Source organism: Kogia breviceps, chromosome 3 (genome assembly GCF_026419965.1).
Source record: "Kogia breviceps isolate mKogBre1 chromosome 3, mKogBre1 haplotype 1, whole genome shotgun sequence".
Lineage (NCBI taxonomy): Eukaryota > Metazoa > Chordata > Mammalia > Artiodactyla > Physeteridae > Kogia > Kogia breviceps.
In genome coordinates this window covers 60,111,012-60,399,369 of record NC_081312.1, presented here as the reverse complement: position 1 = coordinate 60,399,369, position 288,358 = coordinate 60,111,012, and the positions used below count along the sequence as shown (strand labels likewise).

Sequence of the window (288,358 nt, the reverse complement as noted above, 5' to 3'; positions counted from 1 at the left end):
TGACAAGGATTTTGCTTACTGAAAAATTAACAGGCAGTAGAGTGTAGTGGTTAAGAGCATGGATTCTGGAGGTGGACTGGGTTCAAAGCCTGACTCAGCCACTTAGTTGCCATGTGGTCCTGTGTGGCTTTTTTCTCATCTGCCAAATGAAGATGATGATTATAATATAGTGCTACCTCAACAAATTTATTGAGCAAAAAATGAGCATATGTAAAGTACATAGAACAGCATTTGGTAATTGCTATGTAAGTGTTAGATATTATTACTAATGTTATTGTCCTACTGGGACAATATTTTATTTATTTATTTATTTCCCATCACACTCTCTAGGTCTCATATCTGTAACCCTCTTTTGCTGTTGGAGGTTTTTTTTTGTTTTTTTTTGTTTTTGCGGTACGCGGGCTTCTCACTGCTGTGGGCTCTCCCGTTGCGGAGCACAGGCTCCGGACGCGCAGGCTCAGCGGCCATGGCTCACGGTCCCAGCCGCTCCGCGGCATGTGGGATCTTCCCGGACCGGGGCACGAACACGCGTCCCCCGCCTAGGCAGGTGAACCCCCAACCACTGCACCACCAGGGAAGCCCTGCTGTTGGAGTTTTAAATGAGCTTGATAATGCTGGGCTTGATAATGAGAATGGGAATCAGAAGGTGACTCTTCAATATGTGAATTTGATTAGCCCATTTAATTCACATTCCACGTTAAGCCTATGTACCTTACATGAGGTCAGTGTGAAGTCAGTCTGCCTAGTTAAGTAAACTATTATCTGGCTCTTTTCCAGCACAAATTCTGGGATTAACTGTCTATTCACTGTATAACTACTGGTCCCGTCAGTTCTGTCTCCAAAATATATCTGTCTTCTCTTCATGTTTACTCTCCCCATAGCCCTGCTTCAAAGCATCATTGTCTCTTGAGTAGAACACTGCAGTAGGTTTCTAATTGGTCTCCTTGCCCCTACTTTTGCCCTCTTCCAGTTCATTCTCCAGAAAGCAATAGATATTATAGATACAAAAACAGAGAAATCAGATCATGTCATTCGCTTGGTTTAAAGCCTTTTTATGGCTTTGCATTGAGTCTGGAATCAAGCCCTGACTCCTTACCCTGGCTCTACATGATCTGCTCCTGTCCCCTCTGCTGACCCTGTCATGGCCACTCTCCCCGCAATCACTATGCTCCTGGCCACACTGGCCTATTGATAGTTCTTAGAACATGCCAAGCTCTTTCCTAGCCCAGAAACCCAAACGGGCTTCCCTCCGTTCGGAATGCTTCCCTTAAGTTCTTCACCTGGTTAGTTCCTTCTTATCCTTTAGGTCACAGCTTAAACCTCAGTGCCTCAGAGAGTTCTTCCATGATGATTCTAAAGGAATTACTGCTTCTTAATCACAGCTTCCTGTTTACTTCCTACATAGCACTTATCACAATTTATAATTACGTTTTTCTATTGTTTACTGTAGAATTTCAGCACCTGGCACAGTGCAGAGCACATAGTAAGCATATAGAAAGTCGAAATTCTTTATTTTTTAAAAAACATGTATTTATTTAGGCTGCACCGGGTCTTAGTTGCGGCATGCATGTGGGATCTAGTTCCCCAACCAGGGATCAAACCCAGACCCCCTGCATTGGGAGCGTGGAGTCTTACCCACTGAACCACTAGGGAAGTCCCTAGAAGGCCCAAATTCTTAGGTCAAGTTCCCTGGGAAATAGACTCAGAGATGGATCTTTGCACCCAAGAGGTTTACTAGGGAGTACTCTTGGGAATAGCATTTGTGAGGGAATACAAGAAAAAGCAGGATTGGGCAGACAGAGAAGTTGAACTGTGATCCGGTTGCAACAAAGGTTTCAGGTGATTCCTTAAGGAGCTTTGAAGCTGCAATGGCCTTTCAGGGTTGTCCTGAATAGAGGCAAGGGGTTGGGCCTTTTTATCCTTGCATGACTGGCTCATCTCGGGTAGTGTAACCTTGGGCTAGGTTAGGCTAGTATTTACTAGAAACAGTTGCTATTTTAATTACTTGATTCATTTAATCCTCACAGCACCCCTATAAGGTAGGTACTGTCATGATTCTCATTTTACAGATGAGGAGACTGAGGCATAGAAAGGTCATCCTATTCTCCCAAGGTCACAGAGCTAGTAAACGGCAGGATTAGGATTCGAACCCAGAGTGTTTGGCTCCAGCGTCTGTTGTTAATCACCTACTATGTTGCAATGCCAAAAAATACTGTAAAATTGCAATTCAGAAGTTTATTTTTGTAAAATTCTGAGCTTTATTCTCATTTCATAATGGTAATATCCAAAGAGCAGTGTATATCACTGTTTCATACCTTCAGATAAAAAAAAAAAATAGCTTCACCATTTTTCTTCCTGATGATTTGGTTGTCTTGTGAGGTGAGAAAGGGGACCACTGCTTCCATCGGCTACATGCAATATCGCAATAAAAGAAGTCTAAGCGAGGACTTCCCCAGGGGTCCAGAATCCACCTTCCAATGCAGGGGACATGGGTTCGATCCCTGGTTGGGGAATTAAGATCCCACATGCCACGGGGCAACTGAGCCTGCACACTACAGCCACTGAGCTCGCTCAGCTCAACCTGTGTGCCGCGAACTACAGAGCCCATGTTCCCTGGAGCCCACATGCCACAAGTAGAGAGAAGCCCGCGTGCCGCAGCTACCACCCAATGCAGCCAAAAAAAAAAAAAGTTTTTTTAGTGCAACTTCTAACCAGGCCTTCAAGCTTTAGAGTGTTTGGTTTGTCTGAGCTGTGACCATGTGCTGTAAATTCCCCTCCCTGAAAGCGCTGCACAGCTGCATATGTCCACTCAGTGTACCCTTACCAGGAGCAAGATTTTGTGGCCATGTATGCTTGTTCACTAGAGTTTATTTGCAGAATATACTCCATACTTGATTGCCTCTGCTTCTGAATTTCTTCAATTATTTGATAATAAATAAATCCTAATGCAAGAGGATTTTCATTTAGGTTTATATCATTAACCCTGAAAAGTCAGTTATGATACAAGTGTTTGAGATTAGGAGTTTTTGCTCTGCTGTTGAGCTAGTTGTGTGGCCTTGGGAAAATCATACTCATCCATTTTAAATGATTTCAGAGAAACAAGGAGTTTTTATATATTAATGTCAATCGTAACTTTTTCTCTTTCAGGAATCTGACTTTCTGTGTCTTTTTGGAATAAGCTATACATTTGAAAATGAAGATAGTGAGTTAAACAGTGATAATGGTGAAAATATATATCCATATGAAGAAGACAAGGATCCCAAATCTAGAGTATATGAAAGTGATTTTCAGATAGACCTTGGCTTTTATTCAACTTCTGAAAGTACTTTGTTTGAAGACCAATTTCCAGTATCAGAGGCTCCTGAAGGTATCAGAAGTACTAGTGAATCAAAAGACTGGGAAGCAGTAGAAGCTGGAAACGTGGAACAGTATCCTATTCCAGAAGGGGATCATGTCCTACCATCCTCAGCTATTCCTGAAGTGAAAGGATGGTTTGGATTTGGAAAGGACCAAGCTGGAGAAAAGACTTTTGAATCAGTTACTGAACCTCTACAAGAAAGCTCATTTCGAAGTAGAAAAATAACAGTGGAAGATGAGAATGACCCAGAAGGATTAAAAAATGGTGAGCCCCAAACAGAACATAAACAAGAACTTGAATCAGAATTTGATTCAGTGCCAAAGAAACAGTCTGAACTAGTGTCTGAGTCAGAGCACATCCTCAATCCTCAAGACACTGGTTGGTTTGGTGGTCGATTTACAAGTTATTTTGGTTTGGGGGGTGAGGATACAGGGCTTGAATTATTGTCCAAAGAAAGCAACCCACCATTACAAGATGTTCCTAGTTCCATATCCTCTGAGGAAGAACCCACCGTTCCGTGTACAGAAATATTAACGGAAAAAGAAGACAAAATCACTAATGATAGCTCAATTCTCAAGCCAAGTTGGTTTGATTTTGGTTTTGCTATGCTAGGATTTTCATATGCTAATGAAGATAAAATTATATCAGATGATGGAAAAAATGAAGAAGGTGGGGGAGATAAACATGGACATCCTCCAACAAGTGAATTTGACCCTGATAAGGAACAAGAAATAAAAATAATAAAAATTATGGAAACTGAAAATCAAAAAGGCAAGAAAAGGGTCTTAGAGAAAACAGATGATTCTGATACTTTACCGTACTTTAAAAAGTTCTTGTATACTTTTGACAACCCCTGGAACTTCCAGAACATTCTAAAGGAGACAGAATTGCCATTTCCCAAAGAGACACTGGATGAAAATAATGGAGGTGAAAATGATAAAAGAGAAGAATTTTCAGTTGGGTATTACCCCACAGATAATATGGAAGATATGATGTTGAAAAACGGATACAGTCAGCCAGGTTAGTATAAAAGTATCTATAATATGATTTCTTTTTAAAATGTAATCTAGTTTTAAAAATTTTTATACAGCAGGTTCTTATTAGTTATCTATTTTATACATATTAGTGTATATACGTCAATCCCAATCTCCTGATTCATCACCCACCCCCACTTTCCCCGCTTGGTGTCCATACGTTAAACATAATCTATTTTTAAAAGTGCAAATCACATGAAACATTCAGGAATCCATATTTCTCAAAATACTCAATAATCAACAACAACTTTATCAATCACCCTTTTATCAATTTCTGGTTTACTCCAGGATTTAGTAGATCTTAATATCATAAAATAAAATCCCAAGGGACAAAGAATGATTGGCTATATATGGATGTTTCAAGGAGATCTCAAGGTATTTTACAATAAGCTTTAATCAAACTATTATACATAAACAGGTTAAAAATATAAATAGTGCTAAGGATTTTTTTTTTTAACAAAAGCAATTTCTATTCCCTCTGTCCATTTCTACTTCTACCTCTGTGCCAGGGACAATAATTTCCTTTATTTTTTTAAGAACATTTCTTTTAGTGTTTATCTCTATTTTCTAAATAAAATATTTATATTCTTCTTTGAGTAACCTATTTTTATTATTTATTTATTTTTATTTATTTATTTTTTTTGAGTAACCTATTTTAGATGATGTTCATTGACTTCCTGTTCTGTTAGGTGAGAATTTTTTCTTATTTGCACTCACTTTTTAGCTCATTTACACCTTCCCAATATAGCTATATCTGAATGGTGTCCTTAGAAACCTAAGCTAAGGTAATTTAAAATTGTCTTGATTCCTGAATGATATTTTATTCTAGATCTATAGCTCCTCCCCCCAAGAAGAGCTATGATAACAAGGGTTTTCTTTAAGTGTACAAGATAATAAGGAAACTCAAGCAAAAACAATGTAAAAAGTTTTCAGCTTTCTTCCTCAAGTCTCTCAATTCTGGGAGATCAACAGAGGGCAACAGAAGAGAGCAGAGTAGTAGAGGATACTTCTAGATCTAGATGTCCAGGTATCTAGCAACTCCTATGATTAAAAACAAGTGGATAGTATTTTAAGTAAAGAATTATATAACATAACTTTCCCACATCTCCATTCTGATGTCTCTATGATAGACAGATTAGAAACTCAACAAATATTGGCCAATAATACAGAAACAATCGAATCCTAGAATGACAGAAAAACTTTCACAAGAAGAGATCAACAATGTTGCAAACTCAAAAGGAAACACATTTCATGGGTGCTGGTTGATTATCTTGAATTTCCAGAAGAACTATATGCTATTTCTTAACATTCTACTAAATATGAGTTCTTTACTTGATCAACATCCTCAACCAGAATATAGACTTTAGATTCTAACCCTTTTCTAAATAAGAAAGGTGGTGTGATGATTTTCATGACTGAAAACATTAGAGACCTAGATTTTCAAAGGCTAGAGGAAATTACTTTGTTCTAAGCTTGTTAGATCCTAAGGGAATATTTGTGAAAAAGCAGACGAGTAATTGGAAAGAAGAGAGACTAAATGAAAACAATATTAGACCCAGAAACACAGTATTCAAAATATAGATATATAAAAATATTTTAGAGCTTATTTATAGAAACTTCAGGGCATTCTGAATATCATTTTAGTAGAATTTATCATTTCATACAGTGATGCTGGGAGAATTTCTAAATATGAATAACTTGGTAGATAGTCAAATGAGAACAGGGCATTTATGCACTTATAACTAGTTTTGAGGGACTTTTATAAAAATGTTAAGAAATTCCTTTAAGTTTCAGAAAAAAGATGTCTTACTATATAAATACTTCAAAACATTTCACTATTAATTAAATGAAAAACAAGCTGGGGTCATGCAAAGTTTGTTTTATATATTTTTTTTACGTTAGAAATAAGTATTTATTTTATTTTATTTTATTTTATTTTTTAACATCTTTGAGTATAACTGTTTTACAATAGTGTGTTAGTTTCTCCTTTACAACAAAGTGTAAACAGTTATACATATACATATGTTCCCATATCTCTTCCCTCTTGCATCACCCTCCCTCCCACCCTTCCTATCCCACCCCTCTAGGTGGTCACAAAGCACAGAGGTGAACTCCCTGTGCTATGCGGCAGCTTCCCACCTGCTATCTAATTTACATTTGGTAGTGTGTATATGTCCCTGCCACTCTCTCACATCGTCACAGCTTACCCTTCCCCCTCACCATATCCTCAAGTCCATGCTCTAGTAGGTCTGTGTTTTATTCCCGTCCTACCACTAATCTCTTCATGACATTTTTTTCTTAGATTCCATGTATATGTATTAGCATATGGTATTTGTTTTTCTCCTTCTGACTTACTTCACTCTGTATGACAGACTCCAAGTCTATCCACCTCATTAAAAATAACTCAGTTTAATTTCTTTTTATGGCTGAGTAATATTCCATTGTATATATGTGCCACATCTTCTTTATCCATTCATCTGTTGATGGACACTTAGGTTGCTTCCATGTCCTGGCTATCGTAAATAGAGCTGCAATAAACATTTTGGTACATGACTCTTTTTGAATTATGGTTTTCTCAGGGTATATGCCTAGTAGTGGGATTGTGGGGTCATATGGTAGTTCTATTTGTAGTTTTTTAAGGAACTTCCATACTGTTCTCCATAGTGGCTTTTATCAATTTACATTCCCACCAGCAGTGCAAGAGTGTTCCCTTTTCTCCACAACCTCTCCAGCATTTATTGTTTCTAGATTTTTTGATGATGGCCAATCTGACCAGTGTGAGATGATATCTCATTGTAGTTTTGATTTGCATTTCTCTAATGATTAATGATGTTGAGCATTCTTTCATGTGTTTGTTGGCAATCTGTATATCTTCTTTGGAGAAATGTCTGTTTAGGTCTTATGCCCATTTTTGGATTGGGTTGTTTGTTTTTTTGTTATTGAGCTGCCTGAGTTGCTTATAAATTTTGGATATTAATCCTTTGTCAGTTGCTTCATTTGCAAATATTTTCTCCCATTCTGAGGGTTGTCTTTTGGTCTTGTTTATGGTATCCTTTGCTGTGCAAAAGCTTTTAAGTTTCATTAGATCCCATTTGTTTATTTTTATTTCCATTTCTCTAGGAGATGGGTCAAAAAGGATCTTGATGTGATTTATGTCATAGAGTGTTCTGCCTATGTTTTCCTCTAAGAGTTTGATAGTGTCTGGCCTTACATTTAGGTCTTTAACCCATTTTGAGTTTATTTTTGTGTGTGGTGTTAGGGAGTGTTCTAATTTCATACATTTACAGGTAGCTGTCCACTTTTCCCAGCACCACTTATTGAAGAGGCTGTCTTTTCTCCACTGTATATCCTTCCCTCCTTTATCAAAGATAAGGTGACCATATGTGTGTGGGTTTCTCTCTGGGCTTTCTATCCTGTTCCATTGATCTATATTTCTGTTTTTGTGCCAGTACCATACTGTCTTGATTACTGTGGCCTTGTAGTATAGTCTGAAGTCAGGGAGCCTGATTCCTCCAGCTCCGTTTTTCGTTCTCAAGATTGCTTTGGCTATTCGGGGTCTTTTGTGTTTCCATACAAATTGTGAAATTTTTTGTTCTAGTTCTATAAAAAATGCCAGTGGTAATTTGATAGGGATTGCATTGAATCTGTAGATTGCTTTGGGTAATAGAGTCATTTTCACAATGTTGATTCTTCCAATCCAAGAACATGGTATATCTCTCCATCTATTTGTATCATCGTTATTGTTTTTGTTTTGGTTTTTTTGCGGTATGCGGGCCTCTCACTGTTGTGGCCTCTCCCGTTGCGGAGCACAGGCTCCAGACACGCAGAGCCGGACGGGCCTAGCCGCTCCACAACATGTGGGATCTTCCCGGACCGGGGCACGAACCCATGTCCGCTGCATCGGCAGGCGGACTCTCAACCACTGCGCCACCAGGGAAGCCCTTGTATCACCTTTAATTTCTTTCATCAGTGTCTTATAGTTTTCTGCATACAAGTCTTTTGTCTCCTTACGTAGGTTTATTCCTAGATATTTTATTCTTTTTGTTGCAATGGTAAATGGGAGTGTTTTCTTAATTTCACTCTCAGATTTTTCATCATTAGTGTATAAGAATGCCAGAGATTTCTGTGCATTCACTTTGTATCCTGCTACTTTACCAAATTCATTGATTAGTTCTAGTAGTTTTCTGGTAGCATCCTTAGTATTCTCTATGTATAGTATCATGTCATCTGCAAACAGTGACAGCTTTACTTCTTCTTTTCCTATTTGGATTCCTTTTATTTCTTTATTTTCTCTGATTGCTGTGGCTAGAACTTCCAAAACTAGGTTGAATAAGAGTGGTGAGAGTGGGCAACCTTGTCTTGTTCCTGATCTTAGTGGAAATGGTTTCAGTTTTTCACCATTGAGAACAATGCTGGCTGTGGGTTTGTCATATATGGCCTTTATTATGTTGAGGAAAGTTCCCTCTATGCCTACTTTCTGCAGGGTTTTTATCATAAATGGGTGTTGAATTTTGTCAAAAGCTTTCTCTGCATCTATTGAGATGATCATATGGTTTTTCTCCTTCAGTTTGTTGATATGGTGTATCACGTTGATTGATTTGCGTATATTGAAGAATCCTTGCATTCCTGGAATAAACCCCACTTGATCATGGTGTATGATCCTTTTAATGTGCTGTTGGATTCTGTTTGCTAGTATTTTGTTGAGGATTTTTGCATCTATGTTCATCAGTGATATTGGCCTGTAGTTTTCTTTCTTTGTGACATCTTTGTCTGGTTTTGGTATCAGGGTGATGGTGGCCTCATAGAATGAGTTTGGGCATGTTCCTCCCTCTGCTATCTTTTGGAAGAGTTTGAGAAGGATAGGTGTTAGCTCTTCTCTAAATGTTTGATAGAATTCGCCTGTGAAGCCATCTGGTCCTGGGCTTTTGTTTGCTGGAAGATTTTTAATCACAGTTTCAATTTCAGTGCTTGTGATTGGTCTGTTCATATTTTCTATTTCTTCCTGGTTCAGTCTCGGCAGCTTGTGCATTTCTAAGAATTTGTCCATTTCTTCCAGGTTGTCCATTTTATTGGCATAGAGTTGCTTGTAGTAATCTCTAATAATCTTTTGTATTTCTGCAGAGTCCGTTGTTACATCTCCTTTTTCATTTCTAATTCTGTTGATTTGAGTCTTCTCCCTTTTTTTCTTGATGAGTCTGGCTAATGGTTTATCAATTTTATTTATCTTCTCAAAGAACCAGCTTTTACTTTTATTGATCTTTGCTATTGTTTCCTTCATTTCTTTTTCATTTATTTCTGATCTGATCTTTATGATTTCTTTCCTTCTGCTAAATTTGGGTTTTTTTGTTCTTCCTTCTCTAATTGCTTTAGGTGCAAAGTTAGGTTGTTTATTCGAGATGTTTCCTGTTTCTTAAGGTATGATTGTATTGCTATAAACTTGCCTCTTAGAACTGCTTTTGCTGTATCCCATAGGTTTTGGGTCGTCGTGTCTCCATTGTCATTTGTTTCTAAGTACTTTTTGATTTCCTCTTTGATTTCTTCAGTGATCACTTCATTATTAAGTACTGTATTGTTTAGCCTCCGTGTGTTTGTATTTTTTACAGATCTTTTCCTGTAATTGATATCCAGTCTCATAGTGTTGTGGTCAGAAAAGATACTTGATATGATTTCAATTTTCTTAAATTTGCCAAGGCTAGATTTGTGACCCAAGATACGATCTATCCTGGAGAATGTTCCATGGGCACTTGAGAAAAATGTGTATTCTGTTGTTTTTGGATGGAATGTCCTATAAATATCAAGTAAATCCATCTTGTATAATGTATCATTTAAAGCTTGTGTTTCCTTATTTATTTTCATTTTGGATGATCTGTCCATTGGTGACAGTGGGGTGTTAAAGTCCCCTACTATGATTGTGTTACTGTCGATTTCTCCTTTTATGGCTGTTAGTATTTGCCTTATTTGCCTTATGTATTGAGGTGCTCCTATGTTGGGTGCATAAATATTTACAATTGTTATATCTTCTTCATGGATCAATCCCTTGATCATTATGTAGTGTCCTTCTTTGTCTCTTGTAATAGTTTTTATTTTAAAGTCTATTTTGTCTGATATGAGAATTGCTACTCCAGCTTTCTTCTGATTTCCATTTGCATGGAATATCTTTTTCCATCCCCTCACTTTCAGCCTGTAAGTGTCCCTAGGTCTGAAGTGGGTCTCTTGTAAACAGCATATATATGGGTCCTGTTTTTGTATCCATTCAGCCAATCTGTGTCTTTTGGTGGGAGCATTTAATCCATTTACATTTAAGGAAATTATTGATATGTATGTTCCTATTACCATTTACTTAATTGTTTCGGGTTGTTCTTGTAGGTCTTTTCCTTCTCTTGTGTTTCTTGCTTAGAGAAGTTCCTTTAGCATTTGTTGTAAAGCTGGTTTGGTGGTGCTGAACTCTCTCAGCTTTTGCTTGTCTGTAAAGGTTTTAATTTCTCCATCAAATCTGAATGAGATCCTTGCTGGGTAGAGTAATCTTGGTTGTAGGTGTTTTTCCTTCATCACTTTAAATATGTCCTGCCACTCCCTTCTGGCTTGTAGAGTTTCTGCTGAAAGATCAGATGTTAACCTCATGGGGATTCCCTTGTGTGTTATTTGTTGTTTTTCCCTTGTTGTTTTTAATATGTTTTCTTTGTATTTAATTTTTGACAGTTTGATTATTATGTGTCTTGGCGTGTTTATCCTTGGGTTTATCCTGTATGGGACTCTCTGTGCTTCCTGGACTTGATTGACTATTTCCTTTCCTATATTAGGGAAGTTTTCAACTATAATCTCTTCAAATATTTTCTCAGTCCCTTTCTTTTTCTCTTCTTCTTCTGGGACCCCTATAATTCTAATGTTGTTGCGTTTAATGTTGTCCCAGAGGTCTCTGAGACTGTCCTCAGTTCTTTTCATTCTTTTTTCTTTCTTCTGCTCTGCAGTAGTTATTTCCACTGTTTTATCTTCCAGGTCACTTATCCGTCCTTCTGCCTCAGTTATTCTGCTATTGATCCCATCTAGAGTATTTTTCAATTCATTTATTGTGTTGCTCATCGTTGCTTGCTTCCTCTTTATTTCTTCTAGGTTCTTGTTAACTGTTTCTTGCAATTTGTCTATTCTATTTCCAAGATTTTGAATCATCTTTACTATCATTATTCTGAATTCTTTTTCAGGTAGACTAGCTATTACCTCTTCATTTGTTAGGTCTGGTGTGTTTTTATCTTGCTCCTTCATCTGCTGTGTGTTTTTCTGTCTTCTCATTTTGCTTATCTTACTGTGTTTGGGGTCTCCTTTTTGCAGTCTGCAGGTTCGTAGTTCCCTCTGTTTTTGGTGGCTGTCCCCAGTGGCTGAGGTTGATTCAGTGGGTTGAGCAGGTTTCCTGGTTGGGGGAACTAGTGCCTCTGTTCTGGTGGATGAGGCTGGATCTTGTCTTTCTGGTGGGCAGGTCCACGTCTGGTGGTGTGTATCGGGATGTTAGTAGCCTTATTATGATTTTAGGCAGCCTCTCTGCTAATGGATGGGGCTGTAGACCTGTCTTGCTATTTGTTGGGCATAGGGTGTCCAGCACTATTCGTTGCTGGTCCTTGAGTGAAGCTGGGTCTTGGTGTTGAGATGGAGGTCTCTGGGAGATTTTTGCCATTTGATATTACGTGGAGCTGGGAGGTCTCTTGTGGACCAGTGTCCTGAGGTTGGTTATCCCACCTCAGAGACACAGCCTTGACACCTGGCTGGAGTGCCAAGAGCCTTTAATCCACACGGCTCAAAATAAAAGGGAGAAAAAAATAGAAAGGAAAGAAAGGAAGGAAGGAAGGAAGGAGGAAGGGAGGGAAGGAAGGAAGGAAGAAAGGAAGGGAGGGAGGAAGAAAGGAAGGGAAGAAGGAAGAAAGGAAGGAAAGAAGAAAGGAAGGAAGGGAGGAAGGAAGGGAGGAAGGAAGGGAGGGAAGTAGGAAAGAAAGGAGGGAAGAAAGGAAGAAAGAAAGGGAGAAGAGAAAATAAAGTATGATAAAATATAGTTATTAAAATAAAAAATAATTATTAAGAAGAAAAATTTCTATTAAAGAAAAAAAACAACAAAAAAAAACACAAACAAACAAAAAAAACCGGGTCGTCTAACCCTAGGACAAATGGTGAAAACAAAGCTATACAGACAAAATCTCACACAACCGCACCCACATACACACTCACAAAAAGAAAAAAGGGGAAAATAATAGTATATCTTGCTCCCAAAGTCCACCTCCTCAACTTGGAATATTTCGCTGTCTATTCAGGTTTTCCACAGATGCAGGGCACTTCAAGTTAACTGTGGAGCTTTAACCTGGTGCTTCTGAGGCTGCTGGGAGAGACCTCCCCCTCTCTTTGTTTGCACAGTTCCTGGGGTTCAGCTTTGGACTTGGCCCCGCCTCTGCGCGGAGGTCGTCTGCCCTTCGCTCAGACACGATGGGGTTAAAGGAGCAGCTGATTTGGGGGCTCTGGCTTACTCAGGCCAGGGGGAGGGAGGGGCACGGATGCGGGGCGAGCCTGTGACGTCAGAGGCTGGCGGCGTGACGCTGCACCGGCCCGAGGCGCACCATGCGTTTTCCCGGGGAAGCTGTCCCTGGATCCCGGGACCCCGGCAGTGGCGGGCTGCACAGGCTGCCGGAAGGGGCGGTATGGAGAGTGACCTGTGCTCGCACACAGGCCTCTTGGTGGCGGCAGTAGCAACCCTAGGGTCCCACACCCGTCTCTGTTGTCCGTGCTGACAGCCGCGGCTTGCGCCCGTTTCTGGAGCTCCTTTAAGTGGCGCACTTAGACCCCTCTCCTCGTGCAACAGGAGGCAAAGAGGGATGAAAAGGTCTCTTGCCTCTTCAGCAGCTCCAGACTTCAACTGGACTCCCTCCCGGCCAGCCGTGGTGCACTAACCCCTTCAGGCTGTTTTCACTCTGCCAACTCAAGACCTTTCCCTGGGATCCGACTGAAGCCCGAGGTTCAGTTCCCAGCCCCGCCCACCCAGGAGGGTGAGCAGACAAGCCTCTCGGGCTGGTGAGTGCTGGTCGGCACTGACCCTCTGCGGAATCTCTCCGCTTTGCCCACCGCACCCTGTGCTGCGCTCTCCTCCGCGGCCCCGAAGCTTCCCCCTCCGCCACCCGCAGTCTCCGCCCGCGAAGGGGCTCCTAGTGTGTGGGAACCTTTCCTCCTTCACGGCTCCCTCCCACTGGTGCAGGTCCCGTCCCTATTCTTTTGTCTCTGTTTATTCTTTTTTCTTTTGCCCTACCCAGGTACGTGGGGAGTTTCTTGCCTTTGAGAAGGTCTGAGGTCTTCTGCCAGCGTTCGGTGGGTGTTCTATAGGAGAAGTTCCACGTGTAGATGTATTTCTGATGTATCTGTGAGGAGGAAGGTGGTCCCCGCGTCTTACTCTAACGCCATCTTCTCGCTCCCCCGCAAAGTTTGTTTTAAAAAAAAATACTAGGGACTTGCCTGGTGGTCTAGTGTAAGAATCCTCCTTCCAATGCAGGGGGACACGGATTTGATCCCTGGTTGGGGAACTAAGATCTCACATGCTGCAGGACAACTAAGCCTGCGTGCTCTAGAGCCTGAGAGCCCCAACGAAGAGCCTGCACGCGGCAACGGAAGATCCCGAGTGCTACAACTAAGACCCGACACAGCCAAATAAATAAATACTAAAAAAAAAAAAAAGAATACTGAAAGAGGGATTCAGATAAAACCACAGACTCTATTTTTTCAATATTGGAGAAATAGCTAAAATAGCCAATATTTTCAGATAATTTCAACAACTCTTTTAGGGAATAACAAATGAAAACTTGACTTATTTAGAAAGTGCATAAGGAAAATGAATCACTGATCTTGAAAAAGTATTTGTGAAAAGCTGAGGTTTGAGATAACCACATTTACAAAAAGCTAATATCCTGAGATAAGAATTTACAAAACAGATAAATTAGGGAACAATTATTTATATTACAATATTAATAGCTATTTTACAAAAGGACTCCAAACTGAGCTTATTTAAATAATGAATTTCCCAAGTACAGTTAAATATGAAAACTATTCATTATTTTATTTGAATTAAAATTCTGTTTATTAATTTATTAACAATTGTAAGAAAGTCATATCTGTATCTAATGTACTTTAAAAATTGAAGTATTGGGGTTTTTTTGTTTTTTGTTTTTTCTTTTGTGGTATGCGAGCCTCTCACTGCTGTGGCCTCTTCCACTGTGGATCACAGGCTCCGGACGCGCAGGCCCAGCGGCCATGGCTCATGGGCCCAGCTGCTCCGCGGCACACGGGATCCTCCCAAACCAGGGCACAAACCCACGTCCCCTGCATCAGCAGGCGGGCTCTCAACCACTGCGCCACCAGGGAAGCCCTGAAGTATTGTTGATTTACAATGTTTCAGGTGTACAGCAAAGTGATTCAGTTATACATATATAACTGAATATATATATGAATAAGAATATATGTATATTCTTTTCCAGATTCTTTTCTATATTAGGTTATTATAAGGTATTGAATATAGTTCCCTGTGCTATACATTAGGACCTTGTTTTTTATCCATTTTATATACAGTAGTGTATAACTGTTAATCCCAAATTCCTAATTTATCTCTCCCCGCTTTCCCCTTTGGTAACCATAAATTTGTTTTCTATGTCTGTGAGTCTATTTCTGTTTTGTAAATAAGTTCATCTGTATCATTTTTTAGACTCCACATATAAGTGATATCATATGATATTTGTCTTTCTCTGACTTACTTCATTTAATATGATAATCTCTAGGTCCATCAGTGTTGCTGTAAATGGCATTATTTCATTCTTTTTTATGGCTGAGTAATAGTCCATTGTATATGCATACCATCTTCTTTATCTGTTCATCTGTCGATGGACATTTAGGTTGCTTCTATGTCTTGGCTATTTGTAAATATTGCTGCTATGAACATTGGGGTGCCTGTATCTTTTTAAATTATAGTTTTCTCCCGATATATGCCCAGGAATGGGATTGTGGGATCATATAGTAGTTCTATTTTTAGTCTTTTAAGAAACCTCCATACTGTTCTCCATAGTGGCTGTATCAGTTTACATTTCTACCAGCAGTATAAGAGGGTTCCCTTTTCTCCACACTCTCTCCAGCATTTATTGTTTGTAGATTTTTTGATGATAACCATTCTGACTGGTGTGAGGTGATACCTCATTGTACTTTTGATTTGAATTTCTCTAATAATTAGCAACATTGAACATCTTTCCATGTGCTTCTTGGCCATCCAGATGTCTTCTTTGGAGAAATGTCTATTTAGGTCTTCCACTCATTTTTTGATTGGGTTATTTGCTTTTTTGATATTGAGCTGTATGAGCTGTTTGTATATTTTGGAAAACAATCCCTTGTCAGTTGCATCATCCACAAATATTTTCTCCCATTCCGTAGGTTGTCTTTTTGTTTTGCTTATGGTTTCCTTTGCTGTGCAAAGCATTTTAGTTTAATTAGGTCCCATTTTTATTTTTGGTTTTTTTCCATTTCCATCTCTAGGAAACAGATCCCCCAAAATACTGTTGCGATTTATGTCAAAGAGTGTTCTGCCTATATTTTCCTCTAGGAGTTTTATAGTATCCAGTCTTACATTTAGGTCTTTAATCCATTTTGAATTTATTTTTGTATACAGTATTCAAGAATGTTCTAATTTCCTTCTTTTACATGTAGCTGTCCAGTTTTCCCAGCACCATTTATTGAAGATACCGTCTTTTTTACATTGTATATTCTTACCTCCCTTGTTCTAGATTAATTGACCGTAAGTGCATGCATGGGTCTATTTCTAGGCTGTCTATCCTGTTCCACTGATGCATGTGTCTTTGTTAGTGCCATACTATTTTGATGACTGTAGCTTTGTAGTGTAGTCTGAAGTCAGGGAACTTGATTCCTCCAGCTCTTCTTTTTCAAGATTGTTTTGGCTTCTAATATAAATCTTAAAACTTAGATTTAAGTAATGTGAAAATAATACCTCAAAAGTATAATCAAATATGAAATTATTATAGGAAATTTTCATTTTCTTCACATATATTTATTTCAAATGCAGTGTAAAACAATATTTAAAATAAACCAATTTAGGCACATACAAATTTGGTGTAATTAATTGTCGAATAAGCCTTTTTTCCCCCTAATGCCTTTAAACATCATTGTAGATCACTATTTGAGTCCTGTATTTACAACAATCCTATTGTATTCAGACTCCTGAGTTGATTGTTCATTTTTAAGTTTAATGTCCAAAGGTGGCATGAGTAAATTACAGATATGTGTTTGCTTACTTGGGACTTTCATCTTTTAAACAATGCTAAGTAAGTGACAGCATTAAAGCCATGTGTTAAATTCATAACTCAAAGAGCAAAGTTAGACATTGAATAATTCAGTTAGGACTATTCTTTAATATTGTTTTTCAGGGCTGCACTGATACTTTTTTATCCTTGTCTTAAAAAGTAACTGAGGAATAAATCCCACAATTTACTTGAATACTATAGCTCAGGCTAGGACTAGTTAGAACTTTTTTAAAAAATCCTGTTTGATTAGCTCATTGAATCAGGTGATCAGTTTAAACTGTGTTTGAGAAATGAATTGTCTTAAATTGATGGCTATTTGACATGGTATGCGCATGTATGCATATGATGACATGGTATGCATATGATGCAACATTACAAATGTGTAAAATGATGACATATATGTGTCAAATTAATTTTTTTTCTTTATTTGGGGGAAGGGTGATCCTTTTTATTATTTTTTATAAATTTATTTATACATTAAAAAAATAAATTTATTTATTTTTAATTTATTTTTGGCTGCTTTGTGTCTTTGTTGCTGCACATGGGCTTTCTCTAGTTGCAGCAAGCAGAGTCTACTCTTCGTTGCAGTGTGCGGGCTTCTCTTGTGGAGCACGAGCTCTAGGCCCACAGGCTCAGTAGTTGTGGCTCACAGGCTCCAGAGCTCAGGCTTCGTAGTTGTGGCGCGTGGTCTTAGTTGCTCCGCAGCATGTGCGATCTTCTTGGACCAGGGCTCAAACCCGTGTTCCCTGCATTGGAAGGCAGATTCTTAACCACTGCACCACCAGGGAAGCCTGGTAATCCTTTTTAAATGAAAGTTCTTGAGATGTACATATATATCTTCATATATACAGGGCCATGAGTCAAAGGATGCAGATGCCCTCCAGAAGGTAGAAAAGGCAATGAAATGGGTTCTCCTCTAGAGCCTTCCGAAGGAACACACAGCCCTGCCAAAACCTTGGTTGTAGGATTTCTGATTTCCAGAACTCTAAGAGAATATATTTGTATCCTTTAAGCCACTAAGTGTGTGGTAATTTATTACATCAGAAATAGCAACTAATAGAGACTACAGATTTATGTTTTAATGAATTCTTTCCATAATGAAGTATCACAATGCCCACAGATTCAAAGAATGACCTGCCTGGAAAAAAAAAAAGGAAGCCCACAACAAAGCAAGCATGTAAAAAAAAAATCCCAAACATTTCTCCTTATTTATTTGCAGATATGGTCTCTAAAATAGAGTTATCTATGAGAATTCACGAAGAAGTACATTTCAAAACTCTATCTTCTGAAAATAATGATGAAAAATCAAAAACATCACTAGACACTGAAAGGCCTACTCAAGTGGAAATAGACACATTTGTGGAAAATATCCTGTCAAACAGTCAGATCATTTCAACTGATTACTCTTTGTCTTCTCAAAATTATGTTGCTCAAAAAGGTAAGAAACAATCTATTTGTTCTCCAATGCAGCAAGTAAGGAAAAAATTAGATTCAAAATTACATCGTATCAATGTTAACATATTTTTATTTATAAATTGACAGAAGATGCTTCTGAATGTCAGATTCTGAAATATTTATTTCAAATTGATGTTTATGAGTTCCTGAATTCTGCGTTTTCACCAATTGTAGTTCTTACAGAAAGGGTAAGTTGACGTTTTAGATGTTTTTCAATAATTTTACCTATTTTACTAAGTATAGGAACAGTTGAAAATTATGTTTGAGTGAATCCTCCCTATGTGAGTGTTATATAATATTTCTCTTTACATAAGATCTTACATGTAAGCTTTCTCCTTACATGAATGTTTTGTTGCATGGATGTTGTTAAGGATGTTTTCTAAAACTTTCCTTAAGCTTTGTCGATCTTGAGCATTTGGGTTTTTTCCTTCCCCTTTTTTTCAAATCAGGGGAAATTACACTAAGAGTTAACTCAGAAATAATATGAACTGAAAATTAATCTTAAGCAAATTATTAGTATTTGAATGACAGCTGTGACCTCAAAATGGTGTAATGTGAGAATCTTGCAAAAGCAATTAGTATGTCAAAATTTAACCAAGTCATAAGCAAAATTCTAAAATCTGTCCACTTTTTCATTTATTGTAAATCCTATTAAATTCTATTTGTTTATTGTAAATGAAATATTGCAAAAGGACCTAGCTGTAGTACTTGGCACATGAGGCCTTTTACAGATGTTTGTTCCTTTTCTCATCTACTGCTACCAAATATTAATTGAGGAAGCACTTTTGTCTTCTCATTTACATTTTAAGATGAAATTTAACAGTGGTTGCCTTCAAGGAGTTCACTCTAGTTGGAGGACATCAGTTAAAAAAAAAAAAAAAGCAATAATTATAATATGGTGCTGTAATAGCCACAGGATGCTACTGATATACAGGAGGAGCTGCCTAGTAGACTTTGGAAGTGGTAGGTAGAGAGGGTGGGGAGGAGGAGCCTGAGAAAATGTCCCAGAAGAGATCTTACTCCAGCTGATATTGAAGAAAGAGTAGGAGTTAGCCAGGCAAGAAATGATAAACATTCTAGGTTGAGGAGAGAGCATTTTTTAAAGTACAGAAGTGGGAGAGAGCTTGGCATCTTTGGAGATCTATAAGCAATTCAGCCTGACTGAATACAGAGTGAGACTGAAGTTGTATACTGGGATTATGTAAAAAATAACTTTGCATGTTATGATAGGAAGTTGAACTCTATCTTTTAAATGGTGGGGCACTATTGAGGAATTTTAAGTAGGGAGTGAACTGAAAAAGTTTCATTTTTAATGTCTATCTGTCAACATTGTCAAATAAGGATTGAACTGGATAAAGACCAGAGGCAGGGAGGCCAATCAAGAAGTTATCACTTTAGTTCAGGAAATAAATGGTGAAGGTCTAAAACAGAGTTTATACACTCAAATGAAATGAGTGCAGCACAGGTAAAGGTGAGAACTGTAACCAACTAGAGAGTGTATGCTTTCTCTGAAACATGTAGCTGCTACTTACTGTCAGCCTGGTTTTTGCCAGATCTTCTGATATTTCAAGAAAAGTTGGACATCTGGGTTCTTTTGTGTGAAATCTCCCAATTTTTAATGCTGGCAAATATTTAGATTAGAAAAAAATATCATGCAGTTCAGACAAAACATTCTGTGGGTTGGGTCTGGCCCACTAGCCACATTTTTTAACCTTTGGCCTAATATCTGATAGTGGTTGTTAAAATGATTGGAAGGACAAACTAGGTAGATTTTTGTAGATAGAATTCATTGGATTTAATGATTGATTGAATGTAGCAAGGAGAAGAAAATGGAAAAATGAGAATAATTTACCAGATTTTTAGTTAGGGTGACCAGGTGCCACTGACTGTAAGAGTATTTGTGAAAACTAGGCTTAATGAGACATATTGTTTTGCTTTCAGAGGCTTCCTCCTTACTTTATTTCTTTGCTGGTTTCCAGAGTTGACATTACTTGGTAAATCAGTTCAGAGAAATGATTAATTTACTCTGTATGATTTGGTGTTTAACATGTTGACTAAAAACATTACTTAGAAATCTGCTCTAGCATAGGAGAAAAGGAAAACTAATAATAATGATGTAATTTATAAAAATAGTCATAATAAAACTTTCAACTACCCATTTAATTAATTCTACTTATTAGTATGTCCAACTGACATAGCCCTCACTTGTCATCCCCCTCTCCCATAAATTATACCAGTGAAGTTACTAATTTAAAAAATAATTTATTAGTACACCATATTCACCTTTCATATAAAGTGCTTATTTAATACAGGCTATGCTAAGTAAGCTTTCTTTTGTGGACTCATTAAATATCATCAAATACATTTTACTTGAACCATTTTGGTTGAAATTCTTCAGGCATGAAAATATTGAACTTAAATTTGTTAATTATCTTGTGACCTTGGAGAGTCACTTGTTCTCTGGTGAAGTCTCAGGTTTAAAACTGTAATATCAGTAGCAGAGAGTAGATGACAGACTGGTCATTGGCTGGCTTGAGCATTGTTTAAAAATTATGAACCAGCTGACTACATTTAAAAGGTTAGTTCATATAAAAATCTGAATTTCTGCATTCTCTTGAAAAAGTAGAAGACTGTAATACATAGTCTTCCGTTCTTCTGTGGCAACAAGAAGCTCAAGCTGAATAGCCCTTGCATTGAATAGACATGTGGTTTTCATTTCCCTATACTTATTTCAACTGTCTGGCTTCTATACGGCTTTAAGTTCATAATGTTTGGGCTAAATGCTCTGAAGAGTTTCTGCCAGGTCAGGAATTCTAAGTCTTAGTGGGTCTATTAAGCATCCATAATAGCTGCAGTAAATGGAAAATTTGAGCAATTTTCCAGTTAAATTTAGGCAAAAGTGTTTCCTTTTCTTCTTGCCTAAATGCTTCAGGTAATTGTTTCTATTCACTGATAATTTTAGTTAGATTTTGTACACAAAATACTTCTTTTGAATTGTTTAAGTAATAGGAATCAACACTACTTTTTAATCTACTTTATTTTATAATTGAGGAGGCTCTTTGGGTTCTAACCTTTATATATTCTTAACTAGAATAAAAAATATATATAAATATATTCATTTATATGTGGAATAAACAATGGAAATTACCCAGCTCTTGTTCAACAGGTAGCTCCTGATTTAGTATGTTCTGAGGACAACTCTTACATCACTAGTGCAGAGAATGAAGATGTGGCTCAGCATGTTTGACTTTCTTTTGAAGGACTAGATCGTACAGCCTGTGACACTGACTGTTTAATTAAATGGGAGTAACTAGTGTTTACAGCTTAGCAACAGGGCCCTTCATAAGGGAAATCAGTTTCTAGGTTGTGGACAAGGTTTACTGGTTAGCATGTTTCCAATGTTCTTGTATGCTTTCTAGCAGCTGTCACAAACACTAACAGCATTTGTTCTCCATTTCCTTTAAAGTAAGTTTATATAAGATGGCAAAATCCCATATCTGCTTAAGGACAAACTTTGATATCTTTCACATGGTAAAAATCATGTACTCTATATGAATATAATATAGAATAAAACATTCAATTTTATTTTTATCAGTTATCTAATTTAGTATTTCTCTTTTCAATTGTAGATTTTAAGAGGGTAGTACTATGCATGACATTTAAGGAAGAATTAATCAGGAGTTATGTCCATGACATTAGATTATGGGTTGGTAGTCACAACTCCACCTATAGCACCCCTTTACCACACAAGTGTCAAAGTAGGATCACAGTGTGGAAACACAAGAGTGCAGGATGTATTAGAATCTGAAATCTTTCTCAAGGATATGAGGAGCTTAGTAGAACTTTATTTACATATTAGAATATATTAACATGAACCTTTTAAAAAATGGAATTGAAAGATCTAGAGGAAGAGGTAAGTTTCTATATGACTATTAAGTGTGCAGAAAAGAAATTAGGTTTGAACCTGGCATTGAGTTTTACTGTTTTTGCCATGGAGAAACTTGTAGATTTTTCTTTTAAATTTCATTTATCCTTTTGTCCCTGCTCTACGTTTTTAATATTTGGAATGGTAATTATTGAAAAACTAGAAAAGGACACAGACTGTCTCAGGGAGGGCAAAGGGATTTTTAAAAAAATGTTTTACGTTGTAAATAAATCCTGAAAGCTAACGATTCTGGAGTTCCCTGAAAATGTTGACTAACTGAAGAATTTTCATTCAGTAATACAGTGTTTTAATTGAGGCATATGTTATTGTTCTAAGATCCTTTGAAATTCTCAATTTTGGTTATGCTTCTGTTTAGATTTTTTAAATTAATTAATTTAGTTTATTTTTGGCTTCATTGGGTCTTCATAGCTGCACGCGGGCTTTCTCTAGTTGCAGCGAGCGGGGGCCACTCTTCGTTACAGTGCTTGGGCTTCTCATTGCAGTGGCTTCTCTTCTTGCGGAGCATGGGCTCCAGAGCACAGGCTCAGTAGTTGTGGCGCACGGGCTTGGTTGCTCTGTGGCATGTGGGATCCTCCCGGACCAGGGTTCGAACCCGTGTCCCCTACACTGGCAGGCGGATTCTTAACCACTGCACCACCAGGGAAGCCCCTCTGTTTTGATTTTAGTAAACTATTCACATAGTTTAGTTTCAGCACACACTGTCCAACACATATGAAGGTTGTGTAATACCTTAAAAATGGAGAATCATTCAGCAATTTCTGCTACTCTTTGCTACTTGTGAAAGTTCCTGAAACTCCTTAAGCTGATGTGGCAAATGAGAGATCACTTTGAGTTCCAAAAAACTAGTCTGCATTTCGGTCCTGAAAATCACTTGCCGTGAACTTGGGCCATTTCTGGATTCTTTTTGGCACAATAGTTCTGTTGCTGTTAGAGCTTAACATTAGGGAAGTTTCCTAAGGAACTAAGATTCTGTTCAATTATTGAGTTCTCTCGGGTGGTTTGTTTAGGAAGAAGTATCTGTGGCTTTTTGAGTTGCTTCATTAAGGACTTCAATTAGAAGACTCAGAGATGGGTGATCCTTTACACCTGTGTTAGCTAAAACCCATCCCCAAGAACCGATCCAGCCCTGGGTATTTTATTCGACAGGCCTAAATATAGAGTCCTAAATTTAGAGGGCATGATGCTACTTTTAGCTTCCCTTCCTCAGAGGAGAACAGCACGCGCCCAGCTAAGGTTCATACGGGTTTGATTTAGCATTTGGGTAACTAGGAGCTCATGGAGTTTAAAGAGTTTTGCCCAGCAAGTGCCCAGGTAACTCAGGTAAAAGTGAGTAAAGCCCTCGAACCCTCCGCTGGGCAGAGGAGGCCCGATCGATGTCCTCTTGCGTGGGAGAGGTTAATCTTTGCCCAGACCACAGATGACCCGAGACGCCTTCCTGTCCAAAGTCCGGACACGGTTGGCAGGAGGCGCGGGCCCTGCAAGCCATTTTCTGACAGGAATGACGGCGGCCGGTTTCCCCGGGCCGGCGGGCTCCCTCAGGGTAGGGCTCCCTCAGGGCTTCCGTGGGGTGTGGATAGCAGGCTCTAGCGGGGCTGCGAGAGGAAAGCGATGGGGGCTGGGGCTGGGCCAGGCGCCGGCACCCGGGCCGAGGGGGCGCGTCGCGCTCACCCAGCCGGGCTACGCAGAGGGGCCTCCGGGAGAAGCCTCGCCGCCGGCACCCGAGGTGGGGACTCCAGAGACCTAGTCCTGACGTTCGGGGCGGTGCGGCCCACACCACAGAGAAGGCCTGGAGGTCGAATCCCATTCTCTCGGCCCCAAGCCTCTCGATTTCCAAGGCACGGTAGCTCCGCCAGGTAGAGCCCCGGCCCCTTTAAGAGAGAACGACCGGGACACGTCTACGAACCTCGCGCGAAGTAGGAGGGGAAATTAACGGAGTCCCCGCGACCCCGCCTCCGTGCGGAGGTCTGGCCGAAACCAAACCGAGGGGTAGGGCGGCGAGGAGAGTGCAGGTTGCAGGCTCGTGCGGGCGGGCTTGGACCTCCGGATCTTCAGGACGCAAAGCGTAACCTAGGGGCCGAAGCTTCCCGGCTGGGCAGCGTGAACACTTGAGGCCCGTAGGCGCCGTTTATCTCTGGTACCTCCCCGCAGCCGGCTCCGTAGTGGTCTGCTCCGGTTGCCCGGTGCGGGTTTGGGTTCCGGACCGAACGCTGCGTGTCCGGTGCCGCTGGTGGTGGCTCGGCCAGGCCCTGGATACGGCGTCGATTGCCAGGGCAGCCTTGACGCCATGGAGGGGCCCGGGACTGTTTCTCAGCCGCACTTGGGGCTGGTCCTGGGAAAGCTTCGCTGGGTGAGTCCAGGCGCGATCCGGGTCAGTTGGCTCAGGGGTCGCGGGAGCCGCCCGGGGAAGGTAGCAGCCGACTTTGGCTTTGGGGTCTCAGCGGCGGTGGTCGGAGGACCTGAAGCCAGTTCTCACCTGTCGCCGGGCTACGGCCTGTGTCCGAGACAGTAGCCAGGTTCCTAGGATGCCTGGGCGGTTTTTTTGTGTGGTGTAAGGGGAACTGGAGATCAGGAAGGTGAACAGAGCATTAGCTTATCAGGACTTTACAAGAGTGTGTTTCCCGATTCCTAAAATGAATTAGCCTTTCGGTCGTGTTATTTATTTTGAACAGAGGTCAATAACACGTGGATTCCCCGACAGTGAGAAACTTGAGGACAGATCCTCTGAAATGAGTTCCTTTTAGTACTGAAACTTCGCGTTGCTTGAAAAGACACCTAAGCCTGGATAGGGAATAGGGATTCTAATTCTGCGTTTTCTTTTAATAAAGAATGCTTTTTTGAGATACTTTACCGTAAGTGAGATTGATCTTCGTTTCTTTCTGTGTCTTGTTAATGTGAAAGGTCGTGTTAATGTAAAAAATCTGGAGATACTGAGCTCCCAGTGTTCACAATTTCTTTCTTTCTTTCTTTTTTTTTTAGGTTTGTAATCAGGTTGCAGGGATTTTTCTCACTAAGTGTTTACAGGTGTCTTTGTTGACATGTTTAGGGGCATTTATGTCGCCATATTTAAAAAAAACTATTTGCATTAAAAATGTCAAAAGCCCTTTTAAACATTGGGACAGTTATGATTATTGGTTTCTTATTATGTAAATTTAAAAGTTCTGTTGCCATGGTTTTCATTTATTCAACCATAGTGTGTCTAGTGATTTTATGAATGTAAATACAGATGACAGTTATATGGAGGTTCTAAATGGACTAAGACATAGTCTGGGCCACTGGTGTCATACTGTCTGTTAAGGGAGAGAAGACAAAAGCATAGAACAAAGTAGAAACAGATGAAGCGCTTACTGAAACATACATACAAAGTGCTGAGGAAATTGAGGAGTGGGAGAGATTACATTTTCTTGAGTGTTTATGAAAGCCTTTCCAGGCTGAGCGAATAGCTTAAGCAGAGCAGGAATGAAAACAACATGGTGTGTACAGCAGACTGGGAGCAGTATTACTAGAGTGTAAAGTGGGCTCAGGGAGTGATGTGCAGTGATGCTTGTTGGAGACATAAGTTTGTTCCAAGTGATGTAGGTGCTGGAGAGCCCTTGAAGTATTGCAGTGGTTAGACTTTTGGTTTAAATAGATCTTCCTGATAGTAGTATGTAGGTTAGGTGTAAGTACAACAAAACTAGAAGCAGGGTGTAAGGGAGAGGTGACAGAGTCGTCAAGTAGGGGTAGAGAAGAGGGTACCGAATGGGAAATATATAGTAGCTAAGAACTATAGTGGGTAGGAATTTAATGATTGTATGCAAAGGATCAGAGAGAGAAAAGGAATCTAGAATGACTTCCAGTTTCTGGTTATGGCAACTTACTCATTCAAAGAGATAGGATATATATAGAAAGATAAGGATTTGTGGGATGAGAGAGAATTTCAGATTGCACATATTTCTCTTTCTTCACGAAAAACAACTCTGTGAACAGTATCTTCATCTGGATGATTTTTTTGGCTAAATGCACTATTCTCACAACACTGGCCTGGGGCCTAGGATAGCACAACACTGCTCTGCTTTTTAATTTTTTTTTTTAAGTTAAAACAAATTTTTTATTGAGGTATAATCATATAACATAAAATTTACACTTTCATAGTATCGAATTCAGTGATTTTTTTTTATGTTCATTATGTTGTACAGCTATCACCACAATTTTGGAGTATTTTTATCACCCTAAAAAGAAACCCTGTCCTTATTAGTACATTCCCAGTTTTCACCTCACTCCATCCCTTGGCCACCACTAATCTACTTTCTGTCTCTGTGAATTTGTCTATTCTGGACATTTCATGTAAATGGGTCATACGATATGTGGCCTTTTGTGTCTGGCTTCATCTACTTAGCACACTTTCAAGAGTCTTTTGTATTGTACCATGTAACAGTACTTCATTCCTTTTTATGGCTGAAAAATATTTCATTGTCTAGATATACTATATTTTGAATATTCATTCATAGTTTAATGGATATTTGGGTTGTTTGTACTTTTGACTACTATGACTAATGCTGCTATGGACATTCATGTACAAGTTTTTGCTTTTTTTTTTTTTTTGCGGTACGCGGGCCTCTCACTGTTGTGACCCCTCTCGTTGCGGAGCACAGGCTCCGGAGGCTCCGGACGCGCAGGCTCAGCGGCCATGGCTCACGGGCCCAGCTGCTCCGGGCATGTGGGATCATCCCGGACCGGGGCACGAACCCATGTCCCCTGCATCGGCAGGCGGACTCCCAACCACTGCGCCACCAGGGAAGCTCCATGTACAAATGTTTTTAATGAATATTTTCAGTTCTCTTGGGTATATACCTAGGAGTGGAATTACTGGATCATATTTACTGTATGTTTAACTTTTGGAGGAACTGCCAAATTGTTTTCCACAGATGCTGTACCATTTTACATCCCCACTGGCAGTTTATGAGGGTCGAATTTCCCACATCCTCTCCGATACTTTTTTTTTCTAAATATTCACTCTAATGATGAGTGTAAAGTGGTATATCTCGTTGTGGTTTTGATTTGCAGTCCCCTGATGACTAATGATGTTGAGCAACCTCACATGTTCTTATTGGCCATTTGTGTTGTCTTCTTTGGAGAAATATCTATTCAGTTCTTTTACCATTAAAAAAATTGGATTATTTGTCTTTTTATTGTTGAAGTCATAAGAGTTCTTTATACATTAACGAAATTAGATCTGTGGATCCAATTCTGTGGATTGTCTTTTTACTTTCTTGATGGTGACCTTTGAAGCACCAAGGTTTTTAATTTTGATGAAATCTAGTTTATCTTTTTTTTTTCCTTTGGTTGCGTATGCTTTTGGTGTTATATCCATGAAACCAGTGTTTAAAATAAGGTCACAAAGATTTACATCTGTGCTTCCTTCTAAGAGTTTTAGCTTTTACATTAAGGTCTGTGATCCATTTAAAATTAATTTTTATATATGGTATAAAGTATGGGTCCAGATTCATTTGTTAGTGGGTAAGTATTCACTTGTCCCAATACCATTTGTTGAAAAGACTCCTCTTTCCTCATTAATTTTGTATTGGTACTGCTGTTAAAAATCAATTGACCATAATTTTTTTTTATTGATATAGTTCATTTACAATATTATATTAGTTTCAGGTATACAACATAGTGTTTCAGAACTTCTATAGATTATCCTCCATTTAAAGTTATTATAAAATATTGGCAATATTCCCTGTGCTGTACAATATATCCTTGTAGCTTATTTACTTTATGCATAGTAGTTTGTAGTTTGTAGGTTGTAGATCTTAACCCCCTCCCTTTTTCCTGCCCCTCCCCGCTCCCCAACTAGTAACCACTAGTTTGTTCATTATATCTGTGAGACAGTTTCTGTTTTGTTGTATTCACTTGTTTTATTTTTTTAGATCCCACACACATTGATAACATACAGTATCTGTCTTTGTCTGTCTCAGTCATTTCACTAAGCATAATACCCTCCAGGTTCCCATGTTGTTGCAATTGGCAAAATTTTATTTTTTATGACTGAGTAACATTCCATTGTATCTATGTCTGTATCTATCACATCTTCTTTATCCATTCATCTGTTGATGGACACTTAGGTTGCTTCCATATATTGGCAATTGTAAATAATGCTGCAATGAACATTGTGGTGGGTGTATCTTTTCAAATTAATCTTTGTATTCTTAGGATGTATGTCCAGGAGTGGAATTGCTGGATCATATGGTAGCTCTATTTTTAGTTTTTTGAGAAAACTCCATAATGTTTTCCACAGTGGCTGCACCCGTTTACATTCCTAACAACAGTGTCCAAGGGTTCTCTTTTCTCCACATCTTTGCCAGCATTTGTGGTTTGTGGTCTTTTTGATGATAACCTTTCTGACAGGTATGAGGTGATATCTCATGTGGTTTTGATTTGCATTTCTTTGATGATTAGCGATGTTGAGCATCTTTTTAATGTGCCTGTTGGCCATCTGTTTGTCTTCTTTGGAAAAATGTCTTTTCAGGTCTTTCACTCATTTTTAAATTGGGTTGTGTGTGTTTCTGACATAGAATTGTATGAACTATTTATATATTTTGGATATTAACCCTTTATTGGTCAGGTCATTTGCAAATATTTTCTCCCATTCATTAGGTTGTCTTTTCATTTTGTAGATGGTTTCATTTGCTGTGCAAAGCCTTTTAAGTTTAATTAGGCCTTATTTGTTTATTTTTACTTTTGTTTCCTTTGCCTTAGGTAACAGATCAAAAAAATATTGCTATAATTTTTGTCAAAAAGTGTTCTGCCTATGTTTTCTTGCAGGAGTTGTTGTTTTTTTTCTTTTTTAAAATTTATTTATTTAATTTATTTTGGCTGGGTTGGGTCCTCGTTGCTGCATGTAGGCTTTCTCTAGTTGCGGTGAGTGAGGGCTACTCTTCATTGCGGTGTGCGGGCTTATCATTACAGTGGCTTCTCGTTGTGGAGCATGGGCTCTAGGCGCATGGGCTTCAGTAGTTGTGGCACGCGGGCTCAGTAGTTTTGGCTTGTGGGCTCTAGAGCAGGCTCAGTAGTTGTGGTGCATGGGCATAGTTGCTTCACAGCATGTGGGATCTTCCTGGACCAGGGCTCGAACCCATGTCCCCTGCATTGGCAGGCAGATTCTTAACCACTGAGCCACCAGGGAAGCCCCCTTCCAGGAGTTTCTGATCTTCCATTTAGGTCTTTAATCCACTTTGAGTTTATTTTTGTATGTGGTGTGAGAAAATATTCTAATTTTATTCTTTTACATGTAGCTGTCCAGTTTTCCCAGCACCACATATTGAAGAGACTGTCTTTTCCCAGTTGTATATTCTTGCCTCCTTTGTCATAGATTAATTGACCATAAGTGTGTGGATTTATTTCTGGGCTCTCTATTCTGTTCCATTGATCTATGTGTCTGTTTTTATGACAGTACCATACTGGCTTGATTATTATAGCTTTGTAGTATAGTCTGAGGTCAGGGAGCATGATTCTTCTGGCTCTTTTCATCTCTCTCAAGTTTGTTTTGGCTGTACTGTTTTTTTTGTGTTTCCATACAAATTTTAAAATTATTTGTTCTAGTTCTGTGAAAAATGCCCTTGGTAATTTGATAGAGATTGCATTGAACCTGTAGATTGCCTTGGGCAGTATACCTATTTTAACAATATTAATTCTTCCAGTCCATGAACATGGTATAACTTTCCATTGTAATTGATGGTAAGTTTAAGAGTTTATTTCTGGATACTCATTTCTACTCCATTGGTCTATATGTCTTTCTTAGGCGATTACCAAGCTGTCTTTATTACTGTAACCTTGTAGTAAGTTTTGAAATAGGGAAGTATGAATACTCCAACATTGTTCTTCATTTTCAATATTGTTTTGGCTAATATGTGTGTAGATAGATAGATAGCCAGCCATACGTATGTATGTATCTATGACTATATATCTCTGTAAAAGGAAATGCTATCCCTTGCATTTCCGTATGAATTTTAGGATCTGCTTGTCTGTTTTTATGAAAGAGGCATTTGGAATTTTGATAGGGATTGCATTGACTCTGTACATAAATTTGGAGAATATTGCCATCTTGACAATATTAAGTCTTCCAGTTTATGAACATGGGATGTATTTTCATTTATTTAGATCTTATTTACTTTCTTTCAACGTTTTGTAGTTTTCAGAGTATAAGATTTCCACTTAACTTTGTTAAATTTATTCCTAAGTATTTTATTCTTTTTTTTCTATTGTAAATGGAAATGTTTTAATTTCATTTTCAGGTGGCTCATTGCTGTTTTATAGAAATATGACTGATTTCTCCCTTTTGATTTTGTATCCTACAGCTTTCCTGAACTTGTTTGTTAGCTCTAATAGTGTTTGTGTGTGTGTGTGTGTATGTATGTATGGTTTAGGATTTTTTTTTTTTTTATGTGTAAGATTATGTCATCTTCAAATGGAGATAGTTTACTTTTTTTTTTCCGCCAGTCTGGGTGCCTTTTATTTGTTTTTCTTGCCTAATTGCCTGGTTAGAATCTCTAGTACAATGTTGAATCAATGTGGAGAGAGTGAACATCCCTGTCTTATTACTGGTCTTAAGGTGAAAGCTTTCAGCCTTTCACTGTTAAGTATGTGAGCTGTGAGTTTTTCATAGATGCCCCTTATAAGGCTGAGGAAGTGCCCTTCAGTCCTAGTTTGTTGAGTGCTTTGATCCTGAAAGGGTGTTGGATTTTGTTAAATCTCTTTTCTTTGTCTGTTGAGTGATCATGGGTTTTTTCCTTCTTTATCCTTTTTTTTTTTTTTTTTGTGGTACATGGGCCTCTCACTGTTGTGGCCTCTCCTGTTGCGGAGCACAGGCTCTGGATGCACAGGCTCAGTGGCTATGGCTCACTGGCCCTGCCGCTCTGCGGCATGTGGGATCTTCCCGGACCGGGGCATGAACCCGTGTCCCCTGCATCGGCAGGTGGACTCTCAACCACTGCGCCACCAGGGAAGCCCTAACGTTGGTTTTGTTTTGTATGTTGAACCAACCTTGTATTCTTGGAATAAATTCCACTGTCATGATATATAATTGTTTTTACATGCTGCTGGATTTGCTTTGCTAGTATTTTGTTGAGGATTTTGCATCTATATTTATAACAAATATTGATGTGTGGTTTTCTTTTCTTGTGATGTATTTGTTTATCATATCAGGGTAATACTGACCTCATAGAATGAATGAGTTAGGAAGAGTTCCTCCTCTTTTATTTTCTGGAAGAGTTTGAGAATGATTGGTGTTAATTTTTCAGTAAACTTTTGGTATAATTCACTACTGAATCCAACTGGCCCTGGGCTTTTCTTTGTTGGTATCCACAGGGAACAGGTTCCAGGACCCCCATGAATAACAAAATCGGAGGATGCTCAAGTCCCTTTCATGAAATGGCATAGTATTTGTAAATAACCTATGCACATCCTTCCTCCTGTATATTTAAAATCACCCCTAGATTCCTTATAATACTGAATAAAATGTAAATGCTATGTAAGTAGTTGCCAATGTGTGGCAAATTTAAGTTTTGCTTTTTGGAACTTTCTGGAAATTAAAAAAAATATTTTTTCATCTACAGTTAGTTGAATCTGTGGCTGCAGAACCCATGGATATGAAGGGCCAACTGTACTAAGTCTATTTATTTGTTTTAGGTCTAATCAGATTTTCTGTTTCTTCTTGAGTTAGGTTTAGTAGTTTATATGTTTTTAGTAATTTCAGTTTCACCTAGGTTATGTAATTTGTTGACATACAATTGTTCTCAAGATCTTTTTCGTTTCTGTAAGATTGCTAGTCATACTTTAATTACTGGTTTTAGTAATTTGAGTCTTCTCTTTTTCTTGGTTAATCTAGCTACAGATTTGTCAATTTTGTTGATTTTTTTTCTCCCCCCAAAACCAATGTTTGTTTGTTTTTATCTTTATTGGAGTATTATTGCTTTACAGTGTTGTGTTAGTTTCTGCTGTACAACAAAGTGAATCAGCTATATGTATACATATATCCCCATATGCCCTCCCTCTTAAGCCTCCCTCCCATCCTCCTTATCCCACCTCTCTAGGTTGTCCCACAGCATTGAGCTCATCTCCCTGTGCTATGCAGCAGCTTCCCACTAGCCATCCATTTTACATTTGGTAGTGTATATATGTCAGTGCTACTCTCTAACTTCATCCCAGCTTCCCCTTTTGGTTTTGTTTTTATCCGTATTTTTCTGTGTTACTTTTTTGTTTGATTCTGCTGTAATCTTTATTATTTTCTTCCTTCTGCTTGTTTTGGGTTTATTTTGCTCTTTTTCTAGTTCTTTAAGGTTTAGGGTTAGGTTGGGCTATTGATTTGAGATCTTATTTTTTTTAAATGTAGGCTTTTATAGCAATAAATTTCTCTCTGAGCACTGTTTTAACTGCATTCCATAAATTTGGAATGTTGTGTTTTCTTTCATTTCAACGTATTTTCTGATTTCTCTTGTGATTTCTTTTTTGACCCATTGGTTATTTAGGAGTATTTCACCTATTTATGAATTTTCCAAATTTACTTCTGTTATTAATTTCTAATTTCATTCCATTATGATCAGAAATCAAGCTTTTAAAATATTGAGACTTGGTTAAGGCCTGGCATATGGTCTAGCCTGGAGAATGTTTCATGTGCATTTGAGAAGAAAGTGTATTCTGCTGTTGTTGAGTGGAGTGCTCTATAGATGCATGTTCGTATACAGTGTTGTTCAAGTTTTCTATTTCCTTGCTGATCATTTGACTGTTTGTTATTCATGATCAAAAGTAGAGTCTTAAGGACTCTAATTACTATTGAATTGTCTATTTTTCCTTTCATTTATACTAGTTTTTATTTCATATATTTTGGAGCTCTATTGTAAGGTGGATATATTTTCATAATTGTTACATCTTGATGGATAGACCCTTTTGTCATTATATAATGTCCTTCTTTGTTGCTAATAGCAATTTTTCTCTTAAAGTCTATTTTGTCTGATAATAATATGGCCACTCTAGCCCTTCTTTGGTTATTGTTTGTGTGGGATATCTTCTTCCATTTTTTTTTTTTTTGAAGTTTGGAATTTTATTTTATTTATTTTTTTATACAGCAGGTTCTTATTAGTTATCCATTTTATACATATTAGTGGATATATATCAATCCCAATCTCCCAGTTCATCACACTACCACCCCCACCTTCCCCCCCTTGGCATACATACGTTTGTTCTCTACATCTGTGTCTCAATTTCTGCTCTGCAAACTGGTTCATCTGTACCATTTTTTTTAGGTTCCACATATATGCGTTAATATATGATATTTGTTTTTCTCTTTCTGACTTACTTCACTCTGTATGACAGCCTCTAGATTCATCCACGTCTCTACAAATGACCCAATTTCGTTCCTTTTTATGGCTGAGTAATATTCCATTGTATATATGTACCACATCTTCTTTATCCATTTGTCTGTCGATGGGCATTTAGGTTGCTTCCGTTACCTGGTTATTGTAAATAGTGCTGCAGTGAACATTGGGGTGCATGTGTCTTTTTGAATTTTGATTTTCTCAGGATATATGCCCAGTAGTGGGATTGCTGGGTCATATGGTAATTCCATTTTTCGTTTTTTAAGGAACCTCCATACTGTTCTCCATAGCGGCTGTATCAATTTACATTCCCACCAACAGTGCAAGAGGGTTCCCTTTTCTCCACACTGTCTCCAACATTTGTTGTTTGTAGATTTTCTGATGATGCCCATTCTAACTGGTGTGAGGTGATACCTCACTGTAGTTTTGATTTGCATTTCTCTAATAATTAGTGATGTTGAACAGCTGTTCATGTGCTTCTTGGCCATTTGTATGTCTTCTTTGGAGAAATGTCTATTTAGGTCTTCTGCCCATTTTTGGATTGGGTTGTTTGTTTTTTTCATATTGAGCTGCATGAGCTGTTTATATATTTTGGAGATTAATCCTTTGTCCGTTGATTCATTTGCAAATATTTTCTCCCATTCTGAGGGTTGTCTTTTCGTCTTGTTCGTAGTTTCCTTTGCTTTGCAAAAGCTTTTAAGTTTCATTAGGTCCTATTTGTTTATTTTTGTTTTTATTTCCATTACTCTAGGAAGTGGATCAAAAAAGATCTTTCTGTGATTTATGTCAAAGAGTGTTCTTCCTCTGTTTTCCTCTAAGAGTTTTATAGTGTCTGCTTTTACATTTAGATGTCTTATCCATTTTGAGTTTATTTTTGTGTTTGGTGTTAGGGAGTGTTCTATTTTCATTCTTTTACATGTAGCTGTCTACTTATTGAAGAGACTGTCTTTTGTCCATTGTATATCCTTGCTTCCTTTGTCATACATTAGTTGACCATAGGTGCATGGGTTTATCTCTGGGCTTTCTATCCTGTTCCATGGATCTATATATTTCTGTTTTTGTGCCAGTACTATATTGTCTTGATTACTGTAGCTCTGTAGTATTGTCTGAAGTCAGGGAGTGTGATTCCTCCAGCTCCTTTTTTTTTTCCCTCAAGACTGCTTTGGTTATTCAGGGTCTTTTGTGTCTCCATACAAATTCTAAGATTTTTTTTGTTCTAGTTTTGTAAAAAATGCCATTGGTAATTTGATAGGGATTGCATTGAATTTGTAGATTGCTTTGGGTAGTATAGTCATTTTCACAATATTGATTCTTCCAATCCAAGAACATGATATATCTCTCCATCTGTTTGTATCATCTTTAATTTCTTTCATCAGTGTTATAGGTTTCTTCATACAGGTATTTTGTCTCCCTAGCTATTCCTAGGTATTTTATTCTTTTTGTTGCAGTGGTAAATGTTAGTGTATCCTTAATTTCTCTTTCAGATTTTTCATCATTACTGTATAAGGATGCAAGAGATTTCTGTGCATTAATTTTGTATCCTGCCACTTTACCAAATTCATTGATTAGCTCTAGTAGTTTTCTGGTGGCATCTTTAGGATTCTCTATGTGTAGTATCATGTCATCGGCAAACAGTGATGGTTTTACTTCTTTTCCAAATTGTATTCCTTTTATTTCTTTTTCTTCTCTGATTGCCGTGGCTAGGACTTCCAAAACTATATTGAATAATAGTGATGAGAGTGGACATCCTTGTCTTGCTCCTGATATTAGAGGAAGTGCTTTCAGTTTTTCACCATTGAGAATGATGTTTGCTGTGGGTTTGTCATATATGGCCTTTATTATGTTGTGGTAAGTTCCCTCTATGCCCACTTTCTGGAGAGATTTTATCATAAATGGATGTTGAATTTTGTCAAAAGCCTTTTCTGCATCTTTTGAGATGATCATATGGTTTTTCTTCTTCAATTTGTGAATGTGGTGTATCACATTGATTGATTTGCATATATTGAAGAATTCTTACATCCCTGGGATAACTCCCACTTCATCATGGTGTATCCTTTTAATGTGTTGTTGGATTCTAGTATTTACTAGTATTTTGTTGAGGATTTTTGCATCTATATTCATCAGTGATGTTGGTCTGTAATTTCTTTTTTTGTAGTGTATTTGTCTGGTTTTGGTATCAGGGTGATGGTGACCTCGTAGAATGGGTTTGGGAGTGTTCCTTCCTCTGCAATTTTTTGGAAGAGTTTCAGAAGGATGGGTGTTAGCTCTTCTCTAAATGTTTGATAGAATTCACCTGTGAAGCCATCTGGTTCTGGACTTTTGTTTGTTGGAAGACTTTTAATCACAGCTTCAATTTCATTACTTGTGATTGGTCTGTTCATATTTTCTGTTTCTTCCTGCTTCAGTCTTGGAAGGTTATACCTTTCTAAGAATTCGTCCATTTCTTCCAGGTTGTCCATTTTATTGGCATAAAGTTGCTTGTAGTAGTCTCTTAGCATGCTTTGTATTTCTGCAGTGTCTGTTGTAACTTCTCCTTTTTCATTTCTAATTTTATTTATTTGAGTCCTCTCCCTGTTTTTCTTGATGAGTCTGGCTAATGGTTTATCAATTTTGTTTATCTTGTCAAAGATCCAGCTTTTAGTTTTATTGATCTTTGCTATTGTTTTCTTTGTTTCTGTTTCATTTATTTCTGCTCTGATCTTCATGATTTCTTTCCTTCTGCTAACTTTGGGGGTTTTTTTTTGTTCTTCTTTCTCTAATTGCTTTAGGTGTAAGGTTAGGTTGTTTATTGGAGATGTTTCTTGTTTCTTAAGGTAGGATTTTATTGCTGTAAACTTCCCTCTTAGAACTGCTTTTGCTGCATTCCATAGGTTTTGGATCGTGTTTTCATTGTCATTTGTCTCTAGGTATTTTTTGATTTCCTCTTTGATTTCTTCAGTGATCTCTTGGTTATTTAGTAACGTATTGTTTAGCCTCCATGTATTTGTGTTTTTTTGGTTTTTTTACTTGTAATTGTTTTATAATCTCATAGCGTTGTGGTTGGAAAAGATGCTTGATATGATTTCAGTTTTCTTAAATTTACTGAGACTTGATTTGTGACCCAAGATGTGATCTATCCTGGAGAATGTTCTGTGTGCACTTGAGAAGAAAGTGTAATCTGCTGTTTTTGGATGGAATGTCCTATAAATATCAGTTAAATCTATCTGGTCTATTGTGTCATTTAAAGCTTGTGTTTCCTTCTTAATTTTCTGTTTGGATTATCTGTCCATTTGTATAAGTGAGGTGTTAAAGTCCCTTACTATTATTGTGTTATTGTCGATTTCCTGTTTTATAGCTGTTAACAGTTGCCTTATGTATTGAGGTTTTCCTCTGTTGGGTTCATATGTATTTATAATTGTTATATCTTCTTCTCGGTTTGATCCCTTGATCATTATGTAGTGTCCTTCCTTGTCTCTTGTAACATTCTTTATCTTAAAGTGTATTTTATGTGATATGAGTATTGCTACTCCAACTTTCTTTTGATTTCCATTTGCGTGAAATATCTTTTTCCATCCCCACTTTCAGCCTGTATGTGTCCCTAGGTCTGAAGTGGGTCTCTTGTAGACAGCAGATATATGGGTCTGTTTTTGTATCCATTCAGCAAGCCTGTGTCTTTTCGTTGGAGCATTTAATCCATTAATGTTTAAGGTAATTATCAATATGTATGTTCCTATTACCATTTTCTTAATTGTTTTGGGTTTGTTTTTGTAGGTCCTTTTCTTCTCATGTGTTTCCCACTTAGAGAGGTTTCTTTAGCATTTGTTGTAGGGCTGGTTTGGTGGTGCTGAATTCTCTTAGCTTTTGCTTGTCTGTAAAGCTTTTGATTTCTCCATTGAATCTGAATGAGATCCTTGCCGGGTAGAGTAATCTTGGTTGTAGGTTCTTCCCTTTCATCACTTTAAATATGTCATGCCACTCCCTTCTGGCTTGTAGAGTTTCTGCTGAGAAATCAGTTGTTAACCTTATGGGAGTTCTCTTATATGTTATTTGTCATTTTTCCCTTGCTGCTTTCAATAATTTTTCTTTGTCTTTAATTTTTGCCAGTTTGATTCCTATCTGTCTTGGTGTGTTTTTCCTGCCTGCGGCTCTCTGCGCTTCCTGGACTTGGATGGCTATTTCCTTTCCCATGTTAGGGAAGTTTTCGAGTATAATCTTTTCAAATATTTTTTCGGGTCCTTTCCCTCTCTCTTCTCCTTCTGGGACCCCAGAAGGAGAATGCTAATGTTGTTGCATTTAATATTGTCCCAGAGGTCTCTTAGGCTGTCTTCATTTCTTTTCATTCTTTTTTCTTTATTCTCTTCTGCGGCAGTGAATTCTACCATTCTGTCTTCCAGGTCCCTTATCTGTTCTTCTGCCTCAGTTATTCTGCTATTGATTCCTTCTAGTGTAGTTTTCATTTCAGTTATTGTATTGTTCATCTCTGTTTGTTCTTTAATTCTTCTAGGTCTTTGTTAAACATTTCCTGCATCTTCTTGATCTTTGCCTCCATTCTTTTTCCAAGGTCCTGGATCATCTTCACTATTGTTATTCTGAATTGTTTTTCTGGAAGGTTACCTATCTCCATTTAGTTGTTTTTATGGGGCTTTATCTTGTTCCACCATCTGGTACATAGCTCTCTGCCTTTTTATCTTGTCTCTCTTTCTGTGAATGTGGTTTTGTTTCACAGGCTGCAGGATTGTAGTTGTTCTTGCTTCTGCTTCTGCTGTATCTAAGAGGCTTGTGCAAGTTGATGGGAAGGACTGGTGGTGGGTAGAGCTGGCTGTTGCTCTACTGGGCTTAGCTCAGTAAAACTTTAATCCGCTTGTCTGTGATAGGTGGGGCTGGGTTACCTCCCTGTTGGTTGTTTGGCCTGACGCAACCCAACGCTGGAGCCTACCCAGGCTCTTTGGTGGGGCTAATGGTGTACTCTGGGAGAGCTTACACCAAGGAGTACTTCCCAGAACTTCTGCTGCCAGTGTCCTTGTTCTCACGGTGAGACACAGCCACCCTCCACCTCTGCAGGAGACCCTCCAGCGCTAGCAGGTAGGTCTGGTTCAGTCTCCTATGGGGTCACTGCTCCTTTCCCTGGGTCCTGATGCACACACTACTTTGTGTGTGCCCTCCAAGAGTGGAGTCTCTCTTTCCCCCAGTCCTGTCAAAGTCCTGCAATCACATCCTGCTAGCCTTCAAAGTCTGATTCTCTAGGAATTCCTCCTCCGTTGCCAGACCCCCAGGTTGTGAAGCCTGATGTGAGGCTCACAACCTTTACTCCAGTGGTGGACTTCTGTGGTATAATTATTCTCCAGTTTGTGAGTCACCCACCCAGCAGTTATGGGATTTGATTTTATTGTGATTGTACCCTCCTACTGTCTCATTGTGGCTTCTCCTTTGTCTTTGGATGTGGGGTATCTTTTTTGATGAGTTCCATTGTTTTCCTGTTGATGATTGTTTAGCAGTTAGTTGTGATTACAGCACTGTCGCCAGAGGGAGTGAGAGCACGTCCTTGTACTCTGCCATCTTGAACCAGTCTTGCCTCTTCTTCCATCTTTCACCTATTTATGTGTTTTAATCTAAAGTATGTGTCTTGTAGATGGCATATAGTTGGAACATGTTTTTTTGGTCCATTCTGCCAATCTCTGCCATTTAATTGGACAGTGTAGTACATTTACATTTAATATAGTTAGTGATACTTCTGCCATTTTGCTATTTATTTTCTATATTTCTCAGGTCTTTTTTGTTTCTTTTTTTTTTTTTTTTTTTTTTTTTTGCGGTATGCGGGCCTCTCACTGCTGTGGCCTCTCCCGTTGCGGAGCACAGGCTCCGGACGCACAGGCCTAGCGGCCATGGCTCACGGGCCCAGCTGCTCCGCGGCACGTGGGATCTTCCCGGACCGGGGCACGAACCTGTGTCTCCTGCATCGGCAGGCGGATTCTCAACCACTGCGCCACCAGGGAAGCCCCTTTTTTGTTTCTTAGTTCCTCCATTTCTTTTGTGTTATATAGATGTTTTCTACTGTGCCATTTTAGTGTCCCCCCCCTTAACTGTATGTGTTTGATTTATAATGATTTACTTTGGGTTAATCCACCTAATGTCAACAACTTCACTTCTATATAGTTCCATCCTTGTGTTCTGTATGCTGTTTTTGTTACAATTTACATATTTATGTATTTTACATCCAACAAAATAAATTTCTAATTATTGCATTATGCAATTGTGTTTTAAACCACATAGAAAAAAAGGGAGTTATAAACAAAAATGTGTTTATAACCCTGCCCTGCTTTTATTTATAATGTTAGGCTAAGCCTAATATCGCATAAGGCTGCTGAAGCAAGACTGAAACATTTAAGTAAACCTTTACTAAATGGTTGTATACTGAGCGTAAAGAAAAAGAAACCAGAAGAATAAGAATCAGACAGTTTAGTCTAATAATATACCTTCCTCTCCAGCCTGTGTCCCATTTTAGGACCTGGCATATATATATATATATATATATATATTTTATTTTTTTTTTTAAATATTTATTTATTTATTTAGCTGCGTCAGATCTGCATCGGAGTCACAGATTTGTGAGTTATAAGCATAGTGGTTTTAGTGTTTAATTTCCATTAAAACAATGGAAATGGATAAAATGAAAAGAGTATATTTTTGAAAGTGTCTGGAATGTAACTTGTTAATAAATGTGGAATTAGTTGCTGGGTAGATGGATGAATGACTGAACGAATGTTAACTGCTTCTTGTGAGGTAATTATTAATTTTACAGATCCTGTTTCATCTTGTTTGGGTTGAACTCTTATTCTGCCTTAGCTCTTTTTATACCATTTGATTCTAAAGCTCTTTTGATACCCTTTTAAAGGGAGAATTATTATTAATGATTATAAGTTTACATTTTTGTAAAGTAAAAAGATTTAAGAAAGAAATATACAAAAAATAGTTTTCATCAAACTTGATTATGAATAATGAGTGAATCAGTGCCCCTTTTTAACTTTTTGGTGGTTTATCACTAATTACAGGAAAAAAATCTCTTCATGTAAAGCGGAAATTATTTTTTAAGTTTTATGTATTGGAGTGTGTAGGTTCCTAAAACTTTGCATTACAGCCAAGTATTTTCAGGGCCTGTATATTGACATCTTATTATGTTGTTTTTATTAATATAATATTTATTTGAGGTAAAATGAAAAATAATTTTAATTTAACCTTACTGTATTATGTCAACTTGGTTAATTGCTTCTTTTAAGTTACTTGGTCTAGAATTCCTTTAATACTCACGTTTGGGAGTGGAATAGGTTTTAAGTGTTCCGTGATTAATCACTACCATATTGTATGGAGGGTTACCTATTACTTCTAAAATTTAGGACCAATTTATCAAATCATGTGTAATTGGGGGGCTTCCCTGGTGGCGCCGTGGTTGAGAATCCGCCTGCCGATGCAGGGGACACAGGTTCGTGCCCCAGTCCGGGAGGATCCCACATGCCACAGAGCGGCTGGGCCCGTGAGCCATGACCGCTGAGCCTGCGCGTCCGGAGCCTGTGCTCCGCAACGAGAGAGGCCACAACAGTGAGAGGCCCGCGCACTGCAAATAAATAAATAAATAAAGAGAAATCATGTGTAATTGTGTATTGCATTATATTTATTGATGTTTGATAAATTTGGTTATTCTTTCTATACCTTTGTGAGATAGGGTTCTATATTTTAATTAAAATTTAAGGGTGAAAAATCTCCATAAGAAAACCAGCATAATTAAGACCTGAGCAATGGATTTGAGACGCATTCTTGTGACTCAGATTCTTTGCTATTCCTCAGTCCACCAGATCCCACCAGATTCCACCAGCTCAAGGCTTTAACCTAGAATTTACCATCTCCTTTTAGAATAGAAGGACTGATAAAATGTTATTGGATTTAAGGAATATCACTATACTAAAAATAATTACATGTTTAATCTGAGAGATGCTTTTAGAATTGTCTCTTAAAGTGTTATAGTGTTGTAAAGAAATCATTCTGATTATTAGATTTTTGAAGTGATGTGCATTCTATGTTTTGACATAGTTAGCTGAAAGTAAGATGGTTGGAGAATATGTAAACTGTAAAGAAAGCATCTTTTCTTCCCAGCATTGTGTGTCAAATGCCTCTTTTTCTCAGAGGCAGAAATAGATTTTTTTTTTTTTTTTTTAAATCACTGGTTGTTTCTAGCAATGTCACAATTCTGTGAGCTGGTAGCAAGGGTAATATAGGGAGAGGCAGAGGCAGAGATCAGGGTAAAGGGGTACTTTTGTTTTTTAGAAAAGGTATAATCAGGTTTATTTAATACAGGTTAATGAAGTGTTGATAGCGTATATGGGTCAGAGTTACAAAAAAGATTTTGGAGAAGAGAATAGATATTAAAAGGTGTTTTTCTAGATAGAAGGGGCCTAAAAAGGGAAGATTTGCCATAGAGGTTTTGGGTTGAACCCTGGAAAGAGTCAAACCTGATCAGACTTGAGGTTGTTCTTAAAAAAGGGTATTTTTTCCCCCTACTTTTCACCTTTTTATGTGATTGAATAATATGTGCGGCCTGGTAACAAAGAAAAAATTATCTCATTAGATGACAGTGCATAATGAACTGACCCAGAGAAAGATGAAATACAGAAGCAACTGCAAAAGCCTTAAGCTGTTTTGTGCTGAAGACTTGTTAGGGAGAGAAATAATGTGGAAAGGCTGTGGTTATAGGATCATGGTCTTTGGAGGACTAATGGAAACAGCTACCTTTATTGAGTACCTGCACTCCATGTTCATGCAGCTTTATTCCCATTACAGATAAGAGAAGGGAGCTACAGGGGTAGGGAAGAGGGATTCAAATTCTAAACCCAAGGTTTCATCAGTGGTTTTCAAACTTTGCTAAAGCAGCAGATCCATTTTTCCCCCCATAGGGAAATCTTATATGGAACTCAATATATACTCTATGGAAAAAGCCTAAACTGGTTGAATCGGGGTAAGAGCACCTGATTCAGCTTCTTTCTTTGGCCTTCTTTCCTCTTACTCTCATTTTCAGAAGCTCTGAGGCATCTCTGTAGAACTCTGGTTGGAAAATCATTAAATTTCACTATACTACTTTCCTTCATCACTTGGTGATAGTGGTTGAAAATTGCCAGAAAAATACCCTCTGATACCTGCTGTTTGGTGATAGTCTGGGACCCATTTCATGAAAAGGGTGTTAGTAGTATTTACATGTAAACTTGTACTTATGTTTGTGTCTTAATCTGTTGGGGCTGCTATAACAAAATACCATAGACTGGGTGGCTTAAACAAGAAACATTTTTCTTACAGTTCTGGAGGCTGGGAACACCAAGATAAAGATGTCACGGATCTGGTGTGTGGTGAGGGCACACTTCTGGTTCATAGTCTTCTCATCATAACCTCACGTGGTAGAAGTGTCAAGGGAGCTTGGAGCCTCTTTTCTAAGGTCACTAATACCATTTCTGAGGGCTCCACTCTTAGGAGCTAATCACCTCCAAAGGGCCCTACTTCCAGATACCATCACATTGGGGATTAGGTTTCAACATAAGAATTTTGGGGTTGCAGGGGGACACAGAAAAATTCAGTGTATAGCAGTTTGTAATCAACACTTTTTATCAAAAGTGTATTTTTAAGAGGTTAATTTTCTTTGTCTTGAAGGTTGTGGCAGCATTGCCTGAAGATATGAGACCAGGTTCTAACTTCTGTGGTTTTCCATGGGAATTAGTGATATGTGCAACTATTGTTGGATTTTTTGCTATTCTCTTGTTTTTGTGGAGAAGTTTTCGATCGGTAAGTAACCAGTGCTTTATATACTAAGAGAATGTTCGTTCTGTCTTCATGTTGAACAAGTAATATGAGAAACATATCTTTTGTTTTAAGGAAATAGGTTATTGTTATGTGGGCTACTCATGTTAATGTGTAGCTACTAGAAACTGAATATGGATTTAGAGGAATTTTTTAAAGTGTAAAAATTTTAAAAATTCTCTGTAGGAGTATTCCACATAATACTAAAACCCTACCTCTTTTTCTTTTTTAAAAAATTTTTATTGGAGTATAGTTGATTCACAATGTTGTGTAAGTTTCAGGTATACAGCAAAGCTTACCTTTATTTCTTACTTGCTTATTATTTGGGGTCTGTGTTGATTTTTAACAGTATACTAAACATCTGTGAATATACCACCCAACCTGGAATCAAAGACATTGACTGTCACCTATATTTAGGTGATCCTCCCTCATTTCATCCCCCTGCCTCCCTGTACTAGAGGTAGTCCTGTTCTGGATCCTGTGTTAATTATTCCCATGCCTTAAAAAAAAATTTTTTTTTGGTTATATGTACACAAATCCTTCAGAAATGTAGTAATTTTGCTTAGTCTCATGCCATATATCATGTTTTGGAACTTTTTTACTCCATCCTATATTGCTAAGATTCATCCATATTTTTGACCCATTTTGATTATTTTAAGAATATTGTAAGAATATACTACAATTAATTTATATATTTTATGGTCTTGGGCCTTTTGAGTTGTTTCCAAGTTTTTTTCTATTACAAATAATGCTGCTGGGTAGTTTTTTATACTTGTTTCCTGTTGTATATTTGTAAGTTTCTCTTGGGAATATACTAGGTGTGAGATTACTGGGTTATATAGTATATTGGAAGTTCTGCTTTTAAAACGTAATACCAAATTCTTTTCCAAATTGTACCAATTTATACTCCCAACAGTAGTATATAAGAGGTCCTAGAGATCCATTTGATATGTGTCATCTCCAACACTTGTTATTGTTGAAATTCTTTGTTTTTGCCACTTGAATGGTATCTTAACCATATTTCTGATTTGTATTCCTTGATCACTAGTGAGATTGAAAACTCAGTACATTTATTGGCCATGTGTATTTTTTCTTCAGGGAAATATTTATGTCTTATACCTATTTTTCTTTTGAGTAGTTTGTTGTTTGTTTGTTCTTTTTTATTTGTAGGAGTTCTTTATATATTCTTGATGATATCCTTGTTGATTATCTATATTACATATGTTCCAGTATGAAACATCTTTTCATTTTTCTTAAGATGTTTTCTGATGAGTAGAAATTCTTAATTAAAACAGTTTTCTTTGATCCATCTTGAGTTGACTTTTTGTTTAGTGTGGGGTAAGGAGTTGGTGTAATTCCCCACTCCCCTTCCCCCACAATATAACCTTTTTCCCAGCTTTGTTTATTGAATAGTCTCCCTTCCCATTCATCTGCCATGCTACATATTAGAGTTCCACATACATGTATACTTTTTCTGTGCTCTTTATGTTCCTGATTATTATTGAAAGCAGATACATGTATATCATTCTATATCCATCCATTATTAGGTTAAGCTTGCTAATTGACTAATTTGTGGTGTTCATGTATTACATATTCTTGCTCTTTTTTTTGTTGTTGTTTCCTTCATCTGTCAAGAGTGAAGAGAAGTTGGCTGAATTCCACTGTCATGATGGATTTATCAATTACTTTCTGTAGTTTTGTCAATTCTTGCTTTACATATTTTAAGTATATTTTGTTAGGTGGATACATGTTTAGAATTGCTATATCTCTTCTTGGTGGATTGAATCTTTTATCAATATCTTGTGACCCTCTATAACTCTTCCAATACTTTTGTCTTAAAGTATCTTATCTGATGTTAGTATAGCCAGACCAATTTTCTTTTTGGTAATATTTCATGTGTCTTTTTCCATCCTTATATTTTCCAGTCTTTCTGTGGTCTTTTACTTAATTTATGTCCTGTATGAATTTCTTTTTTTATTTTTATTTTGTTGGAGTATAGTTGATTTACAATGTATTAATTTCTGGTGTACATTAAAGTAATTCAGTTCTGTATGAATTTCTTTTATATAATCTGAAAATCTCTTTTTTCACTGAGTTTAGTGTATCTACATATATTATGATTATTGATTACTGATGTATTTGGACCAGTTTCTTCTAGCATACTTTATTAATTTGTTCCACTTTTAACGTTTCTTTTCTACATTTGTAAGTAAATCTTCCTTCTGAGAAAACAAAAACCTTATTTAGCATACTCTCACATCCCTTGGTCTCTTTCACTTTCCAACCCCCTTTCATATTGGTATAATCTAGAATTTTGTTTCTAAAAATATTTCCTTTTCCATTTTTTTGTTTTTTACTTTCTCCTCCACCCCTTCTCCAGTTCTCAAGATAACAACAAATATTACCAAGATATCTGATCACCCATAATTGACATATCTCTTGCAGGGGCTCCTGAATTTAATTCTTCCCAAATTTGAATACTTCTTTCTAGATTGTTTTCAGTGTTGGTCTTTGTGTGGCAAACCTTTTGTATGCTTGAGGATGTTTGAATTAAGTCTTCACGCTGAAATGGTAATTTGTTTGATATAAGCATTCTGTGTCCAAAGTTCTATCCTTTTACTTCCTTGTCTTTTTACATCTAATGTTACTTGTTGAAAGGTCTAGTGTCAATGTGATTCTTATTCATTTGTAAGTGATCTGTTCTCTGTGGAGGCTTTTAATTTGATATCCTTATTTCAATATAATATGTTCAGGTTTGATTTTTTTTCTTATTTTCTTTAAATTCTCTTGAATATTTAAATATGAAATCTTTTATCTTTTTTAATTCTGGGAAGTTTCTTCTGCATTTTACATTTTTCTTTCTTCTATGGGACTATTATTTTTTTAAGATGTTGGCTTTTCTACTTCTCACTTCCCTCTTAACTTTTTTTTCCTTTTTTTTTTAATGGTTTACTGTTACCTTTTGAGATAGTTTCTGAATCTGATATTTCAGTTCACTAATTGTTCCTCATCTATACCTACTATATTGTACCTTGACTTTCTTTTTTAATTAAATAATTTTATTCTTATTTTATTTTTGGCTGCGTTGGGTCTTGTTGCACGTGGGCTTTCTCGAGTTGCGGTGAGCGGGGGCGACTCTTTGCTTTGGTATGCGGGCTTCTGATTGCGGTGGCCTCTCCTGCCATGGAGCACAGGCTCTAGGCACGCAGGCCTCAGCAGTTGTGGCTCACGGGCTCAGTAGTTGTGGCTCACGGGCTCCAGAGCGCAGGCTCGGCAGCCATGGCACACAGGCCTAGCTGCTCCGTGGCATGTGGGATCCTCCCAGATCAGGGCTTGAACCCGTGCCCTCTGCATTGGCAGACAGATTCCTAACCACTGCACCATCAGGGAAACCCTGTACCTTGACTTTTAAATCTTGTTTTATTTAATTTTATTCCTGTATATCTTCTGTAGATCATTTAAGTGCCCACTGTTTTCTCTACTTAGATTACCTTAGTCCTAAACCTGATCCCCTTATAAATGGAATTTTTCCTTCATTGTTTGAGAGAGAGATTAAAGAAGAAAAAAGTTTTTATACTTTATAGTCAGCAGATCCATGGCTGCATGGTAACATTTTTCAAACTGTGTTATTTTGGATATTAGTACTGGGGAGATGATATAGGGGCTCCCTTAAGTAGTTTGTTTTAGGGTCAAATATGTTTGAGGAGCAGAGGGCTAAATGAAATGAAACAGATATCTTTAAGGTAGATTTATTTCAGAGCCTTTAATATGCTAATACACAATGTGACTCTTCAGTAGGAGGACTTTCATATGTATTTTTCTCATTGGAAATAGAACACTTTTTGGCGAACTTACATTTATACTAAGGCAATAACAAACCTTTTGTTTCTAAGTTGGCAGTAGAAGTTAAATAAATTATATGTGTTTGAATGTGTGTGTGTTTTAATGTAATTTTTGTTAAAAATTTGTTTCAGGTTAGAAGCCGGCTTTATGTGGGTAAGCTCATTTTTCTATTTTACATCTCATCGTTGTTTACAATTAAATCAACTTAAAAACATGATAGCATTAACTCTGTTTTTAGGAAGAGAGAAAAAGCTTGCTGCAGAACTTTCTACACTGATCGAAGAAAAATGTAAACTACTTGAAAAATTTAGTGTTGTTCAAAAGGAGGTAAGACGTTTTTGAAAATGTTGACAATCATGTTAGAATCAGAAGACTTGATACTTTTCAATGCAGCTACTTCTGTGTAAGTTGAAGATCACTCATGCTTTGTTTGCAAAGTATGAGACTTCGGTGGCTTTCATGTTACCAGTCTAAATTTTAGCCATTGCGGTAGGTGCATAATGATGTCTCATTGTGGTTTCAGTTTTCATTTCCCTAATGAGGTTAATCACCTTTTAATGATTATTGGCCATTTGGATATCCTTTTTGTCATGTTGCCTAGTTTTTTTTTTTCACATTTTAAAAAGTATGCTTATCTCTTTTTCCTTTTGATATGTAGGATTTTTTTCTATATTTTGGATACAAGTCCTTTGTCAGATATATGTATTGCAAATATCTTCTTCCACTCTGTGGTTTGCCTTTTTATTTCAAATAGTGTCTTGGTAAGCATAAGTTCTTAATTGTAACATAGTCTAATTTTTCAGTCTTTTCTTTTGATGACTGTTATTTGTTTCCTACTTAAATTTTTTTGTGTGTACTCAAGAGTATGAAGATATTCTTCTGTGTTATCTTTTAGAAACTTAGTTTTTTTACTCATTTAGTCTTTGTATTAGTTTGCTAGGACTGCCATAACACAATACCACAGACTGGATGACTTACATAGAAATTAATTTTTTTCACAGTTTTGGAGGCTAGAGGTCCAGGATCAAGGTGTTGGCAAGTTTGGTTTCTTCTGAGGCTTATCATTTAGACATAACTGGTCATCTTCTTGCCCTCTCCTCACATTGTCTTTTCTGTGTGCAGGTGCATGTTTCTGATGTCTCTCAGTGTGTCCAAATTTCCTCTTCTTGTAAGGGCACCAGTAAGATGGATTAGGGCCTATCTTAATCCAAGGGGCTCATTTTAACTTAACAACCTTTATTTTTTTAAAATTTTATTTATTTTTGGCTGTGTTGGGTCTTTGTTGCTACCCGCGGGCTTTCTCTAGTTGCGTCAAGCAGGGGCTGCTCTTCGTTGTGGTGCGCCAGCTTCTCATTGCAGTGGCTTCTCTTGTTGTGGAGCACAGGCTCTAGGTGCATGGGCTTCAGTAGTTGCAGTATGTGGGCTGCAAAGATATTGAGTATCAATACTTAATATATTTTTTTGCCAAATAATATTCCCTACCACAACTGATATATCCATTTTTCAGACGGTGGACATTTGGGTTATTGTACTTTCTGGCTGTTATAAATGATGCTGTTGTGACATTCTTGTACAAGTTTTTGTGTGGATATATGTTTTAAATTCTTTGAGGTATATACCTAGGAGTAGAATTGCTGGATCTATATTTAACTTTTTAAAGAACTGCCAGATTGTGTTTCACAGTGGCTGTGCTAGTTTATATTTCCACTAGCAGTTTGTGAATGTTGCATTTTCTCCACATCTTTCCCAACACTTTTTTTTTTTTTGGCCACGCCATGCAGCATGCGGGACCTTAGTTCCCCAACCAAGGATTGAACCCGTGCCCCCTGCAGTGGAAGCGTGGAGTCCTAACCACTGGACCCCCCGGGAATTCCCTCCCAACACTTGTTATTATGTCTTTTTGATTATAGCCATCCTAGTTGATGTGAAGTGTTGTCTCAATGAGGTGTTTTTCTTGTTTTTTTTTTTATTGAAGTATAGTTGGTTTACAGCGTTGTGTCAGTGAGGTTCTAATTTGCGTTTCCCTGATGGCTGGTGATGTTGAATATCTTTTCATTTGCTTATTGGCATTTATATATTTTCTTTGGAGAAATGTCTACTCAGTTCCTTTGCCTATTTTTATTTTTAATTTGTAAAAATTAATTAATTTTTGGCTGCATTGGGTCTTTGTTGTTGCGCGCAGGCTTTCTGTAGTTGCAGTGCACGGGGGCTACTCTTCGTTGCATTGCGCAGGCTTCTCATTGCGGTGGCTTCTCTTTGTTGCAGAGTGCAGACTCTAGGCGCACGGGCTTCAGTAGTTGTGGCATGCGTCCTCCATAGTTGTGGCTTGCGGGCTCTAGAGTGCAGGCTCAGTATTTGTGGCACATGGGCTTAGTTGCTCCGTGGCATGTGGAATCTTCCCAGCCCAGAGCTCGAACCCGTGTCCACTGCATTCGCAGGCGGATTCTTAACCACTGTGCCACCAGGGAAGCCCCCTTTGTCTATTTTTAAATTGGGTTATTTGTCTCTGTTATTGAGTTCTAACTTTATATATTATAGATATGAGCCCCTTATCAGATATGTAATTTGCAAATATTTTTTCTTATTCTGTGGCATGTTCTCCTCACTTTCTTGGTGGTATCTTTGAAGCATACAACTTTTAAATTTTGGTGATGCTCAGTTTATCTATTTTTTCTTTTGTTGGTTATGCTTTTGGTGTCATTTCTAAGAAACTATTGCTTAAAACAAGGTCACAGAGATTTACATCTGTGTTTCCTTCTAAGAGTTTTATGCTATTAACTCTTATGTTTAGATCTTTGATCTATTTTGAATTAATTTTTGTATATTGTGTTAGGTAGGGGTCCAGCTTTATTTTTGGCATGTGGATATCCAGTTGTCTTAGCACTGTTTGTTGAAACGACTAATCTTTCCCCATTGAATTGTTGTGGCATCCTTGTTGAAAATCAATTGAGCATAATTGTGAGGGTGCATTTCTGGGCTCTCAGTTGTATTTCATTGATTTATATGTCTGTCGTTAATGCCAGTTTCACACGGTCTTGATTTGTGTAGCTTTGCAGTAAGGTTTGAAATTGGGCAGTATAAGTCCTCCAACTTTTCAAGATCATTCTGAGCCTTTTGCATTTTCTGTGAATTTTAGGATCAGCTTGCAATTTCTGCAAATAAATTAGCTGGGATTTTGATAGGGCTTATGTTGAATCAGTAGATCAATTTGGCGTTATTGCCATCTTAGTAATATTATGTCTTCTGATCCATGAATATGGGATACCTTTCCATTTATTTAGGTCTTCTTTATTTCTATAATATTTTGTAGTTTGCAGAGTATTAGGTTTACACTTCTTTTGCTAAATTTATTTCTAAGTATTTTTTGAGACTGCAAATGGAATTTAAAAAATTATCTTTTATTTGCTCATTGCTGGTATAGTGTTTATTCTCTTGTTATTTTCTAAACATTTATGGGACCTTTAGAGAGGTCTGCTCTTTTATTTCTGATATTAGGTTGACTGTCCTTCTTTCTCTCCTTGTCATCTTTTCCTTAACAGTGGTTTATCAACTTTTTTAGTGTTTCCAAAGAACAATCTTTCAGCTCATTTGATTCTTTTTACTTTATTTGCTTTCTAATTCATTACTATCTTTATTACTTCATTTTTAACTTTTCTTTGGTTTACTTACTTTTCTTTTTTATCACTTCTTGGGATAGATACTAAAATCATTGAGTTTTTAGCCTTCTTTTATAATTTCTGCATTAAAGTTACAATTTACTTGGCAAGTTTGGCTTTTATTAAAGCATCTTATTAGTTTTGATATGTCATGGTTTCCTGATCATTCAGTGTAAAATATTTTAAAAATTTTATTGTGATATTTTCTTTGAAACATTGGTTATTTGTTAGGATATTTATTACTTTCCTAACGTATGGGGATTTCCCAATAGTTTATTTGTTATTAAGTTTTAGCCTAATTCTACCTAATTATATTTAATTCAGAGAATATTCTTTGTATGATTTCGCTCCTTTATTTGTGGATACTTAATTTCTGGCTTTGCATAAGATTGAGTTTGGTAAATGTTTCATATACAATATAAATACATACATATTATTATCCTTGTGTCAATACCATACCATTTTATGTACTAGTTTATTGGTATATAAATATAAAAATTGTCACTTGTTAATTTTTTATTCATATCATCTATTGGTTATTGAGAGAAATATGTTAAAATTTCCCATTAAGATTGTAGGTTCATTCTTCTCTTTTAGTTTTATTATTTTTATGTATATTGAGGCTATGTTAGATACATATAGATTTAAAATTATTTATTTTCTTACTTAGATTGACTGTTTTATCATTATGAATACCCCTGTTTTATTTGTAGTAATTCTTTTTTAAAAAAAATTTTATTGGAGTATATTTGATTTATTACTAGGTAGTGTTAGTTTCAGGTGTACAGCAAAGTGAATCAGTTATACATATACATATATCCACTATTTTTTAGATTATTTTCCCATATAGGCCATTACAGAGTATTGAGTAGAGTTCCCTGTCCTATACAGCAGGTTCTTACTAGTTATCTATTTTATATATAGTAGTGTGTATATGTCAGCCCCAGTCTCCGGTTTATCCCTCCTTCTCCTTATCCCCTGGTAACCATAAGTTTGTTTTCTACATCTGTGACTCTACTTCTGTTTTGTAAATAAGTTCATTTGTACCCTTTTTCTTAGATTCCACATATAAGCAATATCATAGAATATTTGTCTTTCTGTGTCTAACTTACTTCACTCAGTATGACAATCTCTAGGTCCATCCATGTTGCTGCAAATGGCATTATTTCATTCTTTTTAATGGCTGAGTAATATTCCATTGAATATATGTACTACATCTTCTTTATCCATTCCTCTGTTGATGGACATTTAGGTTACTTCCATGTCCTGGATATTGTATTGTAAATAGTGCTGCAGTGAACATTGGGGTACATGTATCTTTTCGAATTATGGTTTTCTCTGGGTACATGCCTAGGAGTAAGATTGCTGGGTCATATCATAGTTTTATTTTTAGTTTTTTAAAGAGCGTCCATACTGTTCTCCATAGTGGCTGTACCAATTTATATTCCAACCAACAGTGTAGAGGGTTCCCTTTTCTCCACACCCTCTCCAGCATTTATTGTTTGTAGATTTTTTGAAGGTGGCCATTGTGACTGGTGTGAGGTGATACCCTCATTGTGGTTTTGATTTGCATTTCTCTGATAATTAATGATGTTGAGAATCTTCTCATGTGCTTTTTGGCCATCTGTATGTCTTTTTTTTTGAGAAATGTCTGTTTAGATCTTCTGCCCATTTTTTGATTGGGTTATTTATTTTTTTTTTTATAATTGAACTACTACATGAGCTGTTTGTATATTTTGGAGATTAATCCCTTGTTGGTTGCTTCATTTACAGATATTTCCTCCCATTTTGAAGGTTGTCTTTTTGTTTTGTATTTGTAGTAATTGATTTTTATTTATTTATTTATTTTTTGTGGTATATGGGTCTCTCACTGTTGTGGCCTCTCCCGTTGCGGAGCACAGGCTCCGGATGCACAGGCTCAGCGGCTGTGGCTCACAGGCCCAGCTGCTCCGCGGCATGTGGGATCTTCCCAGACTGGGGCACGAACCCGTGTCCCCTGCATCAGCAGGTGGATTCTCAACCACTGTGCCACCAGGGAAGCCCTGTAGTAATTGACTTTGATATACAGTGTAATAATCCCAGTTTTTACTTGGTGAACATTTGCATGGTAGATCTTTTCCTATTATTTTACTTTCAACCTTATTATATACTTTTGTTTAAGCTGTCTCTTTTGGAAACAGCATACAGATGGGTTTTGCTTTTTTTAATGAGTCTAAAAAAATCTTTTAATTAGAGTATTTAGTTCATTTGCATTTAATGTAATTTCTAATTTATTAGGGGTCAAATCTACCATCTTAACTGTTTATTTTATTTGACCCACCTGTCCCATGTGGCTTTTTCTCTTCTCTTGTTTTATTCTGGATTGAAATAGTCATTTATTAATTCAATATTTTCTACATCAATACATTTGTTAGTTATAGATTTTATTTTTTTAATTGTTACCTTAGAGATTGCAACATGTATCCTTAACTTATTAAATTCTAATATAAATTTGTGCTATTGCTACTTACTGGATAATGCAAAGATCTTAGAAGGCTTTAATTCCACTTTCCCCCTTTTATTTAAGTGTTGTTGCACTATATATATATGTATTTTTTTCTTATTATTAATTTATTTTATTTATTTTTATTTTTGGCTGTGTTGGGTCTTTGTTGCTGCATGCGGGCTTTCTCTGGTTTTGGCAAGTGGGGGCTACTCCTCATTGTGGTGCACGGACTTCTAATTGTGGTGGCTTCTCTTGTTGCGGAACATGGGCTCTAGGCACATGGGCTTCAGTAGTTGTGACTCGCGGGCTGTAGAGCGGAGACTCAGTAGTTGTGGCACATGGACTTAGTTGCTCGTGGCTTGTGGGATCTTCCCAGATCAGGGCTCAAACCCATGTCCCCTGCATGGGCAGGCAGATTCTTAACCATGGCGCCACCAGGGAAGCCCTGTTGCACTATATTTTGACTTTATATTTATATAAACCTCCAAATCATTTTATTATTCTTTGAAACAGTCAAGATTCATTTGGATTTATCCACACATTTATTCTTTCCATTGTTCTTTATTCTTTCTCTCCTTTCCACCTTCTCTCTGGGATGATTTTCCTTCCTCCTGAAGGATAGAGAAACTTCCTGGTCTTTTCTTTTCTGGAATATACTGTTGACAAATTCTCTTAGTTTTTGTTTGGCTGATAATGTCTTTATTTCTCCATTTTGTATAATGCTCTTTATAGAAGTCTGAGTTGGAAGTTATTTTCTTTAAGCACTTTGGACATCTCATTTTACTGATTTTTTTTCCTTGGCATGTTGTTTGTGGGTCAAAGTCAGCTATAAGTTTTATTGCAATTTGGTGATCTTGTTTTGTATTTTTTCCCTCTCAATTTAAAAAATTGAGGTATAATTTTTATATAATAAAATGGACATTCTTAAATATGCACTTCTGTGAATTTTGACAGGTATATTCACCATGAAGCTACCACTCCCATCAATACATAAAGCATTTCTATCACCCTTATATTTCCCTTGTGCTCATTTTCACTCAGTCCCCTGCCAGCAACCACTGTTTTTATTTCTATCACCGTAAATTAGTTTTTGTCTGTTTCAGAGTTTATATAAATGAAATCATACTCTTTTGTGTCTGCCTTTTTTCAGTTAGCATTGTATTTTTGAGATTCACTATGTTGTTGCATGTATTAGTAGTTTTTAAATTTTAACTTGCAAGTAAATTTGCATTACATCAACATATCACTATTTTTTTTTATCCATTTACTGCTTAATATGGTTATTTCTAGCTTTTGGCTATTATGAATACAGTTGCTATGATCATTCTATCTTTTTTTTTGTGGGGGTGGTATATGCTTTCATTTCTCTTTTGTAAATATCTAGTATTAGAATTGGTAGGTCATAGGGCAGGTATTGTATAACTTTATAAGAAACTATCTGGCTACTTTTATGATTTTCTCTTTATCTTTGATTTTCAGCAGCATCACTAGTTGTATAGATGTGGTTTCTTCGATTTATCATCCCTGGGCTTCATGATGTTCTAGAATCTGTGGTTTAATGTCTTTCTTTAGTTTTGTAACACTCTTGATCGTAACCTTTTCAAATATTGTTTTTGCTTTTTTTTTCTTCTCTTCCTGTAATTTTAAATACTTGTATTTTAGCTTTTTACTATATCCCATGTATCTCTTATGTTCTTTTCTGGGTTTCTTATCTCTTTGTTCACACTTCAGTCTACATGTTTTCTTCTAATCTAGCTTCCATTTTACTAATTGTCTGCAACTGTGTCTAATAATCTTTTAAACCATCTTAATTTCATTTATTTCCTTTTTCAGTTCTAAAGTTTGTGTGGCTCTTTTTGTAGTTATTTTTTTCTGGTTTAATTATTTTGGTTCCTCTTACATATCAAGCTTACTTATTTTAATGTCTGAAGGAGAACTGTATTACCTGAATCCTCCAAGAGTCTGCTCTCTTGTTCATTTTTTTCTCTTGGTTCTCAGTCAGATCTTCTTTTCTTGAATGCCAGATTATTTCATGTTGAGTATCAGTAATAGTATAACAAAATTATAGTGGTAAATTTGAAATTGTGGGCAGTGTTATCTTTCTGCAGTGAGGATTTACTGTTCCTTCTCATGGAATTGGTGAGTCATAGGGCAGGTGTAGTTTGGAATAAAATTTATGGCCCTTTTACTTACAGTGTTGCTTTCTTTCAGTATGAAGGCTTAGAGTCATCTTTAAAGGATGCCAGCTTTGAGAAGGAGTCAACAGAAGCACAAAGTTTGGAGGTAAAAACAAATAGTATAATTATAAAAGTTAGGGGAAAGGTTCTTACTAAATAACATAAATTTTGAAAGTCATGTATCTTCTCAAAACTCACATTTCAAAGGAAATGTGAAAGAGTATCTCTAGATGTTAAAACTTAATAAGTTAAATATAGGAAACAGAATATTAGTAAGTAGCATAAGGTATTTTAAAAATTTGAACTCTTGTCGATAACTTGTTTTGAGTGAAGCATATTCAGTTCAGTGTAATCTTGAGCTATATAGAAGCTCTTTATTCTTCATTCCTGGGAAGTGTATTAAGATAACCATTTATTTTTTTACTCAGTTTGCTTTAGGAAGGAAAAATACGATTTATTTTCATAAATTTAGGAACAGTTGGGAATGAAAAATTATGTAAGTTGAGGCAGTACTTGCCTTTACATCATACCAATGTATTAGGAGCTGACTAGAATTAGACCAAAGATTTATGTTATACACAGTGGTGTACTGGTAAATGTTTAACAACTGGCTCTTTAAAAAGCAGGAGCCTTTATTTGTAGCATTTGCTGGGTTCTGTTGTGTAAATACTCCCATCTTGACCAATTTCAAAGTACCAACATGCCACTGAATGTGGAGTTTGGAAGAGATAAAGAGTCAGCTCTCCTGAGTGAGGCATGATTTAGGTAATAGTAAGGAAGGAAACTGATAATTTGTCATTTAGCTAAGCTACAACAGCTTAGGGTAAGTAATAGCAATTTCTTTAGAGATGGAAATGTTGTAAAAAGCATACTAATATTAAAGTAGAAAACAATGGACTTTGTACCTTTGTTGTATGAGTTCAGTTAGTTCAGCTTGGCAGTTCTCAATCAGAAAGCATATGTATCATGAATCAGAATTTCTTAGTAGAGTCCAAAGGAAATTATAAATTGAATTCCAAATGAAATTAATTTCTTAGCCTTTTCTTTCTTCATTTGTTACCTATTAATATTCTTAAGAACTTGTTGAAATTGTTGTATTTTATTTGTTGACTTTAACTGCTGTTATGGTAGTAATTTATTAGATTGATTAAAAGAGAATTTTATAAGGAATTTAACATGCTGACAAAAGAGCAAAAACTGGAGAGCAAAAATATTTACTCAAGCTTTGTGATGTTGTGGATAAAATAAAACACACTAATTTATTCTCAGGCATTGAATTTATATAATCTGGCTGTAAAATTAGCTAAATTTTTACTTTATAATGAATATTTTGGAAGTTTTCCTCTAATTTTAGTAATTTTTTAAAACATATAGTGTTTATTTTCAAGATTGGTAAACATAGTTGAATATAAACTATAATGTGATACAATTACAAAAATTGATGTTTGAATCTATAGATAAAATCAAAACAATAGAGTAATTTTGATTCAAGTCAGAGAATTCATATAATCAGATAGTCAAATTTGGGGGGAAAAATATATATGTAAATGAGTTTTTTAACCAGTATGATATAGTATGTACTTGTGCTACTTTTATTTTGGCCTGCATTAAATTCTTTGATTCTTTTGGTTTTTTTAACAAGTTTGTTGAAGGATCACAAATATCAGAGGTATGTTTATTACAGTATTTAAAATCCAATTGGAATAATCCAACAACTAATTTTAAATTAAAAAGGTACAGAAAATATGTCTTAATTCAGTGTAGAATATTATCTTGATTGTTTTTTGAATTTATTTTTTACTTTATGTATTTATATTAAATTTGGTTTTTTCTTATGGTTGCTTTTACAGTGCTTTAGAGCAGAAGTTGACAAACTACACTCTGAGCTCTCCATCTGTTTTGTAAATAAAATTTTATTAAAACACAGCCATGCTCTTTCATTTACGTATAGTCTTTGCTTTCTCACTACATATGCATATCACTTGAATAGAAACTGTGTGGCCTTCAAGCCTAAAATATTTACTTTCTGTCTCTTTATAGAAAAAATGTGTGATACCTGCTAGTATTGCTGTCATTTCAGTGTTATAAAAATGAACAAATATATAAACTAGACTTATATAACTTATAGTATATGTATTTGATTACACTCATCTGATTTATCTTGACCAAAAATTCCCATGGCAGTCTTATAAAGTTGGCTTCCTCTTTTAGGCAGTCTGTGAAAAGCTGACTAGGTCCACATCTGAACTTGAGGATGAAATACTCATTCTAGAAAAAGAGTTAAAAGAAGAGAAATCTAAACATTCGGAACAAGACGAATTGGTAAGACTTTTGTGTTTGAGGAGACTGTAGGGAAAAGAAAGTTATTGAGTTAAAAAAAATTATATGATATTGGTTAAAGTATTACATGCACTGTAAAAAAAAAAAAAAAAAAAGAAATCCAAAGAATACAGAAGGCTGTAAAGTGGAGAATAAAAATTTCCAGATCCACTAGCTCTTTTCATTTGTTAGAGGTTACCATTATTATGTTACATTTCTTTCATATTCTTACAGAAATTTTCTATTTGCACTATGGAAGTAGCTCACACAAATAATTTAAGTTGAACAGTCACATACATAGTGGATTTTAAAAAATTACTCAAAACGTGTATTAAGAACTTTAACTTTCCTTTGTCTTTCTATTTTAAAATCTGTCTTAAGGTTGATCTTGATGTGTGTGAGATTATTTAGTAAGATATGATGCTAGTGGACTTCTTTTGAACCTTTATAACTTAAGTGTTACAAAATATTAAAGATGAGTTGAAATACTGTTGTTATGTAACTTTTGTATGAAATCCCTTTAAGCATATGGCTGCGAATGTTTCTTAATTTGAACCCTCACTTTTGGAGCAAAAGTGTTAGGTTAGTAATATAGTTAGTATATTCGGCATCTTGGAAACTGGAGGAGTTTAGTATATACTTGTTTATTGATTTATACTGCCTTTTTAGATGGTGGATATTTCAAAAAGGATACAGTCCCTAGAAGATGAATCAAAGTCCCTCAAATCACAAGTATCTGAAGTAAGTTGAATTACTTTATTTTTTAAATTTTTATTTAAAAAATTTTTTTAACATCTTTATTGGAGTATAACTGTTTTACAATGGTGTGTTAGTTTCTGCTTTACAACAAAATGAATCAGTTATACATATACATATGTTCCCATATCTCTTCCCTCTTGCGTCTCCCTCCCTCCCACCCTCCCTGTCCCACTGAATTACTTTAATAGCTCTGTTGCTTTTGAAAATCCCTTACATTTTACTATTACTTTTATAATTAAAAAATAAGGTATAATAATAGAATTCAGATGTATTTTAAAAATACAGGATATCTGAGGAAAGTTCATTTTTTTCATTGGACAGTATTTATTGAGCCATTGCTATATACTGGTCACTGTTGAAGGTGATTGGCACTTAATATTAGTAGACAAAATAGAAAGGCTCTTGTGGATTTTAAATTCTGGTAAGAGAGACAGACAGTTGAAAGTTAACAGAATTTGCCACATGGTACACAGAAGGTTATAGGAGGTTAAATCATTTGTCCAAGATCATGTGGCAAATTAGTGGCAGAGCAACTAGACTTGAGTGACTAGACCTTGAGTCTAGGCCTTTTTTTCTGCTACAGCATGCTGCCTCTCCTATTGGCACGTTTTTGACTTTAATTCCGTGTTTCAGGGAGTGTGTGTAAAAAAGAGCTATTGTATTAAACTAATTCTTGTAATCTCAATATGTTATATTTTACTTAGGCCAAAACAACCTTCAAAATATTTCAGATGAATGAAGAAAGACTTAAGGTAGCTATAAAAGAGGCTTTGAGTGAAAATTCTCAACTTCAGGAAAGCCAGAAACAGGTTTGTACTGTAAAGGGACTCCAGCTTGTGAGTATATAATTATAAACGTTCTGGGCATAGTCATGACTGACCCATGCTAGGGGCAAAAGTAGGCTCTTTCTGGAGACCACAAGAGCTGGACAATCTCCTATGTACCCTATGGTGTCTCTTTTATATAGGATACAGAGGTCTGTATTCCTGGAACCCTCTTCCCCCAGGAGTGAAAGTAAGCCCGGGCACTCAGCATTTTAATAATAATAATAACAAATAGCATTTAGCACAAATCTTCAAAGCCAGACTGACAGAGGGCAGAGAATACCATGAGAGTTATTGCAGCTGTGTGTCTGGGCCCTGAAGACAGAAGCAGTTGTTGTGGCAGATCTAATGAGGATTTAACTTTTACCCTCTTCCTCCCCACATATGTAGACACTGCCACATACCCAAATATATTTCCTCTCCAACTTTTCCCGATACAGTTATAATTTTTCAGTGGGAAAATTTTTTAATGATTACATTATTTATGATTTTCTAAATATTACAGTTGAGACACATAGTGTGCTCTGATTACATATTCCGTTTCACTCAACATTTTATTTGCCCTAGAGTTAATAATTGTCTTGTTTCTTTTATACCTGTCTGTAATTCATCTGTAGTTCAAATATATATATCTCTTTTAGAGATTATGTAAATATGTGTTCAAATGCTTTGGTTAATCTATTAATTTCATTTTTTCCTGGGGTCTTCCATCTTCCTGGTCCAGTTGGAACTTGTTCTCTAGGTCTGTTATACTTCTGCTATTCTGAGATTTCACTTCACCCCCATCCTTTCCCTTGTGTTTCTTCTGTGTTAGATCTTTTATTTCCTGTGTTCTACCTGTGCTTTTATGTGGTAAATTCCCTTGATTAGCTTCCTGAGAAAGGGTATAGGAGGTAACTTTTAAAAAACTTTCATGACTTATTAGACTGTCTTCTTTCATACTGTTAACATTTTGGTTGGGTATCTTCTGGGTTGAAAATTTTTTTTCTTTTTCTTTTTTTTTTTTTTCTTGATATTTTGACATAATTGCTCTATTGTCTTCATTTTCCAGTATTACTTTTGAGAAGTCAAATGCTATTTGGATTTCTGAACCTTTTTTGTGACCTACTCTTTTCCCCGGTGGAAAATTTTAATATCTTTCATTGTTTCCAGTTGTCCAAAATTTCATTATGGTGTGCCTTAGTGTGGGTCTTTTTCTATACATTTGTTGGATACTCTCAGTCTGGAAACTTGCTCTTGATTCAGTTCTGGGAAATTAACTTAAATTATTTCATACTTTTTGGGTTGTATTTTGTATGGTATATGAAATTATTGAAAATGTCTTTTTTGGTTTCTTTGTGTCTGTGGAACTTTCATTCACTTATTCTCTGATATTTTTCACTTGTAAGAGTTCTTTGTTTTGCTTATGCTTTTTTCTGGTTTCATGCATGCAGTGTCTTACTTTGCTGAGGATATTATGGTTTTTTTCTCTCTTTTTTGATGTGTTTTTCCCTGAGTTGCCTTGTTTCCTTTGAGCTCCTTTATTTTCTGTTTTAGTCTATGTCTTTTATCTAAGAGTTTCTTTTTTCAGGTATTTGATGGTTCTTGGGTGTCTGCTCATTTAATAGTGAAGCTCTCCAAATCTAATTGGAAGCCCTGTGTGTGTTTTTCGTGGACCCCTCCATAGGGTAATCCGGCTAGGGTATTTCATTGGAGGATCCCTGATTGTTGGTATTCAAAAACCATTTTCCACAGGGATGACTCCTCCATAGTTCCCATTTGGGATGTATAAGCCTGTTTGCCAACAGTGAGGTAAGCAGCTTAGTGAGGTAAGGAGGGCTGGTATTACTCATTTCAGTAAGTCAACTTTTGCTTAATGCTTTTATGTTTTCAGCTTGTTATTCACACCTTTACCTGGGTCAGATGTCCCAGAGTTTCAGATTCTAGCTCTCCAGAGAATAACCTTCCAGGTTCTTGCCAGATGTGTGTGTATGTGTGTGAGTGTGCCTGTGCATGTGCATGTGTGCATGCATGTGAAAGACAGTGGTGTGTGGGGGGGAGAGGGATGGATTGAGAATTCAAGTGTGTGTATATGTGTGTGGGGAGAACATAGGGGATTTTCTAACTGCTTTTCATACAGACTTTTGGACAGTCCTCCTCTTTTCATTCCACATATACCATAGTACTTGTGCCTCCAAAGCATGAGCCATTCTGAGTTATACCAAGTCAACCTGCTTTTAGAGTTTCCCATCTTCTGCCTTAGATTTCAATTCTGTCTGGTCTTTTACCATGCTTCCATCTCTTTCCACTTTCCACTTCTAGAATTATCTTTTTCCTCATCATGTTTTCTCTTTTTCCTTGTGGGTTTTTGCTTTTTTTCCCTTAAACCTCTTTACTGTCATCTTAGTAGATTTCAGGAGAAAGTGGTGGTACACCCTGTGTTAATTTTGCTATGTTATCAGTATAATCAAAAGTGACCTTTTGTACCTTGAAAAAAAAATTTCATCTAGATTGTCTTACTCTTTATAGCTGCTTTCATCTAATTCCTTTTTAATCACCAGAGTTCTTGAAATAAACTATTCTGTATCTGTATTCACTGATTCCATGTTCTAACACATTCCTTCTTTAACCTTATAAGACTGCATGCTGTGTATGCAGTCTCTTTAGTAAATCACTAGAGACCAGCCAATCACCAAATCCAAGTTTCATTCTTCAATTCTTATTTATTTTTAATCTGTCAGTGTTGTCTTATTCTATTATACATGCATGGAGAAGGATTGGTTTTTCCTGTGCTAGGGAATATGCTGATGAAGCCTTAGTTTTTCAGAGAAACCCAGTAATTACTATTTGATAGAATAGAGTTTTAAAGACTAAATAAAATTGGCCTTTTAAAATATATATATATATTTATTTATATATATATATATGCCGATTCTTTTGTAAATTGCTTGCTGATTCTGTTTTTTTGTGGGGGGGATTTTTTCTTAATGACTTCTAAGAGCTCTTTGAATGTTAAGGTTATTAACCCTTTGGTATATATAAGAATTTCTTTCTCATTACTTGCTTGTTTTTAAATTTTATTTCTGTTATTTTTTGATTTGCAAAGCTTTTAAGCAGTATGTAATTAAGTTTATCTTTTATAACAATCTTTATCTTTTATTCATGTTGAGAAAGTCTTTCCTCTCCTGTAAAACTATATATAATAAAAGATTATTTATGCAGAATTTGATCTGTTCTAGATTAATGGTATTTTTGAAGGTTAGTTAACCACAAAATGGCACATGATTAAAAAAATAAATTTTAATACAAGTAAGGTATGGCATGTTATATGGGATATAAGGAATGGTAAGGAATGGCCAAATCTAACAAATATGCTTGTCTTAGAAAGCTTTTTATTTGATATAAGTTTATTATATAAATCAGTTGAAGGATGTTTAAGTGTCTTATTTTGCCTTACCCCTGTTTTGAAAGTTCTTTGAAAACAGGAGCCCTTCCTTCCTTCCTGCTTTCCTTCCTTCCCTTCTTTCCTTATTCCATTCCTCCTTTCCTTCCTCTCTCCTTCCCCCCTCCTTTTCTCTCTCCCTTCTCAGTAACACATTGTGTTGTATATTTATTAGTGGTACATCTAGGTATATAAATAAGTGCATCTACACCTATGTATGATAAGATAACATGAGGTACTTTTTGTGAGGTTCTATTAATGATACACCTTAGATATATAAATAAGTGTACCTACACATAAGTATGATGAGATAATATGAGTTTCTTTTCTTTTTATTTGGGGTTTGAATTTTAGCTTTTACAAGACGCTGAAGAATGGAGAGAACAAGTGAATGAACTTAATAATCAGAAAATAACATTCGAAGACTCCAAAGTACATGTGGAACAACTTCTATGTGATAAAGAAAATCATATTAAGGTAAATGACTCTGCTGGTTTAGTGAATGAGTTAAGCTAGAACTTTATACTAATTTATGAAATTTGAAAAGTTTTGTTTTTAGCAGCTTTTATTTTATTTTATTTTTTTTGTGGTATGCGGGCCTCTCACCGCGGTGGCCTCTCCCGTTGCGGAGCGCAGGCTCAGTGGCCATGGCTCACGGGCCTAGCCGCTCTGCGGCATGTGGGCTCTTCCCGGACCGGGGCACGAACCTGCGTCCCCTGCATTGGCAGGCGGACTCTCAACCACTGCGCCACCAGGGAAGCCCTAGCAGCTTTTATTTTGATAATTTATTTGGCCAAATTTGAGGAAGTGTACTTTGGGGCATACATTCCAATTTGTACCAGTGTTGTTATCCTTGCTGCCTAATGTTCCTTGAAGACTTTGTAGATTTGTAGTATATATAAATCTGTATTCCCTGTGTCCTTTATTCTTCTCTCCTCTGTATTTTAGCCTAGGTATTTAGTGAAGAAAGACAAAGGATATTGGATTTTACCTTTTATCTTAAGAATGCCATCATTTTTTGTTGATAAGAAGAGGTTGGAAAGAATTTTATAAACTGGACAAATGAAGTTATGTATATTGGCTGAATGTCTTTAATACTAGATTAACTGATATATGTACTTTTACAGCGAGGAATACTTTAAGTAAATCTAATTGAAATTTGACTCCAATAGGAATAAAATAGTTGATATTACTATTTGGATTTGTTGATTTTTTTTTCCCTATGCCCCGTCTCTCCCTCCTACCACTTTTTCCTGCCTACCCTTTTATTTTTTTTATTTATTTTTTAACATCTTTATTGGAGTATAGTTGCTTTACAATGGTATATTAGTTTCTGCTTTATAAGTGAATCAGCTATACATATACATATATCCCCATATCTCCTCCCTCTTGCATCTCCCTCCCATCCTCCCTATCCCACCCCTCTAGGTGGTCACAAAGCACCAAGATGATCTCCCTGTGCTATGCAGCTGCTTCCCACTAGCTATCTATTTTACATTTGGTAGTGTATATATGTCCACCTGCTTACCCTTTTAAATTTTATGCTTTCAAGCTGCAAACAGATACTCAGGTGTAAATACTAAGTAATAAGCTGTACAATTAACATTCTGTAATCTGCACAGTGAAGTGGATGTTTTCATCTTGAAAGCTATACATTTATGCTATTTACGTTGCTACTAAAGATGTTTTTAAGATTCCATCTTTAGGATTTGTATTCATAATTTGGCATATTGTTTTATTTTTTTCCCCTAAACTTATGCTACTAAAGAACTTGGGACTCTTCCTAACAGAACAAGAATGAGATGCTAATCTCAAGCTCTACTCAAAGTTGTAGGCCATGAATTTGTGCCTGGAACTCAAGAGGGAGGAGATCGAAGGGTGGAAATTGTAGAGCAGAATGAGGTTTTTTAGGTGGGTCCTTCCACAGAAATACGTGGGACAGTCTATTTTATTCTCTATGGTGTAAGAAAATCTTCCTTTATTTAAGAAAATTCAAAAAAGTACTGTTGGAAAAAAAAAAAAAAAAAAAAAAAAAAAAAAAAAAAAAGTACTGTTGGAAAACCTCTAATGTTCCAATTCAGATTCTCTTTTATAATTTCCTGTTTTTTATGTCAGTTGAGCTCCTCAGCTAGTTGTTTACTTGAATAAATTGAATCTGTGAAATCTGTGATTTTTTTCCTATATCATGTACCTCACTTGAGGATTTGTTTGACTTCTCACAAAATTGACTCTCATGTTAATGACCAGTCTTAGTATGGCAAGTGAGAAACATCATGTAAGAAATGTTTTGTTTATAGTCATGTGATACTTTTAGCAAAAATGGGCCATTATCAAGTATTGTATTTGATTTCGGAATAATCAGTTTTGATTTTTAACTTGCAGAGTTTGATAGTAAATAAATGTTAGTTTTTGAGAGTGTTTACATATTTTATGCCAGGTGGAGAATAAGAGCGCCTGTACGGTAATCTGTGTGGATTGATTTTTAGACTACAACTATGCATTCAGAAGTTGTAAAGCTGTTAGCGTAAGGTATTACCCTCTCTCTTTTTTTCCCCCTTTGCTAAATGTCAAGTCTCTGACTGAGAACTTACAAAAGATGAAAGACTGGGCTGCTGTGCTTGGAGAAGACATAACAGATGATGATAACTTGGAATTGGAAATGAAGAGTGATTCAGGGAATGGTGCGCACTTAAGTATTAAGTCATGACTTATCCTCTTTTACCGAAAATGATGACTGGCTCTTGTATTTCCTTTTAGTTCCCCATGTGCATCATGTTCTTTATATACTTGTGTAATATTCTGTCCCTCTCTCACTATCCCTTATGGTTGTTTCTTCTGGGATAACACCTTTTCAGTAAACCTTTTTTCAGCCCCTCATACACCTTCAGTCTTCTTCCTCTCTGTTCTTTTCATATGTTGTACATTACAGCACTCTTCACATTGCATCATAATCATCTCCATGCCTGTTTTTCCCTGTACTGTAAGCTGATCAAATGGCTGGGTGAGTAGTTTGAAAAATGAGTGTTATATAAATGAATGCCTCAGGATACCTATTTTTTAGATGGTTCAGATGTTTACAGTACTTTAATCTTGGCCATCACAAATTCTTATTGCCATTGTTGGTTGCAGTCTGGAAACTCAGCAAAAGTTAGGTTCACTATAGCCACTTAGTGTATTTTCAAACCAATTCCTTTGACTTAAAAAAAGAACATCTTGTTTTGACATAATTATAGACTCACAGAAAGTTGTAAAAGCAGTACAGAGAAGTCTCATGTATCTTCATTCAGTTTCCCACAATGATAGTTCTTCTGACTTTTGTGCCCTTTCTCTTTTCTCTCCCTCCATCCCCTGTATAATTAACAAATATTAAGGAGAAGGTGTGATTTTTTTAAAAGATTTTCTTTGATGATAGCATTAATATGTTGGAAGAAAAGTACATTTCAAAGTAAATACATATAGTTCTGTTTATACTCTTTCACTTCTGCTTTATCTTGTAAGAAATAATTCTTTTTCTAATGAGAAAACTCGTGCTTTTTTAATGTTATTTTAATTTGGAGCATAATTCCACTCATATTTTGTATGCTGAAGGATTCTAAGAATAATTGAGACGGTGGGCTGGATTTAGGTGAATACCAAATCCCTGTTATAAATCTGTTCTTGGAGTTAGTGGTGAAGAACCTTGTTAGATGATACTATGGTACTTCCAGTGCTTTTTTAGTTTAGCTTCCTGGGAGCAGGTTCGAGGCTGCTCTGCCTTATATTAAATTCTTTATTGTAGCAAGAAGAGGAATTTTTTTTTTTTTTAGCTTGAAGATTACAATCTTTATTATACATACAGAGAGTGACAGAGACAGAAAAACAGAAGCAGAAAGTGAGGAGTCATTAGGCACAGCACTTATTTCCTACTGGTAAACTGCTTTGTTGTTGTTGTTTTGTGTGTGTGTGTGTGTGTGTGTGTGTGTGTGTGTGTGTGTGTTACGCGGGCCTCTCACTGTTGTGGCCTCTCCCATTGTGGAGCGCAGGCTCCGCGGCATGTGGGATCTTCCCGGACCGGGGCACGAACCCATGTCCCCTGCATGGGCAGGCGGATTCTCAACCACTGCGCCACCAGGGAAGCCCAAGAAGAGGGATTTTAAGGCTCTAGTTGAGTGAACTAATAAAATCATTTGAATGTCTGTTGTGGCATTGCACTGTTTTCTCAATTTATTATTATGTTTTTGTTTTTCACTATAGATAATCAACCAAAAGGAGCTTTGAAGAAACTGATTCATGCTGCTAAGGTTTGCATTACTACAGAAATGTAAAGAATATAGAGAAAAAAATAAACATCCATATGTCCTAGTAACTGTTTTAAAAGTCCATTTTATAGTTACCATGAAGTGATAGAATTTTTAGAAGTGATCAGAATTTTCTTCAATTGCTTTTTTCTTTTTTATAGTAACTTGTTATTATAAAATTCATATTGTTAATTTTTAGAATTTATCATAAAATTTTTCAAGGTATACACTCCTTTCTTTGGATAAGGAATATATTAAGAATGTTTACTATATATTCTCCCATACTTCCTTCTTTGTGCATTCTTCATCCTCTGGTCTCAATATTTTCTGATCCCCTATTGCCTAATATCTTATTTTAAGAAGTAGGTATTAGATTCATTTTCTTGTGGTTTATCCCTAACCTTTTTCATCCTAGTAGTGGTATCCTGATCTTTATTGATCTATGTGAAGTCTTGGTAATGTAGTTTGAATGTTGCTTTAATCAAAACTTATGTGCTGGGACTTCCCTGGCGGTCCAGTCATTAAGACTCCAAAGCTTTCACTGCAGGGGGAAAAAAAAAAACCCCAAAAAACAAAAAAAATGAAAAAAAAATCTTACGTGCTGAAAGCAGATAGCCACTATTCAAGCATCTGTCACTGATCTTCTCTGTTCCTGTTTGGAGATTTACAACTATTGATGTCTTTGCTAACTTTGCAGGATGGAAGCTACATTGTTGGTTTGTGTAGTCTAGGCAGTAATTTCATCAGAGTGTAAAAGAGCTTCAAGGGATTGGGATGGTGTATAGAGATTTTTTTGGTTTTTTGGTATAATTGATTAATGTTGCTTTTCTTCCTTCTCCTTCTCCCATTCTTTGAAGTTAAGAGCTTCTTTAAAAACCCTAGAAGGAGAAAGAAACCAAATTTACACTCAATTATCCGAAGTTGATAAAACAAAAGAAGAGCTTACAGGTAGGTGATCTACATACTTATAAAGTTTTTCTAAATAAATACATCTTCTAGAGAATGGTACATTAATTGAATCAATTATGGGGAGATACAATTTGATTTTTTTTTTTTACTTTTACTTTTGTCGGTTATCTGTGAAAAATTAGTCATGAGGTTTTATTGTTGTTGGTAAAGCCATATCATTTTCTCCATATTTATATAAAATTAATGACATTATTTTAAAAAAACATGTAAAACTGTACTTACCTTTGAATTTCAGTGTCATACATGTGATATGGTTTTAGTTGTTAAAAAGTAGCAAATTAAAAATGTTAATAGAGGGGTGGGATAGGGAGGGTGGGAGGGAGGTGCAAGAGAGAGGGGAAGGGATATGGGGATATATGTATATGTATAGCTGATTCACTTTGTTATTCAGCAGAAACTAACAACATTGTAAAGCAGTTATACTCCAATAAAGATGTTAAAAAAAAACTTTGTTAACTGCAAAATTGATTTTTAGTAGTGGTACTACTGTATTTTACAGATCTTTTTACAGAATAGTTTTTTCCTTTAATGTAAATGCATACTATATTAGCACATACAGGAATGATGTTAGACCCGTAGAACCGAAGTTTTTCTTATTGAAAAGATTTTAATTTATTTTGCTGGTAGTGTTTTTTTCCTAAAGTAAGCAAATTCAGTTAGTTATGTGTTAAATTTTTTAAAGTTGATATAAGTAACATTCCATTTTGTAAAAAAAAAAAAATTCACCGTAACTGTTAGCATAAAAAAATAATGGAAGGACGTTCTCAAATGTCAACCATGATTGTCTTTGAATATGGGACAGATTTCTATTTTCTTTGTACTTATCTGTATTTTCAAAAATTTCTAAAATAAGTGAACTGTATTTATAATAAGACACTTTTTGAAAAGGTTGAACCACCAGAGAGATACAGAGTATTTAAAAAATTATCATTGCCCTATTCACATGATACTGGTAGTTGGATTATTTTTTGATTTTGAAAAACATTAATATTAAGTTAAAAATAAAGTTTTGCTATATGTAAAGCATAGTGCTAAAAGCCATGGGAGATTTACAGGAGGAAAAGATATGGAGCCTGCTTTCAAGGAAGCCATATTTTAGTACATTAACAGGCTCTCAGTGAGGAGCTGTAGTAAGTGCTAGAATAGCAAGGAATTTGCTCACCAGTTACCCCTTCACTTAATAAAATTTCTTGGCAAATTATTATTTTCTAAAAGTAGTATTTGGAGACTTTGTGTTTGTATGCTTCTTCCAAATCTTTCTTTTTTTTAATGGGTCATGAAAGATAAATTTCTATAATTGATCTTCTATTCATAACAGGAGAGTTTTCTTCTAAACTGTTTCTCCTCTGATCTTGCCTTTTTTGGTAATCATTTACAGTCCTCTTTTAAGATACAGAGGATTTGAAACAAAATAGTTAAGGTAGAAGTACAAAAATATAATGAAGATTTAACTGTTGGTTTATTTTATTTTATTTTTTTTAAAGTAGGGATGATCCAATTTTTTTTTTTTTTGCGGTACGCGGGCCTCTCACTGCTGTGGCCTCTCCCGTTGCGGAGCACAGGCTCCGGATGCGCAGGCTCATCGGCCATGGCTCACGGGCCTAGCCGCTCCGCAGTATGTGAGATCCTCCTGGACCGGGGCACGAACCCACGTCCCCTGCATCGGCAGGTGGACTTTTAACCACTGTACCACCAGGGAAGCCCGGATGATCCAATTTTAATAGAGATAATATCCAACATTAATGTCAGTTAAATGACTTAACAATGGCTTGTTAAGAATTGTTAAGACTTCACAGTGGCAATGGCTTAAAGCATAGGTCAACAGACTTTTTAAATGATATAGATTTTTAAATTTCTATGGAAAGACAGATGTGGACAATTTCCTGTACATTTAATCATTTAATGTTAAGGTATTTACTTAAACTATCATTTTGGTGTGTACCTTTAGTTAAAAATGTTTTAGAATAATTGTATACTATTACATGTAATTAATAAAATTTCAGTGCTTTTTAGTATGATTTTGAAACTGCCCTCTTTAGGCAGAGTGTTTTGCCTTGTTTTAAGATATATGGTATAGTGGTGATTCATACACATTTTTGGGGAAATATCACCTCAGTCTTAGAGGAGTTGAATTAAGTTATGTTGGAAGAGTAATAAGGTTTTAAAAACAGTGGTTGCACTAATTATAAAATATTCATAATTAATTAGAATTGTTAATTTTAGGTCCATAGATAATTCTTTTAAGTTGAAACAAAGCTAAAGTTGGTATTTTTCTTTCCAGTCTTGATATGGTTTAAGCTAGCAAGACTTTGGAGCATTTGTTATCAGAAGATCCAAATTTCTGGCTTGATTTATAACACATATCAAAATTTTGGCTTAAAAAGAGGCTGGGTTGACATTAAGTATTAATGGATAAAGTTTTTACTAGATAAAAAACATGCATTATTCATCATGTGGAAGTAGTCTCATGGAAAATATTGAACTAAAATATTTGCCTTCAAAACCCTCATCACCAAAACTTTGAGAATTTTAGTGGCTTTTGTCTCCTAGACTGAAAATTAGATGCTAGAATTAGAATATTGAAGGTTTTAGGAAATTTTTTTAAAGGAAATCTTTAAATAATAAAAAATTTATAATAATTTATATAGCTCTTTAAAATGTTTAAAAGGTGTTTAGGTGAACAAAATGCCTTATAGATTTTCTGTTGCAAAGAATTTAGTTGATTAATTATTTTTGGTGATTTTTATTTTTATGAAATGTTACTGTGCAACTCAGAATATTTGCTCCTTTAATTGTGATTTTAAAACTTTTTCTGTAGAGTGTATTAAAAATCTCCAGACTGAACAAACATCTTTACAGTCAGAAAATACACAGTTTGAAAGTGAGACTCAAAAGCTTCAGCAGAAACTTAAAGTAATGACTGAACTGTATCAAGAAAATGAAATGACACTTCACAGGTAATAAAAATTATGTTGGTAACTCCACTGAGTGGGAAGTAAGTAGCTTAAAAATGTTGCATATGCAGCTTATATGATTATTCACAGTTCTGAATCTATGACTGTGTTGCTTTTCATCAGTTTATTTTTAAGGAAGTTATTTGATTTTGACACATTTTTCTTCAAGGAAGAAAATATAAATGATAGTAGACTTTCCAGGCTGGTTCACAAAATCCTCTTTAACTTCTAATAAATAGTCAGCAAATTATTGCTAATTAAACTTCCCAATATTGCAAGCTAGGTCTAGGAATCTGGGTGGACATCTTACTAAATGAACTATCCATTAATTCCATCTCAGATATATATAAAACTGATTCCTCTCCCCTGTGTAAATTGCTGCAACCAAAGTGTTCCTTGTCTCAGTAAAAGGCAGTGTCATTTGCTGAATTGTTCAGGGCAGGTGCTTAAGCCATCCTTGCCTTCTCTTTTTCATTCAGTCAATTGTCAGATTCTGTCAGCTTTCCTATGTCTTGAATCTGACCACTTTCCACCACCTCCCACACTGCTATTCTGATCCCAGCCATCATCTGTTAGTACCTGGTTTATTACAGTAGCCTCATGAGTGGTCTCCATCTTTCTACTCTTAACTTCCTGCATGTGTTTTCAGTAGCATAGCCCTCTGAAACATAAATTATGGGTATTGTCACTCTCTTGCTTGGAAATTCCAAGTGCCTGCACATCACACTCAGAATTTAACCCACAGCTTTTATCATGGCCTCCAAGACCCTATAAGATCTGGCCTGTTGCTACCTCTTTAATTTTAGCTTATTCATTTTCTTTTTCCCTCTCTATCTTCCAGCCATGCTGGCCTTTTTGATGATCTTTAGCATGCCAAGCACATCTGTAGCTCAGGACCTTTTATGCTTGTTCCTTCTGCCTGGAGTGGTTATTCCCCTGTGTAAGGTTCAATCCTTCATTTCACTTGAGTCTGGGTTCAAATGTTACCTCAAAGAATCTTTCCCTGGCTACTGTAACTAAAATAATACCTGTCCCTTCCTATTCGCTTATCTTGCTTTATTTTTCTTCATTGTCCTCTGATGATTGATTATCTTTTCTTTTTCTAAAATTTTCCCCACATTAAATGTAAACTCCATGAGATAATTACTTCATTCTCTTCTCTTCTGTATTCCAGTGCCTTTAACTATGCACATGGCAGTTATTCAATAAGTATTTGTTGAATCTATGAATAAATATGTTTAGTGCTTTTATATATTGTAGTGAAAGGTTTTTTTTTTTTTTTTTTTTTTTGTGTGTGTGTGTGTGTGTGTGTGTGTGTGTGTGTGTGTATGTGTGTGTATGCTGATGCTTGAATGCATAGATACACAGAAGACCCTTGAGATACCTATCTGGAGACACCAGATTTTCAAGTACCAGTATATCACATGGTTTTCATCATTAAAGGAAATAAAATACCTGGAGACACCAGATTTTCAAATAACACTATATCACATGTTTTTTTGTCATTAAAGGAAATGTAACAGACTTTCAAGCCTCTTTATAACTTAATGGAAGTTTTTACAGTTGATCCTCATTATTCATAGATTCTGTATTTGTAAATTCACCTACTTGTGAAAATTTATTTGTAACCGAAAATCAATACTTGTGGGACTTCCCTGGTGGTGCAGCAGTTGAGAATCCTCCTGCCAGTGCTGGGGACACAGGTTCAAGTCCTGGACCGGGAAGATTCCACATGCTGCGGAGCAGCTATGCCCATGCGTCACAACTACTGAGCCTGCTCTCTAGAGCCCGCGAGCCACAACTGCTGAGCCTGCGTGCTGCATCTACTCAAGCCTACGTGCCTAGAGCCCATGCTCCGCAACAAGAGAAGCCACCGCAGTGAGAAGCCCACGCACCACAACAAAAGAGTAGCCCCTGCTCGCTGCAAGTAGAGAAAGCCCACGTGCAACAATGAAGACCCAGCACAGCCAAAAATAAATAAATATAAATAAACATGTATATAAAAAAGTCTTTAAAAAGAAAATCAATACTTGCAGAGCTTTAGTGGTCATTTGTAGACTTGCACAGAATGGCAGAAAATTTGAATTGCCCAGTGTGCATGTTCCCAGTTGAGGTCAAACAAGAACTCTGCCTTCTTGTTTCAGCTCTCATTCTGTAAACAAGTGTTCTTTATTTAGGGCCACATCTTAATTTTTTATTTTTTTGGTGATTTAGCTGTTTAAAATGGCCCCCAAGTGTAGTACTGAACTGCTGTCTAGCGTTGCTAAGTGCAGGAAGTCAGGGGTGCGCCTTCTAGAGAAAATACATCTGCAGATAAACTTTGTTCGGGCATGGTATATTATAATGCTGTGGGCCATGAGTTCTTTGTTATGAATCAGCAATATATATTAAATAAGGTGTCTTTAACCAGAAACACATACAACAGGGTTATGTATTAATGATAAAAGAGCTGTGATCAGAGCTCATAGGAATCTAACACTGTATTTCCCCTAGGAGCAGTATTTGCTAATTTAGCATTTGTGGTGACTTTATAGACCATAACTAGCGGGAATAATGAGATTCTATTGTATGTGTTCGGAAACTGGTAGAGAATATTAAAACTTCACTGACATCAGGATGCTAGGTGATTTGTTAGTCTCTTTGACTACCAAGCTGTGTACTTCAATCATGCTTTGGATTCAATTCAGAATTTACAACCTTTCTATTCATCATGGACTTCTGGGCCACTTGGGACTGCTCCAGGAAGGCATAAAAGAGAAATAAACTTGACTAAATGGAAGAGCTACCATGAGGGTAGCCTCATGGTTTCTGTCAGTAAACCTAGGAATGAGTCCTTCTTTTTAGGTTAGGATGAAAAGATACTGTGAATAAATTTTGGACATAACAGGGATTATTTGAGGTGAAAGGAATACTTTTGAACAAAAAAATATATGTTTGATTATAGAAATTTAATGAGTAATATTTAAACTTTCAAAGAAAAAAGGTATTCTCTGTAGATACTCAAAGCAAGGATGGGAAGCTGAGCAGAAATCCTAGCTGTATGCATGTTGCTCACATTGCAATTTCATTCATTAGTTTGAAATGTTTTCAGTTCTCAATTTCCATCGTTTATGAGCCCACCCAAATTCAAGAGGAGGGTTCATAGACTTTACCTCTCAACTGGAGGGGTTTCATAAATTTCTGGCCATTTTTAATCATACAGTCTATACAGTAACAACACACCTCTCTTCCATCTCCAAGCCCACTACACTTTCACGCTTTTCCTAAGGAGATGACTTTTATTTTCTTATAACACCTGTGAAACGATGAGTTGGGGAGTGCTTCCTAAGCAATAGGTAATGTAATGTGTGGAATATAAAACATTTATTGTTGACATGTAGAATTTCTTCAGTGGTTTGTCATGTTCTTCTCCAAAGCTCATGAAAAAGGTGAGGCATCCACAGGTGGGACTCCAAATATGTTTTCCTGTGGGCTTCAACAAGTATATCTTGAGAGACCAGTGTTATTAATGATACCGTGTGAAACAACATGGGTAGTGTAGTATAATGGAGTCACTAACTGCTGACTGTATGCCTTGGTCTAGTTGTTTAGTTTCTCTGGGCTTCATTTTTCTTTTTGTAAACAGTACCCTTCTTGTAGAGCTATTGTGATAATTAAATAAGATAATATAGAGAGAGGTGAAAGAGTTTCTGGCACATGCGTAAGGGCTCATTAAATTAACTATTATTGTTAAGTAGAAGTAGTAAGTTGGACTACTATTACTAAATTTTATTTACTTTGGGTTCATTTGTGTGTGTGTGTGTGTGTGTGTGTATGCATGTGCACGTGTCCTGGCCTGGAAGACCAATCACTATTTTAACAACAACCAATTTAAAAATTATTGAAACATAGTTCATTAGTTGGTGACTTCTTGTCTAATAAATGTAATACTTCTTTATACTAGAAAGCTTGGTAAATAATATAGAGTCATAATATTTTTTATTAATATTTACCTTTGATAATCTTATTTCTGTGATAAATTCTTATAGAAGACTCTTGAAACTTCTGTATTACTAGTACTGTATTAGACAAGGTGCTTTACAATTTGAGTTTATAATATTAAATTCCACACTCAGGTATATTTTTTTTTCTTGCATGTGATGTTTTTACTGGTATTTGCAGATTGCTTTATGGGAAGCAGTAATTGATTATTGATTATTTTATGACATATAGTAAAAGAAATAAAACACTTTTTGTTTTAAGGAAGTTAACAGCAGAGGAAAACTACCGGTTAGAGAAAGAGGAGAAACTTTCCAAAGCAGATGAAAAGATCAGCCATGCAGCTGAAGAGCTGGAGACCTATAGGTATTGAATATATTTTACCCCTTTCTTCTGAGGTGGGAAGGGGTTTTGGAAGGGTATCCAAAAGCCCAATACCAGAAAAAATAATAAAGCAACCAAAAAAAACCCAACATATTTTTGTTTCATTATTTTTCAGTTAGATGTCTTGCTATTATGCAATTATACAGAAAATATAAAAAGGAAAAGTTTTTCTTTCAGTGTGTGTGATTTAAAATCTATCACATTAGTTGGATTTGAATATGAGCGATCCTATTTTATGTTAATGTTAAGAACTTTATGAATGTGATTAATTTTAAGGTCTTTCCTCTTTGGTTCACATGGGGAAGAATGTATATAATGTTAATCAATTTGAGAAGTATGCCACCAAAAGGAGAGTAAGCCTTAATGAAAGTTATGAAGAAGTGTTTATAAGACCATAAGTCTAGTTTTTACCTTAGCTCAATCCTCACTGAGCTAAGGTAAAATAATAGATATAATAAAAACCCAGAGAAAATAAGTGGCAAGATTCAGCAATATTCCATATAGCTGTGATACTTCATTTTACATTGAGAAGAGTAAGCTTGAATTTTATCCAAAAGAAGGAATTGTCTTTTTAGTCTTATAAAGGTAATAAATAACAATTTATTTCTTACAGATCATTAATTTCCTAGAGTTCTATTAAGATTATATGAAGTCTGAGTAAATCTCCCAATCCTATGCTTCTTAAAAATAAAAATGAGCCAGTATACCATCTAATCTTTTCATGATCTTGATTTAGGTAAACCCAAGTAGTAGTACTCCTAAAGCTTAATTAATGTTGAAATTATATCAGGAAAAAATATACTTTAGAACCTCGTAAAGGTGATTAACATGTGGAGTTCTAGAGTTACATGAAACAAAGCACTCTAAGTGTTTTAATTAATATTTTCAGTAGAGATAGTGTATTCTATCATTTCTTAGTATATGTTAATAGTAGAATGATTATTTGTTCTTTATAGAAAGCGAGCCAAAGATCTAGAAGAAGAATTGGAGAGAACCATTCATTCTTATCAAGGACAGGTATGTGTGTGCGTGTGTGTGTGACTTAAAACAGTTGTGATTTGTTTGAATTGGTATTTATTTTGATGCAGGAGTATAGTTACTCTCTTGAGGTTTTGCATATGGCTGTGGAACATTTCTAGGGAGGCAGAGGTTCTGGAACAAGAGATATTGTTTAAAGTTGCCATGTGAACTGCTGCTCATTTGGGAATTTGGGTTGCATAAATAAATAAACATATATCAGCATTGGGGGCTTATATTTAGTCTGGCTAGTTGTCTCTTAATTGGCACCTCCTATTGTAGCTTGATAATTGTGTAAAATAGAAATGTTACTAGACAAAAATTTTAGTTGTCTTTACATTCAGTTTTTGTTTAAAAGTATAATAGAGTAGATCATATGTATGTGAAAATTTGCTTTAAAATGTTACTTGCTGACTTTTTAGAGATGCTTGAGTTATTTATTTATTTTGCGGTGCGTGGGCCTCTCACTGTTGTGGCCTCTCCCGTTGCGGAGCACAGGCTCTGGACACGCAGGCTCAGCGGCCATGGCTCACGGGCCTAGCTGCTCCGCGGCATGTGGGATCTTCCTGGACTGGGGCACGAACCCATTTCCCCTGCATCGGCAGGCGGACTCTCAACCACTGCACCACCAGGGAACCCTTGAGTTATTTTTGAGTTTATGAGTTGCGTACTAAATCATAGTGGTAGGTGTGAATGTTTTTTACTGAAAAAAATTGTTATCAGTACTATTTTAATGACTTTCTTTTTCAGATTATTTCTCATGAGAAAAAAGCACATGATAATTGGGTAAGTATTAAATTTTCTTAGGCTTTTTCATCAAATTGTTCTTTTTCCTAATTTAAAAGAGCAGTGTAAAAAGTACACTTTTAAAACTGAGAAAAGTGGTGGTGTTTAAAGAAATCAGTTTCTTTTAATTTCACCAGTAGTGAAATTATGTTCCGTATGAACATACTTCGTTATGGTACAGTTATTCACAAAATCTGACCTTTCTTTCTCTGCTTTCAACACATTGCTTCTTTGTAAGGAGCTTATACTCTTTGGGGAAGGTGAGGTAGTGTTCATGGACTTGTTTCAGGCACTGGATTGTCAACTAATTACTTGTGGACAAATTACTTAAAATTCTCTGGGCCTGTTTACTCATCTGTACAACAATGGGACTGTACTAAATAATAATCTAGAGCCCCTCCTAATTCTAAAAGTTTTACAATTCAGGTATCTGATTCTCATTGTTGAATTATTTGTTACACATTAAGAAAAAGACCATCATGAGAAATGACATGTCAGTGCTCCAGGGGAACTGTATGAGGAAGTGATAAGCATGTAGATTTTGACTAGTGATCAGGATGATCCCTCTAAAATGAAGAACTATTGTTAATAGCTGGCCTTTGGAAGATTTGTCCCTTGTAGTCTTCAAGGGGAAGCAGTTTGCACAGTGGGTGAATATGGGGTCTGGAGTCAACCTGGCTTGGTTGATATTATGACTCTGTCACCTACCACCAGTTTCCTTACCTAAAGACAGAGATATCATTAGTACCTATTTCATAGAGTTATTGTGATGGTTAAATAAGATAATTCTGTTAGCCAGGTACCTGACATATAGTAAGCACCAGTAGATATTAACTGTTAAATTATCACTGTTGTTATACTGAAGCTTGGAAGGTAATTTTTTTTTTAGGCATGGGTGTTTCTTGGAATGGAGATTTCAACTTACAGTGAGAGATTATATGTGTTGAATATCAAGGTCCTTCCCAATTTTGAGATTTTTGTATGCTTCTGTATTGAGTGGTCAAGTGAAGATTTGTTTTTGAATTAATAAGCTGGGCTTGGAAATGAATTTAGTCTTCTTCACCACTCCTCACCACTTTCTTTTTTTTTTAAATTTTATTTATTTATTTTTGGCTGTGTTGGGTCTTCACTGCTGCACACGGGCCTTCTTTAGTTGTGGCGAGCGGGGGCTACTCTTCGTTGCGGTGCGTGGGCTTCTCGTTGCAGTGGCTTCTCTCATTGTGGAGCACGGGCTCTAGGCATGTGGGCTTCAGTAGTTGCAGCATGTGGGCTCAGTAGTTGTGGCTCACGGGCTCTAGAGCACAGGCTAAGTAGTTGTGGCACACAAGCTTAGTTGCTCTGCGGCACGTGGGATCTTCCTGGGCTAGGGAGCAAACCCGTGTCCCCTGCATTGGCAGGTAGATTCTCAACGACTGCACCACTGGGGAAGCCCTCTCACCACTTTCTAAATACTCAGATGCAAATTATTTTTTAAAGATGGAGAGGAACTGATGTTTATTAATATCTCTTATGTTCCAGGCACTACACTTAAAGGCATTTTACATATATTACTCATTCAGTCCACACTGTAACTGTGTAAAATAGGTATTATTATTCAGGTCTTATTGGTGAGGAAACAGCCCAAGGTCACGTGATTAGAGAGGGAAGATTGGAAATTGAAACATTGAAGTCTTGTACTTTTTCTTTTCAATACATTGAATCTCTTGTTTAGTAAATAATGACATTGACTTTAAATTAAAACATGCAGAAAGTATGCTCTTCATGTCTCAAATTGAAAAGATATTTTTCAGATTTTATAAAAATAATATATACTTATTGAACAAAAGTTCATACCATGTAGAAAAGTACAAAGAAGTAATCAGCAGTATTACTTTAATTTATTCCATACTTTTTTTGATACATTTAGACATAAAGCACATATATATGTTTAAGAAAACAAAATCATATATTAATGTTTTATAACCTGCTTTCGTAATGTATCATAGATATTTTTTATGAATGTTTTATAATTTATATAAACCTTTCTCATTTTATAAACTTTTAGTTTGTTTCCACTATTTTACTGTTATAAATAATTTCATAATTGCAGATGTTACTTTCTCTATTTAGCATTTCTTTGCTCCATCCTGTTAGATTTAATCTTTTCTTCCTTCAAACTGTCATAGTGCTTTGCTTTTTTGTATGCCGTGGCAGGTACTATGGTCATTTATATTTGTGCTTACCACAGATTTAAGCTTATAGGGACTGTTTCATTTTCCATGACACCTGTTCCTAATAGAATCTTTTTTGCATATTGTAAATATTTAATATCTGAATACAAATATTTTGGAATACAGTGCAGTTATTCACTGTAATTACAGTTTTTGCTCACCTTTGGGTATAAACTTTTCAAGTATGAATCATTGCCATCAGTTTATTTTTATATTTCTCTGTTGTAGGTATATCTTTAATATATACCATACTATAATCAGAGTAGAACTTATTTTTGACTTAACTGCATTTTTTTTGTGCCATATGCGTAATAGTAAATATGTTACATTATAGGCAACATTTAGAAATGATTTTAGTTCTGCATTATTAAAAGTTAAATGAATTGGTATTTTGTTAACTAAAATTGTTATGGTGTAGTATTCTTTTTTGTTAGTACAAAATTGATTATATAATTATATATCAGAAAAAGATTTACACATGGAATCTTTTTGATATTGAGTGCTAAAATGTGGTTAAGCTGTATTTTTGGTGAATATTTGCCTAGTTAAAGTCAATTCTCAGGTGCAGTTCACCATTTTAAGTGAACACATTTGGTAATATAGTTCTTTTTACTTGTAAAAAGTTATAGTTATAGACTGAGTTAATTTACCTACCTTTTTGTGATTGTTACATTTGCTCTAGTGGATTGCATTAATCTGGCAGGTCTGATGTTCCACACCCTGCTGTTTGTAATCTGGAGAGTTCGCAGAATAACTGGGAAACATGAGTATTTTATGCAAGCTTAATTTTGCCCACAACTATTTGGGTATATTGCATGTTCTTGGTATAAGTGTAAGCTTTTTTCCTATAACATATATACTCTGATTTTTATTAAATGAAAGTGTCTAAGCAAATGTAAAGGACTAAAGGAATGTATCTGTACAGTGCTGTGTACTTAATAAACATGCAGCATGCTTTGATTATATTCAGCCATTTAAAAAAATGGCCTTTACCAGCTCTGAAACTGTTTTAGACCTTTATAGGTTCACAGAATTATAGTGATTTCTTTCCAGAGATGATTACTTTGTTCCATAGCCAATGCGGCCATGCATAATGATCCTGAGTCTCAATTCCTAAGCTTGGGTCCTGTTACATTGCTCTTGTCATTTTATTTGGATATTTACAGCACCAAATAATGCTAATCCTTGACTTCACATCTAGCTAAAAGCATTTCTTGGAATTACATGATTAAACTTCAGTCTTAGGCTCATGTCTTCTGGTTATATGAAATTCATTCCCTTTTAAAATAATTTTCTGAATTAGAATTTTTTTACATTGAGTTTACTGAAATGGATACTTAGTTACTTAAGTGACTGTGATATTTGTATGCCATTATTGAGATATTTATATATGCTTATCTTTCATTTTAAGTTTTCATAAATGTTTTAAAATATATATTATTTTCCTTAAGTTGGCAGCTCGAACTGCTGAAAGAAACCTCAATGATTTAAGGAAAGAAAATGCTCACAACAGACAAAAGTAAGTATCTTAGTGGGAATACTTTAAAAACTTTAGTTATGACTTTTATTCTTAGTTGTCATTTTAGTAATTAGTTAATACTTTTATAAGGATAAACAAGAAAGCTTTCAGTGAACCCAACATATCTAGTGGTAAAGTATCTATTAGTTTTACTAGGAGTTAACTAGATTTTTGTTTGAAACACTTGTCTTGGAGAGGTTACTCTAACAGAAGGAAACTTTTCACCGATTCTTTTGTAAAAAGTAACTTAAAAAAAATTTTTTTTTTAAACCAGTGTAGGTAGAGGGAGATTACCAGAGATGGAGATAGAAAGGATGAATCTCTCTGATATAGTACGTCTCAGAGTATTAGCATCTTTTAATGAATAAGTGGATAGAATGTTTATTATTTCTTTTTCCCTGGTTTCATTGAATTGGGTGGCATTGCTTTACAATAACAAAATGAATAGGAGGATAAAAGGGTACAGTGTACAATCGAAGGGAAAAGTAAACGCTTTTCTATGAAGATTGTGAAAGTCTTCCCATAGTGTTATAATTTCTTGACAGAATGTACTATTAACATTATCCAGTATTAGTTTTAGTCTTCTTGCTTGTCTTTTCTACTCACAAATGAAAACTGAATGATTAAATGTTTCATTTCAGATCTGATGGTCAAGAACTAGAAATAAGATTCTTTTAAAATGTCATATTTTTCAGATAAAAGATTTAGGAGTAAAATATTAGGATGAGTTAATCAGATTCCAATTTTTTGTTATGATTGGAATCATATGGATAACATTATAATGGAAAGCATATGGGACTCAGAGCTGGGAACCCTGTGTTTTAATCCTGGTACTTTTATTTTGCATAAATCATTTAAACTGCTAGCTTCACTTTCCTTAGTTGTAAAATAATAGACTTGAACTGGTTGACCTTGGAGGACCCTTCAAGATCTTTCTAAAATGTGGATTCTGTGATATAGTACTCTTTGTACTCTGTTTTTGAAGAAAAAAAACAATTCCAAGCCTCAACAAAACATCACTATTACTAGGCAAAGAGGAACCTGTTACCCCAAAATAAATGGTGGGGGATATGGAAAGGTATTTTGGTCAGAATTTTTTTTTTTTTTTTTTTTTTTTTTTTGCGGTACGCGGGCCTCCCACTGTTGCGGCCCCTCACCTGTGGAGCACAGGCTCCGGACGCGCAGGCTCAGCGGCCATGGCCCATGGGCCCAGCTGCTCCGCAGCATGTGGGATCCTTCCGGACCGGGGCACAAACCTGTGACCCCCACATTGGCAGGCGGACCCCCAACCACTGCGCCACCAGGGAAGCAAGCCCTGGTCAGAATAATTTTAAAGGATCTGTTTCTCTTTTGTAGATATTGAGGTAGTGAAGAGTAGCTTGTACTTAATAGTGGCAATTTCTTGAAATGTGGGTGCTTCTCTTGGATGAGTAACTTAGAGATGTTTGTTCTTTATTTGCAGATTAACTGAAACAGAGTTTAAATTTGAACTTTTAGAAAAAGATCCTTACGCACTTGATGTTCCAAATACAGCATTTGGCAGAGGTAGTTTTTTGGTTTTTTTTTTAACCCCTCATTTAAAATACATATATTTTTATATATATTGCATGTATAGTTTATATTAGTGTGAATTAACACTGCTAATAAGTATTTTAGATTTTGGAGCTAGGGTTCTAATCTGAGTTCTCTCAGTCTCCCAATTTTCTGAGTTTTGTTCTCTAGCAATAATGTAAATGGCTGCCTCCTTTTTTCAGTGGCATTTGGTAAGATAATGTATGTTTAGTACCTTGAGCTCCTTGAGAAGCAAAGTGCTTGGTACATAGTACGGTACTCATTAATTATTTTTTTGGAGAATGAATAAGGACTGCTTAAGTGGAATAGCATTGTGACTGTTTATATATTAACTATTCTTTGGAATTTGCTTGAATTATAAAAATAAGAAAACATCTGGTTTTAAATTATTTAAAAGTATTCATTAAAAAGTTGGGAAAACCTTAATAATATGAATTTTGATTGCTTTAATTATCCCTAAAAGAAACAGTTCTTTGGAAGATGTATTTAATATTTCTGTCCATTCATTAATGAGTTAGCATCTTTATGATCTCATACTATTCCAAATAGTTTAAATTTTTCCAAATAATTTTGGTTGAATTGGAATTAAGCTTCTAGGGCAGTGAAAACAAACTTATTTTTATATAGGTAGATTCCCCTTTTAATAACTGTTGAAAAGTTATAAAAATCACTTTTGAGAGTCCAGTTTCATTAAAATGAAAGTATTTCTACATTAAAAAATAGAAGATTGTTATGGATTTCAAATAGGAACAAAATCTGGAGTGGGGGGAATTATACAGAAGGAATTTTTATCTGAATCTAATGCAAAAATGTCTCAGGGTAAATAATGCTTTGATCTTTTGTTGTAACTATATTTGAATATTATATAAGCTACATAATAAAATTTAACATGTTTTGAAAAGTGTTATTTTGGTGGCATTTAAGTTTGTTTTTTGATGTTGATTTTTGATCTTTGGAAGTATAACTATTATTTGAGAATGGTGAAGTTTGTAAAATGATAAGGCTCTTCTTGGTTATATGGTTTATAGATAAAGTGATTTATTTAATGAATTATTACTTTATTTTATTTTTTAATTCTTTTTGCGGTACGCGGGCCTCTTACCGCTGTGGAGCACAGGCTCCGGACGTGCAGGCTTAGCGGCCATGGCTCACTGGCCCAGCCGCTCCGCGGCATGTGGGATCTTCCCAGACCAGGGTACGAACCTGTGTCCCCTGCATCAGCAGGCGGACTCTCAACCACTGTGCCACCCAGGGAAGCCCTAATGAATTATTTTATGTAAACTGAATTTTCACTGGTGATGAATCAAAAGTAATTTCTGATGTTTCAGAGTATTTTGTGGGTTTTTTTTCCTACTTTTCAAAATGTGAGCTTTTCTCAAGTAATTCATGGCCCAACAACAGCCTATGTGGCCCTGATTTAAACAGAGCCCTTCCATGTTACAACCTTCACCAGCTTAAATATCTGGAAACATACTGCCATTAAAAACAAAAGAAAACCAAAGTTCATGCCCCTCAAGTCCTCTTTTTACTCTAAAATATGATGTCCTTTGCTTAATATTGTATGGTTATTGAAGTGTATTAGTTACCAAGAAGATGATGTTTTTATTGACTGAAGTGTCCATTTGGTAGATAGACTTTAAAAACAGAGGTTTCAATATTTAATTCTATCCCATATCAGCAAAACCCAAGGCATGGTTAGTATTTAAGACAGGGATTAAACTTAAATTGGCAATAGAATGACCCGAAGGTAATTGTTGAAATGGAATTCTAATCTGTAGTGTAGGTAATTGAAACTATGAATTTAAATATGCTGTTTTAATTATTCCAGAGCATTCCCCATATGGTCCCTCACCATTGGGTCGACCTTCACCTGAAATGAGAGCTTTTCTCTCCCCTCCAACTTTGTTGGAGGGTCCACTCAGACTCTCACCTTTGCTTCCAGGGGGAGGAGGAAGAGGTATATTGTTTAAACATCTTTATTACTCTAGATTTCTTCCTTACTTTATATTTTCATCTCAACTTATCTTTAAAATGATCTTTAAAATAAACCTTTGCAAAATACAGGCATTCCTTGCACTTATTCTGGGTTACTTTTGTTTGGAAAAGGAGCTCTATGACATCTAATTTGAATATATTTTTCCCTTAGAAACACTGTTATAATGGATTACATTTTGTTCAAGGACTTGATATATATCTTTTAAAATCATATTTTAACTTCTTAAAAACTGTATTATACTGTATATCACTTTATAAAGAATATATAAAATACAATCACAATATAACCTAGCATAAAATTGTATTTTAATGAAACATTATTGGAATATAGAATTTAAAAAATTTTTTTACCTTATTATCACGATCTTTTTCATGGTAGAAAATCAACAAGTGAAAGAGCCTTTTTTTTAAAAAAAAAAACAAGGAATTCAGAAGTGCTCTCTTGAAGGCAGAGTTTTGATGGGAACCTAAAAGAGACATAAATCATTTGTTAATACTTTGAGAAACTGACCCCAAATTGTCTGTTACCCTCTTATGTGTTTTCGAGAATTTCCAGAGCCACTTCAAGCCCAAGCATTAGCTATTGATCTTTCTGCATTTACCTCATCAGCACTTCCCCTGATGTTACCTGTATATCTGGAGTTTTATTCTTTTGATCTCTCAACTATATTTTGTTTACTTTGTCAAGTTACTTTAAAATTTTCCCTTGAGTTGTAGCAAAAGTCAAACCTATGTATTCCAAAATCAAGAGTCGTAGGTTTTTAGCCCCAAATCTGTGTTTATATCATGTCATATTACACACTAACATAAATGTAATTGAAACCAGTCACATGAAATAGCACTACCCTTACTATTTTTGATGCTTTCTGATATCTTCTATTCAGTTCTATTCCATTTCATTAAAAAAGAATGCTAGTTAAGATTAAGTTAATTTCATTTACCACAGTGGGTTGTAGTCAGCAGTCTGAAAAACAGTGCCCTAGAAATAAGGGTATGTATTGGCAAAACTGCAAATGTGAATCACTGGAAGTTGAATGACATAAGTCAAGGATTGCTTGTAGTCAATTGAATATTTGGAATAACAGTAAAAATTACCTTTGATTTCTCCTCTCCTATTTAAATCACTTTCCTTTCTTTTTAAATTACTTTCAAGATAACAGTGTGGTTAGCATTTGCAAGTGTGTTTTACAATTCGTTAGAAAAGCTACAGAAGTTTTAGGTAAGTTATCAGCAGGTCTTAAAAAGAGTTGTTTTGAATTAAAAGTTTCTGTGACCCACCAAAGAAGAATGACCTTTCTTTTCCTTCCTCTTGTTATCATTTTTTTTTGAAAGTTTGGATGAGATATATGTTTGAGTAAGGTTGAGTATAGGAAAATAATTTCTTTTTAGAGTAAATTGTATATAACCTTTGGACTGAATGAAAAATCTTAACCTTTAGCGTTTTCATGTTTGCAGTTTTTCACCTGGTAGTCACTTGACCTGTACTTTGTTCTCTGGAAGTAAACAATCAGGAGAAAGCCTTTGAATGTCTCCTTTAAAGATCTGTCCTTCACTCTAGGCAAACTCAGCCTAATGAGCTCTCGCACATTTCTCATTGATTTAATTTTCTGCTTTCCCAGCCTTTTTCTTCTAATGAACTGATTAGAAGGATGAACATGCTAGAAGGAATAAGGAAAAATTAACGTTCTGATATAAAAGTCAGTTGGCCTCCTGACTCTACAAAAGAGAGTAGATAGGACAATTGTAAAGATTACTACATATTAAAAAAAAAATGGTTATACTTGCTTGTACAAGCTACCATGAAAAGGTCATATTAGTTTTAGTCTCTTCTTTTAAAGGAGGTACTGAAATGTGGGAAGCATTGTAGAAAGATTTCTATTAAAACAATTTTTTTAAAAAAGCTGTTTTTTGTACTCATTCCCCCCTCAGTGACAGATGAAGTATTAATTTATTTTGTTATTTAATGTTAAAAAATTTTTTATATTTGTCTTTTTCATTTTAATTGAATATGGGTTATTAATTGAGGTACCATTCTTTCTGTGGTCATAGGAAGGGAACTTTAAAATGATTCTCCTTCTTTATAAATGTTAGCATGTCAGTTTTTCTTATCCAAATGAGTGTTACCTTGTTCAAAGTGTTTATTTCGACAGTGCTGTTGTTTTTGAAACTCTTGTTTTAGACTTGCCTTCAGAGTTGTGAGCTATCTTTGAAGGTGAATTTGATATTTAGAAATTGCTAGAAGCCATTTAAAGCCAAATTTATTTGGCAGATATAAAGTTTATAATCAGACTGGTTAAAATCATTTTGGGGCAGAAGTAGAGAGTCATGTTACAACATTAAAATCCAATTTTTTGAGTGGCTCTTAAGTTAATCTGAGTACATTTCTAAAAGAGTTGTTCTAAAAAATACTTTGAGTCATTTCAGAAATATTGAAATAGGTATATTAGCCTCTAAGATAACTGTTTTAAAGGCATGATGCTCTTTTTGACTATTGGCATATTAGTTTAAGCAACAGAAACGTGATTTTATAATTATTACATCTGGTATAGAAATCTCTTACTTTGCAATTTACTTTCTACTCTTATTTTTCAGACTTAGTGGTTATAATTTTCAATTTAACCACTGATTTTATGCATAAATAATGATGGTGATAACATTTAAAAATGAATTTTATAGGCAAGTGTTTGTTTATGTACATGACAAAATTATTTTTTCATTTTTGTCTTAGAAATGGCTTTGGTAGGGTAGAGTTACAGTCTAATGTGTCTTAGGGAAACTTTGTTGGAATCTGATTGTTTTTCCTTTTTAAAAAGGTCTGGATTTTATTTGATGATGGATCTTGTAATACTTTTTTAGATAAAACATAGTTGTATTTTTCTTCTTTAATTAGGCTCAAGAGGCCCAGGGAATCCTCTGGACCATCAGATTACCAATGAAAGAGGAGAATCAAGCTCTGATAGGTTAATTGATCCTCAAAGAGCACCTTCTGACACTGGGTCCCTTTCACCTCCCTGGGAACAGGATCGTAGGATGATGATTCCTCCATCAGGTATGGAAAGAGTATAGGTAGTATGTTTATTTGAAAGGCAAGCAGTATGTGCAACATACAGGAATGGAAGAAGAGGGGAACGTGTGTGCCCTGTCTTAAGAAAAGCCATGATATATATTAGAAGACACCAATACACACATTTCCAAACAGAATAGTTAGGGATAATTGTTCACATTACAGAAGGCAAAAACAAACAAACAAACAAAAAAAACTCTTAACTCCCATATTTAGTAGTTACTAATACATTTTAAGAGGCATGCATAAAATATTCTTAAAATATTCTTATGCTTTTTATAAACTGTAATTAGTAACTGTTTCAACAATACTAGTAACATAATTCAAATTAAAAAAGTAATGTTAGAATTTAAACGATAGCTTTTTTTTTTTTTTTTAAACAATAGCTTTTTGACTGTCAGGGTATGAATCTGCAGGATTCTTGGCTTTTGGTCTTTTAACTGATTCTTGAGAATTATATCTACAAATAATTTGTAGTGCAGGTATTAATCAGAGTAATATATTCTTGAATCTAACAAGAAAGATAGTAATTGTGTCTAAGTTCATGCAAATACTTTATTTTGTTAGAATTTTAAATTAAAAAAAAAGAAAACCACAGATACTTAATGAAACAAAGTTTCAGTTCTTATCATTTTTTTCATTCTTTGGTATTCTTGACCTCTCAGTGCCCCTTTTGATCTTTCAGTGCTCTGACTTCAGTGTCCTTCTGTTCCTCTATCTAGCCTCACAGCCTCCTTTTCTAGGAATAGAGAAGTAATAGAGAAGAATGAGAATCTTAATTCTCAGATCTTGTGCTACTTAATGTAGAGAGATATGCATTAAAGGTGAATTATGTCACTTCCCTTCCTTGTACTTTTTAAATAAGTAAATAAATAAATTTATTTATTTATTTATTTATTTATTTTGGGTGCATTGAGTCTTCATCGTTGCGTTTGGGTTTTCTCTAGTTGCGGCCAGTGGGGGCTACTGTTCGTTGCAGTGCGCGGGCTTCTCATTGCAGTGGCTTCTCTTGTTGAGGAGCACAGGTTCTAGCTGCATAAGCTTCAGTAGTTGTGGCACACAGGCTCAGTTGTTGTGGCGTATGGGCTTAGTTGCTCTGCGGCATGTGGTATCTTCCTGGTCCAGGGATTGAACCTGTGTCCCCTGCATTGGCAGGTGGATTCTTAACCTCTGTGCCACCAGGGAAGTCCCTGCATCAAGTTTCTTGATATGCAAGATCATTAACTTGGGATAGGAGAAGAGGGGATTGTCAGAGATTTGGAGGGAGAAAAAGGTACACAGTAGCCATTTAGGAGAGTGAAACTGCTTAAATGTCAGTGAAATGTGGTATGATTACAGGGCAATGTTGAATATCTACTTGAAGCTTATGGTCCTAGATTTGAAGGAGGCTAGTCAATACTATGGTTTAATATAGTTTATAATCATAAAAAATTTAATTTATCATTACAGTTACTTTGGGGTGCTTACTTTGTGCCATATGTTATGTTAAGTGCTTTATATTAATCATTCTAAGAATCTTAAGAGTGTTATTCCCATTTTACAGATTAAGAAACAAAAACGTAGATAATATAGCAAAATACTGTATATCACCTCCTAGAGTTTACATATTAATATGTTTCATATATATATATATGTGTGTGTAGCTGTGTGTGTGTATGTGTGAGAGAGAAAGAGAGGGAGGGAGAGGGGGAGAGAGAGAATGGGTACATAAAACATAAAAATAAACAGCACACTATATCAGTTGAAGTCTATTCTGTTTCCTTTCCGAAGGTCATTACGTTCCTTCTTTCTCAGAGGCAACCACTCTCATGAGTTTAATGTGTGTAAACTTACAGTCTATATATGATTTTTTAAAAAGTATTTTTCTATTTTATCAAGTTTTTATCAGCATATATTCTTGAATTCTTTCCATTTTAATATAAAGTTTATTATTTTAATTGCAGTATAAGTAAATATATGAATATACTACAATATATTTATCCAGTCTTATCCAGTCTCCTCTGATGAACATTTAGGGTGTTTCCAGTGTTTCACCATTACTAACAGTGCTGCAATTAACACTTTTTTTTTTTTTTTACACATGTGTTCTTTAGAGATGAGTCCAGTTAATGAAATTGCTGGGAAGTAAGATATGCGTAGTTTCGGTTTTAATAGATGTTGCCCTTTGTCCTCAAGAGTAGTTATGTGTGAAGAATTTGAGAGTAGCTATTTCTTCAATACCTGATGTAAAACTTTTTTGAATATTTCCAGCCACATGAGTTAAAAGTTTTCTCATTTTTCTTTCTTTGATTATTTTTTGTAGTTCTTTTATTAGTAGTAAGCTTGAGCCTCTTTTCATGTTTATTGATCATTTGTATTTCCTCCTGTAAATTTCCTGATCCATTTCCCTCTTGCTTAATAGGAATTCTTAGTATCCTTTGGATACTAATCTTTTATATTTTGCAAATATTTTCTTAGTTTATTATTATGTATGTTATTGTTATACATCAAAAAACAAAAGTTTTCAAATTCTGTTATAGGTAGGTTAATTTATTTTTATGGAATTTTTGTTTGCTTTAAGACTTATCTTTAGATAAAAAAATATTCTCTGTTTTCTTCTAAAAATTTAAAATTTGTTTTGATTTTTAAGCCTTTAGTCTGGATTTTATTTTTGTTTTAATGTTTAGTTGGAGAGTAATTTTTTTCCCCATTGGATAGACAGTTGTTTTAATACTGTATATTGGTTTATCAATTTGAAATATCACTTTTATCTTAAATGTCCATATTTGCATAGGTCTGTTTCTTAGACATTTTCTCTATACCATTGGTCTCTTTATTCCAGAGCCATAACCTAACCATATCAATGCTTTTATCAGCTACTTCCTGGAAATTTTGCTTTCCATTCCTTTTAAATTCCTTAATCATTAGATTAAACTATTTCTTCACATTCTATGTGAAGATGCTTATTGTACTTGATTAGCAAACAGTATTGAATTAAAAAAATTCAAGCCCTTTATCCATCTTTATAATTCTCTTCTCAACCATGCTGATGTTCTTGTTATGTGATAGACCCCCAAATTATTAAATAGTTACCCAAGGAACTATGGCAATCCAAGATTTGTTTTGGAATGAAAAGAGATGAATAACACTTTTGTTTAAACTAGACATCTTGAATTTTATTCTGATCTTTAGTTTACAGAATTGCTTCACAATACACTGTACATTCCTTCCCACTCTTTTATTCATTTTTTCCCTGATTTTTTTCCTTCTCCCATTATTTCTTTTTAATCATCTCTTTTCTTAGAAGGGTGGTAGGAAACAAAGATAAGAAGGCAAAAAAGAAGGGAACCATTCTTGTCCTTATTTGTATTTTAGTCTTTGATTGGTCATATGCTTTCTACATAGTTTTATCTTACTACATTAAGTGTGTGTGTATGTATGTGTACATATACATGTATATGTGTATTTGAATTTGACCAGAATGCCATTGTTTACTTGTTCATCCTTCCTTATTTTTCTTTCAGGGCAAGCTTTACCTCCTCTGTGATATCATTTCTGACTCCTCCAATCAGAATTAGATAGGCTATCTCTCATATTATTTGTATGCCCTTTTATTTAAGGCATTAATTTATTTGTTTTTATTTGTTTCTGTCACCGTAAGGGCACAGACTGTATCAAAACCAACTTTGTATCACTAATGCCTGGCACATAATAGGAGCTGGTAGATTTAATTATCCCAGAGGAAGGCAATGTGGACATATGATTGATAAAATAGAATACTTGTAGCAAAATTTTGTATTTCTGAGGTTATTGATATTGTGGGGATGTATTTTAGAAGCAAGATAATGATATGGTATCTTGAGAGCTGATTGAGAAAGAGTTGACAAGTTTTCAGGTTTCCCCATCTTATCCTTATCCCCTTGCCCAGCTCTGCCATTTAATTAATCCCATGTTTAAAGTAGAAAGGGAAAACTCAGTTTCCATCTCAGTGGTTGTTATTGGCCTTTTCTTCCACTGGGTTAATTCATTCAGACCATTGAGACAGCTCTGAAAGGGGGAGGAAATGAGCCTTCAAGACTATCTGGATCTTCCTCTTCTAAGTCACATCCCTTGACCCTTGAGAACTCATTAAATATAATTCTCTTCATTGACTCTAGTTGTTGCCAGGTGGTATCCTTGGCTTTGTGTGGGAAAGATGTGTCAATAAGGTCCCATGTGGCCAGATGACAAGTGACATATCCAACATTGTATGGAGTTCACATTATGAACCACAGCCTGAGACAGTCATGGAAGGTAGCTTGAGGCCATTTGTCTGTATCTGTTAGGGTGGGGGAGAGTCACACAGTTTATCCCCTTTGTCCTTCACCATATTTTTGGAGCTTGGCAAATGCCTACTTAATCTATCAAAGTCTACCATCACCTATCGGAGATGAGATAGACTACCTATATTTTTTCAAGAATGATGAGTTCCACAAAGACCCATGAATTATTACCATTTTGTCATTGTAAATGACAATGGAGGCTGGCTGTAGAAGCACCTCAGGTCAGAGTCTGTGCCTAAATTTGTGTCTCTCCAGATATCCTTAATCTGAGTATTGTGAACCTTCCATTCCTCTTTTGAGTCAGAGATCTTTCCCTTTAGTTTTGGAGGGATGCTAAATTCCAAAATGTTGAAGTTACTGAAAATTTGATTACTTGGTGATCTCAGTGATACTCTTTCTGCTTTGGTGACCATTTCTTTTATCATTGTCAGTTCTGCTAAATTTCTTGCTATGTTTACAGCATATTCTGTTTTTTCTTTCGTTGCTAGAAGCTAGCTCCTCAAAGCCTTTTTTGATATATTGATGTATCTGCTTCCTTCCACTGTTATTAAAATTGAAAGTTAATATATGTAACTAAATTCTATTCATATATTCTAATTTACACATAGTAATGGAAACTATCAAACTCCAGGGTAGCATTTATACTTGTGTTTACTACAAAAGCAAAGTTATTGCCTTTAGTAAAGTGTGTAATTGTCCTAAAATTGTCTACTGTTATCTACCAAGAATATATGTCAGTCTTTTATTTTATTTATTTATTTATTTTTAAATTTATTTATTTATTTTTGGCTGCGTTGTGTCCTTGTTGCTGCATGCAGGCTTTCTCTAGTTGCGGCGAGTGGTGGCTACTCTTCGTTGTGGTGTGCGGGCTTCTCATTGCTTTGGCTTCTCTTGTTGCAGAGCATGGGCTCTAGGCGTGTAGGCTTCAGTAGTTGTGGCACGTGGGCTCAGTAGTTGTGGCTCACGGGCTTAGTTGCTCCATGGCATGTGGGATCTTCCCAGACCAGGGCTCAAACCTGTGTCCCCGGCATTGGCAGGTGATTTCTTAACCATTACACCACCAGGGAAGTCCCTGTGTCAGTCTTTTAGAAAGCAAGAAAAATATCTACATTCATTATATGAAACTTAAGGAAACTCGATTTATTTTTATCTTAATGAAGATATTTTAAAAACGTGTTTTCTAGGCCAGCCGTATCCTGATCCAGTTCTTCCTCCACAAAGGCAAGACAGATTTTATTCTAATTCTGGTAGACTTTCTGGACCAGCAGAACTCAGAAGTTTTATTATGCCATCTTTGGATAAAATGGGTAAGAAATACTTGTGTGTATGTGTTTTTTAATAATGGTGGCATATTAAAGAACTGGAAGCTGCATAAAGGACTAATATAATTGTGATCTCTGCTTAGCTCTTAAGGCCACAGTCTCTTTCCTGAGAACTACCTGGTTTTATGTTTCTTGTTATTTTGTACACATCCATGGCGTCAGCACATATGTTGGTGGTTGGTTTGGACACCATTGTAATGAGTTTACCTTATGAACCCAAAATGGTAAATTTTACTGTATTCCATGATTAATTTTCCAGTTTTTCCAGTCCACTGACATATAACATGTTTAGTAATTAGGGAAATTAGGCTGGTGTGAATGGATATGTTACAGTCTACCAGAAAAATAATTTGAGTGCATACTCTGTTGATGGGTTAATCAATTACCTTGTTTAAACCTTTCATGCTTAGGTAGATTTAAATTTTACTGAGCAATCAACTATTTGTCAGGGGCTCTTTTTCTTAAACCACTTCACAGCAACCCATTGAAGTTGGGAAATATATATATCCAGTGTATCTATTAGAAGTACATAACATTAAGGAAATAAAAAGATTAAAAGTAAGTAGAAAATTAAAATTTATGAGTTAAAGGTTTTTTCAGGAAAGGGTATATATTTTAGGGGAGGGGGGTTATCCAGTTGAAACATGTATTATTTTAGAAACTCATTCTTCTCTGAATAATAAAGCAGACCTGTGGCCTGTTTTTCTGTTATTATAATTAAGTTAATTATTCCTAACTGTTTGGCTTTTGAAATTGTTTTCCCTCATTAATTCAAGCTTAATGGAATGAAAGTACATGTATGATTGAAAATCTGTTTCTAAATTAATGCTATTTAAAATTTTTCACATGTCCATTTTTTTTTGTAATAGAACAGTATCCAATTTAGCAAATAATTTTAAAGTGCTTTCTGTTTGGAAGGTACCCTGCATGACATGGTAAATAATATAATTACAGTAAAGTATATTTTTTAGCTGTAAGAAGCTAATAATTAAATAGGAGAGAAGGACAGATATATATGCTTAACTAATACTGGTCAGAATAGTAAGTCCCATGAGAGAATATGTTATGTTCACAGAAAGGGAGAGCTCCCATATAGTTGAAGGATAAAGGAAAACTCCATGAAGGAGGTGGCATTTGAGCTGCTTTTGAGGGAATTTGAAAAATTAGTTAAGAGGTAAGGGTCTGTGCTAGTAATAATGAACAGTATAAGCAAAGACAAAAGAGCATGAGTTATTGATGGAGAATGGCTGTAAAACTGAGCTATTAATCCTGATACAAGATCTTATGAGGGTTAAATGAGTTAATGTGTGTGGAAGTATTTTGTAAATAGAAAAATTTCTGTATATGTAATATATTATTATTGGTTTATCAGCTTATGGTATTTACATGAAGGAGAGTGGTGAGAGATAGGTTGATACATTAACTTAGCACTAGTGCTCCGTAAATATTTATTGAATGAAATGAATTATCTCATTTAATCTTCACAATGAACCTATAAAGTAGATGCTATTATCCTGATTTTACAGATGAAGAAACCGAAGCTCAAAAAGGTGCTCACGGTCTCAGGTAGGAGGTATTAGAGCCAGGATTTGATCCCATGTCTCTCTGACTCCAGAGCCATTGTCTTGATCCCTATACTGAAATGAGAGGGTAGTGGATCAATTTAGTGCATCAACCCTGCCATTGATGCACTAAATATCTATAGAATGCTTACTGTATGATAGGCACTATGGTAGATGCTGTATTTCGGTGGTGAATAGGTCAGCATTCCTTATACCCTGAGGTCTAGTAAAGGTCTGCAGGCAGTTGCACTATATAGTGACAAAAGTAATGAGTGCAAAATGTTATGGGAGCATATGGGCCACTAGCCACTAACCCAGATGAGAGGTGGTGGTTATTTTTGTTTTTTTTAAAAAATAAATTTATTTATTTTATTTATTTTTTGGCCGTGTTGGGTCTTCGCTGCTGCACGTGGGCTTTTCTCTAGTTGCGGCAAGCGGGGGCTACTTTCTGTTGCATTGCGTGGGCTTCTCATTGAGGTAGCTTCTCGTTGCAGAGTGTGGGCTTCAGTAGTTGTGGCATGAGGGCTCAGTAGTTGTGTCTCACGGGCTCTAGAGCACAGGCTCAATAGTTGTGGCACACGGACTTAGTTGCTCCGCGGCATGTGGGATCTTCCCAGACCAGGGATCGAACCCATGTCCCCTGCATTGGCAGGTGGATTCTCAACCACTGCGCCACCAGGGAAGCCCTAGGTGGTGGTATTTTGAATGTGGGATTGTCAAGAAAATCTTTTTGGAGGAAGTGACGTATAAGCTGAGAATTAAAGGAGAAATTAGCTGGGCCAAAATGATGTTGATAATGTTTTGGGAGGAGAGAATAGCATCTTTAAAGACTTAGAATTAAGAGTGCCTCTTAAATTATGGCTGCAACATGGAGTGGAAGGTCCACTTCAGGGAATATTGAAACAAGAAGTGAAGAGGTAAGCAGTGCATAAAGTTTTCAAGGACCTGCAAACCTGTTCAGAAATATTGGACTTGTTTGCAGGATAATAGGAACACATTAAAGAATTTTAAACAGAGAAATAATCAGATCAGATCTGCATTTTAGAGAAATTGCTCTGGTTATATTATGGGGAATAGATTGGAGGGTGTGGTTAAAGATTGGAAGGAGGGTAACTTTTTAGGGGACTGTGACAAGTCTACAGGGTTGATGGTGGTGACTTAGCAGAGCAGATAGATGTGAACAGACACAGAAAAGATAGAATTGGGAGGACTTAAGATTGAAGGCATGTGGCAGTGAGGGAGGAGGGAGAGTCTTGGCTGATGCTCAGGTTCTTGGCTATGGCACTTGGACCATTCATTGTTTTGAGACAAGGAACAAGGAGCAGCAGAACATTTGACAGGAAAGATTATAAGTTACATTTTGAACTTACAGACTTAACTGCTCCTGTGATACACCTGCATGACAATTCAAGTAGGCATTTCAGGCTCTGAAGTCCTGGGGGAAATATCTAGATCTGAATTATACGTCTGGAAGTCTGTAGTGATATACATCAAATTAAAGCTGTAGGAGTGGATGAGATTTCTCAAGGCAAGAACGAGAAGGGAGTAGGGCTGAAACTCTGAGGAGACCACCACTGAGGAGTATGGAGCCCACCGAGGAGACTGTGAAGGAGCAGCTAGAAAGGAGAGATAGAGAGGGTACTATCCCAGTAATTGAAGGCTGAGAGGATTTAAAGAAGGAGGGAGTAGTCAATAATGGTGAGAAATAAAATTAAATGAGGACTAAAAGTTCTATTTTAATTTAGCAAAAAAAGAGACTTTTCTATCTTGGGGGAAGTAACTTCAGTGGAGCAGTGGATGTTGCACATAGATTGCACTACAGTGAGGACAAAATGGGAGGAATTCTGAAAAATATATATAGAACAATTTTTCACTGAAGGGGAGAGCTAGCTGTAAGGAGGTGATTCTCTTTTTCTGTCTTATTTTAAAATAGTTGGGAGAGATCTGCTGATAGGATGGGTCTAGCAGAAAGGGTGGAGGGAGGCAACAGAGAGAGGAAGATCCCTGTGGAAGCTAGAGGAGGGGGACTCTGAATACAGAGTCAGGGTCTTAGATTGTCTAGAAGAATTATTTCCCATGATAATAGGAAGTAAGATCATAGGAATATAGTGGCTGATACATTTATATGTTTGACTACAAAAAGTTAAGGGAGGGCTTCCCTGGTGGCGCAGTGGTTGAGAATCCGCCTGCTGATGCAGGGGACACGGGTTCGTGCCCTGGTCCGGGAGGATCCCACATGCCGCGGAGCAACTAAGCCCGTGAGCCATGGCCGCTAGGCCTGCGCGTCCGGAGCCTGTGCTCCGCAATGGGAGAGGCCACAGCAGTGAGAGGCCCGCATACCGCAAAAAAAAAAAAAAAAAAAAAAAAGTTAAGGGAGTTTCTAAGTGACTGGTGTAGTAGGTTTGAGGAGAATGGATGTTTCAAATTGAAGAGAAAACTGGCTTAGAAGATGCAGAAGGAAGGGTAGGCAATAGGCAGCTGGAAATGTGGCTGGAGGTCTGTCAGCCTGGAGTGGAGACAGTCTACACGGCTCTGGTGTAGTTTACCCCCACAAGTGCTAAGTGGCGCAGGTATAGGTGGAGTGGAAGCAGAGAGTTGAATTAATCCAGGGCTGAATGTTGTCAAGCACATGTGAAAAATGGCCAGTAGGATAAGGACACTAGTGACGGGCTGTTAGTGATGGAGTTTGAAGTCTGTTATTTAGAGAAGGAAATGAAGAAAGGAGGAAACTGAGAGTTAGATCAGAGGACTGGAAGCTCAGTGAAATCAAGGACAGGTATAGCGGGAGTAACTAAATGAGAAGGCTAGGAGAGGATAGGTAGTGGTGGTTGGAGAGAGGGTTGTTTGAATTTATGTTCTTAGAGCCTGAGCAGTTCTTGATGATTTATGTATTTATTTTGAAAATTTATTTTGAAACAGTCGCTAATCCAATTGTTAGTCTGTGTTACATGATGGAAAAATAAAGAAGGAAAGATGAGAGGGAAGAAGGGAGGAAGAAAGGAAAGGAATGAAGTAAGGCGGGAGAAAAATGAAGAAAGGAAAGGAGGAAGGCAGGAGAATTATGAAGGAAGGAGGGAGGGAGAGGGATGCTACCTCCTGGAAGCTTCCTTAATGATGCTCCTTTCAGGATTGCCTAGGCACAAGATAGGGAAACCACAGTCACATGCCTTTGTAGAACTCGTAAGTCTGCCAAAATTTCCAGGGACCTCAAGCTGTTCTTGTGGCCCTAATACAGGATGCTGGTGTCAAGCTGGTTGTCAGTGTCCTTTGTGATCTCTTGATCTAAGAATGGAGCGATAAATCATGTATTTTTCACGGTTTAACTTTTATGTCTAGATGGGCCAGTGTCTTCAGAAATGGAATCCAGTAGAAATGATAGCAAAGACGATCTTGGAGTAAGTATTGAAAGTGGAATTTTATCCATGTATTCAGGATCTTTCTAATCTCTTGGTTTACTAGAATAGAAATTTAGCTAGCCATCTAGTTTTTGATTAAAAGCTGCTTTTTTCTTTTCCACAAATATACTTCATACTTAACATTATAGCTATTTCCTTTCTGGATTGTACCCTGTGGTGATAAAGTACAAGGTACAGACTTGAGGTTTGATTTAGTTTATATAGTTAAACAATAACTTGACTTTTCCCCCTTGGGTTTTTATTTTAATGTTTTAAAGTATGTTTCTTGTTTACCATGCTTACAGTCTTGGTTTTTGGTCACCTTGGAAATATTAACATAAGCATCTTTTCTTTTTCTCAGTATATGCTTGATAAAAGAAATGTATATTTTGGTACTCTTGGACTATTCTTATGTTTTATCTTTAGCCAGATTATTACTTTGTTGGTTAAAGCTGTTTTCTGTTGAGTTAATAAAATATTCATGATAGCTAAAATTCATCTGATGTAGAAAACCGAATATTTCTCTGGAGCCTTTTAGGATATCATAGACTGCTTTCTGCCTAGGTGCCTAGTTGCTTTCTTCTAAGCCTAAGCTTTTCAGGAAAACTATTGCAAATTTTGCTGTTGTTTAATGACTGCCATTTGTCAATTTGCTGTAGAATTTAAACGTGCCTGATTCATCTCATCCCATTGAAAATGAAGCACCTGGCCCTGGCTTGGTTCCCCCACCTCACCCTCCAATCAGAGGCCCATTGTTTCCAATGGGTACAAGGGACCCTTTCATTAGAAGGGGTCCTCCTTTTCCTCCACCTCCTCCAGGAAGCATGTACGGAGCTTCCCGCGATTATTTTCCACCAAGGGATTTCCCTGGCCCAGCACCTCCTCCATTTGCAAGTATGCTTTTTTTTAAGCTTAATATATGTCTTATAGAGTAGATCAGAAATATTAACTTTACTTTCTATTCATGTAGTAATACAGTGGAGGAAAATTTTTCTCAGCTTCTGTGAGTGTGCCATTACTTTTCCAGATTGGGAAGGTAGCCAGCCATCAGTAATGAGGTCTCATCAGTAATGAGGCTTCAACTTGATTCATCTTAATGTGGAATTATTTCTGTGATTCAGTAATCAAGAAAATCATTGGCTCTTTGCAGCAGTCTTATGTTAAGACTAAAATTGTATCTTATTTGATAGAAATTGGGTATTCTGTCAATTAGTAAAAGTAATTTCAATTTATATTTTTGCATTAAAATGACTGGCTAAAGTATTTTTTAAAATCTTTTTTTCATAAGTAGCTCCCATGCAATCTTATTTGTTTGTTTAAAACCTAAAATGTGTTTATCATGTTTGGACTGATTGTTGAATTTATTGAAATTCCTCATAGCCTCACATATGAAAAACAGAATAATTATTGCTTTTATGTCTATGCATTGCCATTTAGAACTATAGGTTTCAGCAGAATAAATACAGGGTTACCAAATACTAGGAAAAAGCCTATCGTTTGCCTAATGTAGTCATTCCTTCCCTCATTCTGCCTCTATTTTTAAAGTTTAAGGTGAATTAAAATGAATTTTAATTGGGAAACTTAAAGACAGTTTTTGATATAACTGGAAATATTTTAGGATAGTATCAAATTAGACTTGGGAATTACTGATCTGAGTTTTAAGTCTGGTGAAAATTATATTACATGAAAGCTTTTTTTAGAGTAAGTTTTACTAGATTTTGAAATAATCTTTCTCCTTTTCAAAAAGTGTTAAGATGTTAGATTTTCACAGTACAAAAAAGTTACACCTAAATTCATGATATTCCCTTTAATCGCATGCAGTTGAAGAGAATATGTGTTGCTCAATGTTATAAAAATTCATTTGTTAGATCACGTAATTATTCTGGTGTCAACTTTCGAAAATAAAGATAGGTACTAGCAGTTAATAAGCTAATGATTTACTGGGGCTGCAGTACAGGTGCTGAAAGTTAAAAAATGTCTTTTACCAATCTCTTTGAACAGTGAGAAATGTCTATCCACCAAGAGGTTTTCCTCATTATCTTCCCCCAAGAGCTGGATTTTTCCATCCACCCCCGCATCCTGGAAGTAGAAGTGAGTTCCCATCAGGGCTGATTCCACCCTCAAATGAGCCTACTACTGAACATCCAGAACCACAGCAAGAAACTTGACAATATTGTTGGTTGGTCTTTCCTCAAAAGTAATTTTGACTTCTCTCTCATTTTCAGTTTAAGTAACTGCTGTTACTTAAGTGATTATATTTTTGCTCAAATTGAAGCTTAATGGAATTATAATTCTCAGGATAGTATTTTGTAAATAAAGATGATTTAAATATGAATCTTATGAGTAAATTATTTCCATCTTATTTTATTCTAGATAGTATAGTTACTTTAATTTAACACATCCACTATCACATAAACAATAATGAGAGTTTTATATATGTAAGCTTGCACTTGGGGATAATTTGAACTCCAAAGGCTGTGTCTTTATTCCAAGAACTGTATTTCCTATGGTTGTAGACAAATGTGAAAGTAACTTTATGCTTAATTAAATAAATATTAATTGATTTAAAGACTTGTTTGGCATTGATAATAATAAAATCAGCTAGTTTTTTTTTTATACATATGGCTCCATTAGTTAGTTTCTTTACTTCTGCCGTTAGCTTTGAGGCTCAAAACTAATGCTTTATATGGGTCTTTCCCATTCAGTTATCTTAAGCAAAAATGTGTTCTCTTTCTTGCAAATAGACATGAATGACCCAAAGCAAAATATTAATACACTTAAAAGTCAAAGTTCACTGTATTTTAAAGAAAACCAGGATATTGTCTAATGGCAACTTTCAGAATTTGGATCGTCTTAGTTCATTCACTGATTTCCTAGGCAGTTTTTTTTTTTTCTTGTTTTTCTCTTCATGTGTAAGATATTTACTGTTTTTAGTGGGAAATGTTGAGATTTACTCTAAGGTAACTGTATTGAGGCAGTGTGTCATTTTGAGCTTTGGACTCAGTATCTTTAGAATGTCTCTCTAACTGAGGTTTGTGTTCTGTTATTAGTCATCTTGCACATTAGTATGATTATGAAGGAAAGGCAATTAAGTATAGGTAATAAATATGCTATTGATGTACAGAAAATAGGCTAAATAGGCTTAGGAAAAAGGCTAAAAAGAAAGGATCTGTGTGAAATGCCTGGATAAAATAATGAGTAGAATTAGGATTATAAAAGCATCATTACATTTGGTGTTGAAAGCCAGATTTCAGGGGGAAATAGACTATTTTTTCAAGTTGGAAAGTGAAAGAAAGAAGAGCAATGGAAGAGGAGTGATGTGGAATGCTCCAGTCAAGTAGAATTTTTTTGTTTGCCCTGGGATAGGGGAGGATTGTCTTGGCTTAAGACAGAAGAGAAGGAGAGAGGAGAAGGCAAACAAACATTAGTAGAGAGAGTGGTAATAAACCGAGAGGCAGAATCTTAGAGGAGGCAAGAAGAGCATTGGATGAGAGCATGGTGGAAGGCAAGAAGACTTGATATGGGCTGACTGGTCTAAAATACTTTGGGATTCCAGAATAAAGGAACATAATTAGTTTTAAAATATATTTTATTAAAGTAATATAAACAAATGGGAATAAATCAAGTAATAGTATTTTAGGATGAATAGCAAGTTTTCTCCATTTACTCTTTATCCCCATTTATACATCCTAGTCAGTTTCTCTTTTAATTTTTATTCCCCCCTTTTCTTTTTTTGGCTGTACGCGGGCCTCTCACTGTTGTGGCCTCTCCCGTTGCGGAGCACAGGCTCCGGACGCGCAGGCTCAGCGGCCATGGCTCACGGGCCCCGCCGCTCCGCGGCATGTGGGATCTTCCCAGACCGGGGCACGAAGCCGTGTCCCCTGCATCATCAGGCGGACTCTCAACCAGGGAAGGGAAGCACTTATTTCCCTTTTTAATTCTGATGATTTTAGAAGATAATCTTATACCTCTAATCTCTGATTTATCAACTTAATTTATTAAATTTATCAGTTTGTATATTGATTCCCTGAGATGAAAAATTGGGACTTAATGCGCTTGTATTATTCCCATCCCCACTTTTCTTTTCCTCTTCATGTTTGATGTTTATCCAAATTAAAGTTTTTTATTGTTGCCTTTGTAATTTTTAATATATTTAAACCTCTATTAGTATCCCTTCTCTTTATTCCACTTCCCTTCTTCCCCTACCCTGGCCCAAATCCTATTTTCTCTTAGCTATACATTTATATTTTCAAGGTTGCTAATAATTATATTATGCCTACAAGCATAACCTGTCTTCTTTAAAAAAAACTTTTTTTTAACTGAAGTATAGTTGATTTACAAGCATAACCTACGTTCTGTACTTGGCCCATAGTTGATCTAAAATTTGAAAATCAGGGACATCCCTGGTGGTCCAGTGGTAAAGAATCTGCCTTGCAATGCAGGGGACTCCAGTTCGATCCCTGGTCAGGAAACTAGGATCCCACATGCTGTGGGGCAAATAAGCCCATGTGCTGCAACTACTGAGCTCGTGTGCCTCAACTAGAGAGCCCAAGTGCCTCAAACTACAGAGCCCACGTGCCCTGGAGCCTGTGCATCACAACTAGAGAAGAGAAAAGCCGTGCGCCACAACTAGAGAGAAGACTGCGTGCCGCAACGAAAGATCCTGCATGCCTCAGTGAAGGTCCCGTGTGCTGCAACTAAGATCTGACACAGCCAAAAATTAATTAATTAAATAAATAAACAATAAATAAATCTTTCAAAAAAAATTTGAAAATCATATGTAGCATTTATAACATTATCATCATTAAATGTTGTTCACCAGCAGGCCAAATCATATACAGTTGACCCTTGAACAACATAGGTTTGAACTGTGCAGGTCCACTTATACCCAGATGTTTTTCAATAGTAAATACTACGGTATTACACAATCCATGGCTGGTTGCAATTTGCAGATGCAGAACCTCGGATATGGAGGAACCTTGAATATGGAGGAACTGCGGATAAGGAGTGCTGACTGTAGGTTATACATAGATTTTCAACTGCATGGAAGGTTGGCACCCTTAACTGCCCCCCACCTCTGCCACCCACATTGTTTAAGGGTCAGCTGTACGAAGTTTGCATTTCCTTCTCTATGAATGCCAGTATCATAATCTCTGGGCCACTCTGAAGAGACTGTTTTTTAAACATCAGAGTCAAATGAGTAATTTTTTCTTACCTGTTCTCTCTTCCCCCGTTTACCAGTAATATCCCCAAATAATGACATATTTTGGTTAGCTTTATACTTGGGCCAAGAATACAATCCCCCCACCCACTTTCCTAATGTAGTTTTTTTCCCCCCTCATATTATTTGCCATTATCATACCCTAATTTAAAAAATTCCCTTTCATATCTTTTCTGTTGGATATATTATTCTTTATGCATTTGTTAAAGACTTATTTTGCAGGCCTTTGTCCTCCTGCTGCAAACTACACTGGCTGCTCTCTAGGCCTGGGAACAGAGCCTGCCTTTTAATTGATTACTTGGGATTGCTCCTGTTTTATAAACCCTCTATCTTGCCGTTTTTTAAATTTAAGTCTTTTGTTTTGCTGGAGTTCACAACTAATTTCCTAGGAAAGGATGTAGGGAATGTAAAATTTGTGAATCCTTGCATGTCTGAAAATTCAGCCCTCCAACCCCTTTTTGGGGGTTAGTTTATATGGGTATTGAATTCTGTGTCAGAATTTTGAATGTATTGTTCTTTTAATATCAGTTAATTAACATCAGTATATTATAATATCTGTTGTTGCTGATGAGAAGTTTGAAGGGAATTTGATTCTTTTCCTTTTGTTGGTGACCTTTTTCCTGTGGAAACTTTTAGGATTTTTTTTCTTTATCCTTGGTATTCTAAAAAATCACAGTTTGATGCATCTACAAGTGAGACTTTTTTCACTCATTTTTGTGTTCAGGTCCTCTGAGAAGCAGATTCTAAGATGTAATGAGACATAAAGAGATTTATCGAGGGAGAACACCTGTGAAGGATTAAGGGGCGAGAATGCAGAGTGAGGTGGAGGAAACCTTCAGACCATGGTTCAGATTGACATCTGTGAAAAGAGAGAAGGGCAGGAAGGAAGGTTGGGTAGGAAGAGCCTCAGATTACAGTGTAGCTCTGAGAAAGCCTGAGCTGGGGCAGTGGCAGTCCCCAGGGCAGAGACGGCCTATTAGAAGGGTTCCTCATTGGGTAGGAATGGTCTGCTCTAGTACCCCTGCGTGTTCTTCCTTGCCAGAAGCAGACACCAGGGAGAACCTGGGCTTGGCATGAATGCTGAAGCTGCATTGGCCAGAGGCTGTCAGCTAACTAGACTTCTCACAGCAGTCTCTCCTGGGGGCATATTTGGCTTGTGCACTCCTGGCTCCCACATTGTTAGGCACTTAAACTCTGAAGACTCATGTCTCACATCCTAAAACTCTGGGAAATTCTTTATCTTTGGTAAATTCCTTTTCTCTCATAATTTTCTTCTCTCTCTTTTTTTTTTGTTCTGGAAAATTTTCTTAACTGTGTATTCCACTCATTCATTTAAAATTTTTGTTTCCACCAATTATGTTTAATCTTTAAGAGTATTTTTTATTATACCTCTTTCCTTTTTCTTAGATTCTGTCCTTTTTGTAAGGATCTAATATCTTGAATTTCTCCGTAGTAAATTAGAGGTTTCTAAAAGTGCTCTTCTGGATTATCTGTTTTCTCTGGCGTTAATAATTTTGCTTACTTATCTTGGCCTTTCTCTCCTTATATGCCTCATAAAGTTGTCCATGTTTAATAAAGATGAACTGATCAGCTGACTGTAGTTTAAACCTTTTTGTATGTAAGAAAGATGGTTTTCTTGTTAGAACTCCTTGAGTGAGGATTCAGACTGGGAGATGTTTGTGTGGAGGCAGGCAGGAGTGGAGACAGGGCATCTGTGACTGACGAGCTTTGTCTTAGGATGAGCAGATAGGGATCTGGCTGACTGTGTGTAGGCCCTCCAGATACCAGAATTAGGAGGGCTTCACCTAGGACACCGCCATTCACACTAGACGCTTTTGCTTGTTCCAGACCGTTTAGTATCTTTAGGGAATATCTATACATTATTTTAGCTGAAGCCAAATCTTGGCTCACTACCTTGTGCTTGGGGTTGTGTCAGGGGAATGGCAGTAGCAACTATTAGTTATCTGTATACAGATTTTCAGCTAATCTCCCTGTTTTCACACTCATACCTTGGTTCTATACATAGTATATGGACTGGCTCTGAGCCCAGCTTCAGGTTCTATCAGGCAGACTGACTCCAGCCCCTGATAACATCAGGCCAGCATCTGAAGGGATAGTTAAAGGGATGTGATAACATTCAAGATATTGAATGGAGCATTATTTTGGACTGATATGCAATAGGCTTGGACATTTCAAGAAAGAATGCTTCTTGGTCCTGGCTGGATAACTTTCCCCTCTGCATAATATTTTAAATAGAAAAGTAAAATGTGGTCCTATAAGAAAAGTTAGAAAATGTTCAAAAGCTGAAGAAAAAACAATCATCCAGGGTCATCACCAAAACAAAATCATTTTTTGCATTTATGTTGTAATTTGTCAGGCCTTTTATCCTTCAAGTATTTTTGGTATTGTAATTATATCTATAATTTTATATTCTTAAATGTAATCTCCTAATATAAATAATTTTTATGTAGTCATGGTAAAGCTCATTTTTAATGGTTGTATAAGTTTCCCTTTTGTGAATATAGTTTACTTGACTATTCTTGCTGAGCACTAAAGCTGTTTTCTTTCTTTTTCTCTTTAGAATTTTTAAAGAATTATATATGATAGTATGACATCTAAAAAGTATATACACTCTACCCACACCTCCCGCCCTGGATTCAGGATAATTCTTTAGGGATATATTTTTAAAATATATTCTGAGACCAGTATTTGGGGCAGGGGAGAGAGGATAGTTAAGAGGAAGGATCACATTCTTTGGAACCAGGTTGGTTGAAACAAAAATTGACTTTTTTTTTTTAAAGCCAGACAATTTGTAGATGTGGTTAGATGCTATAAAATTATTATTTTATGAGTATAGTTGGTGATTTTTAGTGTGTTTCTGCAGGTGTGGTTCAGGGTTCCTCATGAGTTTACTTAAATAAGCATCTAGCTTGATAACCTTTTCAAATTAAATCTGTTTCTTTCAAAGTAGCAGCTACTTTGACAGAATTTGATACAAGTGCTACAAAAGATGGTGTTTTTTTTCATGGAACATGAGAGCTCTCTGGTAACTGTCTATATATATATTATATATATTATATATTCATTCATCTGTCTATGGACACTTAGGTTGTTCCATATATAGGCTATTGTAAATAATACTGCATGAACATGGTGGTACTAAAATCTCTTCAAGATACTGATTTCATTTTCTTTGGGTATATATCATGATGTGGGGATTGCTGTATCATATAACAATTCTACTTTTAATTTTTTGAGAGACTTCCTCATAATTTTTCCATAGGAGCTGTACCAGTTTATAGTCCCACCAGCAGTGTACATGGTTTCCTTTTCTCCACATACTCACCAGCATTTGTTACCTTTTGACTTCTTGATACTAGATAGCCTAATAGGTGTGAGGTATTATCTCATTGTGGTTTTGATTTGCATGTCCTTGTTGATTAGTGATACTGAGCATCTTTTTATGTATCAGTTGGCCATTTGTATGTCTTCTTTGGAAAAATGCTTGTTCAGGTTCTCTGCCCACTTTTCAAATTGGGTTATTTGATTTTTTGCTATTAAGTTGTATGAGTTCCTTGTGTATTTTTTATATTAACTCCTTATCAGATATATGGTTTGCAAATATTTTCTCCCATGTCATAGGTTGCCTTTTTATTTTGTTGATGGTTTCCTTTGCTGTGCAGAAGCTTTTCAGTTTGATGTAATCCCACTTGTTTATTTTTTATTTTGCTTGGCTTTGCTTTTGGTGTCAAATCCAAAAAATCGTTCCCAGGACTAATGTCAAGAAGCTTACCACCTGTGTTTTCTTCTAGTTTTATGGCTCTAGGTTTATGTTCATCTTTAATCCATTTTGAGTTGATTTTTATGTGTGGTGTAAAACAGGGGTCCAGTTTTATTTGCTTGCATATGAATATCCAGTTTCCCCAACACCATTTATTGAAGAGATTATCCTTTCCCTGGTGTGTATACTTGGTGCCTTGTCAAAAATTAATTGGCCATATATGGATGGGCTTATTTTTCTGGGTCCTCTACTCTATTCTGTCAGACTATGTTTTTGGTTTTTTTGCCAATACCGTACTGATTTGATTACTATAGCTTTGTAATGCAGTTTGAAATCTGGAAATGTGATGCCTCCAGCTTTGTTCCTCTTTCTCAAGATTGCTTTGACTATTTGGAGTCTTTTGTGGTTCCATAGAAATTTTAGGATTTTTTTTCTGCTTCTATGGAAAATGTCTTTGGAATTTTGAATAGGGATTGCATTAAATCTTTAGATCTCTTTGGGTAGTATGTACATTTTAACAGTACTAATTCTTTCAACCCTTGAACATGGAATATCTTTCCATTTATTTGTGTCTTCCTCAATTTTTCATCAGTGTCTGATAGTTTTCAGTGCACAGATCTTTCATTTCCTTGGATAAGTTTATTCCTAAGTATTTTATTGTTTTTGATGTTGTTGTAAATGGGATTGCTTTCTTAATTTCCTTTTCAGATAGGTCATTGTTAATGTTTAGAAGTACAACTGATTTTTGTATATTAATTTTGTGTCCTGTAACTTTACTGAATTTGTTTCTTAGTTCTAACAGTTTCTTGGTTCAGTCTTTAAGGTATACTATACAGGCATACCTTGCAGATATTGTGGGTTTGGTTCTAGACTTCTACAGTGAAGTGAATATCACAGTAGAGTCACATGATTTTTTTTGTTTCTCAGTGCATATAAAAGTTATGTTTCTATTATACTGTAGTCTATTAAGTGTGGAATAGCATTATGTCTAAAAAAAAAGTACATACCATCATGAAAAAATAATTACTAAAAAATGCTAACCATCATCTGAGCCTTCAATAAATCATAATTTTTTGCTGGTGGAGGGCCTTGCCTCTATGTTGATGGCTATTGGCTGATCAGGATGGTGGTTGCTGAAGGTTGGTGTGACTATGGAAATTTCTTACAATAAGGCAACAATGAAGTTTACCACATCAATTGACTCTTCCTTTCATGAATGTTTTCTCTCTAGTCATGCAACACTGTCTGATAGCATTTTACCCACAGTAGAACTCCTTTCAAACTTGGAGTCAGTCCTCTCAAACTCTGCTGTAATATTCTAAACCCTTTGTTGTCATTTCAGCAATCTTCATAGGAGTAGATTCCATCTCCACTTTCTTTGCTCATCCATAAGAAGCAACTCCTCATCCATTCAAGTTTTATCATGAGATTGCAGCAATTCAGTCACATCTTCAGGCTCCACTTCTAATTCTAGTTCTCGAGCTGTTTCCACTACATCTGCAGTGACTTCTTCCACTGCGGTCTTCAACCCCTCACAGTCATCCATGAAGGTTGGAATCAACTTCTTCCAAACTCCTGTTAATGTTGATTTAAAAAAAAAATTTCTTTCCTAAATATCTCAATTTTTAAAGTAATTGACCTTAGGGAATTTGAGTCCTCATGTAATTCTTATATATATATATATATATTTAAAATAATATTTATTTATTTATTTTTGTGTTTACTTTTGACTGCTTTGGGTCTTTGTTGCTGCGTACGGGATTTCTCTAGTTGCGGCGAGCGGGGGCTACTCCTCCTTGTGATGCGTGGTCCTCTTATTGTGGTGACTTCTTTTTTTTTTTTTTTTTTTGTGGTACGCGGGTCTCTCACTGTTGTGGCCTCTCCCGTTGCAGAGCGCAGGCTCTGGATGCACAGGCTCAGCGGCCATGGCCCATGGGCCCAGCCGCTCCGCGGCATGTGGGATCTTCCCGGACCAGGGCACGAACCCGTGTCCCTTGCATCGGCAGGTGGACTCTCAACCACTGCGCCACCAGGGAAGCCCTTTTTACTTTTTTTTTTTTTTTTTGTGGTGACTTCTCTTGTTGCAGAGCACGGGCTCTAGGTGCACAAGCTCAGTAGTTGTGGTGCACAGGCTTAGTTGCTCCGTGGCATGTGGGGTCTTCCCGGACCAGGACTCGAACCCGTGTCCCCTTCATTGTCAGGCAGATTCTTAACCACTGGGCAACGAGGGAGGTCCTAATGTTGGTATTTTGACCTCTTCCCATGAATCATGAGAATGTTCTTAAGGACATCTAGAATGAAGAATCCTTTCCAGAAGGTTTTCACTTTACTTTGCCCAGATTCATCAAAGGAATTGCTTTCTATGACAGCTCTACCTTACAAAATGTTCTTAAATAGTAGGACTTAAACGTTGAAATTACTCCTTGATCCATGGGCTGCAGAATGGATGTGGTGTTAGCAGGCATGAAAACACATTAATCTCATTGTCCATCTCCATCAGAGTTCTTAGGTGACCAGGTACATTGTCAATGAGCAGGAATATTTTGAAAGGAATCTTTTTTTTCTGAGCAGTAGGTCTCAACAGTGGGCTTAAAATAGTCAGTAAACCATGCTGTAAACAGAAGTGCTGTCATGCAGGCTTTGTTGTTCCATTTATAGAGCATAGGCAGAGTAGATTTAGCATAATCTACCTCAGGGCCCTAGGATTTTCAGAATGGTAAATGAGCATTGGTTTCGACTTAAAGTCCCCAGCTGCATTAGCCCCTAGCAAGAGAGTCAGCCTGTCCTTTGAAGCTTTGAAGCTGGGCATTGATTTCTCTCTATGTATGAAAGTCCTCGATGGCAGCATCTTCCAATAGAAGGCTGTTTCATCTACATTAAAAATCCTTTGTTTAGTGCAGTCACCTTCATTAATTGTCTTAGCTAGATCTTCTGGATAACTTGATGCAGCTTTTGTGTCAGCACTTGCTGCTTCATCGTGTACTTTTATGTTATGGAGATGGCTTCTTTCCTTAAACGTTATGAACCAACCTCTGCTAGTTTCAAACTTTCTTCTGCAGCTTCCTTGCCTCTCTCAGACTTCCTAGAATTGAAATTAGTTAGGGTCTTGCTGTGGATTAGGCTTTGGCTTAAAGGAATGATGTGGCTGGTTTGATCTTCTTTCCAGAGCACTAAAACGCTCTCTATTACAACAATCAGGCTGTTAGCTTTCTTATCATTCGTGTATTCCCTGGAGCAGCAATTTCAATTTCCTTCAAGAACTTTTCCTTTGCCTTCACAACTTGGCTAACTGTTTGGTCCCAGGAGGCCTAGCTTTTGGCCTATCTCAACTTTCAACATGTTTGATTTAAAGTGAGAGATGAATGACTCTCCCTTTCACTGGAACACTTAGAGGACTTTGAGGCCTATTAATTGTCCTAATTTCAGTATTGTTGTATCTCAGGAAGGTCTGAGGAGAGGGAGGGAGATAGGGGAGTAGCTGGTCTGTGGAACAGTCAGAGCACACATTTATCAATTAAGTTTGCCATCTTTTATGGGCACAGTTCATGGCACCCAAAAACACTTTCAATAGTAACACCAAAGATCACTGATTGCAGATCACCATACAAATATAATAATGAAAATGTTTGAAATATTGTAAGAATTACCAAAATATGACACAGAGATACAAAGTGAGCAAACACTGTTGGAAAAATGGCACAGGCTTGCCACAAACCTTCAATTTGTAAAAACTGCAGTATCTATAAAGCTCAACAAAGTGAAGTGAATAAAACAAAGTGTGCCTATATATAATGTCATGTCAATGCAGAGTATTCTTCATTTCTGATTTGGATACCCTTTATTTCTTTTTCTTGCCTAATTGCTCTGGCTAGGACTTCCAGTACTATGTTGAATGGAAGTGGTAAGAGTGGGCACCATTGTCACGTTCCTGATCTTAGAGGAAAGGATTTCTACTTTTCACTGTCGAGTGTGATGTTAGCTGTGGGCTTGTCATGTATGGCCATTTTAAAGTTGAGGTACATTCCCTCTATTTTTGCTTGTTTGTTCCAATTTTTGGCATATGTTCTTTTATTAACCTATAATTATATTGATTCTTCTTTATTTAGAAATGATATAAATGATGTTCTAAAAAATTTATTATCACTTCTTTGTTGGAACTTGTCATTTTGAATTATGTTTATTTCAACCAAAGTTAACTGACTTTCTCTCAACTTAAGTTCAAGTCCTTTTTGATAGTTTTTCAAATTGCTAGATATTTATGTTAACTTTATATTTTGAAATAGTTTGCCCTCAGAGTCTGTTTTATTTTAGTCTTTAAACTTATATAAAGAAATCTTAAAGTCTCACTTAACTGATACTTTCATAAAGTTATACTTATTAGTATAATAGGAAGTATTATCAAAGAATGCACTATGATAAAAAGAGAACTTAATTTTCTTTTTTTGGTGAAAGGAGTCAGGTAATTACCTAGGTCTGAAAAATTTGGATCTGTGGATTTGTTGACCCCCTGGATTATAAAATGTCCAGATACTCTGTTGATTTTATTAATTTAGTGGAAAACACATGATCAAATCAGTGAATTGATAATGTGTTAATTACCTGGTTAAAATCATGCTTGGCACACAGTAAATATTCTCTGTCAGTCGTGATATTTCTTAGCTAATTTATCTGTGTTTTCTCAGAAAATTTCACTTAAGTGAATGTTTCTTGATTAACTAAAATCCATTCTTTTAAACACAAATATTTATTTTAACCATCTTGTGTGAAAAGATTTCTAAGATGTATTAAATGCTCTATTAACTCACTATAGAGATATTTTGAATATACTTTCCTATTGATTCAGGGTCATTACAAACATTTATCATTGCTGTGTATTTCAAGCTTGTTATAGGGGTGTTTAATTTCAAGTTTCAAGTTCCTTTACAAATGGCTTAAGATTAGTTATATTCTCTTTTTAGGATTGTAAAATTCTATGCCTTTCACAGTCACTTCTCTCCATTTCTAATCTACTGGAGACTGAGAAACAAGACGAACAGGTTTATTAGAATTATGCTGAACATAAGAATAAATGAGCTAAAAGGAAACAAGTGGCTCTTCTGAATTTGATGCCTTTAAGCATTAATGCAGGGAATAATCTGGTTCCACAAGCCTTTTTTACTTACTTGTATATTCTTGGCCACACCCCAAATAGCTGAGGTTTTTTTCTGTAACAAAATAATATAAAGAATACTCTTTTACTTATTACCTAGAGAGCAAATTTAACATTTGCCTTAATTTTTTTCAAGAAAAAATATTACAGATAAGTTGTCCTCACACTGCAGAGGTAAGTACTCTTGTGAAAACGATGTGAATATTTTTTGTTTTTCCAGTTAAATGAGTTTATGTGTAGTATGTAGGTTTATTTTTCTTGCGTTTTAAAAATGTACATCAATAGCCTCATTATATATATATATATATATATATATATATATATATATATATATATCCTTTAGAAGTCGGCTTTTTTTACTCAACATTTTTTGAGATCCATCAAAGTTAAGAAATGTAGGTCAAGTTAGTTCATTCTGACCACTGTGTGGTATTCCACTGTGTGGCTTTGCCACAATAACTTTATTCTGTTATTAATGGTCATTAGGTTGCTGCTGACTTTTCATTATAAATAATGTGGAAATATGCCTTTTAATATTTCTTTGTCACAGAAGCAGTAGTTTTCTAGAGCTGTAGTTTTCAAACTGGGGTACACCCCCTCAGAGTATGCAAAGAATTTCCGAGCAGTGTACAGGTATGCTTCTAGGAAAATTCACAGAATTTCACCTTCCATGTATATTCTTCTTCAAAGTTGTTCTGCCTAAGGAAGAACTTGTGAACAAGGTGCAGATTCTCCTTTCCTACTCTTCATTTTGCAGTTACCCTTCTCCCATGCATAAAATGAGCACACACCTTTAACCTGGTCCTAGTCTTATGGTGATGCATCATACTAAGGTGTGTAAACCTCTGGAGCTCAAGAGACAATATGAAATATTGGTGTCAGTGCTGAGAAAGTGAATAACTCTAGTGATTCCTTTCAACCAGTTGACTTATCTAAAATAATTTTTGGTAATAGACCAGTGTTTTGGTCCTAAAAGCTCAGAAGTTCGAAGAATGGGTGACATTGCTGTAACGAAACTTTCTCTTCTCATCTACTTTATGTGAAAAAGATTTTTAGCACTTCTTTTTATAAAAATGAAAATAGGAATAGAATGAATGATGGACCTGACTCATGTCAGGAACAAGTAATATTCATCCATGGAATATGAACTATTTGGGTAAAGAAAAAAGACACAGCCTTATCCATTTCATTAAGAAATGCAGTTCTAATAAGTTTTTCTTTATACTAATTTAAATGTATAATATTTATATTTTTGAGCAATTATATTTAATATGTATAAAATCTAGGAGAAAAAATTTAACATGGCTTTTAAGAAAATAATCACACATTTTAAATTCTATGGGTTATTTTGCAGAAAATATATAAGTAATCAATGAAAGACTAACAAAAAGCATTACATTTGCATAAAAAGCTGTGGGATAGTTGGAAAGGATATATGTAGCAGTCTGGGTCAAATTAGGAGACAAAGCACACAGAGGTTCAAACTGGGAAAGTTTAATATAAAGAATTATTAACTGTGATAAGAATAATTACAAAATGTGAGGAAACTGTATATAGCCCCCTAGAGCTGAGAGAGGTCACTCATGGTAGGACACACTTGGAAGGAGTTCAGCCCTCTTTGGTGAAGGTGTGTTTCAGCTCCCAGGATAGCAGAGAAGATAGCTGATTCCACAAGACCTGAGCTGGTCTGGAGGTGCTGAGCAAGCAATAGGTACAGTCCAGGGTGCAGGTGGGGAGCAGGTGAACAGCAACCATTGGCACTGGGTGTGCAGTGGGAATGTGGATGCCAGGGATGGGGAGGTCTTCAGAGCCAGTGGGTGGGCCACACATGACATGCAGGCTGCTCAGGGCAGGGAATGGGAGTCCAGTGCAGGCAGGAGGCCTTCAAAGCATATGAGCTGTATAGCAGCTCTAGTTTCTGTGTGAAGGAAAGTCAGGCTGAGGCTGCAAGGTGGTAGAGGGACCATGGCTGGGGAAGGCTCCACCGCAAGTCTTATATCCAGGCTGCCTACCCTGGCCCACCTTGGACTGCCCTGGGAACTACAGGAGAACCTCCGCCTTCTACCATATCCCCATGGCCCTTACTGAAAAAACTTAACATTGTGCTGACTTTAAAGGTGTGTTACTTAAAGGAGTTCCATTATTGGAGGGAACATATTGAAGGGTGACTTCAGAGCTGAGGCAGTAAATTAATAACTGATACAATATATGGGTTTAAGGAGGAAAATTATATAAAATTTCCAAATGATCAGGAACTTATTGCATCTTTAAAACAGATGATCAGGAGCTTAGGGCATCTTTAAAATAGATGAATGGTAGTAAGTATGGAATTACTATGGCAATGTAATCGTAAGTGTACCAGAGTGATGTGTACTTGTAATTGTACCCAGGCACTCACTTCTCCCTTGCCAGATGCAGAGTGTTCCACTGTCCATCGTGGACAACGGGGGTCTATGAAGCTGTGAGAGAAGTATGCTCCAAACGTTTGAAGAGCAGGTAGGAAGCCCAGGTGTGAAGCTCCAGATGGAGGTGGTGGGTGTGAGGGGGTTGCGAGCTGGAGCAGGGAGCAGGGCTCTCTGCAGGCCTTGAATTGCTTGCATATAAATCAGATACTTCTGCGTGTTGGTGGCTGATGTGTGTTCTCAACGGTGGCTAAACTAGCAGCAGGGTTATGTATGTACAAATTACAGCTTCATTATTTTGAAATACTTGTAGTGAAAAAAAATTACTTGAATTTGAAATTAATTTACATTGCATAAGAAATCTCAACATTACCCTTACCATTACATTTAAAGCTGTTGGATTTCATAAGTATAATTTCAGCTGCATAAATTTTTGAATGTTGTGGACAGAAAGGTTAAAAAATTATCACCCATTTGTGGGGTGTTTCTCTTGGTAGGAATGTTAAAATTTTTAATAGGTTATAAGTTAAAACATTTGACAAGAGTTTATTTGAAAGTTTTATACAAATTCAGCAATTATTTCCTCCAAGCCTCTGCATTTTTTCTCATCAATTATATAATGAAGAAAACAATGTTTTTCTTGGTTTGTTTCAATTCCTTCTAGTTTAAACGAGTATGCTGCATAATATTTTCTATGTGTCAGGACATGAAAAAGCTTAGGAAGCACTGATATAGACAATGTGGTGTGACCCTTGGGTATTATTCACACCTGCTGTATATTACTCCATTAGCACCATTTAATACTATTGGCTTCATAACAATCCAATCTGGTTCATGCTATTGTATAAGCCTCAAGCAAGTTAGTTGCTGAATCTGTGTGTTCAATCATAAGCACACTGTCCTTCCCAAGCCCCACCCTACCAGCTCCCTAACTTCTTTATTCCCAGGGTGGTGGAGGAAATGGTAAAGTAATTTTAGATATATAAATTTCATATAGTAAGCTGTGTTTTGAAAATATTTAATATGTTTGTTCAAAGATGACCTTGTACATGTCTATAAGCTATCAGACTAACAGCTGAAACGTTCAGTAAAGAATCAGTTTTAGGTAACCAAGGTGAATTCTTCATTTCACAGATGAGGAAAGTGAGGCTCAAGGAAGAGTCTGTGCTCATGTAGCATTAGAGTCAGAGCTTAGTGCAGAAAACAGAGGTTGACACTCCCAGTTTAGTGCTTTACTATATGCAACTTCACTTGTATACTACATATATATATTAATAGACTTTCTTTTTTCATATATTTTGGGTACTGTTTTGGTATTTTAGATACACCGACATGTTTTTTTTTAAAATTAATTTATTTTTGGCTGCGTTGGGTCTTTGTTGCTGCGCGTGGGCTTTCTCTAGTTGCGGCGAGCAGGGGCTACTCTTTATTGCTGTGCGTGGGCTTCTCATTGCGGTGGCTTCTCTTGTGAAGCATAGGCTCTAGGTGCACGGGCTTCAGTAGTTATGGCATGTGGGCTCAGTAGTTGTGGCTCACGGACTGTAGAGCGCAGGCTCAGTAGTTGTGGTGCAAGGGCTTAGTTGCTCCGCGGCATGTGGGATCTTCCCGGGCCAGGGCTCGAACCTGTGTCCCTGCATTGGCAGGCAGATTCTTAACCACTGAGCCATCAGGAAGTCCTTAAATACATAGACGTGTTGATTCATCCAAAGGAGTTGGATATGTCCATGAAATAAGGGAGCAATAGGTATAATGACAGTTCTTTGTGAACACCAGATTATTCCATGATGAGGCAGTGCTTAGAAGAGGCAGTGTCTGGAACGATTAGGGAAGGAGAGAAGGAAGAAAGAAAAGCAGCCATTTTCTTTCTCATCAACCACAGCAGTTTGCCTCAGCAACCAAGAATGGAGATGACAAAGCCAAACTAAAGCAGTACAAGGGTTTAAGAACTATTTAGTACTGGCATACTGAAGTACTTTTTTCATCCAGTAGAGGAATTTTTAAAAATAAGAAGTTCCTATAGTCTATAAATTAAGTTTTACAATATCAATAACGTACTCTAAATGCATAATACACTTGGATTTTGTGCTAAACAGTCTGTTGTTTGCTTTTAAGCTTATATTTTGGCATAGTGAGTTAAAAAAATTAAAACCCTCCAAATTATTCTGCCTATAGGTTTTATGATATAGTCTCAAATTTAAGCTTTGCTGCATTAGAATACAATAGGAGCTAACATGATTATACACATTATAAGGATTACTGCAGTTTATTTAACACTAAAGGTTTTCATGCTTCATGAACAATAAAATGTTACAGTGATCACTTTTTAATGCTTTATTCATTGATTAAAAGAATATACATTTAACATAAACCATACAACAACATCAGTCATCAGGTCAAACATTCAGCTGGTTTCCTTACAGTTTCTGTCAGGAGTTATTTTATCTGATCACATTTATAAGATAAAATCTCACCACATCTGGCATTTACACACACTGTGCCAGTGGATTCACACTACTGATGTACATATAAAATCCGCATGGTATGTGCTCACTGGAGACAAAACAGTGCACACCTGTCAAAAGGTCATTTTAATATAAGATGGTAAAACCATTTGTAAAATACATATAAACTTTTTCCATAAATAGAATCATATCTGGACATTTGTTGCATAAATTGTGTTTCCAAAGCTTACACTAGAGCAGCCAGGTCTCAGCACTGCTGGGCACCCACGTTGGCTACTTACTTTATTATTGCAGACTGTCCTTTAACATTAAATGCACAACATTCGTACCACTTAAAACTGGGGTCAGGTGGAAGTCTCACAGAGACCACGTCTGTACCGCGGTTGCCCTGAAACAGTTAAATCGGCTTTTAAAGCCTCTCAGATATAACAAGGTTTTAAAACATACTTCATGGAATGTTCTTCATGTATCATAGCAGCTCATACCTGTGATAGAACAAGCTTTCAGTTTTTCCTTTCTTTCCTTTACATTCACTATTCACAGTGAAACAGGTGCATGGTTTTTTTTTCTTTTTTTGTTTGTTTTTTTTTTTTTTTTCAGAGTTCTGAGGTTGCTGACTGAGCCACAGCACAGCTGTGTACCACAGGTCGAAATTCGACCTTAAATATTACAATCTAGCAGTATCTGGCTGGCCAGAGTGGGCCAGCCCCTGCCAGCATGTGGGCACTTCTTCAGTTAAATCTATTCTTTGGCAGCTGACACGCGCGCTGACAGAGAAAAATCCAGTGACTTGTTGCTAGGGATTTCACGACTAATGTTTTGTTTGCAAGCATGTGTGTTTACAAACTCTGTGTTTGGATATTCATTTAGGAGGTTTTACCCTGGAATATTATTTCTTTCTTCCTCCACTATTTGAAATCTTGGCTAAAAAGCTAACTTGAATGTATGATGTAATTGATGAATTAAATTATGTCAGACATAGTTTAAAAATATCCAATAATTTGAGTATTTGTGTTGATGTAAATGCATTTTAAAAAGGATTAAGCAATGTTCTAACCTAGTACTATACAAAATTGAGAATGGTAATTGGTGATATCAACTATTATATATGTAATGAAAGTTAAAGTCTTGGCTTTTCTGTTAACGATAACTCATTTGGGATTGTATTATCCTCCCTCCTTCCATTTCAAAGAAAAATTAATGAAATGCTATCACACAACGAATGAATGCAGTGCATTGCATACAAATCCACCAGGCTATGGATATATATCTATATACGTATAAAAATATTTTGGCTCCTGAGCTCTGACACACAAAGAATAAAAACATCAAAAGGCAGAGTAACTCAGTGAAAAAATAAAGTTAGCCAGCAACCTCAGACAACCTTCGGTTGTATATTCTTAAGGTTTGGTAACAAGTCCATTAACCGTGAAAGCCCTATACATTGTCACTTTGAACTTCTAAACCAATACCTGACTACGTTCTTTGATCAAGAAGTAGAATATATATATATATAATTCTATAAAGCTAATACTGATTAAACACAGCACAAAGGGATTAATTCACACTACTGAAAAAAAAAACATAATAGGACCCTACTTGCATATGTAACCACAGGAATTGTACACTTAAAAAAAGCTAAATGTCTTCGCTGAAGCTTTGCATCTCTCTGTAAAAATGACGATTTGGTTCAGTGAAGACACTGAGTGATTCGATGTCCATGATCGCGTGCCAAGGTTGACCTAGGCCCAGGGATACCTGCTCAATTAGGTTATGTACTGGATCCACATCCTGGTCGGCCAGTTCACCTTGGTCAAAATCAATGCTTTCTTCAGTGACTTCAAGTACTTTTAGATCACAGCCACGAAGACGAGCAATGGCAATGAGGTTGTGTGCCCACACTGTGTAACCTTAAAAATAAGCAGAGAAGCACTGTCATTTCCTTGCATTTTATTTTGTCTGTTTTATAAGTTAGCCTTTTCCACAAATTTGTATCTCACTTACCACTTTGGGGGTCCTTTGCCTTTAAAAATATGCTGAAATTTGGAAGGAAGTATGATTGCTTAGCTCAGGGAAAAAAAGACTAGAAGCTTGATACTGTCTCCAAGAATATTACTATGACTGGTGAACAGATAGGTGCTATAATCATATTCTGATATCATTTCAGTTAGTAAAACTGAAGACGTTTAAAGTTTAAAGTATCATTTTATAGCTTCTGACAGTGTTGTATCAAAAAACAAAGTTTTATTTCATATGTATGTATCTATTAACAATACATAGGGGACTTCCCTGGTGGCATAGTGGTTGAGAATCTGCCTGCCAATGCAGGGGACATGGGTTGAAGCCCTGGTCCAGGAGGATCCCAAATGCCGCAGAGCAACTAAGCCCATGTGCCACAACTACTGAGCCTGTGCTCTAGAGCCCGCGAGCCACAACTACTGAGCCCATGAGCCACAGCTACTGAGCCCGTGCGCCTAGAGCCCATGCTCAGCAACAAGAGAAACCACTGCAATGAGAAGACCGTGCACCGCAATGAAGAGTAGCCCCTGCTTGCTGCAACTAAAGAAAGCCCATGCACAGCAACGAAGACCCAATGCAGCCAAAACTAAATAAATAAAATAAATAAAAATTAAAAAAACAAAACAATACATAGTAAACTGGTATTTTTCATTAGTAAAAGTCATCTCCTATGGTGCTTCACAGTCCAAAGTTATAAAGTGATACTTTAAAGATAAACTGTTAATTGTCAGTAGCAAATATGTAAAGTATAAAACAGTTACGGGAATGATAGGTACTAACTTTAGAAAAGTGGTTACCTCTGGAAAGGAATAAAGTCAAATAGATGGAGGAGCTTTAGCTGTAGCTAACATTTTACTTCTTAATAAAAGAAAAAACCTTTTGGAATTTGGACCTGTTACCGAGGCTGCTGTCACCATGTTCCTGTCTGCGGTCACCTTTGCCAAGACCAAGTCAAAAACAATTCTGGTGAAAATGTTGAGCCAAGCTGGAACAGGTTTTTCCTTCAACACTAAGAGAAGCCGACTGCAGAAGAATCTGACTCTCCTGCATTATGATCCAGTAGTGGAAAAAAAAAAAGTCCTCTTTGTGGAACAGAAAAAAATACACTCCCTCTAAACAATGGATTGAAAATGAATTTGATTTATAAATGAGAAGACTGAGGGTGGGATACTGATTCAGAAATTCTGCAGCGTGTAATGAAAGAAGAGGAAATGGCATGGAATCACTGCCTCCTGTGATTTGAAGGCCATTGTGAAGGAAAAGAATGCAGTGAAAGAAAGTTCTTCATATTAGGACATATATCATTGCATCACATTTATTTATCTTTCTGGATATTTTTACAGCCCTTAATAAAAATATTAAAATAGCCTGTAAAAAAAAAGAAAAAGAAAAAAGAAAAGAAAAAAGCTTTAGGGAATTCTCTGGTGGTGCAGTGGTAAAGGTTTAAAAAGACTGGCTTAAATTAATTTTAAATAACCTGCCATTTCTTCATCCTATTAAAAAAAATCCTAATTTACTTATTACCTTCAATATTGATCTATTCTTTGCTATTACCTCTGATGACTGGCCAAATTATAAAACAAAACTTGAAAAGCAAGATATACTCCCACTCAAATGCAGCTAAAAGATTAATTCAAAAATAATGAAACATAGATAATAAAGTATGTTTAAGATGTTCACAGAGACTTCCTATTTTGTATTCTGTAAATGTCTTATAAGTTACAGAAAGGAAGTAATATGTTCTTCTAACTTGTAAGAAGAGGAATGCTCTCCAAATGAAAACAGTTCACAGTAAGATGACAGGCCCACCAGTAAGAAAAGAACATATCCCAGCCAAGAGAACCATCATTTAAAAAATACTGTACAAATTAACATGTTGATACCTAAAATACAGAAGGTGAGGCAGTGAGCATGAAAGAAATCATACCTTCTTCTTCCTTCTGTGATATATTTTTAAGAGCTCTTATGATTAGAGAAAGAAATATATCTACTGCAGGTGGATATGTATGTATATTTTCTTAGATAATTTCAAATGCCATTTCTGTGAATACCATCAATCACATGGTAAAAGAAAAAAGTAACATGAGAGCTGGAACAAAATACTACACTTAGGGTAAAATATGACTTTCCACTTGTAAAAGTGGTATATCTTATACACGTTAAAAAGTATAAAAATCTGTATATCAACTTGTTAATAAGAGTTCTTGACAGTATAAATGCCAGTGTTATCTTTTTACTGGTATAAAATGTTTTAGGTGTAATATCAATATCAAATTATAGTGAACAAAAATCACCTACCATGAATTGCCAGAAGAGAGAGCTTTGTGCACCTCCATGCTAATAAAACCAACGGATCTTCATTTCGGTTGTCACTAAGATCTGGAAAACCAGACGTGTCAATCACATCATTCATTAATATAAAATGAGTGAGGAACTTGTCATACTGCCTAGATATAAGATCAACAATAGCTCCTGAAACACAAGTGATGTAGCTGTCAAAATGAATCCTCTCTAGTGGTATACTGGGTTTCAGAATCTTTAACATATCTTCACTCTTGATATCAAAAGCCATTATATAGACCCGGAGGTTGGTGCTCTTTCTTGACAAGGCTTTCCAATGCTCATCATTTGGCATGTTGTCCAGAGACTTGTGCATCACAGAAACATTGTGGACCAGGAGAGAAAGTCGCTGCAAAGGCACATGGTTATTATCGGTTAAGACTCTTGCCATCTCAGCTGTAAAGTCACAGAAATCCAGGGCAAGTGAGCGTAGATTCATGAATTGCTCCAGTTCTACTGCAGTGATAAGGGTGCTGTTACCAGGAATATTGTTGTCCAGTAAACTCAGGTGCTCCATGGTGTTGGCAATAGAGTTTGAGAGAGATGACAGTGATGTTGGGGTTACTATTTCCAGCATAAACCCACAAGACAGCCACTTCAGTTGCCTACTATTACTAAGTATTTCTTCAAACAGCTGCTGAATTCTGTAAGGAAAACACATGCCACACGATCCTGTTAAGACTTAGCTCTAATCTTTAACACTGATTTTTTTTTTAACACTGATTTTTGAAAATAGGGAATTAAATGGCATACAATGTTGAGATCCATTTTCTCTCATTAGTTAATTTCTGTTCAACTCACAAGTAATATTATCATTAAAATTCACATAAAATATAATGAATACGAAGTATTAAACAGATATATTAAACATATAGAAATATGTTCTTCAAGTAAAGGAGCATTTTACACCAGTATGGCAGAAAAGACTCATGATTTACAATTTATGTTATAGCAAAGACAAGTAGAGTAATAACAGTCTTAAATAGCAATAATTACCCAGTCAATTCTTTGATATGTCTGAACGATTTATGACATGAAATGGCATGTATTGATCACTGGATTTCACAGTTAAGACATTTCCAGGGTAGATGTTCTTTTCAGAAACAAGTATCATTACTCTTCTGATTGTATCTTCTAATTTTTCAGAAAAAAAACTGAAATTGTTATTAATATGAGTCCCTTTCCACTAACTATATAACTTACTGTTTAATTTTTTTGCCATCAGGGTCCACCTTGCTGAGGTATGTATTTGACAAACTTCCTTGCTGCTGTAGAACGCTTATGTCTCCAAAAAGGCTAAACTTCTGGAGGTTCCTACAAGAAAAGTAATTTAAAGTAATTGTCTAAATAATTAACATAAAAATATAAATGTTAAAAAAAATATGCAGAAGGGATATTCTAGAGATGTTTCTATCTTATAACTTAGAATCCAATATTCTAGAGATGTTTCTATCTTATAATTTAGAATCCAATTAAGTACTTTCAGATTGCTTTTGACATACAATGAAAAGCAATGTGATACAAGAGAAATAGCATAAGCTTTAAAGAATGAGGCATAACAATTAGTTCAGAAACTCAATGTTTTAGTGACCAGGGAAAAGTCTTCTTAAAGTCTCTGGGACTCAATTCTTTATCAGTAATAATACTAGCTACCTTAAAGGTTTAGGGATGAATAAATAACAAAATGACACGTGAAAGAACTATTTAAGCTCTAAGTTTTATATATATGTTAAATGTAATATAAAATTTCCCCAAACCAGTTAACTTAGTGTGTTAAATGCTCAAGGGTGGGGCACTGCCCCAGAGATATCGTCTCAGTAAGAAATTTCTTTAACTAAAATCTAGAGAACCTTCCCCAGTTTTATGACCAAATGTATAGCTTATCAAAAAAAAAACTGTGTAAAAATCTTTCAATTTTAGTAACTAGCTACAAAACATATTTTTCTAACAGTAAAATTCTAAATAAAGTAGGAGAAAATTGATTACAGGATAAAGATTAAAAATTCCTAAATGCTAATAATAATGGTTAAATAACAAAAATTCAACTGAGTAAATTTAAAGATCAAATTGGTTATTAAAAGATTCATGAATCGGGCAGCATCCTATATAGCAAACAGAAAGGAGCTCTGCAGAGCTGTAGAAAAGGAAAGGCTTTTAAAGGTGGAAAGGGGGCAGAAAAAGTAAATCATTAGCAAATAATGCACTGTTGCAGGCAATGGTCACCCTCCTAAAGGGAACTGAAGGGCCTATAGGGAAGATTACCTTACTAATGCTGACCAGGTTGACTGATTACATTCCTGGGGTAGACTGAAACTGCAATTGTGCTAGGTATTAAGTCTTAGTTTGGTGACACAGGGTTTAGCATAAGTGACTCCATTTTGGGTCTGCTGTTTCCTTTTTAACATAACCACTAGAGATTACGTCTGTAACACAGAAGTTTGGGATAACTTTAATAAGAAATGTATAATCCACAAGAGTGACAAAAGAAGATTTAAGTAAACGAAAGATAACACTTCTTGATAGTATGTCACATTTTCCCAAATTAACAGCCTTAGTTTCACTTAAAAAACCTGATGATTCTAAAACTTAGCTTGAAGAATAATCATTAATTCATTTATTCATTCAACCAAGTTTTCTCTGAGGGCCTACTAAATACCAGGCACTGTGTGCTCCATCAGAGACATGACGGGGATCAAGAGCTGTGAAGGACAAGCACATGGTGTCACATCTTAATGGGGGTATCTGACGCTGTGTAAGTCAGAAAAGGCTTCCCTAAATAAACTGATGAAAAATGGGACCTGAAGGAAATGTGGGAGCTAACCAGGAGAAGGGGCATGAGGAGAGCTGTTGTAGGGAAAAGGAAAAGCATATGCAGAGCCCCTGAAGTTGAAAGGAACAAAGTGAGCTTGAGACACTCAAGGAAAGGAATCTAGAATACAGAGAGCGTGAACATAAAGTGAAATGAGGTTGTAGAGGTAGACTGGGTTATATGCTAAATAAAAATTTCTGGTTTTTTGCCTTCAAGATAATGAGATGCCCCCAAATGATTTTAAGCAGGAAATAATAATGATTAAATTTGTGTCTGGAAAATACTGCTGTAGCACTGGTATAGCCTGGCAGGAGGCAGAGTCTAAGTGGGGAGACTGGTTAAGAGAGTATTTTAGTAATAGAGATAAAAAATGGTATCTTGAACTGGATTTTTAGTGGTAGAGGTGAAGGAAAAAGGACAGTCTCAAAACTATATTTAGTTACTAAAATGGACAGAAAAGGTCCTGGATTAGCTATAGAGGGGTGAGGGAGAGAGAAGTCAAGAATAACTCCTAGAATTTTGAGGTTGTGGAACTGCATAGCTGGCAGAGCTTTTCATTCAAAGATTCATAGAAATGAATCAGAAATTAATTAGGGTTTTGGGTGGCTTACGGGGTGGAGGTGAGGTGGTAGAATAGTTAGATTATGAGCTCTATTTTGCACATGTTGAGCTTGAGTGCCTTTAAGATAGTCAAGTTAAGATGTCAAGTAGGCTTTTCCAGTTCTAGAGCTGAGCAGTTACCTGGATGATAATTGAAGTCATGGATGGGGGGAACAGGGCTTAGGAAAAGAGCATAAATGAGAAGAAAAGTAGGCAAAAATTTAAGTTATGAGGAATTCCAATAATTAGAGAAGGATGAGGCTCAGAAGAAGAGGTTAGAAGTTGGAGAAAAGCCAGAAATATGGAAGTCACAGAAACCAAGGGGTAAGTATTTTACAGAGAATAAAGTGATCAACAGCAGAGTCATGAGGTCTCGTAAGATGAGGACTAGACATGTCCCTTTGGCTTAGCAACATGGTGATCAGAATGGAAGTTGTTTTGTACAGTGTGATGAGAAGAGGTCAGATTGGATATTTAGAAATAAAGATAGTGGATACAAATATTTTAAAAAATATTCTATGAAAAGGAATAACAGAAGGGACTAGAGAATATATAAAAGCCTCCAGATGAGAGGCAAAGGTAGAGGAGAATGGATGTGGCTCTTGATTAGCAAGATAAGGAAGGATGAAGGACTTTCATACCAGATAGTGAAGCGTACTATGTGGCCAACAATATCAAAATCAGTATTGGTATTAGCAGAAAAACAAGAAGACAAGTAAATAGAATAGAACAGATAGCTAAAAATAGACCCTGTTACATGAAAGACTTTAATAAATGATAAAGAAGGTACTACAAATCAATAGGGAACGGCATATTTAATAAATGGCATTGGGATAAGTGATTAGCAGTTTTGGAGAAAAATCAAATTAGAGCCAATTCTGACTCAATAGACCAAAATAATTTGCACAGATATTATTACATACTAAAAAGTCAAGGTAAAACCATACATGAAAAGTACATGAAAATGTAATGAATTTTAATCTAATTTCTGAGATAAGGCTTTCTAAGCCTAGAAATAATAGAATAAATCAGAAAGGAAGAGGTAAAATTTTGACTATATATAAATAAAATCCTTGATGTTTAATAGTATACTAAAAATGGCAAACCAACATAATGAGAAAAAAATTTGTAACAAATGCTACAGTCATTATTTAAGATATAAAAGGACTCCACATAAATCAAGAACAAAAGCATTAAGAATCATACTGGTAAATGGGAAAAGGTTATAAAATAACCAATGTAGAACATGTCAAGGAAAATATTAGAAGGATTGCTAATGGAAAAAATCTAATATTTTGACTTTAAAAAAACTTTAATCACTCTAAAACACCTAATAAACTTTCCATGTGATTACCAAAGAAACTGTATTCTTAAAAACATTTCAAAGGAAGACACCTACCTAAATCTTTTTTCCCATTTAAAAAAAGGTTATAAAACTGTTCCTGAGAGCATGGCTACCATATCAGACTCTAAAGGTACACTGCTATATATATAATTATGACTGCTTTTAAAGTATTTTCCCTTTTACCCTTTCTTTATTCTGAAGTTGCCACATCCATAAATTATAAAGAGGTTGATTTGCTTCTCAGAGCAGAGGTTGATAACCTCTTCTAGAAAGGAAAATTTAAGACCTTGTATCTAAAAGAATATTTATTTTTGGAGAACAAGTTTTTACATAAAGTAGAAAATAAAGATATCACATTCGATTTCTAATAATATTCAGAGAGTCCTAAACAAGTCACACAATCTTAGTATTTTTCTCTTTCCAACCCAGTTTCCATTAATTATCACTGTATAACCATAACACTGTCCTTTGTGGTATTAAAACACATGTGTGAGACGCTTTTCTTCCAGAAAGGATTAAACAGCTACAAGAACTGCCTTCCCACTGTAAACAACAAGAAAAGTGGACAAAATATGTAACACAACTGTTTTCACACACTGGACAATAAACAATATAGGACTGTGATCACTGAAGGATGGAATAAAATGAGATGAGCACTATGACTGCCTCAGATAATGGCCTGGAAAGGGTTTCCAAGCTGCTAGCTGTGGCTCTGTCATATATGGCCTTTATTGTGTTGAGGTATGTTCCCTCTATGCCCACTTTCTGGAGAGTTTTTTTTTTTTTTTCTTTCATAAATGAATGTTGAATTTTATCAAAACCTTTTCCTGCATCTACTGAGATGATCATATGGTTTTTATTCTTCAATTTGTTAATGTGGTGTATGACACCAATTGATTTGTGGATATTGAAAAATCCTTGCATCCCTGGGACAAATCCCACTTGATCACGGTGTACGATACTTTTAATGTATTGTTGGAGTTATTTTGCTATTGTTTTGTTGAGGATTTTTGCATCTATGTTCATCAGTGATATTGGCCTGTAGTTCTCTTTTCTTGTGTGATACCTTTGTCTGATTTTGGTATTATGGTGATGGTGGCCTCATAGAATGAGTTTGGAAGAGTTCCTTCCTCTGCAATTTTTTGGAATAGTTTCAGAGGATGGGTGTTAACTCTTCTCTAAATGTTTGGTAGAATTCACTTGTGAGGCCATCTGGTCCTGGAATTTTGTTTGTTGAGGGTCTTTAAATTACTGAATCAGTTTCAATACTGGTAATTGGTCTGTTCATATTTTCTATTTCTTCCTGGTTCAGTTGGGAGATTGTACCTTTCTAAGAATTAATGAATTCAGTAAAGTTGTACAATACAAAATTAATATAGAGAAATCTGATGCATTTCTATACACCAACAATGAAATAGCAGAAAGAGAAATTAAGGAAACAATAACATTTACCATCACATGAAAAAAAAAAAAAAAACTTAGGAATAAACCTACCTAAGGAGTCAAAAGGCACTACTCTGAAAACTACAAGGAGCTGTTGAAATAAACTGAAGATGACACAAACAGATGGAAAGATATACTGTGTCCTTGGACTGGAAGAATTAACATGATTAAAATGATCATACTACCCAAGGCAATCTATAGATTCAGTGCAATCTGTGTCAAACTACTCATGGCATTTTTCACAGAACTAGAACAAAAAATTTTTAAATTTGTATGGAAACACAAAAGACTCTGAATAGCCAAAGCAATCTTGAGGAAGAAGAACAGGGCTGGAGCAATCAGGCTCCCTGACTTCAGACTATACTACAAAGCTACAGTAAACAAAACAGTATAGTGCTGGCACAAAAACAGAAATATAGATCAATGGAACATGACAGACAGTCCAGAGATAAACCCACACCCCTGTGGTCACCTAACTGATGACAAAGGAGGCAAGAATATACAATGGAGAAAAGACAAGTCTTTTCAGTAAGCGGTGCTGGGAAAAATGGACAGCTAAATGTAAAAGAATGAAATTAGATCATTCTCTAATACCGTATACAAAAATAAACTCAAAATGGATTAAAGACCTACATGTAAGACTGGATACTATAAAACTCTTAGAGGAGAATGTAGGCAGAACACTCTTTGACATAAATTGCAGCAATATTTTTTGGATCCATCTCCTAGAAAAATGGAAATAAAAACAAAAATGGGGCCTAATTAAACTCAAAAGCTTTTGCAAAGCAAAGGAAACTATAAATAAAATGAAAAGACAACCCACAGAATGGGAGAAAATTTTTGCAAATAATGCGACCCATGAGGGTTTAATTTCCAAAATATGCAAACAGCTCATACAGCTCAATATCAAAAAGGCAACAATCCAATCAAAAAATGGGCAGAAGACCTAAATAGACATTTCTCCAAAGAAGACATACAGATGGCTAAGGGGCACATGAAAAGATGCTCAATATCGCTAATTATTAGAGAAATGCAAATCAAAACTACAATGAGGTACCACCTCACACCGGCCAGAATGGCCATCATTAAAAAATCTACAAATAATAAATGCTGGAGAGGGTGTTGAGAAAAAGGAACCCTCCTACACTGTTGGTGGGAATGTAAATAGGTACAACCACTATGGAGAACAGTATGGAGATTACTTTAAAAAACTAAAAATAGAGCTACCATATGATCCAACAATCCCACTCCTGGGCATATATCCGGAGAAAAACCTTACTTTGAAAAGATACATGCACCCCAGTGTTCACTGCAGCACTATTTACAATAGCCAAGACATGGGAGGAATCTAAATGTCCATTGACAGATTAATAGATAAAGAAGATGTAGTATATATATACAATGGAGTATTACTCAGGCATAAAAAAAGAATGAAATAATGCCATTTGCAGCAACATGGATGGACCTAAAGATTATTATATGAAATGAAGTATGATGATATCACTCATATGTGGAATCCAATTAAAAAATGATACAAAAGAACTTATTTACAGAACAGAAACTGACTCAGATTTGAAACCAAACTTATGGTTACCAAAGGGGAAACATTGGGCAGAAGGATAAATTAGGGGCTTGGGATTTACATACACAATTACACATAAAATAGATAACCAATAAAGACCTATTCTATAGTATAGGGAACTCTACTCAATGTCCTGTAATAACCTATATAAATAAAGACTCTGAAATGAATATATGTATATATATAACTGAATCACTTTGCTGTACACCTGAAATTAACACATTGTAAATCAACTACACTCTGATAAAAATTTTTTAAGAAATATAAAAAAATACCCCCCCAATATTACATAAATAAATACATCCAAATGATACAAAAACAAGGATTTATAGGCTCTTAAGCTGAAGTCCATCCTCGAAACTGTTGGCAAAACATTGTATTTATGTGCACTTTCTGGAGAAGGATCACTAGCTATCATCAGCTCCTCAAAGATTAACCAAAAAAGATCAGGAACCATTGACCTAGGCCTACAGTCCTATGCGGATGTTAAAAAACACAACAGTAAAACAACAAAAACAACAAAAACTCTAGACTTACATACATGACCCGTCCACACTTAAAACGTAATACTAACCACATTTACGAATGTATACCCCGTCTCACAACTGCCAAGTTCTAAGAGCTACTTCTCTCTGTAAGTTAAGAAAGAACAAACAGCCATTGGCTAATGACAGAGATTACTATAAAGATTAACACAAAAGTAGTAAAAGGAGAGGCAAAATTTAAGTACTTTTATGTTAGGAGCAATACCTAATTTATTTTGGGCCTAGAGTGTTTGTCAGTTTTGTTGGCAAGCCTTCAAATTCTAAGAAAAAGACTTTTCTATCAGAAATGCTACTTTTTAATCAACCTAAGTCAAAGCTGTCAAAAACCAAAACCGAAACAAAAACCCATAAATTACATGGAGTTTCCCCATTTCTGGTGAAAGTTAAAATGCTTCACTTTGGACATTCTTAAAGAACTTTGCTATGTATACAGTGTTTAATCATCCTCAAAAAATTCTAGCCCAACCTTTTCTTCACAAAAGTGCTAGACTGTCTGTCTGCTCAGTTAACCTCTCAAAGAAAATAAGGTCTCTTAGTTACTTCCCTGCTGGCGCAGTGGTTAAGAGTCCAACTGCCAATGCAGGGGAAAATGGGTTCAAGCCCTGGTCCAGAAAGATCCCACACGCTGCGGAGCAACTAAGCCCGTGTGCCACAACCACTGAGCCTGCACTCTAGAGGCTGTGAGCCACAACTAGTGAGCCCGCATGCCACAACTATTGAAGCCTGCGCGCCTAGAGCCTGTGCTCTGCAACAAGAGAAGCCACTGCAATGAAAAGCCCACATACTGCAACAAAGAGTAGCCCCTGCTCACCACAACCAGAGAAAGCCGGTGAGCAGCAACAAAGACCAAACAATAAATAAATAAATAGGCCTTTTAAATTTGGCACTTTTTTTTGGTACTGTTCATACTAGCTCCCAGGGTGATTTCAATTTAGGATTCTCTAAGGATAATTTATATTTCTAGGCTGTATTTTCCTGTAAAACCTACATAAATACCAAGTAAAACTCTAAGCAAATGGGCAAATTTCATTTACTTTGTTGGATTCTTTCACAGATAACCTGGTATAAGATTAATTTAATAATGGAAGTCTTGTTTCCTATTTTCTTTTTTTTTAAGATTTTTTTTGAAGTGGACCATTTTTAAAGTCTTTATTGAATTTGTTACAATATTGCTTCTGTTTTATGTTTTGGTTTTTTGGCCGTGAGGCATGTGGGATCTTAGCTCCCCAACCAGGGACCAAACCCTCATCCCCTGAATTGGAAGGTGAAGTCCTAACCACTGGACTGCCAGGGAAGTCTCTCTATTTTCTTTTTAATGAAGAACCTTCTTGCTTCTGAGTCAGAAGCCCTTCGCATATGAAAATAATTATAAATGTAAAGGAGTACTGCTGAAATAGAGGGTAATTTGTTTCAGATTCAAGTTGGGAAGTGGGTGGAAAGCATATGGAATTTATAAATTTCTTTTGTCTATTAAGAATGCAGGCTAGTTAAATCCTGGTATTTTAAAATCCCGTATTTTCTTCAAATAAAACCAAGATAATTCTCATGTCATAGACTAATACACAAAGTTGACTGCGATATAAACAATATCAAGGCTAATCATGCTTTGGTATGCTAAGTTTAATTCTCTGAAAACAAACTATCAGAAGATGCTTTATTGGTCTAATCATCTTTTAGAGAAGATGATTAAAACATACATACACATGATTTAAACATACATACACATCTTTTTTTATTTTTAAAGTAATTTTAGATTCACGGCAAAATTGCAGAAAGTACAGATTTCTCACGTTTATACCCCCTACTTCCATACACATATAACCTCCCATTATCAACATCCCCCACCAAAGTGGTATATTTGTTACAATTGATGAATTTACACTTTAACATCAATATTATCCAAAGCCCATAGTTCACATTACAGTTCACTCTCCATGCTGTACCTTCTATGAGTTTGGACAAATGCAAAATGACATGTATGCATCACTACAGTATCATTCAGAAAAGCTTCACCACCCTAAAAAATCCTCTGTGCTCCACCTAGTCCTCCCTCTATTCCCTCTAGCCCTTGGCAACTACTGATATTTTTACTGTCTCCATAGTTTTGTCTTTTCCAGAATGTTATATAGTTGGAACCATTCAGTATATATCCTTTTTAGACTGGCTTCTTTCACTTGCTAATATGCATTTAAGTTTCCTCCATGTCTTTTCATGGCTTGATAGGTCTTTTTTTTTTTTCTAGTGCTGAATATTTCACTGCTGGACATACCATATTATTTATCCATTCACCTACTTAAGGGCATCTTGGATGTTTCCAAGTTTTGGCAATTATAAACAAAGCTGCTATAAACATCTGTGTGCTGGGTTTTGTGTGGACAAAAAAAGTTTTTAACTCCTTTGGGTAGGAGCATGATTTTTGGATCATATGGTAGGAGGAGAATTAGTGGTGTAAGAAACTGCCGAACTGTCTTTCAAAGTGGCTATACCATTTTGCATTCCCACAAACAGTGAATGAGTGTTCCTGTTGCTCCACATGCTCATCAGCATTTGATGTCGTCAGTGTTCTGGATTTTGGTCATTCTAATAGGTGTGTAGTGGCATCTCGTTTTAATTTGACATATGATGTGGAGCACCTTTTCACATGCTTATTTGCCAATTATATATCTTCTTTGATGAGATGTCTATTAAGGTCTTTGGCCCACTTTCTAATAGGGTTGTTTGCTTTATTATTATTGAACTTTAGGAGCTCTCTGTACATTTTGGACAATAGCCCTTTAACACATGTCTTTTATGAATATTTTCTCCCAGTCTGTGGGTTTTCATTCCATTGACAGTGTCTTTCAGAGACTGAAATTTTTAATTTTTTTTTTTTTTTTTTTTTTTGGTGGTACACAGGCCTCTCACTGTTGTGGCCTCTCCCACTGCGGAGCACAGGCTCCGGACGCACAGGCTCAGCGGCCATGGCTTATGGGCCCAGCCACTCTGCGGCATGTGGGATCTTCCCGGGCCGGGGCACAAACCCGTGTCCCCTGCATCGGCAGGTGGATTCTCAACCACTGCGCCACCCTGAAATTTTTAATTTTAATGAAGTCCAGCTTATCAATTCTTCTTTTCATGGATCATCCCTTTGCTATTGTATCAAAAAAGTTATCACCAAGTCCTAGATCATCTAAGTTTTCTCCTGTTATCTTCTAGGAGTTGTTTTGTGTTTTACACTTAAGTCTGTGATCCTAAGTTGAGCTAATTATCATGAAAGGTATAAAGTCTGTGTCTTCTCTTTTTCCCCCCCAATGTGGATGTCCAATTGTTCCAACACTATTTGTTGAAAAGACTATATTTCTCTATTATATTGCCTTTGCTCCTTTGTCAAAGATGAGTTGACTTTATGTGTGTCTACTTCTGGGCTTTCTATTCTGTTCCACCTATTTATCTAGACTTTCGTCAATTCCACAGTCTTGATTAGTACAGTTTACAGTAAGTCTTCAAGTCAGGTAGTCTCAGTCCTCTGACTTTGTTCTTCTCCTTCAGTATTGTCTTGGCTATTCTAGATCTTTTGCTTCTTCTTATAAACTTTAAAATAAGTTGTCATATATACACACATATGTACGTATACAACATATATACGATACCCTTAAATTTTTTTTCTTTACCATGTTATCCAGGAATGAAATTGCTGGATCATATCATAGTTCTATTTTTAATTTTTTGAGGAACCTCCATACTGTTTTCCGTAGTGGCCCCATCAATTTACAATCCCACCAACAGTGCATGGAGTGTTCCCTTTTCTCCATATCCTCGCCAATACTTGTTATTGTTGCCTTTTTGATAAGAGCCATTTTGACAAGTGTGAGGTGATATCTCATCGTGGTTTTGATTTGTATTTACCTGATGATTAGTGACGCTGAACATTTTTCATGTACCTGTTGGTCATCTGTATGTCTTCTTTGGAAAAATGTCTGTTCTGCTCCTCTGTCCATTTTATAATTGGGTTGTTTGTTTTTCTGATGTTGAGTTTTATGAATTCTTTGTATATTTTGGATATTAACCTCATATGGGATATCTCATTTGTGAATATCTTCTCCTATTTAGTTGGCAGCCTTTATGTTTTGCTGATAGTTTCCTTTGTTGTGCAAAAGCTTTTTAGTTTGATGTAGTCCCATTTGTTTATTTCTGCTTTTATTTCCCTTGCCTGAGGAAACATGCAAAAAAATATTGCTAAGATTGATATCAAAGAGCATACTGCCTATGTTTTCTTCTAGACTTTTTATGGTTTCAGGTCTTACATTTAAGTCTTTAATCCATTTTCAGTTTACTTTTGTATATGGTGTGAAAAAATAGTTCAGTTTGATTCTTTTGCATGTAGCTGTCCAGTTTTCCCAACACTGAAGAGGCTGTCTTTATACGTGTTCCCATTGTATATTCTTAGCTTCTTTGTTGTAGGTTAGTTGATCATATAAGTGTGGGCTCATTTCTGAGCTTTCTGGTTTGTTCCATTGATCTATGTGTCTGTTTTTGCGCCAGTACCATACTGTTTTGAGTACTGTAGCTTTGTAGTATAGTTTGAAACCAAAGTGTGTGATACTTCCAGCTTTGTTCTTCTTTCTCAAGAATGCCTTGGCTATTCGGTGTCTTGTATTTCCATACAAATTTTAGAACTATTTATTCTAGTCCTGTGAAAAATGTAATTGGTATTTTGATAATGATTGCACTGAATCTGTAAATTGCTTTGGGTAGCATGGTAACAATACTGATTCTTCCAGTCTATGAGCATGGTATATTTTTCTCTTTGTGTCATTTTTCAGTGTTTTTCATCAATGTCTTATAGTTTTTGGAATACAGGTCTTTCACCTCCTTGGTTAGATTTATTCCTAGTTATTTCATTTTTTCTGATGTGATGGTAAATGGAATTGTTCTCTTAATTTCACTTTCTGATAGTTCATTGTTGGTATATAAAAAAGTAACATATTTCCACACATTAATTTTGTATCCTGCAACTTTACTGAATTCATTGATGAGTTCTAATAGGTTTCGGTGGTGTCTTTAGGATTTTCTATGTATAGTATCATGTCATCTGCAAACAGTGAGTTTTACTTCTTCTTTTCCAGCTTGGATTCCTTTCATTTATTTTTCTTGTCTGACTGCTGTGGCTAGGACTTTGAATATTATGCTGAATAAAAGTGGTGAGACTGGGCATCCTTGTCTTAGACAAGAAAAAGAAATGAAAGGATTTGTTAATGTATTGTATCACATTGATTGATATATGGATAATGAACCATTCTTGCATCCCTAGGATAAATCCCACTTGATCACGGTGTATGATCCTTTTAATGTATTGTTGAATTCAGTTTGCTAATATTTTGTTGAGGACTTTTGCATCTCTGTTGATCAGTGATCAACACAGAAATTTGAAAATTACTGTGGCCTGTAATTTTCTTTTCTTGTGGTGTCATTTTCTGGTTTTGGTATCAGGGTGGTGTCTTTTTCTGACTTTGGTATCAGGATGTTGCTGCCCTCATAGAATGGGTTTGGAAGTGTTCCTTCCTCTGCAATTTTTTGGAACAGTTTGAGAGCACAGGTGTTAACTCTTTTCTAAACATTTGGTAGAATTCACCTGTGAAGCCATCTGGTCCTGGACTTTTGTTTATTGGCTGTTTTTTAAAAAAATGAAATTCAGTTTCATTACTAGTCATTGGTCTGTTCATATTTTCTATTTCTTCCTGGTTCAGTATTGGGAGAGCACACATATATAGGAATTTGTCCTTTTCTTCTAGCTTGTCCACTTTGTTGGTGTATAGCTGTTTGTAGTAATCTCTTAGGATCCTTGTATTTCTGTAGTGTTTGGTTGTAACTTCTCCTTTTTCATTTCTGATTTTATTGATTTGGGCCCTCTCTCTTTTTTCTTGCTGAGTCTGGCTAAAGGTTTATCAATTTTATTTATCTTTTCAAAGAACCAGCTCTTAGTTTCATTGATCTTTTATATTGTTTTTTCAGTCTCTATTTCATTTATTTCTGCTCTGACCTTTATTATTTCTTTCCTTTTACTAACTTTAGGTTTTGTTTTTTCTTCTTTTTCTAGTTTCTTTGGGTGTAAGTTTAGGTTGTTTGAGATTTTTCTTTTTTTTTTTGTGGTACGTGGGCCTCTCACTGTTGTGGCCTCTCCCGTTGCAGAGCACAGGCTCCGGACACGCAGGCTCAGCAGCCATGGCTCATGGGCCCAGCCGCTCTGCGGCATGTGGGATCCTCCCAGACCAGGGCATGAACCTGTGTCTCCTGCATCGGCAGGCAGACTCTCAACCACTGTGCCACCAGGGAAACCCGAGATTTTTCTTGATGAGTCTGGCTAAAGGTTTATTCAAAACCACATATATATTATTTTTCCAATTTTGTAAAAGGATGTTTCACATTTTACTAGAATTACCTCTGGTGAATTTTTACTTTAGATGAGCTTTACATAGTTTTCACCTTCATAAGAGCTTAATTCACATCAAAATCTTTAAAAAAAAAATTAATGCCCTGCATGTTAGTAAAATTTAACAAGTTAATATAAGGAGACTGTCTGGAAGATCTCTGTTTTAGTTCCAGGTATACAATACTGAGTTCTTTCCTGCACAATGTCCACAACATGCCTTTGCTCAAAAGGCAGGTAACAAAAACATACTGGGAAAAGAGTTCAGTTGGTTAGAAATATTTTCTTTCATCTTAATTCTTCAAATCAACTTAGCTCTGTTCCTATGGTAATATTAATAGGATACAACCTACTTAATAGTCCCTTTGCAAATCCTAAGATGTGATGTGAAAGAGCACAAAATCATAAACAGTGTCTGATAATCAATCTTTCTAATACTATTGCAAAAAGAGAATGAGCTTCTTCAACCTAACTGCATTCTTCTTTAATCCTATTGTTAAAAGTCATCAGTTCCGGATTCAGAGTGAAGTCAGATTGTTAAGCACTTGTAATTTAGAAAATTAGTCTACAGACTGCTCTCCTACTCTTTGCTCATTCAATTATCAAAATATGTATTATGTGCCAATTACATGAAAAGTTATTGTGATTAAGTTACAAATGTCTATGAGTTTAGACTCTTGCAGTGGAAATAAAGGTTTTAAAAAGACTAATTTAAAAAAATCAGGTGAGAGTAAAGAATTATCAACAACTTTGTTAAGTGTATTAATGCCACTGTGGTTATATATAAAAATGTCCATAATTTTCAGAATTTTATATTGAAGTGTGCAGTGTAAAATGACATCTATATCTTGGATTTCCTCTCAAATACTTTAGTACAGATAAAAAAAAGCAAACGTGGGAAAAATCTTTAAATACTGAATCTGGGTGATAGGTTCATTGTCTAGTTTTTGTGTGTGTTCAAAAATTTCATTAAAAAATTAGAAAAAAAAGGCAGTCATTTCTCTAATTGTGTAAATGGCAAGCTCACTTAACTACTCTGTGTCTCAGTTTCACCATCCTTAAAATAGAGATAATACTGCTGCCTACCACATATGGTTGTTCAATACTGCTGTTTCTTTGGGAGAACTAGTTTAGGATTTTAAGGACCATCAAGAACACATCCACTCAGCTCTCTGCAGTACTGGCAATATGACTGGACCTTACCCAGCCCCATGAACATGGTGGTGACTCTACTAGGACTTTGGTATGGAGAAGGTGGGTGGCTTGAGAAGGTGGATCTAAGATACAGAAGATCAAAGTCTCTTGCCTCAGCTGAAGCCTTTCTTCTTTGCCTTGAACCAAAGTTGCTTTTTTGAGGTTTCTAAGAATGAGATTCTTTTTGGAAGTTACCAGCAACATCTGAGTAACAAACCAGGTTAAAAGGTAGCTCAAGTGTGGCCCCTGTTTCCTGCTTTTTCCTTGTCCACTTAAGAGATGTAATAGAAGAGTACACAATATGAGTTTCTGGAGAGAAAAACAGATTTACCTGACCTAGCATTAACAGTGATAAGACCAGTGATTTGGGACAAAGGAAGGGAAAAAGCCTTGTGCAGAGTACCACTTGCTTATTCTTTTCCACTTAGTCCTACCATCTTGAACCCACAGCCCATATGTGGGCCAGACTTAGGCAAATTCCAAGGAGTAATGGGTTCACATGAAGCAGGAAAGTGAGGGAGGAGAAGAGGAGAAAAAAAAAAAATCCAAATGACTGCAGTAAGGAAGGCCAAGAAGTTTCTGAGGAAATTCAACAAACTGATTCTAATTTAGGTAAGGCCTATATGAACCGGGCACTGCTTGAAAGTATTTGGTGGTAAAGGAGCTAAATATCAAAGATAAGCCATGCTTTCAGAAAATAAACTGTGTCCAAAGCCTAGGTATTTCGTTTTTCTTTTTTCTTCTTCTTTTTTAAACACAAAAGGAAAACAAAATGAATAAAAACAGCCAAAGGAAATATCTTTATAGACATATTTAGGGAGTAGCAATTAAAAGAGCACTGTAATGTTAGCTGAACAATTGTATCTAATTTTTCATACTTACATTCTACTTCTAGAAGGCCTCCAGATAAAAATAAATACAGAATCAGACTATTTATCACTTCCACTGCTCCCACCCTGGTCCATGCCACCATCATGTCTTCTCTGAGTTACTGCAATAGCCTCATAACCAGCTCATTGCTTCTACCCTTGTCCTGCTACAAACTATTCCCCAAAAAGCAGCTAGAATATTCCTTTTGAACTATTAGATGATGTCACTCCTTGTCGCAAACCCCTTGCATGGCTCCTCATGTCAGTTAGAGTCAAAGTTTTTATAAAAGCTCAACAAAGGCCTACTGATTTCCATATCACCTCTCCCTCTTACTTGGCTGACCTTTTCTACATCTCATTGGTTCTATGCTGTTTTACTTCACCATGCCAGTCATAGTCCCACTGCAGAGCCACTCCTCCACTTATTGCTACTTCTCCCAGGAATCACTTTCTAGAGAGAGAGAGACACACATGGCTTAGTCCCTCCCTTCCTTCAAATACTACTTCAGCAGTTAAGACCTTCCTTAAATTCTCCATTTTACACAGCAACACTCCTTCCCACCTCCACCATTCCCATCTCCCTTCACTGGTTCATTTTGTGTCATAGCATGTATTACCAACTGTAGTACTATATATTTTATTTATTTGTCTTGTTTTCCCACTAGAATAAGCTCTATGATGGCACGGCTTTTTAATTAATGCTGTATCCCCAGTCACTAGAACAAGGCCTGGCATTCAATAAATATGTTGAATAGTTTATTTACCTTAATTCATGACAAAAACTAGGGGCTTTTTATCTATACCTCACACATCATGGATTTATAGTGTAGATCAGTTTTCAGGTACATGATACATTAGGAATACTTCTAAAATAACATACTTGCTCAGAAAAGTGAAAATTCTCTTCTCAAGACCTGTGATTTGCACTTATCTTTTCAACCATAATTTTTATACACAGTATATTAATATACATACTTAAGTTGTATGAAAAACATACAACTTAAAAAACTGGATAACCTAGAAGAAATGGCTAAGTTTCTAGAAACACAGAGCCTGCCAAAATTGAGCCAAGAAGAAACATAATTTGAACAGACTGATCACTAAAAGTGAACATAGAACCTGTAATAAAAAAAAAAAAAAAACTCCCTGCAAACAAGTCCAGGACCAGACAGCTTCACTGGAGAATTCTACCAAACATACAAATAAGAACTTATACCTGTCCTTCTCAAACTATTTCACAAGATTGAAGAGAAGGGAACACTCCCAAGTTCATTCTATGAAGCCACCATCACCCTGATACCAAAACCAAACAAAGACACTCCTAAAAAAGATTACAGGCCAGTATCTTTGATGAATATAGATGCAAAAATTCTCAAATAGCAAACCAAATCCAACAACACATAAAAAGGATCATACACCATGATCAAGTTGGATTCATTCCAGGGTCACACGGACGGTTCAGCGTATGCACATCTATCAACGTGATACACCGCATTAGCAAAAGGAAAGACAAAAACTACATGATCATCTCAATAGATGCAGAAAAAGCATTTGAAAAAATTCAACACATTCATGATAAAAAAACTCTCACCAAAATGGGTATACAGGGAACTTATCTCAACATAGTAAACACCATTTACAACAAACCCACAGCCAACATAACACTCGACAGTGAAAAGCTGAAGGCCTTTCCATTAAATTCAAGAATAAGACAAGGATGCTCACTCTCACCATTTCTATTTAATACTGTACTAGAAGTCTTAGTGACAGAAGTCAGACAGGAAAAAGAAACAGAAGGTATCCAAATTGGAAGAGAAGAGGTAAAACTGTCACTATTTGCAGGTGACAAGATACTCTACATAGAGAACCCTAAAGTCTCCATACAAGAACTATCAGAATAAGTGAATTCATAAAGGTAGCAGGATACAAGATTAATTTACAGAAATCTGTTGCATTCCTTTACACAATGAAATATCAGAAAGAGAAAGTAAAAAAAGTCCCATTTAAAATTGTGACCAAAAAAACCCTAGGAATAAGCCTAATCAAGGAGGTGAAAGACTTATACACTGAAAACTACAAAACACTGATAAAGGAAACTGAAGTTGCTTAAAAGAAATGGAAAGGTATCTCATGCTCTTGGGTTGGAAGACTTAATATTGTTAAAATGGCCACAGTATCCAAAGCAATCTACAGATTTAACGTGATTCCTATCAAAATACCCATGACATTTTTCACGGAACTAGAAACAAATAATCCTAAAATTTTTATGGAACTACAGAAGACCCAGAATTGCCAGAGCAATCCTGAGGGAACAGAACAAAGCTAGAGGGATAACCCTTCCAGACTTCAGACAATACCACAAAGCTACAGTAATCAAAACACAATGGCAGTGACACAAAAACAGACATACAGATCAATGGAACAGAATAGAGAGCCCAGAAATAAACCCACGCACCTATGGCCAATTAATCTATGACAAAGGAGGCAAGAATATACAGTGGAGAAAAGACAGACTCTTCAATAAGTGGTGTTGGGAAAGCTGGACAGCTACATGTAAATCAATGAAGTTAGAAAACTCCCTCACACCATACACAAAAATAAACTCAGAATGGTTTAAAGACATAAGTATAAGACATGACACCATATAACTCTTAGAAGAGAACATAGGCAAAATATTCTCGGACATAAACTGTAGCAATATTTTCTCAGATCAGTCTCCCAAGGCAAAGAAATAAAAGCAAAAATAAACAAATGGGACCTAATCAAACTTAAAAGCGTTTGCACAGCAAAGGAAACCATCAACAAAACCAAAAGACAACCTGTGGAATGGGAAAATATTTGTAAACGATGTGACTGACAAGGGGTTAATCTCCAAAGTATACAAACAGCTCATACAACTCAATATCAAAAAAACCAAACAACCCAATCAAAAAATGGGCAGAAGACCTAAACAGACAGCTCGGTAGAGGTCTTCTTACACCTAAGAAGACATCCAGATGGCCAAGAGGCACATGAAAAGATGTTCAACATCACTAATTATTAGGGAAATGCAAATCAAAACTACAGTGAGGTATCACCTCACACCAGTCAGAATGGCCATCATCAAAAAGTCTACAAACAATAAATGCTGGAGAGGGTATGGAGAAAAGGGAACCCTCCTGCACTGTTGGTGGGAATGTAAATTGGTACAGCCACTATGGAGAACAGTATGGGAGGTTCCTTAAAAAACTAACAATAGATTTACCGTATGATCCAGCAATCTCACTCTTAGGCATATGTCTGGCAAAGTGAAAACTCCAATTTAAAAAGATACAAGCACCCCAATGTTCATAGCAGCACTATTTACAAAAGCCAAGACATAGAAACAACCCAAGTGCCCATCAACAGATGATTGGTTTAAGAAGATGTGGCATACATACACAATGGAATATTACTCATCCATAGAAAAGAATGAAATATTGCCATTTGCAGCAACATGGATGGACCTACAGAATATCATACTAAGTAATTCAGACAGAAAAAGACAAATATTATATGTTATCACTTACATGTGGAATCTAAAAAATAATACAAATGTATCTATATATAAAAGAGAAACAGACTCACAGACATAAAAAACAAACTTATGGTTACCAAAGGGGAAAAGGAGGTGGGGAGGGATAAATTAGGGGTATGGGATTAACAGATACAAACTACTATACATAAAATAGAGAGGCAACAAGGATTTACTGTACAGCACAGGGAACTATACTCAATATCTTATAAAAACCTATAACGGAAAATAATCTGAAAAAATATACAAGTGAATCACTTTGCTGCACACCTGAAACTAACTATATTATAAATCAACTATACTTCAATAAAAATATTTTTAAAAGAAATAAAAAAACACACACCACTTCAATATATATATATATAAAATTTCATATGATATTGCTTATATGTGGAATCTAAAAAAAAAGGGTACAAATGAACTTATCTACAAAACAGATATAGAGCTACAGATGTAGAAAACAAACTTATGGTTACCAGGGGATTGGGGGGACAGGGATAAATTGGAAGACTGGGATTGACATATACACACTACTATATATATTCAGTAAAACAGATAACTAATAAAGACCTACTGTATATCACAGAGAACTCTACTCAATAGTCTGTAATGGCTTATATGGGAAAAAGAATCTAAAAAAGAGTGGATTTATGTATATGTATAACTGATTCACTTTGCTGTATACCTGAAACTAACACAACATTGTAAATCAACTAAACTCCAATAAAAAATTTTTTAAAAAGTCACTGAAAAGAGATATCTTATTCTCTTTCTAGCGTAAGAATTTCCCTATGAATCAAACAACCAACACAATTTCTGACAGCCTTTTACAAAAACCTATAACGTATAGATTCGATGTGTTAGATTGGGCAATTCTTTGAAAACAATATTAACATCCTATGAGCTTAAGAAAGATTCCTCAAGGTCTAACTGCAGAGTGCTGAACACTCTTCATCTTTCTCTGGGATTTCTATTGGACTGTTTAGCACAACTGAGACCCAAAGGCTTCTGATGTCTTGGTCATGAAGACCTTTTCTCTCTTCTGTGGTTCATAAGTCGTATCAGTGTAAAAATGTGAAACACAGCCACCTTAAATTAGAGTTAATACAGCTAAGCTTAATTAACTATGGAAAAGGAGAATATATAAGAAATTGGTACTTTAAAAAGATGCACTTAAAATGGTTGAAGTCTTTCTCAATGATGTAAAGGAGCTCACAGAATGCAATTTTTTCCTTTTCTAAACTGATAAAAGCTAAAATAATCTACATCATTGCATGAAATTCAGATCACTTCTAATTTTCTTAGTCTATGTTCAATATCAAATGTGTTTACAGTCACATAACACTTTTTGATAACATATTTCCTCCTCTCAGAAACATTAATGAATAACTACAGCCAAATCAAACAAAGAAAAGAAACACTTTAGAGAAGTGCTGTCCAACAGAACTTTTCTTCCATGATGGAAATGCTCTATTCTGTCCAAAATGGTAGCCACTAGGCACATGTGGCTATGGAGCACTTGAAATGTGGCAAGTACAACTAACTGAATCTTTCATTTTATTGAAGTAATTAAAATTTAAATAGCTATATGTGGCTAGTGGCACAGCTTTAGAGATTCCAGAAATAAGTCACGGGCCTATAATAGTATTCCTTATTAGCTTTCTTAGGATCCATTAATTAAAAGTAATTTCCCAGAATTTGCTTTACAAATTCACTTACTCAATTACCATCTAAGAATTATCATCATCCTCAAATCCCAGATGTTATTAAAAAAAAAGGTTTATTTAAATAAGACTGACATTTAAAATTGTTATTTAACATATTATTAAAAGATAATTTTAACAGTACTAAGGACAACAAAACTGAGTGAGTTTTACAGAGAAATGATGAAAAATATTTGATTCTTCCCTTCCTCTATCTACATCCCAGCATCAAGTCTTCTTGGCTCTACTTCCAAAGTATATTCCAAATCCATTCACTTTTTAAAATCTTCTTTTCCTCCACCATACTCCAGGCTACCATCATCTCTTGCCTAGATTATTGCAACAGCTTCCCTTTAGTCTCCCTGCTTCCTCTCTGTTCATTCTTAAAATTCATTCATTACACAGCAACCAGAGTGATTGTCTTAAAATGCAAATTAGATCACCTAACACTTGTCCTTACAATTTTTTCAGTGACTTCTTCTATTCTTAGGATATAGTCCAAACTTTATTCCACAAGCCCACCTAACCAGCATCATTCCTTCCTCCTGCTACATCTCAGAGCTCATTGTGACACCACTTTTCACCCTTCACATGGTCCTGCCATACTTTCTTTCCTAGTGCTCCAACAGGCCCAAAATTTGTCTGGCTTAAGGCCTTGGTGCTGTTTTTTTCTGCTTGGAATGCTATATTCTCAGATCTTCAGAAAGGTGACTCTTGTCGTTCAGGCTGCAGCTCAAATGTCCTTTTCAGAAGAGGTTTTTCCCTCATCACTCTATCTCATTTTGCCACCTAGTCACTATTACATAGTCCTCTTTTATTTTCAGATTTTCTTCTACTTTCACAACCAAAATAATCTTTGTTTACTTGTTTCTGCCTATCTTTTCCCTCTGGAATGTTGAATCCATGGAAACAGGGAGCTTGTCTTCACTGCTTTGGCACATAGTAAGCTCTCAATATTTGGAGGGAGAAAAACCAGACTTTTTTGTAACTATCATCTTAGGTCATACATAAATTGATCAAATTGGGTGAACTCTTCCAAGGCTGCCTCAGAACTAACCCATTAAAATCGAAATAATTTAATCCCTTCATTCAAAAGCTGCTCAACAGCTTCTTTTAACCCAGAAAAAATATTTTACTTTGACAATCTTTTGTTGAGTTTTATCTTCCTATCCTCTATCAGTTCTTAGTCATGGTAAGAATGGACCTATGGACTAAAGAGAGCCCTAATTCCTCTCAGCAGCCCTCAGAGGAGATTAGTTTCTTCAGCAGGTTAGTCTCCTTCCTTCTCAATGACCTTGAAGCTATCCCCATGGAGCCACTTTAAGTTTGTCAGTTTTAAGGTAAGGAGTCTGTTGGGTATGGTATCTCTTCTCTAAAGGCAACCAGCTCTTGGGGTGCGAGGATGGGTCAGAATCCCAATATGTTTTAGTATACATATTCTGTAAATAGGCTTTTTAAAGGAAATAATAAAAGTAAGCTCTCAAAAGTGAAATGTTATTATCACATGTATTTATTACCCCATGATGGGGAAAAGTATTTCAAGAAAAATAAGGCTCAGGGTTGCTGGAGATAATACCTTCAAGACATTTCCTACCTTCTTAGGTAGTAATATGAAATGTCCAAAGAATTTTAAATCTATTTTAAGATGTATTTTAAAATTGCCTTATCAGCTGTGTTGAAAAAACAATACAAAGGTAAGACTCTCTGTCACTGCAGGTGCCAAATCAGCAAACCAAATCTAAGAATTATTAATAGACCTTCTACTACTAAGAGGGGATATAAGCAGGCAGTCATAAAATTGGTCAATCTAGATACATGTAGTTAGAGTTGTAACAAGAAAATCACCCTTATTTTAGCCTGCATCTTTTAAAAAAGTACTGCCCCCCAAATAGTATTTCATCCAAAAAAGGTTTATGCAAAATATTTATATAGTCCAGGAAAGCATAAACCAGATGATGACAATGTACTTATGCCTACTGTTTAAGAATAAGTATTTTTAGTGACTGAGACTATTAGCTATTATTATCATAAATCTTATTGTCCATGAAGTCTCATTTTTCCTAAGGAGTCTGAAATACAGCATTTTAATAGGCAGTACTCAACCTGACAGGTTAAATCCTAAAATTGCATATTTAAATTTGTTGTTTTGAACTTCTAAGTACAATTTCCTGTAGAACAATTATAGACGAAACTCAGCCGATTTAACCTCTAATACAGTTGAATGAGTACTTATTTTATTTCTGCTCTTACTGTTGATCAAGAAGGTAGGTATCCTAGCCCCTGTAGAGAAGTGAGTTCTGAAGGTAGAGGACTGTATTTTACCCTCTGCGAGGCATTTTTGTACCTCTTTGTTACTCATCAGTTGTTCCTAACACTTAAGATATTGGTAAGGTGGCTATAGTCACTCTTGAGAGTATGTGTGTATATGAAACCCAGGAATCAAGCAAAACAAAATGCCAATTATCCTCTCAGAACAGTACCCTTGAAAAGTTCCCACAATTCAAGGTTATGGTTTTAGTTCTTTTCTTTAAAGACATGAAAATAACTGAATACAACAAAATAACAGTCTGAATTGTATGAATTATTTAAAGAAATTCAACACAAAGCCTGGAAACATAAAGCTTGTGACTTGGTAGGTTTCATATACCCCTTTTCTACCTACGAAATGGTAGAAATCATAAAGAAAAACCACTGTAAATTTAACTTGGAAATGTAAAGAACAATGTCAAATGTTGATTTTTCTCATTAGTTATTAAATTTTATGATTTTAGAAAACCAAAAAAATACTGAATTAAGTTGTTTGAGTCTTCACTGAATCTGAGTCTGATGGTTAAATGATTATGGAATGAAATAAGAATAGGCTTTATCAGAGTTACCAAAAAACCAACTTGGTTTAAAAACATTTTTAAATGTGTTTAAATAAAACTAGTTTCCTTTAAGTTTTTAACATCCATATTAATACTTCCAATATTACTAGAGTATCTCAAGATATTTTCAAAAATAAAGTTGAGATCAACTTCTTTCCAAATATATAAAGATTATTTATAGGCTAGTCTTATAGACAAGTAGATTGGGATGCTAATAAAAGGGGTAGGTACACTTTGTCAATTATACCTCAATACAGCAGGAAAAAAAAGTGGTAGGGGTGAGGAAGGGAGGGAAAGAAAAAGCAAAGATGTGGTGTACCACTATTTTGCCTATATAACCTTTATCCATTCAGTTATTAAAACACTTAAAAGGAACCAGGCACTTTGCAAGACTTGTTCTTACTTGGACAAAAGACACGCATTTTTAGATGGCTGCTCAGAACTGCTATCTGATCTCAAGAAAAATCTAATTGATACTTGCTGAATTCAACACCCCCCCCCCACATTGGTCTCATCAGTATTAAGTGCTCACTGACTGAATCTTTCTAACTTCTAGGTCAGTTGGGCCTCAAGCCATACATTCAACTCTGAAAAAGAGTCTCCAACCTGATCAAGACCAACTCACAGCCTTGAACAGCCTCTTTTGCCACATAAAATCAAAGTAATGAAATGAAATGGCTTGGTGTGAAAAGCTGGGGAAATACACAGCCCACTGGAATGATGGAGCCATGCTCCAGATACAACTTGGAGCTATATGCTTATCTCCCACCCTTGTGATTCAAACACAGAATTAAGAATATATATCTATCTCACCTAGCATTAAACTAGGACCTTCAGTCCATCCTGTTCAACATAATGTGTTTATTGCAAAAGGAAGAACACTGCTTTTAGAGAAAAACAGTGCTGTACGACAATGTGCACATCACTTGCTTCAGTTTCCTTTCTATAAAATAGGGATAATAACAGCTGTCCCGACTAACTCACAGGGTCATTGAAAGGATCAAATAAGATAGTAAATGTGAAAGTACTTGCAAACTGCTAAACTATTATTGCTAAGTTGCTCCTTTTTTGAACTTTTGAGCTTTCCTCTACCTCATAGTTTAATTGCAAGGTTAGTTAGGATATCCAGATACAGAAAATCTACATTAATAGGATTTTGGAGAGGGCAGTAGATAAATAATGGAAACACTGATTAGGACAATGGGCCAGAACATAGGAAGTTAGCCCCAGAATTACAGTAAATTCTTGATGCAAAACCACTACCATTAGGGCTTACTCTTTACAGACACCGGCCAGTTCCCCCAACATAGCAAACACCAAGCTGTACTGTGCTACTTTTAGGTGAATCACTGGGGATAAGCTGAGTCTGGAGGTGCAAAGGGGAGGGACTTCCAATCCTGATGATCAGGCTGTTCCCCAATCCCTTTAACAAACACTCCTACTCTTTGTGCCTGGCCTAGTTAATCAAAACTATTCCCGGTAAGAAAATGGCTGTCAAAGATTTTTTGCAAGGAGAGTCTTGTAACTATGAGAAACCAGTAGCATACCTACTCCTTCCCCCACCACGAACTATTCTGAATGGATAGATTCAGAAACAAAAAAAAACGGATTATGGTTTGTTTCTCCCAAGACTCACTCTGGGCCTCACCCTCCAAGCTTCAGCTCTCCCATCTGTAAAATGAAGAATGACGGCGCCTGTCAACTCCATCCCACTGCTACCGAAAGGATGGATGAGACAGTGCCTGGAAGGCGCCAGGAGTGCTGTCTGATAAACACTAAGTCCTTCACTGTTTATAAAGTATTATGATGAGTCCCATTACGCCCTCCCACCTCAAAGGAATCGCCGGATTAGAACTGACACCCCCAGTCACTGAAAAGAGCAACGCTGAAGCGGGCGGGGCGTATCCGCACTGAATCTGTTTCGAGGTGTGAAGAAGGAGGCGACCCTGCGCCCCGGAGAGGAGGAGCGGGGAGAGAAGGAGAGAAGGTTGAACGCAGGGGCCGCGAAGAGCCTACCTGTTGTTCCGGATGCTGACCAGCACGCACAGCACCAGCTCTAAGTAGGTGCGTAGCACTTCCAGCCAACGGGTTGAGAGCTGAAGGGCTTCGACTTCTTCCCCGCCAGTCCCGGTGTCGACGCGGCCTCCATCGCCCAGGCCGCCTCCGCCGCTCAGGTAATTCTCCGCGGCGAATTCAACGCGCAGCTCTCGCACGAACCAGCCGCACTTGCGCATGAGGAATTCGAGCCGTGGCTGCTCCGAGGGCGAGACGCGGAGGCAGATACGGAGCTGGGGCCAGAGAGCCGGGTAGAAGAGGCACTCGCGCCAGTGCGAACAGGAGGCGGAGGCCCGTAGCCGGTCGGACGCGGACAGGAAGGAGAAGATGTGCACGATTAGCTCGCTGGGCAGCGACGCGGCGCCTGCCGCTTGCCCGCACAGAGCCATTCGGCCCCGCCGCCGGCTGCCGGTCCTCGGCCGCCCCCGCAGTCCCCGGAGCAGCCCCCGCAGCCGTCGCAGCTGCTGCAGCCGCAGCCGCTGCCGCCGCCACCGCGCCACCCGGGCGGCCCCGGCTCGGGTTCGGGCTCCCGGTGGTCGGGGCTGCGGCACTGACAAGAACAACAACATCAATGACAAGGAAGAAGGGGGCGGAACCGTCGTGGGTCTCGGCGGAACCAAGTGCAGGACAAGTTACGGAGAGGGGGAATATCCTCTGCGGGGGTGGCCTCCAGATAGCCAGGCTCTGGCGTCTCAAACTCTACTCATGCGCATCCGAGGCCTGCACACTCAGGAACTTCAAAACCCTCGCTTGGACTGGTTAGGGGCCCGGAAGCGGCAGGATTTATTGTAAGGAAACGGCACCCTCCCCGCGCCTGGAGGCTGAGGCAGAGCAGTGGTAGGAACTGAGTTTGACGTCACCGGTGATGGGAGGAGCCCTGCGTGACTGGGCGCGACTTCCGGAAGAAAGGAGCGCCAGATTGACTGTAGGGAAGGGAGAAGCAGCACGTGATTCCTGACGCAAGCAGGCAGACCGGCGGGGAGGGGCAGGAAGCGCGGGTGGTGGCGGCTGTGCCGGCGATGTCGGCGATGGGCGCCGCCTCCCGTGTCACAGAGGCCGCCGAGTTCCGTCAAGTCTGTAAGTCGGTTAACTTGGGCGCTCAGGCGGTGGAAGTGGCGGAACTCGCGTTGGTGCAAGGGCTCGTGACGCTTCTCACTATACGTTTCTCTGTTGCTGGGCTGAGGACTCAAGAGCCAGAGTGGTGGCTTGGGTCTTTCTCAGCCGTCCCACCTGCCTGGAGTATTGTTGAGAGTTTCTGAGAGAGAGCCGCTAAGGATGGGGTGCGGGCGCAGTCGCGGGCTTCCCCGGAGGGGCTGGGTCGCGTAGAGGAGAAGTGCGGGGCGGGGCGGCTGGAGGCCGGACAGAGGTCGCGAGTGGGCACCCCCCATTCCTTGTTCGGACCTCGAAGTGGACCTGCGCGTACACCTGGTGTGTGGGGAAGCAGTGAGGACAGCGCCACCCTTTGGATTTAGAGGGAGAGGAGAAAAAAAGGCGAATGAGTTAGGTTTGTTGGTTGATAATCGGCCTCTATTCCGCGGTTTGAGGGAGGCTCGAGTTCCCGGTTTTGAGGCCCTGGGTGTAAAGAAGCTTATTGTTATGGTAAAGGTTTTCTTTAGCTTGGCGCCCCTAATTTGAGAGAGGAATTTTCGAAAGAGTGTATCTTAATTTCATCGCAACTTGGGAAGTAGTTAACTGATTGTAAGGGGCAGTGAAGTCAGAAAAGGAGTAAGTGATTTTATGTAATAATTGAGGATTGCTTTAGTGAGGCTGCTGCTTCAAAGCCTTAACTATGATCGTGGAACAGCCTAGTTTTCTAGTGATTAACTCCAAGAAGCTGTTCTACTAGATATTTTTAGCTCTTTGAAGGCAAAACTCTCCATTCATGGTGCTTTGATGACTTTTGGTGTCTTGCACATACCACGTTGCCAGTGATGTGTTATCTTCATTTTGATACCTGTAGAAAAAAAAGAAAAAAGCTAGCCTTCATGGTAGCTCACTTCTCTGAACCTCTTGTCTGCAAGAGATTCTGCTATATAATTATTATTATATTTTTATGAATGAACACTAATAGAAACAGCAGTGAATTAGGAAGTTGAGACTTGGATTTAAATTTTTTATATTTTAAATTCATTGAAATATTTTGAAGTGAACCATGGACATCTGGATCTCCCACTTATAAGTACTTCAGTATGCATCTCTAAAAGCATATTACTATATAACAAAAATAATATTATCACACTTAAATAACTTCTGTTATCTAATAACCCATCTTCAAATTTATCTAGTTATCTCCCAAATGTTCTTTATAGCTGTTTTGTCCAAACCAGGATCCGTTTAAGGACCACACTTGTTTTTGTTTGTATTTCAAGTCTCTTAATCTAGAATAGTCACCGCCTAACACACACTTTTTTCTTTTTTTTTGTCTCTATGATTAGCTAAAGAGAGGAGGCTTAATGTCCTGTAGAATATCTCCCTTTCTGTAATTATTTGACTACTTTCTCTTGGTGTTTAGCTTACTATTCTAGTACCCGAATTTCTAATAAACTGGGGCACTAATGCTAAAGGCTTGATTAGGTTAATTTTGATCTTCCTCCATATAAAGTTCTGTGTTTTGTTAAACCTTAAAACAAAATCTGTGAGATGTTATTTTTTACAAATGTCCAACTTCTCCATCAACCATTCACTTAATGGCCTTAACAATAATTGATAATACTTGCCTGAATCTTAATTGTATTATGGGTTCCAAAATGATAATTTCTAATTCTTTCATTCCATCTACATTTATTAATTTGCATTCTTCTGTATAGGAGAAGCTTCCTTTCACAAACTGGCAACATTTAGTTACCCTGAAATACAGGTCCTATTGAAAAGGCAGAAAAAATGCTTAGTTCTTTTTCTTTTATTACCAGTGTTGAAAGTAAGTTATATGGCTTCAAAGAGTGACAACGAGTTTTTCTAGCTTTTATTTTTTCTGAACATCACATTCTCATAACATTTTTGTTATGTTTTAATCAATCATTCTTTTCAGTTCTCAGATTTTGAAGATACTTCTAGAACTCTTCACGAAGAAATCTATGTAATTATTACTATAATATTTAAAAATTCCTTGAGCATTTTTAGTAGAGGTAACACTGGACTGGGTGGGAATGTGAGGCTGGATTTTGGTCTTTTTTCTTTTTTACTTTTGTCGTGATCTAGCTGGGTGACATTTAAACAAGTTGCTTAACCCTTTGGGGCCTCACTTTCTTCATCTGTATAAGTAGAGAGTTTTGGCAAGGTTCCCTGCAACTCTGATGTTCTCTGACCTTTTTTAAAAAACCCTATTTTACTGAGATATAGTTTTCATATATAATTCATTCATTTTAAGTATACACCTTAACAATTTAGTAATTTTATCAAATGGTACAACCAACACTGTAAATCGGTTTTAGAACATTTTCATCCCTTTGATAAGATTCCAAATACCCATTTGCAGCTAATCCTCACTTCTTCCTCCAGGCAGCCACTAATGCACTTTCCATCTCTATAAATTTGCCTTTTCTGAACATTTGATATAAATGGAATCATACAATATATGATCTCTTGTGTCTGGCTTCTTTCACTTAGCATAATATTTTTGAGGTTCATCCATGATGTAGCATGTCATTAATTCATTCCTTTTTATTGCTGAATAGAATTTCATTTTATTTATTTAGTTAGTTTTGGTCTACCTATTTACCAATTGATAAACATTTATTTTTTTGGCCGTGCTTAGTTCCCTGATCAGGGATTGAACCGAGGTCCTGGCAATGAAAGCGCAAGTCCTAACTACTGGACCGCCAGGGAATTCCCTGATTAACGTTTAGATTTCAGTTTTTGGCTATTATGAATACCATTTCTGTAAATATTCATGTCCAAGTCTTTTGTGAATATATGTTTTCATTTCTCTTGGGTAGATACCTAGAAGTGGAAATGATAGGTTGCTTGATAGTTCTATGTGTAACTTTTGGAGAAACTTCCAAACTGTTTTCTAAAGTGATTGTATCATTTTCCAGTCCTAACAGCAACGTATGAGGGTTCCTAGTCTCTGACTCTTTGATGATTTGGAGATATTCTCTGATTGATTTGAGACCTATATTTTTCCTTATTCTTAGTGTTTTACTAGCAACAAACTACCTTCTCCTTGGATACCATTAATAATTAATCTTTAATTATTAGGAGTAGTTCCTAAAGGAAATAAAAATACAGATAGTCTCCAAAGTAGATGGTTCTACTTATGATTTTTAAACTTTACAGTGGTGCAAAAGCAATATGCATTCAGTAGAAACCATACTTAGAATTTTTATCTTTTCCCGGGCTAGTGATATGCGGTAAGATACTCTCTCATGATGCTGGGGAGTGGCAGTGAGCCCCAGCTCCCAGTTGGCCCCATGATATTGAGGGTAAACAACCAATAGACTAAAAACTATTCTGTTTTTCACTTTCAGAACAGTATACAATAAATTAAATGAACTATTCAACACTTTATTATAAAATAGGCTTTGTGTTAGATGATTAGCCAACTGTAGGCTAATGTGTTCTGAGCATGTTTAAGGTAGGCTAGGCTAAGCTATGATGTTTGGTAGGTTAGGTGTATTTAAATGCATTTTTAACATTTTCAATTTATGATGGATTTACTGGAACATAGCCTCATTGTAAGTCAGGAAGTACCTCTATATCAATCTGCTATAAAATAAAATTAAGCTTCTTAGTGTTGTTTTTGAATTTTAAAAACTTCATTTAATTTTCATATTAAATGAAGAATGGTAGGAATACTGCTATTAATAACAATGAGCTAAGACATGAATTAATAAGTTATGATCTTGCTCAGTTACAGTTAAAACACAGTACATTTCAATGATGGCATACAATTTATTTTATTAAGCCAACATCTTTAATATTATTCCATTAAGTACTTATTATGTATATTCTTAGCATGTTAAGTGAGTTAGGTTATTTCTCTTGACATTTATTGTACTATGTAAATTATAAATTATTTTTGGTAAACTTTTTGATAAAGTAACAAAATTGACTTCTTTAAAGGACAGAATGAAATCACATTTTGTGAAGTTATAATGTCTGAGCTATGATTCAAAGCGTGGGAGGAAGTACTGACGTTATGAAGCCCATAAGTACTCAGTAGTACTAAGCTTCTGGTTCCAAAAGTGGCATATTGTCACTATAGCAACTACCCATGCTTATTTGGATTTGAAACCTAGGCAACGAATGGTGGATAAGAGTATAACATCAAGACGGATATGTACCCTGGTGGGTTGATATGCGTGCCTGTTGATGGTCAAGTGTTCGTTCCATTTTTCTTGTTATGTTTATTACGATTGATTCTTTTATAGAGATACCTTAATTCCTGTTAATGTATTTTTCTGGAGAGAAATTAAACATTCAATATTCTTATGTTCTTCCTTTCCTAACATACTAAGTTTAATGCTTTTTCCAGTTTGGTTATTAGGGTATTAAATATATTTTTACTCTAGCTTTCTCTCCATTGCCAGACAATAGTTATAAAAATATAACTTTTATTATGCTGAATCACTTGACATTTCATAACAGAAAAAAATCTGTGATACAGATTTTATTTTAGCTACATCATGAAAAGATGTTCAAGGCTACCAATAGACATGCAAACTGCCTAAATTCAAACATTTTTTGAAAGAATTTTTTTTTTCTGAGCAGAGTGTGGGTTTCAGACACTTTGGGCAGGTAGAGATGATGTAACTTCCTTCCAATTATCTATTATCTGCACCCATAAAGTTACTTAGAGGCACAGGAGCCTCCTGGGAGAATAGAACTGGGAACTTGATTCTTTCTCTCCACCCTTGTCTGACAGATTGGAATGGTTCCTAGTGAGGTCATATTACAGGAAAAAGAAATAAAGGATTGAAAGGCATTTGTCTTTAGGGTAGGGAAGGTCTGCACTGGTGAGCTGGATGCAGGACAAAGGACCAAGTCTGTTTTGTTTTTTTTCCTAGTTGCACCATGTTGTTGATGTCAGAACTGATGTTAACCAAGCCACTCACAAGTTGGTTGTGCAAATTTGTGAACTGGAGGATCTATATCAATAAAGCAGGGATTGATAGCCCATATCCTAAAGGAGACAGGAGCAATAAGAGAAGAATTGGGTCCTAAGCAATATGATAGGTAGTGGGGAGGACTGCTGCTTACCAGAGGATGCCTTTCCCAGTGGGAAACTGGGCTCTGTGTTTCCAGATTTCCTAGTTTTTCAAGAGAAACTAAAACACTAATTTTTTAAAAGATGAAATGTCCTGATTGCTAGCTTTCACATTAAAAATATTCCGTGGGCAAGCAAAACCAGAGTAGTCTGCAGGATGCCTGGTTACAACTTTTTAACCAAAGAGCTCTCATACATGTGGGCTGGGGCCACTTTGTGTTCCAAGAGCTAGGCCTGCTAGCTAATTCCTGTGTTTTAAGTCCACTCCCAGAGCTATTATTTTCATTCATTCCTTTCAGAGTTTAAAGAAAAAGAAAGAAAATAGGTTTAACTTGAATGTCTATTTAATAGCATTACTGTTTTCCTGCCTTTTATTCAAGAGGATGGGTATTTTTAGGGGTACCTTTTGTTATTAAAAACTGAATATCACTGTCTTTAATGCAGCTGATACAGCCAATAGTGTTCCTTGACTTCTGGTCAAAATCAGTAATTGGCTGATTTTAATGATCTTGGTTTGAGCTGTACAGCTTATATTACATATAGGCAGTATCCCACAGTGAGGCTCATAGGACTGTTACTCCAAGGGTACTGTCTCTAAGCAGTCACTTTAACTGGGTTCCTTTAGTTTCTTAACTAGCTTAAGTAATGAGGGGATTTTTTTTTCTTTTTCTTTTTTCCTGGTTACTTTAGGGAGTTTTGAGGACATCCATACACATGCATTAGAGCACACCTGATCCTCACAGGGACTACATGGGGAACTAAAAACAGGAACTAATTGTTCCGTAGTCTGTCTCTCCTTTTCAGTAGGCTTCCTTTGCGTTTTCATTTTGCATAGGGCCCAACTGCTGGCCCTTACTAGTCTACATGGTCTTCTAGTTGCAAATTTGTTCTTTGTCTCCTGTTGAAATTCTTGTGAGGATCTGACTGGGTTATTTTGGGGAGACAGGCAACAAAAAAAGTTGATGGTATTCCTGTTGATTGGCTGCTTTAAGGTAAAGAGTCCTACCCTAGTCCAATTAGCTGAATTTGGGAGGATGGAGTAATATGCTGAATGCTTTGGACAGATGGATGTAGGGATTTGGATGAAGAGAGGAGGGAGCTTTGTTCCGAACAGGGTGTGAGCCAGCAACCACTCTGAAATCTATCTGCTAGATACCATGGCTCAGTAACTTTTTATCCAGAGATGCCTAGAACTCTGTATAGAACAAAAATGGTCTAAGCTGTCAACTGATCTTTTAAATAGTTGTTGAATAGTGTTCAGACAGTCTATTTGGCTTCCCTAACTCCTGGAGTACTCATCAGACTTCCAAGTTATCCTAGTTGAATAACCATGAGACTCTGTCATGAAGAGATATATTCTTCATGGTCAATTACCACAATGTTCTCATTGCAGAATTTAATATTTAATCCTTTGGAAAAATCTCTTAAGCCTTTTAAGTGCCAAAAAGGTGAAATGAAGTGAATATTTTCATACAGCAAACATTAATTGGCGTGTTGCTTTGCTCTAGGGCAAGAAAGTTTCGCTTGATATGCCAACTCTAAACAGTTTTGGAGGATGAGTAGTTCTGTGTTGAGAAGGATTTTGGAAATTGAGGTTGTTCCCTTGTTCTGCTGGGAAGAGTGCCATGTTTGATTTGTGATGTCGGCTGTGGTTGGAAAGAATTGTTGACCCGAATGACCTGTATTTTCTATCTGTAGTCTGTAATTATTGTTTAAATAATATATTAGTGTTTGCTTTCTACCTTCATTTTGTTGTACCTATATACTTTTCAGTGGGTAGTATTCATATCAATTCCTTATATTGTGAGTAGCAGCAGATCACTCAAGTTTTATAAGTTTTTCCATATTAAGAATTTTTTAAAGCCAAAGTGATGTTAAGTAAATTTCTAAATATTAAAATGTATCAGCTCCTGACTGCATTCTCTAAGAATGTGAACTACTTCTTCACTTATATTGAATATTAAGGGGGAACTCATGCTTTTGCACCACAAGGAAAATATAACAAAATTTCCCTTCACTTGAAGGATACAGGGTTTTTTTCCCCATGGTATTCAATTTATATACAGGAATATTCTCTCTAAAATCTAGCCTTTAAGCAAGAAGCATCTAGTAGAAATTCATTACTTTTTTTTCTTAGAGTATTACATGAACATGGCAACAAAAAAATGTAGTACAAAAGTACTTTTGATGAAAAGCAACAGTTTTTTATTCCTTGCCTCCCATTGTTAGGCCTACCCCCAGAAACAAACATTTGAACCATTTTGTTGTTTGTTCTTTAGGTAACTTTAAATTATGTGCTTTTACCTACACTCCTTGATTGATTAAACACTATTTCCTTCCTTTTATAAAAGATGAAGATTTAATTCAGTTACTTCCCCTTCCCTCCCCCAAATTCCTACCAAGATTTGATAGTTAATTGTAATTTTACGTTTTTCTCTTTGTGTGTGTGTGTGTGTGTGTGTGAGTTTATTGATGTAACATTGGTTTATAACATTACATAAATCTCATGTGTGCAACATTATAATTTGTCGACTTTATGCACAACAAAGTGCTTACCACCGAAAGTCTAGTTTCCGTCCATCACCATACACTTGATCCTCTTTATCCATTTTGTCTCCCCACCCACCCTTACCTCTGGTAACCACCAGTCTGTTCTCTGTATCTATGTGTGTGTGCTTTTTGTTTTGTTTTGTTTGTTATTTTTAAAATATTCTACATGTGAGTGGAATCATACAGTATTTGTCTTTCTCTGACTTGACCTGTTCACTTGGCATAATACCCTCAGGTTCCATCCATGTTGTACCATGTTGTACCAGATGGCAAAATTTAATCTTTTTATATGTCTTGGTTCTTATATTAATCAGCTTTAACTGCATAGCAGCCACAGTCTTCTGTGTACAAGAGGGTGGATTATGACAGATGAGGTAACTTTCAGCAGATATTTACTCTTTGGTCTTGCAACTTGCTTTGGCCAGAAGAACTTGGGCAGAAGTGACAGTATACCAGTTCTGAGCCTAAGGCCTTAAGAGGTGTTAAATGTTTCTACTTGACATTCAGGGAGTTTCCAATCTTTGCATAATAAAACAGGTCCCAGGCATCTGCTGGCCACTGTAGAGCCCCAGATGGAGAAGCATGGAAAAGATGTCAACTTGACCTACAGCCTGAAACAGAGATGCCCCAATTGACCTAAAGAATATATTTCTAAGGGAGAAATATATGCTTATTTTTTGTATGTTACTGAGATTTTTGTGTTTGCTTGTTTTGCAGGAAAAGGTTGATCAATTTAAAAATGGGTACCTAGGAGTGGGGTGCTGCTATAATGAAAACTTAAAATGCATGCCCATTGGCTTTGGAACTGGGTGGTGGTTAGCAAGGAAACTATTATAGGAGGCTGGAAAAATGACTGTGTTATGTAGTAGCAAAATGTTTGATAAAACTTGTCTGTGGTAACATGGAAGACAGTTTAATTAAGTTGCAGTATTGGGCAAGGAACTTTCAAGATGTTGAAAGCATGAGCTAGTTGTTGTTAGCTGCATAGGATAAGGTACTACAAGCATAATTCAATCTACCACATCTGATCTCTTGGTGATAATCATTCATGTCCCTTTTGTTCCAATGACGTAGTTCTTCATCTTCATATGTATGTGTAATAGAACATGCCAGCTGTCAGGCTTTCCTTTAGCGTGGGTGGATAGCCGACTATCAGGCGGCTGGTCTTCCAAATGCTGCAGAGGAAGGCCTGGCTCTGGGCCACTAAAACCATAGCTTAAAGTTAATTTTTCTGGTGATGTTTTCCCTTCCCTCCCTTTCTTATTTCCTTTTTAAAAAAGGGCTATAATTAATAAGGATGCTATTTGCTGAAACCAGTAAACCTGAAAATTTCAATGGCTAAACAAAATAGCATTTATTTTTTTACTTCTTTATTAGTCCAATGAAGGTCTTCCTCTCAGCAGGCAACTTTACTTCGTGTGATTTAATGCACTGAATTTCTTGTCTTGTGATTCTGCCATCCTTAAAATTCCTTGTGATTCTCTGTCTCCTCCTAGCGGAAGGGGAAGAGAAAACAGAGAAGGCACTTCTTAATTGCCTTGGCAGGGAAATGACACATTACTTTTATTTACATTCCATTGGCTTAAACTAGTCATATGGTCGTGCCTAGATACAAGAGGGGTCTGAGAAATGATGTTTTTAGCTAAGTAGTTATTTCTTAAGGACAACTCTATGTTATAGGAGGAAGTGTATGAATTTTGGTCGACATTTGGCCATTTTTGCCACAAAGCAGAGTTACCCTCTTGTTTTTGGCTGGGGGTAAATATTAGGCTCCTTGTGTGCTTTGTGAGCAGAGGTGGAAGAGGAAGGTAGACATGGAATATTTGACTTGGTACAGTTTTTCTATATTCAGATCTTCAGTTCATCTCTGTCCTTAGCTACTTCCTTTCTTAATGCCCCTTTAAGACAGTTCCTCAGGTATCCCTGAGCCTAGAATCCCTCTAGGGTTCCAGTGGACCGATCAGCTTTCATCTCAATTGCAGCTTCCTCCTAGTATAATCTGTTCTGTTTAAGTTGTCAATACACTTCTATTTTTGTCTTTCAGAAATTTGTTGAAATCTCTTGCTGGCCAATGATCAGCTCTTTCCAAGCTGAGTTTTCTTCACTGTTATACAGACCTAAGTATCTGTACATTGTTTTTTATTTAAGTTTTAGGTGTCAGTTGAAATAAATATAGAATATCTTCAATTAGTACCTCTAACAGAATTTCAATTATTTTTTAATACCTGCTGCTTAATGAAGATGCTTTACTGTCTACCATGTGCCGAGCACTTCTCCAGGCTCTGGAGGACATGTACAAAGGTATAATATATAATCCCTGTAAGTGTAGAGTCCACACTCACTCTGTCCCAACTTTGATTCTACTACCAGCTTACTTTTTCAGACAACTGATTCTATCATGGTACTTCTTTAGAAATGTTTGGTGCTTTTTCTTTGCTCATACTTTCCTTCTGTAAACCCCCCCTGGTTTTCAATTCCCTCTCTAACAGTACATGCCCCTCAAGTGAGAACTATTCAGTTCATTGTGTCATCAACATGCCATGTCATTTCTCACCTCTGTGCCTTTGTACATGTAGTCTCTACTTTCTGGAGTTACTGTCCCTTTCGTATCTGAGTCCCGCTTAGACACAAATGCTGAATTCAAATTTCACTTTTTTTTCTAAATAAATATTCATTGATTGAAGCTTTAAGTCGTTTAGACCAGTGCTATTCAAAGTGCAGTCTGTTCTTTTCCCATTTAGGTTATTACCTAAATTGAGCAGAATATTGAGCAGAATAATGGAATCACTTTTCCATACACCCGAAACTAACACAACACTGTTAATCAGCTATGCTCCAATATAAAATAAAAATTTAAAAACAAACAAAAAAACCAAAGTGCAGTCTGCAGACTGATACTGGAACATGAACTGTTACCACTATGCTGGAATATAAGTACGGAAATTGAGAATAAGCTTTAGAAACTTTTATAGAAATTTGACAGAGAAATTATATGTCTGTCAAATTTATAATAAAATTTGGTTTCTATTTTACAAGTTTAAAAAAACTCTGGTAGTTTAAATTTCATTTTATAAAGGGCTCTGTCCACAAAGGATTAGAAAAATTTTTTAAAAAGACATCTCACCACATTCCAAGAAGCACTTGTTTGTTTATTTATTTAAGCCGTACCTTGTGGCTTGCGGGATCTCAGTTCCTCAACCAGGGATTGAACCCAGGCCATGGCAGTGAGAATGCTGAGTCCTAACCACTGGACAACCAGGGAATTTCCAAGAAGCACTAATTTAGACTACAAAGCATATGATTATTTAGCAGTGAAGAGATCAGTATATTTTGGACCAGTAGAAGAGGATTTCACAAAGGAGATGAGAGCTCTTCTTGAAGGGTGCATAGGATTTGGATGGTTGGAAAGCACTGTGGCATTTCCAGTAGGGATAACAGGGTTTGGATTACAAATGGAGGAGAGTTGTGCTAATATGATCTGGAGAGAAAAGAATCCTAGCAGAGTTAAAAATTAAGTCCACAGAGAGCTGACCAGTTACCGGAACATTTATTTGGTTACTGCTTGAGCTACTGCATGTTGAAAACCTTTCATTCCTATGTCTGTTGCTGATTTTCCATGCGACTTAGTAGTAGTGAGTACGTTTTACATTTTGCCTGTTTGAAACATTTCTTTTTAATTTTGCCTTTATGGTTGGCTTATTGATACTTTAGTTGTTGCTGAATTTATTGTAGATTTAATATGAATAAGTACATAAGTAAAATATAAACTAAAGAAGAATAATTGATAATTGATAAAATTATTTAAATTATAAATTATTTTTAAAGCCAAAACAATATAAATTTATTTTCTCACAGTTCTGGAAGCTAGAAGTCTGAGATAAAGGTGTCTGCAGACTTGATTCCTTCTGAAGCATCTCTCCTTGGATTGTAGACGTCCTTCTTCTCACACCTTCTTCACATGGTCTTTCCTCTCTGTGTCTGTGATCACCTCTTCTTATAGGGACATAAGTCATACTGGATTGGGGCCACCTTAATGACCTCATTTAACCATAATCACCTATATAATATCTCCTGTCTTCAAATATATATAGTCATATTCTGAGGTACTGGGGGTTAGAATTTCAGTATATGAAATTTGGGGGAAACAGTTCTGCCCATGAAAAGGGGGTATATGAGACTAGTTTTTCTTATAGTTTTAATCACTCAGAATCCTAAGGTCGTGGGTTTGGAACTCATAGCTTCAGTAGGGGAATTTGTACTTATTCTTTTGGTAGAAATTGCTGCATCTGAAGAGAAGCTTTAGCATCTTACTTGACTCTGGTCTGATTATATTTCAGGACTACCATGAAGATGCATTGAAAATTCTGCTACACTGGAGGAGTGAAGTATCCCATTCAGTTGGTGATCTTCCTGTCATGGAAGTTGCTTGCCAGCTCTAATTCTGAATGAACACAGTAAACACAATGGTGAAAATATCAATTAAAAAATATCAATTAAAAAAATCTACTCTCCGTACTATGTATGTCTGTTTCCCTATGTGTTCTGAACTCGCTCATAGCTACCTACACATAGTTGTCTGTAGCCTCGGTTTTGCCAGACTATTAAAATCATCTATTTTTTCTACTGTTCTTCTTTGACTTTGCCTTCAGCTCTTGCTCCTCAAGATTGAGATATGAAAGGATCCTTCTGTCTTTTACCACACAGTTCCTTTGTCAGGAATTTAATGATTTCCTCCAAGTTTGCAGTTTGTGTTTGACTTTATTCCCTAATTTTAACACTGACTGTTTTTCATTTTATATTTTCCTACTTTTGTAATTTGGGTTGGTTCTTCTGAAATCTTTATTTACTTATTATTTTTTGGTTGAAGTATAGTTGAATACAATATTATCTTAGTTTTTAGTGTAAACATAGTGATTTGACATTTATATACATTATGAATTGATCACCACTATAAGTTTATTAACCAAATGTCACCATACAAATGTATTACAGTATTATTGACTATATTCCCTGTGCTGAACATTACGTCTTGGTTACTCATTTATTTTATAACTGGAGGTCTGTACCTCTTAATCCCCTTCACCTATTTTACCTAACCCCCACCTACTTCCCCTCTGGTGTCCTCCAGTTTGTTTTCTGTATCTGTGACTCTGTTTCTGTTTTGCTTTGTTTTTAGATTCCATATATAAGTGAAATCATGTGATATTTGTGTTTCTCTGACTTATTTCACTTAGCATAATACTCTGTAGGTCCATCCATGTTATGGGGGCTTGTCTTCCCAATTCTGATCCCCCAGGCTGGGGAGCCTGGCATGGGGCTTAGACCCCTTATTCCTCAGGGGGAATGTCTGCGGTTGTGATATCCCTCCTAGTTGTGGGTCACTGCACTGGGGTGTGGGTTCTCTGCCCCTGCTACCCATCTTGATGTGGCCTTTTCTTTATATCCTTAGTTGTAGAAAATTTGTTCTGCTAGTCTTTAGACATTTTCAGAGATAGTTGTTCTGTGTGTGTGTCCATGGGAGGAGGTGAGCTCGGGATCTTCCTATTCTGTCTGCCATCTTCATCTAGATCCAATCTGATAAAAATTATTTTAAATTAAAAAAACTTGTTTTTATCTTGTTCTCTATTTTCCTTTGTCGGTTTTATCTTAGATTAAAGCTTTTCTTCCTTGTTTCTGAATTACAGTCATTAATTTAGAGATCTGGGATTAAAAAGAATATTGATATAAACATTGCTCCTGAAGAATTAACATTTAGCTTATAGCACAAAATATGAGCTGAACTAGTTTTTTTTATTATAGTAAAACATACATAACATAAAATTTACCATTTTAAGCATACAGTGCAGTGGCGTTAAATATATCCACATTATTGTGCGACTGTTAACCACCATCCATCTCCAGAACTTTTTCATTTTTTCAAACTAAAACTCTATACCCATTAAAAAATAACTCCTGGGCTTCCCTGATGGCGCAGTGGTTGAGAATACGCCTGCCGATGTAGGGGACACGGGTTCGTGCCCCGGTCTGGGAAGATCCCACATGCCACGGAGCAGCTGGGCCCGTGAGCCATGGCCACTGAGCCTGTGCGTCTGGAGCCTGTGCTCCGCAATGTGAGAGGCCACAACAGTGAGAGGCCCGCGAACCACAAAAACAAAAACAAAAGAAACTCCTCATTTCCCATCTCTGCCCTGAACTAATTATTTTAAATTTACCTATTTTTGTGTCTTCTTACTTGTTCTGTTTGCTATCATTATAAATGAATACACATTGAATACTCCTTATATATGTGGAACTGGGCCAGATGCTGAACAGGGTTGAGTTACATTTAAAAAGAAGGCTGAGCAATTTACCATTAGGTGGTTTCCTGGGTGACAGTCTTGTTGTATCATTTTCTTTATCTTACATCCTCACTCCAATCCATTCAATGTGCAGAAGTACACAAGTTTTTTTTTTGTTTCAGAGATTACCAGGAAAATGCCTAATTTCACCAGTCTGACAATTCTAAGTCCAGATTGAGCTGGATTATTGCTTTGATTTCATCTGATATTTTGAGTACCTAAATGAACATATTTTCAAAATTACTAAATATAAAAGTGGATGGTAGCTTGATTATTTTTTTAAAGCCTGGAGAAATTTTTAATAGCTATATATATATCTTTTGAGGTGTAATTGTTTTATTTCTTCCTCTCTAACTTCTTTTTCTTTGTTATGTTCAGTTGCACCTCTTCCTTCCCCTTCCCCGTAGGTTATCTATTTCTCATGGTTTTTACCTTTAGTTTTTTACTTAGAAATCTCACCTTTGTCAGTTCAGTTGTCTCTCTGTGAGAAAATAACTCCTAAGTCTATATAGTTGACACTTGAACAATATGTGTTCAAACTGTGTGAGTCCACTCATATGTGGATTTTTAAATAGTACTACACAGTTTGTGGCTGGTTGAATCCGCAGGTGCAAAACCACAGATACAGAGGGCTGACCGTAAAGTTATACATGAGTTTTTGACTGGGTGTAGGATTGGCATCTCTAACCCCGTGTTGTCCAGGGGTCAACTATATTCTTAACCTTGAGTCATAGTTCTGAATCTAGAACTGTCCTGAAATTTTCTCTTATGTGATCTGGTGTTACCTCAAACAAACATGTCTAATGTTGGACTTAACATTTTTTCATCCACTTTAAACCTCCTCCTCTTTTCTCTCTCTTTTTTTTTAATAGCACTACTATTTTTGTCATTACCTAAGGTTGACGTTTAGCAGTGGTTTGCTCTTTCTTTCCCAATTCAGCTAGTCACTAGATCCTACCAACTATTTCTGTCTGTTATTATGATCATTGTCACATATGACCCTTTGCATTCTTATTGCACTCTATCCAATATAGGGCCTGATCAGCTGATGCCTAGGTTACTGCAGTAGTCCCCTGCCAATAGAGTTTTTCTCTTGAGTCCCTTATACCACTTTTTTTTTGTAACTCTCATGTGAAAGTTGTGAATATCTATTTTGGAGTATAGTTAATTATGTCTCACCATTGTCTTTTTCTTCTTTGTACTCCCCAGAAGCCTTACATCATAGTTGATACTCAATAAATGTTTTTGAGAATATGGTATTCTAATTATAATTTCCTTCTTCTTCTAATGTATTTTGTACAGCATTGCCATGTTCTTTCATTCATTTAACAAATATTTATTGAGTGCTTATTTTGTGCCAAGGACTTTTAGCTGCTAAGGGTATAGTAATCATATAGTAATCAACAATCAAACAAAAACTTATGACTCTGGTAGCTTATATTCTAGTGAGGTAGAACAATGACAAAGTAGCAAAATACATAATGTCTTAGATGGTGATAACTGAAAAGGAGAAAAAAATAAATGAAGGAGGGGAGATAGGGAGTATCGAGGGTGAAAGATTGATATTTTGGATAAGGTGGCCAGGAAGGCCCTTTTGCAAAGGTGGCACTTGAGTAAAGACTAAAGGAAGTGAGTGGGGAAAGCAGCAAATATCTGGGGAAAAAAGGTTCCAGGCAAAGGGAGCAGCAAGTGCAAAGGACCTCGAGTGCAAGCGTGCCTGGCGTGTTTGACTATTGGAGAGCAATAGAGTGAGCTGAATGATGGGTAGTAGGAAGCGAGGGTATGTATTAGGAGGAGAGGTACAGAGTGGGAAAATACAGATTGAGTAGGGCCTTGTAGGACACAATTAGGAGCGTGAGTTTTTTCTCTGAATGAAATGTTTGACCTTGGGAGGACTTTCAACTTACAAGTGACATGATCCTTCTTGTTAATGGAATCATTCTGGTAACTATAATTGAGAAGAGAGAGGAAGAAGGAAGATCAGTTACGAGCTTTGACTCAAATCTTGGTAAGAGATAATAGTGGCTCAGACCTCAGTGACAGCAGTGGGAGTAGTGAGAGGTATTCTGGTTTGGGATGTAGTTGAAGTTGAGCCAACAGAATTTTCTGATGGGTTGGATGTGAAGCATGAGGGGAAGTGAAGAGTCATGGATTATCTGAAGGTCTTTGGCCTGAACAGCTAAAGGATGGGGTTGCCAACTGAGATAGAGGTGCCTCTGAGAGAAGCAGGTTTGGTAGTGGGTTTGTTAGGAGTTAAGCTTTGGACATGCTAAGTTTGTGATCCCTGCTTGACATCCAAGCAGAGCAAGATTGTCTAGGTTCATGTGGGTATATTAGACTGAAGTTCAGGAAGGAGATCTGGGAGTCATCAGTATTGAGATAGTGTCTAAAACTATGAGACTGAGTCATTGAGAGAATGTAGAAAGAAAAGATTAAACTTTTTGAAACACCTTACCCCATATCTCTGCTTAATACATACCTTGAAAGGCTCCAGGTTCTCCATGGCCTTTCACAGTGTAGTCTTGTACAAATCTCTTATGTCAGTCACATTGGATACTTATGTTGCCTAAGTTCTCCTTTTGCATTGCTGCCTTCCTATTTTTGCTCATCCTTTTCCTTTTACTTAGAATGCTTTCTTCTTTCTACCCAACTTAAATCTAGTTTTTTTCCAAGCGTCTTTATTTTATCACCACTGAATGATCTATTTCTTTTTCAAACACCACTTAATTCATTTTGTGAAAGTCTGCATCTTTATTCCACTCCCCCCTTATCTTGTCTGTATTGTGAAGTTCAACGTATTTTTATATGTGTCCTTTTTTTCCTAATGACGTAATGAAATCTGTGGCAGGGACCATGATTTTTAATGTCTTCTGCAGTGATCAGAACCCCAGTTCTACTCCTCAGGGTATATTTGTGGAGAAACAGTCTTTACAAACACTAGGAACCTGGAGGAAGCAAGGCTGTTCAGGAACATCTGGACATTGATTCTGCTTTCTCCCATTAGGTAAAAAGTTGTGGCCTTATTAGCACTGAGTTTGGCTCAAGAACCAGCAGGACCCCAGATGTTTATAATTTTTTCCCATCAAAGGGCATAAATTCTTAGAGCTTGTTTTTATCAAAATGGTAATGTAAGCCCTAAGCATAAAAGAGAAGTGGAACCATAAGAATTGATCTTGCCAAATATTGCAAGACCCTACCTTGTCCTTTCACTGGTAGTACATGACTTTAGAGGCCAGTGGAAGCTATGCTGAGATATACTACATCTGTCCCTGCTCTTAGTGGCAATATGACTGCTGGTAAGATTTGGATCCTTGGCTAAGTTAAGTCAGGAACTAAATGTAAACTTATTTTGTGTATGTGTGTCTCTGTGTGTGTGTGTGTGTGTGTGTGTGTGTTCCCTCTAATGCATAGCTGATAGCTAACATTTATTTAGAGTTTACCTACTATGGGCCAGTTAGTTCTAATGCTCTGCATGTATTAACTCTCTCGATCTACATAACATCATGTGAATTAGCTATTTTCAGCATATAGCCATTTTTAGATAAGGAACTTGAGGAAAAGAAGACCAAGTAACTTTCTTTAATAGCACTATTAATACTAAGTGGGTGAATGGGGTTTGATCACAGGAAGTTTTGTTCCAGAGCTTTTATTTTTAACTGCTGTACTGTACTAGCCTGTCTGAAATACTGCAAGCCAATTTTAGTGATTTCTTTTTGTCTTCTAATAGGTGCCTCTGTAATTTAAAATAATATACCACTATTTCTTGATTTATCGTGTAAGGCAATACCATTGATGACCTGCCATTAAAGATGAGGCTTTAGGGAATTCCCTGGTGGTCCAGTGGTTAGGATTCCCCTGCTTCCACTGCAGGGGGCCTGGGTTTGATCCCTGGTCTGGGAACTAGATTCCATAAGTTGTGCGGCATGGCCGCAAAAAAAAAAAAAAAAGATGAGGCTTTAGTGAGGCTTTAGTTCATTTACACTACTATTTTTTAGCAGGCTTCTCACTGTTGTGGCCTCTCCCGTTGCAGAGCGCAGGTTCCGGACACACAGGCTCAGCGGCCATGGCTCACGGGCCCAGCTGCTCTGCAGCACGTGGGATCCTCCCAGACCGGGGCACGAAACTGTGTCCCCTGCATCGGCAGGCGGATTCTCAACCACTGCGCCACCAGGGAAGCCCTACACTACTCTTGTGCTACTCTACTCTCCTTCAGATTTTATATGGTTATATATTGTTGATGTTATTTCCTCTATTTTTGCAACTCCAGTATAACTAAGCCCCTATTTCATGTTCCATTAATTTTGAGCAGTATCTCTTATTTCCCTTTTTATAAAGTGAGGATATTATCACTCATATCTGTTACTTCAACTCTTTTACCTTTTTTTCTGTCTTTTTATTTATTTTAAAATTTTTATTTATTTATTTATTTTTGGCTGCATTGGGTTTTTGTTGCTGCACACGGGCTTTCTCTAGTTGCAGCAAGTGGCGGATATTCTTCGTTGTCGTGCGTGGGCTTCATTGTGGTGGCTTCTCCTGTTGTGGAACACGGGCTCTAGGTGCGCGGGCTTCAGTAGTTGCAGCACGCGGGCTCAGTAGTTGTGGCTCCCGGGCTCTAGAGCACAGGCTCAGTAGTTGTGGCACACGGGCTTAATTGTGCTGCGGCATGTGGGATCTTCCTGGACCAGGGCTTGAACCCTTGTCCCCTGCATTGGCAGGTGGATTCTTAACCACTGCACCACCAGGGAAGTCCTGTCTTTTAACTTCTGTCAAATATCTATTTATTTTAAAATTATCAACATTGATAATATTTATATTCTATTTAAAGAAGGCAATATAACATTGTGGTTAAGAATGTAGACATTGGAGCCAGGTTGCCTGGATTCAAATCTAAGCTCTACCACATCCTAACTTTGTGAAGCTGGCAAGTTATTTAATCTCTCTGTGCCTCACTTTCCTCAACTGTAAAATGGGGAAAATAATGGTACTTATTTCACAGGATTATTGTCATAATTAAGTGACTTATTGTATGTAAAACATTTAAAACAAGGCCTGGTACATACTAAGTACTATATGAATGATTGCTATTAGATTTATCATAATAATTCTGTAATCATAATTAACTCTTCCATGCTTTCAATTTATTCTAAAAGTTAATAAACAACATTTAACTGTTTAACTTATTATGATTACAGTGCAGAAACAAATAGTACATTGTGATTATATTTCTTTGTTTTGGGGTCCAAAATCATAGCCTTAGCAATAGGTTTTTAGGATCAAAGTCAAATGGGTTATGTTTTCTTCTGCTCCATATATTTTAAAAATTATGTAATATTTTAATTTTATTTATAAGTGGATAATGACTTTCTTATAGAGCCCTCCCCCACCCTGCCAGAGTTTGGAATTACTTTTTTACTTCTTATTGACAAAAAAATAAGATATTTTGATCATATTCTCAGAATTACCTGGCTTCTGTGTTATACTTGGTTATAAGAACTCACTTCCTTCTTGGAGATGGTCCTTTCACAATCGATGAAAGATAAAATTGATAAATTGGACTTTACCAAAATTAAAAACTTTTGCTCTATAAGAGATACTGTTAAGACAGTGTAAAGCCAGGTTATACCTGGGAGAAAATGTTTGCAAATCACATAGCTGATAAAGAACATATATCCTGACTATATAACAAATTTTTAAAGCTCAACAATAAGAAAACAACCAACTGATTAAAAAAATGGACAAAGATCTGAATAGACACTTCAGAGAAGATTTATGGATGCCAAATAACCATGTGAAAAGATACTCAACATTATTTGTCATTAGGGAAGTGAAAATTACTTCTCTAATGACAAATAATGAAGAGCTACTCAGTGAGGAGCTACTACACATTTATTAGAATTGTTAAGATCCAAAAAATTGGCAATACCAAACGCTGGTGATCTCATACTTGCTGGTGGGAATGCAAAATGGTGTAGCCACTTTGGGAGACAGTTTAGCAATTTCTTATAAAGTTACACACAGACTTAACCGTCAGAAAGAGAAAAACAAATACCGTATGCTAACACATATGTATGGAATCCAAAAAAAATGGTTCTGATGAAGCTAAGGGCAGGACAAGAATAAAGATGTAGAGGTAGGGAATGGACTTGAGGACACGGGGAGGGGGAAGGGTAAGCTGGGAGGAAGTGAGAGGGTAGCACTGACATATGTACACTAACAAAAGTAAAATCGATAGCTAGTGGGAAGCAGCTGCGTCGCACAGGGAGATCAGCTTGGTGCTTTGTGACCACCTAGAGGAGTGGGATAGGGAGGATGCGAGGGAGGTGCAAAAGGGAGGGGATATGGGGATATATGTATACATATAACTGATTCACTTTGTTATACAGCAGAAACTAACACAGCATTGTAAAGCAATTACACTCCAGTAAAGATGTTTAAAAAAACAAAAACAAAACACAGACTTACCATATGCCCCAGCAATTGCACTCCTAGGTATTTATCATACTGATTTGAAAATGTATGCTCACACAAAAACCTATGTGTGCTTTATTCACAACTGCTAGCTTTATTCATAATCATCAAAAAACTGGACGCAACCAAGAAGTTCTTCAATAGGTGATGGTACAGCCCATACAATGGGTTGTTAATCAACGAAAAGCAGGAATGAACTATTAATTAATGTTACAACATGGATGCATCTTAAATGCATTTTGCTAAGTTAAGGAAGCCAGATTGAAAAGACTACATACTAAATGATTCCATTCATACAGTCTTCTAGAAAGGGCAAAGCTATAGGGATGGAAAGCAAATCAGTGGTTGTTGGGGGTTGAGGAAGGGGGAGTGTTTGACTTGGGCAAGCATGTGGAAGTTTTTAGAGTGATGAACTAAACTGTTGTGGACATATGATGCTATGCATTCTTTAAAATCCATAGAACTTTATAGCATAAAAAGGTTAATGTATGCATATTTAAAAAATCAACCAGGAGTTTGAGGGATTCCAAAATGGAATGCAGACTGATAAAATAATCTAACCAATGTATTAGAAATGTATATGGCATAGCCTCACTGAAGGAATGGGTAAAAAGATGCTTGACTTGAATAACTTTGGAAAAGAATGCTTTGACTCGGAAACTGTTAAGACTAAAGATAAAGGTATACATAAACACTATACTCTGATAAAGTTGTGTCTCACGGGTACAGGTTAACAGTTCTGAAACTACTATACATGTGTATTAAGAATTAACAGATATGTAAAAGTTTGGTGGCTGATAGGGGCCAGGTTTCTCACTACTGGAAAGGGAGATTGGAGATAAGCATGGGGGGAAGGCTAGAACAAACATAGTAACTGACCAGTACTCCTCAAAACTGTTAAGGTCATCAAAAATAAGGTCTTTAGAAACTGTCACCAGAAAAAGATAAGACAACGTGATCACTAAGTATGATATGGTATCCTGAATGAGATCTGGAACAGAAAGGACATCAGGGAGAAATTAGTGATATCCAAGTTAAGTGTGTAGTTTAGTTAATACTAAAGTACTGGTGTTCATTCCCTAGTTGTGACAACCATGCCATATAGCGTAAGATATTAATAATAGGGGAAACTGGTATATGGGAACTCTCAGTACTATCTTGGTAACTTTTCTATATATCAAGCTATTCTAAAAAAGTTTGTTTAAATGAAAAAACCTCAATAAATGACATTTAACAAATTTATGATTATATAATATAGAACCAAATAGTTTATGCTATGATTACGTTTCTTTGTCTCTGTGTCCAAAGTCATGACCCTAAAGAGAACGTTTCTAGGATCAAGCTCAAATAGATTTTTTTTTTAACATATTTATTGGAGTATAGTTGCTTTACAAGGGTGTGTTAGTTTCTGCTGCATAACAAAGTGAATCAGCTATACGTATACATATATCCCCATATCCCCTCCCTCTTGCATCTCCCTCCCACCCTCCCTATCCCACCCCTCTAGCTGGTCACAAAGCACCGAGCTGATTTCCCTGTGCTATGTGGCTGCTTCCCACTAGCTATCTATTTTACATTTGGTAGTATATATATGTCCATGCCACTCTCTCACTTTGTCCCAGCTTACCCTTCCCCCTCCCCATGTCCTCAAGTCCATTCTCTACCTCTGCATCTTTATTCCTGTCCTGCCCCTAGGTTCTTCAGAACCTTTTTTTTTTTTTTTTTTAGATTCCATATATATGTGTTAGCATACAGTATTTGTTTTTCTCTCTTGGACTTACTTCACTCTGTATGACAGACTCTAGGTCCATCCACCTCACTGCAAATAACTCAATTTCGGTTTTTTTATGGCTGAGTAATAGTCCATTGTATATATGTGCCACATCTTCTTTATCCATCTGTCGATGGACACTTCGGTTGCTTCCATGTCCTAGCTATTGTAAATAGAGCTGCAGTGAACATTGTGGTACATGACTCTTTTTGAATTACAGTTTTCTCATGTTATATGCCCAGTAGTGGGATTGCTAGGTGATATGGTAGTTCTATTTTTAGTTTTTTAAGGAACCTCCATACTGTTCTCCATAGTGGCTGTATCAATTTACATTCCCACCAACAGTGCAGGAGGGTTCCCTTTTCTCCACACCCTCTCCAGCATTTATTGTTTGTAGATTTTTTGATGATGGCTGTTCAGACTGGTGTGAGGTGATACCTCATTGTAGTTTTGATTTGCATTTCTCTAATGATTAGTGATGTTGAGCATCCTTTCATGTGTTTGTTGGAAATCTGTATATCTTCTTTGGAGAAATGTCTATTTAGGTCTTCTGCCCAGTTTTGGATTGGGTTGTTTGATATTGAGCTTCATGAGCTGCTTGTAAATTTTGGAGATTAATCCTTTGTCAGTTGCTTCATTTGCAAATATTTTCCCCTATTCTGAGGGTTGTCTTTTCTTCTACATAAATTTCTCAAAATTATATACTACTTTAATTTTCTTTATAATTGAATCTTGACTTTCATATATAGCTTTTTCTCTAGAGTTTAGAATTACTGTTTTTTTCTTCTGATTGACAAAAGAATAAGACACCATTATATTCTCAAAATTATCTGGCCTGTCTGTCATACTCCGTTTTAAGAATCCACTTTCGGGCTTCCCTGGTGGCGCAGTGGTTGAGAGTCCGCCTGCCGATGCAGGAGACGCGGGTTCGTGCCCTGGTCCGGGAGGATCCCACGTGCCGCGGAGCGGCTGGGCCCGTGAGCCATGGCCGCTGAGCCTGTGCGTCCGGAGCCTGTGCTCCGCGACGGGAGAGGCCACGACAGTGAGAGGCCCGCATACCGCAAAAAAAAAAAAAAAAAAAAGAATCCACTTTCTTCTTGGAGACGGTTTTTTAGAGCCTTTTGTCAGTGTGGGACTTGTTACTGTGTAGGTCTGCTGCATGGTTGTCATTCTGGGTCTTTCCTTCGCTGTGTTACTGGATTATATATTCTGTTTCTTATATCCTATGTTTTCTTTGTCTCTCACTTCATTTCGCTGAACGACATCCTTGATGTCTTCGGAACATTGCTTAACAACAAAGTTTAGGGTTGTTGTGTGTCTGAGAATGTTTTTGCTTGACCTTTTTTGTTGATGGAGCTGTGGGTATAGAGTTTCAAGTTCAAAATTATAAACATTTTTTCCTCAGAACTTTGAAGGCAAGTCATATTGCCTTCTAGCATTTTGTGTTGTTACTGAGAAGCCTGATACCTGCTTATTTCTTGCCTTTCTGGAAACTTTAAAAATATTTTTCTTTCTTTTTTAAAATTTATTTATTTATTGGCTGTGTTGGGTCTTAGTTGTGGCACGTGGGATCTTTCATTGCAGCATGTGGGATCTTTCATTCTAGTGAACGGGCTCTTCATTGCAGTGCATGGCGTTCTCTCTAGTTGTGTCATGTGGGCTCATTAGTTGTGGTGCATGGGCCCTCTAGTTGCAGCATGCAGGCTCTCCAGTTGTGGCATGTGGGCTCTATAGTTGTGGTGTATGGGCTCTCTAGTTGTGGCACACAGCCTCAGTAGTTGCAGCGTGCGGGCTTGGTTGCCCCACAGCATGTGGGATCTTAGTTCCCCGACCAGGGGTTGAACTGGTGTCCCCTGCATTGCAAGATGGATTCTTAACCACTGGACCATCAGTGAAGTTCCTAAAATATTTTTCATATACACCTCATGCTCAAAAGTCACAAGAATGTTCCTAGATAAGGATCTTATTTTTATTCATCTGATTAGTGCTTGGTTTATAGTTTTTCAATATGAAGACTTGCATTTTACTTCAGTTCTCTGAAATTTTTTTCTATTATTTATTTGATTATTTCCTCTCCTTTATTTTCTTGATTTTTTCTGACTGGAATATCTGTTATTCAGATGTTGAATCTTTTAGGTTTATATTCCATTTATTATATTGTTTGTTCCATATTTTCCTCTTTCTTTTTGCTGTATGTTCTAGGAAATACCCCTGCCTTAATTTTCTAGTCCTTCTTTCGAAAAATGTTTTCAGCATTCTTTATGAGGATGATGAGCTCTTGGCTGAGGCAATGGGGGCAATGAGCCTTGTGTCTCTCTCATCCTGCAGCAGGCTAACCTAGACTTCTTCACATGACAGTTGTTGGAACTTAAGCGAGGTAAGCAGAATTGCAAGGACTTTTGAAGTACAGACTTAGGATTGGCTTAGAACTTAACAACGTCCCTTCTGTTGGAAGGTTTTGGGCAAAACAAATCATGAAGCCAGCCCAGATTCAAGGAATAGGAGAATAGACTACACCTTTTGATGGGAAGGGCTACAAAGTCATATTGCAAAGGGTATTAATTCAAAAAGGGGTAGGAAATTATGTTTAGCCATCCTCTCTGGGGCTTGATATGATATGCTATTTACTTAAATATTCTTTTACCTTTATAAATAAAGTTTTATGATTTCCTTTATATGTGTGTCTGTGTGTGTGTCTATATACACTGTATATAGAGCTTCATATTGTCAAAGAAACCAGAGCTGCACATGTGTGAATGTGGTAAAAATGGATTTTATTGAGGAGCCATTGCTGTAGGGGAAAAAAGACCTAAGTATAGAACTGTGCTCAGTTCTGAATACAGCATGGACATTCCTTGGGCATTTATAGCCAAGGAGCAGGATGGGGGTCAGTGGATGGAAAATTACTGAGAGGAAACATCAGGAATAGGATGGATCGTGGTTAAACCAACTGACAGGATTCTTGCTGGAGGCAGGCCAGAGTGATTAGATACTCAAGGTGGAAGATTCATGCTAAAATGACTTAGCAGGATTCTTGCTAAAACTGGGTGATACAGAGATTAATGTAGACGGCCAAAGGTTGAGACCTAGTTGAGAAGAGGGTTCCGAGGAGCTTGATTAAAATTTGGTCAGTGTGAGCGTCTTTGTCAGTGTGTATATTTGTGTATATATATGCCAAAAACTCTGAATTTCTCAATATTTAAAAGATTTCTTAAGATTCTATTGTGAAGATTTCAGCTTGATGAAGAAATGACAAATATGCGTACAGCTCGTGTGTTTGAAAATTTCCTACAGACTATTATGATTTGCTTCCTTTGGAAAAAAATGAAGGAAAAAATACTATATTTAGAATTTAGATAGTATATTTTTGTTTCAGATATATGACAAATGGTCAGTGAGGCCTAGTTAGAAGGGCATTTTGATTTCTATACTTTTTTTTTTTGCCAACGTTTTTTCCTCCCTTAGTAAGATAAAACATTTGAATAGTAACTAGATTCTCTACTTGTCTTGCTGGGTTTTGGGAGGGAGCTGGCAAAAAAGTGATAATCCTCTACTTCTGATGCCAAACCTTGGGAAGGACAGTCTGGTGAGATGCAGGCTTTACTCTAAAGTCTCAGAGCTGTGGGATGGGGTGCATTATTGTAAAAAGTCTGAAATTCAGGGATCCTTATATCTGACTCATAATTTATGAGGAGACAATGCCACAACATCCCCATCAGCCATATCTATCTCAAGAGGAAGAGTATTTGGATACGAGCAATTCATCCTTTTTTCTTTGTGCTGCTACCACACTATCCATAATCTGGGCATAGTTTACTGTCGAAGATTCTATTCCTATGTACCACTGCAATAATATTTTACAATAGCATCACACATCCACCTTTTTCAACCTCCCCACCTCCAACACATCAGAAATTCATTCTCTATACTACAACTGGAGGCTTCCTTTTGTAATGTAAATCTGGTCACATCCTCTTCTACTTAAAAAGTATTAGTAACTTTTTGTGGCTCTTAAAATGAAGATCACAATTCTTACCATAGCTTACAATAAACACTTAATGTTGAGACTTGAGAAATGTATCAATGTGTGGAATAGCCAGGCACTTTCTAATATGGCATATTTTTGAATTTATACATTTAAGGACCTACACAGTCAAGATGATACTCTCATGGATTGATGTTTAGTTAATGAGGTAAACAGGTTTAACTTAGATTGATAAATTTGTAAAATTAGTAGACATTTTAAATTGCTCATTATTTATGTATTATAAACACCTGTTTTTCTATGTTCTTTTTTTTTTCCAGCGTTACTGAGATACAGTTGATGTATAGCACTGTGTAAGGTTAATGTATAGAGTGTGATGATTTGATACACATATATATTGTGAAATGACTACCACAATAGGGTTACTAAACACCTTTATCACATTATTTTTTTGTGTGTGTAGTGGGAACGTTTAAGATCTACTCTTTTAATAACTTTCAAGTATATGATACAGTATTGTTAGCTAGAGTCACCATGCTGTATATTAGATCCCCTGAACTTATTCATCTTGAAACTGAAAGTTTATACCTTTTACCAACATCTTCCCATTTCCCCCACCTCTAAGCTCCTGGCAACCACTGTTCTACTCTGTTTCTGTTAGTTCGGCTTTTTTCATATTCCACATATAAGTGAGGTCATACAGTATTTGTCTCTCTGTGTCTGACTCACGTCACTTAACATAATGCCATCAAGATCCATCCATTTTGTAGCAAATGGCAGGATTTCCTTCTTTCTCATGGCTGAATAATATTCATATGTGTGTGTGTAACATTTACTTTATTCATCCATTGATGAACACTTAGGTTGTTTCTGTATCTTGGCTTTTGTGAATAAGGCTGCGATGAACATGGGTTTACAGGTATCTCTTTGGGTTCCTGATTTCATTTCCTTTGGATATATACCCAGAAGTGTGATTGCTGGATTGTATGGTGGTTCTAGTTTCAATTTTTTGAGGAACCTACCTACTGTTTTCCAAAGTGAATGTATCAGTTTATGTTCCCACCAGCAGTGCACGAGGACTCCCTTTCTCCACATCCTAGCCAACACTTGTTATTTGTTGTCTCTTTGATAAGTCATTCTAACAGATGTGATATCTTGTTGTCTTAATTTCTCTGATGATTAGTGATGTTGAGCATCTTTTCATGTACCTGTTAGCCATTTATATATCTTCTTTTGAAAAATGTCTATTCACTTTCTCTGCCGATTATTTATTTATTTATTTATTTTTGCTGTGTTGGGTCTTCGTTCAAGCGGGGGCCACTCTTCATCGCGGTGCGCGGGCCTCTCACTATCGCGGCCTCTCTTGTTGCGAAGCACAGGCTTCAGATGCGCAGGCTCAGTAGTTGTGGCTCATGGGCCTAGATGCTCCGTGGCATGTGGGATCCTCCCAGACCAGGGCTCAAACCCGTGTCCCCTGCATTAACAGGCAGATCCTCAACCACTGCGCCACCAGGGAAGCCCCTCTCTGCCGATTTTAAAATTGGATTGTTTGGGGGTTTTTTGCTGCTGAGTTGTATGAGTTACATGTATATTTTGGATAGTAACCCTTTATTGGATATGTGGTTCGCAAATATTTTCTTGCATTCCATAGAATTACAAAAGAAAATTGTCTTTTCATTCTGTTGATTTTTTCTGTCACTGTGCAGAAGCTGTTTAGTTTGGTATAGTCCCATTTATTTATTTTTGCTTTTGTTGCTTATGCTTTTGGTGTCATATCCATAAAATCATAAAATCATTGTCATATCCAGTGTCAAGGAGCTTTCCCCCTATGTTTTCTTCTAGGAGTTGTATAGTTTCAGGTCTTACGTTTAACATCCTTTTTTGCCACTAGACCACTTGCCTCCAAAATGAATGTTGCAATTCTGTAAGGTGTCGTAGGGAGGTTTTGCAGAAAATCAGTTCGTTTTGAAGAATCTTTAAATGGTATGATGGAGAGTAGGCTTTATAGCAGGTTGCTGGCGTCATAGTTTGCAATGTTCTCTTCCTTTCCCCCAACCTCTCCTACCCAGATCACTATCCAAACACAATTGCATTTATTTTTCTGCATGTCTGTTCTTCTGGCAATAGCCAAAATATATTTGCTTACTCATGAGAATAGATTACACAAGATTCTAATCTACTTGTACTAATGATACCTGTTGTAACTAGAAGGCCTTCAAATATTTTCTGAACAAAGGAAAATTATCTTGACTTATTTTCTTTTGGATAGAATGGGGAAATTTTTATTTTTTTTGTGGAGTCTTTTGGGGGTATTGGGATTTCTCTGGGGACAATTTTGGGATAAAGAAACTACTGCATACATCAAAAGAACTTAAGGATTTCTGCTACCCAACTGTCTATAAGATTTTACCTAAAGATTTCCATTTAAAAAAGGCTATTAAATAGAGCTACTAAAATAAGTAATTAAAAGATAATGTAAATTTCAAAGTAGACTAATGTAGTAAGTTGATAAATGGGACTTTTCCTCTTCCCTCTTATTTTGGGCTGAGGTCTCAGAGCTGAGAACAGAGCACATCAGTGCCTGGAGATTCTCAAGGAGGATACTACCTGATCTGTGTAGAACTTGTTATGGCCACAGTCCCTGCTAGGAAAGCAGTTCTAGGTAGTTCCTTGCAAATGGTGGCTCTTTGCAGTGCCGCGTGACTCTGCCAGCTCATCTACAACTGATTGGTGATTGTTGGACTCAGTAGTCGATCCCTCCGTCTGTAGCCAGCCAGGGCCTACAAGATGCTGCCATGAAGGCGCTGCCTACATAATGGAGGTCAATGCTGGTCAATGAGATTCTTTCTTTGATTTTTTTTAAACAGAAGTTACAGTGATATAGGCAGTTGGTTATAGGAGCAAGAGTCAGAAAACACAAGTAAATAACTGAGTCATGTCAGTGTTGAAACAATAAAATAGAGATCCACCAACTCCTGCAAGAGCTGCCTGAATCTAAATATTAAAAAATGTTTTTTTCATCTGATCAGGTTCTATTTAAGTTTCATGTAAGCTTGTTTTCAAGCATAAGTGAGATTTAGGCTACAGGGAATTGTGCTCTTGATTTGTCAGTTTACAGGAGGCATTTTTTTCTACTTCCATTCTTCATACATATTTACTTATCTGAGTGGCTACAGTTGTTGCACTAGTGATTCTCTTTGAAATGTCCACTATAATTCCTGTCCACTTGAGCTATAAGAACTGACAGTATCTTCAGTTGTCATCGTGACTCCTTAGGCACCGGGAGTGCTGTTAGGCTGTCAGGAAAGGAAGGCTTGGTAAGATAGTGTTTATTTTACAGAGTAATAATCTTTTCTCTGAATGTTGTTCTCAATTCTATTCCAGAAAGTGTCACTGCTAAATAAAACTTCATTTCTAAGGAGAAAACATGTAATACACAGGATTCCATAGAGAGTTCATGCTGTTGGCTTCTAGTGGGCTTGAAATAAGAGATTAATGTGTAGTTATATAGAAATCTAGTAGGTTAAACTGGAGAGTGGGGGGAAAGAGAGAGAGAGAGAATATGACTATGAGAGAATATAGTTCTCTTTTCCAGGTTTATACTTTCTCCACCATGAACCTGAGAGAATAATCTGGCCTGTGTAAATAACTGCAGGCCTCACTGAGTTTCTGTAGATTTTCTGGAGATAAATTGTATTGAAATTCTCATGATCACTACCATCTCTGCCTGTTAAGTAGATACTGGGGAAAACCTCTCTCTCCAAGGTAAAGGTTGGGGTGTGTAAATTAGAAATACAGAATGTGCAGGGAACCCCAGCCTGACCTACTGGCTTCTCCATTTGAGGGCTTTTCTTGCTTTTCTTTCTGGTAGCTTTAATCTCAGGTACCACTGAAGTGGCACCTTCTGACAACCTCTCTCTGTGACAGCACCTCTTGGTCTCGTTTCTTCTGATTGACTCTTATCGTAGGGGCCTCTCTTCAGCAGCTGTAGTTCTTCACGGTCCCCAGCAGTTCTCAGTTGCAGCCATTCCCCGTAGCAGTGTTACAGCGGATTTGACCCCAGGCCCCTTGCTTCCTCCTGTAGCAACATCATCTGATCTCAGCCTTGCTTTTCACCTCAGCTCTCACCAGTCACTTCCTGCCTGCTTTCCCACCTCAGTGGACTTATTCATACCAATATAGTTGTGGTTTTCCAAATATAACCCACTGTTCGATACCTACTCCTCTTCATGTCAGCCCCCAACTTTGGTTCAAAGGTTACTTTTTATATGATTTCCTAGGTGGAATTAACCACTGTCTCCTTTCTGCCCCTCATCTGTACTCTAAACGACTATCATAACATCTATAATTCTTTGTTGCTTATGTCTCCCTTGAATGGAGCAGAAATGAGTTATCCCCACCAAGGCCTGCCCAAATTGCAAATTCTTGAGCAAAATAAATATTGTTGCTCTTTTAAGCCACTAAATTTTGGAGTAGTTTGTTATGCAGTCATAGAAACTGAGTTAGATTTTGGTGTTTGGAGGTGGGGTGCCATGTAACAGAAACCTCAAAATGCAGCAGTGACTGAAGCTAAACTAGACAGGACTAGACAGTGGGCAGAAGGTGGAGGACCTTGAAGAGATTGTTAGGGGAAACCTCATGGCTCTCAAGGAGGATGTCAGTGAATGTTTAAAGGAAAGTAAAAAATTATCATTGGGAGCTGGAGAAAAGATCCTTGTTATGTAATAGCAGAAAGTTTAGCAACATTGTACTTATGGTAACGTGGAAAGTAGAAAACGGTTATAATGAATTGCATGAATTTGAAGATGTTTTCTGGCTATTTCTTGATGCCTATAGGAAAATTAATAGGACAAAGTGCTGTGGTATGAAGGCTTGTATCCCCCAAGATTCAAGTGTTAATGCCGAATGTTATGGTACTAGGAGATGGGGCCTTTGGGAGGTGCTTAGGTCATAATGGTGGAGCCCTCATGAATGGGTTTACTGCTTTTATAAAAGAGACCCCACAGAGCTCCCTAACCCTTCCACCATGAGAGAACACAGTGAGAAGTTGGCAGTCTGTAACCTGGAAAAGGGCTTTCACCAGAACCTACCCATGCTGGCACACTGCTCTTGGATTTCCAGCCTTCAGAACTGTGAGAAATACATTTTTGTGGTTTATAAGCCACCAACTTTGGCATTTTGTTAATAGTAGTTCAACTGGACTAAGAAACAGAAGCTAAGGAAAGAATTATTAAATATAGAGGAAGGGGAACTTACTGAGTTTGAAAATAAAACTCTCTTTTCCAGTTTCTCCAGATGGCAGACAATTCTCAAGTTAAGAAAAGTCTTATGGAAAGAGATCAAATCTAGAGTATTGTGAGAAAACATGGTTTAACTACAAAGCCAAGGGAGTGATTATAAAACTGTTAGTTAAGGCTGCAGGAGATTTAATGCTGTGCCTCACAAAGGCAAATAGTCCCTCTAAGGATCTTGAGAACATGCCATGCCTATTCTCACAGATGACTCACAGATCTTCTCTATTCAATGAAAAGGTCCTCTAAGAATTTTAAAAAACTTGTCCCTCAGGACCCTTATAGGAGCTCAAGGACTTATACCGAAATTTACGGGTGTGATTTTTGTCTGATGGAGTGGATTATAAATTGATTCATAAGAAATCTACACAGTTAAAAAAAGACTTTATTTTTTAGAGCAGTTTTGGGTTCACAACAAAATGCAACAGAAAGCGCAGAGAATGCCCACATAGCCCCTTGTCCCTCTCGGACACCAGAGTAGTACCTTTGGTAAAACTGATGAACCTACATTGACACATCATTATCATGCCTGGTTCATAGTTTACATTAGGGTTCACTTTTGGTATATATTCAATAGGTTTGGACAAATGTATAATGACATATGTCACACTATTATAGGCCTTAAAAATCCTTTGTGCTTTGCCTATTCATCCATCCCTCCCCCAACCCCTAGCAACCATTAATCTTTTTGCTGCCTCCATAGTTTTGCCTTTTCCAGAATGTCATATAGTTGGAGTCATACAGTGTGTAACCTTTTCAGATTGGCTTCTTTCACTTATGCATTTAAGTTTCCTCCATGTCTTTTTATGGCTTGATAGCTCATTTCTTTTTAGCACCAAATTATATTCCATTGTGTGAATGGTTTATTTATTCATTCACCTACTGAAGGATATCTCGGTTATTTCCAAAGTTTGGCAGTTATGAATAAAGCTGCTATAAACATCTGTATGCAGGTTTTTGTGAGGACGTAAGTCTTCAGCTTCTTTGGGTTAATACCAGGGAGGGTGATGGCTGGATCATATTGTAAGAATATGTATAATTTTGTGAGAAACTGCCAGTTGTCTTCCAAAGTGGCTACACTGTTTTGCATTCCCACCATCTATGAATGAGAGCTTGTGTTACTCCATAGCCTCACCAATATTTGGTGGTGTCAGTTTTCTGGATTTTGGCCATTCTCATAGGTGTGTAGTGGTGTCTCATTGTTTTAATTTGCATTTCCCTAATCAAGTATGATGTCGAACATCTTTTCATATGCTTATTTGCTGTCTGTATATCTACTTTGGTGGGTGTCCAGATCTCTTGCCCATTATTATTTATTTATTTATTTATTTCATTTTTTATTTTTTTTTGCGGTACGCGGGCGTCTCACTGTTGTGGCCTCTCCAGTTGCGGAGTGCAGGCTCAGCGGTTCACGGGCCCAGCCGCTCCGCGGCGTGTGGGATCTTCCTGGACCAGGGCACGAACCCGTGTACCCTGCATTGACAGGCGGAATCTCAACCACTGCGCTACCAGGGAAGCCCACCCATATTTAAATTGGGTTGTTCATTTTCCTACTGTTAAGTTTTCAGAATTTTTTGTATATTTTGATTGAACCCCTCCCAACATGATGGACAGCCCACCTGTTGCTCTCTTCCCAAAGGCTCTGCTCCATGGTTTCTTTCCAAAGGTGAGGAAAAGGAAGAGTAAATAACTTAGTTAAAATACCATTGAGAAGAAAAATAATACTGTTATTTTCAAGAAGTCCTCTTCAGAAGGATAGCTTTTCCAATAACATTTTAAAAGGAAAAAAAGAATTCTTTGTATATTTTAGGTAGCAATCTTTTATCAGATATGTTTTTTACAAATATTTTCCCTGGTCTATGGCTTGTCTTCTCAGTCTCTTGATCCACATAGTTTTTAAAATGATTATATCAGCTTGGATTGAAAGGCACAGAGACAGCACAAAATGAAAAGAGGGCTTTGGATCCCAACCTTCTATAGACAGGAAGCATGCTAAGAACATGGCTACTTAACATGAACCAACAACCCAGACCTGGGAAGCCATGAGCCACAGTGAATCATTCCTGAGCAGTACAATTAAGCTGTAATAGAGGAACTAGCAGCATGTGCCCAGCTGAGTTTAATGGACCAGTGACTGCTGTCCCCTTTCCCCCTTTTTGAATGGGAGTGTCTGTAGGAGTTATCCTATGCCTGCTCTACCTTTGTGTATTCGTGTTTGTGGAGGCAGATAACTTATCTTTTTTTGTTTACAGCTCTTCAGATCAAGAGGAACTCTTCTCAAGGGGCTATATTTAAGGAACTATACTCAAGAAGTTCATCAATACCTGGACCTCAAACCTCAGTCTGATGTTATGAGTATCGGTGGGAGGGAATGAGTATATTTTGCACGTAGGAGGGATGTGAACTGCTGTAGCCAGAAGGTGGACTGTGGTATGTTATATTTTTGACAACTGGTCTCAGCAATATTTTGGGTCCCACATGCTGTTTTAGAAACTTGCCACTTCCCATCAAGAGACTGAGTTTACTTCCCCTATCTTTGAACTTGGGCTGGACTTTGCACTGATTAGTGGTATTGGGGGAAGTGATACTGTATGACTTCCAAGGCTAGGTTATAAAAGATGGTACTGCTTCTGCCTCCCTCTCAGAATGCTTACCTTTAGAATCTAGCCACCCACTGTGGTGTGAGGAAGCCTAGGCCACATATTGAAGCCATGTGTAGGTATTCTGGCACCAGATTCTCATCTGACAGCATCAACCACCAGATACCTTAGTGAATGAGGCTTTATATAATTGCAGTCCCCAGCCTTTGAGCCCTCCCAGCTGATGCTGAGTGGAGCAGAGATGAGCAGTCCTCTCCAAGGCCTGTCCAAATTGCAGGTTCATGAACAAAAAAATATTGTTGCTTTAGGTCAGTAAGATTTAGGGTAATTTTGAAATATAGTCTTAGTAACAAATAATTAGAATGGTTTATAGTTTGGGGTTTATTTTTTAATTAAGTTTTGGTAATAAAGTTATGCTGCCTTCATGAAATGAGACACATTTTATCTTTTTGTTTGGTATGGAATAGTTTAAGTAATAGTGTAATTATTTGTTCCTTAACATCTAGGTAGACTCAAATTGAAAGGTTTTTTGTTTGTCTTGTTATTATCTAAAATAATAGTCACTTTTCTAATCCCTTCTTTGGTAAGTAGTCAGTTTGGATTTTCTACTTGGTTTACTTTGGTTTATTTGTATTTTCTAGGAAATCATACATTTCTTCTATTCCTAGTCTTGCTAATGTTTGTTTTGTCTTACATTTTTAAGCAGGATCATAAAGGGTTGTGTGTATGTGTGTGTGTGTGTTTGTGTGTGTGTGTGTATGTTTGTATCTTGTTAGTCTTTAAAACAACATCTTTTGGAATTATTTATCAATTCTACTATTTTCCTATATCTGTTATAGATTATAGGTAGATTATATCTGTTATTTTTATCCATTCACTCCTCAAATTTTCTTTCAGTTAATTTTGTGCTTTTTTTCAAAAGAACCCCCCAAACTTAGGATAAACATAATGTTTCTGGACTTTTATTCATTTGTCTTCATAATGAAAGGATTTAGGGACATAAATTTTTGTCTAATTATGGCTTTTTCTGTGTTCTATAAATTTTTATGTATTTACCTTTTCATTAATTTCTAGTATGTGATTTTTCTCATTGATCAGGAATTAATTTTCAAATCATTAAGATATTTCAAGCCATTTAAAAATTATTTCTTATATTATTGAATTATCAGTGACTGTGACCTATAATATATTTACTTTTAAATATTTCTTATGGTTTGCTATGTGGAAATCTTTTAAAATCTGTCAGCAAATTAAAATGTAAATTGTCTCACTGAGTAAAGTAAGATTCCATACTGTCTTAGTTCAGGCTGCTTTAATAAAAATATCATAGTCTGGGTGGGTAGCTTAAACAACAAAAACTTATTTCTTATAGTTTGGAGGCTGGAAAGTCCAAGAGCAAGGCACCTGTCTGATGAGAACTTGCTTCCTGGTTCACAGAAGGCTGTCTTCTCGCTGTGTCCTCACATGGCAGAAGGGGCAAGAGAGCTCTCTGGGATATCTTTTATAAGGGCACTAATCCCATTCATTAGGGCTCCATACTCACTCCCAAAGGCCTCACCTCCTAATACCATCACACTGGGGTTTAGGATTTCAACATAGGAATTTTGGAGGGACACAAACATACAGTCTATAACATTCTGCCCCTGACCTTCCAAAACTCATATTCTTCTCACATGCAAAATACATCCATCCATTCCAACAGCCACAAAAGTTTTAACGCATTTTCATCATCATCTCTAAAGTTTGAAGTTCAAAGTCTCTGTAAATATCATCTAAATCAGATTATGAGTGAGACTGAGGTATGATTTATTCAGGGGCAAAATTCTTCTCCAGCTATGAACCTGTGAAAGCAAACAAGTTATGTGCTTCCAAAATACAGTGGTGGGACAGGTAAAGGATAGACATTCCTATTCCAAAAAGGGGGAAGTAGGAAAAAAGAAAGGAGTGACAGTTTCTAAGTAAGTACAAAACCTAATGCAGCAAATTCTATTAAACCTTAAGGCTTGAGAATAATCTTCTTTGGCCTGATGCTGTGCCTTTCAGACCCACTGGGGTGGCAATGTCACCATCATGGCTTGGTGGTATGCTGCCCACACCATGGCTCTGTGTAGTGGCCCTGCTCATGCTGCAGCTCTGTGTCAGGGTCCTGCTACTAAGGCACTGGGCAGGGGCATGCTGGCCCATCTGAACCAGAGGGGTGGCCTCACCCTTTGAAACCATTCTGCCTACCCCAACCCTGGACCTGTGATGGCAGTGGCAGCCCTGATAATATCTGAAGTGCCTTGGAAGTAGGGGGAGAAGGGGAGTGGTGTTATTCTTTTCTTGTCTTGAAGAATAACATCTGGCTTCTGTTGAGATGGTTGTTGAGGGCTGTGGTTTATATCCATATTAATCTCCTTACCAAACAGTCACTTTACTGCACCTTTAGTATTCTTTTCCAGGAATGCTTTCTTATTTTGCAATACAGATAGGCTGAGAATTTTCCAAATCTTTAAGCTCTAGTTCTTTTTTGCTTAACAGTTCCATCTTCAAATCATTTCTCTCTTCTCACATTTTACCATAAGCAGTCCAGAGGAACCAGGCCACTCCATTGCTTGCAAGTTTTTCCTTCCACAGAACACCAGAACATGAACTCAATTCAGTCAAGTTCTTTGCCACTTTATAATAAGGATCACCTTTTCTCCAGTTTCCAATAACATGTTCCTCATTTCCATCTGAGACCTCATCATAACGGCCTTTATGGTCCATATTTCTACCAACATTCTGCTCAGGATTACTTAAATATTTTCTAAGAAGACTGAGGTTTTCTCTCCAGTTCTCTTTTCTTTCTGAACCCTCACCATAATTACCCCTAATGCTCATATTTCTAGCATGTACCTCTAAACCCTTCCAGCTACTATCAATAAGCCAGTTGCAAAGTCACTTCAACTTTTTAAGTTGTTTGTTATGGCAGCATCCCACTCTCAATACCCAAATCTGTAGCAGTCAAGGTTCTCCAGAGAAGCAGAACATCTGGAGGCTGAGAAGTCCCACAATCTGCCATCTGCAAGCTGGAGACCTAAGAAGGCCAGTGGTGTAATCCAGTCTGAGTTTGAAGGCCTGAGAACCAGAGGAGCCAGTGATGTAAATTCCACTTCAAGGGCAGAAGATGAGATGAGATGTCTCAGCTCAAACAGTGAAGCTGGACAAAAGGAGCAAATTCCTCCTTCCTCCACATTCGAACAGGTCAGAAGGCTCAAGGAGAGACTTCTTCAAGAAGATGAAATTAATAAAATACCTAATGAGTCTGAGTCTATTGAGAAGAGATTTATACAAGCTCTGGAGAATATGGGGGGAAAATTAATGTTAAAAGCATAGAAAAGTAAAAAATGGAAAAAAAGAAATTCTTAACTAGGGAAAATAATCATAGTAAACATGATTCAGCTATCATAGTATTTACATGGTCAACATAAACATTGGATATTAATCTAAGCAATAGATATGGATCCTGTAGTATGATCCTGTGGTATTGGTACCAGAGGTCTTTAGAAGGGCTGGCTAGCGGGGTAATGTGGAGGAGAGAGACTAGGAAAAAAATGGATATTGATCAATTTTAACTTTATAAGATTTTGGAAGAACAAGGGAACCCAAGTGTTTGTGTGTGTGTGCATGTGTTTGTGTGTGGTGAGAATGGTGGTTATATGTGAAAGAGAGCTAAATTCTCATCTTTTGTAATAGATATTATCAGTAGATAGTAATGCCTATAACTGAAAGTCAGGAAGAACGTAAGAATGTTATTTAGAGATTGGGAGTAAATACCAAAAACCAACAGGAAGAGTTGAAGCAATTGCCTCCCAGGGTGAGAAATTTGAAATATGTGGGGCCTGATGTTTTTTATAACAAGTCTTATAAAGTTTTAAATGATGTACATGTGTGATTTTGCCAAAAATAACCCCCACAAACCTAAATTAAAAATAAAATGGAAAAACGAAAGATAACAGAGACTTAATAGATCCAGGAGATGTATAAGGAGGAGTTCTACAATGTTAAAAAAAATACGGAGAGAGAACAAGAACTCATATTAGAAGAAAGACCTAAGTCTGCATCTTGAAGGATACCCCATTCCCTCACCCTGACCCAAGTTTCTGTTAGCATTGATGAGAACAACTGATAATAGGCATATCCCTATAAAAGTTTCAAAATACAGGGAAAACAATAAAATCTTGCTGGGTTCCAGATAGAAAAAATAAGTTACTTGTGAAGGAAAAAAAAATCAGACTGAGATTGAATTTCCTGCATCCAAGTTTGGAGACTAGAAGATGGTAGAATAATGTCAATGGACTAGTGAGAGAATTATACCCCATGAATCCTGTACTAGGCTAAGCTATCAGTCATCTGTCAGGGAGAGAGAGATTTGCAGATTTTTGAGGAGTCAGAGATTAGAGAAGTCTTGAGAAAGTATACTAACCAACAAAAGGGTTTGAACAGTGACTGTAGGATATGGGAAGATAAAAAAGAGAGGAAATAGTGGTAAGCAGGGAAGCTGTCAGTATACACGTGGTCCAATTTCAGTGGTTAATGAAGCTGTTTCCAATTGTTGGAAAATGCTTCCTGTAAGTTCTAAAGAAGTATTCTTTTTTTCTCTACCTTTCAGCTTGAAAATTTTCAAAATAAAAATTTGAAAGACTTTTACCTAGATTTACCAATTTCTCATGCAGTATATCACTTCTAATTCTTTAGAAATGGCTGATTGTAGGGCAGGAAAAACAGAAGGTGAGCCTGCGTTGTTTTAACCTGACAGAAAGTAAGGAAATGTGCCAAGATGAATGGGGACCTGTTGAAAGGTCAGAGAGTGTGCACAGATGATTTACTGGGGAGTACCTTTTGGAAAAACACCTGTAAGGGAGTGAACAAAGCAGGATTGGAAGAGGGGAAAGTTCACCTGTGATGCAGTTCATCTTCTGCATTGTGAACTCTGGACCTGAGATGGTCCAGCTATGGCTGTTGTATTTGTCCATTTGTTGTCAAAGTTGGGCAGAGGAGTATGAAGAGAGAGATACCTTTCATATATACCCTTCATATGACTAACATGTTTGTCATCTGGGTGATAAAAAATACTCTTTCCTGCATTTGTGTGACAGAAGTCTAACCTCTTTCTGATGACCAAGGTCAATTACTTTTTCGAGATTGGTGACTCCTTTCCTTGCCCTCTGGTTTCTTGGCCCAAGGTACTTGAAGTGACCAGGTAGCAGCTGTAACTTAAAGTTTAATGGGCTATGTCCCTTGGTAAGAACAAGAGCCTCTAGGTTCATAGAACCTAGCATTGCAGGGAAGGCAGATATAAATTTCAAAGTGGGTCACTGGGAATGATGAGGCCATTCCTGCTTCCTTCCCTTTGTTTCTTGCTTGCATGTATGTTACTTATTACAGATGCCATACCATAATGGTTATTGATTTAGGGTATAACTGCATCCTGGAGGAGGGTGTCTTATCTTCACATGGTATCATCTCCTCAACCATGCCTTCAGAATGCTCTTCCCTTGCTCTCTCAGACTGGCAGCTTCTGAATGTTGCAGTGTGTGGTACGACCAGTGGACCCAATGGTCTGTGCTCACATCTCCTTCTCTATAAAGAAAATCCCTTGGTCGGTAGCAAAGTTAGGCAGGATATAAAGTGAACCAGAAACATTGGTAGGTCTCAGGTGCTGGTTACTACCTTTTGGTCAGGAAAGGCAAATCCATACCTGTAATATGTGCTGATTCTGGTCAAGGTGAATCACTGCCCCTTCCAGAGTGGAAAGGGTCCAATGTAACCAGTTTACACTGTCTGATGACCTCTTGGAGGTAATGTGCCATATTGGGGGTTCAGCTTTGGTCTCTGTTACTGGGAGATTGGATGATCTGTTGTAGCAGTTAGCTAGATCAACCTTGGTGAGAGGGGAGCATAGTCTCTGTCCATGCCACCATGGCTACTGTGTCCATTATGCCAGCACTAAGGGGGTCAGTGACAAGCTGGATGATGTCAGCTGGTTAGTATTCTGTATACTTAGTTATTTAGTGCCTCTTCCTTGGTGGAGTGTCTTCTGATGGGTATTAATATGTGATACAAAGATTCTCGTATTTTATGTCCACTCCCACAGGCCTATCCTCATACACTGTTCCCAGGAAAACCAGTTAAGAGACTTTGTAATCTTTTCAGTGAAGTTAAAGAGGCCCAAAACACATCAAAATGGTGTTTTGATATGTAGGGAGGAACTAGTGGAGGGAAAGAGGAGGAAGATGGAAGAAAGAGATGGATTATAAATTAAGGTTTCAGAACTTAACTGGGAAAGGATGAGATCAACCTTAGAATGGAAGGCAAGAAGGAAAGAGGAATGAATGGAAAATAGAAGGTCTGAGGCAAATGGGAAGAACATGAAGGAATTTCCATCAGATTTTGCTTAGTGAAATAGGTGTCCAGATTATCTGCTAAGAGTGCATGTGTACAGAACCCTGTGAAAATTGGTCCCTGCCCACCACACTTCTTTTGCACATTCTTTGACCCTTTCTTGACTGAGAGTAAGCAGCCACGCTCCCTGGAAGTTCCTTTCCAAAGAGTTCTGAAGGAGAGAGCTCTTTAGTTAGCGTTCAAACTCAGATAGGAGACTTGGGTGCCCTGGAGTTCCACAGAATTCATATGAGGATCTCAGTAGATCTCAAACTCATGTTTGTGATCCTGGGTTATGTAACTAATATGGATAATTCAAATAATGCAACTTTCAGATCCCTTTGTACCTCAACAATGCTGACTCATCAAATAAATAAAAGGTATTTACTCTGAATGTTTCCTCTTAGTTGGTCCTCTTAATTGATGAGAGTCCATCAGTATCTTGTTTTAGATTACCCTATGAAAGTGAAGAATTTATGGATTACATGCTGATGGGAAAATTACCTGCTGAGGTAACTTCATATTCTTTATTCTACTGATTTCATATATATGAATTTTGTAAAATGTGGGGGTTTTGCATGAGGTAAAAGCACATACATAAGGAAGTATATAATGTGCAGATCTGGAGCCAAAATATTTATTTAAAATTATTTTGAATTAATAAAATTTTATATGTAGTGATATTTGCTTTGCCTATGCTTTTTGACTGTCATTCATTTATTCATTTGCCATATTCTTGCTACAATGTGTAGGTTCTGTTCCAGGTGCTGGGAATATAAATGCACAAAAGATACAGTCCCGGGCTTCCCTGCTGGCGCAGTGGTTGAGAGTCCGCCAGCGGATGCAGGGGACACAGGTTCGTGCCCCGATCCGGGAGGATCCCGCATGCCGCAGAGCGGCTGGGCCCGTGGGCCATGGCCACTGGGCCTGTGCATCCGGAGCCTGTACTCCGCAGCGGGAGAGGCCCGCGTACCACCAAAAAAAAAAAAAAAGATACAGTCCCTGAATTTTAAGGAGTTTATGGTCTGGTTATAGGAGACAGGTATTGTAATAAACCAAGTACTGTAGTATATTGTATGTGCTAAGAAAGAAATATATACAGGATGGACTAGGACCCAAGGGAGGGAGTGGTCAATTTCTGCCTCAGAAGTATGGGAACCTGCTGTCAAGAAAGGTTTTACTGATGAAATGGTGACTGAATCTTGAAAGGTAAGAAAGTGTGTTAAGTTTGACATTAGATAACATGAAGTCTTTGAGGCCAAAGAACTTCATCTCTACAAGTTTGTATTCTGGCACAACGGAAAAATTTGCCAGTGAGTCTCTAAGGTTTCCAAACAATTTCAAGTTTAAAACTTAATATTATAAAGGTTTTTTTCAAATACCAGCAGGTGGCAATATTATCCCATGAAAAAAGAATGATCGCCAAAAGCTGAAAATGACTTTCCAGAATTTCCAAATCTGGTAATGAGGGTGTTCTGTGTTAAAAATAGATGAGAAAAAGTGAGTTTGACAATTTTTTTCTTGGCAGGCCAGCTTTTCCTTGAATAAGCCAATGTCTGAACTCCCCAATCCCCGCTTCCCACTCATTCTGAGCCCCAGAGATCTCCATAAAATGGACTTGGACACCTCTCTTTCAAAGGCCTGTGGGAGTCTGAAGCCCTTTTCAAGACTTATGCACTACGTTGACCCAGAAACAAAACTGAGCTCCCTGCCTGATGTCCACTAAAAGCCAATCTGCATAAAATATTCATGAATTTAAGAGACTTTACTGAAGACTTGGGGAAAGGATAACAGCAGAGTTTACACAGCAGCAATGCAAACAAACACAAATGAATCAGCCTCCCAGGTCTCAGAATGTCCTTTGGCCACCCACCATCATGGAATTTCACAGAATTCTTTTGTTTCAGCCCTTCTTTATCTGTTGGCTCCTCTTTTTCCCTTCTTGGCCCTGGAATTTGAAATTCTTCTCCTTCTCTCCCCCTCCCCCTCTCTCCATCTCCTTCCAATTTCCCTGTCCCCTCTCCCTGCCTCTTCCTTTCCTTCTCCCTTTTTCTCTCTCCTGGTCTCCTACCCCCAAACCCACTAAGGTGCTGTACGGTAGAGGGCCCTTCACTCTGTGATTCCCCCCTTCCTTGAAGGCAGTAGTAGCAGTTTATTACCTTGAAACAGAAAGCAGAACAATTTTTCTGTTTTCAGTGTAATAAAAATACTTTAAAAAACATGCCCTGCAGATATTTTAAAAAAACACCACCTGCGATCATGGTTTTCAGCTAGTGTTTGCAGGTTTTTTTTTAGCAGGGTGATGTTAAGTGAGCTTGTTAGGGTCCTCTGCACCTCTCTCCATCTTCCATGTGCCTAGAAAATAAACCCCAGTTTCTTCCATGATCTATCATATTTGCATTATTTGCTCTTGATTTTTTCTTTCCATAGGGTTCTTTATCTGTGCAAGTCAATGTGGCCCCAGAATTAGGGCCAATTAGGAAATTGTGATTGCTTTGCTATAGGGGACCATTTTTCCCCCTAAACTTTTATTATGGAAATGTTCAATATAAAGAATATCCAGAAAAATTATTGACTCTATCACCTAGAGTCTATGATTGTTAATATTTTGTTATATTTGCCTTCTGTCCATCTAATTTTTTGATGCATTTCAAACTAAGTTGCAGGCATAAGTACATTTCACTCCTAGACATTTTAGCATGCATGTAATTAACTAGAGTTTAATATTTATTTTCAGTGTGTTTTTTTTGAAGTAAAATTTATGTAACAGTGATATTCAAATCTTAAGCGTACCATTAGATAAGTTTTGAGCAATGCAAAAGCCTGGGTTATCTAAACCCCTATCAAGATACAGAAAATGTACATAGAGGATTTATTTGTTTGTTAGTTTTTCCACACACAGGGAGTGTAAAATGGTTAAATTCTAGACATTTCCAGGTCTGAGTACACTATTGGTGAGAAATTACTTATTATAGTATAAGGGATTTTAAGTGAGTTTTATTTTATAAGTACAGAAACACAGGTTAAGGTCTGCATTTGTGCTTTTTGCTGTTGTTTCAGTTTGAGCACAGTGACTTTACAAGTAAGCAGAAACACTCAGAAGCAAAATGGTCAGTGCCTGTGAGTTAAGAGTAGGAACTAGGTCTACTTTTTGATCTATATCTCAACTACCTGGAATGCTTTATACCTTTGGCACTCAATAAATATTTCTTGTTGCCATACTATTGTTAGACCTGAACGGTCTCCGAGGGATCCCAGCTCGCCCAAGAACCGCCAAGAGTCAAGAGTCGCTGCAACACGCAAGAGGTTTATTAGGAGCCGGTGCACCGGGGTTCCTTGGTCCTCACGCAGGAGGCCGAAGAGGAACCCCCCCTAAGCGGAATCACATAGATTTTATAGCTTTCATTTTTCATTATGCAAAGTGTGGATATATCAAGGGTTTTTTTCTCATTGGTTTGTTTGTTCCGGACCGGAGTGGGGACTTGGCTCTAGTTCCTTGATTGGTTGGCTGTCGGATGCCTACTTTACATTTACCGGAGTGGGGTCTTGGCTCTAGTTCCTTGATTGGTTAGCTGTCGGATGCCTACTTTGCATTTTCGTGTTTTTGTGGTGGGGGGGTTGAGTCACATGAGTTATGGTTGGCTAGGGCGACCTTTAAACTCTGGCTTAATCATTCTTATCACCCGCCATACTTGTTTGCTCGAGGTCTTATTCCCCGCCATACTTGTTTGCTCGGAACGGTTTCTGCCCAGGGGGGACATTCCAGTATCTTATTGCCAGCCGAAAAAGCTCAAAAGTATCGATAGGGAAGTAGGGGTGTAAGTATAGTTAAGGCCCTACACTATCTGCTACAAAAATTTACTAGGTCTATTTTATGGCTATTGTTTGTGTACCTAAAAAAATAGTCATGGGACTATAGAAGTCAAAGCCATGGAGAGTGTCACACATCCTTCTCAGCTGTTCATCAGTCAGTACTTAAAGTAAGGTTAAAGGTATAGGGTAAAGTTACAGAGCTTCTCAAGGGCCCAGAGGTAAAGAAAGAATGATAGCGAAATTCAGACAGAACAGCACTGAGGTTCCAGGAGTCCTAGATTCTGAGTTCTTTTATGCTTCCTGTTGGAGTTCAGATCCAGTGCTTGACCTTCCCAGGGCCTATAGGTTCATGCAGATGAGTAGTTACTGCTTCTTGAAGGTGTTTGTATGGAAGAGTCCTGATACATGCTTACAGAAAGAAATATATAGCAAACTGGTAGCATGTTATTTTATTAAACTAAGTTATAGTCAGGAAATTCGGATATCTTTTAAAATGCTGCATCCAAATTCCAACAACCCAGATGTCCACTGAGGCCCATTACAAACCATTGCTTGCCATTCTTTTTTTTTTTTAATCAAAATATAGTTGATTAGCAATGTTGTGTTAGTTTCTGGTATACAGCAAAGTGATTCAGTTTAATATATATTTATGTAAATATATGTACTTTTTTCAGATTATTTTCCATTATAGGTTATTACAAGATACTGAATATCACTTATATGTGGAATCTAAAAAAATGATACAAATGAACTTATTTACAAAACAGAAACAGACCCACAGACATAGAAAACAAATTTATGGTTACCAAAGGGAAAAGGGGCGGGGAGGGATAAATCAGGAGCTTGGGATTAACAGATACACACTATTATATATAAAGTAGATAGACAACAATGACCTACTATAGCACAGGGAACTGTATTCAATGTCTTATAATTGCCATACTTTGTTTTTGAGTTGGTTCCTGCTTCACTGACTTAAAGTCAAATATGCAGAGTGAAATCTGTCTCTCAATTGCTATCTTGATCACAGATCTTTTTGTTCACAGATGGAAATTTTCTCCAGAAGAAATAACAGTAGTATTTTGGTCTGTGTTCAGTTTTGGAGAATAAAACTCACTCTAACCGGTTTAAGCACAAAGAGATTCATCACGGAGTTTTTTTTCTTTTTTTTAATTTTTTTTTATTTTTTGAGGCGTGCGGGCCTCTCACTACAGTGGCCTCTCCCTTTGCGGAGCACAGGCTCCGGACGCGCAGGCTCAGCGGCCATGGCTCACGGGCCCAGCAACTCCGCAGCATGTGGGATCTTCCCGGACCGGGGCACGATCTCGTGTCCCCTGCATCCGCAGGCAGACTCTCAACCACTGTACCACCAGGGAAGCCCCTATCACGGAGTATTAAATGGCTCACAGATTCTAGGTTGAGCTTCCAAGAATGGTTCCCAACTCACACTGGCTGGCAAGGGATTGTTGCTTTTACCCCAAGCAGGATACTATAGTATCAGAAAGACGCCACCAAAACTATCAGCTCCTGAGCCTCTGCTACGAGCAGAAAATAGTCTGCCAATTTAGGAAGCTGCTGTTACAGCTGCTGTCCCAGACTGTGCCACTGCTGTTCTAAGCCACACCAACAAAAGTGAATGCCAAAGTCAAGATTAACATCTGATCATAGGAACTTGAATAAAACCTAGAACCCTAGGTACAAAGGGATTGAGAAATAGTTTTCAGCTCTTTAGCTTCAGCATATTAGAAGAAGGAGTTAGAACATGTACTGAGTGAGCCATTTCAGTGTCTTCTAGAAATAGCTAACATTTGGAGAGTTTATCAAGATGGCAACACAGGAGGCTCTGAACATTCTTCCTCCCATGGATGCAACAAGTATATAGCTGCATTCTAAGAAATTTCCTCTGAAAAAAATCGAGAAACTAGCTAAGCAACTCCTACGTATCAGGCATATGAGAAAATACAAAATGGGTAGGAAAGGCTGAGACACAAACTCACCATAAACTCCGCCCCCAGCAGGGTCATACTATTGAGAAGGAACTCCAACTCTCAGCTTCTGTCTGAGGAGCAGAGTCTGGACTGCACATCTAGCACCCCAACTTTTGACTTCCCCATGAGGGATGGGTTTCCAAGACACCTAGCCCACAGCTAACATCATACTTAATGGTGAAAGGCTAAAAACTACCTCTAACATTAGGAACAAGGCAAAGATGCCACTTTTGTCACTTTTATTCAGCATGGTACTGTAAGTTGTAGCCCGAACAATTAGACAAGAAAAATAAATAAAATAATCCAAATCAAAAAGGAACAAATAAAAGTCTCGTTTTGCAGATGACATGATATTATATATAGAAAACCATAAGGACTCCACTATAAAACTGTTAGAACTAATAAAAATTCAGTAAATTTTCAGGATATAAAATCAATATACAAAAATTAGATGCTTTTCTATACATTAACAGTGAACTATCAGAAAGAGAAGTTAATCTCATTTGTAATTGCATCAAAAACAATAAAATACTTAGGAACAAATATAACCAAGGAGGTGAGAGATCTGTACATTGAAACCTATAAGACATTGATAATAGAAATGAAGTTTATGGTGTGTGTCTCAGCCAAGTAAATGGAAAGATATTTCATGGTCATGAATTAAAAGAATATTGTTGAAATGTCCATTCAATGTCATCTCTATCAAAATTCCAATGGCATTTTTCCTAGAAATAGAACAAACAACCTTAAAATTTGTATTGAACCATAAAAGTCCCCCAAAAGTGAAATCAATCTTGAGTAAGAAGAACAAAGCTGGAGGCATCACACTTCCTAACTTCAAACTATATAACAAATCTCTAGTAATCAAAACAGTATGGTATTGGTATAAAAACAGACATGTAGATCAATGGAACAGAACAGCAAGTACAGAAATAAACCCATGTATATAAGGTCAGTTAATTTTTGACAAAAGAGGCAAGAATATGCAATGGGGAAAGGATAGTCTCTTCAGTAAATGTTGGGAGTACTGGATATCTGCATGCAGAAGAATGAACTGGATCCCTGTATTACACCATACACAGAATTAACTCAAAATAGATTAGGGAATAGGCCCTAATTAAAGGTGCTGGTGAGGTTGTGTTACTTTCTGAAGGCTCTGGGGAAGAATCCATTTCCCTGCCTTTTCCATTTTCTAGAGGCTTATACTCCTTGGCTTGTGGTCTCCTTCCTCTACACTCAAAACCAGCAAAGGACACCTGAGTGAAAAATCCATATTTAAAATTGTGTTTCTTCAATTGTAAGTATTTTGAACATATTTTTCATTTGTCTTGCTCATATCACATTTATTTAGTTCATTTTGTAATAGTTTTGCACAGGCCCTGTATTCAAGTCTTTCTGTTTATTGTTCATCTATAGAGGACTGCTTGCCTAGAGAATTATGGGTGTACTCTCCTTGACTTCCTGCTCTACTTTAACCAGGTACTTTCTCAATTGTACTCTTAGAGCTGGTTTTGAGTTGAAGGCCTGGAAGCATATGGCTTGTAATCTTTGTTAGGGCCTTTAGCTACCTGATAGTAAAGGGAAAGAACTGAGGTTGCTGTCAACTGGTATATACAGTTTGGGTGTGTTGAATCACATCCCCTGAGCACACACCATTTCTGGGCATGCTTTCTCTGAACCTTGGTCTTCCTTCACATCCAGAAAAGCAGGTAGCCCCAGGAAGAGGAGGGACCATGTGCAGCTCAGTGGCTCATGAACATTTTGTTTGGTGGCATCACAGTGATTATTTCTTTGTGCTCAGCAGTTATTTGTCATATAGTTCATACTTAAGATATTGCTTCCTACCCCTCAAGGATATCCTTTTGAGTAATTTGACGATGAAGAGAAGAGATGGAGGTAGCTTATAATTGGATTGTTTGGTTTTATTTGTGGTTGAGTTGTATGAGCTGTTTGTATATTTTGGGTATTAGGCCCTTGTTGGTTGCATCATTTGCAAATATTTTCTCCCAGTCCATAAGTTGTCTTTTCATTTTGTTTATGGTTTCATTTGCTGTACAAAAGCTTGTAAGTTTAATTAGGTCCCATTTGTTTGTTTTTGCTTTTATTTCTATTGCCTTGGGAGACTGACCTAAGAAAACATTGGTACGATTTGTGTCAGGGAATGTTTTTGCCTATGTTCTCTTCTAGGAGTTTTATGATGTCATGTCTTAATTTAAGTCTTTAAGCCATTTTGAGTTTATTTTTGGGATGGTGTGAAGGTTTGTTATAACTTCATTGATTTACATGTGGCTGTCTGACTTTCCCAACACCACTTGCTGAAGAGATTCTTTTTTCCACTGTATATTCTGTTGGCTTTTAATCAATTTGAAGCCAGATTGTAACAATCAGGATCATTTAAGGTACTAATAGTGGACAAACAAAATGTCTACTATATAGACATCAAAAAATTAAAATCTTTGTAATTTTGTCTTGGAATTCATTGAGTTGTAGAACAATGTCCATATTTTGGTTTTGCTTAAAAAAGGAAATTAATATGGTAAATTAAGGAGACTAGGAAATTTGTGAATATACATGCATGTTTATATATGCCAAATAAATATAAACATTTGCTACTCAAACATGCACTATATTGTACAAATGTTCTTCATTAGCTATTTTTCCAGATCCAGCTCAAGGACTTATTTATCTATCCTTAGGAATTTTAGCACACATAAAATGTTTTAGACAACACAGATGAACAGAAGCACAGTTTATCACATTTATCAGTTAATTGCAATATTGATATGTAATTAACTCTAATAGATTCAACAGTCATAAAGAAATCATTAAGTTGATTTTTTAAACTAAGAGCATTGTCACAGTTAACTAACTACTGATGACCATTTGCATTTCACAAACATTACTCCTGTCTATGAGTGTATCCAGGCTATGCTGTTGTTGGGTCAGGCTCTGAACTTGAACTGTGTAAAGCTGCAAGTTATAGCCCATATCTTAGTCATTTGGCTTGGGCTGTTTCTTAAAACTCTAAAAACTGGCTTGGTTACTGTTAGTTCTCCCTTCTGAAAACTGCATTTTCTTGTGACCTAGTAGACAAATTCAACTTTTCCTACTGATAAATGAAAGATTTAGAGCAGCAGTTCTCAAAGCAGTTCACTTCTTCAGGGAGTCTGCAAGGTCAAAACTGTTTCCATAATAATACTCAGACTTTTATTTCTCCCTTTTTCTTCCAGAGGCTACAGCACGTGATAGTATAGTTGCTCTGATATTAATATGTGGTGAGTTTATTATGATTTTTAAAAATTTTTACTAAATAAGTAGATACATATTTAAATATTTTCTCAGTTTTAATTTATTATATGGTAATAAACGATTGACTGAACCCACATAAACAAAAGCTCTTTGGGGCCCTCCATAATGTTTAAAGGGATCCTGAGACCAAAAAGTTTGAGTACTGCTGGTTTAGTGTAATGTAAACAGTTGTTTGAAGACATTAGTGTTCATAGAAATTCTAAATGTACTTCTTGGACATTATTTTCTGGATCCTATATAGTTGCCACAAACTTGTGTTGCATTAGCATGGTAATAAAATGCTGTTCAGGGTTTTTTTTTCAGTATTTCTACTAAAATGGTACATGATCCTTGTGATGCACATTTACAACTGATATCACTTGCCATTCATTATGGGATAACTGATTTGCCAGCTTGAGGCTTTAAATAATTGTGGATTCTTCATTACGGATTCAAGTGCATCTTATAACAAATAACTATGAGTCATTCTAAACAATTGATAATAAATAAGCTTTCAAGTCAGAATTATCACAAATCTTTTCTGAAGACATTTATCTTGGTTTATTTGGATTATGATACTTTGTATCTATATGTTGCCTATCTTTTGACATTAATAGTTATATTTACCTTACTTAGGGAATCTGCAGCAATGCGTAAGATTCTTCAAAATGTGCTGGTGAAAGTAATTTTAGTTAGGTTTAGGTAACCAAAAATAGCAACATGTAAAACCTCTTTAATGTGTATAATCTCAAAGTTTAAAAATATTTTAAATTTCCAATGTTCCCAATATTTATACCAACATGAAGTTTTTGAATAATGGTACTGTTTGTCTTAAATGGCACTTTGAAATAACTGTGTAAGTGTGGAAATTCATATAGAGGTTTATTTTGATTATAAATATTAATAACATGTTAATATTTATTGAACTATATTATATGCTTGAAAAATGTGAAATATTATATGATCCTCTTTTTAGATAGGCATTATAGATGAGAGAAAAGAGATACTTTGGGGAAGAAGATTATTGTCAATTGTAAAATGTTCAATTATTCATATATATTTCAATTATTATGAAAATAACTATAGTGGAAAAAATATAGTGAAACATATTAGAGAATTACTTCCAAGTATAATACCATTCTGGTATGTTGGAGGACATGACAAAAGCCATTTAGTACTCTAAAAATTAATCTGACTATGTGAAGTAAAACTTCAGTTAACTTCCACGATAGGGTATTCATTTGGTTAATAGATGATAAAAGATGATTGGCATTGAAAAGATAGTTTGTTATAGTTTGCAAGAGGAGGAGGCATGCCATGCCATGCAGGGCCAGATGGGGAAGCACAGGGTTAGGTCAGAATGCAGAAGGAGTGAGGGGAAAATATGGGCCAGGGCCTTTATTGTGGTTCTTGTGGGAAGGATTGGGAAAGGCAGAGTATAATAAGTAGCTGAACAAGTTTAGTTTGAGTAATTTCTGCAGGCTCTGAGATATAAGGGTGGTTCCTAGTTGCCTGGTACCTGGTCCTGGGGTGATTCAGGCCTAGGAGATAGTGTACCAGATTGCAGGAGTCTCATAAAAGTTGTCAAAGTATCATAAAATACAGATAATAAAAAACATGATTAATATACTGACATACCATGTGTTTATTTATCTTTAATTACCTGTGTCCCTCCATAGAATACAAGCTCTGTGCGGCAGCTCTTTGTCTACTTTATTTCTGCAGCAGTCCGAGAACTTAGAATGGTACCTGCACATGATGATTATTTGTTGAGTCAAGGAGAGATCTAGTGAGCCATAAACCTACTCTTCTTTTTATGTTCTCATTGTTGTTGTCATCTAAGGTTAAAATCTTTTGGTCCTTGTTCCCTGCATCTCCATCCCCATTACATCAATTGCTGAGTCTGTCAGGTCTACCACTGAAATATCTCTGGTATCTGTTTTCTGATTCAGATTCCCAGTTGATTCTTCAGGCCCTCCTTAACTTGCCTGGATTATGAATGTAAGTGCATACTTTGTATTTTATACCTTTTACTTATCCTGTTTTAAAAGTTATGTAATATTATTATGTTCCTTATTTATTTTTGACCCTCACAGCATTCTTATGAGGTCATTTCAGTTAACTCCATTTACAGAAATAGAGTCTGAGATCCAGGAACACAAGTAATTTGCCTGAGATTAGTGCAAGTAGCAGAGCTAGAACCTGATTCACTTTTGCCCATCTTCTCTCCCTAGCCCCGTTTCCTATTATATCTTGCTTGATTAATTTCTCGGTCTTATCACTCCTTTGCTTTAGAACTTCTTGTGGGTTTTCATGGCTTATAGACAAGTCCAACCTCCTTGGCCTGACTTTTACTGAGTTGTTTCCAATCAGTTGTAAAGCCAAAGTCATCTCTGTACAGTAACTTGGACACATGATACTTTATCACCTGGACTGTTCATTAGATAATTAGGTAATTGGCACATTAGATAATTCAAGGCCCACCTTCTCCATGGACTATTTTCATTGCCTTCGCCCTCTTCCCACCCTAGTTCTATGGAAACTTCTCCTTTTTCTGAACTCTAACCTTTTACTTATAACTCTCATATAACACTTAGAGAAACAATCTTGTTATATAGCTATCTGTGTTCATCTTTCTGTAGGTCTGTATCTTATTGCTGCAGTTCCTATACAGCAGAAATAAGCACTGAAAAGTTTTTGCTTTCTGTGGCTCACTCCTCCACCTCCCAACATCAGCAACTAGCACATTGCTTTGTGTATTTGTACCTGATAAGAATGCATTGGATAAACTATTAATCTTTTGGGTGAATTGGGGCATATTCATTGAAAATACAACATGCTAAAATTAGCTCAAGCATTCACTGAGGATAAGTGGATTAATGAATTACCATAAAGAACTTAGGTTTTATTTGAGAACCCTCTGAAATCTCAATATATCCCTATATATTTTCATTTAAAATAATCCTTAATGAATTAAATAAATGCTTTGTATACTCTTTATTTGAGTTTTTGAGTTAGAAGGCTTACATTCCATTTTTAACACCACTTGAAGTTTTAAGAACTAGTGAATATTAAAGCCCAACCCTTAGCAGACAAAAGATAACTTGAGAATAGAAAATCACAAACTTGTATTTTTTAAGGTCCCCGTGAAGAACCATATAAATTATGTTCTAGTATTTGTTTTATCCTTCTACTTTCTGTGAATACTTCTGTGTTCTATAAAATGCCACAATCCATAATATCAATTGGGAAAATAAACTTACAAGTTTGAAAAAAGGGTATTATTTTTAGAGATATACAATTTTCAGTGTTGATATTTAGCACCTGTATTGTTTTCCTGTAACTGATGTAACAAATTACCACAAGCTTGGTGGCTTGAAACATCAGAAATTTACTCTCTTACAGTTCTGGAGGCCAGAAGTACAGAATCTTTATCACTACGCTGAAATCAAGGTGTTGGCAGGGTGACATTCCCTCTGGAGGCTCTAGGGGAGAATGCATTCCTTGCCTCTCTAGCTTTTGGTGGTTGCCAGCATTCCTTGGCTTCTGGCCACATCACTCCAATCTTTGTTTTATTTTTATTTATTTATTTTTTTTGCGTTATGTGGGCCTCTCACTGCTGGGTCCTCTCCCGTTGCGGAGCACAGGCTCCGGACGCACAGGCTCAGTGGCCATGGCTCACGGGGCCAGCCGCTCCACGGCATGCGGGATCCTCCTGGACTGGGGCACGAACCCATATCCTCCGCAGCGGCAGGCAGACTCTCAACTACTGTGCCACCAGGGAAGCCCCACTCCAATCTTTAAAAACCAGCATCTTTAAATCTCTTTCTGCTCTGTCTTTATATCACTTTTTCTTCTACGTGTAGTTAAATCTCCTTCTTATAAGTATATATATAATTACATTTAAGGCCCACCTGGTTAATTGAGGATGATCTCTCCATCTCAAGACCCTTAACTTTATCACATCTGTGAAGACCTTTTTGCTTATAAGGTAACATTTACAAGTTCCTGGATTTACAACCTGATATATTTGGGGAACCATTGTCAGCCTACCACAATAACCTAACACAGCTTTCTAAAGGAAGATGAGGAGTAGCCTGATGTTTTGACAATAACAGAGTTTTCATTTGAAATATTCCTAGTGGAACCTCTTAGAAATGGTCAGAATGACTTAGTTTAACCCTTTGACACTGTGCTTAAATGTTATTAGCCAATTAACTGTAAACACATTTTGAAATTACGCTCTTCAAACTTTTGTTCTGAAAAATTAACAGGTTGAGACTTCCCTGGTGGCGCAGTGGTTAAGAATCTGCCTGCCAGTGCAGGGAACACAGGTTCCAGCCCTGGTCCGGGAAAATCCCACATGCTGTGAAGCAGCTAAGCCCGTGCACCGCAACTACTGAGCCTGCGCTCTAGAGCCCGTGAGCTACAACTACTGAGCCCACGTGCCACAACTACTGAAACCAGCGCACCTAGAACCTGTGCTCCACAACAAGAGAACCCACTGCAATGAGGAGCCCACACACTTCAATGAAGAGTAGCCCCTGCTCACTGCACCTAGAGAAAGCCCGTGCACAGCAATGAAGACCCAATGCAGCCAAAATTAAATAAATAAATAATAATAAAAAGAAAAATTTACAGGTTAAGTGGATATTCAATTGTAATAGGCTTTTATAATGCTTTCAAATGATTTAACATGCTGGGATAATGATCTCAGTTCAGAAACTGACTCTAGGAAATAATAACATGGTAACATGCTATTCACTTCCTTATTGATTATAGAAATTACAGTCCAACCAGCAGTCATTAATGCTGCAGAATGTAAGAGCAGTACAAGTTAATTTTTTAAGTAAACTTTTTATTGAAGTATAACATGCATAGGGGAGACTGCAAAAATCATAAATGTGCAACTTGATGAATTTTCACAAAATCAGCAAACCCATGTAAACAGTACCCAGATAGGAATATAATATTACTAGAGGTCTAAGAGGTCTGCCTTGTGCCCCCTCCTAACCATTACACCCAACTCTGACTTCTGTTGCCACAGGGAAGTTTTACCTGTTTCTTGAAGCTTACGTAAGTAGAATCATGTAGTATGTACTCTTTTGTGTCTAGCTTCTTTTGTTCAACATTTTGTGACTTTACCAATGTTTTTGCATGTAGCAGTAGTTCTTTCACTTTTATTAGTGTGTAATTTCTATTTGATAAATATACCACAATTTATTTTATTGATGAATGATATTTATGTTGTTTCCATTTGGGGCTATTACAAATAGTGCTTCTGTGAACATTCTTGTTAATTCTGTTTGGTATACATATGTAAGGATATCTGTGGGTATATACCTAGAAGTGGAAATGCTGGGTCAAGGGGTGTAGTGTATATGATTTTAGTAGAGACTGTCAAATAATTATATAGAGTTTGTACCATTTTAAACTGTCACCAGTAGTACATGAGCATTCCTGTTGTTCCACAATCACATCAGCATTTGATACTGTCATTCTTTTTAATTTTAGCCAATCTGATGAGTAGGTTTTGATATCTCATTTGTCACTTTGATTTGCATTTTTCTGATGACTAATGAAATTGAATACATCTTTATATCCATATAGGTTATTTAGATATATTCTTTTGTGAGTCAGTTGCCCATATTTTTTCCATTGGGTTGTCTGTTTTTTATTTTTAGAAAAATTTATTTGTAGTTGGTGCAAGTTCTTTGTTGAATGGATGCATTGCCAATATCTTTTCCATTCTGTGACTTGCCTTTTTGTTTTTTTAGTTGTGTCTTTTGATGGCCAGAAGTTCTTTATTTCAATGGAGTGTAACTTATCAATCTTTTCTTTTATGATGCCTGCTCTGAGGTCATAAGTCATAAAGATGTTTTCAAAATTTATCTTCTAGAAGCTTTATTTTTTTTAAGTTATTTTTTTTGATGTGGACCATTTTTAAAGTCTTTATTGAGTTTGTTACAATATTGCTTCTTTTTTTTTATGTTTTGGTTTTTTGACCATGAGGCATGTGGAACCTTATCTCCCCAACCAAGAATCAAACCCACACCCCCTGCATTGGAAGGCAAAGTCCCATCCACTGGACCGCCAGGGAAGTCCCTAGAAGCTTTATTTTAAAATCACATTTATCTTTATAATTTATCTGGAATAAATTTTTGCATATGGTGTGAGGTAAGGACAAAATTCACTTTTCCATATAGATATGTGTTATAATTTTGCATTTTTCATAAGTCAAGTGGCCATATATGTGCAAGTTAATCTTGTTTTATAAAACATTTATTGAGCATGTAGTATGCACCAGGAATTGTGTTTGGTACTAATGATATAGATACAAATAATAGAGATTCCCTCTTGAAAATGTCCTTGAGTGGGGAAGATAATAAGTGAGATGGTAATGAAAAATGCAGAAGAACTATATGTTGTGAGGAAAAGGAATGAACTCTTTGTGAGGAGACGAGGAAGCCTCTGCTAGAGAAAGCAACATTTGAATTGGATCTTTAAAAGTGAATAGGGGTTTGATGAATGCATTCTATATAGAGAGAAAATTGTGTGAAAAGACACAGGATTGTCAAAGGGCAGGTATATTCATAAAATGGTGAGAGGTTTGCTATAGGAAGGAGCAGTGTGCAAGAAGATGAGGGAGTAGGACCAGGGATGAGGTAAGAGTGGATGGGTATGAGGCTAAAACATTTTAGGAAGGGAGAACTGCATGTGTAAAATTCAGTAATTATAAAGGAACATGGCATATTTATCAAACGGTGAGAAATTCAGTATGGCTGGAAGATAGACTGTGTTTGCATGGCAGAGAGATGAGAAGGAGTAACAGGAGGGATGAGAAGCAAATGGAGATGAGGATGAGACTTGGGTTGGGCTTATCCCTAAGGAAACTGGGGAGAAGGAGAGTTTTCAACCAGGGAGTGGTGTAATCACATTTGTTTTTTAGGAAGATGACCCTTAAGAGTCTGGAGGATAGATTAGTAGGTGGAAGGTTGGTAGATGGAAATCAGTTAAAAGAAATGAGGCTTGGGCATGGTGTGGCAGTGGTGATGGTGCGATAGTGTTGGATGTGGAACTAGTCTGATTATACCCAAGAGGACTTGGTGACCATGAATGATAGGCAGCTGTGACAGATGACTCCAAAATTTATAGTTTGAGAGACTGAGTGAATAGTTATGTTATCAACTGATATAGGAAATAAAAGAAGGAGAGATATGGTAGTAGCAGATAATAAATTAAAATCTGGACTTACTAGGTTTGAGATGTTGGTTAGTTAAGTAGTTGGAGAAGAATTAAAGACATGTGTGGAACTCAAAAGAGAGGTCAGGGCTGTAAATATATATTCGAGAGCCAACAGCATATAGAAGATAGTTGAAGCCACAGGAATGGGTGAAATCATCCAGGGAGAGTAGGTAGAGAAAGAAGAGAGTAAGTCCAAAGAATCAACTCAAAGTAACTCGAACACTTAAGAGAAGAAAAAGTGAGCCTATGAAGGTGAGAGTTTTCCACCACCCCTGTCTGTGGTTTCTAATTTTTCTACTGTAACGTAATTTCTTGTGTAATATAAAATAACACTGAAATAATACATAAAAACATATGATGCAAAGTAAGTCTCTCTCCCTGCCCAGGTCCATTCATCAAAACCAATATATGTTTAATTCTATATTTTGGTTGTTTAAAGTCTAAATTTAAGTTCGAATAGTATGCTTGTTCCTCTGATTTTTGATTTACCTACTTTAGATCATGACTGTGTGCTATTCGGAAGTCTAAGATGGCCACTAAGATTCATTCCCTCCTTGTGGTGTGCATGCCCTATGTAATCTTCTCTCTTTGAGGGTTGGTGAGACCTGTGAATATTATGGGCCATAACTCTAATAATTAGGTTATCAATCAATTGACTTTTAGTTAATGCAATGGATGGTGGACCTGACCTATTCAGATGAGCCCTTAATAGAGGGGTTGGGCCTTTCCAAAAAAGGTACTCCTACAGCCTTGAAGAGAAAGCTGCCATATTTTGAGAAAAGAGAGCCATATGGCTAGGACCTGAGGGTGACTTCCAGTTCTGGAGAGTGATCCCTTGCTGACAGCAGCACGAAATCAGGGACTTCAGTCATACAACCTACAAGGTGATGAATTCTGCCAACAATTAAAGAGCTTGGAAGAGAACTACAAGTCTCAGATGTGACTGCAGCCTTGGCTGACACCTTGATTTCAGCTTGGTGAGATCCTGAGCAGAAGATCCAGCTAACCTGGACATTGACCCACAGAAAACTGTGAGATGATAAATTTGTTTTGTTTTAAGCTGATAAAATTATAATAATTTGTTATGCAGCATTAGAAAACTAATTCAACTTTTAACTGCAAATTAGGTAAAGATATAATTTATTTACTTTATCTCTACTTCTCATTATTTAAATATTACATTAATTTTAGTTTTTCAAGTGCTTAATTTTGTTTGTTTAATTCCTTTTGCTTCTATTTCTTTTCTTTTAAACTTTAGTTAGTATCTTGATTCCTATTAATGTGAAAGAAGGATATTAACAACTCTGCCCTTTATTTCTGTTAATTTATACTTTTCACCTGGAGTGAGACATAGTGAGGCCTGCTGGTGGGAGGAGAAACCTGGCTTCAGTCTGGCGAAGCTGCACAATGATAAAAATGTCGTGTAATAAAAACATAGGACCTGCTCAGAGTGAATTATTATTAGATAAAAGTCCAGAAGCAATGTGAGTTAATTGAAATAGGGTGTATGCACTTGCGAATTGATAAAACTCATCTGGACCTTTCAGGAATGCTCTGCCCTGCCTATGAAACCATCCCCTGAGATGCACAGGGAAGACAAGTAAAAGCTGCCAGGAAAAGGCTAAGGGAAATTATGTCTAGGAGCTCTGCCTTAGAGGCTAAAGGATAATTTAAGTTTATCTGATGATGAGAGACTTAGTGGAGTGTAATTTAACACTGAAGATAAGCAACAGCTTCATCTAATTGGGAACCCCCAGCATAATTGGATTTTCTGATCCTCTTCAATCTGCTTGAATTCTTTGCTGCTTAAAGAAGCCACATTTTACAGAGATCTTTGGAAGTGTGGTAATAATGTCCTGCAACACCATCTGCTATATATTCCAAGTCACGACCACGAAAAGTCTCCTCTATAACCAAAATTGTGTTCTCTGGGTTTGGTTTAGGTTGATTCTGAAAGTTGAAAAATAGTAAACAGTATTTACAATGATATGATAGTGTCACTGTTTTTGAGTTACAGGTAGAAGAAATCAACTTTAGTCAACTTAAGCAAAAGGTTTTTTTTTGGTGGGAGGATCTCAGGGAGTCTCTGGAATTGATAGAAAGTATAGAAAATCAGGTTCAGAAACATTGTGCTATCACTAAAGTATTTAAATATATGATAGATTTAAATGCTAGGATAGGGAATCTGATAGGTCCTACCTCCAGCCCCTGGGGGGTAGAATCTGAACTCTCGGACGGACTGTTCAGGGACCTCTTTGACTTTCATCAAGGGTTGAGGGCAGGACACCTGGATTGCAGTTGCACCAAGACTGTACCCTATGAAAGAGAAAGAATCAAATGGAGTAATTGTTGGGAAGGATACCTGGATGCCAGGCAGTGAGAAAAAAAAAAGTGCTGAGGATTACAGGCTGACTGGCATTTATAATCTGAGGGGAATCTGTATCCTTTTCAGGGCTACACCGGACTAAATTGAAAAGGGATATGGGGGATGCCATTAAACATCAAGCTAGACTGAAAAAAAGCAATGTTCCCATTCACTAAGCTAGAACAAAAAAGTATCTCTAAATCTGGGAATTTAGACCTTTCTGTTTTAAAATATCCCAAGTAGTGAAGGGAGATGGAAGATTTCAAGTGTTTTTGCTTGCCTGCAAAGTTTTCTCCAACTTGTCTGATTAATCTCAGATTCAGTGTCCACAATATTATTAAAATATGATTTCTCTTAACTTGTGCCTACATAATAAATCTTGTCTATGATATTTTCTATCTCCAATTAAATAAAGTGTGGGATGCATTCTGTTTTATTCCTGATTGCTCTCTGACCAGAAACCATGCAGAGGGCAGATTGCCCTAATTATTTGCCATTGTACTGTTCCTCCTAACTTTCTTGTACTTCTCTGTTTTAGGGTTTGCAGAAAGTGCTACTCTGATTGCAAAGTCCTTTTCTTCAAGTTACAAAATGTTCAGGAAACTACTTTCTGAATTTCTTAGAGCTGTTTTTTTTTTTTTTTTTTTTTTCAGACTTGTTTTTCCCTGGGACAATTAAAGCTGAGAATTGGTAATTATCTTGAGACTTCAATAGGAAAGTCCTCTTGCCTCAATTACATGAAAGTAGATTACTTGGCTGTAATTTGAATAGCTGTATTTGTTCTTCTCTTCACTTAGCCTGTGAGGTCTTTAACTTAAGGTTCTTTTGAAGGAAGGTAGATACTGAAGAGGGCAGCTTCTTTTCAGAGATTGTGAACATCTAGTCAGGATGTAGTTGTGTTGTAAGACCTGAAAAATGATTACTGTAAGGATAATGCAATTGACTTTTCTACCTTCACTTTAAAAGTTAATTATGTGTCAATCCCAGTCTCCCAATTCCTCTCACCCCCCCTTCCACCTTGGTATCCATATACACTATTGATACTATGTATAGAATAGATAACTAATGAGAACATAATTCGTAGCACAGGGAACTTTGCTTAATGCACTTTGGTGACCTGAATGGGAAGGAAGTCCAAAATGGAGGGGATATATGTATATGTATGGCTGATTCATTTTGCTGTACAGTAGAAACTAACACAATATTATTGAAGCAACTATACTCCAATAAAAATTTAAAAAATTAATTATGTAGTCAACTGCAATTTGAGAAAAGAAAGGATTGTCAAATTAGATTTTTCTTCCCATTAAAAAGTTGAGGACTTCCCTGGTGGTCCAGTGGTTAAGACTCTGCCTTCCAATGCAGGGGACATGGGTTTGATCCCTGGTGGGGGAACTAAGATCCCACATGCCTTGTAGTGTGGCCAAAAATTAAAAAAAAAAAAAAATTGAAACATCTTCCAATTGCTCACGAAAAATAAAGCCTGTATGATTCCTTTAGGCACACATAAGCCTAGAGATGTAAGACTAAATATAGTTTCATCTCGCTGTGCTCATTTAAAAATAAGTAAAAGCTTAGTAAAGTTATATCTGGCTACATGTTAGCATTCTTGGTTTTTCTGCTTTATAGTTCAATTTAAGATGCCTATGTAGAAACTGTTTCAATGAGTTAAGGAAAAGAAAAAGTTCTCTTAGGGATAAGACAAGAGAATCCATTTCTTCTTTGGTAGGTTTCTCTCATTTTTTTGCCTTTCTCCTTCTAAGTCAATATTTTCTTTTCCCTTTAGAGAAACCTGAAGGTCATCCTTGATTTTCCTTTCTGCCTCATCTTCCTCAGTGATCAACTCCTGTGTCATAAATATTTCTGGAATCCATCCCATTCTCTACTTTTCCTGTTCAGACTGCCCAAGTTCAGACTTGCATTATCTCTTTCGGAGACAAGCATGACTGAAATTATTGTAGTCCGTTCTACTTTCTTTTGGTTGTTGTTTTCATGGAATATCTTTTTTACTCCTTCCACTTTCAGCTTATGTGTGTCATTACATCTGAGTCTCTTGTAGTCAGTATATAATTGGACCCTTTAAAAAATCCATTCAGACAATCTATGTCATTTGATGGGAGTTTAAACCACTTGTATTTACATTAATTACTGATGGGGGGACTTACTATTGCCAGTTTTGTTACTTGTGTTCTGTGTATCTTGTAGGTTTTTTTGTCCCTCGTTTCCTTTCTTACTGTCTTTCTTTGTGTTCCGTTGACCTTTTTTTTAAACATATTTATTGGCGAATAATTTCTTTACAGTGGTGTGTTAGTTTCTGCTTTATAACAAAGTGAATCAGCTATACCTACACATATCTCCCCATATCTCTTCCTTCTTGTGTCTCCCTCACTCCCACCCTCCCTATCCCAACCCTCTAGGTGGTCAAAAAGCAACGAGCTGATCTCACTGTGCTATGCGGCTGCTTCCCACTAGCTATCGATTTTAGATTTGGTCGTGTATATATGGCCATGCCACTCTCTCACTTTGTCCCAGCTTAACCCTTCCCCCTCCCCATATCCTCAAGTCCATTCTCTAGTAGGTCTGCAACTTTATTCCCGTCCTACCCCTAGGTTCTTCATGACCATTTTTTTTTTTTTTTAGATTCCATATATATGGGTTAGCATACGTTATTTGTTTTTTTCTTTCTGACTTACTTCATTCTGTATGACAGACTCTAGGTCCATCCACCTCACTGCAAATAACTCAATTTCATTTCTCTTTTATGGCTGAGTAATATTCCATTGTATATGTGTGCCACATCTTTATACATTCATCTGTCAATCGACACTTAGGTTGCCTCCATGTCCTGGCTATTGTAAATAGAGCTACAATGAACATGGTGGTACATGACTCTTTTTGAATTATGGTTTTCTCAGGGTATATGCCCAGTAGTGGGATTGCTGGGTCATATGATAGTTCTATTTTTAGTTTTTTAATGAACCTCCATACTGTTCTCCATAGTGGCTGTATCAATTTACATTCCCACCAACAGTGCAAGAGGGTTCCCTTTTTTCCACACCCTCTCCAGCATTTATTGTTTGTAGATTTTTGATCATGGCCATTCTGACTGGTGTGAGGTAATACCTCGTTGTAGTTTTGATTTGTATTTCTCTAATGGTTAATGATGTTGAGCATGCTTTCATATGTTTGTTGGCAGTCTGTATATCTTCTTTGGAGAAATGTCTATTTAGATCTTCTGCCCAGTTTTGGATTGAGTTGTTTGTTTTTTTGATATTGAGCTGTATGAGGTGCTTGTAAATTTTGGAGAATAATCGTTTGTCAGTTGCTTCATTTGCAAATATTTTCTCCCATTCTGAGGGTTGTCGTTTCATCTTGTTTATGGTTTCCTTTGCTGTGCAAAAGGTTTTCAGTTTCATTAGGTACCATTTGTTTATTTTTGTTTTTATTTCCATTTCTCTAGGAGATGGGTCATAAAAGATCTTGCTGTGATTGATGTCATAGAGTGTTCTGCCTATGTTATCCTTTAAGAGTTTTATAGTGTCTGGCCTTACATTTAGGTCATTAATCTATTTTGAGTTTATTTTTGTGTATGGTGTTAGGGAGTGTTCTAATTTCATTCTTTTACATGTAGCTGTCCAGTTTTCCCAGCACCACTTATTGAAGAGGCTGTCTTTTCTGCATTGTATATTCCTGCCTCCTTTATCAAAGATAAGGTGACCATATGTGTGTGGGTTTATCTCTGGGCTTTCTATCCTGTTCCATTGAGCTAGATTTCTGGTTTTGTGCCAGTATCATATTGTCTTGATTACTATAGCTTTGTAATATAGTCTGAAATCAAAGAGCCTGATTCCTATAGCTCCATTTATCTTTCTCAAGACTGCTTTGGCTATTTGTGATCTTTTGTGTTTTAATACAAATTGTGAAATATTTTGTTCTAGTTCTGTGAAAAATGCCAGTGATAGTTTGATAGGGATTACAATGAATCTGTAGATTGCTTTGAGTATTATAGTCATTTTCACAATGTTGATTCTTCCAATCCAAGAACATGGTATATCTCTCCATCTGTTTGTATCATCTTTAATTTCTTTCATCAGTGTCTTATGGTTTTCTGGATACAGGTCTTTTGTCTCCTTAGGTAGTTATTCCTAGGTATTTTATTCTTTTTGTTGCAATGGTAAATGGGAGTGTTTCCTTAATTTCTCTTTCAGATTTTTCATCACTAGTGTATAGGAATGCAAGAGATTTCTGTGCATGAATTTTGTATCCTGCTACTTTACCAAATTCATTGATTAGCTCGAGTAGTTTTCTGGTAGCATCTTTAGGATTCTCTAAGTATAGTATCATGTCATCTGCAAAACTGACAGCTTTACTTCTTTTCTGATTTGGATCCTTTTATTTCTTTTTCTTCTCTGATTGCTGTGGCTAAAACTTTCAAACCAATGTTGAATAATACAGAAGAGAGTGGACAACCTTTTCTTACTCCTGATCTTAGTGGAAATGGTTTCAGTTTTCCACCATTGAGGATGACGTTGGCTGTGTGTTTGTCATATATGACCTGTATTATGTTGAGGCAAGTGCCCTCTATGCCTGCTTTCTGGAGGGTTTTTATCATAAATGGGTGTTGAATTTTGTTGAAAGCTTTTGCTGCATCTGTTGAGGTGATCACATGGTTTTTATTCTTCAGTTTGTTAATATGGTGTATCACATTGATTGATTTGCGTATACTGAAGAGTCCTTGCACTCCTGGGATAAACCCTACTTGATCATGGTGTATGGTCCTTTTAATGTTTTGTTGGATTCTCTTTGCTAGTATTTTGTTGAGGATTTTTACATCTATGTTCATCAGTGATATTGGCCTGTAGTTTTCTTTCTTTGTGACATCTTTGTCTCGTTTTGGTATCAGGGTGATGGTGAACTCATAGAATGAGTTTGGGAGTGTTCCTCTCTCTGCTATATTTTGGAAGAGTTTGAGAAGGATAGGTATTAGCTCTTCTCTAAATGTTTGATAGAATTCGCCTGTGAAGCCATCTGGTCCTGGGCTTTTGTTTGTTGGAAGAGTTTTAATCACAGTTTCAATTTCAGTGCTTTTGATTGGTCTGTTTATATTTTCTATTTCTTCCTGGTTTAGTCTTGGAAGGTTGTGCTTTTCTAACAATTTCTCCATTTCTTCCAGGTTGTCCATTTTATTGGAATATAGTTACTTGTAGTAATCTCTCATGATCCTTTGTATTTCTGCAATGTCAGTTGTTACTTCTCCTTTTTCATTTCTAATTCTATTGATTTGAGTCTTCTCCCTTTTTTTCTTGATGAGTCTGGCTAAAGGTTTATCAATTTTGTTTATCTTCTCAAAGAACCTACTTTTAGCTTTATTGATCTTTGCTATTGTTTCCTTCATTTCTTTTTCTTTAATTTCTGATCTGATCTTTATGATTTCTTTCCTTCTGCTAACTTTAGGGATTTTTTTGTTCTTCCTTCTCTAAATCCTTTAGATGTAAGGTTAGGTTTTTTTTTGAGATGTTTCTTGTTTCTTAAGGTAGGATTGTATTGCTATAAAGTTCCCTGTTAGAACTGCTTTTCCTGCATCCCATAGGTTTTGGGTCCTCGTGTTTTAACTGTCATTTGTTTCTAGGTATTTTTTGATTCCTCTTTGATTTCTTCAGTGATTTCTTTGTTATTAAGTAGTGTATTGTTTAGCCTCCATGTTTTTGTATTTTTTACAGATTTTTTCCTGTAATTGATATTTAGTCTCATAACGTCATCAGAAAACATACTTGATATGATTTCAGTTTTCTTAAATTTACAAAAGGCTTGATTTCTGACTGATGATATGATCTATCCTGGAGAATGTTCCATGAGCACTTGAGAAGAAAGTGTATTCTGTTGTTTTGGGATGTAATGTACTATAAATATCAATTAAGTCCATCTTGTTTAACATATCATTTAAAGCTTGTGTTTCCTTATTTATTTTCATTTTGGATGATCTGTCCATTGGTGAAAGTGGGGTGTTAAAGTCCCCTACTACGATTGTGTTACTGTTGATTTCCCCTTTTATGGCTGTTAGCATTTGCCTTAGGTATTGAGGTGCTCCTATGTTGGGTGCATAAATATTTACAATTGTTATATCTTCTTCTTGGATTGATCCCTTGATCATTATGTAGTGTCCTTCTTTGTCTCTTGTAATAGTCTTTGCTTTAAAGTCTATTTTTTCTGATATGAGAATTGCTACTCCAGCTTTCTTTTGATTTCCATTTGCATGGAATATCTTTTTCCATCCCCTCACTTTTAGTCTCTATGTGTCCCTAGGTCTGAAGTGGGTCTCATGTAGACAACATATATATGGGTCTTGTTTTTGTATCCATTCAGCCAGTCTATGTCTTTTGGTTGGAGCATTTAATCCATTTACATTTAAGGTAATTATCGATATGTATGTTTCTTGTACCATTTTCTTAATCATTTTGGGTTTGTTATTTTAGGTCTTTTCCATCTCTTGTGTTTCCTGCCTAGAGAAGTTCTTTTAGCATTTGTTGTAAAGCTGGTTTCGTGGTGCTGAATTCTCTTAGCTTTTTTTTGTGTGTGGTACACGGACCTCTCACTGTTGTGGCCTCTCCCGTTTCAGAGCACAGGCTCCGGACACACAGGCCCAGTGGCCATGGACCATGGACCCAATCACTCTGCGACATGTGGGATCCTCCTGGACCCGGGCATGAACCCGTGTCCCCTGCATCATCAGGCGGACTCCCAACCAATGCACCACCAGGGAAGCCCTCTCTTAGCTTTTGATTGTCTGTAAAGGTTTTAATTTCTCTGTCGAATCTGAATGAGATCCTTGCTGGATAGAGTAATGTTGGTTGTAGGCTTTTCCCTTTCATCACTTTAAATATGTCCTGCCAACTCCTTTCTGTCTTGTAGAGTTTCTGCTGAAAGATCAGATGCTAACCTTATGGGGATTCCCTTGTTTGTTATTTGTTGTTTTTCCCTTGCTGCTTTTAATATGTTTTCTTTGTATTTAATTTTTGACAGTTTGATTATTATGTGTCTTGGCGTGTTTATCCTTGGGTTTATCCTGTATGGGACTCTCTGTGCTTCCTGGACTTGATTAACTATTTCCTTTCCAATATTAGGTAAGTTTTCAACTATAATTTCTTCAAATATTTTCTCAGTCCCTTTCTTTTTCTCTTCTTCTTCTGGGACACCAGTAATTCGATTGTTGGTGCGTTTAATGTTGTCCCAGAGGTCTCTGAGAGTGTCCTCAGTTCTTTTCATTGTTTTTCTTTATTCTGCTCTGCAGTAGTTTTTTCCACTATTTTATCTTCCCATTCCCTTATCCGTTCATCTGCCTTAGTTATTCTGCTATTGATTCCTTCTAGAGAATTTTTAATTTCATTTATTGTGTTGTTCATCATTGTTTGTTTGCTGTTTAGTTCTTCTAGGTCCTTGTTAAACGTTTCTTGTATTTTCTCATTTCTTATATTTTCTCCATTCTATTTCTAAGATTTTGGATCATCTTTACCGTCATTACCCTGAATTCTTTTTCATGTAGAGTGCCTATTTACTCATCATTTGTTTGTTCTGGTGGGTTTTTACCTTGCTCCTTCATCTGCTGTGTGTTTCTCTGTCTTCTCATTTTGCTTAGCTTACTGTGTTTGGGGTCTTCTTTTTGCGGCTGCATGTTCGTAGTTCCTGTTGTTTTTGGTGTCTTCCCCCAAGGGCTAAAGTTGGTTCATTGGGTTGTGTAGGCTTCCTGGTGTAGGGAACTAGTGCCTGTGTTCTAGTGGATGAGGCTAGATATTGTCTTTCTGATGGGCAGGTCCACATCCAGTGGTGTCTTTTGGGGTGTCTGTGACCTTATTAATATTTTAGGCAGCCTTTCTGCTAGTGAGTGGGGTTGTTTTCCTGTCTTGCTAGTTGTTTGGCATAGGGTGTCCAGCACTGTAGGTTGCTGGTCATTGCGTGGAGCTGGGTCTTGGCATTGAGACGGAGATATCTGGGAGATTTTCGCCATTTGATATGCGGACCTTGGAGGTCTGTGGTGGACCAATGTCCTGAACTCGGGTCTCCCACCTCAGAGGCACAGGCCAGACACCCGGCCAGAGCACCAAGACCCAGACCTTCACGTGGCTCAGAATAAAAGGGAGAAAAAAAGAAGTAAATAAAATAAAGTTATTAAAATAAAAAATTATTATTATTTTTAAATTTATTTTTATTTTTTGTGGTACGCAGGCCTCTCACTGTTGTGGTCTCTCCTGTTGCGGAGCACAGGCTCTGGACGTACAGGCTCAGCGGCCATGGCTCACGGGCCTAGCTGCTCCACGGCATATGGGATCTTCCCGGACCGGGGCACGAACCTGTGTCCCCTGCATCGGCAGGCGGATTCTCAACCACTGCACCACCAGGGAAGCCCAAAAAGAAAATTATTAGAAAAATTAAAAGTAATACAAAAGAAAGAAGAGAGCAACCAAACCAAAAAACAAATCCACCAATGATAACAAGCACTAAAAACTATACTTAAACGAAACAGACAGAAAGAACCCTAGGTCAAATGGTAGAAGCAAAGATATACAGACAAAATCACACACAGAAGCATACACATACTCACTCACAAAAAGAGGAAAAGAAAATATATATATATATATTGTTGCTCCCAAAGTCCACCCCCTCAATTTGGGATGATTTGTTGTCTATTCAGGTGTTCCACAGATGCAGGGTACATCAAGTTGACTGTGGAGATTTAATCCGCTGCTCCTGAGGCTTCTGGGAGAGATTTCCCTTTTTCTTCTTCGCACAGCCCCTGGGGTTCAGCTTTGGATTTGGCCCCACCTCTGCTGTATGTCGCCTGAGGGCATCTGTTCTTAGCTCAGACAGGATGGGGTTAAAGGAGCAGCTGATTCGGGTCCTCTGGCTTACTCAGGCCGGGAGGGAGGGAGGGGTACGGATGTGGGGCGAGCCTGTGGCAGCAGAGGCTGGCGTGACATTGCAACAGCCTGAGGCACACCGTGTGTTCTCCTGGGGAAGTTGTCCCTGGATTGCGGGACACTGACAGTGGTGGGCTTCACAGGCTCCTGGGAGTGGAGGTGTGGATAGTGACCTGTGTTTGCACACTCTTCTTGGTGGTTGCAGCAGCAGCCTTAGCATCTCATGCCTGTCTCTGAGGTCCCCACTGATAGCCGTTGCTCACGCCCATCTCTGGAGCTCATTTAGGTGGTGTTCTTAATCCCCTCTCCTTGTGCACTGCGAAACAAAGAGGCAAGAAAAAGTCTCTTGCCTCTTCGGCAGTTCCAGACTTTTTCATGGAGTCCCTCCCGGCTAGCTGTGGCGCCCCCTTCAGGCTGTGCTCACACAGCCAACCCTAGTCCTCTCCTTGGGATCTGACCTCTGAAGCTGGGCCTCAGCTCCCAGCCCCCACCCACCCTGGCGGTTGAGCAGGCTGGTGAGTGCTGGCTGGCACCGATCCTCTGTGCAGGAATCTCTCTGCTTTGCCCTCTACACCCCGGTTGCTGCTCTCTCCTCCATGGCTCCAAAGATTTCCCCCTACCACGCCCCCATGTCCGCCAGTGAAGGGGCTTCCTAGTGTGTGGAAACTTTTCCTCCTTCACAGCTCCCTCCCAGAGGTGCTGGTCCCATCCCTATTCTTTTGTCTCTTTTTTCTTTTGCCCTACCCAGGTATGTGGGGAGTTTCTTGCCTTTGGGGAGGTCTGAGGTCTTCTGCCAGCATTCAGTAGGTGTTCTGTAGGAGTTGTCCCACGTGTAGTTGTATTTCTGATGTATTTGTGGGGAGGAAGGTTATCTCCACATCTTACTCTTCTGCCATCTTGAAGGTCTCCTGTTCCATTGATTTTTTTGTAGTGATGTGCTTTGATTCTCTTCTCATTTTATTTTCTGTATATTCTATAGATATATATTTTTTTGTGGTCACTGTTCCAATTATATAAGTTAACTTAAAGTTGTAGTTTCTGTTTTAATCTTATAACAACTTAACTTCGGTTACATTAAAAAATGCTACTGCTCCACTCCCTCCCCCCACTTTTATGTATTGTCACAGATTACATCTTTAAATATTATATACCCATTAACATAGATTTTTGCTTTTAAAAATGTTTTCATCTTTTAAGTTCTGTGCTCCAATTTACAGTAGTAAGGCTGTGTTAGTTCATGTATTTACCTTCACTGGAGAACCTTATATTTTCATTTGGCTTTGTATTGTTGTATATTGTCCTTTCATTTCAACTTGAAGGAATCCCTTTAGCATTTCTTGTGGAGCAGGTTAACTGTTAATGAATTCCCTTGGCTTTTGTTTATCTAGGAAAGTCTTAATTGCTTCTTCATTTTGAAAGACAGTTTTGCTGGATATAGTATTTTGATTGACAGTTCTTTGTTTTTTTTTACCCTAGCACTTGGAATATATTATCTCATTTCCTTGTGTCCTGCTAAATTTATACTGAGAAATCCACTGATAATCTTATGGCAGCTCCCTTGTATGGGATGAATTGCTTTTCTCTTGCTGCTTCCAAGATTCTCTCTTTTTTAGGCAGTTTGGTTATAATGTGTCTCTGGTTCTCTATGGATTTATCCTAGTTAGAATTGTTTGAGCTTTTAAAATCTGTATATCCATTTCTTTCCTCAGATTTGGGAAATTTGGGGCCATTATTTTTTCATATAAGCTCTCTTTCCTTTTCTTCTTCAGAGAGTTCCATAATGTACCTATTTGTCTACTTGTTTGTATGCCTACGTCTTTTAGGCTCTTTTTACTTTTTTCACTCTTTTTCTTTTTGTTCCTCTGAATCCATGAATTCAAATAACTGGTCTAAGTTCTCTGATTCTTTCTTTTACTTGACCAAATCTGCTGTTGAAGCCCTGTAATAAATATTTCAATTTAGTTATTTTATTTTTCAGCTCTAGAATTTGTGTTTGGTTCTTTTTTTTTAAAGAAAGTTTCTATCTCTTTATTTATATTCTCATTTTGTTAATGCATCATTTTCCTGATTTCATTTAGTTGTCTGTGTTCTCTTTTAGCTGATTGAACATCTTTTCTATAGGTACTTTAAATTCCTTGTCAGGCAGCTCATAGCTCTGCAATTCTATAGGGTTGTTTTCTGGTGTATAATTTCCTACCTTAGATTGTGCCATGTTCCTCTGTTTCTTTGTATGCCTTGTAATTTCTTGTTGGATTCAGGCTTGTGAAGAACCAACCACCATCCCAGTCTTTGTGTACTGGGTTTGTGCAGGGGTAGCCCTTTACCAATCAGCCTGGCTAGCAGTTCTAGGACCTTTCAAAATTTTCTGATCTCTTGCTCTCCTTGGTGTCTGTCTGTGGAACTACAGCTCTAATGTGCTGCTTGCCTCTTTTCAGTGGTTCCAAACTCTGGTACTGGTACTGTCAGCACTTAGTATAAGAGTCAAGCAAGACCAAGTCTGGCAAGACAGAAATCTGTCCCTTGTGCAGCCTCTATACAAGCCAGAAAATTGGATGCCAAAGTTCACTTTTTGTTTCCATGCTGAGGGAAGAGCCCTGGTATGGATTTTGCTCCTGAATACTCCATACTATGCTGCATAGGGTGAGGGACATGAACAGGTGTGCCAAGTGCTACACATTTTTCTACCCCTTTCACTGGAATCTCTTATTGGCTATACAATGGCTGTAGTTTCTCAACTGGTCTCTAGAGTTCTCACAGAGGTATTCTGGTTCATATATTGTTGTTAATTCAGAATCCCTGTGAAAGAAAGAAAGTCTGTACCTTCATAGTCCACCATCTTTCTAGAAATAACATTTTAAAGGAAAAGCATTTTTAGGGTATAGTACTGTCTGTAATAATGATCTCTTATTCTATTCTATTATGAAATGAAATATTTTGAAATTCATTTATTTTGATGTTCAGTTTATCCTGACCTGCACTATTGCTATATCAATTTATCCTAGGGGAAGACAGGCTCATTTTTGAGTTTTTTAAAGTCAAGTTAACTATTGGCTTACATACTTCCAACCTCATATTTTTGTATACTTAAATTTTTTTAAAAAAGGAGATTATTTTTTGTTAAGGATAACAGGCTACTGACTAGGTTTGCTGTGTGTGTGTGTGTATGTGTATCAAGGAAACCATGGGAAGAGCTGGTGTCTTTCCTCCATACTTATCAGAAGTAGGATGCCTTCCTTTGAGAATAGTGGGAAATAGGATGTCTATGTTAGTTGGAATTCATTTACGGATGCACTGAAATCAGGAAAGGGGTCATTTTATAGGGAATGATCCATTGGCTTTAGTAAACTACAAATGGTTATTGATTGCTACTGTTTCCCACTGTCAAAGGTCATTGTGTGATTATGCTAGTAAATTTGTATCTACTACTTACCTTAAGGTAACAATTATGGATTGAATTGTGTCACCCTCAAAAAGATATGTTGGAGTCCTAACCTCTAGTGCCTCTGACTGTGACCTTATTTGGAGATAGGGTCTTTACAGAGGTAATCAAATTAAAATGAGGTCATTAGGGTTGGACCTAATTCAGTGTGACTGGTATCCTTATATAAAAGGGAAATTTGGACACAGAGATAGACATGTACACAGGGAGAATGCCATATGAAAATGAAGGCAGAGATTGGGGTGATGTCTCTACAAGCCAAGAAACACCAAAGATTGTCAGCAAACCACCAGAAACTGGGAGAGAAGCATGAAACAGATTTTTCCTTCAAAGTTTTCAGAAGGCACTGACTCTGCCAACACCTGATCTTAGACTTCTTGCTACCAGAATTGTGAGACAATAAATTGCTGTTGTTTGATACCTTTTTTGTGGTATTTTGTTAAAGCAGGCCCAGGAAACTAATACAGTAACCTCTTACATTATGTTGCAGATTTTTTTTCCTAAAATCTTTATAAATGATTATCAAAGATGTTCAGTATCCATTACTGTAAACACATCCTGGGGTATATATGTTTATATGTTATCACATGTCAATATGTGTGGCTGAACCACACACTCCATTTTGTCAGCTCCATCTAAGGCCTTCAGTCCTATTCCCTCCCCTTTCTGTGTGACTGAGCTTTCGCCTACTCACAAGAAATGTGCCCAAGCCAGATGAGTTCCCTATCAGCTTTTTTGTTTGTTTTGTTTGTTTGTTTGTTTTTATTTTTGGCTGTGTTGGGTCTTTGTTGCTGTGTGTGGGCTTTCTCTAGCTGCGGCAAGTGGGGGCCACTCTTCGCTGTGGTGCACGGGCCTCTCATTGTTGTGGCCTCTCTTGCTGCAGAGCATGGGCTCTTGGCACGTGGGCTTCAGTAGTTGTAGCACATGGGCTCTAGAGCACAGGCTCAGTAGCTGTGGCGCACGGGCTTAGTTGCTCCATGGCATGTGGGATCTTCCCAGGCCAGGGATCAAACCCGTGTCCCTGGCATTGGCATGTGGGCTCTAAACCACTGTGCCACCAGGGAAGCCCTCCCTATCAGCTTTTACTCTTGTCTTCAACTGATATGAAAACTGGAAGAATGCCTTTTGCTGACACAGATGGTTAATGGTCATGAGACCCCTGGGGGGAGTAACCGCCCGCCTCCTCCCCGTTCTCAATTTTCATTGGTGCAGAAGTGCTTCTCACTTTGTAGTCAGATTCTGTTTTTAGCCTTGGCCTCTTTAAATCTCTTGTACTCCTTATGTTGGCAGAGCACAGCTGCAATGCCTCTTGATCATCATCTGCCCAATCCTGCCTGTATGTAAGTTACCCACAACAAACTTCATAATTCCATTTTATGGAGTTTCCTGCTTCATTTTTTAGTCTCAAAGTTCTATCACAGTTTGGAGGATATTAATTAGATATCTCCACCTTTCAACATAATGCTGAAGAGTTATCCTTTCAACCTAAAATTTTTCTACTCTTACCTCATTCAAATATTTTAATATGTATTGTGTTGGCATGTAAATATGCAAGGTTCTTTTGTGATTTGCGGTACAATATTTGGTAGAATGAATTGATAAATTTTGTGAAATCTTTTAGAGTTACCATCATCTTTGCTTTTCCCTTAAGAGATGTTTGGGTAGGACTCAACCTCATAATTGTGTAAGGGACAATTTTGGAAGGTAAATGATTATAGTCAAATAAGAAAGACTAGCAATTTCAACATGTCTAGTTCTATTGAAAATTTTTTTTTGTCTTAAAAGGAGTTGACTGGTCAAATCAGGCTTTTTCCTTAAGATATTATTTTGCAGTGTGAACCACTATCATTTTAACTCACTCAACTTGGGGTTAAATCAAATTTGCTGAGCAAGATAATACAGTTATTTGTGTGCACAACAGTAAGGGAAAGAAGAATGAATGGCATGTAACAGATGCTGTGCTTACAAAATGTCAAAGTTTTCAATGAACCCATGACTTTAAAAGGTCATATACCATTTTATAGTTACACCTTTTAAACTCAGTAATAAATACAGGATATGTGCTATACTTGGTTTCTACTCTAAATGCATTGGTTTCCCAATTTTCTACTCTAAATGCATTGGTTTCCCAATTTTCCATGTCAAAGAATGGCTTTACCATCTGCCACTGTTTTGTAGATTCCTTCAAACCCAGGCTTTTCTTCTTTTCTGATGTGTTTGTTAACTTTCATGAGGTGCTATCACTAAGACCTCACATTGTGGAGTTGTTTTATAGTATTTGGCCAGTAGTGATATGAGTGATTGGTTTGGAACAACCTTCAATGTCAGAAATAAATTTGGAGAAGAATTATGTGAACTCTAAGATCATTGTTGAAATTCTGGTCAGCATGATTGAGTAAGCAGATTATGCTATATTCCTTTTCTGCATGTAAACTAGATCAAACCGTAGTTGTTTTGTTTAAAATTTCTATATCCCTGTTTATGTTTGAGTACTTTATTTGTCATGAACTGAGAGAATATTATAGTCCCCTATTGTGATTATAGATTTATTTTTGCATTTCTATCAGATTTTATGTATTTTAAGACTATGCTTAGAATTTCATATTTCTTGACCATATGTTTATCATATGAAACACCTAACTATATCTATACATATCTACTGTTTATTTTGACCTTTAATTATACTTCGATTTACTATACTTATTTTACTTTAAAAATTAACTTAACGTCTCTATATTTTTATTCTGTATTATTTTGTTTTGGATGTGTCCTGGATAGATAGCTTAGAGCTGAGTTCAATAATGCAACATGATTTTCTACTTTTAATAGAGGACTTTATGTAACTTGCCATTTGTTGCCATTGCTGATGTCTGGAAATTATTTTTGACATGTTAATTTGTAGTATCTATTTTATATACTTTAAAATTATTTATTCCTTTCATCTTCCCAATTTTCTGCTCTGGTTTTGATCAAAATATTTGTGTTCTGATTTTTCCTTCTTATTGTTAGGAAATTATAAATCCTATTCCTCTAGACTCCAGAGGTTAACCTTTATTTTTTTAGACATACATTTAAACATATTTTTCTATCAGTATCCAAAACAAATCAGTAAATTTATCCTTGCTGAACAATGCAGGAACCTCAGTAGTTTTTACTTTATTCTACCTTCTCTCAGCCTCTTCCTCCCATGTTGAGATCATCAGAGATAATAGTTACAGATCATTATTATTTAATATTAAAATTTGCTTAGCTAATGTTTTATTGGTTTCATTGCTAGTTATTGTTTCTTCTTTATTTCTTAGAGTCTCTTTATTTGCTTGATTCTCTGGTTTATTTGCTTGTTTTATTTGCTTGATTCTCCTACCCCACCCCCAGCTTTATTGAGGCATAATTGACAAAAGTTGTGTATATTTAAGATGTACAGTGTGGTGTTTTGATATGCCACATATTGTTTCCAGAGGGTTTATAGGAAATAACATTTCTGTATCTTTGGGGATCTGAAAATATATTTACTTTGCTTTCATATTCAAAAAACATTTTGATTGAATATAGAAAATTTTAGATTCAAAATAATTTTCATTCAGAGCTTTGAAGATATTTCTCACATGTCTTCTTGCATCTAGAGTGGACGTGATGTGATACCAGTCAGATTTTTTTTTTTTTTTTGGGTAAATAACCCCCATCTTTTTCTCAAAGCTTTTACTATTTTGACTTTATATAAAAAATGTGTCCAGATGTGAGTCCTTTTATGTTCATCCTCCTCATTCCTTCAATTTCAAGACCAGAGTCTTTCTTCAATTACAGGAGTGTGTCTTCCATTATTTTTCTTTATTTTCCCTGCTCCATTTTTTTCTGGTCATTTCTTATGGAACTTTGATAGATGAAGCCTGGATCTTCTGGATTTATCCTCCATGTAGTTTGCAATTTTTATGCCATTTATTTGGAAATAATTTCAAACTTACAGGAACAATGCAGGAAAAGTACGAAGTACTTCTGCATAGCCTCCCACCAGATTTAGAAGCTGTTAACCGCTTGCCACGTTTGCTTTATCATTGTCTTTCTCTTTGTATGTCTATAATTTTTTTTCTAGAACCATTTGAAAGTCACAGAGTTAGTTTCCTGTTACCCCTAAACACTTTAGTGTGTAATTCCTAAGAGCACAAGGGTGTTCTCTTTTATAACCATATTATAATGAATTAAAATCAGGAAAATTTAACATTGATATACTAGTACTAGCTAGTTAAAAATGTTTTAATACATTTCATCTTTTTGTTCTATTTGTAATATAGTGTGGGTATCTTTAATTTTTAGCTGTGTTCATTCTTTTTTTTCTCTAGCCCATATAATGAGTTTTTATTTTGACAATTGCATTTTTCATTTGCAAGATCTCTAACTGATTTTTTTTTTTTTTTTTTTTTTTTTTTCTGGTACGCGGGCCTCTCACTGTTGTGGCCTCTCCCATTGCGGAGCAAGCTCCGGACGCGCAGGCTCAGCGGCCATGGCCCACAGACCCAACCGCTCCGCGGCATGTGGGATCCTCCCGGACCAGGGCACGAACCCGCGTCCCCTGCATCGGCAGGCGGATTCTCAACCACTGCGCCACCAGGGAAGCCCTAACTGATTCTTTTTTATAGCCTGACTCTTGTTTCATCATAGTTTGTCCTTTCTTATTTCATTAAGGTTATTAATTAAATTTATGTTACATTTACTTTGTTTCCTCTAATATTTATTCTTACTTAGTTCATGTGTTCTCATTTCTTCTGTTTAATTCTTCTCTTTTATTGTGTTGTTTTCCTTAAATATTTTGGTGATTTTTGGTTGTGTGTTCATCTTTGTATTTGAGAGTCCCTGTGATCAGCCAGTGAATGTTGTTTCTGTTTACCACAGCTTGGTTCAGTTATTGTGCGGAAGGGTGAGCCAGTAGCCAATATTCTGTTTCTGGATATTTCTTATTTCTCCTAAATGGTGCCAGCCACCAGAAACCTTGACTTTCCTTGGCAAGGTATACATTCATACTAACTACTCTTCCCAGAGACAGCTAACTTTGTTATGCATTGATTGGTCCAGTAGTAGAAGGGGAGGTTGTGTCAATTATCTGTGGTTGTAACATCAACAAAAAACCTCTCTAGAACTTAGTGGCTTAATACAACAGCACAGTTATTTAGCTGACAGTTTTGTGGGTCTGATGGGTGGTGCATCTGGTCTAGGCTGCTCTGCTTTTCTCTGCTGATCTTGTTCACACTTCTGTGTCCAGCAAGTGGTTCTGTGGCTTTACTATTCTGCTGTCAATTGGTAGGCTGGTTGCGGAACTGGTCTCAAATGGTCTCACTCACATGTCTGGCAGTTGGCTGAACACCCTGAGTCTACTCCATGAGGGCTCATCCTTTAGAAGGCCAGCTGGGGCTTGTTCACGTGGTGGTCTCAGGGTTCTAAGTATAAGAAAATAAGATTTTCAATCACATTTGCTTATATCATATTTGCTAATGTCCATTGACTGAAGCAAGTCAAATGGTCAACTCAGATTCAGAGTGAGGGGAAATAGATTCCACTTCTTGATGGGAGGAGCTGCAACATCACACTGCAAGGGTGTGAATGTGGGAAGGGAAAGATTTGTGATAATCCTAACAGTCTGCACCAGAGTCGCTGACCCACCTGGATGCACTAAATGTGGTTCTCCTCACAATGATCTGAGCAGTTTCCCAGGCCCTCTCCTCCCACCAGTTTTTGCCACTTCAGTGCCTGGAGTACTTCTGGCATCTCTCCATCTCCTTATAGTTTCTGTCTTTTCTGTGCTTGGACTGTGCTTACCTTCATATTTCCAACTCCATCTGCCTTCTGGGTTTTTTTTTTCTTAGTCTTTCTTTTTTTTTTTTTTTTTGTGGTACGCGGGCCTGTCACTGTTGTGGCCTCTCCCATTGCAGAGCACAGGCTCAGCAGCCATGGCTCATGGGCCTAGCCGCTCCGCGGGATGTGGGATCTTCCCGGACTGGGGCATGAACCTGTGTCCCCTGCATCAGCAGGTGGACTCTCAACCACTGCACCACCAGGGAAGCCCTGCCTTCTGTTTTTTAGGGTTTCTTTGTTGTTTAGAATATGCTGAGGGCATTTGTTCTTATTCTCTAGAGTTCATATGGATTTTTTTTTTAATATATTTAAAAATTAATTCTAAGTATATTTTAGGCAGGAATAGGAATCAGGGCATATTCTTAATTTGCCTTCTAATATGTATTACTTTTATAAACAGAATCATAAATTTAAAGATAGGACTAAAGTGCTTTTACTATTATATCACTTATTTCTACTATTTCCTCTGGGCTAATCATGTATCAAGCTCACCTAAGATGACTGTGTTATACTATGAAAATTTTATCTCAAGAAACTTTATTGGGATAAGTCGAGTTTCCTTTGAAAGAATAAAAGGGCAAAAGCTGACCACTTAAAAATGATATTTTATGGAGCTGATGAAAGATTTGAAAATAATCAACATTGAAAGGCTTTCACCTTTAACTGTTTTTAAACCTGCTACCTAAAGTAGGTATTTTATGAGGAAACAATTATTATTTCTTTTTATTCATCACATTAGCCATTGTAGTCTCAGTCCTAAGGTTTAATACTAAAAGTCTCTTACTTGAACATAGAGTCCTTTCAGCATAAAATTGTTCTTTCACAGTCAGAAAAGATTGAATTTGTCTGGAAAACTGCTATCCTACTGAAGATTAATGACAAAAAGTTCAGCTTGTTTTTTCACTTCACTGCATTCATAAATGATGCTGTCACACAAATATGTTGGTTACTGAAACTATTTCCCACAGCATGTGCTTTTCCTGAAAAGTGTATGGTAGTCATTTTATTATCATCTTGGGTTTCCTAAACCCTAGAGAATGAGTGAGTGAATGGATGAGATAAGAATAACAACAGTGAATCCAGAGTTCTTCTCCTCCCATTAACATTTAAATATCCTCATCTGCTTATCTTTAAAAAGCCTTCCTATGTCCACCGCACCCTACCAGCAATCCCCCATCCACAATTACACTTCTCTGAAGAACTACACCCTCTGTATTGATTTTCTCACTTCCCATCCTCTCCAATTAGGCTTCTCCATCAGAACTCTGTTGAAATAGGAAAGGTCACTCATCATCTCTTTGTAATAAACTCAGTAGGAAAATTTCAATCTTCATTTATTCACAGAAACTTAGTAGAACTCCTATTGTGTCCTGAGCACTATTCTAGATACTGGGATACAGTGTTGAACGAGAGAGATGATAAAATTCCTGGTGTCATGGAGCTCACATGAACAAGAATAATCAATTAGTGGCAAGTGTTATGATGATAATAAAGAGAGAGGAGAGAGAGAGAAAGAGAGAGGAAATGAATGAATGTTTTGACACTTGAATGACAAGGACCCAGCCTAGCTTCATCTGAACCTAGAAGTGGTGGGAGGAGCCACTGTGGCCACTGCTGTGATATCTCTGATGAAAGCCATGCTGAAGCTTGCCTGAAGTGGTGTTAGGAGATGAGGAGACAGGGGGCATCTGGGATGGCTGGGTCCTCCTTGAATAAGCATCCAAGGCTCAGGAGATGGTAGACTGGAGCAAATCTGGAAAGGTGCCTAAATAGCCCAATTGAGTAACCATGAGACTAGTGACCTACTATGGGTCTCATGCAGCAAAATGACTTTCTTTACAGCTAAAAAAAACCTCCCAAATGTATATATTAATTGTCCAATTTTTATGTACTTAAATAGCCTTATCAACAGTGTATAGGCTTGCGCTTGATCTATGGTTTTCACTATCACACCGATAATGCCCTTTGCTGGAGGTTTTGAAAGTCTTTGCCATAAATTTTCTAAGGGATTGTGACTGTTTATCAGGCATTTAGTTTGTCATGGTGTTAGATTGACCAGGCAATTGCTCATGTTGGAATTTGTAGGTTATGATTTGATAAATTAGATGACTGCTGCTACATAGGGAGTAGTTTGTTTTTGCCTTTTCTTTGATAATCCACTGGAAAACTGTAAATAATAATACTGCATATAAAAGAGACAAGGATGGATAAAGGTGTAAGGGAATAAATTTTCTCTGTAAGTAGCAAACAGCCATAAATCTCTTATTAAATTTTCCAGGCAGGGAGCCTGTCACTCTAAGCATGAGTTCTTATTATAAGGAAAACTTAGACCAGTTATGGACTTATTGTTCCAAAGCCTCAAACGGAGTTGAAATGTTTTACATTTTGACGCCATTTTTTTGGTGGGGAGGGCAGGGTCAAGGGTAAAATAAGCCATTATTTAAAAATTTAAGCATAATAGTTCTCAGTCATAAGCAATTGAAACCAATTTTGGCTGATTTAAGAAGAAAATTTTTCATTCAAAGGACACTGAGCTAGAGAACCGGTCTTGGGACTATGCAGATGGGAACAACAGTCCAAATCATGCCTCAGAACTAGCTCAGTGGGGACATTGCTGTCACTGCTGCTAAGAACTACAGCTTGCACTGTTGGAATACCTAGCAGTGGACTCTGGAAGCTGCCATCAGCTCTGCTATCCATGCTACCTAAAGAACTTGATTTTTGTGACAGCCCCCTCCATTTCCATAGATAATTTATTCCTCCTGTGCCTTACCTGACAAGGTGAATGAGACTGACTTTCCCAGCAAGGGCTTGTCCTGGGATTTGGTGAGTTTGGGGAATTTATGACATCCAAATTCATCCATTTCCCCCATTCCATATCTCAGTTTTCTATTCTGATCAGCGCTTTTACTTTCTTATAAGTGATCTCAGTGGGTTATGAATTCAGCTGACATTATAATTTAGAAACTTGCAGGATCAAAGTTTCAGTTTGATTTTCAGTTATCTCAGCCCTAGGCTGAAAGCGATAAGAGATTCTTTTCGCAGTCAGGGAAATTTGGGATTTCACTTCATGCCTCTAGACAAGAATTTGAGATTTCAACTTGTCATTCTTTTCTTTTAAGCAGTGTAGCACTGTTAGAAGCAACCTCCATGCCCCATAGTTCTTGAATTCCTTACATCTGTCATATACTTCTGTGGCAATGGATTATGTGCTCCTTATTCAATGAGGACTTCTTTAAGTTGATAATTTCATAACTTGTCCCATGGGCTTGCACATTCCCATCTCTTAATACTGGCTGGATTTTCATTGTTTTTATTTTCAACCAGGCCAGATATCCAATTCCATTTTTTTGAGAGACTATTGACCGCAGCTATAACTGGTACCAAGTTATTTGTTAGAGTTCTTAAAGCAACTCTATATCATGTAAGCAGAAAATGAACTAGTTTTTAGGACATTTAATTACCCAGAATCTCCAGGGATATAGAGCTAGGAACAGTGCTCCAAATCATGTCCTCTAAGGATACCACTGCTGCTGAGACTGGGTGCTGTGCTTTGCAACACAGACAGCAGTAATAGTGGACTTTGGATTGCACTGCTGCAATAGCCATATTATCATGCTCTATCTCTTGTCATTGTAAGAGTAAATTGCTCACATTCTCCTCTCTTTAGTATCACTTGTTCACAATTAAAACTAGAATGGATACATATAAGACTGATGGATCTTAGGTCATGGGCCCATTTTCCAGCTGTGAGGGCCACTAAGAAGGTGATTATTTGACATTTTCTTTTCTATAGTGCATAGCATGCTCTGCCACCTATCAATACTCATAAGGTTGTAGCAAATACTATAGGTTGGCTCACTCAACAACCATTCCAACCCTCCTCTAGATAGTCTTTGTCTGGAAAGCAATGGATTACATTCCCAGGCTCCACTGTCACTATAAAACATGTACAAGATTGGGATATAAAGCCAAGTCATGTGAGATGTTTTTTATATGCAGGGAGACTGGACCTTCTACATGCATTGTTGTGAAGGTGGTGAATTTGTCAGCGTGGCTGTGAGGACTTCAGGCATTCAGAACCAAGCGTACTAGCTTGTGAGTGAGGATGTCAATAGAGTTTCTTAGGACAGACACACAGTGTAGCTATGCTTTTCTTCTCACTGTGTTGTTCTTGGCTCACTGACTCCGTGAGCCTCCAAGCCTTGTTCTTTGGCCTTTTCGGGGATTCTGTGAGTTAGCTAATATTCTTCTATAGATCCGCTTATGCTAAAACTAGCTCATTCAATTCTATTGTTTGCAAGTAAAAGCCCTAATTAATATAGTTTCAGGTGTCAGGTTACTAACATTGTATTGCATATTTGAAAGCTGCAATGATAAATACAAAATTATAAATATTCCATATGCTGGAATATACATGCAATGATTTCAGGTGTTGATCTTCACTTAGTATTTGTAAGAAAAAATTGATTAATATACCTAGAGGCTGCGCATTGCTGGTGGTTGTGAGGGTAACGTATTCTGCTAGGCTAAATCAACTTGTGAGTTTCAAGTCTCAAATGCTATCATCAATAGAGATGTAGATACTATGGCACTGTGATAATATTAATAACTAGCATTTGTTGAGTGCTCACCAGGTGATGCTACATGGATTATTTTATGTAAACTTCAGAATAAACTTTTGAAGTACTTATTATTGGCATCTCTGTTTTACAGATGAGGAAATTAAGGTTTAGACTGGTTAAACCACTTTCCCAAGGTCACTTGGCTAGGTAGGCAGGAGTACGACTTGGACCTATAGCTGTCTGACTGTAGATTCTTCATTTTGCCATTATTATCACTGCCTCTTATCACTGAATGTAGATTTAATTGCTCTGCTCAAAATTGCATAGAATTTGATGAGGAAGTTAAGATGGAGGATGCATATTTACCAAAAAAAGCCAGAGAACCAATGTGAGTGTTCCATAGGGGAGTCACAGGCTAGGCACTAATGAGTCTCCTGGGTGGATCCCTTCTGTACAGGAATTAGGAAAGTCTTTCTTAGACAGGTGAGTTATGCTCATTATGCTTGAAAGACTTGATATTCCAAGTATGTTCCATGAACCAGCACCATTGACATCACCTGCGAACTTGTTAGAAATGGGTTTGTTTATGAAGGAATGAAATAGGAAAAGCAAATGAAGGAAACTGAGGAGTTTTCTGTATGAAGTCTTACATGTTATTGTATAGGTTTTTGTGTCCTAATAGAAATATTTGTTTTTCTGTGCAAGAGTAAAATGTAGAAGAGATATTCAACTAAGTGTTTTAATATACTTTCCTTCTGTTATCTCCTTTTAATTACATTATAAAGAATCATATATGTATACTTATAGAAGTGAAAGACACTAATGAATACTAAGGACCTAGCTATGAGCCCAAGTTTCCTCACGCTATCTCCTTTGTATTTAGTGTGCTCTTAATTGATCCAACTTTTGATATTCCAAGTAGAATTATAGAGTTTGTGAGACATATTGTTCCTAAAAGATAACTCAATCATAGCAATCACTGAGTTGGATCAGTGTCTTACCTTCTTTGTCCTTATTTGTCATGACTCCAGGTGTGGGCTTTCCTTGCAAAGATCACTTAAATTCTCATTTCAGAAGCTACCTATCTGTCGCAGATACAGTTGTGGAAAAAACACACACACACACACCCATAAGATTTCCTTGCTGGAACCAAAAAGCTTTCTGGAGTTCAGGTGGCTCTCATAGCCCTAACCAGATATCTGTCCAGACCCATTAAGTCCTGGCACGTATGCTCTTGGGAAAGGTCTAAGATTATTTTACCCATGAACAAATGCTGAATGCATGGAACATTTCTAGCTGTGTGCCCAGAAAGAATGTTTAATGAAGACAACTGGTATCTGAATGGTTTATTTTTCCAATTGTTCTTAAAGCTGTAACTTAGTGATAAAAACTTCTGAGGCACTAAGTATGCAAAGAAGGCATTTAAAATGATAAACCTTTACCATTTATTAGGACATTGTCCTCATTTTCATGTTCTCATTTATTTTTCTATTACATTTTTTGGAATAATTTATAAAGACTTATTTTTTTTAATTTTAAAAAACTTTAAAATTTTATTTATTCTTTAAAATTAAGGGATAGGAGCTTCCCTGGTGGTGCAGTGGTTAGGAATCTGCCTGCCAATACAGGGGACATGGGTTCAAGCCCTGGTCCGGGAAGATCCCACATGCCGCCGAGCAACTAAGCACATGTGCCACAACTACTGAGCCTGCGCTCTACAGCCCATGAGCCACAACTACTGAGCCGGTGTGCCACAACTACTGAAGCCTGTGAGCCTAGAGCCCATGCTGCACAACAAGAGAAGCCACTGCAATGAGAAGCCCACGCACCGCAATGAAGACACAACACAGCCAAAGATAAAAATAAATAAAATAAATAAATTTATTTTTAAAAAATAATAAAATAAAATTAAGGGATAATTAATATATAATACATTAGTTTCAGGTTTATAACATAACTGATTTGATATTTATATGCATTGTGAAATGATCACCACAGTAAGTCTAGTTATCATCTGTCACGTTACAAAGTTACAAGATATTTTTTTTGTGATGAGAACTTGTAAGATTTATTTTCTTAGCAATTTTCAAATATGCAATACAATATTATTAACAATAGTCACCATTCTATACATTACATCCCCATAACTTATTTGTTTTATGACAAGAAGTTTAACTTCTTGACCCCCTTCACCATTTCTCTCTGCCCCCAACTCCTCCCCTCTGGCAACCACCAATCTATTCTCCGCATTTATGAGTTTTGTTTTGTTTTGTTTTGTTTTGTTTGTTTTGTTTTTTAAATTTCATATATAAATGAAATCATGCAGTATTTGTCTTTTGCTGTCTGACTCATTTCCCTTAACATGATACCCTTAGGTCTATCCACATTGTCTCAAATGGCAAATTTCTTTCTTTTCTTTTTTTTTTTTTTGGCTGTGTTAGATCTTTGTTGCTGCACATGGACTTTTCTCTAGTTGTGTTGAGCAGGGGCTACTCTTTGTTGTGGTGCGCAGGCTTCCCATTGTGGTGGCTTCTCTTGTTGCGGGCTCTAAGCACGCAGGCTTCAGTAGTTGTGGCTCATGGGCTTAGTTGCCCCATGGCATGTGGGATCTTCCCAGACCAGGGATTGAACCTGTGTCCCCTGCATTGGCAGGCAGATTCTTATCCACTGTGCTACCAGGGAAGCCCCTCAAATGGCAAATTTCATTTTTTTTTAATTGCTGAGTGTATTCCATTGGATATATATACACCACATCTTCTTTATATATTCATCCATTGATGGACACTTAGGTTGTTTCTATATCTTGGCTATTGCAAATAATGCTGCAATGAACATAAGGGTGCTTATATCTTTTCCCATTTATATTTTCATTTTCTTCAGATATGTACCCAGAAGTGGAACTGCTGCATCATACAGTAGTTCTATTTTAAGTTTTTTGTGGAACCTCCATACTGTTTTCCATAGTGACTGCACCAATTGACATCCCCACCAACAGTACATGAGTGTTCCCTTTTCTCCACATCCTCACCAACACGTTATATGTTGTCTTTTTGATAATAGCCAGGTGTGAGGTGATATCTCATGTGGTTTGATTTGCATTTCCCTGATGATTAGTGATGTTGAGCTTCTTTTCATGTGTCTGTTGGCCATCTGTCTGTCTTCTTGGGAAAAATGGCTATTCAGTTCCTCTGCCCATTTTAAAAATCAGATTGTTGTTTGTTTTTGTTATTGAGTTGTATGAGTTCTTTATATATTTTGGATATTACCCATGATGATTTGTGAATATTTTATCCTATTCAGCAGGTTGCCTTTTCATTTTGTTGCTGATTTCCTTTGCTGTGCAGAAGCTTTTTAGTTTGATGTAGTCCCATTTATTTATTTTTGCTTTTGTTACCTTTGCTTTTGAATTCAGATGCAAAAAAACATTGGCAAGACTGATGTCAAGGAGCTTAGTGCCTAGGTTTTCTTCTAGGAGATTTTTGGTTTCAGGTCTTATGTTCAAGTCTTTAATCCATTTCTGATTTTGTTTTTTTGAACCCCCTCTCTTATTTTCTTAGTGAGTCTAGCTAAAGCTTTGTCAATTATATATATTTTTTCAATGAACCAGCTATTAGTTTCCTTGAACTTTTCTATTGTCTTTTTAGTCTCTATTTTATTTATATCCACTCTGATCTTCTATTTTCCTTCCTTCTACTTACTGTGAGCTTCAGTTGTTCTTTTTCTAGTTCCTTTAGGTGTGAAGTTCGATTGTTTATGTGAGATTTTTCTTGTTTCTTTAGGTAGACCTGCATCACTCTGAGCTTTTCTCCTAGAACTGCTTTTGCTGCATCCCATAGATTTTGGCATATTATATTTCCATTTTTATTTTGTCTCAAGGTGTTTTTGATTTCTCCTTTGATTTTTTTGTTGATCCACTTGGTTGTTTAGTAGCATTTGTTTAATCTCCACATATTTGAAAAATGTACAGTTTTCTTCCTATAATTGATTTCCAGTTTCATACCATTGTGGCTGAAAAAAAATGCTTGATATGATTTCAGTCTTTTTCAATTTATTGAGACTTGTTTTGTGACCTTACATATGATCTACCCTGGAGAATGTTCCATGCACACTTGAGAAGGTGGATGGACTATTCTGTGTGTATCTATTAAGTCCACATGAGCTAATCTGTTTTTTTTTTTTTTTTTTTTGTGGTACGCGGGCCTCTCACTGTTGTGGCCTCTCCCATTGAGGAGCGCAGGCTCCGGACGCGCAGGCTCAGCGGCCATGGCTCACGGGCCCAGCCGCTCTGCGGCATGTGGGATCTTCCCGGACCGGGGCACGAACCCGTGTCCCCTGCATCGGCAGGCGGATTCGCAACCACTGCGCCACCAGGGAAGCCCAGCTAATCTGTTTTTTAAGGCAGATGTTTCCTTATGGATTTTATGTCTGGATGATCTACCCATTGATGTAAGCGGGGTACTAAGTTCCTCTACTATTATTGTATTGCTGTCGGTTTCTTCCTTTAGGTTAATACTTGCTTTATATATTTAGGCACTCCTATGTTAGGTGCATAAGTATTTACACATGTTATATATTCTTGTTGCATTGACCCCTTTGTCTTTATGTAATGCCCATCTTTGTCTTTTATTACAGTCTTTATTTTAAAGTATATTTTGTCTTATATAACTATAGCTACCCCAGCCTATTTTGGGTTCCATTTGCATGAAATGTCTTTTTTCAACACTTCACTTTCAGTCTGTGTGTGTCCTTACATCTGAAGTAATTCTCTTGTAGGCAGAATATAGATGGACCTTCTTTTTTCATTTATTCAGCCAATCTGTATTTTTTTGATTGGAGAATTTATCCCATTTACATTTAAATTGATGTGTAGGTACTTAATTACCATTTTATTAATTGTGTTCTGAGTGTTTTGTAGTTTCTCTCTGTTCCTTTCTTCTCTTACTCCTTACCCTTTATGTTTGATGACTTGTTAACTTATGCTTAGATTTCTTTCTCATTATTTTCTGTGTAACTACTATAGGTTTTTGCTTTCTAGTTACCATGAAGTTCACATAATAGCCTGTATATATAACAGTCTACTTTACGTTGATAGCAAGTTAAGTTTAAATGCATTCTAAAAGTCTGCATTTTTACTGCCCTTTCATGTTTTTATGTCACATTTTACATCTTTTTATTTTGTGTATCCCATAACTAATTATAGTTATTTTTTGTGGTTGTAGTTATTTTTTTACTACTTTTGTCTTTTAACCTTTATCCTAGCTTTATAAGTGATTAATTCACTACCTTTACTATACACTTACCTTTGTTAGTGAGATTTTTACTTTCTTTTTTGTTGTTGTTGTTGCTAATTAGTGCCCTTTGTTTCAGCTTAAAGAAATTCCTTTAACTTTTCTTATAAGACCAGTTTATTGGTGATGAATTCATTTAGCTTTTGCTTGTCTGGAAAACTCTTTATCTGTCCTTTAATTCTGAATGACAACTTTTCTGGTAGAGTATTTTTGGTTGGAAGTTTTTTTTTTCCTTTTAGCACTGTGACTATATCATGCACTCCCTTCTGGCATGCAGAGTTTCTATTGAAAAATCTGCTGATAGTCTAATGAGGGTTCCCTTGTATACAACAAATTGTTATTCTCTTACTGCTTTTAAGATTCTTTCTTTATCTTTAACTTTTGGCATTTTAATTATGTGTCTTGGTGTGGATCTTTGGGTTCATCTTTTCTGGAATTCTCTGGGCTCCTGGCTCTGGGTATCTGTTTCCTTCTCCAGGTTAGGGAAATTTTCAGCTATTATTTATTCAAATAAGTTTTCTGCTCCTTTCTCTCTCTCTTCTCCTTCTGGGACACCTAAAATGTGAATGTTATTCCACTTGATGTTGTCCCAAATGTCCCTTAATCTATCTTTACTTAATTTTGTTTTTCTTTTTGCTACTCTCTTTGGGTGAGTTCCACTGCCCTGTCTTTCAAATCACTGATCCATTCTTCTGCATCCTCTAACCTGCTGTTGATTCATTCTAATGTATTTTCCATTTCAGTTATTGTATTCTTCAGTTCTGATTGGTTCTTTAAAAATCGTTTTTCTATCTCTTTGTTGAAGTTCTCTCTGTGTTCCTCCATTCTTCTCCGAAGTTTGGTTAGCATCTTTATGACCATTACTTTGAACTCTTTATCAGGCAAATTATTTATCTTTGTTTCATTAAGGTTTTTTCTGGGGTTTTAGTTTGTTCTTTTGTTGGAACATATTCCTCTGTTTTCTTATTTTTCTTGACTCTCTATGTTTATTTCTATATACTAGGCAAAATAGCTACTTCTCCTAGTCTTGTTGAGTGGCCTTATATAGAAGATGCACCTTATTGTTCAACCTTGTGCTAGCTCTTTGTTGTCTCTCAAATGTTGTGATTGTCTAAGAAGCCTGATTTATTGTAGTTATGTCCCAGTTGTTGAGTGTGTGCCAAGACCTGTCAATGTTCCAAAGGGAGGGATCTCAGTCACCACCTAGTTTCAGGCTGATTGGAAACCAGACCCTCAGGAAGCTGCTTTTAAAGTATGCAAATATTTACAGTCCTGTGGGACTGTAAATATAAAACCTAGTGACCTTTAGTCCAGGTCTGGAGGTGTCTTGTTGGCAGCAAAAGCAGGGCTACAGATGAGTGTATAAGCTTCTTTCTGGAAGGTACTGGTGAGCTCTAGCAAGGCCAAGGGAGAATTAAGATGATGTTCCTTGGTCTGCATTCCCTGAGAGCATCTCTGTAGCCTCTAGGTGTGTGGCAAACACCTTAGACTGAGGCTCCAAGACAAGTAAATAGGCCTTTTTCTCAGGAAGACCAGGATGTGTTTTCATTTGCTGTCTGTAAAGTGCCCTGGAGATGGTAGCCTGCCAAGTACTGTTTCTCTGAATGTTCAGTTCCATGGGGTACAGAAATGCAAGCCCTCCTGGCCACTAGAGCCAGGTGCTCAAGGGGTGTCCCCTGTGTGGGCTACATGCACCTGCCAGCTTTATCTAGGCAGCAGGAGAATGAGTGTGCAGGGAACCCTTGCTGGTTTTAACAGGGCAGCTGGAGAATGCTGGGCTGGGGGCCCACACTGGTTTCAGATGGGGGAGTAGCACATGGGCAGGGCATGCTTGTGGGCTTTAGCAGGGCAGTGGGAGAATACTGTGACTTCGTGTACCTGCTGGCACTGGCAAGGTAGAGGAAGAGCACAAAAATGGTGCCTAGTAGCACCTCCATTTCCAAAAGAGTTCTAACAGGTGCCTGTCCATCCAGCAGATGCTTTAACATTAGCAAATAAATTTCCTTCACTTGTGGTCTAGGTCAGCGGTCCCCAACCATTTTGGCACCAGGGACTGGTTTCATGCAAGACAATTTTTCCACAGACTGGGGGTGGGACAAGGGATGGTTTCAGGATGATTCAAGTGCATTACGTTTATTGTGCACTTTATTTCTATTATTTTTACATTGTAATATATAATGAAATAATTATACAACTAAGCACGATGCAGAATCAGTGGGAGCCCTGAGCTTGTCTTCCTGCAACTAGATGGTCCTATCTGGGGCTGATGGGAGACAGAGACACCCGAAGTGTGTTGCTTATGTCCAGTCTAGTCCATAAGATGCAGCTTAATTGTCACTTGCCACTCACTGATAGGGCTTTGATATGAGTCTGCAAGCAATTGATTTATTATGGTCTCTGTGCAAATTTATCTGCTAATGATAATCTGTATTTGCAGCCACTCCCCAGTGCTAGCATCACTGCCTCAGCTCCACCTCAGATCATCAGGCATTAGATTCTCATAAGGAGTGCACAACCTAGATCCCTTGCATGCACAGTTCACCATAGGGTTCACACTCCTATGAGAATCTAATGCCGCCGCTGATCTGACAGGAGGCAGAGCTCAGGCAGTAATGTGAGTGAAGGGGAGCGGCTGTAAATACAGATGAAGCTTCGCTCGCTTGCCCACTGCTCACCTCCTGCTGTGCAGCCTGGTTCCTAACAGGCCATGGAACATTAGTGGTCCATGGCCCGGGGGTTGTGGTCCCCAGTCTAGGTGGTTTTCAAACTGCTGCTTTTGTGCTGGGTCTCAGGATGAATGAGTCTGTGTGCTAGCCTTTTAAGAGTGGAATCTCAGTTCCCTACAGCCCTTTGGGTCTCCTGGATGTATGCCCCAGTGGTTTTCAAAGCCCAACATTTCTGGGGCTAGTCTCTCTGGTGCAGGTTCCAAATGTTGGGGAACTGATGTGGGGCACAAACCCCTTGTTCTTCAGGGAGAATATTTTTATTTGTGAGTTCCCTCCTGATCATGGATCACCACACCAGGGGTAGGGTTTTTGACGACACCATGTCTCTGCCTCTCCTACCCATCTAGATGTCTCCCTTTTATCCTTTGTTATGGAGCAGACGTTCAGCTAGTTTTCAGGTCTTTTTTAGAGGGTATTGTTCCATATGTAGCTGTAGGTTTGGTTGTGTCCACAGGGAGATGAGTTCAGGATCTTCCTATGATGCCATTTTTGAACTGCCTCCCCCTTGAAGATTCTGCTTTTTTAAAAAAATTACTTATTGTCCTTTTTTCCCAAATCAGTGGGGGAAATCTGCAACCCTTTACTTAAGAGTAAACATGATTGAAAAGGTTTCTCCAGTCTCATACCTAAAAAAACAAAACAAAACAAAAAGTAGGTATAAAGTGGATGTTGAGCTTAGTTGAACCATGTCACACCGACAGTTCCAGTATCTGAGTCCTGCCTCCCCCTCAGCACCATCTCTCTCACCACCCCCCCCACCTTCCTCATGTCCCATGCTTAACCATACTGAGCTGGGTTTTCTTAATATGCCATGTTGTTTTATATCTCTTCCTCTCACCTCTTTCTCTGCATAAGATGCCAGTCTCCTTTGTGTCCACATTTTGAATGCCTTCTGATTTCCAAAGGTGCATCCCACTTCCCTTCTGAATAGAGCCTTTCCTTATTTCCCTATAGAAAACTGACTTGGTGCCTACCCTGCACCCAAAATGCCCATGAAACAAATTCTACATGGACATTGAGTAAATAGTGACAAAGAATGGACCAATGGAAAGCAAAGAACCAAGAAGATTCCTTAAACCAGTGATGCAGGACCAGAAAATCACAGGCAAGAATAATTTTTCTTCTTTTGCATATGTTTATATCCTATTTGTCTATTGAAAACTCTATGGGGCAGAGTCCATGACTTACTCATCTTTGTATATCCAGTGTACTCTCCAGTGACAATTTTCATCATCTGCTTGATGATGTTGTTTTTAGAGGTTAAATGATCAAATAATGATTTGATTGAAAAAATTACTTCATTAGCTTGGGGTATTCATCATGACCTTAGACTCCTGAACTATACTGCCTTTATTGAATATCTGAGATTTATTTTATATAAAGGTTCTTTATAAATTTTCTTCAATTATCAGGATTAAGAGAATAGACATATTTGCTCCTGAATGTTTATCCTATTCTTCACTGATGATCAGTTTAGAATGTGTCTGTTCAAGCAAAAATAAACAAAGCAGGGACTTCCCTGGTGGTCCAATGGTTGAGAGTCTGCCTTCCAATGCAGTGGATGTGGGTTCCATCCCTGGTCAGGGAACTAAGATCCTACATGCCTCAGGGCAATTAAGCCCATGCACTGCAAATAGAGAGAAACCCACGTGCTGCAACTACTGAGCCCATGAGCTCTGGAGCCTGCTCACTACAACTAGAGAAGCCTGCTCACTACAACTAGAGAAGCCTGCACACTGCAACTAGCGAGAAACCCATGGGCTGCAATGAAGACCCAGCTCAGCCACACAAAAAAAATAAATAAATAAAATAAATAAACAAAGCAAATGATCTCTTTCTCCCATATGAGCTTTTGAATTTCTCTTTTCCCTAGAATGAAAACTGCTTCTTCCCAATAGAGGATTTTTTAATACTGTCACCTTAAAAATGAATTTTCTTTTATCAAACCAATAACTTTTATATATGGATTGTTTTGTCTTATGTGGAACTGTGAGATCAGCTTCCACAGATTGTGTTTTGTGGTGAGTGTTGTCAGTGGAAGGATGTCATTTGTCACATCTTAGACTGAATAACATCCCTTCCTTCTTATACCAAATAAGAAAAACAAGTGCCTCTCTACCCAAATAAGATAAATGTACTTGGGACACATTCTTTCCTGTTGTTTTTTGGTCTTGCCTCACTGGTTTAAGAATCTTCTTGGTGCTTTATTTTTTATTGTTTCACAGGTCTTTGTTACTACTTACTCAATATTCATGTAAAGATTGTTTTATGGGCATTTTGGGAATTGAACAAAATTGTAATGCAGTTCATGTCTGTCTGTGTATTATTCTACCTCTCTCTTCTGTGAAATTTTCCTTCCTTCCTACCCTTGATCAAGTTCTTAGTGTCCCTACACTCTGATTCTCAGTTTTCCCCATAACTTGCCTGCCTTCTTGGGCCAGTGTTCCAACAACAAAACCATCCTCCTTTCTCCTCCAACTAAAACCTGCATTAGTTGGCTGTCAAACAGAAAATCAATTTGATTTACTCCCTCTGGGGAGCTACTGATCACTAATGGCCCAATGTCTTATTCTTCTAAGATGAAAATGAATACTGTGGAATAGGTAAGAACTTCATGAAAAATTCATTAACCAAGGAAGTGACTCTATGATTGTGGTATTTTAGCAATCGTGAGGTGGGATGCTGGGATATTGCATATCTGGGAGAGATGTTTTCACTTCTGCCTACCTCTCCTGTTTGTAAGATTGGTCCTAGTGGTGGTGAAAGCAACCTGAGGTTTTCAGTGCTAAAGCTGTGCATTTCTGTTCTTCTGTGGAGGAATCTAAATGCTGTTATGTCATAGTAACTGCATGTGCTTCATATATTGTATTGGCCACAAAGTTCGTTCAGGTTTTTGTAAGATGTTACAGACAAACCCGAATGAACTTTTTGGGCAACCCAATAATGTCATAGAAACTAGAGGTAAAGTCATTTTATTTATTTTTCATAAAAACATTACTGATGGAATGTAAAGAACAGCAGCAGTAAGATTATTAACTTCTCAATAGTTTGGGGATAACATTATTATACATTCTAAATTTTGGTGAAATCTCTGATCAGAGTATTTAAAGGTGTGTTTATTTAAAGATCCATGATACAGATCATATATGTAAAAACAGTTTGCTTCAGATTATTTTATGGGAACAAGTCAATGAAGTAGACAGAATGTGCCTAGTCAGCAAAGAATTTTTTATGTTATAGACATTACACTGATAAATATAGAGGAAAATTGAAGGAAAAGATTTGAAGTGCAAGGATAATTCTAAGGAAACTATGGAAATAGACAGCAGATGTCACTGTTGCTTTTCCATTTCTCTTAACTTTGTTTTTGGTGGTTTTATTCCTAGTTAATGACATTTTCCCTCTCATTTGAGAACTCTAATAGGTTAAACAAGTTCACCTATGCTAAATTTCTGTTTTGAATTTTATATTTATTAAGGTTATGACTGTAAATCTTGTATAAATAATTTATAGAAAAGATACTTAATACATTTTATAAGTGTAAGTTTATTAACTCAATATTATAAATGGATAAAATAATTCTTTTTATAATTATCATCTGATTCAGAATAGATTCCTATTAAAATTAGGTGTTATCCATCTCCAAGATAAACTTGTCCTGATCTTATTTTAAATGACCAATCATATCGTTTGTACTCTTTATGTAAGTACTCAAGCATGTGTCATCAAATCCTGTCTGTGATGATGATTTAAGAGAATTTTTACCATGTCAACACATCCAGCCAGTTGCACTCAGAAAATATCCAGGGAAAATGTTCCACATCAACTTCTAAAATACGAATATTTTCCCCATCCCATATTCTCTCCTTCATCAATTCAACTCTTGTTTCCTATTACAGGGTTTCCTCTTTAAGCTATTGTCTAGGATGTACAAACCTCAATTTCTCATCTCCCCCATCTAATCAGTTACCATATCTTGTTGATTCTACCTTCTGTGTATTTCTAAAATCAACCCCCTTTTTTTGGAGCTGATTCCTGGTGACTTTGCCTAAATTCCCAGAACAGTGTGGCTGACAGGGTCTTGGTGCTCCTGCCTGGTGTCAGGCCTGAGCCTCTGAGTCTTGAGAGCCAAGTTCAGGACATTGGACCACCAGAGACCTCCTGGCCTCATGTAATATCAATCTGTGAGAGCTCTCCCAAAGATCTCCATCTCAATGTTAAGACCCAGCTTCACCCAACTGCCAGCAAGCTCCAGTGCTAGACGCCCCATGTCAAACAACTAGCAAGACAGGAACACAACCCCAGCCATTAGCAGAGAGGCTGCCTAAAATCATAGTAAGTTCACAGACACCCCAAAATACACCACCAGATATGTGACTTTGCCCACCAGAAAGACCAGATCCAGCCCCACCCATCAGAACACAGGCACCAGTCCCCTCCACCAGAAGGCCTACACAAGCCACTGAACCAACCTCACCCACTGGGGGCAGACACCAAAAACATTAGGAACTATGAACCTGCAACCTGCGAAAAGGAGACCACAAACACAGTAAGTTAAACAAAATGAGAAGACAGAGAAATATATAGCAGATGAAGGAGCAAGGTAAAATCCCACCAGACCAAATACATGAAGAGGAAATAGGCAGTCTACCTGAAAAAGAATTCAGAGTAATGATAGTAAAGATGATCCAAAAACTTGGAAATAGAATGGAGAAAATACAGATGTTTAACAAGGACCTAGAAGAACTAAAGAGCAAACAAACAATGATGAGCAACACAATAAATGAAATTAAAAATTCTCTAGAAGGAATCAATAGCAGAATATCTGAGGCAGAAGAACAGATAAGTGACCTGGAAGATAAAATAGTGGAAATAACTACCACAGAGCAGAATAAAGAAAAAAGAATGAAAAGAATTGAGGACAGTCTCAGAGACCTCTGGCACAACATTAAATGCACCAACATTCAAATTATAGGGGTGTCAGAAGAAGAAGTGAAAAAGAAAGGGTCTGGGAAAATATTTGAAGAGATTATAGCTGAAAACTTCCCTAACATGGAAAAGGGAACAGTCACCCAAGTCCAGGAAGCACAGACAGTCCCATGCAGGATAAACCCTAGGAAAAACACACCAAGACACATATTAATCAAACTAAGAAAAATTAAATACAAAGAAAAAGTATTAGAAGCAGAAAGAGAAAAGCAACAAATAACATACAAGAGAATCCCCATAAGGTTAACAGCTGATCTTTCAGCAGAAACTGTGCAAGCCAGAAGGGAGTGGCAGGATATATTTAAAGAGATGAAAGGGAAAAACCTACAACTAAGATTACTCTATCCAGCAAGGATCTCATTCAGATTCGATGGAGAAATTAAAACCTTAACAGGCAAGCAAAAGTTGTGAGAATTCACTACCACCAAACTAGCTTTGCAACAAACGCTAAAGGAACTTCTGTAGGCAGGAAACACAAGAGAAGGAAAAGACCTACAATGACAAACCCAAAACGATTAAGAAAATGGTAATAGGAACATACATATCGATAATTACCTTAAACGTAAATGGATCAAATGCTCCAACCAAAAGACATAGACTGGCTGGATACAAAAACAAGACCTATATATATTTTGTCTACAAGAGACCCACTTCAGACCTAGGAAGCAATAGAGACTGAAAATGAGGGGATGGAAAAAGATATTCCATGCAAATGGAAATCAAAAGAAAGCTGGAGTAGAAATTCTTATATCAGAAAAAGTAGACTTTAAAATAAGGAGTATTACAGGAGACAAAGAAGGACACTACATAATGATGAAGGGATCAATCCAAGAAGATATAACAATTGTAAATATTTATGTGCCCCACATTGGAGCACCACAATACATAAGGCAAATACTAACAGGCATAAAAGAGGAAATCTACAGTAACACAGTAATAGTAGGAGACTTTAACACCCCACTTTTACCAAAGGACAGATCATCCAAAATGAAAATAAGTAAAAAACACAAACATTAAATGAAAAATGAAACAATACAGACTTAATTGATATTTATAGGATATTCCATCTGAAAACAACAGAATACACTTTCTTCTCAAGTGCTCATGGAACATTCTCCAGGATAGATCATATCTTGGGTCACAAAAGTCTTGGTAAATTTAAGAAACTTGAAATTGTATCAAGTATCTTCTCCAACCACAACACTTTGAGACTAGATATCAATTACAGGAAAAAACTGTAAAAAATACAAACACATGGAGGCTAAACAATACGCTACTAAATAACCAAGAGTTCACTGAAGAAATCAAAGAGGAAGTCAAATAATACCTAGAAACAGATGATATTGAAAAGATGATGACCCAAAACCTATGGGATACAGCAAAAGCAGTTCTAAGAGGGAAGTTTATAGCAATACAATCACATGTCAGGAAACAGGAAAAAAAATCAAATAACCAACCTAACCTTACACCTAAAGCAATTAGAGAAAAAACAAACAAAAACCAAAGTTAGCAGAAGGAAAGAAATCATAAAGATCAGGTAAGAAATAAATGAAAAAGAAATGAAGGAAACGATAGCAAAGATCAATAAAACTAAAAGCTGGTTCTTTGAGAAGATAAACAAAATTGATAAACCATTAGACTCATCAAGATAAAAAGGAGAAGACTCAAATCAATAGAATTAGAAATGAAAAAGGAGAAGTAACCACTGACACTGCAGAAATACAAAGGAACAGGAGAGATTACTACAAGCAACTATATGTCAATAAAATGGACAACCTGGAAGAAATGGACAAATTATTAGAAAACCAAAACCTTGTGAGACTGAACCAGGAAGAAACAGAAAATATGAACAGACCAATCACAAGCACTGAAATTGGAACTGTGATTAAAATTCTTCCAAAAAACAAAAGCCCAGGATGAGAGGGCTTCACAGGTGAATTCTATCAAACATTTAGAGAAGAGCTAACACCTACCCATCTCAAACTTTTCCAAAATATAGCAGAGGGAGGAACACTCCCAAACTCATTCTATGAGGCCACCATCACCCTGATATCAAAACCAGACAAATGTCACCAAAAAAGAAAACTACAGGCCAATAACATTGATGAACATAGATGCAAAAATCATCTACAAAATACTACCGAACAGAATCCAACAGCACATTAAAAGGACCATACACCATGAAGAAGTGGTGTTTATCCCAGGAATACAGGATTCTTCAATATACACAAATCAATCAATGTGATACACCATATAAACAAATTGAAGAAGAAAAACCATATGATCATCTCAATAGAGGCAGAAAAAGCTTTTGACAAAATTCAACACCCATTTATGATAAAAACCCTCCAGAAAGTAGGCATGGAGGGAACTTACCTCAACATAATAAAGACCATATATGACAAACCCACAGCGAACATCGTTCTCAATGGTAAAAAACTGAAACCATTTCTACTGAGATCAGGAACAAGACAAGGTTGTTCACTCTCACCACTATTATTCAACATAATTTTGGAAGTTTTAGCCACAGCAAGAAGAGAAGAAAAAGAAATAAAAGGAATCCAAATCAGAAAAGAAAAAGTAAAGCTGTCACTGTTTGCAGATGACATGATACTACACATAGAGAATCCTAACGATGCTACCAGAAAACTACTAGAACTAATCAATGAATTTGGTAAAGTAGCAGGATACAAAATTAATGCACAGAAATCTCTTGCATTCCTATACACTAATGATGAAAAATCTGAAAGAGAAATTAAGGAAACACTCCCATTTACCATTGCAACAAAAAGAATAAAATATCTAGGAATAAACCTACCTAAGGAGAAAAAAGACCTTTATTCAGAAAATGCTAAGACACTGATGAAAGAAATTAAAGAAGATACAAACAGATGGAGAGATATACCATGTTCTTGGATTGGAAGAATCAACATTGTGAAAATGACTATTCTACCCAAAGCAATCTACAGATTCAGTGCAATCCCTATCAAATTACCAATGGCATTTTTCACAGAACTAGAACAAAAAACTTCACAATTTGTATGGAAGCACAAAAGACCCCGAAGAGCCAAAGCAGTCTTGAGAAAGATAAATGGAGCTATAGGAATCAGGCTCTTTGATTTCAGACTATATTACAAAGCTATAGTAATCAAGACAATATGATACTGGCACAAAACCAGAAATCTAGCTCAATGGAACAGGATAGAAAGCCCAGAGATAAACCCACACACATATGGTCACCTTATCTTTGATAAAGGAGGCAGGAATATACAATGCAGAAAAGACAGCCTCTTCAATAAGTGGTGCTGGGAAAACTGGACAACTACAAGTAAAAGAATGAAAATAGAGTACTCCCTAACACCATACACAAAAAATAATCTCAAAATGTATTCAAGACCTAAATGTAATGGCAGACACTATAAAACTCTTAGAGGAAAACGTAGGCAGAACACTCTTTGACATAAATCACATCAAGATACTTTTTGACCCACCTCCTAGAGAAATGGAAATAAAAACAAAAATAAATAAATGGGACCTAATGAAACTTAAAAGCACTTGCACATAAAGGAAACCATAAACAAGATGAAAAGCCAATCCTCAGAATGGGAGAAAATATTTGCCAATGAAGCAACTGATAAGGGATTTATTCCAAAACATACAAGCAGCTCATGCAGCTCAATATCAAAAAAACAAAAACCAAAAAACCACCCAATCCAAAAATGATCAGAAGACCTAAATAGATATTTCTCCACAGAAGATATACAGTTAGCCAACAAACACATGAAAGGATGCTCAACATCACTATTCATTAGAGAAATGCAAATCAAAACAACAATGAGGTATCACCTCACACTGGTCTGAATGGCCATCATCAAAAAATCTACAAACCGCAAATGCTGGAGAGGTTGTGGAGAAAAGGGAACCTTCTTGCACTGTTGGCGGGAATGTAAATTGATACAGCCACTATGGAGAACAGTATGGAGGGTCCTTAAAAAACTAAAAGTAGAGCTACCATACAAACCAGCAATCCCACTACTGTGCATATACCCTGAGAAAACCATAATTCAAAAAGAGTCATGTAGCACAATGTTCATTGCAGCACTATTTACAATAGCCAGGACATGGAAGCAACGGAAGTGTCCATCGACACATGAATGGATATAGAATATGTGGCACCTATATACAATGGAATATTATTCAGCCATAAAAATAAACGAAATTGAGTTAGTTGTAGTGAGGTGGATGGACCTAGAGTCTGTCATACAGAGTGAAGTAAGTCAGAAAGAGAAAAACAAATATCGTATGCTAACACATATATATGGAATCTCACAAACAAACAAAAAAGTCTCTGACAAACCTAGGGTCACAACAGGAATAAAGATTTAGATGTAGAGAGTGCACTGGAGGACACTGGGAGGGAGAAGGGTAAGCTGGGACGAAGTTAGAGTAGCATTGACTTATATATACACTACCAAATGTGAAATAGATAGCTAGTGGGTAGCAGCTGCATTGCATAGGGACATTAGGTTGGTGCTTTGTGACCACATAGAGGGGTGGGATAGGGAGGGTGGGAGGGAGATGCAAGAGGGAGGGGATATATGTATACATATAACTGATTCACTTTGTTATACAGCAGAGACTAACACAACATTGGAAAGCAATTATACGCCAATAAAGTTGTTAAAAAAATAAAATCAACCCCCTTCTTTACATCACAAACTTTAAACTTCATAGTACATACCTGAAATATGTGACATACATATATGTTTTTGTAAGACCTTGGATAATTTTTCAGTTTTAATTGAGTTCCATTATTTCATGAGAAAGAACTGATGCAACCCTGCTCTTAATATGAGGGGCATCAAGCAAGAAGTAGTAGTAGTACAATTAACACTTAGGAAGATTTCCTTCTTACAAAATCTAATCTTATTGTCATCTTTTATGCAGAAAGCTGAAGCTTTATCATTATATTCTTACACATGTTGAACCTGTTTATTTTTTTTTAAATGAGAAACTTGGATAAAATATTTCTAATATTCTTTCCATTAATAAAATTCAATGATACAATAAGAAGCACTAAAAAATAATACTTAGAGAACATTACTTTTTATTTTTCTTGGAAAAATCTTATCAGTAGGTAATTGTGGTAGCATTTATGGCTTGCATATATGTTCCACCAGAGATTACTATTTTCTAGAACTAAAATGAAATTATATATTGAGAGCACTTATTGGGAAATTAAGATTTTTATAGTCAGTACAGTAATGAAATATGGTTCACCCTTTACTTAGAATCTGCTATAACATTGACAATTCAAAGAATTTAATGATATTAATCTACAAATTTGAGAATAAGTCTGTGAATGGGTATATGTTGGGACTGTTATAATAAATGATAAAAAGCAGTTTATATTTTGGAATTTGTTATCTTGCTTCTTTCTTGAGAATATGATTAATGGTAATATTGACCTGGCTTACGAAAGGAAAGAGGTAGGCCATCAGAACACTGTTCTGAGTTCTAATGAGTTAGCACTGCAAAGTGGTGCCATGTTCAAATTAACTATAAGGAATATATTCAGAATTGCTGGAATGAATAATTTTCATCACCAATGAAATGGAATATGGTTCTCTGTGTCTGCTTTATGTTTATTTATTATTTAACTCAGCAAGTGTTCTGAAGAGGAATTCAGAAAACAGCATTTTATTCACTGGTAGGAACTTAGGTGCTTAGAGAAGCATTATTACTGTTGCCTTTTCCAGGAGATTATGTTTTGAACACATCGTATCTTCAATATAGACCTTGATTTGAAACTTGACTTTGCCACTTTTAATCTTTGTCATTTTGGTCAAGAAATTTAACCCCTCATATATGCAGTTTCCTTATAGAAAGAGAATAATGCTAACTATATTTTTCAGGGTTGTTGTGAAGATCAGAGTTGATGCATTTAAAGTACTCAAATACCAATATATGTGTAATGTGTACCATAAATTATTCATACATATATATCATCATAAGCATTAATAGCAAATGTTTCTCAATGGCCTGTTGAGTACAAGACCTTCTGTCTTGTAGGGTAAGTTTTGTGGTTCCACACTCAGAAGCAATGCTGAAGTAATGTACTTACTAATTGGTAAAGTAATTCTTTACCTATATCTTAAAAAAATTTTTTAAAAATTTGTATTAGATTTGAATTTCAAAGCCTTATTAAGTTTCTGTTAATTGCAACTCCCTGACTATTCCCACTCTTCTACCAACCAGACTAGTAAAATTGAACGACCTGTTTTACTACCCCATTCCCTTTTCATCTTTTGTCCTTGATACTCAAATGATGGAGGATATGATGGAATTTCAGGGTTTATTTCCTCTCTACTGAATATCTGGTTGGGGTGTTAAGTAGCCCAGGTGAGTGGATGGTAGGTGCACCTCATGAAATACCAAATAGGAAGTGGACTGTACACTTGGTGCATCTTGGAATGACTTCCTTACAGTTTTATTCATGTAAAAATGTAAGAGATCAATAGTCATAAGTTTAGAATATGAATCCCAGCTGTCAGAACCTTCGATGAGAGTGGATAGGCTCCTCATTGGTCCTGTGGCATCATCGCACCTTCTCTGTTCCTTGGGCCCGCAATGCTATTACAGATGATTGACCTTTGGTTCTATCTGTGCCTCCCAACTCCTTCACAGTTTTGGCTAACACTCTCTGTTGTCATCTTAGAATTCAGAAATGAAATTATCATGTATGGCCATATATGTATACATTGTTTTCTATAATATATTTTCATTGGTATGAATAATATCCTGAATAATAACCCATACTCTTTTTGTTTTTTAACATCTTTATTGGAGTATAATTGCTTTACAATGGTGTGTTAGTTTCTGCTTTATAACAAAGTGAATCAACTATACATATACATATATCTCCATATCTCTTCCCTCTTGTGTCTCCCTCCCACCCTCCCTATCCCACCACTCTAGGTGGTCACAAAGCACCGAGCTGATCTCCCTGTGCTATGTGGCTGCTTCCCACTAGCTATCTATTTTACATTTGGTAGTGTATATATGGCCATGCCACTCTCTCACTTTGTCCCAGCTTACCCTTCCCCCTCCCCGTGTCCTCAAGTCCATTCTCTACGTCTGCGTCTTTATTCCTGTCCTGCTCCTAGGTTCTTCAGAACTACTTTTTTTTTTAGATTCCATATATATGTGTTAGCATACGGTATTTGTTTTTCTCTTTCTGACTTATTTCACTCTGTATGACAGACTCTAGGTCCAGCCACCTCACTACAAATAATTCAATTTTGTTTCTTTTTATGGCTGAGTAATATTCCATTGTATATAGGTGCCAGACCTTCTTTATCCATTCATCTGTCGATGGACACTTAGGTTGCTTCCATGTCCTGGCTATTATAAATAGAGCTGCAATGAACATTGTGGTACATGACTCTTTTTGAATTATGGCTTTTCTCAGGGTATATGCCCAGTAGTGGGATTGTTGGGTCATATGGTAATTTTATTTTTAGTTTTTTAAGGACCCTCCATACTGTTCTCCATAGTGGCTGTATCAATTTACATTCCTGCCAACAGTGCAAGAGGGTTCCCTTTTTTCCACACCCTCTCCAGCATTTATTGTTTGTAGATTTTTTGATGATGGCCATTCTGACTGGTGTGAGGTGATACCTCATTGTAGTTCTGATTTGCATTTCTCTAACGAATAGTCATGTTGAGCATCCTTTCATGTGTTTGTTGGCAATCTGTATATCTTCTTTGGAGAAATGTCTATTTAGGTCTTCTGTCCATTTATGGATTGGTTTGTTTGTGTTTTTTGATATTGAGCTGCATGAGCTCCTTGCAAATTTTGGAGATTAATCCTTTGTCCGTTGATTCATTTACAAATATTTTCTACCATTCTGAGAGTTGTCTTCTCATCTTGTTTATAGTTTCATTTGCAGTGCAAAAGCTTTGAAGTTTCACTAGGTCCCATTTCTTTATTTTTGCTTTTATTTCCATTACTCTAGGAAGTGCCTCAAAAAAGATCTTGCTGTGATTTATGTCTAGAGTGTTCTGCCTATGTTTTCTTCTAAGAGTTTTATAGTGTCTGGCCTTACATTGAGGTCTTTAATCCATTTTGAGTTTTTGTGTGTGGTGTCAGGTAGTGTTCTAATTTCATTGTTTTACATGTAGCTGTCCAAGTTTCCCAGCACCACTTATTGAAGAGGCTGTCTTTTCTCCATCTTGCCTCCTTTATCAAAAATAAGGTGACTATATGTGTGTGGGTTTATCTCTGGGCTTTCTATCTAGTTCCATTCATCTATATTTCTGTTTTTGTGCCAGTACCATACTGTCTTGATTACTGTAGCTTTGGAGTAGAGTTTGGGAGTCTGATTTCTCCAGCTTTGTTTTACTTTCTCAAGATTGCTTTGGCTATTTAGGGTCTTTTGTGTTTCCATACAAATTGTGAAATTTTTTGTTGTAGTTCTGTGAAAAATGCTATTGGTAGTTTGATAGGGATTTCATTGAATCTGTAGATTGCTTTGGGTAGTATAGTCATTTTCACAATGTTGATTCTTCCAATCTAAGAACATGGTATAATCTCTCCATCTGTTTGTATCATTTTTAATTTCTTTCATCAGGGTCTTATAGTTTTCTGCATACAGGTCTTTTGCCTCCTGAGGTACATTTATTCCTAGGTATTTTATTGTTTTTGCTGCAGTGATAACCCATACTCTTAAATGGTTTTTTTTAGCAGTCCTGAGATGGAGGTAAAGTCATTATCAAGTATTGTGTGTTTGTGAGATAGGGAATGGCTGAAATATGGAAATATTCCCCCAAATCCCTCCCAACCACAATATTGATGTTTGCAGCAAATTTACTGAGTGTTTACAATGTTCTAAATACTGATTTAAGTGATTTAAATGTAACAACATAGGTATTTTTTTGACAATGTAGATGAGTACTATTATTTTGGGGATGAGAAAACTAAGGCACATAGAGTCCTATAGCTAGTCCTACCTGTGGCCCAAGGTCTCATGGCTAGGAAGTGGCATGGTTGGGGCTACAATCCAAGTCTTCTGGGTGCAGAGTCTACACCCTTAGCGCTTACACCGCCAGTCTTCTGGGAAGGTTTGGTTTTGTTATTTAGAACTGCTGGAAGTGGAATGGAAAAACTGACTTCCACAGGAATATGCCAGGCTTTCAGAGCCAGAAATTTTTTTTTCCCCCAATGCATAATTGTGAATAGGGCTTGTGGATCAAGGAGCACCTTTGAGCAACTTATAATGATGATACAATAGCCCCAGTATGATTCCATATTTTGGATTAATGCTTTTGTTGTAATCTAACCTCTGGTTGGAAAATGAATTGATACTATCAAGCATTATAAGCTCTGCATTGAAGACTAGGAAACTACAAGTCAAACCTGAAATTCTTTCTCTTGTTCAAGTTTCTGACTCACATAAAAATTCAGTTTATGTGTGTCATAAACATTGGGAGTAATCCACACTATTGTTTACTTTTAACTAAAGTCCCAAAGCAATGGCTCCGTTTTTTCTGTAACACCTTGGGGAGATTCTGATCTCCTCATTGAGTGTCATGACATTATAAGATTAAAAATTTCCTACTATTATATAAAATGCCTATGATACATATGATGACACTTTTTGATGGGTGGGTGTGAGGGTTATGGCTGTGATATAATTCCACAATGATTTAATAACTATGTAAGAATGTAGAGAATATTTTTGCTTACTTTGCTATGTACCTATCTTCCATAATGCCAAGTGTGAATAGATACTTTGTAAAAATGGAAGAGAAAGACAAGACTGGAGTTGAACAGGCTGGGTGGGGACACTGGCACAAATACTAAGAGGGAAAGACTGATTTTTACAACAACAGTTATCTGGGCTGATGGGCATATTGTTAGGGGTAGAGCAGGGAGAGGAGGCTGAAATATGAGGAGAGGCAAATGAAGACAGAAATCTTCCTCTTTAGAATCAGTGTCATCTGCAATAAAAGAACCATCCCAGTGTCTCAAAACAGCAGCACGATGTCTTCTGGTATAGCAGCTAGGGATAACTGGAGAAAGACTTTTGCTATGTAATTAAAAGAAAAGAACCAGGATGTCTGCCTTATAGAAGAACTAGCTCTCATGGAGACAGCCATGTAGCTGTGAGGCAGGAGGGCATTGGAGATGTCACGGAAGCCATGGGCATCAAGCTGCAGCATCCAGGCTGGCTTCCCAGACTATTTGGGTGTGGTTGGCATCGTCAGAGGGCTCATTTCAAGTGCATGAGAAAATGACAGCAGTTTGAGAGGCCCTTGGATTAGTGCTTTAATCTAAGGGACCATTAAGCCAAGGATCACACCATTTCTACCTCCTAGAACAGGAGGAAGGGAATTGCATGGGTATATAAGGGTTTCAGTGAATCAGACAGTGGACTGGTCTTTGCACCATGATCACTCTCTCCATCCCCTAATTTCATTGATGTACTTTAGAGATATACCTGGTACCCTATGGCAATGGCTAAACTAATTTTGTGACATCTCACCAGCCAGTGCATTGGCAATCAGAGTATTTCGAGTATTTTAGTAATTCGAATTAAGGGGGTTCAGAGAATATAAAGAGAAGTTATAATACTTTGAGGCTTTAAAATGTATTTTTGGCATATATGGTAGAGAGAACAAATAGTTATGTGACAAGAGACCAGAGTGTCCTTTGACACTAATTAGCAAGATATCTTTTTTTTTAATCCATAAAATTATGGAGTTTTATTAGGTAATCCTTTAAGTTTCTTCCATACCTAGAGTTTTGGAGTACTCCACACACTATGGGTTTTTTTTCCTGTGTAGTCTGTAGTTACCACTTCTTTTTACCCTGGACATAAACTTTTATTATTGTCTTTAGTAGTCTTTTTGGTATTGATAGTTTAGATTTAATTTTTGGCTTCTGGCATTTGGCTTACATACTGTTGTTGTTGAGTTTTGTTTTTTTTTTAATCTTGTGCCTTGAGGATTTTCTTAAAATTCAGCCTCCTTTTTGTTTTCGGGATGATTGCATCAAATTATGTAATTAGGATAAATACATGCAATCAGAAGCACGTAACAAATATTAGGTTCTAACTTTGTAAATTTCATTTTTGATAGTAAATGCCTCAGGGGCAGAGCTTTCTTATTTATGCCTGCTAATACCTTGCACAGTGTTATGCATGTACCGGGAACTCAATAGTTATTTGTTGAATTAATGAAGTATTTTTAAGATGCTGTGCAAGTCTCATCAAAATCAAAAATATGCAAATTCTCTCAGAGACTAGAAATATTTTCGAAGTTATTTAAAACCATATTATGTTTGCACCATATATCAGTTCAGAATAAATTGATATATCAGGCTGCTTGTTTTGGCACCATAGTGACTATGAGTGCATTGGCTGTCTTTGGAAGAAAAATGATTTTTATAGGTCATAAGTTAGGTCAGTTAGTCATCATAGATTTACTGTGTTTCTGAGCTGCTTCTTTAGATTTGATCTGGCTTTTCTCTGGTACATTTGAAGCTTATTTAGGAGTGTGTCAGAACAAGCTGTATCTTCAGCCCGAATTGTTAGCCTCGAGGGCAGGAACCACGTTGTTATATTATGTTCAGAGCAAAGCACAGGAGAGAGCTGCCCGGATAATAAGGGATAGTGATGCGCTCATGTGGCTGACCTTGTTCCTTGGTCTGGACACCATGGACTGGAGAACACGTGCCATCTTTCTCAGGGTTTTTTCCTTGACAACCCCTTTGAAGCTATTCTTCACTTTGATATGATATGAAGTCTTATTCTATTTTACTTTTAAAAAAATACATGCCTGTAAACATAACTTGCCTACTTCCATTTTGTAAGCAATCATTTCAGTTTTATAAGCACTTAAAAGTCATACTTTATCTTATTTGTGTTTTTATACTTAATGCTTAGCTGAATTTCTGGCACACACAGGTGTTTGATAAATGTGTTGAATCAAACTGAATTGGTACATTTGAGAGTGAGTAATCAGGCAATTGAGAGCTGAATAAGATCTAGAATCCCGATTTCCTGTCTCCTTTCAGAGAAACAGTGGATTCTGATGGCACTTTGATCCTCACCCAGAATCCAGCCTGGTTTTGGGTTGCCATAGATCATAAGGCCATGGAATTGAGAGAAACAACAGACTTTAAAAGGTAGTTAGGTTTGTAATTGAGTTTGGTGTTACCTACGGTTTGTAATGTAAGCAGTCTGGGGCAATGCTTGGTTCTCCTGCACTTGGAGAAGTTTGTGCTGCTAAAAGGTGTCCAGAGGAGCTGGGAAGCTGGGAGCAGGAAGACTTAAACTTCTTATTAAAATTGGGCTTTCCTAATGATGGCATGTCAAAACCTTATAAAACAGCTATTTTGGTGCTTTCATTGGACTTGTTTAAACTTGTATTGCTCAATGCCAATATAACAGGAATAAGAAACTGTGTTCTGCCAGTAAAACATTCATTTGAGAAAGATGGTAAATTTATTGGGAACATTTCAGGGCTGAAGCATATTTGTAATTGTGAGATACGGCCTCAATTACTAATCATCATGAGAAATCAAAGAGAACTACTTGATTTCCCTACCCCAGACTGAAATCATCATCTACAAAGAGATTTTCAGTCTTTTCAGTGATTCAGCCCTGGCTCTGTTGTAGCCCCAGAACTGTGGCTTTTTTTTTTTTTTTTTTTTTTTTTGCGGTACTCGGGATCTTCCCGGACCGGGGCACAAACCCGTGTCCCCTGCATCGGCAGGCGGACTCTCAACCACTGCGCCACCAGGGAAGTCCCAGAACTGTGGCTTTTAATTACTGCTGACTTCATTTTACCTTCTCCTAGGGATGTCATTTTGAAGTGTGGTGAGAGGATTCACATCATCCCAAATTTGACACTTTGAACTAAAGTTAATCCAGAGCTTCGGCTTATTTCTTTTATCTTTTTTTTAGACCAGTAGGAAGTGAAAGAGGAAAGGTCTTATTTTTTGATCACTTACTATATTTTAGGAATATTACCCAAGTGTAGGTATTATTCCCATTTTACAGATAAGAAATCCAAGACCTGGCATAGTTAAATGTTTTGCCCATGGCTGCACCACTTATAAGAAGTCATCCAGGATCAAAACAGCCTGAATGACTTAAGTCCATATGCTTCTTACTCCTCTAGGGATTTCTCCTTGAGTTTTGCACTTGTTTAACTGTTTACAGCAATTTGTTCCTCATATGGCAGTTACACTGTTGTTGCAGTTATGACAAATTTAGTTTTATCTCATTCGTCTATGTTCTTCTTAATGAATAGGGTTATATCTTTGTATTTTCTAAGCACCTGGCACAGAGCCTCTTGCATGTAGTAGATGCTTTGTAAATATTTATTGGATATAATTGTTCAAGAATCTGACATTGTTTACTACTTGGTATAGATCTAGGGTTCAAAATTATTCTTTCCCAAAATAATGGTAGTGGCTGGTAATTAAAATATGAAGTCTCAGTTGCAAAGTTATGATTCTCACTTTTATCAGTTCTTTTTAACAAAAAACAGTTTACAAATAGTGAATTATTTTCCTAAAGGGTAGGAGAAACTATTTAGAAAGGATGCAAATAAATACACTGAGGTCTCTGTCCTTTGGAAGTTCATAGCCAAGTGGCAGTGATGAGAGATATTTATGGTATTTATAATATAGGGTAGAATGTTCTAGTGCCTTAAGAAAATATTCAAGCAGAGTTCTAAAAGTTTAGAGGAGAGATGACTTTTAATTTGCAGGGATCAGGGAAGGATTAATGAAAGAGGGGACATTTGACCTGGAATTTAGAAGGATGAGTACATTTTGACAGATAGATTTCAGGGGAAGGGACTCCAGGCAGAGGAAACAGCTTGAGAATAGTCACTGAGGCATAAGTGTCAAACAAATGATAATAAGTTTAATCTGACTAGAGTATAGGGCATGTTAAAGGTAATGAAAAAGATAAGACAGGAAAGGATACTTGGGGATAGAGTCTGGAGAGCCTTGTACCAGATGATATTTAAGTTCCTTTTTAACAATTTTATGATCCTGTAATTCTCTGAATGCTGTGACAAGGCATTTGAGCTTTATTCAGTAAGCAATTGTGAGTTTCAAAAATATTTTGAATTGTGACATCTTATCTTCATTTGATATTCTTACAAGTGTCACAGACTGACACAATTAGAACTGTGCTTTGTAGGCACAGATTTAAGAAGATTATTTTGGCAGCAATGTGTAGTATTGGATGAAGTAGAAAAGGATTGAAGGTTAGAAGTTAGAAACCTGTTGCAATAGTATAGGTTAGAAAATGTTATAGATTATACTATTGTACAATAGTATAGATTAGAAAAAAAGCATTGTGTAGATTAGAAAAAATTGTATGGATTGGAAACAAGGACCTGAAGTATGATGACCTCAATGGGAATAAAGAATTAGAGATAAATTTAAGATGAATTTTAGAATTATATTTGATAGGGCTTGGTAATTGATTGAATGTGTATGTATGTATTAATAGTGTTGGAGAGGGTGAGCTTAAAGATAATTTTAGTTTGGAGCATAGGGGATTATAAGAAGGTTAAGATCATAATAGAATTAGAGAAATTAGTTGGTGAAGTCTAGTTAAGGAAGACAAGAAAGATGAGTTTATTTTTGGTTGTATTGAGTTAATGGAATGGAATTCAGGGCAATCTATTAGATTGGAAATTGGGAATAAAATAAAAAGGGTGATGTTATTTCTATACATGCAAAACCTTGGTGAGGAAGGTTTAGGACAAAGTACAAAAGGGAACATTATTAAATTTTCAACACATCATCTATTAATCATAGATCCCAAATGACTCTATAATTAATAAATAGACATACTGTAATAATAAAAAGACACACAGACACAGAAACATATACACTCACACAAATATCCCTGTGTAGATAACTCCTAATAATTACTATAATGAATTTAGAGTGGCTATCTCTGTCATTAGCAAAGAACTTCAGAATTGATTTGGATAAAATGACTCCAGGAAGTTCCATAATTGTGCTTCTTCTTTTTTTTTTTAAAGTCCAAGACCCTTCCTCAGCCCCCTTTGGTTGATTAATTTTCTTATTGTTAACAATCTCCTATAAGGAGATGTGGCTAGAACAGGATTTGTGCTATCTTGGAGCTATTTTTATCAATTGGTGCTTGAAGGATGCAGATGAATCTTCTAGAAGTTAGGTTTCATTTTATTAATTGATGTCCACAAGATGCAGAATTTGCTTAACTTAAGTGGGGCACAGCTGTTAGGCCATTAACTCTCCAGCTACATTTGTCTTCCAATAACCAAACTGAAATTTAATTTCTAAGATAGGTTTTTCAAATCTACCTACCCCTCCTCCCTTTCTCTCCTTTTCCTCTTTATTTTAAAATATATATTTATTAAATGCCTGTTGAATGATAGGAATAGACTGATGGATAATTTTCTGTTTTTAGGGATCTCATAGTCTAGTGGGGTGGGATTATAAATGCTCTGCTAGAGGAACACAAAAATGGAAACTAAATCAGACCTGGAAGTAGAGGGGTAAATTAGAAATGGTTTTCTGGAAGTGGTGACATCTGAACAGAGTTTTGAAGATAAATAGGAAGTAGCTAGACAAAAAATGGAGTTGTGGGATGGGAGAGCCCATTTTAGGTAGAGGTTTAAAAACATATTCAGAGATTTACAAGTAGTCTGTATAGCTGGAAAAAAGGCAGTGTATTTGAGGAATTCTAGGAGATGGAGTTAAAGAAGTATGCAGGAGGTAAATAAATATGTGTTGGGTTTTTTTTGAAGTATAATTGACCTACAACACTATGTTAGTTCCTGGTGCATAACATAGTGATTCAGTATTTCTATATACTACAAAATGATTACTATAATAAGTCTAGTTACCATCTGTCACCATACAAAGATATTACATTATTATTGACTATATTCCCCATGCTATACATTCCATCCCCATGACTCATTTATTTTTGTAACTGGAAGTTTGCTTCTCTTAATTTCTCTCACTTACTTCACTCATCTCCCTGCCACCCTTACCTCTGGCAACCACCTGTTCGTTTTCTGTATCTAGGACACTTTCTGTTTTGTTTGTTCATTTGCTTTTTAGATTCCACATATAAGTGAAAATATACATTTTGAGCAAGAAATAAAAATTACAGAGTCATCCTATGAGCTGATGCCATAGGCATGGATGTCGAACCCTTAGGGTGATGGGGTGAGGACTGAGATTAGTGTTCTTGGGAAGACAGTCAGTCGATAATCAGAGGAACACATAAAGGAGAGAGAGAAACAAGAGGTGTAACAGGAAGGAGAAAAACCAGAGAGGAGCAATGTAATGGAAACAAAGAAAGAGTTTAAAGAAGCAGGAACTGCCATTAGTATCAAACCTGCAGTCAGGTATCCTAAGAACTACAGAGAAATTTTTATTGTATTTGCCATAAAGATATAGTCAGGGACCTTTGACCTGAGCAGTTGCAGTAGAGCAGTATGGGCAGGGCTGAGTTTGGGACAGAATCGTGTCCAATTATAAGGGGGATAGCTGAGTTAGGAACAAAAAAATGAAATAGTAAGATGAGAACAGATCAAAAGTCTTGGGAGCAAAGCTGAGTTGGGGGCAAAAATGAAGAGCAGGTGATCCCAGACAGGAGCAGGGAGGGAACAAACACAAGGCTCAGAAAGATTCTATTGGAATATGATATGGTTGTAGATGGCATGGCTTTAGTTAGGATGCCTTAAAGCCATTATACAACTTCTCACACCGCATTTCTGACGCATGTTTTCTGCTGACTAACCACTTCACATCCAGGCTGCAAATCAGAAATCCTAACCAGTTACATGCAACTGCTCATCTGGCATTAAATAGTCAGAACTGTTCCAACACAGTAAGGCAAAGCGTCTGTGGGAAGAAGAGTCCTTTATCATATACTACACAGAACCCAGGAATCAATAAGTGCTTGACAGTCTGGAAAGCATCCTTTTGGTGATGGATCCAGTACCACTGGAAGTACTTAAATGCCTCAGCAATGTTTGTCTTTTGTGAAGGAAAAACATGGTTGTAAACAGCATGCACGGAGAAGGCTTGAAGCTCTTGCTTTGTTTTCAGGGTGTGCATGCCAAGGATATCATGGCCACGTTTTGAGGGATACTAATCTAGCAGCATTGCTGAGGTAACTAATTTAGTAGACAAGGCTGCTGTGTGTGGATGTCCAGCTGGGTAGGCTGTTCTCTGGTCAGGGACTTGCTTAACCTGGTAAAAGTAGCTCTGGAGCAAAGGCAAGCAGACTGACTCTGTACTTGGTTCACATTTGACTCTGCTTCTTACCTACTTGCTCCCCTTAAGCACCCACTTTCTCTGGTTACTGATCTTCAGCTTTCCTATATTACTGGATAAATACTGGCTATATTACTGGATCCTCTGTGATCTGGGCTTGTTGTGTTTTCCTGTGAAATACTGACAGCTGACTCTTGTTCACCTTCTTGGATGATACCATGTCTTATAAAATAAACTTACCTGGGCAGAAATACACCTTGTTACTGCAGACTCAAGTAAAGGGTTTTGCCCACTCTGACCACCAGCATGTTGGCTAAGAATCCTGAGGCTCTCTCAATCCAGTTGTCTATCTATAACAATATGAGGAGCTCTCTAATATAGAACTTTATTAAGCAACAAAAGAATTTCTGGGCGATGTCTGATTCCCATGTCTGGAAGGAGAGCTATTTTAGTACATACAGTTTAATACCACAAAGTATAAAACTGGACAGTGGCTTTTGATATAAATTTCCAGTTTCTTGGTGAAAACACTTCACCAGAGAAATAGTTTTTGTTCTTGTCTGCTTTGAATTTTCTCACATTGACCAAGTTTAGTTGACCTTCCTCTGATCCTCTTCTGTATGTTACATATTATTTTTGCCCACTGTCTTCTGCCCAAGGATATAACTTCTTTACTTAAAGGTCATTTCTAGAATGATTTTTTTCCATTGATACTGTGAAAAATGTTTAATTCATTTTGTTCTGCAAAATGTTGCTGCCTGCTTTCTTCTTACTTCTGAAATGGCTGGTTGTTGTTGCCCTGTGTCTGTCTATGTGTTGTCATTTATCTCTATCCTCGTGGTCCTTTCTCACCTTTCCCACCCAGCACTCTCTGTCCTGATTTGCATTATCCTCACTGTGGTGATGGTTAATAGCTAAGACTTAGTAATGAGACAGGCCGGAATTTACTTTTAGCACTGTCTGCTACTTCTTGTGTGGTCTTGGACAAATCATTTGACATTGATATGCTTTAATTTTCTCATCTCTGAAATGGAGTCATAATGATACCTACCTCATAAGTTATGAGGATTACATGAGACAAAACATGCAGAGAGCTCAGCACAGAACTGGCAGACAGTAAGGGTTTCATCATTATTAATGTTTACTGCTTGAGTCCTAAACAAAATATGTATTTACTCCCCACTGTTAAGTAGAAACAAAATTCCACAACACTGCCCATGTTATGTCATTAAACCTCCCCTTTTCCAGCGGCAGCAGCTGAGAGGGAATTCCTCTTCAACTATTGATGTTCAATATTTGTGCCAGTTATTGCTTCTCTTACAGAAGAGCCTACATTTCTCCTACTTTTAGGTCCCCAGTAAGATACAATTCCACATCTTTCACCCTTCCTTTCCCTTTTCTTTCCTTTTTTGTTTCTTTATCTCTAACCCAGTGTATTATTTTTCTTTTGTTGCATAATAAAATTACACAGACTCGGCTTAAAATGATACATATTTGTTATCTCACAGTTTCAATGAATCAGGAGTTTAGACATAGTTTAGCTGGGCCCTCTGCTCAGGGTTTCACAAGACTGCAACCAAGGTGTTGGCTGGGCTGTATTCTCATCTGGAGATTCCAGCTGGGGAAGAATTTGCTTCCAGGCTCATTCAAGTTGGCAGGATTGATGTCCTTGAGGATGTATTACTGAGGACCCAGGCTTCTTATTGGCTGTTGGCTAGAGACCTCCCACAGTTTCTTGCCAAATGGCCTTCTCAATATGGCTGCTTGCTTTATCAGGACAGCAAGGAGAATCTCTCAATCTAGTCTGCTATGATGGAATCTTATGTGATGTAATGTAAACATGGGCATGATATCCCATCACCTTTTCCATGTTCTGTTTGTTAGAAGCAAGTCATAGGTCTCTTTTGCACTAAAAAGTAGGGGATTATGCAAAGTTGTGAACACTAGGAAGTGGTCACTGTTTGGGGAGAAGGATCGTGTTAGCGTCTGTTTGCCATGCCCAGATGCTTGACTTAATGTTATAAGACATACTGAACTCCTCCATAACCTTAATCTTGTTAATTCTATGAACAAGATATCAAAATATGGTACCACACTTGGAATTCTTGGAAAGATATCACAACGATAGAAAGCATGAACTTAAGACATTTACCTTTAAAAGCACCCTTGAAGCTAAGAAGCTTAGGAAAGGTCAACAAATTTTGCAAAGATCTTTCAGGAAATTAGATAAGGGTTTTGTGGTCAGAGCAAAGTACAAAGAGTTTGGAATAGTTCAAGTGAGTAACATGATAATAGTTGATTGAAGAGGAGGGATAAAACAAAATTGCTAAGTAACAATGAGTGTCTAATTTAGACCCATTGGAATGAATTTGTAGCAGGATCAATGAACAGTTTCAAGGTGTTGTGCAGCAATATTGGTCAATCTGGAGGTAGGACTAGAAAAAAAATGTGGAGTTTAATCAGAGATGGGGATTGGCAAAGCAAGAACAATGGATATTTAGAGGGTGGGAAATCCTAAATCTTACTACTACTGCAATTTGGCTTGTCTAGCTGGAGACCATTTTTTTCAATCTTAACTTATGAACTATTCTAAACATACAGAAAAAAACCCCAGAAAATAATGTAATAGCAACCACCTATTCCCAATCATATTTAACAGATGTTAACATTTCACATATTTCCTTTGAATATTCTTCTTCTTTTTTAAACATTTAAAACAATACCTCCTATCCAAACTTGTCTCCTTTTTTTCTCCGTTAGTGAAGATTTGAGGTTTGCAGTTATTATTGTATCCATTTAAACTGGTCAGTATGTATAAGCTCTGAATGTCATTTTAAAGAGGGATTTCTTTCACACACTCATTAGCAAGTAATAGATATAAAGCAAGGAGAAAAAATTGGAACAATCTTTGAGGACAACGACTAATGCGCAGATGTTTTGTTACAACATTAATATGCCTGATTTCAAAGCGAGCATTAAAATGCTTTAATATCCAATCGGCTTAAAAGGTTAAGGGCAGAAAAACAAATGTACTCTTCTGTGGAGGAGTTAAACTGGGAGGCAAAGGGAGCCTTCTTGTCTAGTGAGCTATAAGAGATAATTGTTCATCAGAGAGTGTGAAGTCTGTTGTAAGCACAACCACATTCATTAGCTAGTTCCCTGCTTCCTGTAAGTAATGGGCATTAAGTTTCTCTCTGTTCAACTAGAATGAATTTTTGCTTTTGCACTACAGATCCTTTTCTGGGTTTTTAATATCCTGGCCTTTGGTCTTTCTTATTTTTGGATTATCACTGAATAGGTGTAACCTCAAGGCAGAGTATAAATTATTTCTTAAGTAACATGTTCCAAATGTATGACAAATTCTCAGAGAATATAGAGTATACATAGAAATCAAGCAAAAACACCCCAAACATAAAATATTTATATAAAAGGATACCTAAAATATATTTATACCAATTAACAAATATTATATTTTGCTAATAAGCATAACCGAAAGCCAGAAATTTAGGACATCAACAAAAATTACTAAGTTTGTTTTGTTTTGGAGACATGTCTAGCAACTTAACTTACATAAATATAAACATCACAGTATTTTGGCAGATAAAGATTTTATTTTGCTAGGTATCAGAGTCAACTCTGGATTTAACTCAAGGGTGAGCCCACTCTAAACTACATGGTTTGGACTTGTTTTCTGGGGTAACAAATAGCCTACCCTTCCCTCTTGATTAGGCCTGATAGGTAGTTAAACCTCCCTAACAGCAAGCAACCTAACCATATAAAAGGATGCATGTGGGAAAGAAAGTGGGTATGTAAATATGGGGTGGTGTTATGAATGGGGGTAGGTGAGAATGGGTTACAAATGCACTTATATTATCATGTAATGGATCTTTAAAATTCATTCTATTCAAACCACGCATATAGTGAGAAGCTGCTTATGCCACTTACTGTGCTACCCTTAAGAGGAAAGGCAAATATGTGAAAATTTTTACTGTCATGGTATTAATGCAGATTGATTAAATCCTTCAAGATGATAAGGAGCTTCATTCTTCTAGTAGAGTGGTGGGTTTGATTCATGGGTAATAGGCTGGATACTTTAGGGTATGGTTATGTCATTGAGAGACCTGTAGAGCCTCTTGATAATTGATTAGGTAAAGAGGGTACTGGAAATTTATTTAACATGTTGAAACATTCATTAGTGATATTCCTGGAGGTTAACCTTGTGTGGGCTACATAACATTGAAAAGCAAATGCCACACCCTAGGAGAACTTCCATGAGATTGGACTTCTGACTAGGGAAATTCTACGTGAAGATGGTCTGACAGCAACAGAATCTGATATAACCTTGTATTCTGATAACCTGTAATCTGATATCATCTGTTCAACAGGCTGGGAAGGAAAAGGCTCTCAACCTTTGTTTTCCCCTGGCATATGTAAGATTCAACTTTGAAAGTGTCCTCCAGCATATGATTTCTGATTGGCTGAAGGAAGGTTACACTGGACAGTCTAAAAGTTCTAATTTCTCCAAAATGTGCCTGAAACAACCAGACAGTGAGTGTGAGGAAAATCATTAAAATAAGGAGCACTTGGCTTTATCTCTATTTAGGATTAAAATGGGGATTCCAGATGGAAAATGCACATAAATTCATAGACATGCATATTTTCTGAAACATAGAGAATTATATAGGACCCTTGCATCATTCTATTCTCAAAGCATTTACAAAGCTCTCATTATATGTGAGACATGGTTCTGAGCATTAGAGACATAAAGATGAATAAACCATCATTCCTGCCCTCCACTGTAAGAACAGTTACAACAAAGTGATTAATGCTACAATAGAGGAATAAACAAGATGCTGAGAAGGCACAAGAGAGGAAGCACTTCACTTTTCTAGGAGAGGCTAGAAAAGGCTTTTCAAAGAGGGTAGCATTTGAGTAGATTCTTGAAGAATGAATTAGTTTTTCAGCGTATTGTCAGCTGAATAGAAAACATATGAGAAAAGCAGAAAGATGTGAAGCAACCAGGAGACCAAGGTGTGTGCAGATATAATTTTTAAAGGTGGATAGGAGCAGAAATACTGAAAAAACTTGTATACCCTACTCTGGAATTCAGACTTCAACCTGTAGACTTTGGGGGCCTTTGAGGGGTTTGATTTCACAAGGATGTTGAATGGAGTGTAGAGGGGGTGGGTGATGGCAGATTCCAGATGACCAGTTAGAAACATATCAGTCATTTTTATGAGAAATGATGGGGGTCTGAGCAGAGGAACATGATGGGATTCCTTTCAGCTTTCTGACTTTGTGGATCATTGTTTCACTAATCAAAAGAGAAGAGCCAGCTTTTGGGAAGGGAAAGATGGATTCAGTTTTGGACACCTTAAGTTTGAGGTTCCATTGAACAACTGAGTGGAGATGACCATGAAGCAGTTGGTAAAATAAGCTTGAAGTTCAAGAGGAGGAGATCCAGTTTAAAGATAACAAATTTTAGAATCATCAGTGTATAGAAATTTTTGGAGCCATGAATGTGAATAAGATTGCTCAGGAAGAGTGTGTCAAATCAGAGGAGAGGAGCAAAGGCCAACCCAGGCAATTCTAATAATTAAGGTGGTAAAGAGAGGAGTGGTAGACAGAGCTGAGAAGGAATTATGGGAGAAAGTAAAAGAAAAATCAGGAGTAAGTGATGCCAGGGGAGTGGATAATTCCAAGAAGGAGGTACTGGGTAGTAGGATCAAATGCTCTGTTGACCAAGTTTGAAAATGACACTGGATTAAGTCATCACAGGCCAAGATAAGAGCAACCACAATTTTATTGAAATGGTAAAAGCGGAATAAGATTACAGTGGGTTGAGGATTGAATGGGAAGTGAGGAAGTAAAGTCATCAAATGCTCATTATGATTTGAACCTTCCCTTGAAGGCAAGAAAAAAGAGATATTTGTAGCTCGAGGGGCCAAAGAGTCTCAGAATTGAACTTTTAAAAATAATAGAAGAAACTTGATATTTTAGGACAGCTCAAGAACATGGTCTGGTGGCTATTGAGCTAGGATAAAAAAAATTATTTTGCTTCCTTTTTGGGTGTTGGTTTAAGAGTGTTTTATAACTAGCTGTGACTTTGAAATGTCTAAACCAGCCTAGAAGTGCCTTGAGAAACACTTGAGACAAAGGATGATTTAGGAAAGAATCCCCATTGCTGCTGCATGCAGAGCATGGCTAGATGTGTGAGATGAGGTTTAAATAATGGCAAAGAAAGTTGAAAGGCTCTCAGCATCTTTGCTGACTCCAAGAAGCAAAACCAACCTGCCTTCCGGCAAACACATTTTCCCTTCTGAAATTCTGTCAAATAAATTCAGAGGGACATGAAAAAAATGGAAATATGTCTTGTAACATGTGCTGATATGGTTGCACAGCCCCTGTTTCATAGATTGTGCATTATGAATTTTAACACTATATCTGATTTCTCTGGCATGTACACTGTGTAAAAGAGCTTGTAGAGGTACAATGTTATAATCATTCCAGGGAACTTGAGAAAGCATTGCACCAAAATGAGACTACAGATATTATATAAGCAAGAAGAAATCTTTCCCTCAAAAATGAAAGCATTTCATAATAACATTCAAAGAAAATTGTATCCTTCGAGGCACTCTACACATTCTTTCTTACCGATGACAAGAAATGCAGCTTAGGTTTAGCATTTCATTCGGAGTATCACAGCCCTAGATAGTTTTCAATGGGCTTATTTTTCAAGAACTGAAGTGGTAGCTTGTCATATATATCTCAGCTTCTGAAATGATTGGTATTCCTCTCCTATCTAGCAGCTGTTGGTGGGTTTTTTAATTTAACCAGTGAAGAGTTCCAAAATAGAAGTGTTGTCCTGGATATATTTTAAAAACACACATTTCAGGCCTTTCCTCTTTAACTTGAAGTAGTAGGTAAAAATTCCCAAGTGAAAATGACAAGATAACATTGTGACATTGACTCACAAAGCATGAGGCATCTACAGATGCCCCTACATGTCAGGTCCCGAAGCAAACACTGCAACTGTCATACCCAACATCCAACAGCTAAGTAGATTTAGTCAAAACCTTGATTCAATGCAAGGCTAATGGAACCAGGTGTTCTGGGTAACTAAATTCTCTTCTTATTTATTAGGTGGCTAAATAGAATACCCTTTTATTTGAATTTTTGTTACCCAGAGTTTTAGAAGTGTGTTGCCATATTTTATTAATTTGGTGATTTTCCTCTTGGTGTAAAAGTTGAGTTTGAGTGTGGACTCTATTCCTGTTGAAGGTAGGGAGGCAGTTGTTATCTTGATATTTTCCTTGGGGTCTGTGCACAGGAGAGCATGGCTGGTGGTTGCTTTTTTCTGTTCTAGACCTTGTGATTGGTCTGTTCAATATGTTCTCAGGCATCCTCCCTCCACCACCGTGTCAAGTTTATATAATATGTTATTTTATTCTTAATCTATTTTTAAACCCTCAGGTATTTGATGTAGGTTGGATTCTGAAGTTGCTAAAATGTATAAGTAAAGTACAACCCAGTAAGGGGAGAGACATGTACTGCTGAAAAGCTAACTGCCTGGGACTGAATCCTGGCTCTGCTACTGGCTAACTGTATGACCTTGAGTAAGAAGTAAATGTATTTGTGTCTCAATTTCCTCCGCTGTAAAACAGAGATAACATTAATTCTTACCTCATAGGGTTGCACTTTGTATCTCTAAAGTACTTAGATCAGGGCCTAGTGCAAAGTACACTCCATGTATATGCTTGCTGTGATTGTTCTCACCCTATATCTTTGTTTGAGGTTAGGCCCCAGAATGCATCTTCTACTCCTGTGCCATGGGAGATGTCTTAGTTTGGGCTGCTATAACAGAGCACCACAAACCAGGTGGCTTCAACAGAAATTTATTTTCACAGTTCTGGAGGCTGAAGCCCAAGATCAGGGTGCCAGCATGGTTGGGGACTGGTGAGGGTTCTCTTCCTGGTTTGTTGCCTTCTTGCTCTATCTTTATATGGTGAAAAGAAAGACGGCTCTAGGCTCTTCCTCTTCTTATAAGGAAACTAATCCCATCATGGGCTCCACCCTCATGACCTTATCTAAACCTTATTACCTCCCAAAGGTCCTACCTCCTAATACCATCAGTTGGGGCAGTAGGTTTGGGTCCATACTATAGCAAGAGAGGATGGAGATTTCCCTTGGAGAGCATAATCCTCAATCTCCAGAGTTTTGGAATAGCCTTCTCTCCTGAGTTTGGTATTGTCTGGCCCTTTTATGTATGAATGTTCTTAGACTGGGTTTATATGTGCCACTGTAAGAGATGGTGTGCTTAAAAAAAATAATAAAAGAAGAAAAAAGAAAAGAAAAGAAAGAAACACAAAAGAACCCTCATATAGGTTGTTGTCATTTGCTTCTCTATAGCTGAAAACAATTTCTGGTTACTAAATTATTGTAAATTGAGGGTTTCGGTGGATTAATCAAGGTTTTCTATACTATGCTACAATAGAAGACAATGAGTAATTACATGAATTACAAAACATAAAAGTAAACCAAAATATAATGAGAAAAGGCAATTTATTAGTGCTTTTCCCATGCCTCAGTGTGTAGCTTGATCTATGCAGAGAATAGCAGATTGGCTTCCCTCCTCCAGGGTAGGCAGTAACTGGAGGATTCTTTTGATCATTTTATTCATTTTGTGTTAAAACTACAGCACTTCTAATTTAGAGACATATTGTGAATGTCAAGGAAATGTCACCCAAATCATTGAAATACAGTGAAATTCATCCATTATATTTAAATAACAGGTTGCCCTGGGCTCCAAGGGAAGCAGGCTTAAATGGAACTGGGATTTTGACTGTTCATTTTCAGTACTTTAAAGACACAGAATAATCAAGGTGGATTTCTTAAAGGAAGGGAGTCTGAGGATAGAAAAGTAACTGTGAAGTATTTCTGGATGAGCCATTAAGTGGCAGATTGGCATACAGCTACATTTCAGAACCCGATTTGTTTGGTTTAATGTGAATCACTTTTTTCCCCCTTTAAATTGAAGCCCAAATCCTATAATGAAGATACTTAAATTAACCCTCTGGTTCACTTAGGCATCTATTTCAGCATCCCTCTGAGAAATTCAACAGTCTGTTATAAATTGAGTTTTATATGTTTCTGTCAAAGCCTAAGGAAAAATTTGATTATCCTCCAGATATTTCCCAATCCTTTAACTAAATTGGATTATTTACTGATTTACCCTTTACTTTCTAGTGCTATAGTAGTGTCTTAGTTGCAAACTTTATAGTATAAATTGACAAGATTATAAAATGTTTATCTTCTTAGGGAAGCAGCGTGGTCATCTTTGCCTTTGGGCTTAAATGGATCCACATTCCAACCCTACTTTTGTTGCATATTAACTGGGTGACCTTAAGCAAGTTACATGATTTCTGTGGGTTCCAGTCTCTTTGTAAGTACAGTGGGGATACTAATAGTGACCTTGCATGGATTTTGGTAAGGATGAGTAGAGACAAGGCATGTGGAAATACTGGGTTCTGAGACACCCTCAATAAATGTAACTCACCTCCCATGTCCCCAACCCCAAACCATTTTTTATTTATTGAAGAAACATACAACCAAGGATATGTTTAGACTCAGGATCTTTTAGGGTGGGAGCCCAAGATAATGCATCTTAAGTCAATCTGTATCAGTCAGGGTTCAACCAGAGAAGCAGACCAGTAGGAGTTATATATTAGAGATTTACCACAAGGAACTGGTTTATGCAATTTGTGGGCTGGCCTAGCCAAATCTGAAATTCATAGGGCAGGCTGTCAAGAAGGGCAGGAGCTGAAGTTCCTGTTTCAAGTAGAATTTATTCTTCTTTGGAAGCCTCAGCTCTACTTGTAAGGCCTTTCAACTGATTCTATCAGGCTTATCCAGATAAAGTGCACATATCATGCATATGTGCACACAGAAAAGTGCACGTATCATGAGTATACAGCCTGATGATTATGAAGTAAACATACCCCTGTAATCAGCTCACAGGTCCAAGCAGAAAATATAACTAGCACTCCAGGAGCACTCCTCCCACCACCCGGCTGTTCCTCTTTCCAGTCATTACAGGCACTACTCCTCTCCTCCCTCCCTAGAGGAAGGCTCTTTGAATTTCCTGACTTTTTGGAGTGATGCTACTGTGGTACTGTGGATATAATATTGCTCACAGAGGTAAAAGAGTTAAAGCCTAGCTCTTCTATTTCCTCAATATATGACTTTGGATCCCTTTAACTCTCTGGGCCTCGGTTACCTTATCTGTAACATGGAGATAATAAGAAATTTTTGGTTTAGCAAGAAATTTCAATGAACTAAGAGAAGTGGAATCTTCTAATAAAGATCCTGGCACAGAGTAGGTACTAAGTAAGTGTTGGCCTCTGAAAGCTAAGTGTCCCTTTATGAGCTGGAGGTTATGAACTCATGGAACATCATATACAGACTGTACAATCTTTTGACATTGACTTTCCCATGTGCAACTTCTTGCCTCTGTTGCCACAGTCCCTTTTCTCAGGCATTTTTCTATTCTAGGGACAAACTTTCCCAAGACATCCCTTAATCCTGAATGACTGAAACTGGAGTTCCAATATGTAGTCTAGTCTTACCTTACAAGTCCTGGTTTGCTGGCCTCATTGTTAGTTGGATATGAGCTTTGATAAAATTCTTGTGCAGTTGAAGAAAACAGCAGTGTAGATCAGCAGCTTCTCTCATATTTATGCTTTATACTTGAAGCTTGTTTCAAGTTACAACACTTGACACCATTGGAATGCAATGCTACTCTCTGCATAACTCCAATTCTAACCTCTGCTTTTGAGTACTGAATGAAGTTCGACAGTTCTATCTTTATTGTTAGTGGTAGGTACTCAATGGAAAATACATATAATGTCCTCAACTTTTGGAACTGGATATAGGTGGTAAAGTCTACATGTTTTCTATCTCATTCCCTTATTTAGAATCATGAACTATTCACTTTGTATGTTCTTTTTTTTTTTCTTTCCGGTACGCGGGCCTCTCTCTATTGTGGCCCCTTCCGTTGCATAGCACAGGCTCCGGACGCGCAGGCCCAGCGGCCATGGCTCACGGGCCCAGCCACTCCGCGGCATGTGGGATCTTCCCGGATTGGGGCACGAACCCGTGTCCCCTGCATTGGCAGGCGGATTCTCAACCACTGCACCACCAGGGAAAGCCCCATTTTGTAATGTTCTTGTCATACAGTTTTTATCTTTTACCTTATTTACTGAAATCATTAGAGTGGCTAGATGTGCACCGAATGTATATTTTATGTTTCTATTTTCCTGAAAGGAGGAAGACATTTTTTCCCTTCAGCCATTGTCTTATTTTCTGTGTAGTATAAGCATATTTTAGTTGTGTCATGAATTTTTGTGCCCATTAATTTGAGGAAACAGACCATATTTGTGACTTTCAATGAGGCTGTGAAAATTTCATCAGTTTGCATAGATTCACCTGTAAGTGAAAATTACGGCAGGGTGATAAAGTATAAAAAATGTGAATGGAGGGAAAGGTGGAAATTGCACTTGCTATCTGCATATTGTGTATGTGTGTTACTGTATTTTACCTATATCATCTCATGTAATGTCACCATGCCAAAGTAAAGGCACTATGAAAATAAACACCTGTATGATGGCATCAAGGTGATGGTACCTCTCTATTAGGTATCTTTAGAATTTCCAGATACCAAATTTAGATCCCTCTAAGAGAGCAACAGATTGATCAGCCACATGTCTTGAAAAACTCATATGTTTAAGCTTCTTTATTTTATCTTTATTAAAGTCTTATGAAGTTTATATTTTATTACCCTAAAAATGAGAAGTAAAGGAGAGCGGCTCAAATGATTTGTTTGAATTTATTGAGGACAGAATGTCCTGAGAGTCCTGTAGGAAGTCTGGGAAATGAAGTAACACATTCTGGTTTTTGATCTTGTATACATTTGAGTTAGAGCAATGGTTATTACTTTAGTAACAAATATTTATTGAGTTCCTACTTTGGGCAACCCCCTGCTCTGTGCTGGAGATACAGTGATGAGCAAGATATGGTCTGTCCCTGAGATTATAGCCTAATGAGGAAGCCAAGCATGAAAACACAATCATGATACAAAGACGTAAGTGCTGAAGTAGGGACACTGCTGAATATTGTAGTATCTCAAATGTGGGAGTGCCCAACATCAGGACCCTAGTTAACTTTGTGGGTTAAGGACTTCAGGAGTCTTCCCAGTAGAAGATGAACACAGGTGGAAGATTAATACAAGATGGATGAGTAGGAAGGGCATTAAAACCCAGCAAGTACAGGGCATAGTGTAGTTCAGAGAAGTGCAAGAAGTTGATGTCTCAGATGTCTTTGGTGGCATCCACCAGCCACTGTGGGGGAATTAATGAAAATCCCTTCCCCAAATCCACATTTGGTAGGAGTCTAAAATCCTTTCAATCCTACCTTTATGACATTGCTCATATCTACTCCCTCTGCTGTTTCCCCACTACTAATGCATCATCTCCCACCAGGGCTATTGCAGTTGTCCTCTAAATCATCTTGCTGCCTTCAGCCTTGACCATCTTGGATATGTTCTCCATAGTGCTGCCCAAGTGATCATTCTATACTGAGGTATGATATTTTCTGTGTCTTTAAAACCCTTCTAAATCTGCCTTCCCTCTGGCAACAAAATAAACTCTTTGCATGTTACAGGAAGCTCTCATGATCTGGCTCCTGTCAGATATCTATTTATCTTGAAAGCAAGCACAAGGTTTTGGGGGGGCAGAAATGAGAGTTACTACTTACAGCAATGACTGCACTCATTTTCCCATACTCAGTAATTCACAAGTGATGCAATGAGAGCCAGGTGTTCTCCTGTATGCTGGGGGATGGGAGAGTCTACACTGCAGGAGAGGAACCCTGAAATTATGAATCCAGGAGCTTAAATAGTCTACATGCTGCCTCCCTCACCTCTGGAGAGAGAGAGAGACAGAGAGACAGAGAGACAGAGAGACAGAGACAGAGAGACAGAGAGAGAGACTGAGAGGGACAGAGAGAGAGAGAGAAACCTTTACTCTCTAGTCTTTTACTGTCCTTTGTAATGTAAAGGACTGGCTTCCAGGCTCAGGGTTTCATCACCCTTAGATAAGGAAACAGAGAAGTAAGTCTCTAAACTAATTGGAGGTGTCTAGCTATTCAATCACTCTTTAACTTCCAAGGTTTCTTTTAACCAAGGTTCCAATTTTCTTTGGTGAGAAACATGAAAATATCTTCACTCTGGTTTCACACTGCTTACCTTTCCAGGCTTATGTGCTCTTGCTTCCTTGCTCAAACACTGTGCTTCACAGCTGCTGTATTAGTTGCAGTTTTCTTTTTCGTTTTTTTTTTTTAAACATCTTTATTGGAGTATAACTGTTTTACAATAGTATGTTAGTTTTTCCTTTACAACAAAGTGAATCAGTTATACATATACATATGTTCCCATATCTCTTCCCTCTTGCATCACCCTCTCTCCCACCCTCCCTATCCCACCCCTCTAGGTGGTCACAAAGCACAGAACTGATCTCCCTGTGCTATGTGGCAGCTTCCCACTAGCTATCTAATTTACATTTGATAGTGTATAATGTCCCTGCCACTCTCTCACTTCATCACAGCTTACCCTTCCCCCTCCCCATATCCTCAAGTCCTTGCTCTAGTAAGTCTGTGTTTTATTCCTGTCCTACCACTAATCTCTTCATGACATTTTTTTTTCCTTAGAGTCCATATATATGTGTTAGCATACGGTATTTGTTTTTATCCTTCTGACTTACTTCACTCTGTATGACAGACTCCAGGTCCATCCACCTCATTATAAATAACTCAGTTTCATTTCTTTTTATGGCTGAGTGATATTCCATTGTATATATGTGCCACATCTTCTTTATCCATTCATCTGTTGATGGACACTTAGGTTGCTTCCATGTCCTGGCTATTGTAAATAGAGCTGCAATGAACATTTTGGTACATGACTCTTTTTGAATTATGGTTTTCTCAGGGTATATGCCCAGTAGTGGGATTAGTTGCAGTTTTCTATACAGTACTATGCTGTTTTTGTCCTCAGGCCTTTGTTTATTTGTTTCAATATTGCCTCATTAATTTTTTGACCCATTATTTCTATTGAGGAAAAAAATTACATATAGTGAATTGCACTGATTTTAAGTTTACAATCTGGTAAGTTTTGATAAATGTGAGTACCTGTGTAACACCACCCCAGTCAAGATTTAAAACATTTCTATCAAACCAAGATGTTCCTTTTGTGCCCTCTTCTAGTCAATTCCCCCCTCCTCTCACAGCAACTACTGTTTTGATTTCTGTCATCCTTGATTAGTTTTGCCTGTACTTGAACTTCATAAAAGTGGAATCATACAGTATGTACTCTTTTGTGTCTGGCTTCTTTAGCTCAACATAATATTTTTGAAATTCATGTATGTTGTTGAGTGAGTCAGTAGTTTATTCTTTCTTGTGTAGTAGTTTCCATTGCATGAATGTTGCTCAGTAATTTTGTCTTATTTTTATGTGATGACATTGGGGTATTTCCAGCTTTTGTCTATTATAAACAGAACTGCAATAAGCACTCTTATTCAGGAATTTTTTGTGGGCCTGTCTTTTTATTTCTCTTGGGTAAATACCTAGGGATAGGATTGCTGGGTTGTAGACAGAGTATATGCTGTACTATACAGGAAATTGCCAAATAGTTTGCCAAAATGTTTGTACCTCCAGGCTCCATGCTTTTTTTTTTTTTTTCTTCCCTATTGCCTTTTTGTTGAAACCTCTGAGCTGTAGATTACAGCAGAGCTCAGCTGATGGCCCTGGCCCATGCTCTGTGCACAAAAAGTGTAATTTAACAATACACTGTCTATCTCACAGAACAAGGACACTTAGATTAGGAACCTTCCTCCTAAACTCCCTGGCCCTCAGATCAAACATCTTAAATCAACTCGGATTGCCACTTACGCTTTCTTTTTTTTTTTTTAATTTTGGAATTTAATTTAATTTATTTTTTTATACAGCAGGTTCTTATTAGTCATCAGTTTTATACACATCAGTGTATACATGTCAATCCCAATCTCCCAATTCATCACACCAACACCCCCATCCCACACCACTTTCCCCACTTGGTGTCCATACATTTGTTCTCTATATCTGTGTCTCAACTTCTGCCCTGCAAACCAGATCATCTGTACCATTTTTCTAGGTTCCACATATATGTGTTAATATACGATATTTGTTTTTCTCTTTCTGACTTAGTTCACTCTGTATGACAGTCTCGAAATCCATCCACATCTCAACAAATGACCCAATTTCATTCCTTTTTATGGCTGAGTAATATTTCATTGTATACATGTACCACATCTTCTTTATCCATTCATCTGTCGATGGGCATTTAGGTTGTTTCCATGACCTGGCTATTGTAAATAGTGCTGCGATGAACATTGGGGTGCATGTGTCTTTTTGAATTATGGTTTTCTCTAGGTATATGCCCAGTAGTGGGATTGCTGGCTCATATGGTAATTCTATTTTAGTTTTTTAAGGAACCTCCATACTGTTCTCCATAGTGGATGTATCAATTTACATTCCCACCAACAGTGCAAGAGGGTTCCCTTTTCTCCACACCCTCTCCAGCATTTGTTGTTTGTAGGTTTTCTGATGATGCCCATTCTAACTGGTGTGAGGTGATACCTCATTGTAGTTTTGATTTGCATTTTCTAATAATTAGTGATGTTGAGCAGGTTTTCATGTGCCTCCTGGCCATCTGTATGTCTTCTTTGGAGAAATGTCTATTTAGGTCTTCTGCCCATTTTTGGATTGGGCTGTTTATTTTTTTAATATTGGCTGCATGAGCTGTTTCTGGAGAAATATATTTCTCCAAATATATTTGGAGAAGTATATTTTGGAGATTAATCATTTGTCCGTTGATTCATTTGCAAGTATATTCTTGCATTCTGAGGGTTGTCTTTTTGTCTTATTTATGGTTTCCTTTGCTGTGCAAAAGGTTTGAAGTTTCATTAGGTCCCATTTGTTTATTTTTGTTTTTATTTCCATTATCCTAGGAGGTGGATCAGAAAAGATCTTGCTGTGATTTATGTCAAAGAGTGTTCTTTCTATGTTTTCCTCTAAGAGTTTTATAGTGTCTGGCCTTACATTTAGGTCTCTAATCCATTTTGAGTTTATTTTTGTGTATGATATTAGGGAGTGTTCTAATTTCATTCTTTTACATGTAGCTGTCCAGTTTTCCCAGCACAACTTATTGAAAAGACTTTTTCTCCATTGTATATCCTTGCCTCCTTTGTCATAGATTAGTTGACCATAGGTGCGTGGGTTTATCTCTGGGCTTTCTATCTTGTCCCATTGATCTATGTATCTGTTTTTGTGCCAGTACCATATTGTCTTGATTACTGTAGCTTTATAGTAGTATAGTCTGAAGTCAGGTAGTATGATTCCTCCAGCTCCGCTTTTTTCCCTCAAGACTGCTTTGGCTGTTCAGGGCTTTTTGTGTCTCCATACAAATTGTAAGATTTTTTGTTCTAGTTCCATAAAAAATGCCAGTGGTAATTTGATAGGGATCGCATTGAATCTGTAGATTGCTTTGGGTAGTATAGTCATTTTCACAATATTGATTCTTTCAATCCAAGAACCTGGTATATATCTCCATCTTTTAGTATCACCTTTAATTTCTTTCATCTGTGTCTTATAGTTTTCTGCATACAGGTCTTTTGTCTCCCTAGGTAGGTTTATTCCTAGGTATTTTATTCTTTTTGTTGCAATGGTAAATGGGAGTGTTTCCTTAATTTCTCTTCCAGATTTTTCATCATTAGTGTATAGGAATGCAAGAGATTTCTGTGAATTAATTTTGTATCCTGCAACTTTACCATATTCACTGATTAGCTCTAGTAGTTTTCTGGTGGCATCTTTAGGATTCTCTATGTATAGTATCATGTCATCTTCAAACAGTGACAGTTTTACTTCTTCTTTTCCAATTTGTATTCCTTTTATTTCTTTTTCTTCTCTGATTGCCATGGCTAGGACTTCCAAAACTATGTTGAATAATAGTGGTGGGAGTGGACATCGTTGTCTTATTCCTGATCTTAGAGGAAATGCTTTCAGCTTTTCACCATTGAGAATGATGTTTGCTGTGGGTTTGTAGTATATTGCCTTTATTATGTTGCGGTAGGTTCCCTCTATGGCCACTTTCTGGAGAGTTTTTTATCATAAATCGGTGTTGAATTTTGTCAAAAGCTTTTTCTGCATCTGTTGAGATGATCATATGGTTTTTATTCTTCAATTTGTTAATATGGTGTATCACATTGATTGATTTGTGTATATTGAAAAATCCTTGCATCCCTGGGATTAATCCCACTTGGTCATGGTGTATGATCCTTTTAATGTGCTGTTGGATTCTGTTTGCTAGTATTTTGTTGAGGATTTTTGCCTCTATATTCATCAGTGATATTGGTCTGTAATTTTCTTTTTTTTGTAGTATCTTTGTCTGGTTTTGGTATCAGGGTGATGGTGGCCTCATAGAATGAGTTTGGGAGTGTTCCTTCATCCGCAGTTTTTTGGAAGAGTTTGAGAGGATGAGTGTTAGCTCTTCTCTAAATGTTTGATAGAATTCACCTGTGAAGCCATCTGGTCCTGGACTTTTGTTTTTTGGAAGTTTTATTTTTGTTTGTTTGTGTTTTTTTGTGGTACACGGGCCTCTCACTGATGTGGCTTCTCCCGTTGTGGAGCACAGGCTCTGGACGCTCAGGTTCAGTGGCCATGGCTCACGGGCCCAGCCACTCCGTGGCATGTGGGATCCTCCAGGACCAGGGTACGAACGAACGTCCCCTGCATCAGCAGGCGGACTCTCAACCACTGCGCCACCAGGGAAGCCCTTTTGGAAGATTTTTAATCACAGTTTCAATTTCACTACTTGTGATTGGTCTGTTCATATTTTCTATTTCTTCCTCATTCAGTCTTGGAACGTTATAACTTTTAAAAAATTTGTCCCTTTCTTCCAGGTTGTCCATATTATTGGCATAGAGTTGCTTGTAGTAGTCTCTTAGGATGCTTTGTATTTCTGTGGTGTCTGTTGTAACTTCTCCTTTTTCATTTCTAATTTTATTGATTTGAGTCCTCTCCCAGTTTTTCTTGATGAGTCTGGCTAATGTTTTATCAATTTTGTTTATCTTCTTAAAGAAACAGCTTTTAATTTTATTGATATTTCCTATTGTTTTCTTTGTTTCTATTTCATTTATTTCTGTTCTGATCTTTATGATTTCTTTCCTTCCACTAACTTTGGGTTTTGTTTGTTCTTCTTTCTCTAATCCCTTTAGGCATAAGGTTAGATTGTTTATTTTAGATTTTTCTTGTTTCCTGCCGTAGGCTTTTAGAGCTATAAACTTCCCTCTTAGAACTGCTTCTGCTGCATCCCATAGATTTTGGATCATCGTGTTTCATTGTCATTTGTCTCTAGGTATTTTTTGATTTCCTCTTTGATTTCTTCAGTGATCTCTTGGTTATTTAGTAACGTATTGTTTAACCTCCATGTGTTTGTGTTTTCTACGTTTTTTTGCCTGTAATTCATTTCTAATCTCATAGCGTTGTGGTCAGAAAAGATACTTGATATGATTTCTATTTTCTTAAATTTACTGAGGCTTGATTTGTGACCCAAGTTGTGATCTATCCTGAAGAATGTTCCTTGCGTACTTGAGAAGAAAGTGTAATCTGCTGTTTTTGGATGGAACGTTCTATGTATATCAATTAAATCTATCTGGTCTGTTGTGTCATTTAAACCTTCTGTTTCCTTATTTGTTTTCTGTTTGGATGATCTGTCCATTGGTGTAAGTGAAGTGTTAAAGTCCCCCACTGTTACTGTGTTACTGTTGATTTCCTCTTTTATAGCTGTTAGCAGTTGCCTTATGTATTGAGGTGCTCCTATGTTGGGTGCATATATATTTATAATTGTTATATCTTCTTCTTGGATTGATCCCCTGATCATTATGTAGTGTCCTTCCTTGTCTCTTGTAATATTCTTTATTTTAAATTTATTTATTTATTTTATTTTTATGGCTGTGTTGGGTCTTCATTTCTGTGCGAGGGCTTTCTCTAGTTGTGGCAAGCGGGAGCCACTCTTCATTGTGGTGCACAATTGTCTTACTATTGAGGCCTCTCGTTGCAGAGCACAGGCTCCAGATGCGCAGGCTCAGTAATTGTGGCTCATAGGCCCATTTGCTCTGTGGCATGTGGGACCTTCCCAGACCAGGGCTTGAACCCCTGTCCCCTGTATTGGCCGGCAGATTCTCAACCACTGCACCACCAGGGAAGCCCAACATTCTTTATTTTAAATCTATATTATCTGATATGAGTATTGCCACTCCAGCTTTCTTTTGATTTCCATTTGCATGGAATATCTTTTTCCATCCCCTCACTTTCAGTCTGAATGTGTCCCTAGGTCTGAAGTGGGTCTCTTGTAGACAGCATATATATGGGTCTTGTTTTGGTATCCATTCAGCAAGTCTGTGTCTTTTGGTTGGGTTATTTAATCCATTCACGTTTAAGGTAATTATCGATATGTATGTTCCTATTCCCATTTTCTTAATTGTTTTGGGTTTGTTTTTGTAGCTCCTTTCATTCTCTTCTGTTTCCTGCCTAGAGAATTTCCTTTAGCATTTGTTGTAGAGCTTGTTGGGTGGTGCTGAATTCCCTTAGCTTTTGCTTGTCTGTAAAGCTTTTGATTTCTCCATCGAATCTGAATGAGATCCTTTCCAGGTAGAGTAATCTTGGTTGTAGGTTCTTCCCTTTCATCACTCTAAGTATATCATGCCACTCCCTTCTGGCTTGTAGAGTTTCTGCTGAGAAATCATCTGTTAACCTTATGGGAGTTCCCTTGTATGTTATTTGTCATTTTTCCCTTGCTGCTTTTAATAATTTTTCTTTGCCTTTAATTTTTGCCAATTTGATTACTATGTGTCTCGGCGTGTTTCTCCTGTATTGGACTCTCTGCGCTTCTTGGATTTGGGTGGCTATTTCCTTTCCCAAGTTAGGGAAGTTTTCATCTATAATCTCTTCAAATATTTTCTCTGGTCCTTTCTCTCTCTCTTCTTCTTCTGGGACCCCTATAATGCGAATGTTGTTGCATTTAATGTTGTCCCAGAGGTCTCTTAGGCTGTCTTCATTTCTTTTCATTCTTTTTTCTTTATTCTGTTCCACAGCAGTGAATTCCACCATTCTGTCTTCCAGGTCACTTATCCGTTCTTCTGCCTCAGTTATTCTGCTATTGATTCCTTCTAGTATAGTTTTCATTTCAGTTATTGTATTGTTCATCTGTTTGTTTGTTCTTTAATTCTTCTAGGTCTTTGTTAAACATTTCTTGCAACTTCTCAATCTTTGCCTCCATTCTTTTTCCGAGGTCCTGGATCATCTTCACTATCATTATTCTGAATTCTTTTTCTGGAAGTTTGCCTATCTCCACTTCATTTAGTTGTTTTTCTGGGGTTTTATCTTGTTCCTTCATCTGGTACATAGCCCTCTGCTTTTTCTTTTTGTCTATCTTTCTGTGAATGTGGTTTTTGTTCCACAGGCTGCAGGATTGTAGTTCTTCTTGCTTCTGCCCTTTGCCCTCTGGTGAATGCGGCTATAAGAGGCTTGAGCAAGTTTCCTGATGGGAGGGACTGGTGGTGGGTAGAGCTGGGTGTTGCTCTGGTGGGGAGAGCTCATTAAAACTTTAATCTGCTTGTCTGCTGATGGTGGGGTTGGGTTCCCTCCCTGTTGGTTTTTTGGCCTGAGGCAACCCAACACTGGAGCCTACCTGGGCTCTTTGGTGGGGCTAATGGTGGACTCTGGGAGGGCTTACACCAAGGAATACTTCCCAGAACTTCTGCTGCCAGTTTCCTTGTCCCCACGGTGAGCCACATCCACCCCCTGCCTCTTCAGGAGACCATCCACACTAGCAGATAGGTCTGGTTCCGTCTCCCCTAGGGTCACTGCTCCTTCCCCTGGGTCCTGATGTGCACACTACTTTGTGTTTGCCCTCTAAAAGTGGAGTCTCTCCCCCAGTTCTGTCGAAGTCCTGCAATAAAATCCCAGTAGCATCAAATCTGACTCTCTAGGAATTCATCCTCCCATTGCCGGATCCCCAGGTTCGGAACCCTTATGTGGAGCTCAGAACCTTCACTCCAGTGGGTGGACTTCTTTGGTATAAGTGTTCTCCAGTCTGTGAGTCACCCACCCAGCAGTTATGGGATTTGATTTTACTGTGATTGCGCCCCTCCTACCATCTCATTGTGGCTTCTCCTTTGTCTTTGGATGTGGGGTATCTTTTTTGGTGAGTTTCAGTTTCTTCCTGTCAATGATTGTCCAGCAGCTAGTTGTGATTCTGGTGTTCTCACAAGAGGGAGTGAGAGCCCGTCCGTGTACTCCACTATCTTGTTTCCAATCCCCAGCTCCATGCTTTTTGAATGCGCTGTTTTTTTCTGCCTGGAAGGTTATTCTGACCCCTTTTGCTTGGTCAACTCTTTCTCATCTTTCAAGTCATAACCCAAGCTCTACCTCGCCTATGAAAGCTTCAGGAGAGTTCATTATAGTGATAAGTAGAATATTGCCTGCCAGATCAGTAAACAAAGTATGTGACAGTCATCAGCAGTTACAGCCACTGTCAATGGTGAGCTGGTGAGCCCGGAGGGAACTCAGGAAGGAAAAGAATACCTGCCATCTAGCAGCCATCAGACTGCAGCCACTCCCTATGGTGAGCCCTGAGGAAACTCAGGATGTAAAAACAGAAGATCCTGGCCCCAGATAGCTGAGGTGCTTATCAAAGGAATGATTTCAGGGAGCCCAGACTCTTGCATCTTCCCATACAAAGAAAACTGCTAAATTCATTAGCCTGGCATATCTGGTTTCTTTAGTTAACAGTTAACTTTTGATGTGCCTGATTACCTGCCCTTTGTTGCAAAACTCCTGTATATCCTAGCTCCCCCGTTGCCTCCTTGGAGCCGTTTCTTAGAGCTAGCTGAAATGCTGTCTCTCTGGCTGCAGTCCTCTTTTTGACCCAAATAAAACTTAACTTGCAACTCTCACATTGTGCATGTTTTCTAAGTCAACAGTAATGGCGACTGATGTAGGGACCAGAGCAGATTCCTCTCCTTCTCCTGAACTCTCCGTAGCCTTGGTACCAGCAGAGGCCTCTTGTGCGCATTTGCCTCCTCAGGAAGTCCAGATGAATTTGGGTGAGTCTCTCCTGGTTCTCGGTTCTCCCGTGTTGGTGGATGATCCTGAGTTTTATTTGGCAGTGTGTAACAGGTACCTGCCCTCCCAGGTGAAAACTACCGGGTGGGGGGTGGGGAGGTGGGGAGGTGGGGCGGTGGGGAGGTGGGGCTGTTTGAAAGATACCAGGGAAATACCCACCCAGGTGAAAGTTACCAGGGTTTGCTCAGTTGCAGAAGACTGAGTGGTCTGTGCTGAGTGGTTAGGTAAGAGGCTGATCTGACGCTTTTCCTCATTTCGGCTGCCTTAATAGAATTTGTTAGGATAAAAGTGAAGATATTACATGAGAGCTTTGCTCTGAAGAAAAGGCACAAGACTCCTCCCGGAACATTAAGGCTTTCTCAGTCTACTGAGAAATTTACGAGAGTGATGGACGCAGAGGTCTCATACTGTGCAGTGGTCCCATAGGGAAGCCTACTCATTAATTTAAAAACTTGCTTGTCCGGGGGTCACAAATAAGAATTGGCCATTCAGCGATCGAGCACCCGCAGTGGTCTTAAACCACTGAAGGGAGAAACCGAGGCACGTAAGAGGGCTGAAACAACTGTAGGGTTACACCTGGAGGAGTTAAGCTAACAAGCAGCACATTGGCCCTCCACACAATTTCACTAGTAAATTTTATCCCTGACAAATTCAACTTTAAAAAGAAACGACAGATTGCCAGCCTCCAACTAATACCCCAGCCAGGTTTATGTGCGTGTGAAACTTACAAGTACTTACTTAATTGGGAATTAAGGAAATCTCGCCCTAAAAATGAGGGGGCTCTTTTATTGCGTACAGTTAAGTTAAATTAAGTTGAAAAAGCCGGCTTGGTAAAAATATCTTTTCAGAATTCTGACTTTAAACAGAGGCCTTCTGGGGGAAACTTGCATTTCTCTGTGTCTTTGAGATATAAACATTCTACCTGATCTTCCTAGGACGTTGTGTGTGTGTGTGTGTGTGTGTGATTTTTGACAATAAACTCTCTGGATTTTACTTAGGTTACATCCTCCCCCACTGTCTTATGGGGAAGCCTCTTGTGTCTTAGTGGTTTGAATCACTATTATGTATTTTAAATTTATGGCCAAATGATGGATGCTTTTAAAATTGGAGGAAGTAACAAATTGGTGAATCTAGAGCACTTTCATTATAAACAACTGTTTTATTTGTACCTATAGAAACAAAAAGCAAATTTAAGGTGGAAAAAAATATATCTAATGATTAATCTAAGAACTTCTTTAGTTTACAACAAGTAAGAAAAACTGGTTTGGGAAGTTTATTTGTGGTCTTTCCTTCCCCTCAACGGGTCTTAACAGATGCTAATAAAAGCATTAGAATAATTAATGTTAACAGGAAAAATCCTGTAAGGAAAGTCTAGATACTATTTCCAACAAGGTAGATATTTTTAAATGGAATTATCTCAAATGAATAAAGAAATCTTTAGATAGTTATTTAAAATGGGATAAATAAAATGGACATTATGTCATTAAAACACAAGGTTTTGATATTCCTACACTACCTAAGGTTAAATGGGCAAAAAGGGACCCCCAATTGTCCCCAACATTAAAAGCCAAACATGTCTGTTCTATTTAGCCCAGTTTTAAAATACATGTTTAAGGGGCTAGAAAAAAATGTACACTGAGTTACCTGACCAACAATTAGTTGGGGTAACAGGCCAAAGGGTCTGAGTTCCTTGGCTCAACCCCGCTCTGGGTGATCTCGGGTGGCCTCGGCCTGCAAAAGCTTGAAGCAGGGTGTCGGTTCCCGGCCACAGATTGAGGTCAGGTCGTGGCAGTGAGAGCACCGAATCCTAGCCTCTAGACCACCAGGGACCAGTGACCAGTGACAAGGCCCTGGCCCTTTGGCTTTGCAGAAGAGAATTCCCACAAAGACAAAAGTAGTGAAAAAAGTAAATCGTTTATTAGGCGGAAAAAAGTACAGAACATATGGCTAGATACACAGGCGGACTCAGAGAGAGTCGCACCCTCATGGTAGATTTTATATGGGGCATTTCTTCCAGGTTTCCTATGGCCAATCATTTTGATTTCCCTGGTTCAGAATCCATATTTGGTATATCTCAGGATCCTTCTGTGTGTGTGTGTGCATCTCTCAGCCAAGATGGATTCCACTGAAGAGGCCTATGGGTAGCTTAACATCACTCCCCTTTGACCTCCAAGGAGCTTTCTAGTTGGGAAATTCTCCTTGACTTTGAGAATGAGAAATATGTGGTCTCTTAACTTCTATCTGGGCAGGGCCCAGCCTCCTCTCTCAATTGTCCTGCTATTCTCATCTTGGAGTATCTGTCCACAGGGAACTAATTGCTTACCCTGGGTGGGGGTGTGTGTGGGGGGGCCTCCTGCATAATGGGCATCCCAGAGCCTTTTATATAAAAATAGATAAAATGGACAGGGAACAAAAAGAAGAAAAACTTCTAGAACTCCTCCTCTAAGATCAAAGCTTGTTGATTGGATCCTAATGAAAAGTAAAATTAAAGGTATAATAAAGTTGATGGAATTGAGATGAAAGTATATAAAATTGGTATATTTAAATGGGCTTTATATAAGATGGTTCCATCTCTTCTGTTTAATTATATCATGGGATAGGCATATTTCATTGGGAAATACTTCCCCTGCATGGTATTCTAAGACAAGGCATACAGATTGCCCCTCAGGAAGTATTAAATATACTAAAGGAAACCAATAGGGTTACTTGAGCCATACAAATAAGTAAAAGCTGGGAACTAACATTCAAGGGCTAATAAAAATAAAAAGTGATTTTGCTCTGGGCTTAACTTGTGAACTCAAAATGAAGATCTTTGCTGAATGCCTTATACAAACCTTTGAAGGCATGATAAATTAAATTCTAAAGTTCTAGAACATAGAACTTGTAAAATAAATTTCAGTTTAGTTAAAATTCTTGTCACTGATAAAATCTTTTTGTATTGTTTAGGTGACAGACCAGTTCTTTGGGGAACTAAAAGCAACTGTTTTTCTCTTGCAAATCTCTACAAACCAGAAATATAAATACAGGCCACAAGGACCTGAGACTGAGCCTAATTAGCTCAATCAGGCAAGACCTGAAACCAAGGGAAAAAAGATGACAAAGTGCAATTTTAAAATTCAAACTGCTGGAAATCCTCTCAGCCAAACTTTACAAACAGTAAAACCTTAGTCACCTGAGCAAGCAACATTAAAATATATCAACTGTTTGTAAAATAGTAAGTTTATATTGTAATAACTGAGTCATAGCTAAGTTTTTAAGTGAAGCCATGAAATCTCTAGTTTTGCCTGTTCATGTCTGTGTACACATTATACACATAGATATCTCTACCTCTGGAGAATAATATCAAAAATGAATTTATAAAGAGCTCTATTTAATTTAAAAGAAAGCACTTACAAATAAAGAAACCAGCTAAAATGACTTTCAGGTTCACATGAACTGGGAAATATTCAATGTTAAGTTGATACCTGGTATTAAAGTTTAAGTTTGTTAATCTAATTAATATAGACATATCTTTAGAGTCATCAATATTAAGTATAATACTTTACTGTACCTAGGTGTAATAGAAGTCAAATAAAACCTTATTATATCTGTTGCAAGGAAAATAACTTGATATGATGAGACTTTATAAAGTAAATGAGATAAGAGATTTTAGGTAAACTCGTTAAAAATATATTTTAGAAATGTCTACTTAAAATGAGTTTCCAGATATTTGGTAACTTAAAGTTCTGGAACTGTGCTAATTTTAAGTGATGGAAGTTCTTTGAATAGCTAGATAATTCTCCCCCCCCCAAAAAAAAAGATACTGAGACATCAATTACTAAATAGAGAAACTAAAGGCATTTAGGACTATTAATGAAAATGTTTGGTGCCACCCTGAGATGCTCTCTATAAGAAAACAGATGTTTTTAGAAATTATCACTCGTATTTATGTTCACCAATCTACAGAATGCTAATATAAAAGACAGTAAATAATTGCTTACTTCTTAACTTTCACTACAAATTAAGGTTTTTAAGAGCTGAGGATTCTAATTTAAACATGTAATTAAAGCTATCGGAATAATACAGAAACATTTCAGTGTACACTAGGAAAGTAGAATGTGTTTCAATAAAGAAGGTATGAGGAATGGAATTACATTTTATTGAGGGAAAAGAAAGAAAGTATGTCTTAGAGCTCGTTGGTTTTATTTGGATGGGAAAAAGGGACAGGCTGATACGGATACAGAAAGTGATGAAAGGTTGTGGAAGGGAATTGAGGAGAAAAAAAAGTTTATACATGGTCAGGATTAACTAAATTT

General features: G+C 37.1%; 2 protein-coding genes, 1 long non-coding RNA gene and 1 pseudogene across 40 annotated transcripts in view; 3 read left to right on the top strand and 1 right to left on the bottom strand.

Moving 5' to 3' along the window:
- The window catches only part of MIA2 (MIA SH3 domain ER export factor 2), a 105,699-nt gene extending 5,064 nt beyond the window's left edge, over positions 1–100,635 (top strand). Inside the window, exons 4-30 of one of the 33 annotated variants that reach the window (XM_059059118.2) lie at positions 3,148–4,378; positions 17,932–18,150; positions 18,255–18,355; positions 43,128–43,259; positions 47,249–47,270; positions 47,356–47,444; positions 55,470–55,541; positions 57,078–57,104; positions 57,647–57,757; positions 58,424–58,495; positions 59,218–59,322; positions 63,113–63,235; positions 65,331–65,451; positions 66,992–67,038; positions 67,893–67,983; positions 70,823–70,961; positions 75,201–75,302; positions 76,277–76,337; positions 77,088–77,123; positions 80,785–80,852; positions 82,315–82,397; positions 84,253–84,381; positions 87,310–87,468; positions 92,969–93,091; positions 98,005–98,063; positions 98,723–98,957; positions 100,065–100,635. In XM_059059118.2, coding sequence (XP_058915101.1) covers positions 3,148–4,378; positions 17,932–18,150; positions 18,255–18,355; positions 43,128–43,259; positions 47,249–47,270; positions 47,356–47,444; positions 55,470–55,541; positions 57,078–57,104; positions 57,647–57,757; positions 58,424–58,495; positions 59,218–59,322; positions 63,113–63,235; positions 65,331–65,451; positions 66,992–67,038; positions 67,893–67,983; positions 70,823–70,961; positions 75,201–75,302; positions 76,277–76,337; positions 77,088–77,123; positions 80,785–80,852; positions 82,315–82,397; positions 84,253–84,381; positions 87,310–87,468; positions 92,969–93,091; positions 98,005–98,063; positions 98,723–98,957; positions 100,065–100,231 — 3,924 coding nt within the window. In that variant the 3' untranslated portion in view covers positions 100,232–100,635. Of the gene's footprint in view, positions 1–3,147; positions 4,379–17,931; positions 18,151–18,254; positions 18,356–23,318; positions 23,654–24,044; positions 24,461–43,127; positions 43,264–47,248; positions 47,271–47,337; positions 47,445–55,469; positions 55,542–57,077; positions 57,105–57,646; positions 57,758–58,423; positions 58,496–59,217; positions 59,323–63,112; positions 63,236–65,330; positions 65,452–65,687; positions 65,760–66,991; positions 67,039–67,892; positions 67,984–70,822; positions 70,962–75,200; positions 75,303–76,276; positions 76,338–77,087; positions 77,124–80,784; positions 80,853–82,314; positions 82,398–84,252; positions 84,382–87,309; positions 87,469–92,968; positions 93,092–98,004; positions 98,064–98,722; positions 98,958–100,064 lie in introns of those variants that run through there. The other 32 variants (XM_059059117.2, XM_067028532.1, XM_067028538.1 and 29 more) reach the window with 32 other exon arrangements.
- A 16,297-nt stretch (positions 100,636–116,932) lies between these two features.
- FBXO33 (F-box protein 33) lies at positions 116,933–149,185 on the bottom strand. The gene is made up of 4 exons (XM_059059129.2): positions 148,370–149,185; positions 122,641–122,751; positions 121,396–122,081; positions 116,933–118,988 (listed from the first exon to the last, which is right to left on the bottom strand). Exons 1-4 carry the CDS (start codon positions 148,975–148,977, stop codon positions 118,717–118,719), a joined length of 1,677 nt encoding a protein of 558 aa, XP_058915112.1. The 5' UTR covers positions 148,978–149,185; the 3' UTR covers positions 116,933–118,716.
- On the top strand, positions 119,984–120,479 carry LOC131753606 (large ribosomal subunit protein bL33m pseudogene; annotated as a pseudogene).
- Positions 149,186–149,294: 109 nt separating the features above from the next.
- On the top strand, positions 149,295–274,424 carry LOC131753607 (uncharacterized). Of its 6 annotated transcripts, XR_010839574.1 has the most exons (8): positions 149,295–149,485; positions 161,019–161,139; positions 161,501–161,629; positions 183,269–183,446; positions 199,053–199,097; positions 200,790–200,899; positions 201,063–201,111; positions 203,385–207,800. It is a non-coding gene; the product is annotated as an uncharacterized lncRNA (long non-coding RNA). The 6 variants fall into 6 exon arrangements; XR_010839569.1 differs by lacking the exon at positions 161,019–161,139 and having other exon boundaries at positions 149,296–149,485; XR_010839573.1 differs by lacking the exons at positions 161,019–161,139; positions 161,501–161,629; positions 183,269–183,446; positions 200,790–200,899 and adding exons at positions 240,449–240,599; positions 274,331–274,424 and having other exon boundaries at positions 203,385–207,386.
- The last annotated feature ends 13,934 nt before the right edge of the window (positions 274,425–288,358 follow it).

What these genes read in the sequence shown, in the direction of transcription:
- FBXO33 (XM_059059129.2), bottom strand. Translation starts at nt 148,977, where the DNA reads ATGTTGTTGTTCTTGTCAGTGCCGCAGCCCCGACCACCGGGAGCCCGA. An exon ending in GATGGCAAAAAAATTAAACA is followed by an intron (nt 122,082 to 122,640) that starts GTAAGTTATATA and finishes TTTTCCTTACAG; the next exon opens with AATTCAGCAGCTGTTTGAAG. An exon ending in CTCTCTTCTGGCAATTCATG is followed by an intron (nt 118,989 to 121,395) that starts GTAGGTGATTTT and finishes CTTATTTTTAAG; the next exon opens with GTTACACAGTGTGGGCACAC.